Source organism: Acomys minous (genome assembly GCF_964271855.1).
Source record: "Acomys minous genome assembly, chromosome: 7".
NCBI lineage: Eukaryota > Metazoa > Chordata > Mammalia > Rodentia > Muridae > Acomys > Acomys minous.
The window spans coordinates 3,567,549-3,817,802 of NC_140488.1; the positions used below are offsets into that span (position 1 = coordinate 3,567,549).

The 250,254-nt window shown below is 44.4% G+C and overlaps 4 protein-coding genes and 1 long non-coding RNA gene across 14 annotated transcripts; 2 read left to right on the forward strand and 3 right to left on the reverse strand.

The window, feature by feature from the left end:
- Positions 1–12,395: 12,395 nt before the first annotated feature.
- On the reverse strand, positions 12,396–17,161 carry HMGB3 (high mobility group box 3). Of its 3 annotated transcripts, none has more exons than XM_084790851.1 (5): positions 17,051–17,161; positions 14,856–15,010; positions 14,493–14,632; positions 13,819–13,993; positions 12,396–13,408 (listed from the first exon to the last, which is right to left on the reverse strand). In XM_084790851.1, the coding sequence occupies exons 2-5, from the start codon at positions 15,003–15,005 to the stop codon at positions 13,271–13,273; spliced, it is 603 nt and encodes a 200-aa protein (XP_084646977.1). In that variant the 5' UTR covers positions 15,006–15,010; positions 17,051–17,161; the 3' UTR covers positions 12,396–13,270. The 3 variants fall into 3 exon arrangements, with proteins under 3 accessions (XP_084646977.1, XP_084646976.1, XP_084646975.1); XM_084790850.1 differs by lacking the exon at positions 17,051–17,161 and adding an exon at positions 16,871–17,024; XM_084790849.1 differs by lacking the exon at positions 17,051–17,161 and adding an exon at positions 15,951–16,120.
- A 22,597-nt stretch (positions 17,162–39,758) lies between these two features.
- Positions 39,759–44,607, reverse strand: LOC311601830. The gene is made up of 3 exons (XR_014780661.1): positions 44,468–44,607; positions 40,272–40,627; positions 39,759–39,800 (listed from the first exon to the last, which is right to left on the reverse strand). It is a non-coding gene; the product is annotated as an uncharacterized lncRNA (long non-coding RNA).
- Positions 44,608–70,873: 26,266 nt separating this feature from the next.
- On the forward strand, positions 70,874–158,754 carry CD99L2 (CD99 molecule like 2). Of its 3 annotated transcripts, XM_084790400.1 has the most exons (11): positions 70,875–71,185; positions 130,691–130,747; positions 131,280–131,348; positions 139,406–139,477; positions 139,977–140,063; positions 142,231–142,296; positions 149,108–149,152; positions 150,030–150,149; positions 153,709–153,726; positions 154,941–155,006; positions 156,162–158,754. In XM_084790400.1, the coding sequence occupies exons 1-11, from the start codon at positions 71,119–71,121 to the stop codon at positions 156,224–156,226; spliced, it is 732 nt and encodes a 243-aa protein (XP_084646526.1). In that variant the 5' UTR covers positions 70,875–71,118; the 3' UTR covers positions 156,227–158,754. The 3 variants fall into 3 exon arrangements, with proteins under 3 accessions (XP_084646528.1, XP_084646526.1, XP_084646527.1); XM_084790401.1 differs by lacking the exon at positions 153,709–153,726 and having other exon boundaries at positions 70,877–71,185; XM_084790402.1 differs by lacking the exons at positions 153,709–153,726; positions 154,941–155,006 and having other exon boundaries at positions 70,874–71,185.
- An 875-nt stretch (positions 158,755–159,629) lies between these two features.
- On the reverse strand, positions 159,630–217,754 carry MTMR1 (myotubularin related protein 1). Of its 6 annotated transcripts, none has more exons than XM_084790393.1 (17): positions 217,443–217,754; positions 213,093–213,198; positions 205,516–205,539; positions 203,209–203,259; positions 199,220–199,295; positions 191,585–191,679; positions 191,138–191,245; positions 187,737–187,838; positions 187,241–187,324; positions 186,456–186,605; positions 185,597–185,785; positions 177,831–178,016; positions 176,659–176,865; positions 173,990–174,082; positions 168,351–168,464; positions 166,829–167,005; positions 159,630–162,124 (listed from the first exon to the last, which is right to left on the reverse strand). In XM_084790393.1, exons 1-17 carry the CDS (start codon positions 217,595–217,597, stop codon positions 161,960–161,962), a joined length of 2,082 nt encoding a protein of 693 aa, XP_084646519.1. In that variant the 5' UTR covers positions 217,598–217,754; the 3' UTR covers positions 159,630–161,959. The 6 variants fall into 6 exon arrangements, with proteins under 6 accessions (XP_084646519.1, XP_084646518.1, XP_084646521.1 ...); XM_084790392.1 differs by having other exon boundaries at positions 203,206–203,259; XM_084790395.1 differs by lacking the exon at positions 205,516–205,539.
- On the forward strand, positions 168,478–173,979 carry LOC311602405 (interferon-induced 35 kDa protein homolog). The gene has a single exon (XM_084790403.1). The coding sequence runs from the start codon at positions 171,838–171,840 to the stop codon at positions 172,564–172,566; it is 729 nt and encodes a 242-aa protein (XP_084646529.1). The 5' UTR covers positions 168,478–171,837; the 3' UTR covers positions 172,567–173,979.
- Positions 217,755–250,254: the final 32,500 nt, after the last annotated feature.

A 250,254-nucleotide genomic window follows, 5' to 3' on the forward strand; every position in this document is an offset into this window, starting at 1 on the left:
CTGAAGGGCGCAGCTTTGTAGACTTTTTGTAACTCTGATATCCTACCAGGTAGGATGATTGATGTCCACGGGACTATGACCTGAGGCTTCCTTCTTATCTCCAGCCATCCGAGTAGGACACGCACAACAGCACCGGGACCTCCAGACCCATGCTTTGCACTCCACTGGCCCAGTGAAGGACTTAAGTGTGTGGGAACAAACGGGCTGGCTGAAGAAAAGATCTGCCATGCTCTTCCTCCCACGGAGCTTCTCCAGGGTGAAATGGGGTTTTGCGGCTGCCTCTTAGAGATCAAAGTTTTGGGAAGAGGCGTCCGTTTTGTCTTTACCTTTCTCAAGTGCTTTGCCTAACCTGTCAGCTAGAACAAATCTTGTTCTGCTAGGTCAGGGACACCTACACTGGGAGGGTCAAATCCAGCTTTCAGCAGATTCAACCCACCATGACCCCATCTCTCTGCGGAATATAATGCTTTGACCACCTGCTTTCTGAGGCCCTGATGGTGGGCCTCTGCCCTTCTCTGTCAGCATAGTTTTTGGCACGTGCTTCCTTGCGCAGGAAGAGCCAGGTGAGATGTATGTATAAACTGGAGGTGAGCAGCCCGGTCCCCAGCTTCGTCTCAAGCAGCCATGAAATCTCAGAACACTTTCAATCTGCCCCAAGTCAGCTTTTCCCAGGAACCAGAAGAGCCAGACCTGCTGCTCTCATAGGATGCTGCTAGTGTTGACATTCTGTTTTTGTTTTGCTCCAGAAGAGCCTGTCTTTAACATAGGGAGCATGTCTGTTAGAGGGAAAGAGACTTTTGGGCTGGGTGGTGTGAGAAAAACTACTTAACCTAACTGAGCCTCAGTCTCCTCACCTAGACAAATAGAGGAAATAGTCATTTCAATAAGATTCTGTATGCCATTAGGTGTGACAAATCAAACAACTGCATAGCGTCTTATATTCACTAAGTGTTAGAATTCTTTTAAAGCAGAGAACAACAAGAGTTGAATAACAAGAATTTGAAGCAGCCGGATCTATTCCACACTGCTCATCGGCCTGTGAAACAGTGTAGCTGGCTGGGGAAACAGTTTGGTGAGTCTCCAGGATCACCGTATCACCAGTGGCTCTGCTCCTAAGCCTGTGTCTAGGACAATGGAGATCCCAAGTGCACACTGGATTTGAGTACTCACAACAGCATTGAATGCCCAATAGGTAAACACAATACACTCTGTCGTCCAAAAGAATGGGGAAGCCAGGCAGAGCGGGTTGTGTCTCGGATCTTAGCTCTTTGGAAGCTAGGGCAAGAGGATTGCTGCAAGTTTGAGGCCAGTCGGGGTTATGGAGCTCGATTCTGTGCTATAAGGCAGGGAAAACAATTCTGAGACATCCTACAGTATGAATGAACCTTGAAAAGATTACACCAAGTGGAAGCAAGCCCTTAAAAGCCACACGCTGTATGCTTACGTTTATATGAAATGTGTGTAACATGCCTAAAGAAACAGAAAGTCAATTAATGGTTGTCACAGGATCAAGAGATTAGGGAGCCAATAGTTTATAGCTAAAAGTCTCTTTCTGAGATGTCTGGAAAAAATGTCCTAAAACTGACTATTAACATTTGCCTGTATAACTCTATATTCACTACAAATTCACTATGAATTGTATAATTTTAAATCTTTTATTACTTTTTGAAAGTTTTAATTATTTTTATTTTTTTATTTACTTTACAGCCCAATCACAGCCCCCTTCCCACTTCTCCTCCCAGTCCCACCCTCATGCCCCCTCCCCATTTTCCCATCCCTTTATCCTCAGAGAAGGAGAGGCCTCACATGGGTACTAACCCACCCTGGTACATCAAGTCACAGCAGGACTAAGCACATCCCCTCCCACTAAGGCCAGACAAGGCAGCCCAGCTAGAAGAAAGGGACCCAAAGGCAGGCAACAGAGTCAGAGACAGCCCCTGCTCCTGCTGTTAGGCGGCCCACAAGATGACCAAGCTGCACGTCTGCTGCATATGTGCAAGGGGTCTGGGTCCAGGCCATGCCTGCCCTTTGGCTGGTGGTTCAGTCTCTGTGAGCCCCCAAGGGCCCAGGTTAGTTGACTCCGCAGGTCTTCTTGTGGTGCCCTTGACCCTTCCAGCTCCCTCAGTCATGCCCCCACTCTTCCACAAGATTCCCTGAGCTCTGCCTATTGTTTGGCTCTGGGTCTCTGTATCTGTACTTTGCTCATATTTGTCCTCCTTTGCTATCCTTTGTGTCCTTCCCCTGGCTAGTTCCTGCCCCCTCCCAAATAATCCCCATTTTGTTATATATATATATATATATATATATATATATATATATATATGTGTGTGTGTGTGTGTGTGTGTGTGTGTGTGTGTGTGTGTGTGTGTGTGTGTATTAAAATTGGTTGATACCTGAATCATTACCTCAATAAACCTGCTTCCAAAAGAATAAAAATCAGCTAAGCATGATGTCCTATGCCTATAATCCCAGAAGTCGAAGGAAAAGTTTTTGTCTAGCCTCAGTACAAAATTGCTTTTGCCTCCTCAGACCACACCACACTCTTTTCTTTATTTTATAATATAATTACATCATTTCTATCTTCCTTTTCCTCCCTCCAAATCCTCCCATATATCTTTCTTTGTTCTCTTTCAAACTTATGGCTTCTTTTTCATTGAGACACATATATCAGTTTATATTTTATATAAAATATATTTGTGCATACAACACACACACACACACACACACACACACACACACACACACACACACATACACACACACATGTCCCCAAACATAACCTGCTCAGTTTGTATAGTGTTTCTTGAATGTGTTTTCTGAACTGACTTTTTGGTATTAGAAAATCAACATTATTTATGTTTGTGTGAGTGTTCCTAAATACGTAAGTACAACATGCTCAGTCTGTATCATGTTACTTATATGTATATGTTTTCAGGGCTGGCCATTTGGTGTAGGATGAGCACCTGGTGCGCTCTGCCCTGGGGAAGACTATGTCTCCCACTCCCAGCGTTCTTAGTTGCCTGTAGCTCTTTGTGTAGGGTGGAGGCCTCCTAGATTCTTATCCATTCACTTTTGCATGTCTATTGTTGCTGTTCTTGTTCAGGTAGTGTTTACATAATCATGATGGTGAGACTTGATGGCTGGAGCCACACTCTCTTTGTTTTCCCTTCACCAACTCATACACTCTGTCTACACACCTTGTATCTTGGCATGCAAGAGCCTGAGCAGGAGGATTGTAAGTTGAGGTTAGCCCTGGGATACAAAGTGAGACCTTGTCTGAAAACACTGTGTGTGTGTGTGTGTGTGTGTGTGTGTGTGTGTGTGTGTGTGTGTAATTTCAAAATCCCATCGAGAAATACAAAATTGGAAGCACCTCCCTGAAACTCCATTAGTCTTCTTTGGCTACAATAAAGTGCCATAATAGACTGGGAGATTTGAACAACAGAAACGTACTCTTTTGGAGAGTTAAAGTCCAAGCTTAATGCATAGGCAGAGTTGGTGTCTTCTGAGACTTCTTTCCTAATTTTACAAATGTCCACACTCTGCCTGTGTTCTCTGCGGTTTGGCTGGTATGTTCCTATATCCTACTCTTATCTTTTCATAGTGAGGCAAGTTAGATTGGATTAGAGACTACTATGGTGGCCTTAACTTAGTTGAAATGTGGTCAGGTTCTCTAACGTGCTGGGAGAGCAAGATTTTGGCACGAATTTACAGGGAACATGACTCCTAAGAGTCTTACAGTACTAATCTCCTTCACCCCTCACCAGGGTTAAGTGCTATTTTCACTTTTAAAGTAAGTAACTGCTACTTGTTTTTCTTTAGAGTTGAACCATCTCTGTGTTTGTATAAAGTTTCATTTTATCTGTTTATGAACTTTACATAAGCCAAGTCACCCAGCTTCTATACTCACCATTTTGCTGTGGTCACCTGATATTCATTTCCACAGTTCTAGAGCACTGTAAATTACATGTTCATTCTCACAGGGATGAGGGACATTAGGTTTGCTACCTCCTTCAGCCCATCACTTTGTGAAGATGTCCCTTGGCCTTCATCTGCCAACTAGTTCAGGCTGTGTTTCAAAGTGGCCAGACCAATACAGAGTTCCAGGAGCAGCTTGAGTTTTGCCTTGCTCTAAGGCTCGGTCAAAGCCCAGGACTGTCTGTTTGATGGTGCTCTACGGCACCAGTACCACTAATGAGCCACAGCACCTTCCTCTACACACACTGGCCACTTGATGCCCCTTTTGTGAAGCAATTGCTCAAATCTTGGCCTCATTTGCCCTCTGGGTTGTCTGTCTCTCTGCTGGGTATTCTGGATGCAAGGCCTTTGCAGATAGATGTGTTCTCTAATGATGCCTTGGTATGAACAGAAGCTCCAAACTGAACGTGCCACAGTGGCTCCCCATTGGCTGCTGTTTGTATTTGTCTTGATTACAAAATCTTTCCCTGCCCTACATGAACAAGCCATCCTGCTTTCCCTTCTAGCCTGGAATCCCTCCACAGTCAGTGTCTCTGTGTGTTTCCACATAGGCTTTGAGACTTATCTTTCCATAGGCTGATTGTCCCAGTTCTGTTAGACGGTTGTCCTTGCACAGTGACGTGAGGTTCACCTGTCAAGTTTCAGTGAACTCTGGACTTTGAGGTTTTGTCCTAACCCCTGGAGGCAGCCAAAGTTGAAACTCAGCCCTTTAGCAATTTTCTTCAAGGAAACAGACCTCAAATAGCCACGGGCAGAATCACTTCCAAGCTTTGTCCTGTCATCCCAGTACTAGGAGGGATATTACACCAAGATAGCCATGCGTAATTCCAGCCTGAGCTACACATACTAACCTTGTTGGGTGAACATAGGCCTAGATTGATACCTGGTATCTGGGAATATGGAAGACATCTTGTAGGATTCACAGGATCAGAGTGAAAGACATAGTTGAAAAAATATATATTTTGTCTCAGATAGATCAACCAATGTTTAATGCATCCTTTCAGTCTATAACACAACTCACTTGTCCTTCTGCTTCTTTGTCACCATGTCAATGAATTCATAGACTGGATATCTTTATTTTTAGGATGAGTCGGTCTGTTACCATTTCTGTGCTATGGTATAGTCTCTTAGGATGCCAATTCTGATCAGTCTCTAGAAATGAGAGGGATTACAGTCTTTTAAAAAAAGGTTTTTATAAATACTTTTTTAATTATTATCTTTCTTTTTTACCTATTATTTTGACACAGGGTCACTACAAGTAGCTCAGGCTCCCCTGGAACTCACGGTGTGGCTAAGGCCTCTTGGACTTTGGTTTCATTTTGGTCAGTATCTAACAAGTTCATTACTGTTCTGGTTTTCGCTGACCTGAACTCATTGTGTAATCCAATCTGTCCTCAAGCTCACAGACATCTGTCTGCTCTTCCTCCTGAGTGCTGAGATTACAGGTGTGTGCCACCAGGTTTGGTGCTTGTTGTTTTAAAGGTGACTTTAATATCTGATTTTTCATTGGGAAACCTGACCCAAACTACCTTAGCTATCACTACAGGTCCAGGACATCCACATGCTTTTGTTTTATACACACACACACACACACACACACACACACACACACACACACACACACAGAGGCATACATGCACAGGGTACTTCACATTTTCAGCTGGGGAAATGGCTCAGTGGGTAAGAGTGCTTGTTGCGTAGCAAGCATGACAACATGAGTTCAGATCCTAGTGCCCATAAAAAACCAGGTACGGCCACACAAGCCCTTGAAACCTCAGCACTGTGGTGTGGGGAAGGAAAATTGCTGGGCCTTTCTGGCAGCCAGCCTAGCTCCTGGCTCAATGAGAGATGCTGTCTCAAGGGAATAACACAGAGAAGGATAGAACAAGACATCTGGTGCCCTCTCTAGCGTCTGCAAATTGTGGTTGCGCCCCCCCAGACACACATACACACACACACACACACACACACACACACACACACACACACACACACACACACACACTGCATACACATGCATCACATTCACATCCATACTCATGTTTTAATTAAGAGAGACGATGTATAGTCTACAAAGATGAACTGCAATCCATTTTGGTTGTCTGGTCTGAATCACACCGAAGCCTCAGAGTCTGACTTTTTCATTTAACTGTATGTCTGGTGCAATGAATATGGTAGCTGCTGCTCAAGTAAGTTCCATTTCTCAGGGCATTTTTGAGTCTGCAGCCTGTAGGCATGCTGCTTTCAGAAGAAATGCTTAACAAATGCACTATGGTCTGGCTTTGCTCTTCACGCCAGTATCACCCAGTGTGCACTGTATTTTAAGGACAAGGCCTTGGTGCCTTTAAGGGGAAAGACTTGATTCTTTTCTCTATTTTTCACACCTTGTGTGTTCTACAGAAATCATTCCCTTACTTTCAAGTGGTTACAGTTTCAGTGGATTGCCACGTTAGCCATCTTGTCTGGATCAATACCTCAAGGACTGTAGATTGCCATTGGCCTTGCTCTAATCAAGCCTATACTTTTTTTTGGTTAATAAAAAGTTTTATGATAGATGCATATTGTATAGGTTTATTCACAGGCCTTCACTCTTGTAAAAAAAGTTTTGCTATGTGCACACAGGACTAGAATTTGTTTGTAGTTTGCAGCTGTTGAAAGTAGTGACATTATGAACATCCTGTTTGCTCATATCATTTAGGTATACACATATTACTCTTGGGTACGCACACCTACAAATAGAAGTACTGCACTAAGGGTGTGCACATGCTTAGTTTCAAAAAATTTTACCAAGCAGATTTACACAGCTGATTCCCAATCTGTGCTTTCACCAGAAGTGCACTGTCTTTTGAAAATTTAAGACACTCAAGAGTTAGTGGATCCTAGGCGAAGGACAGACATTTTTGTCTGTGCTGTTCCTCTCTGTCAGCCAGCCATAGTCCTGGAAATTACCCCTTATGCATGCTCCTGTGTATATTGCCCCACTCAGGTTGTGTTTATAGCAGACCTTGAATGTCCTCTGTAATGTATTAACAATTATTTACATCCTCAAGTTTTCTGAACTTTTTTTTAATGTCAAATGTCTTATTTTATTATCTTTGGTGTCCTGGAAATAGAACCCAGGACTTTTCTTTCTTTCTTCTTTTTTTTTTTTAACCCAGGACTTTTCAAGTACTCTGTCACTGAACTATAATCCCTAGCCTCTTCTGAGACAGGGTCACATTGTGTAGCCCCGTGAACTCACAATCACCCTACACAAACCACCCAGGAGTGGGGATTAGAGGGTTCTACCAGCATGCCTAGCTTAGTAATTTATATTCTTATGTTCTTCTAGAATTCTCCTTTCTCTCTCTCTCTCTCTCTCTCTCTCTCTCTCTCTCTCTCTCTCTCTCTCTCTCTCTCTCTCTCTCTCTCACACACACACACACACACACAAATATATGTAGAAGCTAGTTCTTCATATGAAAGGGAAAAAACAGCTCCAGCACAAGAGTAGTTAAAACACCATGACTAGCCCAATATTTTAGGTGACATATTTCTGCCTTCTGCTAATGTTTCATAGCAGAAATATCAGCCCTTTTCCATGTAAACTAGTGAGGGTTTGGACAGAGGACAAGCACATCATATGTTCCGCAGATCTTGCAATGGGAGCTGTCAAACTTTGCAATCAACACTGCTGCACTGTCGCTATTGACATGCTTCCAAAAGACTTCTTCTAAAACAAAAAGCCACCATGGGCCTGGAACAAAATATCCAGCCTCGGAAAATGTCTCTCCTTTTGCCATGTAGCTTGTAACGTCCAACTGGAGCTCAAGGGCCACTACCAGGGAGGCTCTTTGAGTTTTTCTAAATGCTTTGAGGGTAGCAACATATTTTGAAGAGGGAGCAAAGAAAAGGGGAACCCCTTCCTAGCCCCAGGGAAATCTAGGGCTGACTCTCAGAGATTTTACTCAGGTGTTGGGGCTGGAAATTTCTCTAGAGGGAAATTGGTGGGGAACAAAAGCTTTAAACAATGAAATATTGTCAGGCGGTGGTGGTGCACGCCTTTAATCCCAGGACTCAGGAGGCAGAGGCAGGTGGTTCACTGTAAGTCTAAGGCCAGCCTGGTGTACAAAGCAAGTCCAAGACAGTCAAGGCTACACAGAGAAACCCTGCTTCAAAAAAAAAAAATGAAAAATTGGTTTCACCTCAAGAAAGGTGGATCTTAGATGGGTAGCGCACTGTGGCTCCTGGATATATCCCCTTCCCTTCACACACGAGCTGGGCACCCCAGATGCTCACTCACACTCACCCACCTCCCCTTGAAAGTTAGTCAGTCGCTAACTTCTGGAGTGCTCTGCCTACTAAAGTGTGTGTTACCATATCTAGCTTTTAACTTTATTTTTAGTGCATATATTTCTGTAAAACATCATAGTTCTGTTATTGCTTTTGTAGTATTGGGGATACAACCTAGGGCCTCACTCAAGTTGGGGAAATGCTCTACCACTCAGCTATACTCAGCTTATGCTGTTTTGATACCCATCACACACGTGCGTGCACATGTGCATGTGCGTGCGTGTGTATGCGTGTGTGTGTATGCGCGTGTGTGTGTGTGTGTGTGTGTGTGTGTGTGTGTGTGTGAAGAGCACCTAGTCTACTCTCATCAAGATGCCATTAACCAATACATTACCTCTGTTACAAACAGAACCACCATATTACTTAGGAATCTCTTTTTGGATAGCTGGCCTAAGGGACTGGTGTCACTAGGTCATCACTGACGAACAATTATTTACATAATTTTTATAACCTGGCTATTGTGAATAATGCTGTACTGAACACGGACTAGAGGTATCTTTGAGTTAGTGACACCATGGCTTTTCCTCCAGTTTCTGCCCTGTTTGAGTTCTTGCCTTGACTTCCTTCGACAGTAAATTCCAACTTGTAAACTGAAATAAACCTTTCTTCATTGAGTTGTTTTGGTCATTGTCACAGCAACAGAAAGCAAGCTAGGACAAAGGAGCAAGTGTCATTTCATCTTAGGCCTTGTCCATTTTATTTTCCTTTTCTTTCTTTCTTTTTTTTTTTCTTTTTTAGAAACAGGGTTTTTCTGTTTAGCCTTGCCCATCCTGGACTCACTTTGTAGATCACGCTACCTCTGCATCCCGGAGTATTAGATTACAGACATGTGTCACTACATCCAGCTACATCTTATTTTTTCTCACTAGGGCAGGGGACACACCAAGTAGGATAGGCTGCTCAGTGAGCTCCTAGGAAAATGCATATTTCCACTTCTATAGTACAAGAATCACAAGTATGTACCACCATGCCTGGCTATTCATTTATTTGTGCATGAATGTTCTGCCTGTGTGAATGTCTGTGTGCCGTGTATGTGCAGTATCTGTGGAGACCAAAAGAAGACACTAAAGCTGTGGGTGCTGGGAATCAAACCTGTGTCTTCTTACCTGCTGAGCTATCTCCCCAGACCCTCTGGCTTTTTATGTGGGTGGTGGGTGTTGAACTTGGGTCCTCACATTTTCACAGCAAACACTTTGCATACTGAGCTGTTTCCTCAGTCCCTGTTAAAAAATTTAAAACATTTTTTTAACTTAATAATTCTCTGAATTTCACTTTTTTTTTTGTTTGAGACAGGGTTTCTCTGTGTAGCCTTGGCTCTCCTGGACTCACCTGTAGACCAGGCTGGCCTCAAACTCATGGGATTAGAGGTGTGTGCCATTGCGTCCAGCAATTTCACATTTATCAGTTTTGATAAAACTAGCCTTGAACTTGAGACTCTGTGTCAGCATGCCAAGGGCTAGAATTAGAGCTTTATTGTTTACTTGTAATAGTTCTTTTCATACTGTGGACACCATATTATATACATGGTTTGCAAATATTTTCTCTCATTCCATAGGTTGATTTCTTTCCATTTCCCTGATGTATTTAGAATATAAGTTATAATGATAAATTGATGTCTTTTTTTATGCTTATTGAGAGCTTATTGAGAATAAGCGATAGGCCTTCTTACCTCAGATTCAAGCCTGTTTAAGTGTCTTTCAAATTTTCCTATCTTGGGGCACACTGATCCCCTGCCTTTGTGACAAGAAAGAGTATTAACAACATTGCACCCTTCAGAACAGCTAGAAGGTAAAACCGTGGCCAACAGAGGTGTTATCACATGGTAAAAAACAAAAACCAACCAAACAAACAACAAAATTCCCCTGCTTTGGGAGCAAGTAGAGAACACTGTGGAACTCTCAATCAGGCATTCAAGGTGGCTCTCTCAGCAAAGCTTCCCCTGTTAGTCTGCTAGCTGCTGAGTGCCTGATTTGATGAGGTTTTAATATCTGTTACATACTATTTGTTCTTGTACACTTGCTCATTATATGCTCAAAAAACGTATTTAAAAATCAAAAGCTAAAGAGGATCATTCTCTATGTAGTATTCATTAGAATACAAAAATTGTTTGGCTTTTCCAAACATTGATGAAGCTTTAGCTGGACATGGTAGTTCATGCTATGCAAATTTATTTCTCTCTGCGTTTCCTCATACATAAACACCCCTGCACAAGAAGGCCAAGGTAGAAAAATCACCATGAGTTGAAGAGTCTGGCCCGGCCTACAGAGTAAGACTTTGCCTCAAAAAAAAAAAAAAAAAAAAAAAAAAAAAAGTTCTGATTGACATCAGTCCAAGCACACTTTATCAAGCAGCAGTCCATCTACAGCCTGCAAATTACTTGTGTAACCTTGCACAAGATTTCATTATCAAACCCCTCTATTCCTCTGGCTAAAAAGTTGGCAGAGGGATTTTGGAGCCTTTGTGATAGTGTGAGCTCAAATGTGAGCTCAGATCAATGGTTACTGAAGTTGCTATTTGTACAAACAAAACCTCAATACCTGAAATACGCCTCTTTTTGAAAAAAGATGATCAAGAAACTTCATTACAAAAAATGAATGCAGCCACCATCCCTAGATACATTTGTGACTAGATCACACACACACAAAACAGACAATGGTTACTGTATTATAGCCAGGTTCCTTCTAAAGGACACAATGTAATTTGCTTCCCAGGGTAAGGTGCTGCAAGACAGATCCTTCAAGGAAGCAGGTAATTCCTTTTGACGAAAATATGTAACAATTTGGAATTGCAAGAATGCAGTCATCCAGAAAAAAAGGCTAAACTTAAAACTGTAACACAGCATCTGAGACAGATCAGAGGGCCACGCTTCCGCACCTAAAACCGTCACCACGTCTTGTTACAAGCAGCTGACAGACCAAGTAAGCTTCTCACGGAGTTTCTATACAAGGGACTGAATCTCAGAGGTCTTTTTAACTAAGCACCTGGCCATGTCTACTTGGCTACTGGAAGAGCTTGAGACACAGCCCCAGTTGTGCTTCCCTGGGCAGGCGCTACCCAGTCCAAGCTGCCTGAGGAGCGAGCACCACTTATGAGAAACCATCTGTGAGTGGGTTGGCCTTCTCCTCCTTATTTGAAGTTGGCCTTGGTTCACAATTCTTGGCTTGTACACTGTGTATTGGGCAGCAGCAACAGCCGGAGGCTAGAATGCGGAGTGACATGGACATGGTTGAAGCAAGTGCCTCTGGACAAAGCTCGTTTTAGGGAGAAAGGACAAGTTGTTCTGACTAAGAGGGAGTGTTTGAGCATAGAGACTGGGCTGTGACCTGGCCTGACGTACCAACCAATCTTGGATTAGAGAGCACGGAAAGGCCATCTCTAGCCCTGCAATGTGCTAAATACCCCAGGCTAAAAGTTGTTGTTTAACCTTGACATTGAATCATTATCAAATTCTTCCTACCTTTTAACATACATATCCAAGTATTAATGCTGGGGAATACGAACACTTAATGACTAACCTAGTCCTCCATGATACTGCAGTAGACATGAACAGATCAGCTTTCAAATGCAGACCTAAGGTGGAACCTTCAACCTTCCTGGGGTTCTGATTTTTTTTTTTTAAAGGAGTAAAATACATGTATCAGAGGAGTGTATAAAATACACATATACTCTGCCACTCCAACTCACACCACCTCATGAGGTTCAGGAAACAAAAGCAGCAGCTCAAAACTTGTGATTATGAGCCCAGTAGCTGTCCCCTACTACAGGTGCTGGAGTAACGGTCAAAAGCGGGCTAGGATACCTTATGCCCCACAAACAAGTCATGATGGCAGAGAGTTGTAAAACCTGGCTAGGGCAATGTTTCTCCTAAGACCTTGCTTTGCCATGTCTCTGTAGCCTGCTAACCCTTATCTATGGCAGGACTGGTGTTTCACCCTAATGCCAGGCACAAATCACGAATGGGCTTTAAGTAGTATCCACCCTGTTCCCCTGTCCTTTGCTGGAAGAGACCTTAGCAGTGTTACCAGTGGAAGAAAGTGGCCTCACTAAGGCTGGTTGAGTCAGAAATTTAAGCCTGTAATACAGAACAGTTTTAAAAATGTAATACTGTTTATTTAACTTCAAAAACATCTCAGCATTCTAAACATACAAAAAATAACAGAATGTTGCAAATTGTGTTTAAGTACAGAGGGTTCTTGAACTCTCATGGATGCAGTAGTTTTTTGTTTTTTGTGTTTTTTTTTTTGTTTTGTTTTTTGCTGACAACAATGAGTTCTACAGTTTGTTTAAAAACAGTTTAAAATCTACCGCACTTAACTAAGGAAAAAAATCCAAACACTTCTCATGCCAGCTGACCCCTCCCCCCTTTTCCACAGCTAAGAATATCAGAATGCTATGCCACTATATACAAAAACAAGACAACCTGAAGGTAAATGGATGCCCACCGCAGTATCAACAGGTCCAGCCTCACAGTGCACGCCCTGAGCTACAGCCCCCTCCAAAAGGCATCTTCCTCTCACAGCCTCCGCGCCAAACAAGGAGCATCGAGCATCTGTCTGCGTTGCTTTGTTCTCTTTACAAACTATTGATATGTACAGCTTACAACTCAAGATTTCTAGCCAATAACCATATAGTTAACATTACCTTACGTGTTGAAAACAAAATGCCAGAACATCTTCAAATGCCTTGTCACACCAACAGCAAAGTGCACAGAGTGAGGAGAACACGAGAGTGCCTTTTCATTTTAAAAAGGTTTGGAGCTATGTACAACCTTGATACAGTTTCAGGGCGCTCCAGACACCCAGGGCCACTTCATGTAAACCACTGACACTTTGAGGAACTACAATATGATCGTGATCAAATTTTGTAATTAAACCTAACAAGGGCAATAGACACAGCTCAGATAAGAGGTGTGTCAATCACGGCGCTCTCCTACTCTATGGTATTCACAAGGAGACAAATTTTATTCATCTTCCTCTTCCTCTTCCTCCTCTTCTTCCTCTTCCTCCTCCTCCTCCTCTTCTTCCACCTTTTTCCGGGCAACTTTAGCAGGACCCTTGGCACCATCAAACTTTCCTTTAGACTTATAGTCAGCAACATCCTGCAAGGAACAAGGAAACATTGGGAATGAATGGCTCTAGAGTAGAAATGGGGTGCTGGCCTCGATTAAGAAAGCAAAGAGATAACAGTTTTCATATGCAAATGTTTCTTGCATATTCAAAATTTCAGGTCAATGGGCCTCCAAGTGTCCTTTTAAGTCATGTTAATAACTATCAAATCACTTTTCCTCTGGGGGAAGGGGTGGAGGTGGGGGTGGGTGCAGTTTCCAGTACTAGTTTTAAATGAAGGGGTGGAGTTTAGGGAGGGAAGGGTAGGAGGACTGTCAGAAGCAATAACATCAGCCTCTATCACTAGCTTACAGGGAATGAACCCCTTGCATGCTAAGGTGAGCAAGCAGCCTGGTTGAGCAGAGCAGCCACATACGTCAGCAAACAGGAAGCCTCCTCTTACCTTCTCATACTTCTCCTTCAGCTTTGCTGCCTTGGTAATGTACGGCTGCTTTTCACTGTCGCTTAAGTTATTCCACATCTCCCCCAGCTTTTTGGCCACATCTCCAATGGAGATGCCAGGGTTGGTGGATTTGATCTTGGGGCGGAATTCAGAGCAGAATAAGAAAAATCCAGACCTTTGTGGAGAGATTTATATAAATCAGATAAACATGCACCACACCAAAAAAAAAATCCTTTTGTCTATACATTCCTTCTTTTTTGAAACATGGTCTTGCTATTTGTAGCACAAGCAAGATTCAAACTTCCAATCTTGTATTCTCCGCCCCCAAGTGCTGGACTTTTTATAAAGTGTGTATACCACTAAGAAATACAATTACTTCTTTGCGTGTTTTCTCTTCTCACGCATAGAATCTCCACATTCAGTGCCACAGTCATAAAAGTTTGGCATATTTAGTACAATGTGCAATGCCTTTGTCTTCCAATTACTAGGTAAAGGAAAAGTTATGCATCTCTGGTGTACTTAGTAGAAGGACCACCAGGCAACCTCTGCAGCCCCAAAGACCCAGTCTTACCTAGAGAAAATACTTAGAAGCCTCTGTCTCAGCATCTTTTTAAAAGCTCTTTCAAGAAAAAGGAAACCTTTCAACTAGTATTATGTATCTTATAGCCACTTACGGAGGTCTTTTGGGAGCATTAGGGTCCTTCTTCTTCTTGCCTCCTTTAGCTGGTCCATAGTCTTTCATTTCCCGATCATAGCGAACTTTATCCGCCTTTGCCATTTCATCAAACTTGGATTTCTCTTTGCCAGACATTGTCTGTAAAGAACAGAATTTATTCAATTTCTGGATGCATTGGAACACATATTTGCCCAGTGGTTTTTACAATTCAAGTGGCAGTTATAGACCCCTTGCAAAAAGACCAAAAAACAAAAAAAAAGAAAAAAAGCCAGCTAATTGGAGTAGCTCTTCAAATGAGCAAATCCCAAATGTTAAAATGCAAATGCTAGCCTTTGAATCAAATAAATAAACGTTCAAATACCTTCCACCTCTCAGAGCACTTCTTGGAAAACTCAGCGAAGTTGACTGGGACCTCTGGGTTTTTCTTCTTATGTTCTTCTCTGCATGTCTGCACGAAGAAGGCATAAGCAGACATCTTGCCCTTTGGTTTCTTGGGGTCACCTTTAGCCATCCTGACTGATGTTTGCATAGATGAGAAAGAGAAGGAAACACAATGAAGAATGGAAAGGAAATACAAAGAGAAACCAAGGGCAAAGCCAAATTACGTTTCTTGGTATGAACTCTCTTCCCCCTCAGCTCCTGATGGCAGCAGAAGGCGGAATGGGAAAAGAAATCAGCTTCACTGTCGCTTGTCATTTAACTTTTGACCAGCATGAAGCGCGCTGGTTTACAAGTTACTTCTCTAGAGTGATCACCAAGTTCTTCAAATGGGGATAACAAAGTAGGGTACTGAGCACTCCACGTTACTGAACTGCGTCTATTCTGTAGTTCCTACTACCAAAACTCTTTAAGAACTAATGGGAAGACAGGTTTGTAGAGAAGGTAGGTGACAGAGATAAGACTTCATTTCCACCAGGCGGTTGTCCCATTAATTCTTACTTTTAAATGAGAAATCAAAGGAAACAAATAGGAACAGATATGAAATGCCAAGGTTGCTGATATATTTGTCTTATAAAATGGCTTTTTACAACAGTGGTATCTGGAAAGCAAGCAGGTATCTTTCATACTATTAGTTGAAACCTGTCACTTCGTCACCAGAAAAGGGGGGGAGGGGACATCAAAAGGACTAGTCTTCTGTGTAATGCAGAAATGCAGGTCTAGCCAGAATACTTTCTCCAAAGTTTCCAAATAAAAATGCAGCTGTGGCGTGTCATCCTCCCTGTGCCCCCCCTTCCCCGACCGCCCGCCCGCTTCCCGCCATCTTTTCCTTTTCCCACACCCAAGGTCATCATGTAAAACTAAAGCACTCCCCTTGGCACCAAAGGCCCGCAGGGCTACATTAAAGCCCCGCCGCGGCATCCCGAGTGGGGCGGGTCCCCGCACCCTGGCGTCCAAGCCGGCAGCGGACAGCCCCTGTCGGGCAATGTCCTCGTTGGTCCGGACACCCGTATTTCACCTTCCATTTTGTCCAAAGCCTCGAGATGAAAGAAAGTGCCCGTGAAATCCGGGGATGCTACCCCTGGACCAAGCGCGGTGCCGGGGGCGGCGGCGGCTGGGGGCTGGGGGGGGACGTGGGGCCCGGCGGGCCACAGTCGCGGCCACCGCGCCTCCGAGCCCCACTCGCTAAAATGGCTGATCCGCGCGCGGCCGGCGCAGGCGGCGACAGCAGTGAACAAAGCGGCCCGGGCCCCGCCACCGTCGCCCGCTCGCCGGCCCCCACCCCGCCCCGCCCCGCCCCACGCGGGCCGCCCGAGGGCGCCGAGCCGCCAGCCCGGCCTCCCCGCCCCCGACGCGGGCCGCACTCCTCGGGATAACAAAGGCGCCCGTGCAGCCATGACGCTCCACACAGCGGGGCCCGCGGCAGCGCCCCAGGCTCCGCACGCTGTCGGGCTCCGCGGTCAGAGCCTGCCCCCGGGTTCCCCGCCAGCCTCGCCTGAGCCCCGCACCAGCTGTACTCCTCCCGCCGCCGCGCAGTCGGCACCTGCCCCCCTCCCCCCCGCCCCCGGCCACCGCTCCGCGACGGCCATGTTCAAGCAAAGCTATCGGCTCAGCCCGCGGACCCGCACCGTGTCCGGCCCGGCCTTCCCGCGAACTTTGCCCGCGCCTCAGCCCCCAGCCGCACGGCCGCTCCCTGTGGAGTCGCTCCCGGGCTGGGGCGCGCCCAGCACCCTTCCCGCCGCCGCCGGGACGCGCGCCGCTAGAGCCCGCAACCGCCTCTTGCTCGCCGCGCTGCCGCAGCTGCGGAACATCTGGCCAGGGGCTGCTCAGCCGCCAGGCTGCTGCCCCTGGGGCGAACGCCAAGCGAGGCTCTGTGTTAGAGGGCCAAGACCTGAGAGGCAGCAGGCTGGAGCGCAGGCACTGGAAAAGTTGAGACACCTGAATTGCTTCTTCCTTCCTGGCCACCTAGCAGCAGAGAAGGAGAAGGGGCTGCAGGGGCGCGGGAGTAGGCACAGCGAGAGCGGCCGCGGCGCGCTCGCGGAGGCGCGGGCCGGAAAGTTGTGCGGGCGCCGCTGCAGCTGCAGAAGCGGCGGCGGGCGCGGGCGGTGCGAGACGTACCTGTATTGTTCGCTAGTCTGGGCAGCGCAGGGCACGACGCGCGGCTCAGCGCTCCCCAGCCTCGCGCTAGCTGCCTCCACGAGAGCCGCCTGATTGGCCAACGGGCTCCGCCGTTTAAAACAACCTCCTCGCCCGGCCATTGGTTGCAGGCCTCATGCATATTAAGCAGCCGCCCTCGCCCATTGGGCGCGGCCTCTGGGCTCATTCATTCAAACATAACAACCCGCGGTCGCCTGCTGCGAAGGCAAAACACAGAATAATGATATTCTCTGAAACCCGCCTCCCGCACCGGCCTCGCGGAGCCAAAGTGCTTCTCCAAGGACTTTGGAGAGCTGGCCCTCAGGTTCCCGCAGGCCTCGGCCTCTGGCGTGAGAAAGCCAGGTCGAGCTCAGCTGCTTTGCCCTCTCGACACTTTGGCCACCCCTAGCTCTCATCTCTGCCCCGGGAAACCCCCTGGGCTGTTTGGCAAGGGCCTAAGGTCCAACTCTGCCCCGCTGTGACACAGCAAGGACCTAACTTCAGGCCCGCACTCAGTGCCCAGTCAAGTACCCACAGCTGCTGCATCCTCTCAGAAACCAGCAGCTTTCGCCTACCTGAAAGAGGCCTGGCTGTGCCTTCGTGGATAGCATTCAATGCAGCTCTTTCCAGTAATTTCCAGCGACTTTGTGTAAGCAAGCACCTGCAGTTGAGGTAACAGCAGGCTAGGATAGCTAAGAGAGGAAAACGGATCTCGCAGAAAAATTGCGAGAAATGGTAGTTTTCTGAGCAAGGAGTGTTAGCATAACATAGGTCTAACCTCCTGTCTTCACTGCCCCATGCAGGAATGCATTTCTCTTTTCTAATAACCTCCTGAGTAAAAAAAGCACCTGGAATGGCTGGCTTGTAGATTTTGCCACGAGCTGGTGGTGTGTGTTGCCTTAGAGAATCAGACAAAGATCAGCCTTGCTTAAAAACCACCTGAGAAGACTGACACAGCCGTACAGCACTCACATGTGTGGTGGGCGAGGTTGGTGGATTCAATGCCCCCACTAAAATGTATTGAAAAATATCTTCAGGCCCTTACATCTATGAGATGCCACAACTTTCTGAAAGGCTTGAAGAAAAAGGAAGGGTGCAAAGAAGATTACTTTAAAAGTCAACACAATTGGAGACAATAAAGTCTTAGAGTGACAATTCAAGCCCTTGTTTTTTCATAGATGGGATGACCAGACAGGGCTTTTTTTTCCCAGGTAGATAGTCTCACCTGCCTTCCCTCCAACCCATACTATCTCTGAGCAATTCACCAGAGTGTTTTGTGAGATCTGACCTTTGAACCAAAGCATCAAAGCCTCTCATGTTCCAGGCATTTGTAGGCCAGACAGTCAGAATGGACTCTTAAAATAGACGAGACACCTCTTGTCCAGCATTCTGTCCACACAGGAAAGCTGAACTTAACACTTTCAGAATGTCAGACCAAAGACATGAGAGTGTCTCCAACCACATAGCTAGACCCTTGCTTCTGCATCGCACCCCCACCACATCCCATTCCCTCTAGACATGCTCCTTCCCCACTCCACAAGTGGCCCCACTTTCTGGAGACATACTTGAAAAGAGGAAGGGCCTATTATTGCCATTTGAAGGACCTTGCATCGTCTCTACCTAAGAGAGTCATACTGCTCGGCAGTGGTGGCACATGCCTGTCATCCCAGCACTCAGGAAGCACAGGCAAGCAGATCTCTGTAAGTCTGAGGTCAGCCTGGCCTACATGGAGAAGCCTAGGCCAGCCAGGGTACACAGAAAACCCTGTCTCAAACAAATGAAGCCAACTGTCAGATATGAAGGTGGTTGCCATGGTTCTATATAACCCCCCCCAGACACCATGCCAAGTACCTATGTACTTTTCTGATTCAACTTTTCCTGATTTCATCTGTCCCTCCGCTCCTAGGTAGAAACTCCTTGAAGCCTCGATTCCTTCTGTAACAGCATGCCAGAGAACAGACTGTGTCCTAGTGAGTTCCTATTTCTCAAAAATCTCTCGTAATTTAAAGCCGTGTGCATATGGTAAATACCTACTGCTGTCTGGGCAGAGTATGGCACACTCATAATCAGGACTTAGAAGACTGAGAATTGAAGCTCTCAAGATGGAGGCCGGAGCTGGCCTGACTACACACTGACCTCATGCCACAGAAGGGAGGTTACATGAGGGAGTAGGGCTGGACAGAAGGGGCAGACAATCAGTGGTTCTGTCATCAATTTCCTGCACTTTGACATGGCACAACACTTTCCCAGAGGTGCAGCCCAGCCTGAGGCACTCCAGGGAAAGCATTTCCAGCCTTCAGTCAGCTCCGAGGCTCAGAAGCAGGCAAGGTCTATCCACAAAAGACAACCACTAGCAAGAATCCCTTAAGCCGCTTCGCTGCCTAGAGAAGTTATGAAAACATCAAAAGTAAATACGAAATGGGATAAAGTGTGGCAAACGCTATTTAAAGAGGTTTCCAGTCCCTGTCAGCTGAAGGTCCCCAAAAGATTAAACAGAATCGTCATCATTCAACAGACATGAACCCCTGGGCCCGTGGCACTTTCTCCACCCCATCTGGACATGCAAACACCAAAGTCTTCACTTGGGTACCTAGGGCTTAAAGGGGCTCCCCAGAGGCCCAGCCAGGCCAGGTTCCTTTTAAGAACCAATAGAAGCCAGGTGTAGTCTCACATTCTAGGAATGCAAGTACTAGGGAGGCTAGGAACTACTGGCCAGCTTGCTTCACAAGACCCTGTCAGAGAAAACCAAACACAAGTGCTACGCGTGGTAGTACATGCCTTTATTCTCCGTATTCTAGAGACAAAGCATGCAGATCTCTGTTACTTCTAGGCCAGCCTGCTCTACATAGTGAGAACCTGTGGAATCAATGGAAGATTGGTTCCATCCCAGGGCTCACATAAAGAAAACAGAGAACAGCAAAGGGAGCACAGCCAGAGTGCCTATTCCAGAAAAGGGTGAGTTAAGCTGGGATTGTTCAATCCTTTAAAAGATGCCAAGGCTGTGAGGACCTCCAATGAAGCCATTGTAAATCAATCCAGATCTTGATGGGTAGGGTGTCTTTGACCCTTGACCCACCCTGCTCATCCTCCTATGACCAAAACCAGCCCAGTTGTCCCCTCTGCATCTCCAGACCATGCCCACCCTATACCCAGTCCTCTCCTTTCTTCCTCAGTGGTTGGCAGCGCAAGTGCCATCATAAACCGAGTGGACACTTCGGAAGATAGCTGGTACCGCTTTCTGGAACACGAAACAACCAGAGATGGATTCAAGTCCCTGCTTGGTCATGGGCGCAACAAACTTTGGTGAGCTGCAGCTAGAACCCTCCTCAAAGAGGGGCTCACAGTTCTGAGCAGCACCCTGAGAGAAGTCCACAGGAACTGTGCCTCCTCTCCTGCCCTGCTGCACAGCTGAAGCCTTGTAACCTCCAGGGACTCACCGGCCTAGGACTGAAGCAAGGCTTGAGCCCTGGAGCTCTGTGCAGTTCACCCCATGGCTTCAGCCAAGGCAGCTGAAGCACTGCCTTGCTGTAGTCCTGCCCTCGCTCCAGATGGACTCAGCTGCTTCTCCTGGGCCCACTGGAAAGGAGCAGTGGAAGACATGGTCATTTAGCATCATGACACAGTCCTCTTGAGCAGCACAGGGGTTACAAGGGCCCCTTTCAAGTTGACTGAAAGGCCAACTAGAAATGGGTCCACAGGAAACTAGTAGTCATCAAAGTACCAAACGCCGGATGCTTTTGGATGGGGGCAGAGTCCTCATGTACAAAAAGCCTGAGGGCTAACAGCAGGCCAGAGAGGGGAAGGCCAGGCATTTGGGGAAGATGACATTTGCAAGGCTTTGCTCTCTCACACATAAGGACTGGGGGAGAACAGAGAAAGGACATTGCCACAGGGGGCCTCTACTAGCAGGTTCATTCCCAGAACAGCCCTATCCTGCAAAGCCTGGACTGCTTCACTCTATTGCTAGGTGACCTAGTTAAGACAGTCTCACCCAGCCCTGAATGCCCTGTTAGAAGACTCACGTTGGCAGTAGGTGCGCTGGCTCCCCCTAAGGGTGTTTTTTTATTTAATTTAATTGTATTTGTTATTATTTATGTATTGGCTTGTTTGGTTTTGGTTTGTTGAGACAGGGTCTTGCAATGCAGCTCAGGCTGTCTTGGAATTCACTCTGTAGACCAGGCTGACCTCCAACTCACAGAGATCCGCCTGCTTTTCCCGAGGGCTGGGTTTAAGTGCTAGGATCAAAGGCCTTTGCCTCCAAGCCTGACCTGTTTTGTGGTACTGGGAATTAAGCTCAAGACCTTGCACACGCTAGATAAGCAGTATCTCTGATCTTTATTTCAAGACTGGGTCCCAGCTGTCCGCAAAGTGGCCATCCTCGTGCGTCAGTTTCCCAAGCACTGGAATTCCAGGCTCATCCTTTAGAGTTTGGACAGGCTCAAGTGGCAGCCTTTCAGTTCCTGGAGGTATGTAAAGAATTTAGTCCTGACCTCAGGGGAAGGAGTGAATTGGCCAGCACCTAGCTCCTTGCGAAAGGGAAAGAGCTTTTCTTCATCACCTGAGGCCAATCTGGGAGCAGGATACTAAGGAGGAAGCAGCTTTTGCCTGGGGAAAAGATACCTTTTTTGAGTCAGGATTTCACTGTGTAATGTAGCTCTCTTTGGCTGGCCTCAAGCTCAGAGAGCCATCTGCTTCTATGGCCCAAGGGCCAGGACAAAAGATGTGTACCACCACATCCCGCTCAAGACTTACCTTTAAAAAACTGCTCTTGGGTCCCGCTCAATCAGTACTTGGCAAGATCCAGGACTTGATTTAGAATCCAAGAACCCACATAAGTAACTGGATACTCTTTCATGTACCTATAATCCCAGGAATAGTGAGATGGAAGGCAAAGACAAGCAGGTCCCTGGAAGTTCACCAGTTCCAGGCTAGCAAGAGATCTTGTCTCTCACAAAAGGCAGAAGGTATACCAGGATCAACACCAGAGGTGTCTTCTGACTTCTGGACTCTAGCACCCACAAATGTACCCCACTTCGAATGCACAGAAACTAAAGATCCTGTCCTTGGTAGAGATCTTGAGTGTTTGCCCAGCATATTCAGTCCCTAGTTCCCTCAGAACCAGCACCACATTAAATAGTACCCTCCTTTTTTCTTTCTTTCTGTTCTATATTTGTTTGTTTGTTTTTCTTTTTACAGAATCTGTTTCATACAAGCCAGGCTGGCCTCAAACTGGCTATGTAGCCCAGGCTGGACTGAAGCTTCCTATCCTTTTGCCTCTGCCTCCCAGACACTGGTATTATAGGGGAAGATGGCCCCCCAGACACTGGTATTATAGGGGAAGATGCCCCCAGGTACTGGTATTATAGAGGAAGATGGCCCCCAGGTACTGGTATTATAGGGGAAGATGGCCCCCCAGACACTGGTATTATAGGGGAAGATGGCCCCCAGACACTGGTATTATAGGGGAAGATAGCCCCCAGGTACTGGTATTATAGGGGAAGATGGCCCCCAGACACTGGTATTATAGGGGAAGATGGCCCCCAGACACTGGTATTATAGGGAAGATGGCCCCCAGGTACTGGTATTATAGGGGAAGATGGCCCCCAGACACTGGTATTATAGGGGAAGATGGCCCCCAGACACTGGTATTATAGGGGAAGATGGCCCCCAGGTACTGGTATTATAGGGGAAGATGGCCCCCAGGTACTGGTATTATAGAGGAAGATGGCACCCAGGTACTGGTATTATAGGGGAAGATGGCCCCCAGACACTGGTATTATAGGGGAAGATGGCCCCCAGACACTGGTATTATAGGGGAAGATGGCCCCCAGACACTGGTATTATAGGGAAAGATGGCCACCAGGTACTGGTATTATAGGGGAAGATGGCCCCCCACACACTGGTATTATAGGGGAAGATGGCCCCCAGACACTGGTATTATAGGGGAAGATGGCCCCACACACTGGTATTATAGGGGAAGATGCCCCCCAGGTACTGTTATTATAGGGGAAGATGGCCCCCCAGGTACTGGTATTATAGGGGAAGATGGCCCCCAGGTACTGGTATTATAGGGGAAGATGGCCCCCAGACACTGGTATTATAGGGGAAGATGGCCCCCAGGTACTGGTATTATAGGGGAAGATGGCCCCCAGACACTGGTATTATAGGGGAAGATGGCCCCCAGGTACTGTTATTATAGGGGAAGATGGCCCCCCAGGTACTGGTATTATAGGGGAAGATGGCCCCCCAGGTACTGGTATTATAGGGGAAGATGGCCCCCAGACACTGGTATTATAGGGGAAGATGGCCCCCCAGGTACTGGTATTATAGGGGAAGATGGCCCCCAGGTACTGGTATTATAGGGGAAGATGGCCCCCAGACACTGGTATTATAGGGGAAGATGGCCCCCCAGGTACTGGTATTATAGGGGAAGATGCCCCCCCACGTACTGGTATTATAGGGGAAGATGGCCCCCCAGGTACTGGTATTATAGGGGAAGATGGCTTTCTTTTTGAAGGTGGATAGAGGATGGTCTGGGAAGGCTGTACAGTTCCTAATTAAGAACAGGTAAAGAATATTTGTGAGGCTTCTATAGGCAATGAAGGTGCACAGACTTCGGGGAAAAGACAACTCCTTAAATATAAATGTGAAAGTAAGAATGGGGGTGGTAGCATATACCTTTAATCCCAGCACTCAGGGAGGCAGAGGCAGGGCGATCTCTGTGAGTTCAAGGCCAGGCTGGTCCACAGAGCCAGTGCTAGGACAGTCACAGCAATGCAGAGAAATCATGTCTTGAAAAACAAACACTCTGTTCAGTGTCCAGCTTTGAGTCTCCTTATCTGTCCCTATCCCCAGCTGGGTGAGGTCTCTCAGAGGACATCTATGTTGGGCTAAAATCCATGTATAAGTGAGTATATATCATGCATGTCTTTTGCGGTCTGGGTTATCTCACTTAGTATGATCATTTCTAATTCTATCCACTTGCCTGCAAAATTCAAGATTTCCCTGTTTTTAATACCTGAGTAGTAGATTGTGTAGATGTACCAGTTTCTTTATCTATTCTTAAGTTGAGGGACATCTCAGTTGTTTCCAGGTTCTGGCTATTACGAATAAGGCTGCTATGAACATAGTTGCACAAATGTCTTTGTTGCATCATGGGATATCTTTTGGGTATATGCCCAGGAGTGGTATCACTGGGTCTTGGGGTAGAGCTATTCCCATTTTTCTGAGAAGGTGTCATATTGCTTTTCAGAGTGGTTGAACAAGTTTGCACTCCCACCAGCAGGGGAGGAGTGTTCCCCTTTCCCCACATCCTCACCAGCATGTGTTGTTATTCGACTTATTGATCTTCACCATTTGGATAGGTGTAAGATGGAATCTCAAGGTCGTTTGATTTGCATTTCCCTGATGTCTAGGGATGTTGAGCATTTCTTCAAGTGTTTCTCAGCCACTTGATGTTCCTCTATCGAGAATTCTCTGTTTAAATTTGTACCCCATTTTAAAAATTGGATTATTTGGTTTGGTGGCATTTAATTTCTTCAGTTCTGACTTGCGAATAAGTCTGGCAGAGATAATGGGACAGAAGGTCGAAGATGAGGCTCCAACGTTATAGAGAGTGTTGGGTGATTGTTCAGGCAGTGAACTGTCTCAGTCATTTTGTTCACTTTGGAAGCTGCTAACCTGCACTGCTGGTTCACTCAGGAATTTAAGTCTTATTCTTTCTTAAGTCTCTGAGGGGTGTTGAAGAACAGATAGTTTAGTTCTACAATCAAGTTTAGGTGGTTAGGGGATACGATCTTTTTAGATCAAGATAAAGGAGTTAAGTTAATCGACATGAGATAGGATAGATATTGAATTTCATTCAGAAATTCAGACCCAACAAGACAGGAAAGATGTTTACTTCAAGTCTGACAAATACAAATAGCCAAAGCACTACGAATGTAACATTTATAGAACTCATGATTGTCACATGGTTCTCCCTGCTGTATGTAGTTTATTTTATGCATAAAATAAATGTATATGAATAACAAAGAAAAACAAACACATGTGAAACTACCCTGAAATACAGTGGAGAACCTAAAGTCTCAGGTTATAGGGCCAGGCTTACCAGAAGAGCCGCTTGGAGACACAGTTCTGGTAGGTCAAGCTTGCTCATAGCAGCAGTTGCCACTCACAGGTACCTTATTCATGGCAGGCAACAAGGAGTCGCCCATTCAAAGCTGTATTTGAAGCTGTGTTTGAGACAGTCCAGATGGTGTACAGCAGAGGCAGAGTGATCCCGGATAGGCTCTAGGAGACACCCATAGAGTTGTCTAGAAGCTGTGAAGGGAACACTGAGGATATAGCTTTCATGAGCCTCTTTCACCCAGAAGGCTGGGGTGGGCTTTTCAACGAAGCAGTTCCCTTTTTCTCTTTTATTATTAAAAAAAATTCCACATGTTTTGACCATATGCTCCTTCAAATCCCTCCCTCTAAATCTACTTCCAATCAATCAACCCACCCAACTGAATACCTCTCTCTCTTTCAAAACAACAACAACAGAAGGTGAAAATCAAAACCAATAAGACAAAAAACAAAGCAAACAAAAACCCCCAAAGAAACCAAAATAAAAACAACACAAAAATAATGGAGTCCATTTTGTGCAGGTCAGTTAATCTTGGGTGTGGGGAGGGCTGCCCTGGAGGAGTGAGTGTGGTTGACACACCCTGTGACACTCCATGATGCAGTTCGCATTGAGTAGCCCATACTCCTGTAGGTAACTCCAAAAACTTAGTAACTTACTAAATAGGCTTGTGTGGGGTTGTTTCTTCGGCCATTCCCAATACAAATTGAACCATTTGGTCCTGACTAGAGATAAGTCAAATGGGAATGGAACTGAATGAGCTTACAACTATTTAGGGATGCGCAGCCACAGGGATTGATAGCAAGGGCAGCATCCTAAATCCTTGCTGGGAGTGTAGGTGAGGGTAAGGAGAGAAGGGGAATTTTGACAATGGCCCTGCTGCTGCTCCTGTTGTTCTTGCTGCTGCAGCTGCTGCTGCTGCTCCTGCTGTTCTTGCTGTTGCTGCTGCTCCTGTTTTCTTGCTGCTGCTGCTCCTGCTGTTCTTGCTGTTGCTGCTGCTGCTGTTCTTGCTGTTGCTGCTGCTCCTGTTTTCTTGCTGCTGCTGGTGCTATTGCAGCCACTGTCACTGCCTCCTGCCACAGCTGGCTCCTGGAAGTGTTTCCCAATAGCGTCTTGCCTTTCATTTTAAGAGCTGGGTGGTGATAATGATGATGAGGGCACACACTGAAGCCCAGCTTCTGGAACACTTGATTGGGGGGAGTGGGGATACAGAAGGGAGAGCGCACCAAATCAGGCATTACCCTCTGTCTTCTGATCTTGTTCCCCTAACATGGCTCCTGATTATGTGATGAGCCAGCATATGTTGCTGGCTAATTTAAATATTTATGGTGGATTTTCAGATTACTTCTTAGCATGCCAGAGTGTTGACACCCTATAAATCGTGTAACTTCCCAGGTGGAAGGGCCATTAGTATCTAGTGTGAATTCTTCCTGCCTGGCTGTCTGGATGGAGATTTCAGTCCCTGAGAGAGCCAAATGGTAGCTCAAGGTCACATAGGCATTTGTGGCAGAGATACTGGCTCATTTCCCAGGGCTCTGGCCATTGCACCACACCAAAAGCCTCTCCCAAGAGAGTGGGGACTAGCAAGGTGCTGATGCTTAAAAACAGATGGGGGTCATGCTGCTCTTTTCAAAGGAACAGGGGGCACATAATTCTCCAAGGGGGACAATGAAGGAAACACATAGAGATGGTGAGATAGGTACAGGTTCAACAGAGTACCTATCTTCTCTCGCCATCCCACAGGACAGTAGTAACACAGGGATGCTGCTACCGTTATTGCACCAAGTGTGAAACCTGGCATTCTTGGAATACACCATTCTGTCTCTCCTTCCCAAATGTATGAAGGTGGGGATCAAGTATTACAAAGGCACCAGGCATTACATCTCAAAGCCCTGAGAGATCTCCACCAGCTGCACTCCACTTTCATAATACAACAACCTTGCCAAGAGACCCAGGCAGCATACATGCATCCTGCTGAGGATACATCCTGCTGGTACTGTGTCATGCTGGGCATAACAGCCTAACTGTCGCTCTGCCTTGAAAGTCATGAACACAAAATGTTCAGAGCACATGTGGCGAACGAAGAAGTCAAAAGCATGGGCTTTGAAGTCAGTGGGATGAGGGTTCAAGTCCCAACTCTGTCTCTTTCTAGCCAAGCACTCTTGGGCTGGTCGCTGAATCTCTAAACTATGCCTGTTTCCTCATCAGTAAAATGGTCTCATTGCTCACCTTAAGGTGTGATCATGAGAAATGCAAAGGACAAACTACGGTATGTACAACACAGGCCCAAACTGGTCTCACAGGGAGGGCATTGCTGGAAAACTTCCTAGGTACTCTCCCATCCTCAGAAGAGGGAGCGGTATTAGTAACAGTCCATAGGACAAGAAAGGCCTCAAACTGTGGTTCTTTATCTTGGCATTCTTTGTGGACATGCACGGCACACGTTATCATCTGGTGATTAGGCCAATCAAAGTAAAATAAACTCCCAACTCTCATTCAACCTCTGCAGAAACAAAAACAGCAGTTTAAAATCTTGACATGGGAGCCAGGCATGGTGGCGCACACCTTTAATCCCAGTTCTCAAGAGGTAAAGGCAAGAGGATCTTTGTGAGTTTCAGGTTAGCCTGGTCTACAAAGTGAGTTCCAGGACAACAAAGAGAAACCTTGTCTCAAAAACAAACAAACAAACAAACAAACCAAAACAAAACAAAGCCAAAACCAAAAAAACAACAACAAAATGGAACCAAGAAAACCAAACAAAAAAGATCTTGACATGGTGACTGTTTGTCCTCAAAAGGTTTCGGATGTAGAGACCTTATCTCCAGTATGACAGTATTGAAAGGTGGTAGGATTTTAAGAGGCAAGGCATCATGAGAGGTGATGAACTGGCAGTCACCCTTGGAGGGGATTAATGTAATTCTTGAAGGACTAAGTTAGTTCTGGGGTGTGTTGGTGGGGGTGCTGCTACAGATCAAAAGCATACGCATACTCAGCCTTCACTGCTTATCAGGTTTCTATTTGTACTTCTCTGTCATGTTAAGACAAAGGCAGCTACTGAAACCTAGTTACCAAATCATGAGCTAAATAAAAAATTTCTCTATAAAATATTTAGACGCTGGTATTTAGTTATAACAACATGAAACAGTTGAAGACAGTGAAGTTATACTGGATTGTCTGGATAGGTCCTAAAGAAAGTTACACACACACATACACACACACACACACACACACACACACACACACACACACACACACATGAATGAGTGACACAAAGGCAGATTTGTCATACACAGAGGAGAATAATGCAAAGGTGGAGCAGAGAGATTTGAAAATGCTGGTCTTAAATGTTTGGGTGCCAAGGGATGCAGGCAGCCACCAGAGGCTGGAAGAAACGAGTAATGGGTTCTTAGAGCTTCAGGAACAAGTGAGGCCTTGTGAACACCTTGGTTTTACCCCAACAATATTTATTTTGGACTTCTGGCCTCTCAATGGTGGCTCCTGAAGCACCTCCCAGAACCTTCTGCCAAAACAATGTAAAATCACGCCTCCAGCTGCAACCATCTCCCTGTATAGATGAGAGTTGGAGCTGGGGTGGGGGCAGGGCAACTAGCCCAAGTCCTCCAGCCTCAGCACAGGCTTGACTCAGCCCCAATCCCAGATCCCAAACAAACAACTAAGATGACATTGGTGGCTCTACGTGAATTTTGTTTTTAGCATACATTCCTGTTTTAAACAAAGACTGCCAGGTAGGTCGGATGTGGCGAAGCTCAGATGAAATATTTGTTCATGAGAGTGCAGACCTTGAGGAGGCTGTGAAAGCATCTTTAGAGACGGGGCTTCACCCACTTTACTCCTCATGTACATTTGGACACTTAGTGTCCTGGATATAACCATTAGAGCAGGGGGTAAGGGTGTGGGCATGAATGAATAGCAAAATCCAGCAGCTATTGCTGTACCTGAAAATATGATTCCTCAAGAGGATACCGGAGAGCCCAGACAAGAACACAGGAGAATGCCACAATCAGATTTTTCCTTGTTGTTGTTAGATTTAAAAGTTTTGAAGGTCAGTTCTACCAAGAGGCCTTTGTGGTGGATAAAGAAAAGGTTACAATGAAATATTATTCCTCTTTTCCCTCTGGCCTTGATACTAACAGACAAAACATTAAAAGTCAGGTTCTCTTTCCTCCCCAAGCACAGTCAACAGAGGATGGCATTTTCAAAGGGAACTTTACAAGGAACCCTGAGGAACCCATGGGAAATTAAACAAATAAGATCAAAGCCCTCTCCCCAGGGTCAGAGTGGTGGACCATTTTCCAAACTGATTCTGACTTCAGGGCAGTGTGCATGACTATTCTCAGGACTACTGGCTTCTTTATACTTTGTGTCCCTGCTACTTTGCCAACTAACATTAAAAGATGTCTGGCTAACACTAATCATAGCACTCAAGAGGTTGAGTCAAGGGGGCTTCTAAAGGGTTGAAAGCATCCTGGCCTACACAATGAGATCATGACAAGCATGGGCTACAGAGAGATAGCACCTTAAAACCAGAGAGTTGGGTGGGAGGGGAGAGCGAGGGAGAAAAGGAAAGACAGAGGAAAGAGAGCACAACCCAGCAAGCTTGTGTCTGGCAAAGGGAGTGGGGATATGTTTTGAGAATGAACACAATGACTAGGACTGGTGGTTCACTGCTGGAATCCCAGCACTTGGGCGATAGAAGCAGGAGGGACAGGAATTCAGGGGCATCCTCAACTACATAGTGAGTCTGAGACCAGCCTGGGCTGCATAAAACTAAATAAAACAAACAAACAAATAACCATGAAACCAAGAAACGAATATGACGTGAACACACACACATATCCCACAAACATTTTAAAATATTTTTCTTTAGCACACACTCAAGTGCCTACGACTGAGGGGAGAAAAATTAGAACAGAAAAGAATGGCTATTGGAACTGGGTAGAACCAACTAGAAAGTCACCTTAGAGGTTGATGCTGCCAACAGAAGAGTGTGCATTACTTTATTTTGTCTACGACAGAGGAGTGAAGTGTTCAAGGGTCCTTTCCAAGCATTCCAGAACACTGTTCCACCAGCTGCAGCCCTTGGTGACAGCTAGTAAGCTTCCTTCTCCTCTTCAGCTTGAGAAGAAGAACCCTGTGGGCTCTAGAGAGAGGAGAGCACGCCTCCTTTTTTTTCTTCTCCATCAATTTATTTATTTATTCACTTTACATCCTGATCACAGCCCCTCTCCTCTCCTTCCCGTCTCCCTCACCCCTCCCTCCATTCGCCCCATCCCTTCTCCTCAGAGAATGGGGAAGTCCCCATGGGTACCAACCCGCACTGGCACATTAAGTCTCTCTCTCTCTCTGTGTCTTTCTCTATCCCTCTGTCCCTCTGTCTGTCTCTCTCTGTCTCTGTCTGTCTGTCTGTTTCTCTCTCTCTCTCTCTCTCTCTCTCTCTCTCTCTCTCTCTCTCTCTCTCTGTGTGTGTGTGTGTGTGTGTGTGTGTGTGTGTGTGTGTGTGTATTTGGTGTGTGTGTGTGTGTGTGTGTGTGTGTAGGTAGAGATGAGACTGGGGTCTTGTCCATGCTAGGCAAGGAGCAGCTGGAGAAGGTGTCCAGTTTTTTACTTACACTTTTCTACTCACCCCATGTGTGAGTTTCTTACTTACACATTCCTACTTCCCTCATGTGTGTTAACTCCCTGTGCCATTGTGTGTTCTTGCATTGGACATCTGTCACCACTCAATTACTTCTCCTTTTCCCCAGTGGTCAGCACTTGGGTTGCCTCTGTTATACGAGTACTGTGTAATTGGCATCCCAACCTAGAGGCCTGTAACAGGCTGGATGCTGGTATCTCTGGAACCTGAAAGTGTTACCTTGTGTGGAAAAAAGTATTCGCAAGTATGATCAAGATAAGGTTTGTGAGCTTGGGGAAATTATCCTTGACTGTCAGGATAGGTAACAAATGCAGCCTCATGTTTAGTTAGTGGCCTGTGACTGATGTAACGAAGTGCCTCAGCTATGAGGACATAAACACCAGCAGCCTAACCTCACAACTGCCAAGGCTGGAAGTGTGAAGTGAAGGCATAAACAGGGCCATGCTCCTTTGGACGGCCTGGGAGCAAATACCTCCTGAGTACTGCCATATTAGGGTGGGCCTAGATGTGCTTATTTGTAGCCGAATGACTCCAAACTCTTCCTCTTTCAACACCTGTCTTTTTGAACCCAGTGCCCCACACATGCTAGGCCAGCACTATACCACCGAGCTCTGTCCCCATCTGCCAAATAACTACATTTTCACATGGCTTTCTCTGTGTCTATATGATCACTTTCCTACTTCTAAGATTGCCAGTTCTTGGGTTAAAAGCCCATCTTAATGCTAACTATTGACATCGGCAAAGACTGTTCTTTTTCTTGGGTTCTGTGTGAAGGCAAATTTTGGAGGGGAGCAGAAAAGTAGTTGAAAGTCTTGGCCTTGAAGATAAGGGTGATACAGCCACAGACGGTTGGCAGCCACCAGAAGCTGGCAGAGACAAGGAGTTCATTGTCCCCTGGAGCACCCTGGAGGAGCGAGGTCCTGCTGCCACTTTGCTTTCAGCTTAGGCATCCTCATTTTGGACTTCTAGCGAAGAGCTTTAAGATAATACATTTCTGTTTATGTTTCTGTATTATTGTTGCCATTGTTATTAATGTTGTTATGCCCCAGGCTGGCCTCAAGCTCATGACCCTCTTGCCTAAGCCTTCTGCGTGCTAAGACTGGAGGTGTCCATCACCACATCCAGCTAATGGATGCTCTTTGAAGCGCAGAGCTGGTGGCAATTGTTGCAATAGCCCTTTTGTGAGCCAATGAGAAAATATACTGGGGGTGTACCCAGGACTGCACCAGCCAGGGCAGTGTGGGCATGAGCCCTGGAGCTAGTTAACACTTCCAGGTGACTTTTCGCAGCAGCTGCCTCCAGTCACACACAGTTGTTCCTCTTTCTTCTTATGCCAGCCCAGACTTGGCATCAGGCAGCTGATTATTGCCAATCTGACATGTGCAAATCCTGTCTCTTTGTTTTCATTTGCATCCCTCCAACTCCTCAAGAATCTGGAATGCGAGCCTTTCCTCCGTATTCACTCGATAGCCTTTTGGGTGTCTCCTTCTGGTAATTGCCTATTCACATGCTTTGCTCATTTTCCTCTTGGGTCTTTTTCCTGTTGGTTTGCAGAATTTCTTTGTATATTTTTCTCCATTAATCTCTTGTTGGTTTTAAACAGCAAATATCTTCTCTCCATCTGTCATCTGTCTCTTAACTCTATCTGCGCTGTCCTTAATGCAAGGAAATCCTTACTTTTGTAGTTATCCAATCTACCTAATTCAAATCTGCCAGTAGAGGGGTAGGCTGGACAGGGACTCCGGGCAAGCAGAGTAAGTGCTGCTGTGCCTGGGTGGGTGACAGTGTGTACAAACTGCACATATATACCATCAGGCTGTGCAGCAGCATGCATCTCTGAGTGAGTGTCAACCTTGCCTTAGGTCCTTGTCTATATGTTCCTCTGTTCTCCCAGCTAATGCGAGCATGTCAGTAACATGGTGTTCAGACTTCAGTGTGCACTAAAATCATCCTGGAGAGAGAGCTTATGAAAAGCAAGAGCCCTAGGGCTGGCAATGTAACTTGGTTGATAGAGCGTACCTAGCACACATGAGGCCCTGGGTTCAATTCTTGGCACTGCAAACGCCATATGCAGCGGAGCACCCCTACAATCTTAGTTCTTTGGAGTGAAGGCAGGAAAATTGGGACCTTCAGCTCATCCTTGGCTACATAGTGATTCTGAGACCAGCCTGAGATACATGAGACATACACAGAAAACAAAACAAAACAGAAAAACAGATTCCTGAGTGCCTGCTGTATGACAAAACTTTTCCTGGAGCGACACAACATACACATCTAATCACTCCAGACAGGGAGCCTACAACAGACCAAAGTGTGAATAACATCAAAGTCCAACTTGGTATATCATGAGTTTTATTGGGGTTAGTTACAGGAATAAGGGTGAGGGGTTAATTACAGGAGCAGAAATGCCTCAAAGACATCTGCATCACCAAGACCCACCACAGCACCAGCTCACAAAAGCTGGGAACCCGGTGCACACTGCCCAGCCTGCAGGAAGCCCAACAGGTTGGAGAGTATCCTTTCCCAGTGACTCAGAAGGTCTAAACCCCTTCCAGGCAGCTCTGCTGGTGTTTGCTTCTTCCACACATCTGGTCTGGTCTTGCATCCATCTGAGGAAGACTTTGAGTGTACTGACAGGAAAGGGGCTGGTGAATCTGGTCAGTTTCAGAGACTTCCTGAAGCTCTTTTGGATTGTTTACTTTCCTACAGGATGGCTTGTTACACAACAATGCCACACCTCGAAATTTGACACCAACAAGCCTGGCCCTCTTCCTGATAAGCTCAGTCAGGGTGGTGCTCTGCTTATGTCCCTGGTCTGAGGATACTTGGAGAGCCATGCTCAGGTGTACAGTGAGGACAAACACATTGGTTAAAAGGGCATTCCACCTTACTGATTCCCTGAAACATGTGGAAAAGCATAGAGAGGTGTATAATCCCCAAGGAGAGGTCCTAAGATAGACAAGATATTTGGCAGAGCAGAAAAATCAGGCCTAAGTTGGGGGTGGGTCATACCATTAGATAGTGGCCTAGTGCTCACTGCCTGGGGACTATTCTTTTCTCTTCATACCCACCCCCTGTAACTCCAATTGTCCTGTAGGATATGTGTTTTGTAATGGCCACAAGACCTCCTTCACAGTCTAGTTTCTGGACTCTGTGACCATATTGTGGCTCTTCAGTTGAAAGCCAAGCACTGCCTAGAGGGCACGCATGTGCGATAGTGCAGCTGCCACAGCATTGCTTCCTCAAGAACAGCAGGTGGGTTCTGGATATGTGCAGAAAGGACTGGGCAAGGTAGGCCTTTCCCACTTGATACATGGTGTCCTGTGGCCAGGACAGGAGGCCCTCCTTCTTGCTAGCTGACCGGGCTCAGGGTCTTCTGTCTCATCTAGTATTAGAAAAATACAGACCTTGCAAGATTCCCTAAAGAATGAAAATTCCAGGAAATCTCTCCGGAGAATGAGGATAATCCAAGCCTTGAAACCAGTAGGGGCTTCCTTTCCAGAAAGAGGTCTCAGATCTCAATATATATATATATATATATATATATATATATATATATATATATATATATATATATATATATATAAAAAGTTATGTGTGAAAAAATTATGTGTGTTGGCAGGAGGAGGGACAAGGTTTCACTGTGTAGCCCTGGCTGTCTCGGAACTTGATATGTGGACTCATTTGGCCTTGAACTCACACTGATGGTCCTGCTTATCTCTGCCTTTGCCAGATTAAAGGTGTTTAACACCATGCCTAGCAGATCTTGACATTCTAAGACCCCCATCTCAGCTATATACACATTTTTTTTTCTGATGTGTGCTTCATCCTTTCTATAGAATTATAACATGGTTGCCGGGTGTGGTGGTGCATGCCTTTAATCTCAGCACTTGGGAGGCAGAGGCAGGTGGATCTCCATGAGTTCGAGACCATCCTGGACTACAGAGTGAGTTCCAGGACAGCTAGAGCTGTTACACAGTAAAACCCTGTCTTGAAAAACAAAAACAAACAAACAAACTAAATTGTAACATGGTTATAGGAAAGGTGGAGAAAAGAACTTTGTCCCTCTCTCTCTCCATTTCTGCTGTAAATTACTAGCCAACCCATTTCCCTTTATCAGTTTCTGTCCTCTAGTTTTCTGTTGAGAAAACTGTGGACAATGGTCCTCACATTTACTTAGCATTCCTTTATTTGACAAGGGTTTGAAATAGCATCTCTTGGCTTGTGGCACAGAACAAAGGAGGTGACTTTCTGCCTCAGCTAGAGGACATGCAGAGTGAGGTGAGAGAGGGAAGGCAGAAAAGGTGCTGTAAGAAAAGGATGCTGCATAGCCGGGCGTGGTGGCGCACGCCTTTAATCCCAGCACTCAGGAGGCAGAGGCAGGTGGATCTCTGTGAGTTCGAGGCCAGCCTGGTCTACAGAGCAAGTCCAGGACAGCATAGGATACACAGAGAAACTCTAACTTGAAAGCTTCCTCGAAAGAAAGAAAGAAAGAAAGAAAGAAAGAAAGAAAGAAAGAAAGAAAGAAAAGGGTGCTACTATTGGGCATAAGGGAGGGGCAAGGGATGGACATTGAGAGAGGGAAGAAGTTCCAAGATGTTTTAGCGCACTGGTTTCCATCCTCATCTCCAAATGAAATGAAGCACAGAGGAGCAACAGAGGTGGGAGAGATGCGGGGAGGGCGTGAGTGAGAGAAGGGAAAGGATAGGGTACAGCAGAAGGAGAGGAGCGCAGAGGGGAGGAGAGCAAGAACAGCCTCCTCTGAGCTACAGGTGGCTCTCTCTCCCAGCGTGCTCACAGGGTAAGGCCAGCGCCCTTGGAGCCGCAGCCCTCACAGGCTCTGAGAGTCTGTTCAAATGAGGCTGAGAGCAGATGAAGGGAGTAGGTGGGAAAGGGTGACTAGCTTGCTAGGAAGGAAGCCGCACAGTGAGGTAGTCTGGCTTTCTGAGCCAAAGCTCCCCTCCTGCCTGCCTGTTCCTCTGAAATTCTCTTGGGCCCCTTCCCTCCATACTTCAATGCTTACTTTAGGCTCTGGAAGCCTCATCTTCCCAGAGATTTAATGCTTGGGTTGCTCCCACCACACCAGGCCAAGCTTCTCCTACTGATAGCAACACAGAGCATGTGTCTACGCAATGCCTGCTGCTACTGGGGCTGCAGAATGGAGTCAGGCATAGGCCCCAGCAGCAGAGCTGAGGGCTTGGCACTGGGCCACTGCCCAAGGGCTGCTTTGGGACTTTACCCTTGCTCTGGATTCTTCTATGGACCTTGCATCACATAATGGGAGGCAGGCCAAGAAGCAGTAGAAGAACATAGCCTAGAGTGACCCTTAAATCACTTGTCCAGCCACCTTCTGGTTTCCTAGGCTGCCCTGACTGTCTAACATCTACTAGCTGCCACCATCACCTTTCACCAAGTGTACAGGGCCTCATCCAAATGGAACCAAACCTTAAAACAGGTTTCTATCCATCCTTCCATCCTTCTATCCATCCTTCCATCCATCCATCCATCCATCCATCCATGCATCCATCCATCCATCCTCTCACCCACTTGCAGCTGGCTTGGCATTGAGCTGGACAAAGGCTTTCAGGGTGATTTCCTACAGAGCCCTGACAGTCTGCCACAGAGGCAGATGGGATCTCACTCACTTTAGTGTTTCCACTTTCCAAATTTTCCCTAATCCCTATTTTCTCTCTTCCCCAACTCTCAGACCAGCAGTGCCTTTGGCCTTCAGCATAGATGCCAAACCAATCCCTAGCAGTGAGGGAGAGTCCTTCACCTCTCCTGCCAGCATAGAGAATTTCAGGCACCCTGTCCATATAACAAACAATGGGGCTGCTAAGATGCTCCAGTGAGTAGAGACATAAAAGCTTGTACATCAGACAGGTGCAAGAAGCACACACACATAATCCCAGAACCAGGGAGGTAGAGAAGGTAGAATCAGCCAGCCAGCTATAGAGTACATTTAAGGCCAGCCTGGGGACACTACTAGAAAGAAATGGAGGGCATCCTAAGCTCTTAGCATGTGAGTGGCTTCTTAGTACCTGGGGTTTTCAATCATCTAAAAGCTGACATAGGAGCAAGGTGTACTGCCTGACCCCATGGGCAATTTTCTCACTAGTTTTTGGGGGTGGGGAGTAGAGGTGGAAGTGGGGTGGTGGTGATGGTGGTGGTGGTGGTGGTGGTGGTGGTGGCGGTGGTGGTGGCGGCGGTGGCGGCGGTGGCAGCGGTGGCGGCGGCAGCAGTGGCAGTGGCAGTAGGGGCCTGAAGGTAAATAGGTCTAGGCAGGACCAGAAGCCAAAGTTAATCTTGGAAGAGAGGAGCCACCCTGAAGTTCCCAGAACATTTTGGTCTTCGATAGGATTGGACAGGCAGAAGGAAAAATGAAAGGTGGGAAAACTAGGCGTTACAGAAAGGCCTTCTTCATCTCTGCACCTGGAGAGAGTGGCATGGCTTTCAGGAGTTTACAGTGCATGGTAGGTGGGCACAGAAGGCAGGAGAGTAGCAGATCAGAGCTACTGTGTATGCTCAGCATGGCCCTGACTCCACATGCAATACCCAAGGCAGCAAGAGTGCTTTGAAGGGATGTGGCTGAAATGTCAAGGCCACTTGAGTGGCAGCCAGAGGAGCCCACTGGATAGTACAGCTTCTGCAGGCCTGGCACAGGTCTAAATTCCACCATTAGAGACAGTACTTCGAACCTGGTGTTACTCTCTTTTCTCTCTCCTTAAGGTAGTAACAGCATCTCTAACAATGCTTGACATCTGTATAACATTAGACATTCTCCTTCACATAGCAATTGTCCAAATCTTTGGAGACAAGCAGGGCAAGGATCATAAATCTGATGTAATCATTGCAGAAACTGAGGTCCAAAAGGAGCTCTAAAAGCCCAACTACCCCAGTAATCTTTGACATTGGATTCATCTGTCTAACCTTACAAGCTATATTATAGCTTCGTCACCAAATCACAAGCCCATAACCAATTTTTAATACCATCTTAATTTTTGGACAAGTAAACAGCTCTAAAACAAATCTCTGCTTGGGATTCTAAAATCCACAGGGAAGCCCCTGGGTTTAGAGCTTAGAGTTGAAAGTCCACTTCTTTCAGCCAGCCTACAAATATATTTTTGAATAGTCTTGTGAGCCTGGCCCCAGGGTGGGTACTTGAGGGATGTGGGAGGTTGATAATATAGCTCCCTAAGATCTACAGGTCTAAATCCCTGCAACCTGTTATGAATGTTACTTTACATATGAAAAGAGATTTGGCAGTTCACTGTTGTGAAGCTGTCTTGGTATCCAGGTGGGCTGTGCGTGCAATCACATGTACCCTGTGTGAAGACAAAGGCAGAGACTGCTATGGTGTAGCTACCAGCAGCTGGGAGGGGGAAGGAAGGAGTGTGTCCTCTTGAGCCTCCAAAGAAAATGTCCTTTAATACCTTGATTTGGAACTTCTGGTCTCAGAACTGAGAAAGAATACATTTTTGTCATTTAAGACACTAAGTTTGTGGTAATTTGTGGCAGCAGCTGCAAGAACAAGGCCCAGGCTCTGCCTTTGAGGGGTGTCCAGTACATTAAATTGATCAATTCCACAACAGATGTGTAAGCGACTAACTGATTGAATGCGTTTCCTTCTATTTGAGAGAAAACCGCATTTCCTGCCAGCAGGTAGTGAGAACCAGAGGTTTGGTCAAAGGTATGCATACATTAAAAAACCCTGAGTGTTAAGGAAAATAATTTCCTCCTGTTCTTTCAACCTAGGGTCCTTCTCTTTCTCTCTGCATGGCTTTAGGTCTCTACCCAGACCTGGGGGTCTGTCAGAATATCATGATGACCACATGCAGATGGCCTGGATGGCTGGTCACAGGGGATTGAGGAGAGACTGACAGCTGGAATAAGCGAGTAGAAGGTATTGGGGGTATGCATCAGAGTGGATGTGCATGCCTACATGCGTTAGTCTGGACTCACATGCATGGATTTGCATGTGAGCAGATATGACTATGTGAATGACAGAAGGCATTAGCATTGTGCATGTGAGGGCTTTTGTATGTGAGTGTACACATATGAAAGTGGTTATGAGAGAGAGGGCACATGTGACCCTGTGGAAGCATATGAGCTTGTGGGATCAAGGCAGGTATTAGGGAGCATGAGAGTATAGAGTCTGAGGCTGCAGGTGAGGTGGGCCTGTGCTGCAGAGAAGAATTCACAGGGATGGGGCTATCTGGTGTCTGATTCAGGGAGGAGTCTGCTCCTAGCTGTGGACCACATGTGCCCCTGAAAAACTGTGGGCCCATGGGCTTAGTGCCTCTATGTTGCTCACCCATAAGTCCCTGGAAGATGAAAGCAGCTGATGTTGGCGCTGGGGCTGCTACTTTGCTTTGCATGCCCATGCTACCTGCCCAGAGCCTCTCATTGGAGGCCTTCCAGGCAATGCAGGTGGAATTGAATAGCCACTTATGACTTCTGGCCTCAAGAAGGCACAGTATGAATTTGTCCTGCCAGCCAGGCCAGTCCTGACTGTTTCTGTGGCTCGGTGTTGGCTTGAGAGCCTGCCTGCCTACAGATTAATGAATTCACTGTCCCAAGTCAGCTGAGTGTGCTCTGAGATGGCTTTTGGAGGTAGTAACAAACAACTGCTGGCTGCATCCAAAGCCGACTCTCACTGAAAAGCTGGATTCATCCAAGGTGACTTGTTGCTGACGATGCTGTCCTGTGGGCTCTGTCTTGGCAGGATCTCTCCTTTACTCCAGATGGTCTAGGTTAAGAGGGAGACAGCTCTGGATGCTTCTGATCAGCAGTCTTCAAAGGAACCCTCTCATGATCAACCATGGCTATCAACTCGACCAAACTGAGATCAACTAAGATGGTGGCACTCAGAGGAAAGGGAAACAGGCTACCCGGATGAGACCTGATAGGCTGTGACCATATGGTGAAGGAGGATATCCCCTTCTGTCACGGGCCTAGGAGAGAGGAATAGGGTTAAAGAGGGAGGGGCAGGGAATGGGAAGATACAAATGAGGGGATAACAATTGGGATGTAAAACCAGGAGATAGTAGAGCACGCCTTTAATCCCAGCACTCTGGAGGCAGAGGAAAGAGGATCTCTGTGAGTTTGAGGCCAGCCTGGCCTACAGAGAGAGATCCAAGACAGCTAGAGCTGTTACACAGAGAAATCCTGTTTCGAAAAACCAACCAACCAAACAAAAACAATTGGGATGTAATCTGAATACATCATTTAAGTAAAGTAAATAAATAGAAAAAAAAAGAGATATGTTCCAAGGTGGATTTATGTGGATTTTTCCAAAAAGGATCCATTGAGGCAGGAAGCTACTCCCTCAGAGTTGGCAGCACCATCCAGAGGTGGGCAGCACCCTCCAGAGGTGGCCCAGATAGAAAGGGGCCTGCAAGGAAGGCACGGCTGCTTGTGCTTACCTGTCTTTTACTTCTTCCTGGTGAGCGCATCCGTTCTACCACAGCCATCCTGTGCTGACATAGGAACGCAGTTTCGTCAGCCTTCCAACATGGATTGAAGAGGGATGCTCTCTAAGAATCCTCCGGGCACCAGACTGGAGCCGCTGAGACAGACATTCAGCCTCCTGCACTGAACAGCTACCAGGCTCTCCTTCTCTGCAGTGTGCAGACAGGTGGTGTTACATTACCCAGTCTGTGTTAAGCAAGCCAATGTAACAATGTAACTCACTCTGTCAGTTCTCTTCCTTTAGAGCTGTGGTTCTCAACCTGTGGCTCACAACTGCTTGGGGGCTGAACAACCCTTTCGCAGGGGTCACCTACGGCCATTGGAAAACACAGATATGTAAGATTCATAAAAATTGCAAAATTACAGTTAAGAAGTAGCAATGAAAATCATGTTATGGTTAGGAGCCAGCACAAGAAGAGGAACTGTATTAAAGGGTCGCAAAACGGGAACGTTATCTAGTAGTCTAGAGAATCCTGCCTAATACAGGCCCCATCTGCAATTATTGATTCCAAAGTACTGTAGGGTGGCCCTTTTGGGAAAACAAGGACACGTTCCATACCCTGGATGATGTAAGAGTAAGGTTTGAGGTTTGATTGACATGTGACCAATTGAGAACACTGGACCCCTCAAAGCTTCAGTATAACCCATGTGGATGAGCAGACATCCACATGGGACAGGTTGACCTTCCAAGTAGCTCAAATACTCTTCTGGAGTTTAAGTACAAAGATTACTCTAGAGACTCAAAAGGACCTGGCTAGGCTCCTGCTTGGAGGGTCACAGGCCTAGGCCTCTGCTGAGGAGCGCACTGAGCTGGAGCAGGGAAGCACTGTCCAGGAAGTCTGGGTTTTGGCCTCCCTCTGTTCTTTCCCTATTGCCATGCATCTTCTGTCTCTGCCCTATCTGTCCACTATCCCATTGCCCAGCCCCCAGGTCTTGGCCTAGGGACTGTATTCTCTGTCCCCGCTTGTGGCCTTAATGGCTTGCCCCTATAGACTGTCTGTCGCTCCTGTATTTTGTATCTTCATCTGCCTAGTAGAGTCACCTCCCTGAGGTCTCATTGTTACCCTAGATTAAAAAACAAACAGACAAACAAACCAACAAACAAAAACCCTGGAGCCAACTGTGGTGGCATATGCCTGTAATCTCAGCACTTGAGAAGGCAGAGACAGGAGGATCTCTGTGACTTTGAGGCTAGTCTAGTCTAGAAATTGAGTGCAGGACAGCCAAGGCTACACAGAGAAACCCTGTCTTGAAAAAAAAAACCAAAAGAGAAAAAAGAACCCCTGGTTTCCATCTCTGTCTTCTCCCTGCTGTTGATCCCCAGGCTCAGGTTTTATATTATGAAAGCCACCAGGCCTTTCTATCTAGCGTTCTCATTGGCGGTATTTTGTGACTCTGGCCATATCTGAGGCCTGTCCACTCTTCCACCTGTGCTAGGTCCCCACTCTGTCCTCTGGCAGCAGCTCTCTAATTAGATTCAGCCTCTATCATTGTCCTTTCTGCATCCCACTTGAACTGTCACTCAGCTGCCAGAGCCTCTAATGAAAATGCAAATGGAATTGGAGCGATGGCTCAGAGGTTAAGGGATCCGAGTTCCTCCTCTAGTGTCCGTGTGTATTAAGCATACAAATGGTACACAAGACACACAGGCAGTCAAGATACCCATACACATTAAATTAAAACATGCAAACATCAGCATCTTAGTTACTCGTCCAGTGTCATGGTACAATAGCAAGACTGAGGCAACTTAAATTCCAGAGGGACGAGAGACTGGTGGCAGCAGGCATAAGTGAGAGGTCACATTGAAGACCTTAATCAGAGCCGGGCGTGGTGGCACACGCCTTTAATCCCAGCACTCGGGAGGCAGAGGCAGGTGGATCACTGTGAGTTCGAGGCCAGCCTGGTCTACAGAGCGAGTCCAGGACAGCCAAGGCTACACAGAGAAACTCTGTCTTGAAAAACCAAAAAAAAAAAAAAAGAAAGAAAGAAAGAAAGAAAACCTTAATCAGGAGCTGGGTGTGGTGGCGCACACCTGTAACCCCAGCACTTAGGAGGCAGAGGCAGGTGGATCACTGTGAGTTCGAGGCCAGCCTGGTCTACAAAGCAAGTCCAAAATAGCCAAGACTACACAGAGAAACCCTGTCTCGAAAAAACCAAAACAAACAAACAAACAAAAAACCCCAAAACAAAACAACAACAACAACAACAACAACAAACCTTAATCAGAAACCAGGGAAAGCAATCTGGGAATGGGGCCGTGGTGGTTTTGAAACCTCAAAGCCCATCCAAAGTAACAGTAACACACTTCCCTGAGGAAGGCCATGCCTCCTAAATCCACCCAAACAGCACCACCAACTGGGGACCAAATAATTAAATGCTTGAGTTGGGAGGCCATTTCATTCAAATCACCACGGTCCTGTGGTTTGAGTTGATGGAGTGTTTGCCTAGCAGGCATCCAGGAAGCCCTGGTTTCCATTCCCAACACCATATTAACCAGGAATAGTGGAGAACATCAGGAATCCAAGCACTTGGGAGGATAAGAAGTTAAAAGCTGTCCTTGACGACATAGTTAGCCAGCGGCCTGGGCTACATGGGACCTTGTCTCAATGTAAAAGAAAATGTAACCGTGACTGGCTCCCTTCTGCTCCATCCCCCAATGCTCTAGTTACCACAGGGACTAACCTCAGGCTTATTCTACTCGTCTAAGATCTGCCCATTTCCCTGCTGCCAGCAGCTTACCCTAGGTCTCTGTGAACCCCACTTCAAAAATCATCAACCCACATGGGTACTGTGGTGTAGCCTGTAACACTACCACTTAGGAGATGAAGGGAAGAAGATCAGGAGTTTGGCCACATAGAGCCTTCTAGGTCCAACTGGGCTATTCTGTCACAAAACAGCAAAGAGACACTGACTCCTCAGCCTGTGCTGGGAGAGGAAACAGACTCAACAGAGTTCCTGTCTGTGAGGCATGCCACTCTCTACCACCTTCATGTTAAGAAGCTCTAGCCACACACATGCAGCTCTGTACCTGGATACAGAAGAGGCGCAAACCTTTCCCCAGCCACTCCTTTTCAGGGTAGACAAAGAGTTGGCCAAGCTCTCCCAGGTTGGTGTCGAGTTGGTGTCAGGTTCAGGCAAGCTGGCTGGCACAAGCAGCATTCAGCTGTGCCAGGGAAGGATGCTTCAGCAGGTCGAGTTGGCAGGCTCAGCAGGGCTGTCGCTGAGTCAGCCTTTGTGGTCAGGAGATTAGACCCATACTTAAGAATTGAGTGAAAAGTAAGCACAAGGCCGATTAGATGGGCCAGGTTTCTCACGGCAGGACAGAGGAGACACATGCAAAAACCTCGGGATCCAGCCAGCAGGAGCTGCTGTGAGCCCCTGGCTTTAGAAACTTGGCTGTTTCTTCGCTGTGTCCATGTGGAAGGGGCAGTGGTACTTTCTGGAGCTAAGGCCACTCATCCCTTCTTTGGGGGGCAGGGGTTCCACATGCATGATCTAAACACCTCCCAGCTACCCCATCACTGTGGTGAGCCTTCTGTTTCTCAGTCACCTGGCCTACTTCAGTTCTTTTCCAACCAACCCCGAGGGGGCGATATAGTTGAGAATACCTTCTCTCTTCTTTTAGATAACAGATGATAAAGCACTCTCCTTTTGGAAAACAAAAACAAAAACAAACCCAGTGCTATCATATTGCCTTCAGTGTGCATCAGACAGTGATCCTTTTTTCGATAAGTTACTCCTAAGATGTTCCTGAGGAGACTTCAAATATGTGAAAGTTGAAGGTGGTTTTACCAAATAACTAGACTATACTATTCCAAGCTATTTAGGTCCAACCTGTGAGCCAAACACGCAGGAAGCTGAAAAAGAAGGATTAAGAATTCCAGCCTTGGATGCATAATGAGACTATGTCTCAAAATCAAATGGCAAGAAAACTACACAGGTCATGCAGGACAAAAAGCAACTGAGAAGCTACCACAGGTTGTGTAACAACTGCAAGAAGCAACTGGCCTAAGACGGGAATCAGAAGAGGTAATGGGAAAAGAAAGTTGTTGGTAGATGTGCGTTTTAGTCACTGTTCTGTTGCTGTGAAGAGATACCCTGGCCAAGGCAATGCTTACACAAGAAAGCATTTAATTGGAGGCTTGCTTACAGTTTGAGAGGCTTAGTCCATTATCATCATGGTGGGGAGCATGGTGGCACACAGGCAGACATGGTGCTAAAAAAGTAGTTGAGAGTTCTACATCTGGATCTTCAGGCAGCAGGAAGGGACACTGGGCCTGGTTTGAGCATTTGAAAGTTTAAAGCACCTCACCCCTAGAGACACACTTCCTCCAATAAGGCCACACCTACTCCAACAGGGCCACACCCTCTAATGCCTTCAAGTAGTGCCACTCCCTGATGTCTAGGCATTCATATCCTTGATATCTAAGCATTCAAATATATGAATAAGAATGGGGCCATTCTTATTCAAACCACTACACTGTATTAGTTAACTTTTTTGTTGCTGTGATGAATACAGTGACAGAGTTTATTTTGGCTTACAATTGCAGAGGAGAAGGCCATAAAGTCAAGGAATACATGGCACCATGTGGTAGGAGCAGAAAGCTGATTACATTGCATCTGCACAGAGGAAGCAGAGAGAAAGAAATCTTTCAGAGGGTTATTTCTACCCCAAGGTTGGATAAAAGGTATAAACCATTGCTGCTGTGGGACTTTTAGCCACTTAGTGGAAATTCCTGATGGTGTAGCTGCCTTTGAGTCACCAATGTTCCTGTATGTGACCCTAATAAATTCCATCCACAAAGCTGGGTTTGGATTGAATCTTTCCTTTGGAATGCCTTTCTTAACTAGGGTAACTAGGTATTTCTTTAAATTTCCTCATAGAACACTGATATTTTGTCACCAGAACTGAAAAACAATAAAAGCTTTGGAGAAAATAATAGATAGATAGATAGATAGATAGATAGATAGATAGATAGATAGATAAAGATAATAGATAGACAGACAGACAGATGGATAGACAGACAGATAAAATTTGGTCTGAGTATATTGCTTAGTTAGTAAAATGCTTGCCTGACAGCATGACAACCTGAATTTGACCCCCAGAATACATTTAAAAACTCAACCACAATGGCATACACTTGTATTCTCAGCACAGGGGCTCACTAGCCTAGCCTAATTAGTGACCCCAGCTCTCAGTGCAAGACTCTGCATTAATAAAACAACCAGGAATGATAGGCAAGGTTAATCTCTGGCCTTCACACTGTTGTGTGAACATGCTTGTGTACCACATACAGTACGTACAAACTTGATGCCAAAGGTTTTTTATTGTTTGCCTTTTGTTTTTTGCTACAAAAAAATATTAAATCATTGTGGACATTCTGCAGTTTTTCTAAATTCTTCCTGACTCCCCTAAAGTTATCTACTTCCTTGTCCCCAGTGCACATGTTCCTGGTAGAAGAGACACAGTGGGTATGTTAATGTAAGAATCTTGAAATGGTAATATTGTCCTGCTTTAGTTGTGAGGGTGACAGGAAGGTGAGAACCAGAGAAACTATGACAGAAGCAGAGGTGAAGGGTCATAGGTACAGGCCCGGGGTTGTAGCTAGTCTCTGGGAAATAGGAGAGGCAGGGAAATGAATTCTCTTGTGAGACCCATTTCAGAATTATAACCCCTAGAACTGTGAGAGAAACAATATGGACAATCTGTTACAAGACACAGGAAATCACCATATACCTTATTTCCCCTAATCTGGAGACTGTATGGCCTAATTGTTGTGCTTTTCACATCTTGTCTCCCCATACCTGGAAGACACTTGCCACCTGACTTCTAGTGTTCAGGAAGCATTTGTTTGAATTTGTTCATTCAGAGAGGGGAGCATTGAGGACAGAAGTGTATAACAGATGTGAGCCTCCCAAGTAACCTTGCTGTGTGTCAGAGTTGTACACAGCAAAGAAATTCCAGGTGAAGAAGCATCTTCAGCTTGCTCCCCTTTCCTGGTTCCTGGCAGTTGCAGGCATCAGTAGGGCCCAGATGTTGATTCTAGACCTACAGCATCCCAGAGACCTTCTGCTGTGATCTTTGCCTTGCCCTCCTTTGAAGGCAAGGAAACTCACACAATGCCAGAACCAAAAGGCCTTCAAGGTGACAGCCACGGGTTTAGTCCCAACCTCATTCTTTCTCAGGTGGTAAGAAAAGTGGAGTTGCCTGAGCTCTCCCCGATAGAGCTGGATTGAGCATCCAGGTGAGCTTCCATTGCTCCCCAGTACAAGGAGGGAAGAAAGAAGACATCCTGTATGCTTGAGAATATCAGAACGTAGAATAATGTGTGGTTCAAACAGCTTGTGTGGCAACGGAAGCTTTCTGAATGCCTATGGATAATAACTACCTGAATCAATGAAAATCTCAGTGATTATGGTGGTATTTGCTCAACTCCAGAAATTTCCTCACAACTACCCAGTGTTATGTATGACTATAATTTATACATTATCCTTTAGTAAATCTGTACAAAAAGGCATTAATAACATCGCTTTGGAAATTTGTAGTTATCCAGCAGCACCACTAGAACGAAAGCCTGCATTAGCGTTTTTGTCTAGGGTTGGGGGGTAGCTCAGCATTAGAGCTTGTATTTAGCACGCACAAGGGCCAGTGCTCTATACATAGCGCTACAAACTATTATTTCTCCAATGAGAAACAGGTTTTCAAAGGCAGGGCCAGTGGGTAGGCCACCAAGGACTCCCTAGGAGCAGAGACTGTCCTAGAGCACACAGCCAAGTTTATTTATTTCCCTAGAGCTATGTCCCTCTGCTCCAAAGGTGCTCACAGTAGGTAGATACGGTAGCAGCATAAACATCTGGAAAGGCAGGAACACCAGGGACTATCAGGAGAAACAGAACAGGTACCAGGGACTCCTTTGTGCAGAGAGGAAGTATGCCCAGCTGAGCACTCAGTGCCAGCTACCATGCGAGCCCCCATCCCCAGCTGCCTTGGCCCTGTGGCTGGGCCTCCCCCTGCCGCCTCCCTCTAGCCTTCCTTCAACTCAATCCATTACCTTCTGTTTACAGCCTCTTCAGACAGTTTTCCTTGGCTTGATGCCAAGCCAATTTGAATTAATTTTCCAAGCATGACCCTGTGAGTCACTGTATTAAATGCCTTCCAGATAGTTCTCATTGCTGCATACACACGGCGTGTTTGGCCAGCCATCTGTAATCACAACCAGGCGCCTACCTCAATGAAGGGGCAACGGGCACCAGCAACACCAGTCTCTCAGATGGTGCTGGGGCAGGCCAGGCTGCCCTGTGGCCCGCAGACCTACTTTGAGGTTTTACCTAGCAATTGAAAGAGGCAGGTCAGCTACAAAACGACCCACAGTGACTACTTCTCTTATTGGCATATATTTCGCAGGTAGGTACAATTGTCACCAGTCAGTTTTGGAACAATTTTGTCACCCCTTAAAAAAAAAAGCTGGTACACTTTAAGCTTTTGTTCTCCTGCCGGCTCCTCCTCCCTCCTCCAGCTACTGCTGATCTATTAGTCTACAGAGTCCCCTAGTGTGGACATTATTTGGACAGGATCATATGATAGATAGACTTTATTGGTCAGCATTCCAAAAGGAAAACCGCCGAAGGGCTGGAACCTGTTTTCAGGAGGGGTGGCAGATCCCCCTATATTGAGAGGATGGTAGCCAGAAAAGGAAGAGGTGATCAAGAGGTTCTCAAAGAAACCAGTCCCATGAGCACCGGCCTCTGCTTAATCTGAAGGCTGAGAGCCTTGTGCCCTGGGAGACCTGCCCTGCTTTGCCTTTGCTGCTTCTCCCTGGATTATTGTCCCCGAAAGATGAGAGAAGGAGCGCTCCCTGTTTCCTTGTCATGAGGAAGCTACAGGGAGTTTTGTCTTCTTGTGGCAAGAAGCGAAGTCCACAGCTGCCTTGGACAGTAGGTGACCTGCTTTTTGAAGAGCCATTCTTCCAACACACAGAGTCCATTTCTGAATAGTGCCTGCTGCCTCCTGTCAGCCTACATCCTTGTCTTCTTGAAGTGAGCTGGCTTTCTTGCCATCTGTGGGAAGCTCCCGCACAGCATTAGCAGCCTCCCCACACAGGCATAACTGGACTCTCTGTAATACAGAAAACAAAGCTTCTCAAGGTTGCAGATTTAGAGGTTATCTGGCCCGAATATGAAATGGGCAGCAGACCAGCCCACAGCAGCTGCACCAAGGACTCTTTCAGCTTTGATTGTCCTACATGTCCTGTCCCTCTGCCCCCCTCCAAGCTCATGCTGCTGCTGGGGCTGGAGCTCAGAGGTAAAGCACTTGCGGAGCATGCTTAAGGCCTGATTTCCATTCTCAGGAGTGAGAGAGGGCAAAGGCGAGTTGTTCTTACCTAGAGAAGAAACTGCCTCCCTGTAACAATCTGCTAGTCCTCCTAATTTTACTGCTTAGACCTCAGGGAAATTGACTCTCCTTTGGTTTTTTTTGTTTTTTGTTTTTTGTTTGTTTGTTTTGTTTTGTTTTGTTTTGTTTTCTGAGATAGGGTTTCTCTGTGTAGCTCTGGCTGTCCTGGACTCACTCTGTAGACCAGGCTGGCCTCGAACTCACAGGGATCCGCCTGCCTCTGCCCCCCACCCCCACCGAGTGCTGGGATTAAAGGAGTGCACCACCTGGCTGAAATTGACTCTCCTTAACAGTCAGTCCTGGAATCATTTGACAACCAAAGGCTCCATCCTGAGCCCTGTTCTACTAAGAATAACAACCAAATCCCGGCTATAATGATATTATCACTGTCTACTTTAGGACATGCTCACTCACTCTCTATCTTCTATCTCTATCCATCTATCTATCTATCTATCTATCTATCTATCTATCTATCTATCTATCATCTGTCACCTCTGTAACAGGAATTGGTTCCTACGTTTTGGAGGCTCAGAACTTTCTTGTCTCTGTGTGCCTGATGGAGCCCACAGGCTCCAGTGGCTGGAGCACGGCTGTCTCATATCTGCGGTAGAAAACATGTCTTAGCTAAGGCACAGAAACAAGGACGATTACTTTATCTTTCAACTCTTAACTTGTTTCTGCTTCTCATCTGCTTTGCACAGACATTTGTATGAAGAAGGAGCTCCAAATACGTTCTTTCTACATGTGCATATCCAGCCATTGGTTGAAAAGACATTTGAATTATGGTGGCTCACTTGTATACAATTAACCATAATCGTGAAGGTTTACTTCTGAATTTGGAAGGAGGCAGGTGCTCTAGTTTCTTTCTATTGCTATGATAAAAAAAAACACTCTAGGTGAAAGCAACATAGGAAAGGGAAGAGTTGGTTTGGTTTACACTTCCAGGTCACAATCTATCATCAAGGAAAATCAGGGCGGGACCTCCAGCAGGAGCTTGAAGCAGAAGCCACAGAGGAATGCTGCTGGCTGCTTTGCTTTCTGGCTCACTCACAGGCTCAGCCTTAGCAACTTTTCTAATATAGCTCAAGGCCCCCTGCCTTAGGCTAGTATTATCCCCAGTGGTGTGAGCCCCCTTTTGTCAGTTAACAATCAAGATATGTCTATAGGCCAATATAACCTAGGTGGTTCCTCAACAGAGACTTTTCTCTAAAATGACTTTCGGTTCTGTCACGATGATAGATAGTTCAAGCTAGCTAGGATATGGAAGTATGAGACAGGGTCTCAGTCTTGCAGCCCAGGCTAGCCTGAAATTTACTATGTAAGGCATACCATCATTGAGACAATGCTTCTGCCCAGCCTTTCACATGCTAGGATTACAGCCTAAGCCACCACACCCACACTTGGCTTCCTACTTTTGGGTTTTGTTGTTATTGTTACGAGGCAGGATGTCATTAATGTGCTGTGTCAGAAACATAGACAAACATGTTTGTGTCCTTCTACAATGTCAGGGTTTACTGACCAACAATAAGTTCACAAGGTGTAGTTGTTTCGGCAGCAGCAATCTGTCAGATATCCCTGCTTTCCTTGATAACCCTAGCAAGGTCAACATGAGTTCTTCTATTCCAATCTTAATTGCTAATATTAGCTCTCAGATCACACAGCACACAGTAAATATATCTGCACATATCTATATATGCAAGTTACAAATAGCTGACAGGGTTAAGAGGCCAGCAGCACAGTTCAAGAGGTGCTAGAAGTAGGCTGATAGAAATGCAAAGGCAGCCTATGTTGATAAGGTAAAGAACCCAGGCAGCCAAGCTGTACAGAAGCTGGGGAAGGCACTACTGTCACAGGTCTGAAAGTGGAGCTGCAGAGAGGAGTCCAATTGTAGATGCAAAAGGGCAGGGATGAGCCCAGACAAAAGGTGATAGATGGATGGCAGGTTCAGAAGGGCGAACAAGAGGCTCAGCAGACAGCAACTGAGCAGGCTGCATAACACCAGATCCAGCCCTGCTATATAGCCCGGGGGCAGCCAGGACTTCTCTGTCTGTTGGTTCTTTTATAAATGCACTAAGTGGTCAAATGGCAGCTATATTCGAGGATGTCAATACTAGGAACTCACTTTTTAAAAAATTGGAAACAGGTAAGAGGGTTACACCATTTCCTCTGTCTGGTGTGTCTGATGCATTCTTGAACCAGGTTTTCTTGGTAGGATTTTAATAGCTGCATGTTACACTACAGTCTCGGCTTACCTCAATAAACTCGTAGAGTGGCACACATTTTATTCCTAGAAATAATCCACTGAACAGTCTGTACTGTGTGAGTGGTACTGGGAACAAGGTGTCACTAATGTGGAACCTTTGGGCCACTGGTTCTTAACCTTCCTAATGCTGCAACCCTTTAATACAGTTCTTCATGTTGTGCTGAGCCCAACCATACATTTATTTCATTTCTATTTCATAACTGTAATTTCCCTATACTTATGAATCATAATGCAAATATCTGATATTCAGGATAACTTATATATGACCCCAAAGAGGTCGCAACCCACAGGTTGAGAACCATTGTTTGAGGAGGTAGAACTTTACTAGAGGTAATATGTCAATGGGCTTTCAGAGTCTATAGCTTTGCCTCATTTCTAGTTCACTCTTTCTGCTTCGCATTCGCAGATAAAGATGTGATCTCCTGTTTGTGGTTGAAGGCATCATTTCTCAGCTTCCTGCTCAGCCACTCTACCTGCCATCTGCTGCCGTGCTTCCCCTGCTATTGTGGACTCCACCTCTGGAACTGTAAGCTCAAATAAACTCTTTCTTCGTTAAGTTACTTTCAGTCATGGTGTTTCGTCACAGCTATGAAAAATAACTAATTCATAAGTATGGTATGTATGTCTACAAATATAAGTTACTGTCTATATATAAGATTAGATTTTTTTTTGTCTTTCTGTGTCTGAGTGACTTTACTTAATATGATACTTTCTAGAATCATCCAGTTCCTGAAATTTTCAATTTTTTTACAGCTGAATAAATTTCCACTGTGTATACATACTACACTTTCATTATCCATTTATCAGTTGATGAATCACTAGGTTATTCTATTTTCTTGCTATTTTGAATAGAGCAGCAGCAAACATGGATATGCAAGTATCTGTGATTATATGTCCTTTGGGCATATGCCCAGGAATGGTATTGCTGACTCCTATGGCATCTATTTTTAGCTTTTTTAGAAACTTCCACAGGGATTTCCATAGTAGCTGTACAGGTTTAGGCTCCCACCAGCAATGAATGAAAGTTCCTCTTTCCCCACATACTCTCTGGCATTTGTTGTCATTTGTTTTCTTGATTATAACTGTTGTGACTAAGGCGAGATGGAATCTCAGAGTAGTTTAATTTGTTTTTCCCTGATGAATAAGGGTACTAAACATTAAAACAAAACAAAACCACAAAGTCATGTAGAGCATTTGCGGTTTCTTCTTTGGAGAACTCTGGTCATCTCATTTGCTTGAGACAGTGTCTCATTATGTTTCCCTAGATGACCTGAATCGTACTCTGTACATCTGGCTGGTCTCAGCCTGTCAGCAATCCTCCTGTCTCTGCTTCGTGAATATTGGAATTACAGATGTAAGTCCCTTCAGCCAGCTCCTTTTGCAATTTACTTCAGGCCAAGGGCAAAAGTTGGATGGCAAGACATCCCTTCAAGGACACATTCTTTTTTTTTTTCCCCACAGGAAGGATTTAATGGGGAGGGGATATACAAAAGGCTGCCGCTGAGTGGGGATGGAAAGGGGGCAGGCTGGGAAGACGAGGGCTTTATAAAGAGAATGGCACAGACACATAGGAGAATATGCAACCCTTGGTGACAGTCAAAATGAGGCCTGCAGAGCTGAGTCAACTGGAGGTGGGCGGGGCAGCACCTGGCTCTGAACTGTGGGTGGTTCTTGGTTTAACAACATCAGGATGTAAAGCTCACTGCCCCATGGGCCTGGGAAGGACACATTCTTGAAGCAGATTTTTTTCTTTTGAGATTGGGGTTCTCACTATGTAGTCAGTCTATGCTATTCTCAGACTCCTGGATTCAAATGATCCCCCTGCCTCAACCTATAGAGCAGCTGAGGCTACAGTTGTGTGCCGGTATATCTATAAATGTTTTTAGGTCCAGATTATTTCTCTTTTATTACTCATACTTTTTTAATCATACGAAGAAAACCGTTGCTACAGCCATGATGCTTTACTCCTTTGTTTCCTTGTAAGATTTTTTAATAGTTTTATAGTTGTAGGTCTGTATTTGTCTTTGATCCACTTTTAGTTAATGGCAGATAGCTGCTTTGATTTACATTCTGTTGTGCTTACAGTCTCATTCCCCAAGGCTGGTGCTTCAGTTTGAGTTGCTGAAGGTGAAGTTCAATCCGTGTTCATTTTGCTGCAACAAGTTGATCAAGAGCTCTGAGAAAAGCAGGGTTCCAGCAGCAGAGCCGGAGCCGCCCAGGCCTCCCACATCCACATGTTTGCCTGGGAGGGAGTGCACACAGCTTTTTAATTATCATTCACTCCCACCCCAGCCCTTTCCAACAAAGAGATTCAGCTTCAGAAGCGGAGGTGTCTGGCCAAACCCCACATTGCCAGCAGATACACAGCTGAACTACCATCAGTGCTTTCTCACTCTAATCTCAGGGTCCTTCTATTTTCTCACCAAGGCCACATGTGATGAAACAAACTGCAAGAGTCAGCCAGATCGCAGCACTGTGAAGCTCAAAACAGGAGGGTTATCTCAAGCTGAGGGACAGCGTGGTTTGTGGACCGAGATCCTTATTAGCGACGGCTACACAATTAGACCCCATCCTCAAAATAAAGATAAATAAAATGCATGCTTCTGGTACAATGATAGACCTATAGATCAACTGAATTGAGAGATGAGAACTATCTCAGTGGTTAAGGGTGCTTACTGCTCTTGCAAAGGACCCGGGCTTCGTTCTCAGCTCCCACAACAGGCAATTCACAACCTCTTTAACTCCACTTCCAGGTGGTCAAATGTCCTTTGTCCTCTGCAGGCACCTGTATGCACAGTGCACATAAACACATGCAGGTATACAGCATGGGTATATACAGCAAACAAACAAGTAAATAAAAATTCAATAGTAGGCAAGTCTCTCCATGCCAGTAACCTCAGCTTTTCGGAAGCTTAAGTTTACTGCCAGCCTGAGATCCTGTCTCAAAATAAACAAAGCAGTGGATATTAGCTAGGGGCTGGTTAGCAGGCCCGAAGTAGTTTCACAGCAGATCGCTCAGAGTATGGGTTTGCAGTAAGAGGCTGGCTGGCACAGGAGAATTTATATGTCTTGCAGAAACACAGAACTAGGCTTGTCGCTGTGGGGTAACTCCCTGAGATGGGGAGGGGGGAGCAGAGGAGGAAACTGAAAAGGAATTAAGATGATTTCACCTGCCCAAAAGGCCCAAAAGTACATTAATGGTGCTTTTTCAAGCTGCAGATTTGCTGTTCAGAAGCTATTTGTACATTTGCCCTGAGAACCAAACAAGAGCAAATGAACTAGGCTTCAGTCATGGTAGGAGAGATTTAAATTAGCTCGAAAGAAGAGTTTGGGGGTGGAGATGGAGATGTTAATTAAGACGATTCCTTAGTGATGACCTTGAAACTGTGCAAGCATAGGGATCCCTATACACTGACCCTCGTCCTTCCTCCAGGCTGGGCACAAGCCAGCCTTAGCCTACTGATTAGAAATATGCAGTTTGTAGGTCCCCCTTAGTCATAGACCAAGGGGAGGGGAGTAGGGTGAAAGCGGGAGGGAAGGAGGAATGGGAGGACACAAGTGATGGGATAACAAGTGAGTTGTAATCTGAATAAATTAATAAAATTAAAAAAAAAACCAAACATGCAGTGGGTTGTGCAAAACCTTGTCTCTGGGGCTGAAGAAATTGCTCCCTCTAGTTGCCAGTGGGAGAGGCACACAGGGAAGCAGGAGATTTTTACCATATGGCACATGCACGTGGAAGGCTCATCTGGAGAACACATAAAGAACAAGGCTGGGAAGGTTCTTCCGACCCTTTTGCAATCTCACTTCAGGCTCTGAAATACTATGTAAAAAGGAGCTTCATACACTGGACTGGATAACAGAATCACAAGATGCCCGTTTCCTAAGCTGCCTGAGCTGCCAGGGGTGGTAAAGGGGCTTTTGCAGATGTGATTAAATGGAGGATCTGGAGTTGGAAGATTATTTTGGATTTTTCAGGTAAGGTCAGTATCATCACATGAGTCTTTAAAAGAGGGAGACAGGAAGATTATGGTCAGAGAAAGATAAAACTTAACTAACATTATTATTATTACTACTATACTACTAGAGAGGGGGAGGGGACACACATACAGCATGCTGTACATATGGAGGTAGCAGAACAACTTCCAGGTGTCAGTTCTTCTATTGTGAGGTCTGGGATCTGAACTAAGGACATCAGTCTTGGTGACAAGGACCTTTACCAGCGGAGTCACCTCACAGTCCTTTCTTTTCTTTGTCTCTTTGATCATTCCTTCTCTCCTTTCTTCCCTCCTTCCTCCCTCCCTCCCTTCCTCCCTCCTTCCCTCCTTCCTTCCTCCCTTCCTCTCTTTCTATCTCTTTCTTTCCTCTTGAGAAAGAGTCTCATACATTTATTTGGAGCTTCCTAGGATTGCTGTGTATTCTGCAGTTTTGCTCTGTTTTATTTTCAGAACGAAGGACTGAACCCAGGGCCTTGCACTTGCTACAAGCACTCTACCACTGAGCTAAATTCCCAACCCTGTGTTCTGAAGTTTTATCAGCCTCAGTCTGTTCTTTATAGCTTTCAATTTTAAGAGACTTTGTAATTATGTGCATTATGGTTTGAATGGGAAGGCTCATGTGCTTTAACACTCAGGCTCCTGCTGGTGGTGCTGTTTTGGAGATTGTGCACACTTGTGGACATGGGGCCTAGCTGGTGGATGTGAATAGGCATGGGCTTTGAGAATTACAGGTAGGCCCTGCATCCTCTATAGTTATCTGCTTCCAGCCTGATGCCATAATTTGCCCAGGTATCATGGACTGATCCACCATGTGTTCTCGCTATGGTGAGCACTATTCATTTAAGCCAGGAGCCAAAGTCGCTTATGTGACATATTTGCTTGTAGCAATGAGTAACACACACACACACACACACACACACACACACACACACACACACACATACTTTCACTTGTTTCTGGCTTAGAGCAGAGCAGTGCTCACTGTTGATGACAGTCCCTCTAAGCTATGCTTGTTTCTATTGATCTCACAGTGGATGCGAGTAGGCATGGGTTTGAGAACCAGCATTAGCCCTAGAGATGACTGTTTCATATCTCCACATCCAAGAAAGTAGATGACAAGAAATAGTAGGCCCTGGGTGGAAGTAACTCTCTGTTTTACCCCAAAGAAGCAAGATGCTGCCAAGACATTTTATTTTGTGATATGTTGTGAGATTCAATCATGTTTCCAAGAAAGACACACTGAGATCAATGTCTATGGTACCTAGGAATGTGCCCTCATTTGAAAATGGGATCTTTGAATGTGAAATCAGGTTAAGATCAGGTGATATCAGAGTAGAGTAGAGTGGAGCCAAAGGACATCTACGAGCCAAAGGACAAGAACTTCTGGCAGCCACTATAGTCTAGCAGAAAACCTTGGGACATTCCTGGGAAGAACGGCTCTGATGAATGTTTGGTGATTCAGCTCACATTTCAAGGCAAGCACAGCTGAGGGTGAGCCATGAAGGGAAGCCCATCCAGACGCGAGGACTGCTGAACAGGCCAACAGGTACCTGGGGGAAAGCCAGCATGGCCCCATGCAAAGGTCAGTCCACAAAACAGCCTGGGAAAGTGCACATGAGGCAAGAGTACTGAGGTGCACAGGCCCCCGATCCTCTCTTCTCTTTCAGTCTACCAATGACCCTCTGAGGCTACAGGATGGTCCACGTCAGCGGGAAGTGAGAGCCAAAGGGTTCTCTTGTATTCTTTTTATTTCACATACTTCTGCTTTCTCTGACATCTCACTTTCAGTTTCACCAAAGGCTGCGAGGAGTTCCTAAATAGTACAAATTCCCTAATGTGGAAGAAACAGAAGAAAAGAGAAACACGAGAATCAAATCACTGGATCAGAAATCCTAGTTATTATGGGGAGTAGATCCTGAAGAGAGAAATTTATGTGTGTGTGAGTAGCAGCAGCAGCAGCAGCAGTAGCAGCAGCAGCAGCAGCAGCAGCAGCAGCAGCAGCAGCAGCAGCAGTAGTACAAGAAGAAGGAAAAGGAGGAGGAGGAGGAGGAGGAGGAGGAGGAGGAGGAGGAGGAGGAGGAGTGGTAAAGTATACTTTAAGTATGTGGCTCAGTGTGTGACATTGCTTATTAAGGTTTCTGATGCCCAAATAGGTCTTCACTTTAACCAGGAATCTCAAACTTGTAATCACCTGCCCTCCTCCAGGCTGTCTCAGATCATTCCTACATTAATGCCTGGAAGAAGCATGCAGCCTGGTCAGGAGACACTAGCCTACATCTCCTGTTTCCCACACTGCTGCACTCGTCCACTCAACTGAAAGTCATGTTCTTAAGCTGGGAGAGCTTCCCCCACTGCCTGTTTCAGTAGTGAGCAAGTCTGAACTGTATTTGGCAAAGGGATTTATTTACATAGAGAAACTCAGGCACTGCCATCACATAGTTATATGCCAGGGTAGAATATCTGCACTGAACCATTTTTAGTGACATTAAAGTAGGTAACTGCCAGACTATTTGGTTACCTGGAAATAAACTTAGTATAGTAACCTCTTTAAGGGCCAAGTGCTACTGGGAAGTTAAATTGTAACTACTAACAATTGAAGTGCTACATTACCAGTGACTCCCCGGCCTCTTCAAGTGAACACCACAAGCACAGTTAGGAAGTAAACTGAGACAGATGTGAAGAGGTTTGTTTAATGGCACACTGTACTGGAACACTGAAGACCTGCAGCAGATGTGAATTCCAAGTCTTGTTATAATTTTTTTAAGGTTGTGAAATGATCAAAATGTACATGAATCAAGTTTTAATACAGTGAATGAAGCATTTCTTTCTTTGGGTTCTCAGGCATGGTTAAACAGTGTAAGACTCTGTAACATTGAATAATAAGTAAAGCTACAAAAAAAGAAAGAAAGAAAGAAAGAAAGAAAGAAAGAAAGAAAGAAAGAGAAAGAAAGCAGGCTGAGCGAGCCGTGGGGAGCCAGCCAGTAAACAGTGCCCATCCACGGCTTCTGCATCAGTTCTTACTTCCAGGTTCCTACACTGTTTGAGTTTCTGTCCTGACCTCCTCCAACGATGAACTATGATCTGAAAGTGTAAGCTGAATAAACCGTTTCCTCACCAACTTGCTTTTTGGTCATGCTGTTTCGTCGTGGCAATAGTAACCCTAATTAAGACAGGTGGTAAGCACCTCCATCTCCTGAGCCATCTCACCAGCCCTGGATCACATTTTAACAACATTTTTATTGTGTTAAAGCATATATAAGATACTTATCATTTTAACTTTCTGTAAGAACACATTGATTACATTCCCAGTGTTGTGTTCTCATAACTGTTGTATATATAAGACATTGGAATCGAACCCAACATAAACTGTTTGTTTTGTAATTATCCCTGTTGGCATAAAGTTATTGTGTAATTCAAATGATGATCCCTGGAGACTCCCCCATATCTGGTTGCAAGCCTTATTCTAAGAATCTCCTGTCTAACAGTTGTATAAGCTCTGCTCCCCAGTTGTCCTCCTGATATGCCAATAAAGCAGCTTACAGCCAATCTATGAGCAGGGGGGAGAATAGGGCTGGACTTCCTGCCAGGCAGGGGAGGAGGAGTTAGAACAGGAAGTAGAGGATTGGACCAGGGGATTCAGCCACAGGCAGTGATGCAGCAGAGATGAAGAAGACTCAGCTGGAGCAAAGAAAGAACTAAAAAGAAAGATGGAGTCAGGATAACATAGAGGGTTAAGAACAAGTCATCAGTGACCTACTTCCTCCAACTAAACCCCACTTATTTTTATAATTTATTTATTTTATGTGCATTGATGTCTGTGTGAGGGCATCAGATTCCCTGGAACTGGAGACCAGTTGTGAGTTGCCATGTGGGTGCTGGGAATTGAGGCCAGGTTCTCTGGAAAATCAGCCTGTGCTCTTAACCTCTGAGCCATCTCTCCAGCCCCTAAGCACCATGTCTTAATAGCTCATTCACCTACAAAATTATCAGTGATCATGATCAGATCATGACAGATCATGTCAAGATTGTATTACCATGCTTTCAATACATAGGCCTTTTGAAGGAGGAGAGACTTCATATCCAAAACATAACATACCCTCCCCATCCTGACTCATAGTAGCTTGTCATGCACTTGTAGTTGTTAAATGTTTGTCTATTGAGATATGTTATATAAGTAGAACTACATAGTGTTTATCCTCCAGTACAACATAAGCATAATGTTTTCAGGGCCATCTATGTTGTAGTATATATATTAACATTTCATTCATTTGTGTATCTCATTAGTATGAACTTGTGTCTATGTGAACATATGGTTAGTTTTCTTCTTTTAGCTGTTATGAATAATGCTGCTATGAACATGGTCACATAAATATGTGTTCTAATTCTTGCTTTATTTTCCTTTCCTCCCTCCTCATCTTTTCTTCCCTGTATTTTTTCCTTCTTCCTTTCTTTCTTCTCTTTCTCCCTCCCTCTTTTTTTCCTTCTGTCACTCAGGCTGGCCTTGAATTTGCTATGTGGATGAGAATGGCCTTGGATTCCGGATCCTCCTGCCTCCATCTCTGGAGTGCTGCTATTACAGGCACGGATGTACCATTGTTCCAGCTTTTGTTGGCAATGTTGCTACTTCCTCTTCATCTTCAGTTATCCAGAATCTTGCTATGTAATCCAGACTGATTTTGAATTCATGATATTCCTGGCTCAGTCTTCTGGATAGCTGAGGTAACAGATAAGTGCTAACATGTGTGGCCTACTTACTTTTTCTTCTTATCAACATATATATGGACAACTAGAATTGTTGGTGTCTCCTGTCATAAGTTGAATACTGTCCCCTAAAATCCACATCTGCTGGAAACCTCAGAATGTGTCTATGTAAATAAGGTCTTCGTGGATGTAATTCAGTAGCCTAATATGAAATTGTATTGGATTTAGCAGAGGCTCTCCCTCAAACCCAAACCATGCTGTGCTGCCAGGGAGGCCATGCAAAGACAGACAGAAGCAGAGATTGGAAGGATGCATGTGCAGGAAGAAATGCTAAGGAATGCCCAGTGCTCACTCAAAGCTGCAAGGAGCAAGGGAAGACGTCTCCCTCAAGTCTCCAGGCCTATTGCCCATTGACTGCAGACTTTGGGCTTTCAGAAGCACAAGAGAGAAAATTATCACTGTTCTAAGGTGCCAAGCTTTCAGTAGTTTGTTACGGCAGCCACAGACAACTCATGTGGGCCCTCATGGGCATACCGAAATTGTTAAGTACAAGGTGGCTAGGTGCTTATCCAGCATTGAGCACATTGCTTAACACTTCTGTGCTAGCTAATCTTGCTTGTCTAATTGACTAAATCTGGAATCAACTAAAATACAAGCTGTGGGCCTCTTCTGTGAGGGATCTTAAAAAATCAGATTATTTGGAGCATTTTACAAAGAGAAAAATCAAGTCCTAGAGAAAGAAGAATGACTTATCCAAGTCACAAAGGAGCTAGGCATGGTGGAGTCTAGGACAGCCAAGGCTACAGAGAAACTCTGTCTTGAAAAAAAAACAAGAGAGAGAGAGAGAGAGAGAGAGAGAGAGAGAGAGAGAGAGAGAGAGAGAACTTTTAAAGTTATACTATGTTTTTATATTGTGACATTAACATGAGGTCTTGGAGGCAAATAAAATAAAAGTTTATCAGTGCTGTGTTTGTGTGCTAAGTTGACAAGGGATCAATGGCACTGGTTAATTTTTTGTCTACATGACACAAGTTAATACAGGCTAAGAGTTATCTGGGAAGACGTTATCTCAGCCAAGGAATTGCCTCCTTTAGACTGTCTTGTAAGCAAGTCAGGTGGGGCATTATCTTGATTACCAATTGATGGGAGAGAGCTAGTCCATGGTTGGTGATGCTGCCCACGGGCAAGTGGTCTTGGGTTGTCTAAGAAAGAAAACTGATGGAGCTAGAGAGATGGCTTCGTGGTTAAGAGCACTTGCTGCTCTTGCAGAGGACAAGAGTTCGGTTCCCAGCATCCACATGGAAGATGTTACAACCATTTTAACTCATGTTCCCAGGGATCCAACAGTGAAATTGGCACCTAAAGTTACCTCAAATGATAAGTATTATGTTGATCCGTGGTTTCTGGAAGGTCATCAAAAGCAATGCTAATGACAGTGTTTGGTTCTGTGCTCATGAGGGAATTTGGAATGGTAAGTGGTCTCAGAGATAGTCTTGCTCAACCAACTCATTTTATAGAAGAGAAAAACAAGGCCCACAGAAAAGAGAATAACCTTTTCAACGCTCCAAAGTGATCTCCTGACTCCTCTCCCACCCACATAACAGCTGTTTGAGGAGCAGAAGTGTCACAGCTCTTGAGTGCTAACCTCCATAGATCCGCCCACAACATGGCTTCCTCTCTGTTTCAGAGAAGCAGTTGCCAAAGAGTGGCTTTATGGGACTCAAGCAAAGAATGTCAGTGCTCAGATGTGCCACTGCCATTGAAACCAGAGGCCTCTGGGTAAAATCAGAGGCCAGTTTTGAGGGCCATACAAAATCCATAGTAGATGAAACACAGACACAGTTGTGGTTATGTGCCAATAAAAGCTTATCACTTAATACTGAGCTTACATGGTATACCACTTTTACATGTCACAAAATAGTCTTTACATGGTCTTAACTATCCATCACTTGAATGCCAAGTGAAAGCAGGTAGTGGGTAGAGCTTGGTCCACTCGTCAGAGTTGTGAAAGTCATGGTCACATTCATTACCTGTGTACACATGCCTAATCTCCCCCAGGCTGAGTACTTTGGAAACTTGAGTTAAGCCTCAACACAGTATTTTTGGAGACAAGGTTTCTCTGTGTAACCTTGCTGTCCTGGACTCCCTTTGTAGACCAGGCTGGCCTTGAACTCACAGAGATCCTCCTGCCTCTGTCTCCCGAATGCTGGAATTACAGGCCTGTGCTACCATGCCTGGCCTGCTGAAAGATCCTTTTAAAAAGATGTATTTATTTATTACATATACACATATACATAGTATTCTGCCTGCATGTGTACCTGCACACCAGAAGAGGGCAGCAGATCTCCTTACAGATGGTTGTGAGCCACCATGTGAGTACTGAGAATTGAACTCAGGACCTCTGGAAGAGCAGTGCTTTTAGCCTCTAAGCCATCTCTCCAGCCCTCAATACAGTAATTTTAATAGCTCCCCTGATCCCCAGAATGCCATGTATGTGGCCAAGATAAGTGAGAAGCCAAGAGAAATGTGTACATGTCCACACAATGACTTGTACCAGCATGCATGTAGCAGTATTATTTACAATAGTTTCAAACTAGAAAAAAGTCGAGTAAACAAAATTTGTAATTATATCAGAGAATTTTCTTCAGCCATAGTTAGAAATGAAATTCTAATATACACTGTGGTTTTATGGGTATGATTTGACCCATGATTTGACCCTTAAGTCTAACGATCAATGTACTAAAAACTTAGTTCCCAGTGTGAAATTTAGCACAGGTCATTGGGACGCTGCTCTCAGAGTGTTGAAAATAGCTCCAGTGGGACTCAAATCTCTTTCCACTGGAGTGTGTTGTTATAAAAGAGCAGGATTTGCCAGAGGCTATGGCTTATTTTCATTAGCAAAATGGTTGAACTTTGAATCGCCTAGGAGACACACCTCTTGGTTGGGTCTATGAGGCAGTTTTCAGAGAGATTTGGCTGAGGAGGACAAAGTAGCCCTGAGTGTGCTTAGTGGCATCCCATGGGTTAGGGGCCTGGACTTTTTCAAAAAGGGAAAGTGAGCTGAGCAGCAGAATTCGTCTCTGCCTGCTCTCTAACTACAGATGAAATGTGACTAGCCACGTAACAGTCCTGCCTCCATGACTTCCCCACTACAGTGAACTATGCATTCAAACTGGGGGCCCAAATAAGTCCTTCCTTCCTTAAACTGCTCAGATATTTTTGTCAGAGCAACAAGAAAAATAACTAATACACTAAGTATATAGTTTCACATGTCTGCAGTCCTAGCACTTGGTGGAGTCTGGAGGACCAGGGGTTTAGGCCAGCCTTGATTACATGGTGAATATAAGAACTTGTCCCAAAGAAAGAGAAAAAAATCAAAAGCAAGACTGAGTCAAAAATCCTGCTTTACTGTGTAACCTTTTCAGCTTCTACAGTTCTTGAAGATTTCAACCTCCAAAACTATGAGCCAAATAAATCTCTTTTCTTTATCCGTTTCCCAGCCTTCATTATAAGCAATTTCCCATTGCTTCATTATAGCAATAAACACGGACAAATATGTGGTCCAATGTGGATGAGCTTCAGAAACATAATCCATGGGAAAAGGTAGACACTAGAGATTACATAGTATATGACTCTCTTTGTACAGAAAGTTTACAATAAATAAGCTTTGAAGCCAGGTGGTGGTGGTTTTAATCCCAGCACTCAGGATGCAGAGACAGGCAGATCTCTGAGTTTGCGGCCAGCTTGTTCTATAGAGTGAGTCCAAGACAGCCAGGGCTACACAGATAAACCCTATCTTGAAAAACCAACCCCCCCCCCGAACAAAACAAAACAAAAACACAAACAAACAAACAAGTTTTGGAGACAGCAATGAGATTAGTAGTTTCCAGGGGCAGGAGAGATGGAGGATGACTGCTTAAGTGGGTGCAGGTTTTGCTTTATTTGGGGATGACAGAAATGTTCTAGAACTAGATAGAAGTGGTTGCTTTTTGCATTTCACTGAACCCCTATAAAAGGCTCGTACTAAATTTGTCATTGCTGTGACAAGATACTTGAGCAACACATCATATGAAAGGAAACATTTATTTATTTAATTTATTCAATGTGTGCCTTTCTGCAGGTGTGTGGTATACGTGCATGTATGTGTGTGGGTGTACATGCGTGTGCATGCAGAAACCAGAGGAGAGCATCAGTTGCCAGCTCTGTCACTCTGCATTATTTCTTTTGGTCAGGATCTCACTGAACTTGGAGCTAGACTGGCAGTCACTTAGGCCAGCAGTTCCCTCTCCATAGCACTGAGGTTGCAGGTACAGGCATCAGCACAACTAGATCTTGGAGTTATTTTGGCTCATGGTTTCAGTTCATTATGGACGAGAGAGGTGGGGGCAAGGAAAGGGGGGAAGAGGGAAAGGAAGAGGGAGAGAACATGCCTATGTCTAAAGTCTTTTCCTCCCCACTTTTATTCCTCTTAAACCACCAGCTTGTGGGACAGTGCTGTTCACATTCCTTCAGAATACTTTGTTTTTAAAGACAGGTTCTTAGCCAGGCGCGGTGGCACACGCCTTTAATCCCAGCACTCGGGAGGCAGAGGCAGGCCCATCGCTGTGAGTTCAAGGCCAGCCTGGTCTACAAAGTGAGTCCAGGACAGCCAAGGCTACACAGAGAAACCCTGTCTCAAAAAGAAAACAAAACAAATAAAGATAGGGTCTTGCTACATAGCCTTGGTTGGCTTAGAACTTTCTTTGTGGAGAAGGCTGACCTGGGAATTGCAATAGACCCTTTGGATTTTTCTGTAGTGCACTGGTTGGTTAATCCAGAAACACACCACAGACACACCTAAGGTGTGCTTCACTAACGCCCTATCGTGTGTGGTGATTTATCTTTGTTTTCATTTTGTTTTTTGTGTGTTTGTTTGTTGTTGTTTTGGAGAGTGATTGTAAGAGGCCTGGGGAAGTGGGGTGAGAGGGCTTCATGCATGCTAGGCAAATGCTCTGCCGCTGAGCTCCACCACTAGCCCTCTTAAACATCTCAAGATCAAATCAACTAGAGCACCAAGATTAACCAGAGCAAGGCTAACTTGTTTTATGTGAATTATACCTCAGCCCTCATTTTAGCATGCAGCTGGGGTTGAGGATCATGGAGCCAGAGAGTCTCACGCCAATTTTCTCCCAAGCCTGTTTTTGGATGTGGGTGGGAGTTTAGGGTCTACATCAAGTGTCTTTCCTTGATCAGTCTCTCTCTTCACTGTTTTTAAATAAGGTCCCTCCCTGAATCTGCAGCTCATGATTTGGCCATTGGCTTGCCAAGGAGCTTCAGGAATTCAACTCTGTCTCCTCCTACCCCATCTTGCCATGTGGGGATTCCATGGCAAACACTTTATTGCCTGAGCTGTCTCTTTACCTCACCTCTTTCCTGAAACAACAACAACAAAAAAGCTGTCTTAAAAGCTTGGTGTTAGAATCAAGCACAGGGCCTCTGAGAGTGGAAAAGGATAAATCCCCAGCTTTTGTTGGCCTAGGAGGCAGCAGGAGGTTCTAGTATGACCTCAGGGTTAAAGTGGAAGCAATGATGAAGAAAGCAAGGCAGTCAAGTCACTGCAGACAGGTGTGACGGCAAATGACCCATTAGCTGTTTTGCAGGAGCTGACCCAAGTCTCAAAGGGATGTGTCAGTCTTGGAGGAATTTTTTGGTCAGGGACAGGAATTTAGATTTCTTCCTGTTGTGGTTTGGAGGCTTTAACAGGAGGCTGCAAGGCTGCTGTTGGAGCAGCTACCTTTGAGTCTTCCTCTAGCTGCTAGGTGCAGAATGTTCCAGAGGCATCTGTGAGGACAGAGGGATAGATAGGAATGATCAGGAGAAGCTCATGGATGCTTTTAGGATCTGAGACCCCAGCAACTGAAAGAGCAGTGATGCCATTTGCTAAGATAGAAGAGTACTTGATGGAGGAGGAGCAGTGGGGTGCCATAGGTGCACACTTGTGCTTTAGACATTGCAACACCCCAACAGAGTTCTATTTGAATAAAACGGCATAACTCCCAATTAGAGCTCTGTTCACATGTATGTCTTGTGGTCTCATGACTTTCCTCTGAGGTTTCTATTTTTTAAATTTATTTATGTATTTGTGTATATAAGCACTCCATTTGCATGTATGACTACATGACAGAAGAGAGCAAGAGATAGAAGAGGGCATCAGATGACATTATAGATGGTCATAAGCCACCATGTGGTTGCTGGGAATTGAACTCAGAACCTCTGGATGAACAGCCAGTGCTCTTAACCTCTGAGCTACCTCTCCTGCCCCGCCTCTGAGGCTTCTTAGGCAGCTTTACTGACAGAAAAAGATAACAGAAAGGTCCCAGATGTTGATTCTGTGATTTGAGTTTCTCAAGTACTTGGAGGGAGAGATTTCACCAGCTAAGTTCAATAAAATCCAACAAATATTAATTCTTGTTCCTACTAAGGTCAGGATTCACAGTAGAAAATGCTGCCTCAGAAATATTATGGAGATATTAGTTATTTCTTGCCAAGAGCAGTGCAGAGGGCCTCTCACATTAGGAAGACATGCAGGTGAAAGGGTTTGGCCTGCCTGACTTAGTGTTGCTTGGTAGTCTGCATACAGATAGACAGAGAGGAGGGCTCCTCATCGTAATGAGCCAGCAGAAGGAGGAAGGACCAGGTGGTCTTTTGCACCTTGTTTTCTTCCTGGACCATTGTCACATGACTAGTAATGTCCTTATCTTCACCACTGTGTGGTCCTTGGGGAATTAAGAAAGACCCTCAAGCTGGGTGTGGTGGCGCACGCCTTTAATCCCAGCACTCAGGGAGGCAGAGGCATGCAGATCTCTGTGAGTTCGAGGCCAGCCTGGTCTACAAAATGAGTCTAGGACAGCCAGGGCTACACAGAGAGACCCTGTTTCAAAAAACCAAAAAGAAAAAGAAAAGAAAAAAGAAATAAAGAAAGTCCCTCAACCCCAAGGGAGGCTATGTAGCTCTGTGGCTGAGTACATGCCTAGCATGTGTGAAGCTCTTGGCTGGCTCAATCCTCCCTCCCTCTTCTTCCTCCCCCTCTCTTTCCCTTTCTTCCTCCTTCCTTTCCCCTACACTTCCTCCCTCCTCCCTTCCCTCATCTCTTCTCTCCTCACCTTCCCCTCCTTTTCCAGTTTTTGCTCCACTTCTCTCCTCCTCTCTTCCCCTCTTCTTCCTTTGCTAGAGATACAAGGCAGGGTCTATCTCACACTAGTAAAACAGAGGTTTGTTTGTTTGTTTGTTTGTTTGTTTTTAAGAAAATTAGGCTTTTACACAGTACGGTTCTGAGGTTCCTTGGAGAAACTGACCTACAAAATACCAGTGATCTGACATAGTCCCCTTTGCAGTGTTGCTTTCCTCAGGCTCCACATGTTTACACTTCTACAGTTGCCTTAGGAGAGTATAACCTTCACCCGGCCACCAAGTTTTATATGTGGTGGTTCTGGCTACTCCTATTTTATACATCCCATCTCTGGTCCTTGCTGCCTTCTCCCCAGCCTTTCTCTGGGACGTCTTGTCTTCTTGGCTGCGGGAACTGTTATTTTCCTTTTAGATTGGTTCTCCAGGACAGTCCTCTGTAGACAGGGTTGCTTCAGTGTCTACACATGGTGTTGATCTAACTGCTAGTCTCCTGGCTCAATTCCTTGTGTCCTTGACTTTGCGCATTTCCCTTGTCCTGAATCTGACCTCCTAATGTGGGCGTTGAGAGTCCAGCGCCAGCTTCTCCTCCTATACTATGCTGACTATTCTTCAGGAACTACAGCCCGGTCATGCTGCAAATCCCTTAACCCCCTTCAATATTTTCCCTTTGTGTTCAGGATTCACCCTTTGCCATTGCCATGGCATCCAAGGCCTTGCCTGACCTTGCCATATGACCAAACCTGCAAGAGGAGATATGAAGGGTGCTGGGAGGAGCCTGAGGATAATTGACTTGCAAGTCAAAAAAAGGAGGTGGGCTCCATTTCCTAAGCTTCTATTCACTTAGGGGGTATACTCTGCCAGTTCCCATATATCTGGATCCTCATGAGCCAAAGGCTCAAAGATGTGTCAACTCTTCCTGCTAGATTTTGTTTTCTTTTTCCTTTTTTCAATTTGGGGGGTAGTAGGCTTGCAAAATTTTAATTTTGTGCAGCAAGCACTTTAAACAAAACACTACTATGTTTCACAAAATAATGGACTTTTGTACCACAACAAAGCTCACAATTGCAGACTAAAGGTCAGTACTCTGGGAGTTTGGGGGTTTCTTTTTCCTTCTCTGCACAGAACTGGCCAGAACCTTGAGTAAGATGTCAGCCATGGAGGAGGGGACTCAGTGAGGAACTAGACTGATGGACAGGAGAGCTTCCTTTTTTAATGCCCCCTCTTTCTGAGCACCCCTCTCTGTGGTGTGTGTGTGTGTGTGTGTGTGTGTGTGTGTCTACTGGCATTGGGCCCAAGACTTAGGGATGCAGCATGAGGCAGCTAAGGCCTTGTATGCTGGCTGAGTCCCTTGGTTTCCTGGAAATAAAGGGGAGCCTTCAGTTGGACTAGGAGGCCTTCATCTTTGTCTTCTTCCTGCCAGCTCCAAAGTGTTATCGGTGGTAAAGCACCAGGAAGGGACAAGTCTGCAGTTGTGTTGTCTGTATTTGACAGAGGGTTTTCCTGTGAAGCCTCTGCTGGCTTTGATATTGAGGCAATTCTCCTGCCTCAGGCTCTTGATGGCTGGGATTGAAGGGATAAGCCACCTCAACCATCAGAGAAGAGCAATTTCAACAAGGACAGTGGTGCTCTCTTGATGGGGCATCCTGGGCAGTGTCAGGGTCCTGATTGGTAAGATGCTACCTCCCACAGCTGCTTTTGCCTAAGGAGGAAGGAGGCTCCTTTGTAAAAGTGGCTGGCATACAGAATTGAGGGCGAATATTTTGTGAGGAGGGGTTTGCATAGCTGTTCATTTGGGTAGCAATAGAACTTCATAGTCCTGGGAAGCTGCTAAAGTCCAGAGCTCCTAAGAGGTCATGGCTTCACTGTTCACACATTTTACCCTGGGTCTGGTATACAACAAGAGGAGCAGAAAGCTGGGGAATCATTGAGTACCAGGCTGACTCTCAGAAAGCCACTGAGCAGTGCTCTCAGCGTGCTTCGGACTATGCTCCTGGGATGGCCTGCTGGGTCTTGTGGATAATGACACACTTTTCTGTCTTGTGAAAAAGGTCGCTATTTTAGAAGAGGAGCTTTAAGGGCCAAGCTGCTTTTTCAAGTTGGTGGCAATGTTCAGGGCCTGAGAAGTTCAGGGAAGAGCTAGGGAGGTGTACAGGATGAGAAGGAAGTGGTATGTGGAAAACTTGTCCCGGATTTCATATGCTTTGGTAATAAGGATGTTGTGTACAGTGGAGGGAATAAGGAGCATGGCTTGTCAGGGTTGCGTTTCCCATGTGCAAATCACTTTCTTGTAAGATTGCAATTTAGCAAAGGTACAGTTACCTCACTGCTTTGCGCACCAAGTTCCAGGTGGGCACTTCTCTCCAACAGAAAGATTCACCAGACCTCTTAGACTCACATTAAAGGATACTGAGAGACACACTAGGCCCCAGATAGATTATCTTACAAAGGGAGATTTAGCTCATAGCCTTCTTCAGGCATTTTGATCAACAAGGATTTTGTTTATTTTGTGTAATTTGATATATTAAAAAACATTCTTTTCTCTTAGTTCTTGCTTCTGCACCTAGCCAGGTTATCTTTTATGCTTATCTTGTGTTTAGAGACGCATCATCACCTGCCAACTGTGATACCTCAGTTCCATTGAGTCTTCACTACATTCCATCTCACAACTTTCCACCACTCCATTGACTCTTTTTGGTTCAGCCAAGTTCTGAAAGCCCCTGTTCTTGGCCACTCAGCAGCAGGCCTGCCACTATTCTCCTGGCCCCTTTGACTGTGTGGTCCCTTGGTTACTCCCTCAAAGTCGAGGCACTCCTACTCACTCATCCCCACCCCCATTATCAAGGTGACACACAAGGACATTATAGGAAATAAAGATATATCAGCTATTTCTGCTCCTCAGCTCCAGTTACAGTCCTGCTTTGCTCATGGGAAAGTCTACCGAAGCAGAGGTGGGATGGGGGGGGGGGGGAGAGAGAGAGAGAGAGAGAGAGAGAGAGAGAGAGAGAGAGAGAGAGAGAGAAACAGAGAGAGAGACAGAGAGGGGGGAGGGAGGGAGGGAGGGAGAGAAAGAGAGAGAGAGAGAGAGAGAGAGAGAAGGGAGAGGGAGGGGGAGGGAGGAGAGAAGAGAGGAGAAGAGGGAGGGAGAGGAGGGAGCGAGAGGTGGGGGCAAAGAGGGAGGGGAGTGTGTGTGAGCATTTGTGGCCAGGAACACTGGGACTAGGAATAGGAGCCATCCTTTGAAGTGACCCAGGGCAGCTCATGCTGCATAAGGGCATGGACTGGCACTGTGCTGCCACCTTGAGCAGTGGTGCTTTCTTTGTCCTGAGAGCTGTCTGTCTGCAGCCATGCTCTTCTTCAGGGCTGTCGTTTCCAGGATGCAGTAGGCTTTTGGTTGTCGCAGCCGAGAGGATATCTGCATTCTAGCTGCCAGGGAGGTGGACTCCATTTGCTGAGATTCATGGGAAAAGACTGTAGCTCTGCATGTGACTCTGTGTCACAGGGCATGTTTCTCTGATCAATTAAGCAGCTGTGAACTTTCGCAGTACTAACCCTGTCTGTAACCCAAGTCTATTTATTCCCCCAGAGCTTTTGCTCTGGCCTGAGCCCACCCTCTCGGTTACGTGCCATAGCATCGCAGGATTCCACCTGGTTCCCAGCAGCCACACAAGCAGACCTGTTCTTTAGTCTAGGGCAGGGGTTTTGTTGCAGCTTTCAGCGTGTGGCAGGAAGTGTTGCCAGGGCGCTGGGGGAGGAATTTGGGTCCCAAGGTCACAGGCTGGGAGACCAAAGCTCTGGGCCAGGGGTTAGTGGTCTCATGGATGACATTCCTGAGCATCTCTGCACTGCTGCTTCCCACGCCCTGGCTTCTGGTCATGCACTGTTAGAAGTTTGCAGCCCACCTCTTAACATTTCCTTTGCGAAGATAGGGTAGGAAGGGGTCTGCAGGCATTAAGTAGGCTTGTCACCCAATCCAGATCTCAGGACCCAATGGGTGTCTGTGAGCCCCGCCCCCGCTCTCTCCATATATCCCGCCCCCAGACTGCAGCCAAGTCCCCGAAACAGCAGTATCTTAGCAATATCTCCCCGTCTCCAGCAGTGGGCCCAGCAGAGTCGCCCCTATAGCGTGGGCTTTAAGGTGCGCCACTCCACCTCCCGCCCAGGCCGAGCAGCTCTGGGCGGGGTCCTGCGGTTGTGACAAGCTCCTCCTTCCTGGCGCCTCCCCTCCCCCTCGGGCCCTCCTGTGCTGTGGCTCCTCCAGGCCCCTGCGCCTGCTCCCAGCCATGGTGGCCTGGCGCACCGGTTTCCTCGTTTGCTTCATTTTCTCCTTGGCTACCCTGGTCCAGAGAGGTAAGGTGGGTGAGGGCTGGGGCACCCAGGGACCCCGCCCTATGGCCTGGGGTTAGCTCTGCGCATGAGCGGCCCTGTCCCCGCCTGGCTGGCCTGAGGTGGGGGGTATTGGCGACCTGGCAACTCTAGGCCTAGGGGTGAGGGTCTGAGGCTTCTGGAACTGAACCCACTGTGAATTGTATAGGTGAAAATGAGGGATGGGACCCTTCTTAGAGTTGGTTTTGAAACACTAGGACGTTAAAATCCTAGCCAAGTGTTGGTGACAACAGCTGTGCCCAGGAGTGTACCTTAGGAAAACCCTGGAAAAAGCAGTCATTTTGAAATTTGGCTGTGAGGCCACCTGCAGTAAAAGCATCTGGAGAGCATCCCAGGCGACTTTCATCAGGATCTCGGAGGCGTTGGACTGGGGCAAATTGAAAATGGAGTGGGGGCAACTTGTAGGTCTTACTAGCTCCCGACATGCTTTTGGTGTCTATCCTTATACTTCTAGAGACTTCGGTCTTATTTTGTGGAGGAGATGGACACAGAAATTGTGCTGAATCAAGGGAGCAAGTTTCTTCCACAGTGTGCAACTCAATTTGTGTTAGAGGCCGCAGTGGCATCAGCCGGGGGATCTTGTTAGGAATGCAGTAGCTCGTGCCCTACTGAGTCAGATTCTGTGTTTTCTTTACTGTAATAACCAGGTCCCCGGGGAATTTACAGGCACATTCGCGTCTGAGTAGCATCTTCTTATGATAAAGACAATCTGTGCTTGAAGATAGCATCTGAAGCATGTACCAGCTGAGCCTTCTTTCATTTATTTATGTCCTCTTTCCACATCAGGAGGGAAAAAATGGCTCCAAGAAAACACTATAATTGTAATTGAGCAGGATTGTGCTTTGAACTTTCTGAAAATGAAGGCAAATCCAACCAGTAAAATATAGGCTTAGGCAAACAACACTTTGTCTTAGCACTGACTTCTAGTAAGGTTTATGTCACATCTAAGGAGCACTGAGAAAGAGGAGAGCTCCTAGCCCAGGAAGTTACGCAGAAATGCAGAAATGGTTTTCCTAAGGGCAGTCTTTCAATGAGCTACAGACCTCTGGCCAGTCTGGATTCTAGGACTTGATGATGCAGAGGGTAAAGAAAACCAAGACTTGTATCTCTGCAATGACAGCCCAGTAGAGGGGGAAAACCAGCGGAAACCTCCGATCTATGTGGTAGACTGCTATGGAGAGAAGAAAGCAAAGTCACAGGGATAAAGGGCTTTTTTCAGTTTCCCTTTCAGATACAATTTATATTGTCTAATGGGATTTTGTAGAGAAAAGTATCCAGCAGCCCACCTTATCCTTGAGGGCTGTGTTCCAAACACTACAGGAGACGATGCTTGAGATGACAGTTGTGGCTTTCCCCCTTTGCTAAAATTTGACCGTGAAGCTCTGCGCATGCTAGATAATTGCATCTTACAGCATGGAGGTTTGGAAACTAGACTATAAATGGCCAAGCCTTAGGTGCTCCTGCTTTGAGTGGAGAGAGATTGAGGAAGCTGGTAGAGCTGAGGTCATGCAGTGATTAATTGGCAGCTAGGGGTTGCTCCCAGGCTTCGGTGACTCCATAGCAGCCATCTTAAAACACTAGACCCCACTGCCCCACTTCTAACCTTCTGTGGCTTGCTGAAAATGAGTTCTCTAACCCTGTTTGATCAGTCCATATGATGACTAACAGTTACCAAGGTGCCTTTGATCCAGGGATGTGTCGCTATTATATCAATGGTCACTTTTCACATGTCATGTATATCCTAAATCATTATGTCTTCCTTCCTCGATTGCTTTTGTCTGTTTTGTTTTGTTTTTCGATACTGGGATTCTCTGTGTAGCCTTGGCTGTCCTAGACTTGTTTTGTAGACCAGGCTGGCCTCAATCTCAGAGATCCACCTGCCTCTGCCTCCCCAAGGTGCTGGGACTACAGGTATGTGCCACCATTTCCTGGCTGCTTGCTTACTTTTTTTGAAGACAGGGTCTCATGTAGCCCAATTCTGTAGCCTCAAATTTGCTATGTATCCAAAGCTGGCTTTGAACTCTTGATCTTCCTGCCTCTGCTTCCTGAGACCTGGCCTTGGGTTCCTGATTCTCTTACCTCTACCTCTTGAGACCCGGGCTAACACTTATATGCCACCATGCCTTGTAGGCATCTTGTTTTGAATCACCACAACAAATGTTCCGGTGAGGTATTATCCATGTTTCCATGGAAGGGAACTGTGGTCACATATCAGAAGACATACTGGGGTTCAAACCAGATAAGAATGCTACCCTGTCTGTGACCTCTTTGTTTTGTTTTGTTTGACCTATGAACACTGAGCTAGAAATAGCTTTGTTTTGAAGGTAGAGACCTAATTTTTTTTTGTAGTGGGGTCCAGAGAGCTCTGTCCTAGTGTTCCTTTATTCCTTTTCCTGGTTCTCAGTAATTGGTTGTGCCTGAGCAATCCCAGCAGAGAGACAAAGGGTCCCAAGAGCACATCTGGAGATAAGATATAATCTTCTTCCAGGCTCCAGGAAGTAGAAATAGGTTTTAGCTCCCCCAAAGTGTAAGTGTGCTTAAGTCATTCTATAAAGACAAAGGGGAGTTAATGTTCAATGTGTATTTTACTGCTTCTCAAACAGTTGTGTCCTCTGAAGGTACCCTGAGTGTGGCAAGTTTTTCTTCAGCATCAGGTAGAAGGACCTGTGAGTGTGTGTGTGTGTGTGTGTGTGTGTGTGTGTGTGTGTGTGTGTGTGTGTGAGTCCTAACAGGGGCTATATTTATTAGTATGCGTTTATCCCATGTACCAACCCAGGAAGGCTGCCACTGTGACCTGCTCTCCCCCTTGCAGTCTTGACAAATAATGGACAAATGAGGACCCTGCAACTCAAATTGCTTTGCAATTCTGTCTCAGCACAGTCAGGACCATCCAATCAGTAAATAGATCCCAAAGGAGAAAATATAAATGGCTACTAAATATTTGAGGAAGTGTTCAACATCCTGGGTCTTGGGGGGGAATGCAAATTTAAATTGCTTGAGGTTAGAATGGCGCTGATGAGGATGTGGGAGGGTCTTAGTCACCACTGATGCAGCCACTGTGGAAATCAGGGTTTCTCAAAATCTGCAAATACAACTCCCATATGATTCAGCTCTACCATTCCTGTGCATATACCCAAAGGACCGTAAGTTGGCACACCACGAAGATACCTGCATACCATGGTTTTTGCTATACAGACAGGATGTGGAACCAGTCTACATGTCTATCAACTGGCAGATGGCTAATGAAAATGTGGTACATGTAAATGGTAGAGTTTTGAAACAATTGAAGTCAATTTTGTTACATTTATTATTATTGTTGCTGTTGTTGTTGTGTATCATGTGGAGGCACCATGCCCCAATGCACTGGTGGAGGTCAGAGAACAACTTGCTGTAGTTGATTCTCTCCTTTCACCATGTAGGTCCCAGGGATCAAGCTCAGGTCATCAGGCTTGATGGCAAGGGCCTTTGCCCACTGAGCCATCTTACCAGCCACATAATGGAGTTTCATCCATCTGTGAACAAGGAAAATTTATATTTCTCGCTGGAGAGTGGGTCGAACCAGAGATCATCATGTTAAGCAAAATACATCACTCAGAAAGACAAATAACCAAATGTTTCCTCTGATATGCTAAGTCTACCATATATGTATGCATGTATATATTTATATGACATGAGAATAAAGCATGACTGTTAAGAAAAGGTAAGGGAGCAGTAATGTGGCAAGGAAAAGAAGAGGTAATGGAGAAGAGTTAAATATCACATTTTCATATATATACATATATGTATATATATATATATACATATCATATAAATGACATGAAATCAAGAAGGAAGGAGAAGGGCAGATTAGAGAGGGTGATGAGGAAGGTGAACGTGAGTGAGGTATAGCAGTATGTGTATGAAAGTGCCATAATGAAGCCCATTACTTTACTTTGTATGTTAATTTTTAAAAATGAGATAAAAGTAGTGGGCAATAACCAACTTCCTACATGGAAAACATGTAGCACCGAAGGATTTAGGAACCTTCTGGAGACATTACTGTTAGTTTCTTTAATTATACCATGGGGATAATGGCTCTTTCCTCCTGGTGTGGCAGTTATTAGGATTAAATAAGTTTAAGTGTCTAAAGTGCTCAGCACAGAACCTGCCTTCCAGTGAGCCTCTTTAAGATTAGTACATAAGCCACATTTAAAAAATACACTTTGCAAATCTTGACAGCATTGTTTACATAAAATGTTCTGAGATTTACATCTATACAAATAAAAAATGATTAGTGGTTGCTAAGGATTAGGGGAAGGGGGCGGTAAATGACTGCTTTGGGGAGTAATGAAAATGCTCTAAAAATAGAGAAAGGTGATACTGTACATTCTTAAAGTACTGTAAAAACCATTGAATTATGCACATTGAAAGGTGACTGTATGGTATGTGAATTCTGTATTTGTTTAAAATAATTCACAAAGGCTGGAGGTGTAACTCTTTGGTGGAACACTTATATATCATGTGCAAGGCCCTGGGTTCCATATCCAGTACTACAAATAGAAAGAATGAATAAATAAATGTAAATGCCTTTAAAAAATTAAGCTGGATGTGGTGGCCCATGTTTGTAATCCCAACATTTGGAGATGAAGCAGGAGGATTGCTGTGAGTTTGAGAGCAGTATGGAGTATATGGTGAGTTCCTGGCTAGCCTGGGTCATAGTCAAAGCAAAGCAAAGCAAAGCAAAGCAAAGCAAAGCAAAACACCACACCACACCACACCACACCACACCACACCACATCACATCACACCACACCACACCATACCACACCACATCACACCACACCACATCACACCACACCATACCACACCACACCACACCACATCACACCACAAGAAAATGAATGCTCTTCTAATTATGCCAGCTGTGGTGGCACATGCCCATTAATCTCAGTGCTCCAGAGCCGAGGTAGGAGGGTCTTGAATTTGGGGCTAGGCTTATGCCTCAGCAAACAAGAACTAGGCGCACATGATTATGGGTTAAGACTGGGCAAGAAAACAGTGGTCCCGGATGCTACAGCACTGAGCGGCCAGGCTGGGATCCTAAGAAGAACCTGTGGGCTGACTTGAAATATCAGGCTTGATAGATGTGCCCCAGAAAGTGTTCAGGATTGGCTTCCAGCTACTCAGCTCGGCCCTGCCTCAGTCCTGGGAGTTGGGTGTCACAAGGACAGAGAGATTTTCTTTTCCTGAATGGTTGTAGAGTCACATTATGTGTGTCGCTTAGTCCTCCACAGGGTCTGGAGACCCAGTCTTGAGAGGACAAGTTTTCTGTCCCTCCCTTGATGTTATAGGCCATGGCTTTATCCCGCCTCAGAAGATAGACAACATGTAACTGTAACAAATGCACAGACGCCATTTGAATGGGCACTTGTGGGGATCAGGGAAGGGCACGAAGTTGTTCTAGTGCAGTGGTTCTCAACATGACCCCTTTGGGATGGCACATGAGGTGTTTACATTATGATGCATAACAGTGGCAACATCACAGTTAGGAAAGAGCAATGACAATAACGTTATGGTTGGGGTCACCACACACAGCCTGAGGCACTGTAGTAAAGGGTCATCGCAGCATTAGGAAGGTTGAGGACCACTGCTCAAGTGAGATGACGATGCAAAGGCCTGTGCTGGCTGCTCAGAGGGCCCTACCTAAAGGCCAGAGCTTCACTGGGTTCTGGGCATATACTTTCCAGACCCATTGACTTTCCTGCCTGTGTTTCTTTCCTACCTGATGGCTTTGCTTTTCCAGCTTTGTATCTACTATTACATCGTACACTTTGAATGTCTTTCCTCTGCTGCGCTTGGGTGCCTGGGAAACCTGGCGCAGAGACTCCCAAACCTCTTTCTATTCTAGACTCGGCTCTCCCAGAAGCCTGCTCAGAGCTCCATTGGCTGATGCTTTGTAGTTTTAATGTAGATATATAAAATCACCATTGGGTGTGGTGGTGAAGGTCTATAACCGCAACACTCCAAAGGAGGGTGCAGGAGAATCAGGCGTCCAAAGGCTTAGCCTTAGCTACACAGCAAATTTGATGCCAGCCTGTGTTATTGGAGACCCTGCGCCACCCTTCGGTACTTCTGTGTATACGCCCTTTGTGTGGCCTTTAATCAAGAAAGCTTGTAAGTCACAAAATGTTGCTCTCATTGTCTTCCCTGTGTTATGAGCCACATAGGATAGTTGAGATTCTAGGTGACAATACGTAGTTTACCTTGCAAGTGGAGGAGTGTCCAATGATTTTTTTTTTTTAGCCACAGTTTCAAAACTATGGCACCAAGTCCGTGAGATGTCAAGGTCCAGCTGAAGTGCTGCATCCCCTAAGGCTTTCCCCAGTCCTCGGAGTGGCAGTAACTGTGCATAGCTCTAATATGAAGCTGGTCCCTTGGTTAAGAAGCAATGAGCATTAGAGGTATTTGGTGTCATGCCCATTTCTTTATTGCTGTCCCTTTGAATGATGCCATGCTGTGTCTGCCAATTGTCATTCTCTCTCCAGTAAAGGGACTGAGCTCGTTGTCTCTATTTTCTCTGCGGGGGAGGCTTCCTCCAGGTAGTACAATGTCCCGTAGGACAACTCCCTTGGTGGAAGTGGTCTTCAGGAGTCTAGATTAGCCCATGAGCTGGAGCAGCCTGGGGCCTTTGTCTATGTCAGAGATGGGTTACTGTGGTTCAACTGTACCTAGATAACAGACTACAAAGCAGTTCCTTACTCCCCCCCCACCCCCTGCCTCTGAAATTTAGCCTGGAAGTTGTATGTGGGTGGGGGTAGTTTAGTGTTAGAAAATTTGTGTAGAATATATGAGGCTCTGGGTTCCAGGAAGTGGGCGGTGGGGCAATAACAGGAACAGGAAAGTTGATTGATTGATAGTAGATGGTTTGTTGGCAAGGGGAAAAGTGGGTGCTGCCCTGTGCACTATAAGATGGCAAGACAGGTGGACAGAGTGCTTCCTATCTGTAACTGCTGGGCAAAGATGAGTGATGGTGCCAAACATTGTTTTTTTTTTTTTTGAGACAGGGTCCCTATATGTAGCTCAGGCTAGCCTTGAACTCACATGTTTCTCCTGCTTCTGCTCCCAAATGCTGGGATTAAAGGTTTGAGGCACCTTACACAGCCTGCGGTTGTATACTTTGGAGTGCTCTCTCTGTCTTCAATATACTCGTGAGTCACCAAAGCTTTCTGTGTTCCTCACTGACTCAAGATAGATGTGTTGGAGGAAGTGAGATCATGGGCCATCTTTGTAGAGTGGTGTCAGTTCCACCGCTGGAGTCCCCTGTCATTAAGGTCTTTAGGCAGCTTTTTTTCTGCTTAGATATCCAAAGATAACTACTACTGCCCTTGTTAAAAGGCCATAGACTGATCCCTTGTAATACATTTGACTTTGGGGAATCAGTGAAAAAGAATAAACAGGGACACGGGCCAAAGACTTGTTCAGACAGTTTGTAAAACAATAAATCAAAATGGACAATAAAATATAGGAAGATGATCAACTCACTAGTAAGCAGAGAAATATAAAACTAATAAAATCATGACAGTGCCAAGTGCTTACATGGTTACAACAATAATAGGTGGTCTTTGTATAAACTTGGAAAGGGTACCACAGTGTAGAGAAAGCACAGCCTCTGTCACCCAGGGACAGCCTTCCTCACCACATTGCCCACTGTGGGCAGTACTTCTCCTTAGCAAGTGGGCCTGGACTGTATAAGAAAAGTAGCTGAGCAAGCCAGGGTAAACAAGCCAGTGTTCCTCTATGGCGTGGCCTCTGCTTCAGTCCTGTCTTCAGATTCTTGCCTTGAGTTGCTGCTCTGACTTCCCTCAGTGATAGAGTATTGGAAATGTAAGATGAAATAAACCCTCTCCTTCTCAAGTTGCTTTTGGTCCTGGTGTTTATCACTGCAATAGAAAGCAAGCTAGAACAACAAAGAAAGTAATGAGTTCCATTATGGCATTTTCCTATGATTTGGTTTGATGATCCTTTCTCCAGTCCTATCCTACTTGCTGGTCCTTTCCCTCCCTACTGCACACTGCATCTGCTTTCATGTTCCATGGATTTTTCTACTCTTTTGTTTTTCCTTCCTGGAGAGCCACTTTCCCCCTTTTGCTTTTGTAACTTGGGCCCTCACATGTAAGTACATACATGCATATGGTAAATGACAACATGATGTTTTTCTGAATCTGGCTTATTTTGCTTAACATAATGATCTGCAATTATACCCATTTTCCTGTGAATGTCATGGTTTTGTTTTTCTTTATGGTAAATAAAACTCTATTGTGTTTATCTACCACCTTTTTCAACTCAGCTGGTGATGACAGCTAGGGTGGCACATGTCTTGGCTGCTGTGACTAGTGCTGCAGTAAGTGCAGACAGGCACCTGAGTTATGAGAGAGGATATGAAGCTAGGTTGTTTCTTTTAGTTTGAATTCTGTCATGAATTTTTTGTTTTGTTAGTGGTGGATAAATGCATACAATATATTTGATAATGAAAGTGTAAAATCTAGTGTGGAGCTCCAGACCTTTTTTGTTTGTTTGTTTGTTTGTTGTTGTTTTGTTTTCTTTTTTGGTTTTTTGAGACAGGATTTCTCTGTGTCGTAGCCTTGGCTGCCCTGGACTCACTTTGTAGACCAGGCTGGCTTCAAACTCACAGAGAGTCACCTGCCTCTGCTTCCTGAGTGCTATAGGCGATTAATTTCTTAAAAACAAACAAACAAACAAACAAACAAACTTAGGTAAACCACCAAGTCATCTGCTATCAGTCAGTTTTAATTCATCCTCTGTCAGGACAATATGGAGGCGGAGGTGTCATCTAAGTTGTGATTCTCATAAAGGGATAACACAAAAACATTCTGAAAAATGTCAGGCTTCTTGTCCATAACAGCGTTGTTTGAGATTCTCCAATACTGGAATGAGTTCATATGTCCCACACCTTGAAGTCAAATTCAGTGATGAAACATAACAAGCTCTTGGTACGTACTACTGTGAGGGATGGGTTTTGGATATGCGTGGTGAATGGAATCGCTACAAATGGCATGATTCCATTCGCATGACTTGATTGGAATTACATCACTATGAAGGAAAAGAACAAATTAGTGGTCATGTGGGGCTTGGGATGAGTGCAGGATAGAGGCACAGGAGAGGTAGAAACAAGGAGGTGTGTGTTGTCAAAGGGGAGGACAAGGGATCATTATGGTGATGGAAGTGTCCTTTGTCTGGACTGTGGTGATAATCACATGACTCTACTCATGGGACAAAAGTGTGTGGAGATGAAAAACACTCTCAAATGAATGCACGTAAAGCAGGGGCAATGCAACTGTAGTGTGTGGTTGTGTGGATTTCTGTATCTTCATTGTGATGGTATACCATGTTTTGGCATAATATGACCTTTGGAGGAAACTGAGCAAACCACAAGGAACCTCTTTATGTTGTGTCTTATAACTCTGTGAACCTGTAGTTATCTAGGTACATTTTTGAGAACATGTCCCTCAGGATTTCTGGAGACATCTCCTTGATGCATAAAGCAAGGGGCAGTTCAAAATAGTGTGCTCAGAAAGGAGGCACCTAAGAGAAAGGGAGGGGAGAGTTGTCCATGAATGCTGTAGTATTTAGACACTTCTCAGGAAGCTGAGAAGCCTTCAGGATGTGAAGACCTGGATTTGCGGGAAGATAGAAATTGCAGAAGTGGGTAGAGGCCCTTTGGGAGGCTGCATGACTATGGAAGAGAACATTCTGTGGCCCACCTACATTCACAAGATAGTCATATCCATGAAGGTCACTGAAATGTGGGAAGTGACACAAAATAGGAGGAGCCAGAGAAGGGGAAGGATTTATTATGGAGACGACATGGAGTCTTGCTCAGTGGCCTCCAATCCACTGAAGGGGTTAGGAGGACAAAGCTGCCATTTTTCCTGGGCGTTCCTCATCAAGCCAGCCTCTGCTATGTTCCTGGCTCAGTGGATGGTGTCCTTATCATCTCTCACCCTGCATCCCTCACGCACAGCCTCCTATACCTCCCCAATGTGGCTGTCCTCTTCTGCCTTCTTTTCTTTCTCTGGCCCTTACTTGCCACACAGTCTGTCTCCATAGGTTCTCTGCAGGCTGTTTGTGTGGTTGGCTGACGAGCAGGCCTGCTCTGCCCTCACACACTCTTCTGTTCATTTCCATGCATGGCAGAGCATGTCTCCTGTGTGCCAGTGTCTCTGCCAAGCTCTCACTTTCTAATCCTCTGTCTTCCTTAGTACATGGTAACTAACTGGTAGGTAGTCAGTGTTTGGGGGCTAATTCATCCCATGCTTATATTTTGGTATTTATCATAGATTTTCTGTTAACAAAAAGACTAGGGGAAGGAGGGAGAGGGGATGAGGGAGGGAAGGTGGGATTGGAAGGCAATGAGGGAGGGAGCTACAATCAGGATGTAAAGTGAACAAATAAAAATAAATTTAAAAAGCTACTTAGATTGTTTGTGTTTGTGTTTGTTATGTATATGTTTGTGTGGTTTGTGCATGCTTGTGTACGTGTCATGCTAGAGGGCAACACTTTGTTCTCAATTGCTCTCTACATTTAAAAAATAATTTGTTATTTACTTTTATCATTAATTAATTTATTTAATCACTTCACAGCCTGATCACAGCAACCTTCCCTCTTCCTAGTCCCACCCTCACTTTTTATGTCTGTGTTGGCAGTACACATGAAAGAGCATCCTGTGAGTGCAGTTCCTTCATAGGCCAGAAGAGGGAGACAGATATCCTGGAACTGGAGTTACAAGTGGTTGTAAGCACCTAACATGGAGTTCTGGGAACTGAACTTGAGTCTTATGAAAAAGCAGTGGGTGATCTTAACCACTGAGCCATCTCTCTAGACCCTGCCACCTTAGTTTTTAATACAGAGTCTGTCACTGAAGCTAGACTTTACCAATTGACTAGGTGGAGTGACTAATGAATTCCAGGGACCACCTGGATCCATATATCCTCACCCAGTGCTAGATTTGCAGACGTGTGGCAGCATACAGCTTCTACATGGGTGCTGCTCATCTGAACTCAGACCCTTGAGCTTGTGCAGCAAGAACTTTCCTGAGCCATGTCCCCAACCCTGCTTGAAGGTTTTAAATAGAATAGGCTTTTTTTGAAATTGGAATCATAGCATCAGGGCCAGGTCTCTTGTGTTTATGTGCTGGCAGTTGGAAGCACACCTCGTTTCATATTTAGGCTTAGGTTTTGGTCCAGATATATTTATGGTTTTTTAAGACATATGACCTGCCCCTCTTCCATCTCACACTCTGAGTGTTTGGCTATTTCTCAACCCTCTTCTCAGCATGTATTATGCAGGCAATCACTGGTTCAGATGGAAGCTGCAGACCTCTTCTTGGATCTGTGACTAGAGTCTTTTTTTTTAACTTCACTTTCCTTGTGAGTATATGATGTTGAAATGTAATTTTCTTTTTTTGTATTTTTTATTATTTTATTTTTGTACATATACTTTTATATTATTACACACACACACACACACACACACACACACACACACACACACACACACACTAGATTACCTATGGCAAGAAGAACCATGACACAATCAGGAATTATACAAATGTTACATTCTTAGTGTTTTGGCTATTTGTGTTTGACAGCCTTGAAGAAGACATCTTTCCTATCTTGGTGCATCTACATTTCTGAATGTAAATCAGTCTCCATCACACATTGTCATTGCAACTTAGAGCACCTATCTAGACCTAAATACATCTTAACAGGACATTCTCTACAGATGAGTGGAGACTGGCTTTCATATGAACTCTGGTGCCCCATATTTAACTATGTCCCCTTGATGGGGAGGCTTGATGGCACTCAGGGGAAGGATAGCAGGCTACCAAGAAGAGACTTTATAACCTATGATCATATACAGGGGGAGGACATCCCCCTCAGTCACAGTCTGGGGAATAGGGTGAAAGTAGGAGGGAGGGAGGGATATATTTTTCTTTAAATGGGTGAATGGATGTTTTGCCTGCCTGTATGCCTGTATACCACATGTGTGCCTGATGCTCTTAGAAGCCAGAAAAGGGAGTCAGGAACCCTGGGCCTGGAGTTATAGGCACCTGGGAACTGCTGTGTGGATTTGGGGGCCAAACCCAGGCCGTCTACAAGAGCAGTTAGTACTCTTAACCACTGCACTATCTTTCTAGTCTTCCAGTTTTCTTAGTTTTAATATGTTGCTATGGTTTGATTGTAAATGCCCCTCATAGGGTTTTATTTTATTACATTTGGTTTTAAACTGGTGGTGGTATTGTGGGACATTGTAGCACCCTTGGGTCATGTCACCTAGCTAGCAGGAGTGGGTTACTCAGTGCAGGCCTTCATGTGATAACCACTTCTGCTTCTGGTCTGAACTCTCTGCTTCCTGATGCACTAGGATATGAGGCATGGCACCTGCACGCTCCTCTTGTTCCTGGATCCAGACACTCTTCATGCTTCCCCCACCATGACATACTATATTCTCTAAGACTCTGGGTCAGTATAAGGCCTCCCTCCCTTAATTTGCTTCTGCCAAGTATTTGTCACAGCTATAAGAATAGAAATTAAAAATGGCTCTTGAAAATGGAGAGATGGGACTGGGGTGTAGCTCACTTGAATTGTTACCTGCAAGAAACTGCCTGTTTCACCCCTAGCATTATATAAACCGTAGAAATGGAGATTACACTCGTGGGGCAGACGGGAGCAGAAGGATCAGAAATGCACTGAAATTTATCCTCAGCTACATAGTGACCTTGTGAGCAGCCCAGGACACACCAGACTCTATGCTGAATAAATTCATAGCTTGTTTTGTTTGTTTGTTTTGGCTTTGCCTGCCTCACCTTCCCTCCCTCCCTCCCTCCCTCCCTTCCTTATTGAGATAGTGTCTCATTCTATAGCCAAGGCTGGTCTGGAATTCCCTATGTGGACAAGGTTAGTCTTGAATATCCATTTGTTTCTGTCTCTTGAATGCCAAAATTATAGGCATGCATTATCATATCAGGCTAAATTCCTGTGGGGTGTGTGTGTGTGTGTGTGTGTGTGTGTGTGTGTGTGTGTGTGTGTGTGAGAGAGAGAGAGAGAGAGAGAGAGAGAGAGAGAGAGAGAGAGAGAGAGAGAGACAGTACCCCCTTATGCCCCCCAGAAAAAAATTGTATATACGTGGAAGTCAAAGGACAAAGAGGACAACCTCAGGTCTTAGTCCTTGCCTTCCAACATGTTTGAGGTACTTGCAGGAAGCCCCCTGTTTTACTCTTAGCATCACATAAAACCCAGGTATAGAGATTACACTTACATCGCATTGTCAAGGTTAATTCCAGCTGTAGCATGGGTCAGTACTCATACCTTTCCATCTCAGTGATGTCTCATTGTGTAGCTGGACCATTTCACTAGCACTCGGCTTCATAGGAGAAACTCTGTAGTCACCTTGGTGAGGATGTTTTCAAGGGCTGAGATCAAAGCTGCACAACAGTCCTGTTTATTGATAACACTTGTTAGATGAGTGAAAATAGGTTGCTGTTTGTTTTCCAGTCTCTGGTGATTTTAAGTGTCATTTCCCAATGGAGAGTCATTTGGGGAGTAGGCTGAAGATGAGAGTGGGTGCAGTAGAAGCTGAGGATGTGGGTAACAAGTAAGTAGCGCCTCTTCTAGGTGCCAGGTCTGTTCAGGCCACTAGCTCCTTGCTAGATCTCCCCTTCCTCCTCTTGCATCCTGTCCTGTCCCCTCCTCTCCTGTCTCCTCTATCACTTCTCTTTCCTATGCGCCCTTTTCCTCTGTCTCTGTCTCTCGTTCTGCTCTCCTCCTTCCCCCTCCTTTCTTCTTGTCTTTCTTTCAGCAGACGCGATTTGTGCCAGTGATACCTTGCTTCGGCCTCTCATGTGGTGGAAGGTGGATACTTGGGTTGCTCCCTATTCAACTCTCCCTGTTCGGTAGTGCTACAAGTGAGGTATGGTGGTATATGATTGCCCATCGGGAGCCGATATCCCATGTGTTTTCCCGAAGACAGATGTTTTGGTTATTCTGCGAAACCAAGGAGGGGCGTTCTTGACTCATGGAGAACACATCTGTTTAATGTCTTAAGAAACTTCTGGGGGTTTCTAAAGTGCTTTTACCATTTTATGCTCTCAGCAGCAGTGCATGCCAGATCCCGTTCTTCCTAAGATTAAGATGAACTTCCAGAAAAACAGAAGTGGCTAAAACCATAATAACAGAAAACTCTATTCAGAGGATCTGTGAAACCCTAAATGTTGAATAAAATGCTCTTTTCTTTCCCAGTAGCTGGAGAGACTGAGGATACAGAGATGCATGTGTGAGGACATAATGTTTTAATTATACAAATGTGTGTGGAGTCCAGCTTGAAGTTCTCTGTAAAGCGGGCCAGCTGTTCCTGACTTCTTCCTCTTTTTTGCATTTTCTTTTCATAGAGGCAGATAGCAAAAATGATGGTGTCTGTTTTCTCTTTGTCTCTGATCAAAGCCTTTTGACCTTTCAGCAGCCATAGCCTTACCACATAGCCAGGAACAAGTCATTTAAGGGGTAATGGGATGTTGACATTTTACAGGATTTGAAATATTAAAAATCTTTTTGAGGGTGGGGCCAAATGCACAAATGTCTATTTGAGATACAAGGTGGGGTGCAAGAGGTGAGAATTGTTTGCTGGGTCCTCCAGTGCGCATGCATGCAGGTACAGGTGGAATCATCACCTTTCACACTGCTCTTTCTTCCTGGGAGAGTAGCACCTGTGGTGTGTGCACTCTCCTGCTTCTTACATCCTCAGGGAGTAGCTGGCTAATGCTTGGTCTGTACTCTTAGAAAAACACACCCTCCCTAAAGGACTGGGTCTTGTGCTGATAGAGTGGATATGTAGTAGGCTGAGCTGACGCAGTGGCCCTGGTTGTGACAGACCCTATTGAGGTGGAGTCTTTCTGTCTGGTATTCTTAAACAAAGCTTGACACTTGTGACATTGATATGTTGCTTAGGTTAGCCTTTCAACCTAGTCCATGGGGCAGGACACAGATTTGTATGGTACTGAAGTGTCAGGATGCACTTCCATAAGGTGGAAGGTCTTGCTGCATTTTTTTTTTTTGCTCCTACATCTAAGAGTAGGGCTCAAAATCTCTGTGCTCTGTATTTCAGTCAGTCATCACTGGCTGGCTGGCTGGCAGGCGTGAGTTGTAAGAGCACAAAAAGGTTATTGGAAAAGGATGTTCCAGCTCAGGAGGAAGCCTGGGCTAGAGGGTTGCTGACTTGACTTTAAACATCTTGTTCAGTAGAACTTATCATAGCCAGAGAAGCTGGGGCTGGGGGTGGGCTGGGGGTGGGCTGGGGGTGGGCAGCGCAGGGAAGAAACCTAATTATGCAAATTTTGATCTTAAAGCTTTATTCGCATGTTTCCTGGCAGGCTGTTCTTTAATCTCAAGAGCAAGATTGCTCAGAATTACCATATATTCTCGTTAATTGCATTAAAATTATAGCAAAGGTTGTTTTTGCTATAATCAAGAGTGATTTTGATTAATACTTAGGAAATCAAATGCCTCAGCAGCAGTGGGAACGAGAACAACCTCTCAGGCAGCCCTCCTGTCCTTTCTCTTCCTTCCCCCCTTCCTCCAAAAGGCAAAGACACAAATGCATTTGAAAGGATTTTTAAGAGTCGATTTGCTTTTCTAGATAGTCATTTTTAAAGAAAACATTCTAAAGTGGGAGTGCGCTTTCCTCTCTCTCTTGAGTGTGAAGGCTATAGAATCTCTTTTGAGGAAGGGAGAGGGGGAGAGAGAGAGAGAGAGAGAGAGAGAGAGAGAGAGAGAGAGAGAGAGAGAGAGAGAGAGAGAGAGAGAGAGAGAGAGAGCGCGCAGCGGGCCCTGATTGGCAGCAGTGCTGGGAGCACACACCCTCTTCTGGGGACTGGCAGATATTCCAGGCACTCTGTTAGGCTAGCATAGTATGCTGGGAAAACCCAGAAACCTGCTGAAGAAGACAGGCTCTCATGTAAGGAGGACATTAAAATCACAGACAGGTATGAGATCAAAACAAAGGGAAATGAACTAGGGAGTGAGGAAGTCCATAGTGCTTAGGCATAGTTTCACGTGTGTGTTTGTGTGCTTACAATCACGAGTGTTCATTAGTAATGTAATGTGGTTAGGAGTAGGCCATTGAGGGAGAAAAAGATGCTGGAAAGAGTCATTTGGAAATTTCATGTTTTCTAAATGTATCTTCTGTCTTGTTCCACATGGCTCCCTCCCTCCCTCCCTCCTCTCCTCCCTTCTTTCTTTTCTTTTGACTGCTAAGGCTGGAAACCAGGGCTTTGTGCATACTAGATAAGCACCCTGTCAATGAGGTTCACCCTCAGGCCAGGCCTTTGAAACATACATTTGTGTCTGAGCCTTAGCTTCCTCTCCCTTTGCTTCCTGGCCACCGTAAGGTGAGAAACTCTCCTCTACCATGCTTTTCTACCATGGTTGTATGCCTACCATAAGCCCAAGATGATGAAGGCAAGGGACCAAGGCTTCAGGAACAACTTTTCTTTCTTAAGTTGATGGAAAGATGACTAACACAGGTACATACATCTTTGTCTGGGGATCCAGGAGGGAGATTTCCAGTCATAGAGGACACCCCCTCCCCACATACACACAGAGGTGGGAGAGAGATCTCTAAGCAGTGTGCCAACGGGGGCCCAAGTATACCAGCATGTGAGCCTACTCAGGCTCTTCTCATTTATACCAACACAGAGTATATACCGCACATCGGTATAGAGTAGGCAGAACTATGTAGACTTTTGTGAAGGACACCTTACGATGTTGTCACAGTGACATCAGCCTAATCTTCACATGGACTTCTCCTCTCGATCTGTCCAGAGTTCTCTTTGTGTGAGGACACATTGGATTAGGGCCCAAATTTAAAATATATATATATATATATATTTTATTAATTTATTCATATTACATCTCAGTCGTTATCCCATCCCTTGTATCCTCCCATTCCTCCCTCCCTCCCATTTTCCCCTTACTCCCCTCCCCTATGACTGTGACTGAGGGGGACCTCCTCCCCCTGTATTTTTTTGAGATAAGTCCAGGCTGGCCTTGAACTCCTGATCATCTTGTCTTAGCTTCATGCATGTTAGGGTTATGTCGGTATGTATCACTCTAATGCACAGTGACTGCATCCTAACTTGAGTTCATCCCCAGGGACCCTTTTTCCTCCTTAGGTTCTGGTTGAACATGGGCTTGGGGGTACAAAATTCTCTCCAATAAATAGAAACATATAAAACCACCACGCAAATCCCCTAGCAACCCAGTAAAGGACACAGCTACCTGATCGTGACTCGGTTCTGTGAGATCCATGTGGAAAAGCAGGCCAGGAGCCCATTGTGTTCCCCCTTCTTGACTTGCTGCTCTTAATCACTTTGTATCTCGCTAAAATGCAAGAGCAGCTAACTGGAAGGCCCTGTTTTGGGTTTTAGGTTAGTATGACCAGAAGATGTTTCCCTCAGGTGGGTGGAATGCCATCATTTGTCACCTCACCTCTCACAAGTCCTCTGCAAGCACAATAATTGGAAGAAGCTGTGCAAATGACAGGACCATGGTACAATGTTCACAAATGCCAATGTGTAGCAAAGGCCTAATAATACACTAGGTGTGAATTATGGACCATAATTAAGGCCTTTGCCAGTCATATTGCCCAATTAGAATATACATAATTGTAAGTAGGACTCCACATTTTTTTAAAAAAAGAATAATTGCTTGCTGAAAGTGTGACATTAAAGAGTTAGCAGAATAGGATCCGGAAAGATTTCCAAATGAATACTGCAGACCTCTGAAGAACAAAGGTGAGCAATTGGCTTTTTTCAAATACATGTCACCTGCTTTGGAAACTTCTCTGGGGGCAAAGAACACAATGTTTGTACTATGCTCCCGGCCTGGGACAGTGTCTGGAGTGTTACATGCATAGAAGGAAGGGGCAAATAGTCTCCTGTTTCTGCTGTAACTGATGACCACAAATGTATATGCCTAAAGCAATACAAGTGCATCCCTTTATGTTTCGGGTATTGGGAGGCTGAAAGAACCTCGCTAGACTGAAGTTCAGGTTCAGCAGGGTTCTAGTCCTTTGGCAGCTCTTGTGAGGCATCCATTCCTTTGCCTCTTTTGAACTGTCTTCATCTCGTGCCTCACAGTCCCCTCCACTGATTCACTGAGCACATGCAGTCTGACCGTCCCTCTTCTTTCCTCACGGTGACCCTAACCGTTACCTTGAGCCCATCCAGGTAATGTGGGATCATAACCCTGTCCCCAAGACCTTAGAACTTAGCTTAATTACATTTTATAGTGATTTCTTGACCCTTGTAAGGAGAACATCGCTGAGTGATTCCACCTACCTCAGGGCTGTTGGACATTATGTCAGTAACATTGTATCATGATGTCACATTGCTTTTAAAGCATGGTGTTTATTTTATATAAAACCACACTAGATTCCTAGAAAAAAGACCATGTCTAGACACCTTCCATACATGTTTTGATACATTTGTTATGATCTTATGAAAAACCAGAAATGAAAATCTCAAAATATGTGGGTAAAGTGAGGGGTCAGCTGAAATGACTCAGACCTACTGCAGGGTTTTAAGTACTTTTTACTCCCCCTAAGTGGTGGCTAATGAGCATACAATAAACCACTTAAATGGACACTCTGGTCAGTTCAGGCTAATGTCATACACCTGTGCAACTGTCGCTTCAGTCAAGGTTTCAGAGCTTCCTTATGCCTTTGTCCCCTCTTCCCCATGACCATATTCCAGCATATCTGTTTTTCTCCATCACTTGTTTTATGTTTTCTAGACTATGGGTCTGCACAGCACACTGAGCACACTTTTCTTTTGGAGTCTGGTTATTGTGTGCATCACTCATTTATTTTCTCCATCACATAGAAAGTGTCTGTGTTACTCAAAGTGCTGGGCTATATGACTTCCTGCGACACACATGTTGAGTGTGTCTCAGCGGCCCCACTACAGGTATCTGGCCTCAGGCCTCTTGTGCCCCCTTTGTGTAGAAAAATTATAACTCCTCTTCCCAGCAGCCTGCAGGAATGTGGGCAGTAGCTAGGTCACACTGGTTCTCTGGCTGAGGATGTGGGGGCAGGGCTTCCCAGAGGAAATGATGCTTAACTCAATCAGGTTTTACAATTATTTCTTTATTTTTGAGATTATAGTATAATATTTCTCCATTCCTGCCCACCCTCCAAACCTTTCCATATTGGCTGGCGAGATGGCTCAGTGGTTCTAGATATATATTTCTCTTCTAGAAGACCTAAGGTTGAAATCCAGCACCCACATCAAATGGCTCACCACTGCCTGGAACTCTAGCTCTATAGGCTTGGCCACCTCTGGCCGCCTCAGGCTTTCTCTCACACACATACAAATGCTGAAAAAAATGTTTAAAATGCCTCCAGTATTATCCCTCTTTGGTCTCTTTCAAATTCATGACCTCTCTTTTCAATAATTGCTTTAAAATAATTGTGTGTATGTGTGTGTTAATATATATGTGTATATACACACACACACACACACACACACACATATATGTACCTAGATTTTTCTACATACATAAATCCAACTCACTCAGTTTGTGTAATGTCTGTTTAAGGTCTGACTGCTTGCTATTGGATAACCAGTTGGTGTGTTCTTCCCTGGAGAAGACAATTTTTCTTGCTCTCAGCATTCATAAGTTGGCTGTAGTTCTCTGTGTAGGGTTGAGGCTCCTGGACGTCCCTCACTTTGGCATGTCTATTGTTGTTGTCTTTGTTCAGCTTTTGTTTAGGCAGTCATGTTGAGACAACAAGTGTAGCTTCTGGTATTCCTAGGAGATACACTCTTACAGGCATTTTTCCTCCTGTCTATCTGTTCTGTCACTTTTCCTGGGAAGACGTTAATGAATATCTATTTACTACACATCCATCTTGGTGAATTGATGCATTTATTGAGGGGTAGTCATTTATGGGAACATGGTGACTCAAAGGCAGCTGCATCACCAGAAGCGCACCACATGGGGCCAGGGAGATGCCTCAGTCCACAACATGCCTGTTGTACAAGCACAAGCATCTGAGCTCAAAACTGAGCACCCTCATGCAAAGCCAAGGATGGTGGCACATGCTTTTGATCTCACTGCTGGGGAGGGGGAGACAAGCAGATCCCTGGAGCTCACTGCTGGGCCTACCCTAACTTAATGGGTATGCTCTAGGTATGTATGAAAGACTGCCTCAAAAGACAATAGAAAAAGAAAAGTGAACTGTCATTAGGAACAAGAAGGTTGACCTCTGACCTCCAAATACAGTGGTGCATGTGCACCCGAACACACAAGCATGTACATACATACCAGCACATAAACCTACAAAGTTTTCCTTTTTAAGTTCCATCCCAGCATGGATGGTGACTCACTAAAGCTGTATCCATAGAGCTCCCTGAACAACTTGCAGGTGGTTCCAGGGAAGCTTGTGACCTTGCGGAGGGATATGATGCATTTTGTTAAGTTTCATGAGCTTCCTGTGTCTTTTGAGCCTACCTTCTCACTCCAGGATGGGCTTAGGAGTAACTAGCTTAAAGAAGAAGGGTGCTTTCAGTCCAAGAGGTGGCAAGGGTCCTTAAGGAAAGAGTACAGTGGGCACTGAAGAGTCACAGGGCAGGCTGTAGGCATGGCAGGTTGGAGCTAGACTGGAACTAAAATCCTTGACATTCCTTGCCTATAGCTGCCTCACTCTAGTCCATTTCCATCTTTACAGGGCCTCCTTCATCATGTATCTTCCTCTTCTTCTTCCTCTTCTTTGAAGGAGAGTTTCAGTATGTAGCCCTGGCTGGTCTAGAACTTGACATGTATAGCAAACTGTCCTTGAAATCACTGTGTATACTGGGATGGCCTTGATCCCATGGTGGTACTCCTGTTGCTGACTCCCAGTCGCTGGGATTACAGGGGTGTGCCTTGGTTTGTCTATCTTCTCATCTTCTTAAAGGACACCATGTCATTATATTAGGACCACAGTCCTGAGCGCATTTAAACTTGATTACTCCTCTTAAAATCCGTTCTCCAGAGCTGGCTCAGTGGTTAAAGGCACTTTGGTTCTTGCAAAGGACCTGGCTTCAGTTCCCATTTCAGAAATGCCTGTAATTCCAGTTCCAGGGTTCTGATGCCCTCTTCTGATCTCCAAGAGTTCCTGCATGCATATTGTGGGTATAGATACATGCACACATTAAATAAATAAATACATAGAAAAATGTATTTTAAAAAATGTTTTGCCCAAATAGAGTCCCATTCTGAGGGACTAGACCTCAGCATATGAATAAGAGGAAGAGCACAATTCATTTTCTAATATAGGTATAGAGTGTCACTCTCTGCCTTTGACGAGGAAAGGTTTCCTTTTTCAAATTAGCTGCCCCTAAGTCAGCATCCAGCTCACACAGTGGGAATTCCCAGCAAGTATTGCATCTTGTTATGAGTAGCAATAATTAGATGAACCAGAATGTGACAAGGGGAGTGGAGCGATAAAACAGGCAAAGTAATTTCACATTATTTCCAGAGTGGCATCTCATGGGAAAACTGCTTAATGGGCTGCTAGTTCTGTAAGTTGAGTTAGCATTCAAGTGTGTGTCTCCTGGGCACTACTTTGGGCTTAGGGCTAGAGAGAAGCTGGCTACCTCCACAGCTTTCTGGTATTGTCAAGAGCTTAGCATCTCTGGCCTGAGTGGAGACTGGTTCAGTCACTTTGGCTAAGGGACCAGCCCTAGGAGGATTGGCTCACTTTAAGCCTTACTAAAGAGATGGGCAGAATGATTAGTTGTTTTAATGAGGCACTGTAGGTTTTCTTCCCAGGATCCCTGCCCCATGCATAGCACAGAAGCCTATGGACTGTAGCCACATAAAGGTCCTAAGTCTACTTTTCTGAATTACTCAGAAAAGTTTAAATTTTCTTTCACTTCTTTCTATCTCTTCTCTAAGTGTGCTTTCCTTAACACTTTGGGCTCTACCCCAGCATTTTAGGCTTCCCTATGCTTTCTCAAAACCTTCCATCTCCAACATGTGGTTGCTTGCTGGCCATGTGCCTGAACCTCATGCTAGCTTAAAGAGCATGGCCTTTCTCCTTCTTCTTTCTCTTCCCCTGGGGAGATGCTAGGGTTTTACAGCTTGCCAGTCTTATGATTTTTCTTGAACTCTAATAAAATCATCTTTGTGCTTCCATTTGAGTCTATTTCTAAATTATTTTATTAATGTGACTAGAACCCCAAAGTTGAACTTGATTTCCCCTGTATCATCATGGGAGGAAGACTAGAAGAGTTCAAATTGATAATACTGAGCCCTGTGTTTAGGGGGTTGGAAGGAGTACACAAAAGACACTGGAATGAAGTGCACCTTGGCTATTGGGCTATGCCCTTTGGCTCATAGACTTTTCAGGTGCATTTGCAAGCTTAGCACCAGCAGTATTTGCTAGGTTTTCGACAGGGCCCATATGACTTGATAGCTTTGGGTAGGTTGACTATGGTACACTGGGCTGTTCCAACTAGGTGGGGCTGGCAGTGCTTCTTGGAGGAGTACACGGGAAGATTTAGAGGGAGGAAAGGGAAGGAATAAATGTTGTAATTGTAATCTCAACAATAAATTAATAGGCTCTTTCAGGGATTAGTGTATAAGTCAGTGGTAGAGCAATTGTCTGGCATATGTGAGGCCCTGGGCATACTCTTGCAGAGCTGTGCACTGAAAACTTTCTGGCTTTAACCTCTCAAGGCCCTTGATCGTCTTAGGGACAGTGAGGGTGCACACGCACAAAATAAGTGAGCATATCCTATCCCCTTTGTGTCTATGTCTGCATGTATACATGGGAGCCAGAAATCAATATTGGGTTCCATTCCTCAAAGTCATCCACCATGTTTCTTTGACACAGTCTTTTACTGGGAGTTAGGTTAGGGTAACCAGCTCCTGAAGCCTGGTGTTCTTCTGTCTCTACCTTTCCAGTCAGTGTTAGGCTACAAGCATGTGCTACCATGCTTGACTTTTTATTTCAAAGGAGTGCTGGGTATCTAATTCAGGTCCTTATACTTTCCTGGTACATGTTCTACTGATTTTCACATGGGAAGACATGGCTATGAGTAGTAGGAAACTGTGACATGAACAGTATTAATAATTAGACCTGGTTGTAGCTTGTTTTATTTTACTGTTTGTCTCACTTCTTTTTCTGTCTTCATAAGAAAATATCATGATCAAGGCAACTTATAAAAGAAAACATTTAATTGGAGGCTTGTTTATAGATTCAGACGGTGAAATTGCTGACGATCATGGAAGGCAGCTTGGTATCAGACAGGCAGGCCTGGAGTTAGAGCTGAGGGCTGAGAGCTTTACATTTTGAGCCACAAGCACAATAGAGGGCCAGATGGCCAGAAGGCGAGAGGGGCAGAGGGGCAGAGGGGGAGAGAGGCAGAGGTGCAGAGGGGGAGAGAGGCAGAGGGGCAGAGGGGGAGAGGTGCAGAGGGGCAGAGGGGCGAGATGCAGAGGCGCAGAGGGGCAGAGGGGCAGAGGGGCAGAGGTGCAGAGGTGCAGAGGGGCAGAGGTGCAGAGGGGCAGAGGGGCAGAGGTGCAGAGGGGCAGAGGGGCAGAGGTGCAGAGGGGCAGAGGGGGAGAGGGGCAGAGATGCAGAGGTGCAGAGGGGCAGAGGTGCAGAGGGGCAGAGGGGCAGAGGTGCAGAGGGGCAGAGGGGGAGAGGGGCAGAGATGCAGAGGTGCAGAGGGGCAGAGGTGCAGAGGGGCAGAGGGGCAGAGGTGCAGAGGTGCAGAGGTGCAGAGGGGCAGAGGGGCAGAGGTCCAGAGGTGCAGAGGGGCAGAGGAGCAGAGATGCAGAGGTGCAGAGGGGAAGAGGGGCAGAGGGGCAGAGATGCAGAGTTGCAGAGGGGCAGAGGGGCAGAGATGCAGAGGAGCAGAGGGGCAGAGGGGCAGAGGGGCAGAGATGCAGAGGTGCAGAGGGGCAGAGGGGCAGAGATGCAGAGGTGCAGAGGTGCAGAAGGGCAGAGGGGCAGAGGGGCAGAGGTGCAGAGGGGCAGAGATGCAGAGGTGCAGAGGTGCAGAGGGGCAGAGGTGCAGAGAGGCAGAGGGGCAGAGGGTCAGAGGGGGAGAGAGGCAGAGGGGCAGAGGGGGAGAGAGGCAGAGGTGCAGAGGGGCAGAGGGGCAGAGGGACAGAGGGGGAGAGAGGCAGAGGGGCAGAGGTGCAGAGGGGCAGAGGAGTAGATGGCAGAGGTGCAGAGGGGCAGAGGGGCAGAGGGGCAGAGATGCAGAGGTGCAGAGGGGCAGAGGGGCAGAGGGGCAGAGGGGCAGAGATGCAGAGGTGCAGAGGGGCAGAGGTGCAGAGGGGCAGAGGGGCAGAGATGCAGAGGTGCAGAGGTGCAGAGGGGCAGAGGGGCAGAGGTCCAGAGGGGCAGAGGGGCAGAGGGGCAGAGATGCAGAGGTGCAGAGGGGCAGAGGGGCAGAGGTCCAGAGGGGCAGAGGGGCAGAGGGGCAGAGGGGCAGAGGTCCAGAGGGGCAGAGGGGCAGAGATGCAGAGGTGCAGAGGGGCAGAGGGGCAGAGATGCAGAGGTGCAGAGGGTCAGAGATGCAGAGGGGCAGAGGGGCAGAGGGGGAGAGGTGCAGAGGGGCAGAGGGGCAGAGGTGCAGAGGGGCAGAGGGGCAGAGGTCCAGAGGGGCAGAGGGGCAGAGGGGCAGAGATGCAGAGGTGCAGAGGGGCAGAGGGGCAGAGATGCAGAGGTGCAGAGGGGCAGAGATGCAGAGGGGCAGAGGGGCAGAGGGGCAGAGGGGGAGAGGTGCAGAGGGGCAGAGGGGCAGAGGGGCAGAGGGGCAGAGGGGCAGAGGAGTAGATGGCAGAGGTGCAGAGGGGCAGAGGGGCAGAGGGGCAGAGGGGGAGAGAGGCAGAGGGGCAGAGGGGCAGAGGTGCAGAGGGGCAGAGGGGCAGAGGGGCAGAGGGGCAGAGGGGCAGAGATGCAGAGGTGCAGAGGGGCAGAGATGCAGAGGTGCAGAGGTGCAGAGGGGCAGAGGGGCAGAGGGGCAGAGGTGCAGAGGGGCAGAGGGGCAGAGGGGCAGAGATGCAGAGGTGCAGAGGGGCAGAGATGCAGAGGTGCAGAGGTGCAGAGGGGCAGAGGGGCAGAGGTGCAGAGGGGCAGAGGGGCAGAGGGGCAGAGGGGCAGAGGAGTAGATGGCAGAGGTGCAGAGGGGCAGAGGGGCAGAGGGGCAGAGATGCAGAGGTGCAGAGGGGCAGAGGTGCAGAGGGGCAGAGGGGCAGAGGGGCAGAGGGGGAGAGAGGCAGAGGGGCAGAGGGGCAGAGGGGCAGAGGGGGAGAGAGGCAGAGGTGCAGAGGGGCAGAGATGCAGAGGTGCAGAGGGGCAGAGATGCAGAGGTGCAGAGGGGCAGAGATGCAGAGGTGCAGAGGGGCAGAGGGGGAGAGGGGGAGAGAGGCAGAGGGGCAGAGGGGCAGAGGGGCAGAGATGCAGAGGTGCAGAGGGGCAGAGGTGCAGAGGGGCAGAGGGGCAGAGGGGCAGAGGGGGAGAGAGGCAGAGCTGCAGAGGGGCAGAGATGCAGAGGTGCAGAGGGGCAGAGATGCAGAGGTGCAGAGGGGCAGAGATGCAGAGGTGCAGAGGTGCAGAGGGGCAGAGGGGCAGAGGTGCAGAGGGGCAGAGGGGCAGAGGGGCAGAGGGGCAGAGGAGTAGATGGCAGAGGTGCAGAGGGGCAGAGGGGCAGAGGGGGAGAGAGGCAGAGGTGCAGAGGTGCAGAGGGGCAGAGATGCAGAGGTGCAGAGGGGGAGAGAGGCAGAGAGGCAGAGGTGCAGAGGGGCAGAGGGGCAGAGGAGCAGAGGTGCAGAGGGGCAGAGGGGCAGAGGGGCAGAGGTGCAGAGGTGCAGAGGGGCAGAGGGGGAGAGAGGCAGAGGTGCAGAGGGGCAGAGGGGCAGAGGTCCAGAGGTGCAGAGGGGCAGAGGGGCAGAGATGCAGAGGTGCAGAGGGGCAGAGATGCAGAGGTGCAGAGGTGCAGAGGGGCAGAGGTGCAGAGGTGCAGAGGTGCAGAGGGGCAGAGGGGCAGAGGGGCAGAGGGGCAGAGGTCCAGAGGGGCAGAGGGGCAGAGGGGCAGAGATGCAGAGGTGCAGAGGGGCAGAGATGCAGAGGTGCAGAGGTGCAGAAGGGCAGAGGGGCAGAGGGGCAGAGGTGCAGAGGGGCAGAGATGCAGAGGTGCAGAGGTGCAGAGGGGCAGAGGTGCAGAGGGGCAGAGGGGCAGAGGGTCAGAGGGGGAGAGAGGCAGAGGGGCAGAGGGGGAGAGAGGCAGAGGTGCAGAGGGGCAGAGGGGCAGAGGGTCAGAGGGGGAGAGAGGCAGAGGGGCAGAGGTGCAGAGGGGCAGAGGAGTAGATGGCAGAGGTGCAGAGGGGCAGAGGGGCAGAGGGGCAGAGATGCAGAGGTGCAGAGGGGCAGAGGTGCAGAGGGGCAGAGGGGCAGAGATGCAGAGGTGCAGAGGGGCAGAGGTGCAGAGGGGCAGAGGGGCAGAGATGCAGAGGTGTAGAGGTGCAGAGGGGCAGAGGGGCAGAGGTCCAGAGGGGCAGAGGGGCAGAGGGGCAGAGATGCAGAGGTGCAGAGGGGCAGAGGGGCAGAGGTCCAGAGGGGCAGAGGGGCAGAGGGGCAGAGGTCCAGAGGGGCAGAGGGGCAGAGATGCAGAGGTGCAGAGGGGCAGAGGGGCAGAGATGCAGAGGTGCAGAGGGGCAGAGATGCAGAGGGGCAGAGGGGCAGAGGGGGAGAGGTGCAGAGGGGCAGAGGGGCAGAGGTGCAGAGGGGCAGAGGGGCAGAGGTCCAGAGGGGCAGAGGGGCAGAGGGGCAGAGATGCAGAGGTGCAGAGGGGCAGAGGGGCAGAGATGCAGAGGTGCAGAGGGGCAGAGATGCAGAGGGGCAGAGGGGCAGAGGGGCAGAGGGGGAGAGGTGCAGAGGGGCAGAGGGGCAGAGGAGCAGAGGGGCAGAGGGGCAGAGGAGTAGATGGCAGAGGTGCAGAGGGGCAGAGGGGCAGAGGGGCAGAGGGGGAGAGAGGCAGAGGGGCAGAGGGGCAGAGATGCAGAGGTGCAGAGGGGCAGAGGGGCAGAGGGGCAGAGGGGGAGAGAGGCAGAGGGGCAGAGGGGCAGAGGGGCAGAGGGGCAGAGATGCAGAGGGGCAGAGGGGCAGAGGGGCAGAGGGGCAGAGGGGCAGAGATGCAGAGGTTCAGAGGGGCAGAGATGCAGAGGTGCAGAGGGGCAGAGGGGCAGAGGGGCAGAGGGGCAGAGGGGCAGAGGGGCAGAGATGCAGAGGTGCAGAGGGGCAGAGACGCAGAGGTGCAGAGGTGCAGAGGGGCAGAGGGGCAGAGGTGCAGAGGGGCAGAGGGGCAGAGGGGCAGAGGGGCAGAAGAGTAGATGGCAGAGGTGCAGAGGGGCAGAGGGGCAGAGGGGCAGAGATGCAGAGGTGCAGAGGGGCAGAGGTGCAGAGGGGCAGAGGGGCAGAGGGGCAGAGGGGGAGAGAGGCAGAGGTGCAGAGGGGCAGAGATGCAGAGGTGCAGAGGGGCAGAGATGCAGAGGTGCAGAGGGGCAGAGATGCAGAGGTGCAGAGGGGCGGAGGGGGAGAGGGGGAGAGAGGCAGAGGGGCAGAGGGGCAGAGGGGCAGAGATGCAGAGGTGCAGAGGGGCAGAGGTGCAGAGGGGCAGAGGGGCAGAGGGGCAGAGGGGGAGAGAGGCAGAGCTGCAGAGGGGCAGAGATGCAGAGGTGCAGAGGGGCAGAGATGCAGAGGTGCAGAGGGGCAGAGATGCAGAGGTGCAGAGGAGCAGAGGGGCAGAGGTGCAGAGGTGCAGAGGGGCAGAGGGGCAGAGGGGCAGAGGAGTAGATGGCAGAGGTGCAGAGGGGCAGAGGGGCAGAGGGGGAGAGAGGCAGAGGTGCAGAGGTGCAGAGGGGCAGAGATGCAGAGGTGCAGAGGGGGAGAGAGGCAGAGAGGCAGAGGTGCAGAGGGGCAGAGGGGCAGAGGGGCAGAGGTGCAGAGGGGCAGAGGGGCAGAGGGGCAGAGAGGCAGAGGTGCAGAGGGGCAGAGGGGCAGAGGTGCAGAGGGGCAGAGGGGGAGAGAGGCAGAGGTGCAGAGGGGCAGAGGGGCAGAGGTCCAGAGGTGCAGAGGGGCAGAGGGGCAGAGATGCAGAGGTGCAGAGGGGCAGAGATGCAGAGGTGCAGAGGTGCAGAGGGGCAGAGGTGCAGAGGTGCAGAGGTGCAGAGGTGCAGAGGGGCAGAGGGGCAGAGGGGCAGAGGTCCAGAGGGGCAGAGGGGCAGAGGGGCAGAGATGCAGAGGTGCACAGGGGCAGAGATGCAGAGGTGCAGAGGTGCAGAGGGGCAGAGGGGCAGAGGGGCAGAGGGGCAGAGGTCCAGAGGTGCAGAGGTGCAGAGGGGCAGAGGTGCAGAGGGGCAGAGGGGCAGAGGGGCAGAGAGGCAGAGGTGCAGAGGTGCAGAGGAGCAGAGGTGCAGAGGGGCAGAGGGGGAGAGAGGCAGAGGTGCAGAGGGGCAGAGGGGCAGAGGTCCAGAGGTGCAGAGGGGCAGAGGGGCAGAGATGCAGAGGTGCAGAGGGGCAGAGATGCAGAGGTGCAGAGGGGCAGAGGGGCAGAGGTGCAGAGGTGCAGAGGTGCAGAGGGGCAGAGGGGCAGAGTGGCAGAGGGGCAGAGGTCCAGAGGTGCAGAGGGGCAGAGGGGCAGAGATGCAGAGGTGCAGAGGGGCAGAGATGCAGAGGTGCAGAGGTGCAGAGGGGCAGAGGGGCAGAGGGGCAGAGGGGCAGAGGGGGAGAGAGGCAGAGCTGCAGAGGTGCAGAGGGGCAGAGGGGCAGAGGGGCAGAGGGGGAGAGAGGCAGAGGGGCAGAGGGGCAGAGGTGCAGAGGGGCAGAGGTGCAGAGGGGCAGAGGGGTAGAGGTGCAGAGGGGCAGAGATGCAGAGGGGCAGAGGGGCAGAGGGGCAGAGGGGCAGAGAGGCAGAGGGGCAGAGGGGCAGAGGGGCAGAGGTGCAGAGGTGCAGAGGGGCAGAGGTGCAGAGGTGCAGAGGGGCAGAGGTGCAGAGGTGCAGAGGGGCAGAGGGGCAGAGGGGCAGAGGTGCAGAGGGGCAGAGGGGCAGAGGGGCAGAGATGCAGAGGTGCACAGGGGCAGAGGGGCAGAGGTGCAGAGGGGCAGAGGGGCAGAGGGGCAGAGGGGCAGAGGTGCAGAGGTGTAGAGGGGCAGAGGGGCAGAGGGGCAGAGGTGCAGAGGTGCAGAGGGGCAGAGGGGCAGAGATGCAGAGGTGCAGATGGGCAGAGGGGCAGAGATGCAGAGGTGCAGAGGGGCAGAGGGGCAGAGGTGCAGAGGGGCAGAGGGGCAGAGGGGCAGAGGGGCAGATGGGCAGAGATGCAGAGGTGCAGAGGGGCAGAGGGGCAGAGGTGCAGAGGGGCAGAGGGGCAGAGGTGCAGAGGGGCAGAGGGGCAGAGGTGCAGAGGGGCAGAGGGGCAGAGGGGCAGAGGGGGAGAGAGGCAGAGCTGCAGAGGGGCAGAGATGCAGAGGTGCAGAGGGGCAGAGATGCAGAGGTGCAGAGGGGCAGAGATGCAGAGGTGCAGAGGGGCAGAGGGGCAGAGGTGCAGAGGTGCAGAGGGGCAGAGGGGCAGAGGGGCAGAGGGGCAGAGGAGTAGATGGCAGAGGTGCAGAGGGGCAGAGGGGCAGAGGGGGAGAGAGGCAGAGGTGCAGAGGTGCAGAGGGGCAGAGATGCAGAGGTGCAGAGGGGGAGAGAGGCAGAGAGGCAGAGGTGCAGAGGGGCAGAGGGGCAGAGGGGCAGAGGTGCAGAGGGGCAGAGGGGCAGAGGGGCAGAGAGGCAGAGGTGCAGAGGGGCAGAGGGGCAGAGGTGCAGAGGGGCAGAGGGGGAGAGAGGCAGAGGTGCAGAGGGGCAGAGGGGCAGAGGTCCAGAGGTGCAGAGGGGCAGAGGGGCAGAGATGCAGAGGTGCAGAGGGGCAGAGCTGCAGAGGTGCAGAGGTGCAGAGGGGCAGAGGTGCAGAGGTGCAGAGGTGCAGAGGGGCAGAGGGGCAGAGGGGCAGAGGGGCAGAGGTCCAGAGGGGCAGAGGGGCAGAGGGGCAGAGATGCAGAGGTGCACAGGGGCAGAGATGCAGAGGTGCAGAGGTGCAGAGGGGCAGAGGGGCAGAGGGGCAGAGGGGCAGAGGTCCAGAGGTGCAGAGGTGCAGAGGGGCAGAGGTGCAGAGGTGCAGAGGGGCAGAGGGGCAGAGATGCAGAGGTGCAGAGGTGCAGAGGGGCAGAGGGGCAGAGGGGCAGAGGGGCAGAGGGGCAGAGAGGCAGAGGTGCAGAGGTGCAGAGGGGCAGAGGTGCAGAGGGGCAGAGGGGGAGAGAGGCAGAGGTGCAGAGGGGCAGAGGGGCAGAGATGCAGAGGTGCAGAGGGGCAGAGGGGCAGAGAGGCAGAGGTGCAGAGGTGCAGAGGGGCAGAGGTGCAGAGGGGCAGAGGTGCAGAGGGGCAGAGGTGCAGAGGGGCAGAGGGGCAGAGATGCAGAGGTGCAGAGGGGCAGAGGTGCAGAGGGGCAGAGGGGCAGAGATGCAGAGGTGTAGAGGTGCAGAGGGGCAGAGGGGCAGAGGTCCAGAGGGGCAGAGGGGCAGAGGGGCAGAGATGCAGAGGTGCAGAGGGGCAGAGGGGCAGAGGTCCAGAGGGGCAGAGGGGCAGAGGGGCAGAGGTCCAGAGGGGCAGAGGGGCAGAGATGCAGAGGTGCAGAGGGGCAGAGGGGCAGAGATGCAGAGGTGCAGAGGGGCAGAGATGCAGAGGGGCAGAGGGGCAGAGGGGGAGAGGTGCAGAGGGGCAGAGGGGCAGAGGTGCAGAGGGGCAGAGGGGCAGAGGTCCAGAGGGGCAGAGGGGCAGAGGGGCAGAGATGCAGAGGTGCAGAGGGGCAGAGGGGCAGAGATGCAGAGGTGCAGAGGGGCAGAGATGCAGAGGGGCAGAGGGGCAGAGGGGCAGAGGGGGAGAGGTGCAGAGGGGCAGAGGGGCAGAGGAGCAGAGGGGCAGAGGGGCAGAGGAGTAGATGGCAGAGGTGCAGAGGGGCAGAGGGGCAGAGGGGCAGAGGGGGAGAGAGGCAGAGGGGCAGAGGGGCAGAGATGCAGAGGTGCAGAGGGGCAGAGGGGCAGAGGGGCAGAGGGGGAGAGAGGCAGAGGGGCAGAGGGGCAGAGGGGCAGAGGGGCAGAGATGCAGAGGGGCAGAGGGGCAGAGGGGCAGAGGGGCAGAGGGGCAGAGATGCAGAGGTTCAGAGGGGCAGAGATGCAGAGGTGCAGAGGGGCAGAGGGGCAGAGGGGCAGAGGGGCAGAGGGGCAGAGGGGCAGAGATGCAGAGGTGCAGAGGGGCAGAGACGCAGAGGTGCAGAGGTGCAGAGGGGCAGAGGGGCAGAGGTGCAGAGGGGCAGAGGGGCAGAGGGGCAGAGGGGCAGAAGAGTAGATGGCAGAGGTGCAGAGGGGCAGAGGGGCAGAGGGGCAGAGATGCAGAGGTGCAGAGGGGCAGAGGTGCAGAGGGGCAGAGGGGCAGAGGGGCAGAGGGGGAGAGAGGCAGAGGTGCAGAGGGGCAGAGATGCAGAGGTGCAGAGGGGCAGAGATGCAGAGGTGCAGAGGGGCAGAGATGCAGAGGTGCAGAGGGGCGGAGGGGGAGAGGGGGAGAGAGGCAGAGGGGCAGAGGGGCAGAGGGGCAGAGATGCAGAGGTGCAGAGGGGCAGAGGTGCAGAGGGGCAGAGGGGCAGAGGGGCAGAGGGGGAGAGAGGCAGAGCTGCAGAGGGGCAGAGATGCAGAGGTGCAGAGGGGCAGAGATGCAGAGGTGCAGAGGGGCAGAGATGCAGAGGTGCAGAGGAGCAGAGGGGCAGAGGTGCAGAGGTGCAGAGGGGCAGAGGGGCAGAGGGGCAGAGGAGTAGATGGCAGAGGTGCAGAGGGGCAGAGGGGCAGAGGGGGAGAGAGGCAGAGGTGCAGAGGTGCAGAGGGGCAGAGATGCAGAGGTGCAGAGGGGGAGAGAGGCAGAGAGGCAGAGGTGCAGAGGGGCAGAGGGGCAGAGGGGCAGAGGTGCAGAGGGGCAGAGGGGCAGAGGGGCAGAGAGGCAGAGGTGCAGAGGGGCAGAGGGGCAGAGGTGCAGAGGGGCAGAGGGGGAGAGAGGCAGAGGTGCAGAGGGGCAGAGGGGCAGAGGTCCAGAGGTGCAGAGGGGCAGAGGGGCAGAGATGCAGAGGTGCAGAGGGGCAGAGATGCAGAGGTGCAGAGGTGCAGAGGGGCAGAGGTGCAGAGGTGCAGAGGTGCAGAGGTGCAGAGGGGCAGAGGGGCAGAGGGGCAGAGGTCCAGAGGGGCAGAGGGGCAGAGGGGCAGAGATGCAGAGGTGCACAGGGGCAGAGATGCAGAGGTGCAGAGGTGCAGAGGGGCAGAGGGGCAGAGGGGCAGAGGGGCAGAGGTCCAGAGGTGCAGAGGTGCAGAGGGGCAGAGGTGCAGAGGGGCAGAGGGGCAGAGGGGCAGAGAGGCAGAGGTGCAGAGGTGCAGAGGAGCAGAGGTGCAGAGGGGCAGAGGGGGAGAGAGGCAGAGGTGCAGAGGGGCAGAGGGGCAGAGGTCCAGAGGTGCAGAGGGGCAGAGGGGCAGAGATGCAGAGGTGCAGAGGGGCAGAGATGCAGAGGTGCAGAGGGGCAGAGGGGCAGAGGTGCAGAGGTGCAGAGGTGCAGAGGGGCAGAGGGGCAGAGTGGCAGAGGGGCAGAGGTCCAGAGGTGCAGAGGGGCAGAGGGGCAGAGATGCAGAGGTGCAGAGGGGCAGAGATGCAGAGGTGCAGAGGTGCAGAGGGGCAGAGGGGCAGAGGGGCAGAGGGGCAGAGGGGGAGAGAGGCAGAGCTGCAGAGGTGCAGAGGGGCAGAGGGGCAGAGGGGCAGAGGGGGAGAGAGGCAGAGGGGCAGAGGGGCAGAGGTGCAGAGGGGCAGAGGTGCAGAGGGGCAGAGGGGTAGAGGTGCAGAGGGGCAGAGATGCAGAGGGGCAGAGGGGCAGAGGGGCAGAGGGGCAGAGAGGCAGAGGGGCAGAGGGGCAGAGGGGCAGAGGTGCAGAGGTGCAGAGGGGCAGAGGTGCAGAGGTGCAGAGGGGCAGAGGTGCAGAGGTGCAGAGGGGCAGAGGGGCAGAGGGGCAGAGGTGCAGAGGGGCAGAGGGGCAGAGGGGCAGAGATGCAGAGGTGCACAGGGGCAGAGGGGCAGAGGTGCAGAGGGGCAGAGGGGCAGAGGGGCAGAGGGGCAGAGGTGCAGAGGTGTAGAGGGGCAGAGGGGCAGAGGGGCAGAGGTGCAGAGGTGCAGAGGGGCAGAGGGGCAGAGATGCAGAGGTGCAGATGGGCAGAGGGGCAGAGATGCAGAGGTGCAGAGGGGCAGAGGGGCAGAGGTGCAGAGGGGCAGAGGGGCAGAGGGGCAGAGGGGCAGATGGGCAGAGATGCAGAGGTGCAGAGGGGCAGAGGGGCAGAGGTGCAGAGGGGCAGAGGGGCAGAGGTGCAGAGGGGCAGAGGGGCAGAGGGGCAGAGGGCCAGAGGGGCAGAGGTGCAGAGGGGCAGAGGGGCAGAGGGGCAGAGGGGCAGAGATGCAGAGGTGCAGGGGGGCAGAGGGGCAGAGGTGCAGAGGGGCAGAGGTGCAGAGGTGCAGAGGGGCAGAGGGGCAGAGGTGCAGAGGGGCAGAGGGGCAGAGATGCAGAGGTGCAGAGGTGCAGAGGGGCAGAGGGGCAGAGGGGCAGAGGTGCAGAGTTGCAGAGTGGCAGAGGGGCAGAGGGGCAGAGATGCAGAGGTGCAGAGGGGCAGAGGGGCAGAGGTGCAGAGGTGCAGAGGGGCAGAGGTGCAGAGGGGCAGAGGGGCAGAGGGGCAGAGGTGCAGAGGGGCAGAGGGGCAGAGGGGCAGAGGGGCAGAGGTGCAGAGGGGCAGAGGGGCAGAGGGGCAGAGGGGGAGAGAGGCAGAGCTGCAGAGGGGCAGAGATGCAGAGGTGCAGAGGGGCAGAGATGCAGAGGTGCAGAGGGGCAGAGATGCAGAGGTGCAGAGGGGCAGAGGGGCAGAGGTGCAGAGGTGCAGAGGGGCAGAGGGGCAGAGGGGCAGAGGGGCAGAGGAGTAGATGGCAGAGGTGCAGAGGGGCAGAGGGGCAGAGGGGGAGAGAGGCAGAGGTGCAGAGGTGCAGAGGGGCAGAGATGCAGAGGTGCAGAGGGGGAGAGAGGCAGAGAGGCAGAGGTGCAGAGGGGCAGAGGGGCAGAGGGGCAGAGGTGCAGAGGGGCAGAGGGGCAGAGGGGCAGAGAGGCAGAGGTGCAGAGGGGCAGAGGGGCAGAGGTGCAGAGGGGCAGAGGGGGAGAGAGGCAGAGGTGCAGAGGGGCAGAGGGGCAGAGGTCCAGAGGTGCAGAGGGGCAGAGGGGCAGAGATGCAGAGGTGCAGAAGGGCAGAGATGCAGAGGTGCAGAGGGGCAGAGGGGCAGAGGTGCAGAGGTGCAGAGGTGCAGAGGGGCAGAGGGGCAGAGGGGCAGAGGGGCAGAGGTCCAGAGGGGCAGAGGGGCAGAGGGGCAGAGATGCAGAGGTGCACAGGGGCAGAGATGCAGAGGTGCAGAGGTGCAGAGGGGCAGAGGGGCAGAGGGGCAGAGGGGCAGAGGTCCAGAGGTGCAGAGGTGCAGAGGGGCAGAGGTGCAGAGGGGCAGAGGGGCAGAGGGGCAGAGAGGCAGAGGTGCAGAGGTGCAGAGGGGCAGAGGTGCAGAGGGGCAGAGGGGGAGAGAGGCAGAGGTGCAGAGGGGCAGAGGGGCAGAGGTCCAGAGGTGCAGAGGGGCAGAGGGGCAGAGATGCAGAGGTGCAGAGGGGCAGAGATGCAGAGGTGCAGAGGGGCAGAGGGGCAGAGGTGCAGAGGTGCAGAGGGGCAGAGGGGCAGAGTGGCAGAGGGGCAGAGGTCCAGAGGTGCAGAGGGGCAGAGGGGCAGAGATGCAGAGGTGCAGAGGGGCAGAGATGCAGAGGTGCAGAGGTGCAGAGGGCCAGAGGGGCAGAGGGGCAGAGGGGCAGAGGGGGAGAGAGGCAGAGGTGCAGAGGTGCAGAGGGGCAGAGGGGAAGAGGGGCAGAGGGGGAGAGAGGCAGAGGGGCAGAGGGGCAGAGGTGCAGAGGGGCAGAGGTGCAGAGGGGCAGAGGGGCAGAGGTGCAGAGGGGCAGAGATGCAGAGGGGCAGAGGGGCAGAGGGGCAGAGGGGCAGAGAGGCAGAGGTGCAGAGGGGCAGAGGGGCAGAGGTGCAGAGGTGCAGAGGGGCAGAGGTGCAGAGGTGCAGAGGGGCAGAGGTGCAGAGGTGCAGAGGGGCAGAGGGGCAGAGGGGCAGAGGTGCAGAGGGGCAGAGGGGCAGAGGGGCAGAGATGCAGAGGTACACAGGGGCAGAGGGGCAGAGGTGCAGAGGGGCAGAGGGGCAGAGGGGCAGAGGGGCAGAGGTGCAGAGGTGTAGAGGGGCAGAGGGGCAGAGGGGCAGAGGTGCAGAGGTGCAGAGGGGCAGAGGGGCAGAGATGCAGAGGTGCAGATGGGCAGAGGGGCAGAGATGCAGAGGTGCAGAGGGGCAGAGGGGCAGAGGTGCAGAGGGGCAGAGGGGCAGAGGGGCAGAGGGGCAGATGGGCAGAGATGCAGAGGTGCAGAGGGGCAGAGGGGCAGAGGTGCAGAGGGGCAGAGGGGCAGAGGTGCAGAGGGGCAGAGGGGCAGAGGGGCAGAGGGCCAGAGGGGCAGAGGTGCAGAGGGGCAGAGGGGCAGAGGGGCAGAGATGCAGAGGTGCACAGGGGCAGAGGGGCAGAGGTGCAGAGGGGCAGAGGGGCAGAGGGGCAGAGGGGCACAGGTGCAGAGGTGTAGAGGGGCAGAGGGGCAGAGGGGCAGAGGTGCAGAGGTGCAGAGGGGCAGAGGGGCAGAGATGCAGAGGTGCAGATGGGCAGAGGGGCAGAGATGCAGAGGTGCAGAGGGGCAGAGGGGCAGAGGTGCAGAGGGGCAGAGGGGCAGAGGGGCAGAGGGGCAGATGGGCAGAGATGCAGAGGTGCAGAGGGGCAGAGGGGCAGAGGTGCAGAGGGGCAGAGGGGCAGAGGTGCAGAGGGGCAGAGGGGCAGAGGGGCAGAGGGCCAGAGGGGCAGAGGTGCAGAGGGGCAGAGGGGCAGAGGGGCAGAGGGGTAGAGATGCAGAGGTGCAGGGGGGCAGAGGGGCAGAGGTGCAGAGGGGCAGAGGTGCAGAGGTGCAGAGGGGCAGAGGGGCAGAGGTGCAGAGGGGCAGAGGGGCAGAGATGCAGAGGTGCAGAGGTGCAGAGGGGCAGAGGGGCAGAGGGGCAGAGGTGCAGAGTTGCAGAGTGGCAGAGGGGCAGAGGGGCAGAGATGCAGAGGTGCAGAGGGGCAGAGGGGCAGAGGTGCAGAGGTGCAGAGGTGCAGAGGGGCAGAGGTGCAGAGGGGCAGAGGGGCAGAGGGGCAGAGGTGCAGAGGTGCAGAGGGGCAGAGGGGCAGAGGGGCAGAGGGGCAGAGGGGCAGAGGTGTAGAGGGGCAGAGATGCAGAGGGGCAGAGGGGTAGAAGGGCAGAGGGATAGATGGTGAGAGGGGCGGAGGGGCAGAGGAGATTGAAAGAGGGCTGGTTAACTGTGAATGGCAAGGGCTTTTGTAATCTCAAAACCTACTCCCATGACACTCCTTCTCCAACAAGGCTACACTTCCTAATCCTTCCCAAACTGGTCTACCAACTGCCAAGCAAGTATTCAAATCTATGAGCCTATCGAGGCATTCTCATTCTGACCACAATATCACTGTTAAAAAGGCAGCTCTCTATCAAGAAGAGACTTGATACCCTGTGAGCATATACAGGGGGAGCAAGTCCCCCTCAGTCACAGTCATAGTGGAGGGGAGTAAGGGGAAAATGGGAGGGAGGGAGGAATGGGAGGCTACAAGGGTTGGGATAACCATTGAGATGTAACAAGAATAAATTATTTAAAAAAATCTATTTAAAAAGGCAGCTCTTTGTTTCAGTCTCTGTGAGCCCATATGAACCCTGCTTAGTTGATTCAGAGGGTCCTGGACTTCAGCTCCACAGCGCCTGCATGGGTTCACACCAGCTCTTCTGCATTTATATTATACCTATTACCTCTTTTGTTTGTTTTTATGGGACTCATGGCTGAGAATGAGTGGATTTCTGGTTTTTTCCCCCCTGCTCTTGGGACTCTTTGCCTGCTGTTGGATTGCAGTGTCTAACTTCAATATGATAGTTTTTGCTTCATTTTATATTTTATTTTGTCATGTTTGGTTGTTATCACTTAGACACCTGTTCTTTTCTAATAAGAGACAGAAAGGAAGTGGATCCAGAGGGGGAGTGGAGGTATAGAGGAACTGGGGGGAGTGCAGGGAGGGCAAACTATAGTCAGGATACATTGTAGGAGAAAAGAATCTATTTTCAGTAAATGAAAAAAGCCTTCTGATATTTAACTAAGATAATTGAAACAAATCTATACAAAACTTTATACATGGGCATTCATGACATCGTTACTTATAATGTCAAAAACTGGAAACAGATCTGAGATTCAACTTAGTGGGACAGCCCTAGCACTTCAAAAAAATATATAAATAAATAAAATCAGACAAAATGCCTGGACCCTGAGGAGTGGACAAATGAAATGTGCTTTATTTAGTCAATGAATTATTCAGCCATTAAAAGGAATACATTTCTGATACATGCCATAATGTAGCTGAAGCTTTGAAGATACGGTACTAAATAAAATAGAGTAGTAACAAAAATACAGGATGTATGAGTCCATCTGTTGAGATACCCAGAGCAGGCAATGCATAGAGACAGAAAATAGATGGTTGTAAGGGCTGAGTGCGGGCAGTAACTGCTTAAATGCTTAATGGGTGCAAGATTTCCTTTGAGATCAATGGGAAGTGGTAGCTGCACTGTTTACAGACCATGTGGTATAGTAGAAACCACCAAATTATATACTTTATTTTATTTTATGTGTATAAGTGTTTTATGTGCATGCCTTGTGCCCATGGAGGCCAAAACAGGGTGTTAGATCTTCTAGAACTGAGCAGATGGTTGCGAGCTCCCATTTGGGTGCTGAGACTTGAACCCTAGGTCCTCTGAAAGTGCAACAGGTGCTCTTAACCACTAAGCTATCTCTCAATCTGCGGGTTTAATGTTTGTAATAAATATGTCTTGAAAAAGAGAGAGTCTGAGGTACTTTAGTCAGATCTTTCAAAGGAAAATTATGAGAGAAGCTTTTAGGTAGAGGGTCTCATGAAATCTCCAAGTGGGGGGAAAGCCCCTGGAGGTCTAGTGACTAACTGAATTGGACAAGTTATGGGCAAACTAGAACCCTGTCCTCCCATACTGACACATAGTCCTCACAGGTCTGGCTAACAGCCACAGCTCTCCAACTGGTCTCCCGTAAACAAATCTCCACACAACAGTGGGACTTTTGGAGAATGTCAGTTTTGCAAAGTATGCGCCCCTGACTCAGTCTGCATAGTAAAAGCGTACCTCGTGACACACACCTTCTCCAGCACTCCACGCAAAGTATGCGCCCCTGACTCAGTCTGCATAGTAAAAGCGCACCTCATGACACACACCTTCTCCAGCACTCCACGCAAAGGAAGCTTTTAGTTCTTGCGAAAATGATGTGGGGAGGAGTGCTTCCATTCCGGCAAAAGTGCACATTTACATGGTTGAAATGGGAAGCTAGCTGCTGCTTACTGGTCATTGCCTTCAGCAGGGTCATGCTTCTCTTCCCCAGCCAGGATGGCCACATACAATTTTCTGCTACCTGGAATCTGTTACCTTGTATGACTAAAGGGTCTTCAAGGCAAACTTAATTTATAGGTCTTGAAACGAGAAGATTGCTTTAATTTGCAGGAGTTCCAGCAGCATCGCAAGGAGATGATCAGTCAGATAGGAGAAGAAGAAGATTGTATATCACTTGCTGGGGCCCAGATTTTAGCTCACGTCAGACTTGTGGCTTCCGGAGCCATGAGATCACCCTTTGAGTAGCGTTTGTTTCAGTGCCTTTGCGCCCTTGTGGATTTTTGCATTCTGTTAAGGAATTGCACTAGTTGGAGAGTAGAAAATGTGAGCTATGTCTATACATCGGAGTCCTGTGTGCTTGAAGATAAGCGTAGTGGATATAAACATGTTTTTGAAGCCAGGCATGGTGGCGCACACCTTTAATCCTACCACTTGGGAAGCAGAGACAAGTGGATCTCCATGAGTTCAAGGCCAGCCTGGTCTACAAAAGTGAGTTCAGGATTGCCAATATAACACAGAGAAACCCAATCTCAAAAAACCAAACCAAACCACCACCAACAACAACAAAAACCCAAAAAACATGTTTTTGTTTTGATCCCAAGTGTGAGATGGGGAACGGACTTGTGAGAGATCAGGTGATGTTCATGCACTAGAAGATGATCCATCTCATGAAGGGGCTTGGTTTTTGCCAGCTGAAAGACATCTCAGTACAGACTCTGAGAGGAGATTATATATATGAGCCCACAACAGGCAACCGGGGCTTGGGTCTTGGTATTGTTTGGCTGTTCATTGCTCCACTTTGAGACCCTCCTAGAGAGACCGCTCTAGCGAAGGCTTCAAGGTTCTGGGTTCCGGTTGCCGTTCCAGGTTCCCACAATGCTGGTCTGCTGAAATCCTGCTGACTATGCCAGGGGAATCGCTCCCAGGAACTGAGTCCAACAAGGTCTACTTCTCCTGTTCCCACTAACCTCTTTTCTCTCCTATCTAGGGTAGGTGGGTTGGAAGGGAGGTATAAACATTAAAGAACCCTAAATAAAGTAGGTATGGAAAAGTCGAAGGCTACAGGTGGCACCCAATGTACTTTGGGCATAATGGGTAACTTAACTTCTAATGTTGTGGAGGAAGATACAGGTTTTGAAGATGTAGAGGTGATGTTTCAGGGTGGCAGCAAAATCACAGCTGCTGTTGCAGAGTTCTTTCCTGCTTTATACCCAGAGGGAATTTTCTGTTTTGTCTTTGTCTTTTTACTATATTACATTTTGTTTAAAGATTGGAAGAAAGACTGATAAGATATGAAAACAGGAAGGGTCAGTAAATTCTACCATTCTGGAAAGGATTGCAGACTTGGCTGTACAACTAGAGAGTTTGCGGGTTGAGGTTGACACATTTGGAAAGCAAAAAGTGCTGTTGATAAAGGGTAAACACCTGGTAACTGAGAGCCAGTGTTTCCCACAATTGCCACCCGCCCCGATCCACAGGCCAGGTGTCCAGAGCACCAGCGTGCAGAAGGGAGAGGAGAAAAACAGGAAGTCAGAGAGGCTATAAAGATTCTAGAGGCACGGGAAAGCAGACAGGCTGAAAGGGCTTTGGAGACAAGTGCTCCGATAGAGGAATTCTCTAGGGCTACACAGACACCATCAGCGCTTTCAGTTTTTGCACATCAGATAAGCATATTATGCTTAATGTCTCGGCATTGCCTCCTACTAGCCCCGCCTTAATATCAAGGTGCCTATTAACTGGCTTGGTTTCTGTCTCAGGGGATACAGCTGAGCTGAAAAGAGGCTTAGGAAGTACATGAGTTGGATGCTGCAACTCCACTTCAAGACAACAGTTTTTTGGTTTTTATTTTTGGATAGTCTGGTGTACCTCAGGATAGCCTCAAAGCCACTATATAGCCAAGGATGGCCTAGCTGACTCTCAGAGCTTGTGTCCATCTCCGAAGGGTTGAGATTATAGGTGTGCCTAACATCTCAGGTTTATGCTGTGTTATGTATGGTTCAAACCTGGGTCTTTGTGCAAGCTAGATGCGCTATCTACCAACTGAACTGCATCCACAGCCCAAGGAAACTTCCTTTGGGCTCTTATCCCTTCCTCCCAAACTGAGTATGCATAACCCACAGTCCAGATCCATCATTTCTACTGGATTTTTCTTGCCTTGTCCTCTTAAAGCATCCATATACTTAGCTTCCCCATACAATCCAAGGGGTCATGCTGTGTGTGGAGAACCAGATGCGGAGTGCTAACAAGGGGAAAGGCCTGGTGAGCAGCTGTTTATTTTTCATTGTAGTAAGTAGTTCATTTGATTTGCTTCTCTCACAGGACTGGCTGATTTAGAGATTTAGTTGGCAAAATCAAATAGATCCAGGCCTGGTAATATTCCTTGAAATTGCCATGTAGCCCAAGAGAGAAATCTCCCATTTTCTGCAGAAGCACAAACCATGGTGGCTTCCTGCTTTAAAGGATTTGTGTTTGTGAGAGCACCCAGACTGACAGCTGGCTGGCCGTCACACCACTCTCAGGAGGTTAAAGTGTAGCGTGTATTTTTGCCCAAGGACTGGATCCTTCTGTTTTTAACCCTGTTCCTCAGATTGCTCAGTCACTGTTGGTAGAGTGCCACACCAGCACCCAAGGCTCCCAGGTCTTCACGCCCTGACTGTGTACACAAATACTGAATTTGAGGGAGTGTAACAGAAGCCACAGAGTGCCTTTGATTTTCAGTGGCAAGAGGATTTGGACAAGCCACTTCCTGGCAGTATGACACCCCTGAGTAAATTCACAGAGAAAAGCTGCACAAGTTGAGTTGAGGAAGGGACTGACGAGCTGGGTGTTATGGGGATGTCTTTTAGTGCTACATACTATCTGAAAGGTGAGCACAGACCACATGGACAGACTCTTTGTAGTGCCAGAGGAATGCTCCGAGGAGTTCTGGAGTCAACAAAGTTTCTAAAACCTCAACTCTCCCCGTGATTGAACTTAAAAAGCATATGTGTGTCAGTGTAAAAGTGCGCGCGCGCATGTGTGTATGTGTGTGTGTGTGTGTGTGTGTGTGTCTGTGTGTAGTCCAAGTGAGATTCAAACTCAAGTCCACCATCTCCAGCCCCTTGAGTGTTAAAATAACAGGTGTGCAACACAATGCTTACCCACCCTCTCCTGTCCTCCTTCCCTTTCTTTTCCCTTCTTTTTCTTTTTTTCTTTGAGAGGCATGGTTCGTTCTTTCTTTTCAGGTATGTTGTGAGAGTGCTATCCCAGAAGCAAAGATGAAGGCATTTGTGCCTTTGCCGTTCCACAACACCACAATTTACTGAACGACAATAAATTCATGACATAAGGCAGATTCATCGGCAGAGTTTGCCAGTCTTGTATTTTCCTTTATAGGCATGGCTTAGTCTCTCTATTTCTGTCTTTGTCCTTCTCTCTATGACATACATATGTGACTGTAAATGGTTAAAGAGGCCTGAGCAACCAGAGCTAAGAAACTGACTGAAATACAAAGTAGTCTCTGTGGGGGCAAGGTAATGAACTAGCAAGGAGCTTTTGGAGAGACACTGAGGCTCCTGGTTGCTGTCCAAGGGCGTGGGTTCTGGATCAGAGGTTTGAGTGGACCTGCACAGTTGAGTCCAGATGTAGACACAAAGGGCAGGATGAATGGCCATCAAATACAGTAGATCCAGACTAGGGGAGAAGAGGATGATGGTCAGACTGCAACTCAACTGAGCTGAGCTGAAGCCCCTGGCACCTACATCAGGCAGTCAGTGGGACTGTGGCCATCAAGAATTGCTGGGTGTCTACTCCTTCATGGGTATGGGTGAGAGAGTTGCACTCTACCCTTGATGTAGTTTCTTCGCTACATTAGCAGACCTTGTTTCCTTTGTATGATTTTGCTATATATCATGTATATGACATATGTGATTTTGCTATATTTTGTTCATATATCCCTGTAGTTGCTGTGAATCCTGATAACTTTCTGGGATGACATTCCCTTGTACTCCCAGTGATAAGTCATTTATCAGCTTATACTGTGTGGGTGGTACTGGACAGATGGTGCTCATGACATGTCTACCCAGGTGCACACGGAACCTCTGTCCTCATAACAGAGTCTCTCAGGGCAAGGCACAACCTGAAAAGTGCTGTGGAGGGACTTAGATCAGGCAGAGCCTGGTCTCAACAAGGCAGGAGCCACCATCCCTGGCCATCGTTACTATCTTTATTAATCATTTCATCTTCCCCCCCTTCACTTCCTTTCTTGCTTTTGAGAAAGGAACACAATCTGTACCCCAGGCTGGCCTAGAACTTATTGTGTACCTCTGACTGACCTCAAATTCATGGCAGGCCCCCTGCCTTAGCATCCCAAGTGCTGAGCTAAGAGGTGTGGATCTCCACACCTGGCACATTAACTCTTTTCAAGTGCACCCATACTGGAATTTCCTGCTCTGTTAGCACTGCTATGGTGAGCTGTGTGAAGCCATCCAGAGCTAAACTGTGGTGTTTTATTAGGACTTTTATTGGGGTCATGGTGAGCACTGTCTCTTGGACAAATTAAACAGTAAAGTATCTGGACAATGTAGGAGACTGGCTTGGGTGTCAACACCTTGATCCTCAATAGGGGTGTGGCTAAGTAAAGGGAATTCCTAGTGTGCACCCAATCCTTGCCCAAAGACCTTACACTCCAGTCACCGCAGGATAATGCTTGCAGAAATTTGATTCAGATGAGTATCTACTCCTTCCCATTTCCCATTTGAACTCTGTTCTCTGGTCAGCAGTTAGATCCAGATTATGAAGTTCTGCAGGAGTTGACCATTGCTCTCATCCTACGGTGAGAGCACCTCTCCTCTCCTAATCAAAACAAACATTCCTTCTCAGGAGGCAAACAAGAGCTAAAAAGTCCAGGAAGGTCATGAAACTTAAAAGGTGTAGTAAGCTTAACCTCACCAAACACACAAGACTCAGGAAGATCAGTCTTATGTGGGCCTTAGGGTGCTGCTGCCGCCTGTTTTTTTTTATCTTTTTGTGTGAAGTGTATGTTTATGTGCCTGTGTATGTATGTTTGTTTGTGTAAGTGCATGCCTGCAGGGGCTTGTGTGTGGAGATCAGAGTACAGCCTTGATTGTCACCCTGGCATTCTACCTTGTTTGAGTTAGGATTTCCTTTTCTTCACCGTTCTGTACACCAGGCCAGCCTGTGAGCTAGCAGGGATTTTCTACCTCAGCTTTTCATCTCACTGAGAACCACTGGGAATTACAGATGCACACTACCATGCATGGCTTTGCATGAGTTTTAAAGCTTAATTCATTTAGTATACTTTTTTAAAAAGTTCATCTATGTTATAATGACTTGCTGATTGATTAATTAATTAATTTATATCTAGTGTTTGGAACATGGGTCTCATAGCTGCTAATAAGCACTATATCACTGACCTAGACTCTCAACCTTCTTGCTGTCATTTTATTTGTCATTCTTGCTCATATTTTAAAAAAAAATTACACAACTAGCATGAATAATTTGAAAATAGTTTTAACAGGCATGTGAAACAGTGAGAGGCCTATAAGGTAGGGCCACATCAGGCCACATGGCTTTGAAGGCCATATTTAGGCTTGGGGAATTTATGGTCAGTGTAATGAAAATGTCTTCAAGCTTTTGAGTGGGGAGGCTACTGCTCCAAGATATATTTAGAGAGGATGAAGAAAGGCAGTCTAGCTGCCTGTGGTCTGCGAATGTCGTGGAGCCTCTTTTCTATAAAGCTTGTTGTCTAGAAAGTCCACTAGTAGCTCAAGGGAAAGATGCTTCCTGGCCGAGCTAGATGCGGAGAAGCAGATGGTCCTTAGGCATTCTAGAGGAATGACTTTCTAGTTTGTGGTGATGGCATGACTTTAGAGCATGAGAAAGATAGCCAGGGCGCTTTGTAGGCTTTAGTCTTGGAGAATAGATAATGTAGGAAGCTGTGGCAATAAATGGAATTGATGTGGAACCTAGATCTAGCATTTGGCTAAGAGACATTGAAGAGTGACTCAAAGTAGAGGGCGCAGAGCCTAGATACCCATTTCATAAGTTTGGTTGTGAAGAGAAGGGAGATAAAACAGCAAGACTGAGATGGAGAAGTGAAGTCAAAAGAGGGTTTTCTTGTTTAAAATGGAAGATGTTAAAAATAGATGGAATGTTGCTTCCCAAATCGATCTGCAGATTTCACTCACTCCTATTCAAATCCCAGTAGCTTTCTTTTGTAGATATGGGAAGGATGCTCTTAAAATTCACATAGAAATTTAAGGGACTCAAAATAGCCAAGCAGTCAGAAAATCCCCTCGGGTAGGAGTAGAATGTGTAGATGGGCCAGGGCCAGACTGTGCCATTGTCATTGCCTTTGTCCTGCTGCAGTGTTTGGCCAGGTGGAAAGATGAAAATCTTGATGAGGCCTGGCAGATGCAGACTGAGATTCTTCATGCTGGCCTACCCTGCTTATGGACATAAACCTGAAGCCTGTGGCTAACACTGGGCCTCATAGAATATATCTGCTTTGCTTTCTTTTGTCTCTGAGGCTGTGTGGGCTCCATAGGACTCTCTGTCTATGTGGGTTGCATTGGGTTCTGTCCAGTCTGGCTCCTGGAGGTTGTAATGCAACCCGGGCTTTGGGTAAGCACGTGTGTACTGTCTAATGAGCTCTCTTACAGTGAGAGTCTCCTGCTACTAGCTGGAGGCAGAATGAAGAAAAACAACTTCTTTATGTATTTAGTATGTGGGAGGGTGTTTGTGTGTGTAAGGGGACAATGCACATGCCTGTGAAATGCCCACGTATGTGAAGGCCCCTGGGCAACCTTGGCTTTCGTGTCTCAGGAGGCATCCATATTGTTCTTTTGAGCCAGGGTGTCTCTACTTGTCCTGAAATTCGTCCAAGTAGGTTAGACTGGTTGGACACTGAGCCTCAGAAATTTCCCCATCCCCTGGTTCTTGTTGCTTGCAAGGCAAGCACTTGACTTTATCTTCTCAGCTGCAATCACCAACCTTTATCTCAAGTTAAAGCAAATCGATTGGGCTTGCAAGTGATCTCTGAGGGTTCTATCTTCCCTGACAGACTCTGATTTGGAAATGTTTGCATAAGAAACATGGACCAGACAGAACTTCCCACGCCCCCTAAGAAATTACACAGAAAGCCAGTGCTATGTATGCCAGCTGCAGGAAAAGGAAATGCTACATGCATTGTTATTAGTTTAGCAGTGCTTGAAGATGGTCTTGTCTGAAACACTGGCGTCCTTGTGCACTAATTTTCCAGGCTCTGTCAGAACAGCAGAATCTAGATGTTCATCAGGGAGGGATGACTTACACGAGAACATGCCTTTGTCGTCTCTGAGTAGCCTTAGCTGTTGACGTCTGAGCAGGACTCTCCTGTTATAGTCAATTCAGTTGGCTCTACTTAACACCAGCTATGATAATAAGGGTAGTTAATAGCTGAGAGATGTGTGTGTCAGGTATTCTGATAAACACTCTGTGTAAAATGATTAGTTAATCCTCATACCAGTACACTAAAGTGGGCTCTGTTGTCATATCCATTTTACAGATGAGAAAACTGAGGACTTGAGCCTTTAAATCTTTTATTAGTGTTTTTGTGGGTGTGCATGTATGCATGAGCATATATGCGTGTAGGTCAGAGGTTGGTGTTGGTATCTTGGTCAATAGGTCTTTATCTTACTATTTGAGACAGAGTCTTTTACTGAAGGGAGTTTTCTGATTGACTAGAATGGCTGGCCGGGAAGCCCCAGGGATCTTCCTTTCTCTGGATCTCCAGCTCTGGGATCACAGGTGCATGCTGCCATGCTTAGGTTTTTATGCGTGCTGACCTCAGGTCCTGATGATCACCTAGCTGCCTGTGGTGGTGAGTAGGAGAGCTGGATCTGCATCTAGACTGGCTCCAAGGCAGGTCATCAGTACCAATGAGTCCCGCAGTCTCAGAACAGCCTTGCCTCCAGGTCTTAGCAGTGGCTTTCACCTTCAGCAAAGTACATGGAAGTTGGCATTTCAGCCCCAAGAGCAGCATACCTCTGGCCATAGGATTGTGATAACACCTTAAACATCCTGACATCTCATGGCAGAGCCTTGCTTGTGTATGTGGTTTTATTTCTATCATGTATATTTTACCATCTGCAGAGGGACAGGCAATCTGGTATGATATCGGTTGAGATACAGGAAATACAGGAGACACCTGTGCAGGATCAAGTGGTTGTTTATGGACACCCAGGCAATGAGTAGATAACTCAGGTTTTGTAGGTCAGTGGCTGTTTCTGACTTCTGCTACCTAATTATTGCTTTTTAATATATTTTGCACGTAAGGGTCTTTTGACTTATGTAAGTGTACAGCATTTATAGCTGGTGCCCTTGAAGGCCAGGAGACGGCCTTGGACGTACAGTTACAGACTGCTGTGAGCTATTGTGTGGGTGTTGAGAGCTGAACCTAGGTCGTCTGCAAGAGCAGCTCTTAGGTGCTGAGCCGCCTTCTCTGGTCCCCATGCTGCCTCATTATTTACCGCTGTGGCCAATGGGCCCTCAGCTGTAAGAAAGGTCATATGATCTCTGAAGCCCTGGGGTAGTATCCAGAGCCAGCTACCCCTCCTGCCTCCTAAGATGTAAATTACAAAACAAAAACCTCACCATGTCAGTATCTATACTTCATTGTTTTCAATAGACTCACTGTGCTGTATAGTCATCCATCTGGTGGCACAAAATTCCTGCCACCCTAAAATGAAGCCCATTAGCAGTCTAGTCCTTTCACCCCGAGGCCCAGGCCCCCACTCCACGTGTCTTTTGCTCTCAGCTCTGACTTCTGTGGAGGAGGTTCTCTTTGTGGGCATTCAGTACACATGTGCCATTTCCTCTGTGAACATCCATTGTAGACATTTTGTTTTCTGTGTAGAAAGGAAGAATGAGACTCTCCTTTTAATTACACACTCATCAGTGAAGTGACGATTACAATTTGTACAAATCCTTTCCTAACATTGCTATATAGGACACTTAGATGCTTCCTGGCAATATACAAAAAGACTTCCATCCCTGGTGCCTGCATTTGAAAGATGCCATGTTTACCACTGCCCCCCTTCCCCAGCAGGAACTGGAGCATGGGGTGCCCTGTGCATCCTTGAAATCAGCTGGCAGCTCCAATCCTCAGTGGCCACTGTGGTTGAGCTGATGATGGTGCTGACTCCTGGCTTCGGGTGAACCACTGCCGTCCTGTCATTATTGTCCTCTCTGAGAGAGGTTGAAATTTATTCATGAAACTAGTTGGAGCTCAGGTGGTGACAGTGAAATGCATTTAGTAATCAGAATAAGAGGTGAGCTATTTTCACATTCCTTTGCAGTGCTGCAGTGCCTAACTAACCCAGAGGATATTAATTGCTCAGCACGCTTTGAAGTGGAAAAGCATACATTTATCAAGACAATGGGTTCAGGTCTGGATTGCGTAACAAGAGTTAAAATGCTGCGAACATTTCACGTAGATTGGACACTAGAATTCTTGGCTTTCCTGGCCTTCTGTGGCATTAGGGTATTTACGTGTTTTCACTAAAGACCCTTGGGAATTTGATCATACATCCCAGTGGGTTTGTTCTATGGACTTCCCATGAGAAGCTTTCAGGAATGTTTCCATGGAAGTTACAGGAGTGTGAATTTGCTTTAATGACCTGTAGCCTTTCCTTGTGTTAGCTGTGGCCCCAGTGTCCCTATGCCTAGGCAGCTGAGGACACAAGTCTTTGCTAGCCGCTGTTCCGGTGAGTCCTTTATTGCTTGATGGTGAGCATCCATTATACATGTTCATTTCAGGTTTAATCAAGCTGCCTCCATGTATTGGGGCCAAGTTTATTTTTAATTAAAAAAAAAGGGTGTATGGATATGTGTAAGTATGTTAGTATTCATGTGTGTGTGCCTGTGAAAATGTGTGTATGCGTGGAGGTCAGAGGTCAACTTCAGGTGTCATTCTCCAGGAGTCACATACATTGTTTTCTGAGACAGGGTCTCTGGCTGGGACCTGGAACGCACCGATTAGGCTAGTCTGGGTGGCCAGAAGGCCCCTGGCATCCCCCCGTTTCTGTTTTCCCAACCGTGGGGTTCCAAGCTTGTACCACAATGCCTGGCTCTTTCCTGTGGGGCCTGAGGACTCAACAGCTTCTCATGTGTGCGTAGCAAACATTTTGTTGACTGAGCCACCATCCTGGGCCTCCAGATCTGTTCTATTCCTTGAGCCCAAGTGATCGAGAAGTTATGCCACAGGCAAAAGAGCTGGCACATGACGTGGTCCCTGAGGTCTGGTTCTGGTTCTTATACTGAGCGTTCCTTGCACTTTATGTCAATATTGGCCATGTGTGTTTCTTTTTGACAATTAGCGTTGCACCCTTAGACTTGTGTAGACACAAGCACTCGTCCAGATGAGAGGCAACTGAGTGGCGTCATAGCTTTCATGGACACATTTAAGTAGAGAGTAGATTTTATGGGACCTCCATTAAGGCAGACAAATGAAAACTTGAGATGACACATCTGTGATTTACCAGACTAAGATGTCTCTGGTGTTCTTATTGACTTCTACAGAAAATGGTCATAATTTCAAAATGTGAAAACTGAAGCAATTCAGATATTTATTCAGTTAGGATTTATATTGGGCTTTCTTTTAGAAAACGTGGAAACTGCTTACATGTACAAATCAAAGAGGCAGAATAGCAGCAATCCTTAGAGAGCAAGGTGAGTGGCTGTCACTGGCCACTTGAGAGAAGCTGATCTTTGCTTATGTCCCAACATTACCTCTGAAATCATTTGCTGGGAGATGGCTCAGCAGCCTCTGAAGTTCTTAACCAATCAGCCAGCGGGGCACACGTCCCTCTATAGAGGTGAATTTGCCCTTGGGTCTAAACCCTAAATGGATTGTCTCCAAGTCATAGCCAACATTATGCACTGGTAGTTGGGGAAAGCATTCACACAAACAGTTATTGAATTTTCACTTATTTTATTTTATGTAGTGAGCAGCTGCTGTATTGGATAGGGCATGCGTGTAAAAGATGCTCATAAGCCCTTACCTGGAAGAGGATGCTTTCAGGATGAACAGAGCGAAGTGGGCAGGGACAACTGAGGCAGGTGTGATTAGTTAATCAAACTCAAATGTAAGAGCCCATCAGTAGTCTCTCCAGGTTCACATATTTCTGTAAAGTCTTTGGCAGGTGCTGGTATACAGCCAGTTGATGACATCACTGGCTAACAAGGGCCCACTTTGACTTGTTTTACAACCTTCATTAAGATGCAGCCCTGACTTCCCATACCACTCCCGGTAAGTCAGGCTGCAATGTTCTCTCCCCGAGGGAAACTGTGCTAGAGGGCAGACCCTGGCTATCCGGGTGTGTTTGGATAGAACTGGCACTTTATTCAGTAGATCCTTTCAAGGACACACACAAGTTCACAGGGAACATTCCCGGAATTCTTCTCTATCAAAGAAGACAGCTTCAGACAGGTGTTATGAGCTCCTGGTGTGGTTTCCCCATTAACGTTCTTAGTGGCCTTCTGCAGTGGATGAGGTAACTCATTTTCTGCTGGATGTTGGAACATTGCCTCCTCAGACTCCAGGGCTTAGGAGTTGTAAACAGGATTTTCTAAAGTGTGTCAGTCAGAGGAAGAGCATATGGGATGCTTGCTAGCATCCCAAACAGGTGAGTTAGTGCATGGGAGATCGGCACCCGTGTGACACCCTCTGTGATGTGTGTATGGTCTATTGTGAGGACATCTGTGCCTGTGTGGGTTTTAGTTGTGCTGGATTTTGGGTGTTATCTTGTGGTGCTGAAAATGACACCCAGGGCTTTATGCATGTTCCCTAAGACCCCTACTATTGAACTGCACTTTTACCCTAGTTTTGGTTTTGAAGAAGTCTTAGTAGTTCAGGATTGAGCTTGATGGTGAGTGTTTCACCCAGAGATGGCTTCGGTCTGTTGAGTCCAAATTCAGTAAGGAGTTGATTAATAAATACTATAAAATTGTATCCTGTTGCTGTTAACACCTTACTTAATGACACATGGCCAGATGTGTCAGGAGCTAGTCGGGGAATGGCTAGTTCTACATGTCATTAGCTCGATACGCTACTGTTGGCTGTGTATGTTTGTTGTTCTTGGGTAGTAAAGTAGTGGAATAGTGTTGAAAGAAGGCCCGAATGGAATGATAGACTTATAGTTTGGTAGACCCTGATGTAGAACCTTGAATTACTGTAAGAAAAGTACATGGACATGATTTTTTTTTAAATCAAGGAGGCAGTAACCCCAACAGGAAATAGTTCCTTCATCTTGCCCCCTGCTCTCCATTTCCTAGACACAACCCACATTAGCAGCTTCTCTGTGTGAACATCTAGATCATTTTTATGGTTGTGGATTTCGATATACATCCATAATAGAACATTTCTTTGTCTCTTGCTGCATTTCAGAACATGTCTCATGTCAGTACCCAGGCATCCCCATTCTCTTCTAAGGCAGCCACGCAGCAACTCATTGTGTGGAAGAGCCGCCTTTCACGCAGCTGTTCCTCTCTGCTGCCCATTGTTCCGCCCGCATTTGTTTTTGCTGTTGTAAGCAGAGCTACAATGGGTGTCTTTGTACGCCCTTCTTTATGTCCCTGTTACAACTATGTATCTCTAATACATGCTTAGAAGTGGCATGAATAAGTTGGAAGATGCACGTATAACAATTTAATGTTGAAATAACTATAAGATTCTAGAGAATTTGCAAATATTCTAGAAAATATGAAGTTTGGTCCCCCACTCAAATCTCTTCAGTGTACACTGGTTATCTGATCACTAGCTGCTCAGTCTTGACACACTGGGGTATATTCCTAGCCATCTAGGCCATGTTCACTGTGCCAGCCAGCATCTAAGTCACAAAAGCAGCCTAATCTTGGTCCCATTATTACTGCCTAATGGTCAGACCCCCATTCAAGTTTCAACAGTGCCCAAATCATGCCCAGTATAAAAATTAGCATGTTGCATTCACCTTCCATTTCCCAGTTCTGTGCCACTTTCAGTGGTTTACTCTTAGACATGTGGGCTTCTCCAAATATTTTTCCTGACCTATTCCTGGATCAGTTTCACATATTGTATCTGTGATCTCTGACATCAACATGCTTCTGCTGTAAACATGGGCACCTTCTTCTCGACCACAGTTTGATCATTAAGATCAGGCAGTTGGACAGTTGGACGAGACCCAGCATTCCCATCTGTTCCACAGACCTCATTCACATTTTGCTGATTGTAATGGCCTTTGCAGGTTAGAATCCAATCAAGGAGCACCCATTGTGTTTAACATTATCATTCCGCTAACCTCAGGAATGTTGGAATAACTACAAACTTGAAAAAAACTGCAACTCCAATATGAAGAGTTTGGTCCCCACTCAAATCTCCTCAGTGTACACTGGTTATCTGCTGCACTAGCTGCTCAGTCTCCGCACACTGGGGTATAGTCCCAGCCATCCAGGGCATGTTCACTGTGCCAGCCAGCATCTAAGTCTCTGACTGCTAGTTCAGTGCTGAGAACACTTGTCTTGGGGATTTTGTCTATTTTATGGATGCTTTTCACTTATCGTACACATCCCTACACTACAGTTCATAATATTCGTACATGTTTCCTTGCCCTTTCTTTCCCCTCTGGTGTCTTTTATGGGTTTGAGTTTCATTATGTTGTGTTTTGATCCTTTTCCTTTAACAATTTTGAGGTTATATGTCCCATATATCTTTATTGGTTAATTACTCATTTTGTTGCTATAGGAAAATGATTGTTTAAAAATAAAAATTGCAAAGCAGCAGAGAATCCCTATATACACTGTAGCTATATTGCCTATATTGCCCTGTCAGTAGCCTTAACATGAGTATTATCTCAAGTAAGGAACCTATGTGAATACTCTATTATTAACCACTGCCCATATGCTATCAGCATTTCCTAGTTTCTCTCTAGGAGCCCAACTAGCTGCTCATTGTGCTGCAGAGCTCACGGCTTTTGTCTGAAGTCATTGTCCCAGTAGGCTCCATAGGAAGGGATGCTTTCTCAGACTCTCCGTGGTCGCCATGATCTTAACAGGTAAAAATGGGCCCAGTTAGATGTTTTCCATAATACTCCCCAGTTGGGATTTGTCGTTGTATTCACATATTTATACTGAGACTGTGGGACTGTGACAGACCATTGGAAGTAAAACACTATTTTGTTTCTGCTGGTTTGGTGACTTTTAGAGTTGGTCTCACCATACCAGGCATGGTGGCACACGTCTTTAGTCCCAGCACTTGGGAATCCAAGGAAGGAAATTCTATAAAAGTATACATAATTAGTACCAGGCCATCCAGACCTATATAGTGAGATCCTGCCTGAAGAAAAAACAAAAACAAAAACAAAATAAAACAACGACAATACCAAAACCAAACTGGGCATGGTGGTGCAGGCCTTTAATCCCAGCACTCAGGAGGCAGGGACAGATGATTGCTGAGAGTTTGAAGCCAGTCTTGTCTACAATGGGAGTACAGGACAGGTAAGGCTACTTATAGACACCCTGTCTTGAAAAAAACCAAACCAAACCAAACCAAACCAAACCAACCAACCAACCAAAAACCAAACCAAAACAAAAAACACAACAAAACCAAACAAAAACCCCCACCCCAAAACAACAACAAACCAAAACTAAAATAAAAAACAAACCCACACCCCTCCCAAATCAACCTCCCCAAAACCAAAATACAAAACAAAACAAACAAATAAACCCCCAAAACTGAAGCAAAAAAAAAAAAAGTAAATATGGTCTCAGCATGTAGTCTAGGTTGGCCTTGAATTTAACGATGTAGCCCAAACTGGGCTAGAACCCACATCACTCAGTAAGAAATTTGGTAAGACACAGGAATGGATGTCTGGTTGTACTTCAAAGGAGAGCTTCTCTTAAGAACAGCCCTTTGCCCTCGAGAGCCATTTCAGTTGAGTACAGTTAGAATGACCAGTTTACCTGGCAGGGGCCAGGATGGAGAGTAAAGTACCTTGAGTTGACAAAATACTTCATGAGGTCCAGGGTAGTGTGAGAATGCTTAATCCACTACTCTTTCTTGCAAAAGGCATCCTCTCAGGTCTTCCTGTGTGGTTGTCCTTTCTGTTCCAAATAGCTGAGCCTTGTACCTTCTAAATGGGAACGTTGGTTTTCCTTGTTGTTGCTATTGAGATATTGTTGAGAGTAAGTTTGTTTTGGAAGGATGTCAACCCTATGTATCTTGATGTGGTTTTGGATGATTGTCTTTTTTAAAAAGTTATATATATTGTGTGTGTGTGCATGATGTGTGTTGGGGGAGGCACAAATGCCACAGTAGGCATGTAGAGATCAGAGAGCAACTTTGTAGAGCTGGGGATTGAACTCGGGTCACCAGACTTTTTCGTAGCAGCAAGTTCTTTTATGTAAGGAGTCATTTCAACAACCCTTGATTGTCTTTATAACCTTTGAAGAAAAAGGACTCTTTCAAGAGAGTGTGTCACTATAATATTTTTCATACAAAAATAATTTAGAAAGCTATTTTAGAAGTAATCTAAAAATATTTATTTACCTATTTATTTGGTATTGAGTGTTAAACTCAGGGACTTGTGCATGCTAAATATGGCTCTACTACTGAGTTATTCCCCCAGGTAAAATTTATTTTAATCAACAAATAGTAGTTGTCTGTATTTATAGAGCACACTTTTAAAAAACAAGGTCTTGGGTATAGCCTAGGGCAACCTTGAATTCACAATCCTGCTTCGTTCTCCCTTGTGCTGGGATTATAGACAAACCTTACCAGGCTTCTTACTGATGGTCAAGGTCCAGGCCAGGTATGTGCAGCTTCTTGGTCTCCTGTTTACAGAACTGAAATAAAGGATTACCTGGTTTGCAAAGCACCAGGAAGCTTATGGACTCTCTCTGGAACAGTAAGTCAAAATTAGCTTTTTTTCCTTATGTTGCTGTTGGTCATGGTGTTATAATACAGCAACAGAACAGCGTCTTAGAGTTCTATTGCTGTGAAGAGACACCATGACCAAGGCAACTCTTACAAAGGAAAACATTTAGTTGGGGCTTATAGTTTCAGAGGTTTAGTCCATTATCGTCATGGCGGGAAGCATGGCAGCACGCAGGCACACTTGATTCTGGATGAGCCAAGAGTTCTACATCTTGATCTGAAGGCAGCTAGGAGGAGACTGTCTTCTGCAGGCAGCCAGGAGGAGGCTCTCTTCAGTACTGGGTGGAGCTTGAGCATAAAAGACCTCAAATCCCACCCCCTACAGTCTTGTACTTCCGCCACAAAGGCCACCACTATCAAGCAGGTCACGCCTCCTGATAGTGCTACTCCCTATAGGCCAAGCATTCAAACATGAGTCTATGTGGGAGGGTGGGTGGGGTGGGGGAAAGAACCTGTGCAAAACACCACAAGCAATAATTGACACAAGGCCCTTTCCCTCCATTCCAGCCCCTGTCAAATGTAGGGGAGAAATGGCAGCAGGTGGCTGAGGCAGGAAGCTGCACTTCTTTAATTGCAAACATGAAACGGAAAGCATGAACTGGAAGCCAGGCAAGGCTATAAACCCTCAAAGCTCTGTGTTTCTAGATGGCATACACACAGGATCATGAGGCAGTTGTACATCTGTGTTGCTGTGAGTGATAGGATTTCCTTTTTATTTTGGTTTTTTTTTAAGGACATATGTTATACATATCACTTTCTTCTTCCTTGTCATGCTAGGAATTGGGCCTAGAGCTTTGTACCTGCTAAGTAAGCATGCTACCACTAAGCTGTATCCCCAGTCTAATAATGCATATTTTCTTTATTCATTTACCCATTGTTAAACCTGTAGGTTGTTTCTGTATCTTGGCAACTTGGATACTATGAAGAATTCTTCAATGAGCATGGGAGTGCCCGTGCCTCTGATATATCGATTTCAGTTCCCAGGCATGGTCTAACTGGATTATATGAGAATTCTATGCTCACGTTTTAGGAGCTTCCATACTATTTTTCATATTGGCTGTATTAATTTATATTCCTTCCAACAGTATGCACAGATTCCCTTTCCTCTATAGCCTCTCTAACACCTGCTGTCAGTCATCTTTCTGGCACTAGCCATTCACTAGGTATAAGGTAAAAACACTCCGTGAGTTGTTTTTGTGATTTCTTCCCACCCTATCATCTCTCATGCCTCTCCTCCGTCTCCGTCCTTTCCCTTTTGCTGACAGAGTGTCGCTGTGTAGCGCAGGCAGCATCTCAGTGGCGATCTTCAGGCTGCTGCCTCCTGAGTGCAAAGAGTAAAGGCGTACCCGCGCCCCCATGCCTAGCTTCACTATACTTTCAATTTGCATTTCCCCAAAGGTTAGAGTTATTGTACCTTATTTTTTTTTTAAACCTGTTGACCCTATCATTTCTCTGGGAGAAATGTCCTTTATCTTATTGAGTTGTGAGTTCTTTATACACTTTGGGTATTAGCTATTGTGAGATTAGAGTTGTCACATAATTGTGCTGATTGTTTCCTTAGCTACACTGAAACATTTTAGTTTGATACAACCCATTAGTCTACTTTTGTTGTGTTTGTTTTTTGTGGTGCCAGGAGTTGAACCCAGGGCTTCATACATGCTGAGCAAGCACTTGACTTTCAAGCTACAACCCACCCTTGTATTTTGCTTTTATGCTTATGCTTTTGGATTGCTCTTCAGGAAACTGTCAGCTGGACCAATGCCTGCTACATCTTTTAGTAGCTCTACAGGTTTGGATATTGCATTTAATCAATTTAAAATTAATTTTGAGTTGGTTGCTATACTAGAATAAAGTTCTGATTTTTTTTTCCTGTTTTCCCACCAGCAGTTCTGAGGACACCATCCTTAACCCTTTGTGCATTTTCAAAAAGCAACACTCTATAAGGGTTACACTTGGGTTTATTTCGGGGTTGCCTATTTTATACCACCATTGTTCTGCTTTTATTTTTGGCAGAGTCAGATCATCCCTTACATAGCTTTTAGATCATTTTGAATTTCTGATTTTTTATATTATTCTTACCCAACTTGTAGTTTGAAATCAGGGGCATGATGCCTTTGGCTGGTCAATGTCTGGCTGTCTTAACTTTCCATACTGACCTCACAGGGGTTTGGCTTATTCTAAACTGTACCCCAATATCTGTGACTTTTGATTTTTTTCTATTCCTCAGGTATTTGTTTAAATCTGTACTCAGACTTGAGAGATAATTCAGTCATTATGAGTTTGATTCCCAGCATCCATGGTAAGCAGCTAGCAACCATCTGTAACTCTATCTCCAGGGATCTGACGCCTACTTCTGGCCTCCAGGAGCACCTGCACCTATGTCCATAAATAGACACATACATATATTTTTTAAAATTAAGAATAAATAAAAATTCAAATCTAAGATCTGTACTCGAGATAAAGTGTGTGACATGAGCTTTCTGAATGAAACTTTTTACAATGAAACTTAAGTTTCATCCCTTTTCTTGCAAAGTACATGACTTTATTATTCTGTATAGGTGAATAATATTCAATTGAACACATATACCACATTAGAAAATCCTTTTAACCACTGAAGGACATCTAGGTTGATTCCATAATGGCATATTCTTTCTTGTGCTGTAAAAACATGTAGATTATGGTATTAGCTATTGGCTCTGTGTTTATGATAGTGTTAAACACAAACATAATGAATTTTGTCAAATGCATTACTACATTTATTGTGATAATCATGTAGCTTTGCTCAGTATCATGTGTATTTGTTAGTATACTGTATTGCATATATTGATTTAGGATGATTTTTTTATCCCTGGGATGATTCCTGTTTGACAATGGGGAAAGGTATTTTAATGTGTTGTCTTATGTGATAGTATTTGGTTGAGGAATTTTGCCTTTGTGTTTATCAGGGAATGTTGTCCTGTACTTTTCTTGTAGTGTCCTTTGGGATGAGAAAAATGAGTTTGGAAATGGATCCCATGCCGTGTGTGTGTGTGTGTGTGTGTGTGTGTGTGTGTGTGTGTGTGTGTGTGTATGTGTGTGTGTATGTGTGTGTGTATGTGTGTGTGTGTGTGTGTAAAGATAGGTTACCTTTTCAATTGTAGATAGAATTAATGGTGAACTCTGAGAGACTTTTTCTCACTGGATTACTCTCTTTAGTCACTTTTGGTCTATTCATATTTCTTATTTCTTCCTGAGTTGGTCTTGGAGGCTTGCATGTTTCTTTGAATTCAACTGTTTCTTGTGTGGGGCTTGAGAGATGGCCCAGCAGTTAAGAACATCGACTACTTTCCCAGCAGACCTGGGTTTGATTCTCAGCACCCACATGGCAGGTCACAAGCATCTTAACTCCAGTCTTGGGTATAAGGACAGGAGTTTGGTTCCCCAGGAGGCCAGGGAAAAGCTGCACTTGGTGGCATTTCATACACAGAGCCATCTTCCCAGCTAGCCTGATTTTCTAGTTTCTAGTTTATTTCCATTCTGACCTTAGTGTTTTTGTTGTTGTTGTTGTTTTAATGTTTTACTATGTTTGGCTTTCCCTTTGTTCTATTTTCTAGCTTTCTGAGGTGTAACATGAGGCCCATTATGATGGAGACTTTCCTTTCAGCATTGCTTTCAGTTTGAGTATATTTGCTTCTATTTTTCTTTGTCTCAAGATACTGTTTAGTTTCCCTCTTGATTTTTTTCATTGTCTTATTGATTGTTGAGAAGAGTGTTGTTTAATTTCTATATATTTGTGAGTTCCTCTAGCTTTCTCCCTCCGTTCAGTTTTAGTTTCATGCTATTGCAGTCAGAAAACTACTTGATATGATTCTAGTCTTCTGCAGTCACTGCAGGGATGTGCTTTGTGTGCTGACACATGATCTGTGATATTCCCATGTGCGCATTAGTGGAGTGGTCTGTAAGTACTTATAAAAGCCAGTGTTTTCTTACTATGTTTAGATTGAATATGCAGTGATGGAACTCTCCTGTTCCTGTGTTACACTGTCTGTTCATATCTATTAATGACTGCTTCATACATTGGAGCTCCTGACTTCTCAATGAATTAACCCTTTTGTATTACCTAATGATCTGTTTCCTTCTACCATGTTGGAGTGTTTTGATTTTGACCGCTGGCCTATTTTTTTTTTTCTGTTGTAAATATAGATACTTTTGCTTTCTTTTGTTTTCCATTTGTATTCCCATCCCCTTACTTTTTTAAATGGCAAAGGCCACATCAAGGGTATATTTTTGATCTTGACATGGTGGCACATACCTTTAATCCTAGCATTCAGGAGGCAGAGGCAGGTGGATCATTGTGTGTTCAAGAACAGCTTGGCCTACAAACCGAGTACAGACAGCCAAGTCTATATACAGAGAAACCCTGTCTCGAAAAACCAAAAAAAAAAAAACCAAAAAAAAAAAGAGCCTGGCAGATGGTGGTTCATGCCTTTAATCCCATGGGATGCAGAGGGCCAGCCTGGTTTACAAAGTGAGTTCACGATAGTCAAGGCTGCACAGAGAAACTTTGTCTCAAAAAAAAAAAAAAAAGAGTAGTTTTAGAGTGTACCTCAAGGTAGAACACTTGCCCAGTACAGTCTAGATCCTGGGTTCAGTTCGTAGAATCACAAATTATAATAGTAAGCACAAAGAAAATATTTCCGTGTTACTGTGTTTTATTTTAAAAACCAACTAAACTTAAAATTATCTTATTTGTAGGAGACTCGCAAGACTTTGATCTGGAGGATGCGTTGAAAGATACTTCTTCAGTAAAGCGTGAGTCAAGCAAGCAATTACAAAAAGCAACCACTAGCGATCAGCCTGGACCAGACGCACAGTGTTCCCTTAAGAAAAGCAGACACATATGAGGAGATTAGTTGCATCTTTGTCCATCTGTTTGTTTTCTCTTACATGTGCAAGGCTTTTATCATCTAGCCATATGTGTGTGTCATCTTTTTTCATTTAAGATATATTGAATACATGAGAGAGAATGCATCTGTCTTAGCTTTTTTCCTGCTGTACAAAAAGAGAACTTTGACCTGTTTCAGCTCTTTCATTTTTTGGAGTCAGGGTCTCTCTATTTAGCCCTGGCTGCCCTGAAGTTCTCTGTGCAGACCAGGCGATCTTTGACTTGAGTACTCTGCTAGAGCAACAATGACTCTTAACCACTGATCTGTATTTCCAGCTCCAACCATGTCATTTTGCCATTCTTCCCAGTGTGATCCTTTGTACGTTGTTCTCCTCATGACTTCTGCAGGCTGTGAAGTAGCTGTTATGCCTCACTTAATTTGCTCCTTTCTCCCTTCAGCAAGATGGGAGCACTTCAGCACCACAACTATGAGGCCAGGAACAACCAGAGCCCCAGCAAATCCAGCAGGTAAGAAGGCCTGCCTGAAGTGCAAAGTGAGGAAGGCAAGGCTCATCTGAGAAGGGAAGTGACGAAAGACTCACTGCAACTCCATCTGAGAAAGTATTAGAATGAATTACGTTGAGTTTTTAGCTGCACATGTGAAAAGCCAGCCAAGCCGTCCATCTGAATATTAGATTTAATTCAACAGAATGCACTCTGGTTGATTATTATGCCTTATGTGAAGGCAGTACACTTTACTCCCCTATTACTTTGGGTGATTGAGATGATGACTGCCAGCCACCAGGTATAGGAGGAGGCAGAAGAGGTGAGTCCTCACGTGTGAACTATGGTGCCCCATATGTGACCACCTCCCCGTGGTGAGGAGGCCTGGTGGCATTCAGAGAAAGAATAAGCAGGCTACCCAGATGAGACATGATAGCCTGTGACCATATAGTGGGGGAGGAGGTCCCCCTTGGTCTCAGACCTAGGGGAGGGGAATAGGGTGAAAGTAAGAGGGAGGGAGGAGCAGGAGGATACAAGTGATGGGATAACAATTGAGTTGTAATCTGAATAGATTAATAACATTTTTAAAAAGAGGGGGGGTCCTATCTGAAGCCCCTGGGGCCAGTTTACTAACCACAGTACAGGCATGAGCCATTCATGGTCTGGCAGAGTGGGACAACCTCAGGCCACAGGAGAGCCCTTGAATGAAAATACTTAAACATTTTCTCTAAATTCTTTAAAGTTTTGAAGATCTTAAAAGAATTTGTTTATGTAGGTCACATCTATAAATATTTCTCATCTGAGAATTTAAAACTGAAAAACTGTTATTAATCTAAAGAAAATAAAAAGCCATATGCATCAACATATGTGACAGATTTTTATGAGAAATAACTGTGCTTATAAAATGAAAACACAATTTAGAGTAAAGAGTGACATAATTTTACATTTTTCTGTAATGTTTGGCTTGAATAGAATACCCTGGCATTCCTTGCCGTTTTGGTGCTTTGAGACAGGATCTTACTAGGTAGCCCAGGAGGGCCTGGGACTCACTATGTAGACCACAATTCACTAGATAGAACTGGATGACCTCAAACTCACAGAGATCTACTGCTTGCCTATGACCCCTCCTCCCAGTGCTGGGATTAAAGAAGATCATCACCATGCCAGACTCCACGTGGAGGAGGCTGCTGCTTCCTTTTTTTCTTCTTCCTCCTCCCCCCCCCTCTTCATCCTTCCCTTCCTCCTCTTCCTCTTCTTCCTCCTCCTCTTCCTCCTCTTCCTCTTCCTCCCCCTCCTATTCTTCCTCTTCCTCCTCCCTCCTCCTTCCTCTCCTCCTCCCTCTCCTCCTCCTCTTCCTCCACCCTCCTCTTCCTCCACCCTCTTCCTCCTCTTCCTCCTCCACCTCCACCCCTTCCTCCTCCTCCTCCTGCTTCTGTTTTTTCAAGACAGGGTTTCTCTGTGAAGCTCTGGCCACCCTGAAACTCGCTCTGTAGAGCAGGCTGGCCTCTATCTCTGAGATTCATCTGCCTCTGCCTCCTAGTGCTAGGATTAAAGATGTGCACCACTTGACTCTTCTCCTGGATTCTTATATATGTATATGTACTAAGCTGTTATAAATTCCTGAGGTCCAACTTAATATGTGAAGAAAACCCAAGCTCATGCAGATACACAACAGAAAAAGGAAAGAGAACTTAATGTGCTTTTGAGATCAGTTGAGATATTCTTCTCAGACAGGACACCAACGTCTGACCAGTGCTTATTTCCCAGAGTAAGTGCAGTGTGGAGTGTGAACTGTCAGTGTGAACCCTCCTTGCTCAGCTCCATTGAGCCCCACTGGACTCTCCTGTTCTTTGAATGGATCTTCTGCCCATTCATGGTTTGCTAGCACTGTTTGTTGGTCACTTGGAAACACTGGTGCCCTGAATAATGCACAGTGCCCATATTTTTATATGGTTCACTCTATAGTATCACAAAACCCACATTGATTAATATTGCCACCTGCCTCATCACAAGCCATATGAGGTGGCATACACCTGTAATCCTAGCACTATGGAGGCAGAGGCAGGGAGATGACCCAAAGTTTAAGACTAATCTACACCATATTTCAAGTTCTAGGGTAGCCAAGGTTACAGTAGCAAAATCCTTTGTTAAAAAAAAATAAACGAATGAATGAATAAAACAATGATTTCAAAAATTAGCTAGCTGCTAAAAAGCTGTTTATAGCGCAGTTACCAGTAGGTTTCTGAAAATTTTATATTTTAATTTAAATTTCAAATTTTATTATTAGCAACAGCTACTGTCAGGGGGAGGGGGCTCGAAGGATGGATGAGTCAGTAGTTAAAAACACTGAGTGCTCTTTCAGAAGACCTGTGTTTGTGAGTACCCACATGGCAGCTCTCAATTGTCTACAGTTCCAGGGGATCCAACTTTGCAGTCATACAAGTGTTGCACAGATATGAATGCAGTCAGATCACTCATATACATAAAATGAAATACTTAAAAAATAGGAGCTATCAGGGTTTGTGTTCTGGTGATAGGAAATTTTACTCATTTACAAGGAAATGTCTGACACATGTTCAAGTTGCGTAGCAGTTGTTATTTAAATGTAATCTTCAGGCATTAGTCTTGTTTCTGTAATTCAAGGAAAGCTATCTTCAGAGAGAAGTGCCTCATGCTGCTGAGAGTGTGTCAGGCTGTCTAACCGATTCAAACATACTGTATGTCGGAGAAAAAGTTTATTTTGTTCCTGCATTTTGAGACAGGGTCCCAGCTGACCTGGAACATGACATTGTAGGCCAGGCCAGCCTTGAATTCCCAGCTAGCTGGCTGCCTATGCCTCATAGTTGACTAGAACTGGTAGAGTGGGCATTAACAGTTGCACTACCATCCCAGGACACACTTCAATAAAAACAATAGTTATACTTCCTTGTATTAATTTGCCAGTGCTGCTACCCGAAATAAAAGTAGCAGTTTAAAACAATATTCAGTTTTTTAAGTTTTCCTCTGATGATTCTCAAATTTGTCTTTACCAGTGTTTTAAAATTGAAATTTTATTTTGATTTGGCTTTGGTTTAGGGAAAGATTTATTTATCCCCCCTTTTATAGTCTTGCTATGTAGCCAAGGCTGGCCTTCCATTTTCCCTCCTTCTCCCTTTGCCTCCTTGGTGCTGAGGTTAAGGCATGTACTATTATATCTGGTGATACTAAGTTTTACTTTGTAGCTCATCATAGATTAAGTCTCAGGTTTCTACCAATAACTTCTTGTACTTTCTTGCCATGTAGATGCAGTTTGTCCATTTTCCAGTTTTGTTTTGTGCATGCAAATACCATTTGGTGGCTTGTGCACCTGCCATTCTGGTCAGATACTGAGTGGTTCCATCAGTGTAGGCATTCCATGTTCCCACTGTACAACCAGCAGCCTTCATTCAGTTCTGTCCTCCTTTCCCCACCCCTTCCCCAATCCCTGGCTGCCACTAATCTCTTTTCCATTTGTAAAATGTCATTTCAAGAACGTTATATAAATGCCCTGTGCTATTGAGCTTCAAGGAGGACAAATCCGAGTCTTCTGTCCATCCTAATGGAGCAGGTAGAGAGCATGCCTGTAGTAGTTCATTCTCTTCTTTCCCCCATTTTAATTTCTCTTGGTCTCTTAGTTTATGTGATAATGCTGTTAGCATTTAGAGTCTTTCTCTCTTGGGTAATGTTCCTTGGCGATACCTCGTAGACACAGCTGGAAGTATGATGTAGTGATGTCCTGGGTACTTGATTCAATGAGCGTGAAGATCAGGCGTGATTGTCACAGGTCCTATTTATCTGCATTCTTGGCTTAGCATCCCCTATAAAGCAGCAATCCAGATGTCAGTTGGTACGAGGGTGTCAATTGAAATGTGAAGTTCTGTGAGCTCCCTTTTGGTCTCCCAATAGGGGTGGTTGACCACAACCTTTGCTGCTTAAATAACAGAGATTCATCTTATAATTGTGGAGGTAAAAATGCAGAATGAATCTTATGGGCTACATTAAACATACTAACAAACTGCATACTCTTTGGAGGCTCTATGGGAGAGTGTTACCCCTTTTTGCCACCTACATTCTTTACCTTATGGCTACTTCTTCCACTCTGAAAACTGTGAACATACCAGGGTCTTCTTTTTTCAGCTTGTCTGCTTTTGTATATTTCTTTGTTAGTCCAGGCTGATTTTAAGTTCCTTATATAGGTCAGGCTGCCTTTGAACTCCTGATTCTCCTGAGTCTGCCCCTCAAATTCTGGGATTATAGGTATGCACAAGGACACTTGGCTCTTGAGGACCTTCTATGCATACCATCCTGCCATTTACACACTTTATTATCCTTCACATTTGGATGCCTTTCCTTGTTCTTGCTGGTACTTCTGGTACTGTGTCTGCTTTACTGTGCAAAGTGGGCATCATTGTCTTGTTACTCATGTTAGAAAAAAAAGCTTTCAGGTTTCACTATTGCCTGTGATGTTACCTGTCCCCTTATCCTATGTGGCCTTCATTCAGTTGAGTTACATTACTTTCATCTTGGTTACTTTTCCAGTTGCTGTGAGAAAATACTCTGACAAGAAGCAAAGAAGGAAGACTATGTGCTCAGCTCACTGTCCTTTTTGTACAGTCCAGGGTCTCAGCCCAAAGAACTGTGCAATCTACCATAGGTGGTTCTTTTTGACACAATTAACCTAGTCAAGATAATCCTGTACCACATAGCCAGAGGCCTGTGCCCCAGGTGGCTCTAGAGCACACTGAGTCAACAAATGACACTAGCCACCACAGCTTCTATAGCTAATGTCTTGAGACTGTTCATCAAAAGATGTCAAATATTGTCAAATGCTCTTTCTATGCCTACTGAGCTGATCACATGATTTTTACTTTTAAAATGTTTATTTCATACTTTTAATGTCTATTGCTTGGTTATGCTGAACAATTCTTCTGTCGCAGACCTCAGTCCAGTTTTGATGATGGTATATAAGCTTTTAAATGTGCTGTTGAATTCTGTTTGCTAATGTTTCCCTGATGAGTGCTGCCTCTGTTCACGGACTTTTGCTTGTGTTTGGTCTCATGAAGTGAATGTGGAATTATTTTCTCCTATTCAAATCTGCAAGAATTTGAGAAGGATTAGCTTTAATTTTTCTTTGAATCCTTCAAGGAATTCATTTTTATAGCCATCTGTTCCCCGGATATTCCTTTGTTGGGAGGTCTTTGATTATTCAAAGTATTATTCATCCATTTATATTTTGATTTTTCATAATCAAGTCTTTATAGTTTGTGTGCTTTTAGGGCTCTATCAGTTTCTTCTAGCTTGCCCAGTTTATTGGAATAGATTGTCTATTGTAGTTCCTTATGATCCTTTGTATTTATTTAGTATTAATTGCAATGTCTCCTCTTCCATTTATAATTTTGAGTCATTATAGCAGAAATAAAGTTTTTCAATCTTGTTTACCATTTTTGAAAAGCCAACTCCAGATTTTCTTTCTTTCCTTTCCCTTCTTCTTTCCCCCCCTTTGTTGTATGGAACAAACCTAGGCCTTTGCTGTAAATGTATGCTTACCTCTGCCAAGCTGCATCTCTAGCCCCCAGCCTTAGCTCCATTAAAGCTTCCTGTTGTTTTTCTTGTCTTCCTTTCTTTCCCTGCATCCTTCTGTTCCTTCTATGCCACTTCCTCCTCCTGGCCTTTCAGGCTTCTTAACAGTTCTTCCTCTTAAGGGACATGCTTGTGTTGTCAAATGTGTGAACTCTTTACCAAGCATTCAATTCTGAAATACTTCCCTTGAAATTTTTATGATTTTCTATTTAAGCAAATATAACCCATCCATTTGCCATTAATTTTATATAAAATAAAAATGAAACCGATTACTTTTTATTTTGGAAGTCTAATTGTCCCAGCACCTTTTGCTGCAAAGATTCTTTCCCCCACTGAGTTGCTTTGCATATGTATAAACAATCACTTGCGCACATCTGAGGGCTTGTGAGCTCTTTATTCTGTTCGGTTGCCTTGCGTATATACCCACCTACCGCATCTTTGACGAGTGTAATATAAAATGAGCCTTAATATTGGGTAGAGTGATTCATCCCATCTTATTCTTTTCAAGGTTTTAGAAAGCTAATCTAAGGTTCTGCCTTTCCATAAAAATTTTATATTAAATTTGACTATTTCTGGAAAGAACACAGTGGGACATGTACAGGCTCGCATGGAACATATAGCTCAGTGTGGGAGCTGACAGAAGCTGACATCTCACTCTGTTGAGTTGGCTTTCCAGTCCGTGAACTGTTTATTTAGATTCTCTTTATTTTATAACTTTCAAGCTCTGTGTTTTCTTGATCTGAACGTAGTAATTTTCTGTACCATTGGTTTCAAAGTATGTATTTCAACATTTTGTTTTCTTTTCTTTTGTGAGTGGTGGGTTTTAGATGCCATATGTTCATCACCATTACTTGGTAATGCTATTGATCTCATTTTTTAGACTGGTGTATTTGCTAACTAGTCCCCCATATTTCATGTTCTTTGAAGTTTTTTTGTGAAGATGATCATGTCACCTGCAAATATGGACAGATTAATTTCTTCCTTCCCAATGTACACATTTTTTTCTTTTAGTTGTAGAACTTCCTGTACTCTATGATATTAGAGTGGTGGCAATGATGTTGTTTTGCTCCTGATCTTACAGAAAGAAAAGTCAGTAACTGTCTTCTAGAAGGCAGACTTGCAACCAAAGTAGTTCTCCTTCATTCCCAATGTGATTTTTTAAAACAAAGTCCCTTTTCATAAAATGTTCTAGATCTTTGCATGTTGGTGGTATAATTATATGATTTTTCTTCTGTAGCCTGTGTATTGATTTTATTTTCAGCCCTTATGTACCTAAACTCAATTTCCATGGTCTGAACAACTCTCACTTTGCCTCTTCTTGGGAGTCGAAACCCCAAGCCATGCATCTTGCCCTTCATTCACTGTGACCTCTTATATTTCTGTATCACTATGCTTTGTTTTGCATTTCTTCCTCTCTCCTACTTCTTTTTTGTTTGTTTGTTTTTGTCTGTGCGCCTTATGGATGCCTGGTGCCTAAGGAAGGCAGAAGAGGGTCTCAGATCCTGTGAGACTGGAGTTCCAGACAGTTGTGAGCAGCCATGTGAGTGCTGGGAACTGAACCTGGATCCAAGCAGCCAGTGCCCTTAACCACTAAGATATGTCTCCAACTCATGTCCATTATTTCTTTTCATGCTTGTACTTTCATATCCAGGAAATATCTCCAAGTATAATGTGACAAATATTTTCCAAAATGTTTTCTACTGAGTGTTTAGATCTTTGATCCATTTTTATATATGGTGTAGCATGATGGTCAAATTTGTTCCTTTGTATGTATGCACATGGTATTTGTCTCTTCTAGGCTTGCTATAACATTGTCATTACCTTTGTCTTTGAATGTCTTGAGTAGTAGGAATAATTATTTCAAATTCTAAAGTTTAAGAGAAAAAACTGATGTAAAAGACTCTTCCTGCAGGCAAAGACTAATTACAAAATAATGTCTCTGTCTCTCTGTCTGTCTCCATTTCTCTCTCTCTCTCTCTCTCTCTCTCTCTCTCTCTCTCTGTGTGTGTGTGTGTGTGTGTGTGTGTGTGTGTATGTGTGTTTTAATCACTTCCAGTTTACAAGACAATTCTCAATAATACATCACAGGAAATGCCAGTTCATTCATCGCTGCGCATTTTTATCTGTAGTTCAGCTGCCCAATTAATAGTGGAGGAAACTATGGCTTGAATGTTTTGAGGATCATACCTAAGCAAGTTCTAGAACTCCATAGTCAATGTGGTCAGCAGAGCTGGGCTCATGTTCTAGCACCACTTGTCAAGTAGTGAGATATGGACCTATATTCTTCTCTCAGTCCCCAACCTATAAAAAATAGGTTAAACCTATCTCTTTGGCATCTTTTCCCAAGCAATTATGAGGTCATATAAGAATTTCAAGCGCTAAGACAGTACTCTATTCATGGTGTGACTTCCTTAAACTATGATGTAAGTATATATTTTGTTATTAAACATGACTCTTGCTATCTCCCCCCTCCATGCTTTTAGAGAGACGGGACCGTTTCTCTACTACCACAACTAGAAGGCCAGTAACAACTAGACCATCATCAAATCCTATGGGTAAGACAAGCTGAGAAGTAAGGAAGAATTTCCATATCAGCTATTGTCTAGTGCTTTGTCCTAATTAAAGTTTCTGTCAATGTGATAAAACACCATGACCAAAAAGAACTTGGGGAGGACAGGGTTTATTTGTCTTATATTTCCACAGCACTGTTCGTCACTGAGGGATGCCAGGACAGGAACTCAAATAGGGCAGGAACCTGGAGGCAGGAGCTGATGCAGAGGCCATGGAGGGGTGCTGCTTACTGCCTTGCTCCCCATCGCTTGCTCAGCCTGTTTTCTTATATAGAACCCAGAACCATCAGCCCAGGGATGACATCACCCACAATGGGCTGGGCTCTCCCCCATCAATTACTAATTTAAAAAATGCCTTACAGGCTTGCCTACACATTTTCTCTGCTGAGGTTCCCTCCTCTCAGGTGACTCTAGCATGTGTCAAGTTGGCATTAAAAACTAGCCAGGACAGTGAGTGATTGTTTCTTTTCTTTGTGGTTTCCAGAACCAGATGGATTTGACTTGAATGATGCCTTGGATGATCAAAATGATCTAGATGGCGGCAAAAAGCCAAATGCAGGAGATGGAGGAGGTAAGTACTAGCTGCTTGACACCGTAGGCCAATGCTGAAGTTCCTAATAGGGTCTGTTCAGAGCACTGTAGATCCAGGCCATTTCAAACTGTAGGAGAACCCTACCATAGTAATGCTGAAACTTTGGGCTCTTGGGATTCCCTGAATAATTGTGAGTCTCAATAAGTTGTCTGTATGAGTCATATCCATCAGTTTATCATCTGTATATTTTTAAAAAATTAAAAATCAGTATTATTAGTTTAAAATGATTACTACTAAACCAATACATATTAACATAAATAGCCCATTTTATGATAAATTAACATGTGTAACAAGATTAAAAATGGTCTAATGAGAAGAGTGGCATTATTTTACATTTCTTAGAAATTTCTAGACTATCCATTTTGCTAGGTGATACTTGGATACTCATATTGACATTATGCAGCTTGAAAGCTGTCCTCTGACCCTCATATGTGCACTACGGCATGTGCATACCTGCACACACACACACACACACACATACTTACACACACACACATACACAGCCACTTAAATAATAAATATAATTAAAACATAAGAGTTTTAAAACAAACATATACATGAATAATTTTTAAAGTGTTTAGTAACTTCCTCACTCTAGTTACATTTCTACTTGCCCTAACCAAATACCTGGCAAACAAAGCAAAGAGGAAGGCTTCATTCAGCTTATTGTTTCCAAAGTTGAGAGGTCCCCAACATGACTCAGCCGGTCATATTGTATCCACACCCAGGAAGCCCAAAGGGAGAGACAGGAATTAGGCTAACGAAGCTCAAACATCAGCTCCCAGGGACATATTTCCAAATGCAGGGACTCAGGAGTTCCTACATGAATCTATAGGGTCGTTTCACATTTGAACTACAATACCCACCCAATGGACTTTTGCCCATTTGTTGTTTTGTAACATTGCAGGTCAGTTTTTTGGAAAACCTTGTTGTATTGAGTTTTATCAAACTTCAGTGTAATGCCACATGTTATTATAAAAAATCAAAAGCCAATTTCCTACTAATACCACCATTGCCACTGGAGAAAGTCGCTATGTAGTGGGATACCAATGGACTCACAGTAGCTTATAAAGACTTTACTTGGAATCTTATTAATACGTACCACCAGTGACTGTCCTGAGCTTATGGACTCTTTTCCTTCAGTTTTAAGAACTGCTTCCCAAATAATAAGATTGGTATAGCATTCATTCTGCCCAGCAAAAGTGGCCTCATGACACAAGGCAGATAAAACCAATTGGAACTGAACAATCACACAAATGACTTTTGTGATGTACCTCCGGTACTTTGGAATATAGTAGAAAGGCTTTAAGCATACTTTGCCTTTCAGCACATAGGACATTCAGGAGGATGTGTACTTAATAGTTGAATTATTATTATAAATGATTCTGCTTCTTGTGTTTAGTTATCTATGATTGTGTCACAAATCATGAGAAAGTTAGGGAGATTTATTTTTAAAGAAATGAGTTAAGAATTCCTTTGCTCAATGAAGAAGCTGAGTTTTCTATTCAGAGTCTCAGATTGATGCAATCAAGGTACTGGGATTGCGGGCGGGGGGGGGTGTCTCATCTGAGCTTAGGTTCTCTTCAAAACAAGGTGATGTGCTTGTTAGTAGAGTTTATTTCCCTTCAGCTACAGGAGTAGTGGCTCCTTTAAGACCAGCAGGAAGAAGAGGAGAGACTTTAGCTTCCTGTTTCTGAGCTCAGGAAAGCCCAGAACTAACTTTGAAAGAGTTCACTTGTTTGAGTCAGGCCCTTAATTACTTTGACAGAATCCCTTCATCTCTGGCATATAATGCAACTTAATCACTAGGATTATACCCATTCATTCTCTCTGTGGTTATGCAAACACTCAAGGTGATTGGAGGTTATACAGAACACATATACTGGCAGTAGGCAGTCTAAGGGGCCTATCATCTTCAATCTTTTTCATCTCCCTCCTCCTCCTTCCCTTCCTCCTCCTTCTCCCCCAGCTCTCTTTAGTTTGGGCATCAGACATGATTCTCAGGAGTGTATATGTACTGTACCACTGACCCCCACACCCATGAAGAAGAATGCCCAAGTATCATTGGCAACATTTACTAGTCCAAATTTCTTGCTGCTGAGATGATTTTTTTTTTTTGCCACTGAAATGTATGTTTTTTCACTAGGTTTTTCAAACAAGGATCTTGAAGACATCCTGGGAGGTGGGGGATACAAACCTGACAAGAATAAAGGTAGGAGTATTTCTTTGTCCCACAAAGCACCTAATTCTTGTTAAAACATTGGCGGTGTGGTTTCCAGGTAAAGCGAGTCATTCTTACTCAGCCTCTGGAAGATAAGGCTTAGACATTAGCACTTGGAACTTGGGGTGGGGCCTCATTTGTAAGCCATCCTGGAGAAGCTCCCTATTTGCCCTGTTGCTTTTTAAGCTAAGGTTCTGCCTGTGTTGGTGTCAGCACCAAGGGCAGTGGCCTGTGGCAGGACAGTGCAGGGAGCATCATGGTAGCCTTACTTGGAGAGTCAGTTTTCCATGCAGAGGGAGGGTTCAAATATAACACAACAAACGTTGTAAAGAAGCCCCTGGTAAAGCAGATCTTTAAAACATACCTTTGTAGTCTCTTTCTCTTTCCCAGGGAGAGGAGGAAGGGGAAACTGTGCTTGGTCTGTATTGTATGAGAGAAGAAGCTATTTTCAAAAAGCAAAAGAGTAAAAGAAAATATCCTTCCCCCCTAGGCCCTACTCCTGAGCACTGTTTAGCAGCCAGTAGCATCCATTCTTACTCTAAAGAACACAGGTGCTTTGCTACTTTGCAAGAGAATTTCAGTGTAGCCATCCGGAAAGCATTGTTATGAGAATTGTCATGCCCACACTCCCCTCCCACCAAGTTTGTCCATGTTTAAAGGTGTAAGAAAATTAAGCGACAGGGTTAGACTCTCTAGAAGTTTTGATCCAGTCTGACTGACAAAACAAAACAGCAGAACAGAACAAACCAACCAACCAGCAGCAGCAGCAGCAGCAGCACCACCACCACCACCACCACCAGCACCACCAGCACCAGCACCAGCACCCCCACAAGAACCACCATGACCACCAAAAGCCCTTTGTATTAATAAATAATTTAGTAAGAGTTTTCCAACGGGTCAAGAAAGCTCCTGTGCACTCCTTCCCCGGCTTCTCCCGAGGATCTTCTAGTGCAGAAGCACAGGAAGTTATCTGAAGTAGGAAGTTGACATCCATACAAGAAAGTCACCAACTGACCTTACAGAAATTTTGTCAAATCTCATCTTATATGCACTGCTGTGTGTGTGTGCGTGGATGCATGTATGTGTATGTGAAATTTTATTACATGTGTAGATTTCAATAGCCATCTCCACAACTGGGAGACATAATCCTTGCTGTACAACATCCGGTTAAGTACAACCTCACAGTTCCCCAGCTATGAATGATGGGAACCTTTCATCAGAGCATATGTCAAATTGGATCTTAAGCATGGGGTGAAAGGTGTAAGCAGTCTTGTTATAACCCATAGGTGTAACATGCTACAACTGTGACCTCTGACTACAGTCACTTGTGACAAGATGTTAGAATGATAAGCTGTGGTGTTTAAAATTTCCATCCTGTTGTGATGGAAATTTGTATTAGGGTTCGAAGGTTGCAACTTGTGAGTGTCCTGGTTATAATGCATTAAGACCCGCCCTCCGAGCCCTGGCTGAAGTCGTAGCATTTGCTTCTTTCTTGCAAGCACTGTGCCTTTTATGTGGGAACAGTGTTCTCTTTTGCTTAAGGTGTACCGTAGTCACATTTGTCCCCAGAAACACCTTTCCAGATGGTGTCAGCTCTAGGACTAAGCCCTAAAAGCCTCTAAATGAGACTTCCAGGTGTCAGGAGAACATGGAGCATTGAAAGGGCAAACCCAGCAAATGAGCCAATTACTCCGGGGTGACAATTGGTATTTCCAGATGGGGAGATGAGGGCACTCATCGAGTATGTAAGCACGCACAGGAATAACAGTCTGAATGACATGCTGGGGGCTTTTCTTCATTAAAAGTACTTGTTTTAGCAAGGAAGAAGTGTGAGGAAATTCTTTAATTAGGCCCATATTGGAGCTTGTCTTGTAAAGAATAATCAATTGTTCGCTTCAGTCATCCCCTCTGTCACCATAGGTGTCAGGAAAGAAGATCAAAGGGTGAAACTGGAACATGGGCGAGATTCAGAGACACCATCCTTTCCACCAAACAAGCTCATGATGGGGAGCGAAGGGAAAGCATCACATTTACATAAATTAGAAGCTCAATTAGTGTACCTCCCAGCCTCAGATCTTCAAGACATGGCTTCAGTTGTTGTTTCAGAGTGGATTTCTGAGGTCATATATTATCCGTTGTATATTGTTTCCTCACGGCAACATTTTCAGAAACTGAGTCTGGCTCAGAATGAGTTTGTAACCGAGTCCTCTAGCAGCTCTTGAAGCCAGTGACTTGGAAGCACTCTGCTCTTCCTCCTTCCTTGACCTCCCGAGACTCAGATTGCCGCCCTCTTTTGTCAATGGCCTCCTCCTTTGCCCAGCACCAATGGAAGAAGATCCACAGTCTTTCTAGCTTGGGCATGGGGAGAGACATAACAAATGGTCCTACTGTTCCACAGTGTGGAGACACGTCAGACAGTCCCTCCAACACACCAGAGGATGCAGCATGAACGTAGAGCTTTTTGCCAAGCCATTCCCAATGTATATCATTGGCTGTTTTAATATCCCATATCAGATCAGGACAAGACAACGCCATCATATCTACAGAATATTCTCAGGTCTCTGGTGGGAAATGGATGAGATGTGGCTATTTCGGCAACAGTAAGAATACATTCCCTGGTGGCTAGCGCAGGCACTCAGTATGTTTTGACATAGTATTTCTCTTTGATTTTATTTGGTAACTAAGTCATTTGCAGCCATGTCTCTTCTATTTTTTATTTTCTTTTTCATCAGGGTTTTATTTTATTGCTCCAGTTTTCCTGGATGTCATGAGCTTCCTGCCTTAACCTTCCAGTTACTAGGTTCAAGGACAGCACCACACATACAGCTTTATTTATTGGCTTTTAAAAATTATACTTCTCTTATTACATTTTTTGAGACAACAAAAGTACATTAAAAAATATCTAAATGCTCTGTGTCTTGCTGGAAGTCTGGGACACTCACAATGTCCTTAAACACTTGAATACCTCCCCAACAGTTATAGACATAATTATCTACTGTTTCACGATTCTCTGTGTCCTTGACAACCAGATGCGTCAGGCACTCACTGTGAGCTACGAGCTGGGCTGCCGTCACAGAAGGGCAAGCACATGCCTTGTGTTCCTGTCTCTCCCAGTAAGTGGCTCTGTAGGACTCAAGGCTGACGTCTATATGTGCATTGTTGTCTTTGTATTTAAGATGCTGAGATTCTGACACCTCTGTTGACAACAGGGCTTATTCACAATGTCTTAATCCATTCTCTCTCACTATAATAGAATGTCCAAGGCAGAGTAATTAATAAAGGAATTTATTTACTTCATAGTTCTAGAGCCTGAAGGCCAAGATTGGTGGCTACATCTAGTGAAGGTCTCGTGTTGTACCCTAACATGGCAGCAAAACAAAAGGACAAATGGACACAGACCCATGAGAGAAAACAGCCCGATCTTGTGGCAACTAACCCAGTCCCAGGACAAAAGCATTACACTGTTATAGTGGTAATCAACTTTCACCACAAGTTTCCATGGGGACAAGATTTATTCAAGCCACTGAACACAACTTCCTTACCAAGACGATGCAATGCCTCTTATTTTACAGAGTCCATCCAAGTGATGTTGGTTGCTATAGCTACGTGGTCCTTATCACGATGGAACCTGCTATAGCAGTGCTTGCTATTATTGCAGTGGCGGTCTCTGTAGCAAGGACAGTCACTATAGTTACAGCCAGGGCCCCTAGAGCTAGGTAGTCTGTGTAGCTATCCATGTGAATAGATGTGTACCATGAAAGCAAATTACTGTATAATGTATACAATAGAAGGAAAATTTGGGCTGTCCTCAAACTCGGAACAATTCTCTTGCCCCAGCCTCCCAGGAAGCTTGACTTTGCGCTGGCATTACATATATGTGTCCCTCTACCCAGCGTATGCTACCCTTTTAAAAATCAATGTCTATTCGGTAACACTCAGCATATTTTTCTGTTATGTAGGTTATTTTGAAATATCATCAGTGACTACCTAACACTATATTACACTTGATTTATCCTGTAGCCTATTTTGTATTGAAGTTCCTCTAGCTTTTCCACTGTACATAGTGCTTTGAGCACTGTCAGGCCACATATGAAAAGCCACAGTTGTTTCTGTCAGGTCAATCCCTAGGACTGTGATTGCTCTGTCACAAGATGAATACATTCTTTTTTTAAATGTGACTCTAAATGACATTACCTAATGATTTCCCATTAAGGTGGCACCAACCTCCATTTCCCCTGCTTGGAAGTAAGAAGTTATTCATTTTCTCCAATACTAACCTCAATCCACCAAGCATTATAATTTTTTAGTCTTTGTGAATTCAGTCAGAGCAAAGTGTTTGTCCCAGCCATGCCTTCATTTCCTTGTTATTGGAAGCTCAGTATATTTTGTGACCTCATATTCATGTCCTTGCCTCATTTTTCTTCATTTGTTTTGTAACAACTTATTTTATATGAGAGAGGAGCCTTTTTCCATTTATTAGCAAACATTTTGTTTAGTTACTAGCCAGCAGAAGGACCAGTGGACCAAAGGCCGTAATGAATGAAGTAGGTTGCTACGAACATCTGTATACAAGTACATAGACGTTTTTAACTATCTTGAGTGCATCTGGGCATTGGCATATGCTAGGGCATGTGTGCTGGGTCCAGATGTGGTGGGGAGCATCACTCTTGAGGCAGAGCAAGCACGCTGGCTTGTGTCTCTCTTCCTCTTTTGATAAAAGCCAGGAGGTAAACCTGAGAGCTCCATCCTCATGACCTCATTGAATCATAATTATCTCCCAAAGGCCTCACATTCAAATACCGCTAAAGATCAAACTTCTGCCACACACGAATTGTAGAGAACACATTGAAAACATACTGATCGAGAAGTGGTATTGTTAGTGCATGCCATAACTCTGTTTCATGTTTTCCACTGCTTCTAAGCTGTTCCCTTAGAAGCTGAGCAATTTTACATCCCTGCTAATAATGTGTCCAAGCTCTAGTTTCTCCACAGTTTTCTTAGACCACTCCCTTCCTTGTTTTTTTCTGTGTAGCAGGGTTTCTGTGTACACAGGGTTTCTCTGGGTAACAGCCCTGGCTGTCCTGGACTCACTTTGTAGACTAGGCTGGCCTCCAACTCACATCAATCCACCTGCCTCTGCCTCCTGGGATTAAAGGCATGCGCCACCACACCAAGCTCTTCCCTCCTTTTTCTTTCCTTTCTTTCCTTTTCTTTCCCCCCTAAAGTGTGGGGATGCTATGGCATGCTGAGCTTCATTTGCATTTTTCTACAGACTAATTAATTTATTCCCTTCTCAGGTATATATTTACCAGTATTTTGTGAGTCATTCCACTTTTGTTTGTTTGTTTGTTTTGTTTTGTTTTAAACAGGGCCTTATTCTACAGCCTCCACTGGCTTCTGCCTCCTAATTCTCCTACTTGCCTTACTAGGTGCAAAGATCACATCTAAGTTTTACTTCATGGGTATGCTAGGCCTCTCTCCCTTTTCTTCCCATCTCACCCTTTTGTTTTGTTTTTGAGATTGTCTCATCATGTAGCACAGGCTGGCATTGAACTCACAACCTTTCTGTTTTAGCCTACTCTGTTCAGGAATGTAAGTGTGTGCTACCACATCCCATCCATTGCACTTATTTATATGTCTTTGACAAAATCCAGTGTCTCTGCCTCTTTCTCTGGCTCTCTTGTTCTCTCACTCACTCACTTGCTCACGCACTACCAAAGTTCTTACTTTGATAGAATCTTTTCTGTTTCGTATTTCTGGCTTACAGTCATGTTTAAAAGCTACCCTTTGCTCCTAAGATAGTAGAATGCTGTTCTAATTTTATTGTAAATTCAAGTTCATGGCCTATATTCAGTTGTTCGATGCCAGCTGATTCTGTCACTTGTTCTAATACTATCTTGCACACTGCATTTTGTACAGCAGCTTGGTTTGGCTTATACTCAGAGAAAATGAATGGAGCTCAGAAGCCAAAGCACTGAGTTCTCACATCCCATCTGCTCACCCCTATACCTTCCCTCACTACAGTGGGAGAGTTTTATACTTATAAACTAGACTTTTTGATTGATGAGCAAGTGCCAGTGCTTGTTTCTTCCAAAATTCTAGAGGAGTCTCTCTTAAGATAGCCCCTTCCCCCTTCCCTGAGAACAACATCATCTTTTCATAGTAAGTATTAGACCCCAGGAAGAGGATAGTACAAAAGGCATGAACTCAGGCCAGTTAACATTCTAGGATGGTACGTGTGTGTGTGTGTGTGCGCGCGCTAGCCTTACAGTTTTGCCATGTGGTGATAGTGTATCAATATAATCAGATAAATCATTCTGTCACAAGGATCTCCCTCCTATGACCCTTATAAGCAGAGCTAATGCCCTTCCCCCACCCTTCCCAACCTCTATTATCATTAACTTGTTCTGCATTTCTATGATATTTAACAACTAAATGTGAAAATGTTAGATATGGTTTTATGCACTTTCATTTCTTTACACTCCAACTTCTGTTTGGTATAGATGTGCAGGAGATACTTGGTGGTGTAATTTGCAGTCAAATTTAACTGCTTTTTGCTCATCTCTCCTCATCTGCCTGCTAGCTTTGGCTCCCTTGCTTGTAAGGTAGGCATGCTAAGTGGGCCTGCCCTTAGTGTACAGTGAAGAAGTAAACTTGAAGCCAGAGCCTAGAGAATATCATCTGTGATAGGAGCTCAGTGTAAGGAAGCAACCATTTCAGAAGGCTTTCTGGGGGCTTGAGCCTTCTAGTCTTGGGGTCATTGTGGTCATAGAAGACATTAATGCTTTTGTTCCTTCCCCAGGTGGTGGTGGTGGTGGTTATGGCAGCAATGATGACCCTGGATCTGGTGAGTATCTGCGGCCCAAAGTTTCTGGTGGAAGCACAAGGAAAAATAATGTTGGCCCACTCTGGTCTTAGATTTGTCTTTCTCTGACCTTCCTCAAATGTTTCTGTTAGTCAGCTTTTCTATCACAATGAAGAACACTGAAGATACATAATTTAAAAGAAAATAAAACTTACATTGCTCATAATTTTGGAGGTTCCAGTGCATGGTCAATTGACCCTCTTGCCTTTGGACCTGAAGAGGTGAACCATCATGGCAGACACCCATGGTGGAGAAAACTGTTCATCTCATGGAATCCTAGAAATAGGTAGATGGCTAGCTAACAAAGCTCTGTCCCTGAAATCTATTCCACCAAAAATCCATCCCTTGTTGAGAGTGGAGACCTCATGATCCAATTACTTCTCAAAGTTCTACTACTCCCTGATGCTGCATAAGGGGCAGTCTTCAACACATGAGCATTTGGGGAGGATGGTTCACATCTAAACCACCAGAGTTACCAATAGATTCATGAGGCAAATAGCAGAGAGGAGTAGCCATTGAATGGAAGGAACATGAAGATCTGGGCCCTGGGATAGGTGGCCCAGTGGGAAACCTGCTAACCTGAGTCTCTGTAAGAGAAAGGACTGCACATCTGCCTCTCATGTTTCTCAAAATGAAAGTCTTTTTGGAAGACCAGAAGCACATGGTAAATCCAAGGGGAACCATGCCATTTTGATGCTTTAGGTATCTATGGCATAGCTCTTCCACATGGTCTTGGAGATTATGGACATCTAGCCAGCATAACTTGGGGCTGTCAGAGCTACAGAATCCTGGATGAGCTCTTGGCACTTGGAGTTTGGGGCCTTGTCTACTGAGACCTGTCCATTCTTTTCATGTTAAGGCATATCAACAGAAACCGGCACCATCGCAGGTGTGGCCAGTGCCCTGGCCATGGCCCTTATTGGAGCGGTATCCAGCTACATCTCCTACCAGCAGAAGAAGTTCTGCTTCAGCATTCAGCGTGAGTACACAGCTGAGCAGGGAAAGGGGCCCAGGCCATTTCTCATCCCTTCCCCAGCCTACTCAATACCAGTGGATTTCTGGACTGGTACACTTTGTACATCGTTAAGGGCAAATTTAGGCCAACCAAAACGTATCCTGGTCTGGAACAGCACATGGGGCCAGACTGTGCAATCTTGACTTTGCAGACTTCTCAGCTAGAAGACGCCATATTTGAGTTGGAACAAATCTCAGTGAGCACTGTGATGTTTTATTTCCCTAGAATGGGAGAAACTTTGATAAAGCCCTGTGGCCTCAGATCTCACCAGGGGATGTTGGACCTTCTCTACTGCCAGTTAGAAAACTGTGCTCTTCCAGGGTGTCTTCAGAGAGTGAGTGTCTTCAGGGCTCTTATGATTCTGGCAGTGCCCCCTTAGAGTCCTGATTTCTTGATATGTCTCCACCTGGTGTTCTCTGCTCCTCCTCACGTCAGATCAGTTAAAAGTATGTGAGCTCTTAAGTTCTTTTAAGGAGTAGTAATGAAAGAGAATCATAATGTGATTTTTTTCATTCCTGCCTTTTATGTGCTAGAATTTTAGAGAACAGATTGCATTTGTTGTGGGCGGTAGCCACAAGTGATTTACCTGTGGGTAAATCAGATTGTTACAGAAGGGTTCCAGTCTTAGAAGCCTGTTGACGTGCCATGACAGGGAGCCTGTGAGGATGCTGTTGAGGGAGAATGAAAGGACTGACTGGGGGTTTAGTACCACAGCATCACTACGTCACTGCTTTAAGTGGAATGTCTCTGGTTCAGGACTGGCAAGTTTTACTTCACTCTGAGGGTACATGACTCAGCAGTACTTGACCCCTTCCTTGCCTTCCTCAGATTCTTCCCTTTTGTAGGAAGCTTAGGGCCATCTCCTTCTGTGTCTTCATGTACTGGTTAACAGCCTTTGCTCTTTGTGGACCTGGACTGGAGACTCCCAGGAAACTAACCTGGGTCATGGGGTGCTTTGAATGTGGGCATCACAATTGTTTTTTCATAGGCCCACCATATTACCTTTTTTTCTTTTGATCTTCTAGAAAATTCTTCATCAAGGATACCCCACATGTACATGGATTCACAAACTTGGTGATAGAGTGGTTAAGAACAAGGACAAAGGCTAGAATTTTCTTACCTTTGCCTGTCCCCCTCAACTATAAAGCAACGGGACTTTCTAATTGATGAAAAAGATGGGTATCAAAAAAAAGAAAGAAAGAAAAAAAGATGGGTGTACCACCCACTAGTGGCTTACATTAGGCCAAGGGTGACCCTGGATCAGGAAGAATATTTGGAGGGAGACCTTTTAGACATTTTGGGCAAGGGGCCTGGTTTTTCATGGTATGGGGAGGCAGCTCTATCTGCCACCCTCCTGGCCTTTGCCTAGAAGAAGGAAATACGATGAGTACAGCCTCTTCTTGTTGCTTTTGAAGACAGTGTTAGGGAGTTTCTGTTCCAGGGGCAGGGGCAGGGGCAGGGGCTCCCTCCCACCCTCTCCCCAAGCAGGCAGGTGGCTGCTCTTGGGCCTTTAATTTCTCTATAATCTTCTCAGGGAAGGGAATATGGTCTTGGTCTAAGGGTATTTAGCCAGAGGAGGAAGCAAAAGTTTAGACACGCATTCTCAAGATGGCCTTGTAAAAGATAAAAAGATAACACTTTGTTAACCCTGAGCTACAGGCTCTGTATGAGTGATCAAAGTCACTAATGTCATGTTGCTAATACTTTTTGTTAATCTTCAGACAGTCTCCTGTGCAGTGATACTCTTAAAGCGATAGGCCTGCTTCTCTCCTCACATTGCTGAAGGTCTACTTTGGCCTGGAGCACTACAGCAGGTCCATTTGTACCATGGCTTTCCCACCATTTCTCCTTGTATGTGGTGAGGGAAGCCAGTCCAGGCTTGAGCCTCAGCAAGGAAGGAGTCACGAGCCCTTTAGACCCAAAGTCTCTCTCCCTTCCCTACTGTGGGAGCCATCAGAGTAGACCAGAAAGGGTCACGAGTAAGCACTGTTGCTCTGCTCAGCTGTCCAAGGTTCTCGTGCTTTCCAGGACAGAGAACTGCTGTGATTTCAAATGACTGAAACTTGTTTTCTGAGCCAGAATGTTGGCACACACCTGTAACCCCAGAGTTAGGAAAGCTGAGGTAGGAGGAGCATTGTGATTCCCATGGCAGTCTGTGCTACAGAGTGAGTTCCAGCCTCAGCTATAGTGTAAGGCTTTGTCTCAAAACCCCACAGGACCACACTGACTGCAGGGACCCTGGGGAAGGCCTACCATCCACCTTCCACCTTCCAGGCAGTCAGGTGTGCCTTGCCTTGTGACTGTCTTAATGCTGTCTCCAACTTAAATCCCGAGTGCAGTCACTTTGAGATCCCTCTGCCAGACAAGGTAACATTTACAGGTTTAATGAATGAGGGTGCAGGGTACTTGACGGGGAAGGCTAGCATAGCTTCATGAGGTTCAGGGGCTTCAGCCAAAGCCAGGTGTCACAGGAAGGGAGGCGGACTGGGAGGGTCTGGGTACAGCCGTCATCCAGCCCATGTGGTTTGTTAAGGACGTGGCAGTTAGAAGGGCTCACAAGTTGAACAAGCTGGCTAGGCTTACACAGGTCTCGGAACGTGGACTCCACTGTCGCTTGTACTCCTGTGTGTGGGAGTCATGCAATGCATGCTCTTCATGAGCCACACACATGCTTCCCTCTTACTGTTGCCCATCCATGAGTAGGCTTTTCCCTACCTCCCTGACACTGTCCTCCTGACACTTCACCTTCTTCAGAGGGACCTGTTTAAAAATACCTGGGCTTCCCGAGGTTCCCTGATGACTATAAGGTCACATCCCAGGCCCTGACCTAAACTTGTCATTCAAAGCCCTGGCCATTTGGCTTCTCTTTGTCTCTAGGAAGTCTTCCTTGTTCATAGTCATTTTCCCTTCCCGTGTGCTCTGCCTTCTTTAGGGTACAGCCATTGCTGTTTTCTCTCTGCCAGTGCTCCTCTCTCCTCTTCTTGTTCAGGCCTGCCTGGGGTGTTCTCTCCCAAGGAGCCTCCTCTCTGGCCAGTCTGTGGCTGTATCAGCCATGCTCCATTGTGCTGCCACAGCGCCCCCTGCTGACCTGAGCCTGGATTAGCCTGCAGTTTCCTTGTCTGTGACCTGACACCAAGCTCACACTTACTTGTCTGGACTGTCGTTTGCCCTGTGATGATTCATGAGCAGGAAGGACCCGAAGGGTGTGTGTGGGGTGGCTAACTTTCTCGGAAACAGGGCTGTCTGCTTCTACACTCCACTGGCCGGCTGGGCTGCCAATCAGAGGCAAGCATGGCCTCCAGTGATTGGCAGTCGGGAAAGGCAGATGAAAAGCCCCAAGGAAGCGGCAGGTGGCTGCTAGGAGGACCTACCCTGTTTGACCTCCAACCTCTGTTGCTACTGAAGGGGTTCCCTGCTTGCCCTCAGTGCCAAGTGTCAGTGGCTCTCATAAAATACCAGATGGGTTTGGTGCCTGGAGTCAAGTTCTTTCTCCAGGGTTCTAAGCTTCGTGTCTTGCCTTCAGATGCAGCAGAAGGTCAAGGTAACCAAACTCATGTTCCTTGTGATTTCGTCCCAGACAATCATTATCCGCCTTTCCCTGCTCTAGCTCACCTCTCTCCCTGACATTTACCAACTTGCCCGTGACCATCCATACCATCGATAGCTTTTCCTGATATGTTGTAGGGGTGCCACCTGCCATATCATCTACTCCCAAGATGCCCAGCGTTAGGGATGTCTATGGGATGGGGAGGGGAGGCACTGAGATTCCCATGGGTGAACACCTCCCAGAAACCACCTGAAGGAAAAAGGCTGTCTCCTGCTCACCAAGTAGGAATGGGGGCAGTGGTCTGGAGGCCCAGAGTGCATCTCCCAGCCCCCACCCCCCACTGGCACTGGGGCCATCACCTGCCTGGCTTTGCATGGTAGTTAAGCACCCCTGCCAGAGAATACTGCTTTCACCTTGAGCCTAAAAGCTATCTGGGTAGGTGAGAGCCAGGACCGCGAGTTGTCCAGTGAGTTGGTCAGGTAGTGTCAGAACCCATTTTCCATAGAGGCCCTCTGTTGTTCAGACAGAAGGCTTTGACTTTTAAGCAGCCATACGTGTGGAGCTGCTCCCAGTCCTTGAGTGATGGCCTTTGGCTGAGTGAAGAGGATGTTTCATTGAATTGCTGCATATCCCTCGAGGATAATGGGGGGGGGGGTCATTGGGAGAACTCAGACCACATGTTAGACCGGAACAGCTGTTTGTGGACCCTGGGCCTTCTAAGCATGGGTGTGCACAGCAGTCATTCCTCAGGTCTGGTGAAGTTGGCTTCCTTGTGCACACAGGTGCTGCTGGAAAGGCCAGATGCTGGCATTTCCAGAGTGAGCCTGCACATCCATCTGCCCTTCCTTACCTTGCTTCTTTCAGTCATTCCCTAGCTCTTGGCTCCCTCTCCACCTCCCCGGCCTTTGGCCTCATGTAGTCCTATGGGTGATCCAGTACCCAAGCATGTGGTACGCTCCCTATGGCTCTTTATAGGTGGGGTGTGGGCCTTTGATGCATGATGCTGTTTGCAAAGATTGTGGTGAGAAGTCCTATGCAATGGGTTCCCTGGTGGCTAGTCTATCTAGAAGATGCTGTGCTGGTGATCCAGGGACAGGGAGCTGATCCTGGCAGCCTTTACTGTCATAGAGGACTCAGTCAGGGGTTCTCAATCATGACAGCCCCTTTGTTTCATTGTGCCTCCTTTACTTTGCTCTCACTCTTTACAGAAGGCCTTAATGCAGACTATGTGAAGGGGGAGAACCTGGAAGCTGTTGTATGTGAGGAACCTCAAGGTGAGGACTTCTCAGTCACTGTTCCCTGAGGAAGGCTCTCAACACAGTGTCTCCAGCACTGAATAGAACTGGTTTTGGGAGACCCAGAAGAATCTGTTTCTGTAATGTTTGCCCATCATAAAACCTTCAGGGGCCCAGGTCTGCCTGTATCCTGTGACTGATCAACTGGCCTCCCAATTTCTTGAGAATGGGGACACTAGTGCCATGGTGATGACTTCTGGGAACTTTTGCTGATCAGCTATAACTGTTGAACCATCTGAATGTAAGCCTGGGACATCTCAGCTTTGTGCCAGCAGACACACATGTATCCTGGGCATGGTCATCCAGAAAGTTTTGCATCTAGACCACTAGCCTATTTGCTTTTAATTTTTTATGTTTGTGACAGGGCCTCAGGTAGCCAAGGCTGGCCTCAAACTCGCTATGTAGCTGGGAGTAGCCTAGACTTCTGATCTACCCCCTGCCCCACCCAAGTGATGGGATTACAGGTGTGGGTCCACATCTGTCTCTAGACCTTTCGATTAGAAAATGGCCAAAGACAAAAAGACACTTATTTAAAAACCAGATGTTCCATTACCTTCTCCAGGGTCATTGAGTACTTTGGGGGTCCAGGGACTAGCAGAAATTCTAGGCCACATATGGTCAGGCCAAAGGAGAGGGAGACATGTCTGTGGCCCAAGAGTGCTGATGGAGAGGCCTGGCTTCATTAGGCAGGTAAGCCTACACCCCTTTTACTGAGCCTCTTGTGGCACAAACAAGGAGTAGAGAAGAGAGCACAGCTGCAGGACAGGAGCTATGGAGTCTGGGTGCTGAGGAGGACCGGGTTCTACCTGTTCCCTAATAGAGAATGAAGTCCCCAGGTCAGTGCTTATAGAGCTTATCTGGTAGTGCAGCACCGAATGTATGGAAATGACCCTGCATGTAAATAGACAGTTTTGGGTTCTATAGGGGGCATTCTCTGTCAAAATTTTAACACTTTAGTAAACACTGAGTGAACCTTGCATCCAGGGCCATGGCCGTCCTACAGGGGGCAGTGAACAGGCCTGGGATATGCTGAACTGCCCACATGTGCAACAGTGATCTAAGCATCCATTCTACCAGGCAGGGATTTGTCAGAGCAGAGCTGATAGCCTCCTAATACATGTCTTCTTTCCCTAGTGACATACTCAAGACAAGATGCACAGTCTGCAGAGCCTTCAGCACCTGAGCCCCCCCGGATCTGAGGCCCTGGTCAGTGGCAGGTGCCTATGAAGGGTGCCACTGCTTGTGACCCAGCTCCAGATTTCATTTGCCGACCCTTTCCCCAAGTTTCTTCCCATGCCACGTGCTTCTTATTTTATTGGGTTTTTCTGGACAAGCCTTAGGTGTTCGTGAGTGTGCTTTCTGTGCCCTGTCCTGCAGAGTACGGTGACTGCTCTGCCATGGGCCTTCTTGAGACTTGGTGCTGAAACCTGGGACCCAGCTTGAGCAAATCACTAGCACCAGTGTTGGAAGTTTCTGGGTCATAGAGACAGCCTGCTCCAGTCTTAGCCTGGGCAAAAGGAGGATGACCAAGGTGAAGGTGGACAAGAGGATGGTGGAGGCAGTGTCGTAGTGGGTTGCTGTGGCACTGACCACTGAGAGCTGTGCGTAGCGTGCTCAACTAACATCTGATGCACATGGAGTCCCTGCAAGAAGCAAATCAGCCAACACCAAGCTGCAACATGTGCGTGCACACATGTACACACTTTCGCATGCGCACGCACACACAAACACACACACACACACGTAACACCTAGGCACTTATAATTTTTGAATGCTCTTTACAACTTCAGGTTTTATATTACTCAGCTTCCAGAGAGCTTTTCAGGTGGAGGCTCTCTAGTTATTTTAGTGCGAACATGTGTCTCACAGTAGTTTTAACCTGAATTTAGGAATCTGGAGAAGGTGGGAGCTGTGACTTGCAGGTTTGATTGCCATGAGATTCCATATGGATCTCTAGCTGGCCTGGTGACAGGTCTTAGTAGTCACTTCTGCATTGGAAATTAATTTTCTACCAGGTTAGGGTAGGTGCTTACTCCTACCTTGTACATGATCTGATTTGACAACAAGAGATACAGATCCTGAGAATGAATTGGAAAACCAAAAGCATGCTTGTTGCTTTAATAGAAGGTGATGGGGGAGGGGGAGGGGAGAGGGGAGGGGTGCTGACTTAGCTGAGTGGAATGCCACTGCTGCCTTTGTAGTTGTGTAGCTGTCCTCCCTGTCTGCTCTGATAAAGAGAGCTCTGACCGTGTTCACAGTGGTAAACATGGAAAACCAAGGACCAGGGCCTCACCTGGCCCAGACCTGAGTGCCACTCTTAGTTTTGGTCTGGAGCCACAGGCTTCCTGGATTGTTCTTTGGCTTTTGGCCCTTGGCTCCAGTGAGCTCTACAGTGAACCCCACTGCAGGTGAAAGCTAAGCTAAAGTCTTCACCCTGTGTGAACTAATATTTTTTAAAAAGCACTTCTGAAGGCAGAGTGTGTCACTGGGAAGGCAAGATCCACAGCTCCTTTGGACAACATGATTGGCCCCATATATTCCACAGGCTGTGAATTGGCTCCTTCACATCTGCTGAGCTGGGATGAGGCAACACCCACCTTAAGAAACCACTGACATCTTGTGCTGTCTAATGCATGCCTTGAGTGTGTTTGTTGTTTAAAGACTATTCATGGTAGAGGGCTGGTGGTGGTGTCACATCTCCAGGCAGCCTGAACACCAAGTCCCAGTGTGCACCTGTGGGCTGTAAGATGCCCTTGCTGTTTGGCCTTTGACCCCAGACAGCCCAGCGCTGTGGATCTGATAGGGAAGCTGTAGTTCTGGGGGAAGGGCACCAAGGTGGGAAAAACATGGCCTCAGGAGTTCCCTTACTCTTCAGGAAGATAATTAGCAAGGGGAGTATTGCTTGCAAGATAAGTCAGTTTCCATACTCTCCAACTTGCTGACCAGATTGCTGTCAACTTCATTAGGATTGTGCCTCACTGACATCAAGGACATCAAGAGATGATGGTGTCACCCTGTGCCCAGTGCTGAACTAGAGGTGGCTTAAGGAAGGATTTTAGTATTTGTGATCTGTTGACATGTAGCTAGGGTAATCTCAGAGGGGGTTGTTTACCTTTTTGCTGAGGCCTGTCTGATGGCAAAGCCCAACAGCCATGATGTAAAATAAATGCCCTCTTGTGAAACTTCTTTCAATAGCACTGGTATCAGTGACAAAGAGCTCTACTTTGCTCTCCCTTAGCTACCTCGGTGCCTTCTGCATAAAGCCCTTCTGCATAAAACCCATCACTCAGCCCGCAGGCGCTAGCTAAGTGGCTGGACAGGCCTGGGCGGGCCATCGGCCTCCTGTTCATACAGTCTCATCCCAGGGGCCGGGCTCCTCCTTCCCACTGGCATTTTATATTTGGTGGGGCATTGTGGCCTGCAGAAGACTAGGGACTGGTTTTGTAACTGTGTCCCCATGGAGGCTGAGTTGACCAACTTGGGCTAGTCCCAGGTGATAGAAGGGAGAAAACGAATGAAGCAGAAGAGCCAATTGCCAAGGTCAGGTCTCTATCAGTGTAACTTGACATTCTCAAGTGGCTTCAGCCACTTGGATTGTGGTTAGTATCAGTTCTCTGAGGAAGATGTGCTAGAGACTGCCAGAATCCCTGTACATCGTTTTACGTGCTTGTGTCCAAGTGTGAACTGTAAATGGTCTAGTGTTTGCATTAAACAAAGTGGAATCCAACTGCTCTTTATGTTCTGATGCTCTTTTCCTATTGTCTTTTGTAATATGGGGCTGACTTCATTGTCCTTCTCTCCAGCCAAAGGTATGTCTTGGGCAGGTTAGCATTTTGCCATCATTCCTCACACAAAGTGCCAGTCCTATGGCTTCTGCTGGTGGGCTCCATGGCACAGGAATTGCAGCACATGTCTGATATACTAGGATGAGGGGGAGGAGGAGGAGGAGGGGGAGGCCAGAGCAGAGCCCGTTTCCCACAGCATCAGTTCCTTTGGTAGGATCAGCATTGGCTCCACTAGCCCGGTAGCTTTAGAACATACTGCTCAATCCTAAAAAGTGAGCAAGTAATGACCCTGCTTTCTACTGTGGGCACTATTATGGGAGTCTAGGAGGTAGTCCAATCCTCTTATGCCTAATATTGGGCTCTCTTGATAACTCAGCCATAATTTACATGAAGAGGATGAGCCACACCAGGCCCTTAAAGAATAGCGACACACAGGATGTGGTGTAATTTCACAGTAGCTTTTAGAACCTTGAAAAAGTACACAGTCCTACAGAGCTGGCAAGGACTGAAGAGAACCCTGCACTTGCATAAGTAGGACCCACTGCCTCTGGTCACTCCAGGTCTTTCTCTGTGTCTTCAACATTTCTTCAAGATTATTAACAAGGGAACTTTCAGATGGGCAAATCAGATCACCTACCTGTTCTATTCCAAACGCTCATCACTCACAATAAATTACTGACAACGTAGTCAATGAAGTGGTATTGGGAATACATATAGTAACTGTGGCAATCGACCCGTGGTACTCTATTAGTACTCATTTTCCTCAGGGGGAAAACAGCTACTGGAATGGTTAAAAGAGAGAGAGACAACAAAAAGATCAGGGAGTAAACATTATAATTTTAGTTACAGGTTGGAATACAGTGCATCAGATGAGGCAAATACAATATTGTACTAGTTGTTTAAAAACCCAAACCTTAAAGGTTTTACATTCTAGTACTTAAATAAGACATACATGAAAGAATCGTTTAGATAAGAAAACTATACTTCAAGTTGTTTTAGAAACAGTTATGTGCTAGAAACATACAAAGGGAAATACTCTGTTGTGCTTCTTTAAAATCCAGTGGAAATTTCTAGGGATGCAGCTGGGAGGACATGGCTTGACCAGGAGCCAGAGCCCCACTCCACCAGCCACCTGTTCCAGGCTAGGTGACCTCACCAAGCAGCAGCCCCTATGGCTTCTCTGGTTCTGTTAAAGCATCATCAGTCCACCCTATGTTCAACACTTCTGGTGTCACTGGGAAATTTCATTTCATGGTATTTCTAGGGGAAAATTGGTAAGTGTTCCCAGTTGTTAAAAGTATATGAAGAAAAAATAATGTAGTTCACGTTATTTTCTTTTTGGTATTGATTTTGAGACCGAGTTTCACAATACAGGCCAGCTGTCCCAGAACTCAATGTACAGCCAAAGCTGACTCTGAACTCTCAGCAGTCCTCCTACCTCAAGCATGACAGTTTATCCCTTTACAAATAAGGTTTTGTATCTATAAAGAGCATAAATCAAAAGCTAATATCACTTAAACTATAATTAAAAACAGATTCCCCGAGAAGATAAAAATGGAGAATTGATCTTAGTTTATCAAACTTCCTTGAATAAATTATCTCTGGTTATCTTATGGTTGGCTAGTTTTCTATAAGAATCAGAAGGTTCCAAGTTGAAAAACCATCTATTTTCTATGTATTCAGCTATTAAAAAAATCAACCCAAAACTCTTTTATGAATACATTTTGAAAATGGAGGTCAATATGTAGGGCTGCATGGCATCCAGTGATTTGACACTGACCGGAGGAAGATGTGATGCGCCTGTGCTTGGGGCTGACTCTGACAGCTTCAAACACATCTCCAACTCTGAAGGGCCTGGCGACATACGGAAATGGGTATGGTGGTGGAAGTGGGGATGCTGGCACTGCACAAAGAAGAGCTGATGGGAAATTCATTCCTGGAAGGCCTGATGGAGTAACAGAGCTCAAGGTTGTTAACTATGGAGACAGGCCTGAGCCAGGGCTGGCTCAGAGAAAAGAAAACCAAGGAAGAACATGCTATGCTTTCCAACACAAGCTGCAGCACATTTGTTGCTTTAAAGTTTGGACAGGCAGCCATGTAAATAAACTGAGAAGAGATTGTGATCAATGAAAGCAAGGCGTCTAGGTATTGAACACGTGAAAGAAGACTTGATTGGACAGAGATGCTGGGCACTGTAACAGGTGATAGGATGCACGGTCTAATGGCCAGACTTGCTCCTTTAGAGAGCTGTTATAGGGGAGGCCAACACATGCACAGAGTTGTTGCTTGAGTCCTCAGTTTGCCTGCAACAAGGCCAGAGGACTGAGCATTCATAGTTCGGTGCATCCTGAGGGAACTTGCTGTTACCTCTAATGAATGAATGGGTTGTGCCACCTCAAAAGGCAAGTACCAGAGTTAGAGGACAATACTATATTGCCACTGAGATGACACATCTGAAATATTAATTCAAATGTACCACACAGAAGTCAGCATGAACTCTGTTGGGCAAGAATTTCTCATTCAGCACAGTTCAGCAGATGACTCAGACAACTATTCTAAACATAAAAAAGGACATAGGAAAATAAAGGCATGTTTCTCTTTAAAAAATACCTTATATGTACACAGCAGTACATATTGTACCAATTGTACAGGAGGACTTCTTGCATGAAGATAACAGTAGAACAGGTGACAATGGTTCATTTGCCACACTAACATTTCATTTAAAAACAGTTTTTAAATTGTGCCAAAAGGCTGAGAGAAGCCACATGGCTGTCGATGTGTTCTGTAAGTGAACAGGTTGTTCCTAATGAAGGACTTTAACTTGGAAAGAAGTGGTGTGAGATTTTCCTAAGCTGAATATCGTACTGCATTCAATCTAGTTTCTTCCAAGGTACCTGTACAAGACAAAGGTAGTTCACATGGTAGGTGTGAAATGTTTCTTCCCTATGAGACTGCCTTTAAAAGGGTCACAGGCTGTTCACATAACAGAAGTACTTGTTAATAATAGGAGCTGTCACCTAGCCACACAAATGGTCCCTGGGCCTAATCCTAAGATGACAAGGTAGAACCATAACATCAGTGGCCAGGTCCCTGAGCTGCTGGAAGACAGTAGAGCAGCAGGATGGCCCAGGACACTGGCCTTGCCCATTACACTGAGGTGTGTACAGGAGTAACTGAGTGTGTAGGTGAGGAGCCCCTCTCGGAGGAAGATGAGATGGTCCGTGCGGCCACCTCCCGCTGTAAGTCCTCCACCCGCTTCTGTAGCTCAGCCTTGACAGCCAGCAGCTCCTTGAGATTCTGATGAATTGGCATCTGGCAGTAAACGGAGACAAGGCTATTAGCTAACACAGTTTGTTCTGAATACAGCATTTGAGTGTCTAGACTCATAGCTTAATGGTTCTTTCACCACCCAGATGCCTAATGTGCCTAGTCTCCTAGGCCACTGACCAATCTCGCACGAAGTGGACAGTGACTGTCTTATAAGGTCAGGGTTTCTATTACTGTGATAAGATGCCAGGACCAAAAGAAACCTGTTGTGGAAAGGGCTTATTTCAGCTTATACCTCTTAGGTCACAATCACTGAGAGAAGTCAGGGCAGAACTCAAAGCAAGAACCTGGAGGTAGGAGCTAAAGAAGAGGCCAAAGAGGACTGCTGCTTACTGGCTTGCTCCTCGTGGATTTCCAGGCCTGCTTACTTATAGTACTGAGGACTACAAGCCCAGGGGTGGTACTGCCCTCCAACATCAATTTATCAATCAAGAAAAGATACCACAGGCCAATCTTAATGGAGGCATTTTCTCAATTTTGAGTGTCCCTGTTACCACATGACTCTAACATGTATCACACTGGCATAAAACTAACACAGTGATTCATTCTGTCTCCACAAGCTTTTGGTGGCTACTCAGGCCCTCCCAAAGCTCCCAGGGACAAGCTAGGCATGAAAAGGCATTGAGGAAGACAGGTCACCCTAACCCTCCATTGCCTTTGCTCTCAGGAAAGAGCAAACAGGTTGAGGTGCAGCCATAAGTCTACCAAGGCTTCCACATGCAGACGCAGAGCCAGGCAGTCTTTGGAGGAGTCAGAAATGCAAGTAGCTTCTTCCCAGCTACCAGACAAGGCAGTATTCATATGAGACCCCTGCTCCATTAGCCCTGTACTCGTGCATTTTTATAAATAGCTCCACTGACTGCAAACACTTCTATTAAGTCAGCACTTTCTTCAATATAGAGCTCCGTGTTTTCATCAACTGGAACATGAGCTGGCAGAAAGCCCCTGGAGGGCAATGCCAGGGCACAGGTGCCCAAGAGAGACCACTCCTTTGTGTTCCACTTAGCACTTCTTCATTGCTTCACCCTGATTATCTCTTAGATTCCCCCTGATGGTGGTGGGGGAGCAAAACAAAGAGATAGGGAGGTCCCAGTATTTACGTTCACCATACTCAGCTTTCTAAGCTAACAGACATCCTCAGTACTAGAGAGCCAAGACCCAGCTTTTCCCTTACAGATTTCTCAGACTGGAGTGATGATGCCAAGCAGCAAAGAAGGTCACCAGCTGGGGGACAATGGCAGCATGGGTAGGTCTTGGGAGCCTTATCCTTTCCCATTCACTGTACACAGAGCATCAGGGAGGCAATCTGGCTCACCATATACACACTCCAGTGGCTACTTCCTCAGGACTACTAGCAATATCCTCTAAGGCCCAGTCTGCCTCTCCAGCACACCTATCAACAGGCCCTGCTTCTATACCCTCAAACAGTTGAAACTAGCCCATTCGGAGTGTTATCGGTGATTTCCCTGTTAGCAGCATGAGAGAGACCATAACAAGACTGACAGGAGAAAGACTGAACAAAGGCAGCCACGTGCCTCCAATGCGACAGGAAGGTTAAAGAGAAATGCTCCATGTTGGCAGGCTCTAGGAAAGAGAGAGATGAGGGAGAGAGACTGAGAGACAGAGAAAAACAGAGACAGAGACAGACAGACAGAGAGAATGAACATGAGCACTGTGACCTGAGCAAAGCTCCACTCCTCCCTTAGGATCTCTGTGTTATCTGACACACCCACGGGGTCACGTAGCCCAGTCACAGGAACAGAGCATGCAGAGTTGGAAACCCATGGCTGCTCAGTGAACTGATATCACCTTACATCTTCATATAGCTTTTTGTATATTTTCTCACATTTCAGTTTCTATGTATGCAAAGACATGCCAAAGGAATAGAAAACATGAGGTTTAGCTACAGTGTGGTTATATTAGAGGAAATGCCCAGGAAAAAGCCAGTCATGTCTGCCCTTTGGGCACTAGCATATATGAGACTCAAGCCAAGCAGACCCTAAGAGGATCCTACTGTTATACACCAAACCCATCCTTTGATGGATGCTGATATGGAGGCCTTCAAGTGGCAATTCTTGTTAAATTCTTATCCCAGAAGTCTCATGTCTTGTGTCCTGCCTTTCCTTCCGTTTCTGTACTTTATATCTACACTCTACCTGTATACTTCCCAGCCACAGCCTTCAGTGCTCCTACCCATCTGAATGCGATCAGTGGAGGAGCAAGCTTTCCAGAACACATACTTGGTCTTTTCAGACAAATGACACTTAGAAGGTGTGTGGTATGTGTTTGCTGTATTTAGGGGGGAACTCATGGCTCATAGACAGCCGTTGCAGTTGCCCACTTTTGTGTAGCACCTGCTTATTATGACACCATGGTGCTGGGCACTACTTGTTACAGATCATGCCATCATACCCCGTGAAGGCTCAGTGAGGCTCAGGACCTTGTTCTGGGTCTGTCAGGAAAGGACTGATAAAAACGGAATTTGACCCTGGATAGGAGCATTCCATGACAACTTGTTCCAGGCAGCAAGATGCTGGGTGAGTTATGGCTTCTTTCTGACGTACTTTTTTACTGTTTGTGTGGGACTGTGAGGGATATGAAGTGAAGCCATACACTCATGAAACATGAGCACTTATGTCTGTATTTAGACAGACTCTTTTGCAGGCTTTAGGTTTTAAGAATGCCTTGGTCCCTGCCCTCTATCGCCAGGTGCCTAGTGCAGATATATCAGTAAGCACTAGCAGAAGGCGTCCAGATAGCCATGAGGATGCTCTTACCTAGCTTTACCACCCCTCAAGTTTACAACACGCTGAGCCCAGAATATGGGAAGACTGCAACTTCTGCAGTCTCTGAGAATCCACTCAGTTCCCAGAGTGTACTGACTGGGTGTCCGCTAACAGTAGACAGTCCACCCACTCTACATGCCTAGTCAGGAGCCACGGAGATGACTAGTTAGTAACTTCTAATATAAAGTGGTCAGTTTCCAACACGGGATACCCCAACTCTTCTTTTGCTCAGCGAAGTGCCTAAGCATGGCAGAAATACACAACAGGATCAAGCTGCTGGAAGTGGAATACAAGCTTTGGTTCCTAAGCCACATGAGAAATCTGGGAAATGGGGATATGGTGAGTAAATCAGGACTATTGGGGCTGTGGAAAGTAAAAGGGCGAATGGCTGAATGGACAATGACAGCTGATTATAATCAAAGTACATTATGTATTATATATAGAAATGCCATGATGTACACCTGTACAACATATAATAATAAAATAGAAACAGATTTTTAATAAATCTGATTCTACTTACTGAAAAAGAAGTGTTCATGGGAACCTGAAATAGTACACTACAGCAATGCTGATGAGGTCAGAAAGGCAAGTAACTCTGGCTTCCAGTGAAGCACATATGGGCTGTGCGGAGCCACCAGCACTGCGTGGGAGGAGAAGGGGAAGGAGAGGTGTAGGCCATGGGGAGCATAGGGCCTGGCCCTGAGGCCTGGTTTGGTGAGGAGGATAAGTGCTGGGCTCAGTTCTGATCACACCGCTCCAAGGGTGACAGGGCGAAGTGAGAATGGAGAGGAAGAAAGGACTGTGCAGCTGTAGCCACGTGGGACAAGTGGAATGTAACAGGAAAGCATCAGAGAACGAGGCAAATGGACTCAGCCTAGGTTCCAACAGGATACAACAGAAGATCTCGGGAGGAGATATGTACATGTCAGCTGGAGGCCACAGCTCAAACTAACGGTGCAGGCACCGTCTGGGTGATGAGGGTTAGTAAAGTGATTCCACCCTGGCAAGGAAAAAGGAAAAGGAACAGTTTGAACTTCCCCTAGTTGGTGGGGCTTAGGAAAGAAACGGAGGTTTGTGAAGATACCAGGTGAAAGGGATAGATGAGGAGGAGAAGAAGTTATTGTCCTTGGCTGATGGAGTTAACCTAACAACATGCTCCTGTTGGCTACCCTTTAAACCTCCAGAATATTAAACTCAAAAAAAGACAAAGATCTCAGCAGAAGCCTGCCTCTGTCTGTCATCTTGCTAGGGCGAGACCCTACCAGGCTAGCTACCTATGTGGAGAAGACTGGGGGTGGATGGGCAAGGCTGGGTCAATGCTTTGCTATAGCTGATCAGGGAAGCACTCCAGGAAGCCTACATGGCAGTACTTGCTATGCAGCAAGAGCTGAGCCACTGAACAGGACAGAGGCTTGCTTGACTTGCCTCTATTGTGCACTGTATTTTGTAATTTCAAAAACTATTACTTTACTGTGAAATGATGTACCAAGGTATGGAAAATGTACTCTTCCTCTAAGCTGTATCTGCTCTACAACTTAGCACGCCCCCTCTTCCTATCATGGTATTAGTGAACGTAGGTGCACTTTCCACAGGCCTTTACTACCTCTTTATGCGCATTATCTCCTAATGCTTTATAAGATTCAGAACCGGACGCAAGAGATGATACTGTTTACCATTCCATCAGTAGAAGGCTGACATGTAAGAGTGAACTCTACCTCAGAAAATGGTACAGGCCTTGTGATGTAGGAAGAACCTTCTGGAATGAGAATGCAAAAATGGAGCCTACTATAGAGGCAATAACCTTGCAGTATGTCAGGATGGTCTATGCACACATTTTTACAACACCATCTTTACTCAGAAAGAAAGACATACTCGTATGAAAAGAAGAAAAACAGAAAATTACCTGTGGTCTCATCCGTGGGTTCCATCGTACATAATAATTTACCCACAATTCCAAGTGACTCATACTAGCAACAGGATATAACACATGGTTCTCATAATTCACAAAGAAGGGATTTAAAAATTCATCTAGTTGGCTATTGATATAAGACCATAAGGATATAGTCTTTGTATATATATCCTGAAAAATAAAAAACAGTACACAGAAATAAGTTCTTCTTGACAGCCTCAAGGATTAGCATTTCCTAAAGAAAATAATTTGGATAATGAAATCAATTCAAACATTTCAAACTCTAGGCATATTTACTGAATCCCACCCTTCTGGCTACATGCAGCCTTCTGCCAGAGAAAACATGTGTGCTGTCTGAGGAAAACAGTGACGTTAGGCAACATCTGGTAACTGCATCTGTGAGAAGGTGGGGTAAGAGCTTTCTAACATCTACACTATAAGCAGCTCATCAATAACAAATACATATTTTATTCTAGATTGAGGTTTTGTGATTCTTCATATTCAGAAATATGGGTCGAATTTGCATTTAGGATCTCCTGCAATGGCATAACTGTCTGCAGAAAAACACTATAGTGGCGGGCTGGAGAGGCTTCATATAGAAGTATATTCCATTTTTTTTCATTCACTTTACATCCTGGTCATACCTCTATCCTCTTCACTTCCTATTCCCACCCTCCCTCCTTCTCTCCCATCCCATATTCCTCAGAAAAGGGGAGCCCCCCTTCCCACCCACCCCAAGTCATCAAGCTGCATCAGGACTGAGCATGTCCTCTTCCCCTGTGGCCTGGCAAGGCAGTCCCACCAGGGAGAAGTAATTGAAAAGCTGGCAAGAAAATGAGATCCTGTGAAAATCTAAATAAATAAATCAATAATAAATAAGAGTGTCTGAAAGAAGTATATTCCATCATGGTATATCTTCCTCTCAATTCTACAGTATATACTTTAGAAATGTTGTAACAATTTGATTTGCTTATTTGAATAAAAACACCCAAATGGGTAAGCATACTGGGGTAGATAAGCATTAAACAATGGGTTAAAAGGTGAAAAAGTCACAAGAATAAAATTAAGACCAACTAAATGTTCTACCATTTTGTAGCTCATGTCTAATTTCTGTGAGCTATATTTTCACAGGAACTATAAACCTATAGGATTTTTATAAAATTATGACTACCTGATTATCTATATAGGGTATTTACAAAAGAAACATCACTAATAAGTCAAAGGATCCAGAACAGCCAAAGTGATCTTGAAAAAGGAAGATATGTAAGATACTTACTATAATGGTATAATAATTAATGCCAGTGTTGCTAGTATAAAGACAGACATGTAGGTCAATGGATTAGAAAAGAGTACAGAAATTAACTCTTAGAAAGGTATCCAGGGCGTCTCTTCCACTACCCTGTACCATTGACAAGCCCCAGTAGGACCAGGAGACAAGTCCTCATTCCATTTAGGCCCCTTTCGTAGAGCTTACTAGGAAAGGTGCCTGAGCAGTAGGGAAAGCATATACACTTACCTCTTTAATGCGTTGTTGTTCACAGTTGCACAAAAAGGTCCCAAAAAGACAGCTATAGAGGTGATCCAAAATTGTAATCAAGAATAACTCATTAAACTCAAACGCTGAAGGGAACTTAAATGAAGAGGAAAAAGACAGTTTAGTCTTGAAGTCTAATTTCTAAAACAAAGCCATATCCCTTATTTGTGTGTGAGAGAGATGGAGTACAATATGGAAAATGGTCAGATTAAAGAGCCAACAGTCCATGCAAATTTTAACAATTTGAGAATTTCAAGTCCAAGCTGATAAACCTGGTTAAGAAGCAACTATAACCAACACAATTTATTGTGTTCTTCAATACACCCATATAGGTAGTTTCTAGTTTCTCACATGGTCAAACAATGCCCAGATTTACCCTTCGGACAGAAAGAACTAGAAATATGGATAAAATACACAAATAAATGTTTTTAGATACTGGCAGTAGTCAACATGGAACTGCTATGGCCCTTGAGAAAACACAAGTCTATGAAAGGAGCACTATCATTGAACTGTGGCACACTGCAGGCCACAGAATGGGGGAAACTTCCCAGGTTAAACATGTAGCAAAAGTGATTCTGCAAGCAGTTGAAGAGAAGGAGCAGGACTAGAGCCTACCATAGTTGTCCTCTGAAAGACTCCACCCAGCAGGGGATCGAAGCAGATGCTGAGTCTCCCAGCCAAACTTTGGGGTGGAAGGCAGGGAGTCTTATGGAAGAGTTGGAGGATAGAAGGTTCTGGAGGGGACAGGAACCCCACAAGGGGAACAACAGGGCCAACAAATCTGGGCCCAGTGGGGGCCTGGAGAGATTGATGCCCCATCTAAAACCCATGTGTGGAGAGGGCATAAATATGTAGCCTATGGCTATGGGCAGCTCAGTCTCCATATGGGTTTCCTAGTAATGGTAGCAGGGGCTGTCCCTGCCATGGACTCTATTGTCTCCTTTTTTTTTTTTTTTTACCACTTCCCCCTGGTAGGGAGCATTAAGAGGCCAGAGAGGAAGAAGATGCAGGCAGTCCTGATGAAACTTGGTAAGCTGAGGGCAGTTGGTAGAGGAGGTGAGCTTCCCTTCTCTGAGGACTTGGGGAGAGGGGGAGGGGAGGGAAGGAGAGAGGGTGGGACTGGGATATGAGGGGGGTGGCTGCAATTAGGATGGATTGCTCAAAGAGAATTTTATTCACTAATAAAATTTAAAATTTAAAATTAAATTTAAAAAAGGTAATTCAAGAAGAATAGAATATGTGACGAACTCTACAAATATTAGAGATTACCTGTACTCACCCACACATACAATCCCATAAACACAGGCTTCCAAATCATTACCAATGTATAAACAAGCTAAATCTACCAGCATATAAAATGGGTAATATTATATGACCAAGTCTGGTTTGTTGTATAGGAATGCGAGGCTGGTTTAATATTGAAAATCAATGTTATAAAAAATAAATTACTATAATTAGTCATATTAACAGATTAAAGAAGAAAAACCACGTGGTCACCTCAGTTGTTTTAGGCAATGCATAATATGGTTGTTCAGAATTTCTGTGAAGACTGTTAGCACTGCCAACGGGTTACAGCCCATAAAGGCCTGGAAATCATAATGATCCCAGAAGCAGGCCTGTACTGAGTGCCTACAATGCGTCAGAGAAACACTGAACTATCCTCTGCTCAATGAAGCAAAGGAAGCTGGTACAAAAGCAAATAAACATTAGTACTTACATGTTTACATTACATCAGTTTACACTAAAGACCTTTTCTTGGGCAGGAAGCAGGTAGTTCAGTTATGAAATATTTGCCTAGAATGTGCAAGGCTCCACTTCAATCCCTAGCACTTCTAAAACAAACAAATGCTATTATCTAGTCAGAATGATGCTTGCATACTACCATGTCTCATCTTGGCATGCCCTGAGTGACAACCAGGATCACTAACACATGGGTTTCCTAACTGTTGTTAGGCGAGTAAGTAGGACATCAGCCTGAGAAGACTAAGACACTGAATACTTCTACCTAGTCTATGAGTCTATATTCTGGATCTGAAAGTTTGGGTGTGTGTGTTCTAGCTCCACTAACTACAGGCTTTAGTGTGGCCACTGGAGTGCCAGGTATGGGAGAACAAAGTAGGCAAGGCCCCCAGCACTCATAAAAACCAGAAACCCAAGTTCACTCCTACTGGGTGGCTGGGTCAAGATGTCAATTGCTCAAAGAGAATTACTGCAGTGCATTCTATTTAGGAAGGAGCTCAGCAGGGAATTGCAAACAGAGGATAAGTGTCTACAAGCTGCACTTCGTTTTCTTGTCTCCATCCTATGTAAGTTACCTAAAATGCAGTCTCAAAAGTACATTATAATATGCACTGAATTTTTGTACTTCTTAATCAACAAAAGTACCATGAGTTATCCTAAAGGGGTAACTACAGATGCTATAAAAAGTTTTTAAGATGCTAAAGATTCACCCAAGCATTTTTCCTAGTTTCTTTGGTCATAGTCTGTCTATATACAAAATAGCTCATTGTATTTTGAGTTTTCTGACTTTATACTGATTGAGCTCATTTTATCAGCATGTAAATGAAAAACAAACATATTATATGGGTACATATTTTATTAATTTGTTACAAATAAGATAATTTATTAATTTATAGCTAAAGACTTACCACTAATCTCTTCTTCTCAGATACTAATATTTTTAAGGAAAATTATGCACACATTTAATGAACAGAAACAGAGAGTTTTGAGAAACCCCTGAACTATTCTATCTAGCCCTCTTATTTTTTATGAATAACCAATAAGCAGTACAAAATAATAGATAAGAACATGATCAGTATGAGGAACAGAAATCAATTTGAAGGGACAGGCACACATGTGCATGCAATATGCATGTTCAGAAGCATTCAGGGAAAATGAGCTAGTTCATATCCATGACATGCTTTCCAGATGGTTTTTTTTTTTTTGCACTTAATTTTCAAGGTAATTTTTCTAAAACGTGTTTCATGCTTTCTTTTCTTGATATGAATGTAACAACCATTGGGTTTTATCATTAGTAGTGTACCATAAACCAAAGGACTTCTCAGCCTGTCTTTTCTGTTGCCTTTCACTCGGGCACGCTCCCCTCACATTCTTTAAATTCTCAGTAATATGGAACTTAGTTAACATAAGACTCCTATCAGCTTGCTGATACTAATTCTAAAAGAAAGAGTCTGTTCCAAGTAATGGCCTGTAAGATCTATCCCAAACCCTCTCCCCCTGCTTCTCATTTTTTGAAAGGTAGATCTATATTCTTTAGACCAGCGGTTCACCACCTTTGGTAAACATCCATCTCCAAAAATTGTGATCTATAACAATAGCAAACTTGCTGGTTGAGGTCTGTTTCAGGCACTGCTGGAGGCTCGGGAGACCAAAGTCCAAGCAAGGGTTCAGTCTTCAGGACCCTCTACTGCTCTGAAGTTTCAACTCCTGCCAACCAGGGGTGAGAGCCATGCCTGTAATGCTCCACGCTATCCCATTCCCGATGCCGGAAGTTGCCCTGGTATTCCAAGGCCACACTCACTGGAGCAAGCAAGTGCCTAAGACTCAGGTTTCCAACCTGAAGATCTGCTGCCCTCTGCCTGGAGGTTCTGCTCTGATCACCTTTGATGACCCCAAAGTGGCTGAGCAGCTGCTACAACAAAAGGAACAAAAAATTGACATAGAAGACTGCCAGCTGCGCGTGCAGATCCAGCCCTTGGAGCTACCTATGGTGACCAACATCCAGGTGTCCAGCCAGCCAGATGGGCACAGGGTGCTAGTCAGCGGCTTCCCTGCTGACCTCAAGCTGAGTGAGGAAGAGCTGCTAGACAAGTTGGAGATCTTCTTTGGCAAGACCAAGAATGAATGTGGCGAGGTAGAGACCCAGGAGTGGCTGCAAGGGACTGTCATGCTGGGACTTGTTGATGAAGAAGTGGCCCAGCACTTATGCCAGATTGGCCAGTTCATAGTACCACTGGGCTGGCAGCAGGTCCCTCTGAGAGTCTCTCCCTATGTGAGTGGGGAGATCCAGAACGCTGAGATCAAATTCAAGCAAGCATCTCATTCAGTGCTGGTGACGAATATTCCTGATGTCCTGGACACCCAGGAGTTGCATGACATCCTGGAGATCCACTTCCAGAAGCCCACTCATGGGGGTGGGGAGGTGGAGGACCTGGAAGTTGTGCCCTCAGGGCAGTAGGGCCTGGCTGTCTTCACTTCTGAGTCAAGCTAGGTCTGCCTATCCACTTGCGGGGAACTGGGATCACATACAGCCTAATGCTACTGAGAACAGTGAAAAGTGCCAAAAACCAAACCAAACCAAAACATAAAACAATAGCAAACTTACAATTATGAAGTAGCAATAAAAGTAATGTTATGGTTGGGGGGTCACCACAACATGAGGAACTGTATTAAAGTGTTGCAGCCTTAGGAAGGTTAAGAAACACTCCTTGCCACAGTCTGTGAAGTCATAGCATCAAAAGGGCAGCTCTGCAAACTACTGACTCAGATCCTAGTTTTCAATAAAAACCTCAGAGGATTCATGTGCTGGTTCAAGTTCCAGGTGGTCTGGTCTGGCATTGTGCTCTCAAACATCAGAAGTGCCTGGAGGGCTTGGGAGCCCCAGAGTGTTGAGCATCAGCAGTCTGTTGCGGGTCTAGAGCTGGTGTGGCTACTAGGTTTCCGGGGCATGCTCCTGGAAAGCAGGCCACACTGTGATGGGGAGGGCAGCAGAGGCAATGTGCTTGTTCTTGCCATTTTCTCATCCCAATACACTTCCACCAGTAACAGCACCCACAGTGAGCAAACAAGGATTGTAATTCATAGCTTTCCACGGGAGGAGATAAATGTCCTCTGAGAAGTTTGAAAAGGCTTTCAGGAGCATCAAGTATGACAATGAAGGCATTTGGAGGAGCCCCTGAAGATGGCCAGGACACACAGGAACGAATGCATTTGCAGGCCCTGGTTCTCACCCTCCAGCTTACTCTCACTCAAGCCAGGCTGAAGAGACGACAGCAGGAAAAACTGTTCTCTTGCCTCTTCCCTCATTCTTTCTGATTCCAAGTTCGTGTCCCTGGCAAAGTCTCCTATTCCAGGGAGAAACTGGAGTGGGTCTTCCTTGGAATGAAGCTGCAGGGCCTATCTCATGGAAGGAGGATCCCTGTAAGTTCCCTTGCTTGTCAGAACCCTGCTCAACGGAATTAGGAAGCTAAGGACAAAAAGCTTCCAAGCTTCCTCTGTTACTGGGTCTCGCATGCACATTTCTCTCAGTGTGCAGATCCTCAGATGCCCTGGACTGACTCACTCAACTAGTAGTTCTAACATGGGAGGAAATCTTAGAGTAAGTGCTCAGCAGGAGACTGACAGAAGAGGGAAAGTAGAAGCAGAATTAACTATGGATAAGAAGATTGACCAAAACCATCAGCAAAAGAAATTGTTTCTAATTTTCTGTCCACATCTTCAAGTGAATGAGAATCAAACTGTACTGAGTAATAGAAGGGGTCATATTGAACATACATACCCTTATTTTGGATGAAGCAGCAATGGAAATTTGATTTTCAACCATGAGATATATTTAAATAAAATACTATAATAGGTTGGAAATAAGACTTAAGATCTCTTACCTGTCTTGTCATCTGCCAAACACAATCAATAAACTGAAGAAATATAGGTGATCGATCAGCATCTGCATGGTTGTCATCACCATGACCCACTCTCTGGAAAGAAGCAAAAGGCATATATATGTATGTATGTATGTATGTATGTATGTATGTATATCACACACTCACACACACTATGGTCTTCTCAAAAGTCACTTAAATTTCCCAGTCATGTCTCATCATGCCTAAGAGAATTCCTGTTCATCATGGGCACTCAAAATTGTTTATAAGAAGGATGAATTAGAATATTAGAGCACAACAATATATATTATGAAAATGCCATGATAAAATGAACTACTTTGTATAACTTTAAAAATGACTACATAATTAAAAATAAGGGTTCATGGAACTAAGCTGGGCATGATTGTAATCCCAGCGCTTAGGGAAGCAAAGGCAGGTGAATCTCTATGAGTTCAAGGCCAGCCTGGTCTACAAAATGAGTCTAGGATAGCCAAGGCTATACAGAGAAACCCTGTCTCAAAAACACCAAAAAAAAATTAAACTTTTACTTCTTTTAGGAAACAAAATTTCAGTTTATTCTATATTTATATGATAATGGTTTTATAATTTTCCTTTAATATAACTGGCACCAAGAAAGATGAACTGGCTAGCAAACGTTTCAATTAAAATGATGGTATCAAGGGCCACTACTATGCCAAGTGCATAGTACCAGTGCAGGGAGATTTAATAAGTATTTCACAAAGTAGGACATATTTTATAAATGCCAGGAAGAGGGCTGAGGAAATGGCTCAGTGTGGAAAATGCTTACTAACCAGGCAGAGGGCCTGAGCTTGGGTCCCCAGGACCCATGTAAAAGCTGGGCATCGTGGCACATGCCTGTAACCTTAATAGTGGGTGGCACAGACAGGCAGATGCTGTCTAGCCAGTCTAGGCTAAATGGTGAGGTCCAGATTTAGTGAAAAACCTGTCTCAAAGGTGGAAAGGGGTAGACAAAGACTTCCTGATATCAACCTTTGGCCTCTACATATCCACATGCCTGAACACATCATACACATATGCACGAATAGTAAGAAATGTCAGGAAGTCTGACAGTGAAAACATTGGTAAAGAATCTATAAGTGCTATCCATTTTGGCATAACTTGAAGAACCAAAAGTCTCACTTTTCCTTAAGCAAGTCCAAGAATATACTTCATACCTTTGATATTTTATATTAATGCATTTATACTTAAAGGTAACATTCCCAACCACATAAGGAGATTTGCCAGTAGCACTGAAAGTTCAAAGAATAAAAAGACATCTAAAGGGTGGGCATTCTAAGAGAAGTTTTCAAATGAAAAAAAAAGAATAAGAAAGAAATTACTATGGAACACAATTATTCAATCACCATATAGAGAGCTTAGAAAATTATCAATGAAACTGCCACCTGGAAAGATATAAAAACAAGGAAATGACCAAGTAATGTTAGCATCTAACAACCAGAGTGGTGAGTCCTAGGAAGAGTTGGACGGAGGCACAGATGAAGAGCTACATTCAAGACACATGTGTACATGTATAAACATTTGAATGAATAAATGACAAAATTATTTTTAAAAATCTCAGAGATGTCATGCATGGTGGTGTATGCCTTTAATCAGAGCACCTGGGAGGAAGAAGCAGGTGGATGTTTGTGAGTTTAAGCCCAGCCTGGTCTACATAGTGAGTTCCAGGACAACCAGGGCCACATAGTGGGACCCTGTCTTAAAGCACTACCCCTATGTGTCCCCCTGCTGAAAAAGAAAAAACTCTTACCTTGTTATATTAGGCAGGGTGGGTGTTCAGTTTTGTTGTTTTGGGTGATCATTTTATATTACTTTAGACATTTGTGTATTTTTATTTATATATTGTGTATGAGGTCATGTTGCATGCCCTGGACCTGGAGTTACAGGTGGTTATGAGCTGCCATGTGGGTGCACTTGCTTCCTCTGCCAGAGCTACAAGTATTCTTAACCACAGAGCAACACCAGCAGCCCTTCTTTTACATTTTTAATTATGATAAAATATGCAACATAAAAGTTACCAATGGCTAAATAAAAAATCTTAAATGTCCAGTTCAATGGAATTACATTTTGTTTTATAATCATTAGCACCATCCATTTTAGAATGTTCGTCTTCTCAAGCTGAAACCCTGGAACTTCATTTTGGACTTCTAGCCTCCAGAACAGTGAGAATCAGAAATGTTTTATGTTACCCAGTCTGTGGTACTGTGTTATGGAAAACCTCATATATCCATACAGAATTGACCAGTTACAGGTGACTCATGAGTCTTTTGGATGCAGATTAGGAGTCTTGGGACTAAAGAGAAAGGGGAATAGTGTACTGACTAGTGTATAGAAGGCTTCTATTTGAGGTGACGAATAGGTTTGGGAACTAGAAAGAAGTAACTGTTACACAGCATTTTGAACGTAGGTTAGAACACTGTATTTACTTTAAAGTGATTAATTCTGTGTTGTGTGGATTTGACTTCATTTTAAAAGAAAGGCTATACAAAATAAGTCATACCAGTATTATATTATGGAAATTCAAGTCTGGTGCAAAGGAAAAAGGCTGCTCATGTATGCAAATATGTTACCACAATGTCAGGCAGATATATATGTGAGATAATAAAAGTTAGACATAAGCCAGATCAACATACCAGTGCAAACCTGTGTCCAAAGCTTATCCACTCCTTTTCTATGAGAGCCTCAAATCCTTTGATAGTCCGATAGTAACTATCCAACATCAGCATTGCCAGAGACGTGAGCTGGGATGTTCGATCCCACCCATCACTGCAGTGGATCACCACGGACGTTTTCCCAGATTCTATTTTATCAGCAATTCTTACTGCCCCAGCAAGGAGTACCTTCAGAAAAGAAGGTAAAATAGAGATGACTACATTAGGTATTAACTGCTATATAAGAAAATTCTGTGGAAAAGTTTAGATGTTCTGGTCAATAAACAATAGAAGAATAACATCTAGGGCTGAGGGTCTACTTCAATGAATCCCTAGGTTCCAGCCCCAGTGCCCCAAATAAAACAAAACACAAAACAAATAACAACAACAACCAACAATAAAATTAATTAAAAATCACCAGGAAGTGTTAGCACCATGTTTTCTTTTAATAAAGGATCACAAAATTCTGTTAAAAAGCAGACTTGCGAGGTATATTGCACACCTGTAATCCCAGCATTTGGGAGGCAAGTTCAGGCCAGTCTAGTTTATATAGTGAGTTCAAAGGCAGTCCAGGCTACCCAGAAAGGCCCTGTCATTAAAAATAAAGAAACTTGGGGCTGGAAAGATGAAAGAGCAGTTGAGAGTGCAAATGCAATGTTGGTTCCTGGCACCTAAGACAGGGAGCTCACAACCACTTGTAGCTCCACCTTCGGAGGATCCAATACAATCTTCTGGCTTCTGCAGGTACAGACAGTCACATGTGTATATACCAACCTCCACATATACATATAATAAAAATGAAAACATATCTCTAAAAAAAACCCCAAGTTTTAAAAAACGCAGCACTAGAAAGGTGGACTCTGAAGGATCAGAAGATCAAATGAACTTCAGCAAATTTGGAGGTGAGCATAGGCTACAATGACCCTGCCTCAAACTTAATTATTAAATAATTGATAATTAAAATTGTGAATTTTGTCAAAAAAGCCTTCCACAAAGACCATAGCCCAACTGTTTCCAGGAGGAATGTTCAAAAGTTCTCCTACACAGCCAAGATGCATTAATATGTAATGTTGAAAACAACTTAAATAGAAAGATTTATGGCAGATGGTTAGGTGTCTGAATTAGAAAGCAGATAAAATATTGAACTTCTTTACCCTTATATATTCCAGCCAATGTGTCCCATCCACATTGGATAGCCACCGTGCCTCATCGATGGAAGGGTACACGATCTCCTTCAGTTTCCGAAGTGACTCCCTCATCACATGGATATTGTGGATCTCCAAGAACAGGAGTTCTGCATTGGGGTAAGCACTTTCACTTTCATATCCTCCACCCTTTGCCTATAAAAAAGCAAAAAATAAATATCACTTCTTGAATTAACTTTCTACACTTTCTACTGTAACCAGACATGGAACACTAAAGAACCAACAACTCCTTTGTTAAATAAACCACTATACCCTGTATGGTTGCCCTAGACCTGCTATAACACAACAGGGTACCACAAACTGTCAGCACAAATCAACAGAAATACACTATCTCATGACAGTGTACCACCACCACCACCACATCTCAAGGTCAGGAAGCTGATATAGGTGCCAAAAGGTCAGACTCCCTTAGAATCCTCTAGAAGAATGTGCTACTTTTCTCATTGCTATGGCAAAATATCTAGCAAAAGTAACTTAAGGAAGGAAAGTGGCTCACAATCTGAGAGGACACACACAGTTCATATAGCAGAGAAGAAATAGTGACAGATGTGAGAGGTGGCTGGAAACATGGATGAATGTTGCTGCTTAGATCACTTTCTCTTTTTTCATTTAGTACAGGACCCTACCCTAAGGGATGGGAGTATCTACATTCAGGGCAAGTTTTCCCTTCTCAGTTGAACCTTTCTGGAAAAATTTCCAAAGTCACGCCCAGTGGCGTGTCTATATGATTCTAAATCCCATCAATTGATGATCAAGACCAATAACCACAGAAGGTACTGTTCCTTGGCACTCCTGCTTCCTAGTGGCCCTAGGCATTCTAGGTTTATACACTGGTCACTTTAATCTCTACTTCCATGTTTATATTTGATCTTCTCCCCTTTGTCTCTGGCTCTGCCTCTGCTCTCCTTATAAAAATAACCTATTGGGCGAGCAAGATGGCTTAGTAGAGAAGGCACTTGCTACCAAACTTGGCAACTTGAATTTGATTGATACCAAGAACTGATATTGTAAAAGGAATATTTTGTGTATTGTATGGATGCAACACCTGTCAATTAAAGAACATATGGCCTATGGCTAAGGCAGGAAATTAGGTGGGGCATACATCAGGCAAAAGGGATTCTGGGATTCTGTGTGTGAATTTCATCTGGAAAGATGTGAAGAGGATGGACATACAGTGCCTGAACTCAGGTAACCAGCCACATGGCAGAATATAAATTAGTATAAATTAGTTATTTTAAATTATAAGCTAGTCAGAGAAGAACCTAGCTATATGACCTAGGTATTTGGAAAATAATAATTAAGTCTTATGAGTCATTAGGCCAGGAGCTAATGTGTGGGAGGAAACCACCCCCCCTCCACACACACTACAGATAGAGCAAAAGGAGCGAACCAAATCGTGCAAAGTTGTCTGTCCCCTGGCCTGTACATATAAGCATGCACACATGCATGCAAATAAATGTAATTTAAAAAAGAGACATGTCTGCTACACTGAATTAAGGCCCATTGTAATCTAATATGACTTTGGTCTAATTTGATTAAATTTATAAGGAGTCTTTCAAAATATACTCATAAGCACTAGCAGTCAGGACTTCAACACATCGTTTTATTAAAGATACAATTTAAGCCTTAATAACCCTCTTTCATCCATTATGGTTTTTAAATCAGTACCAACTGGCTTTTACTCAAGGTTCCTTCTGCTAGTGCCAATTATCTAGCTAGAAAATATCATATTATCACAAAATTTCTGGATAATAAAACAATTTGGAGTTCTGAAACCACAAAGTTTATGTTATCAATTTGATAAGAGAAAATAAATGTAACAAAAAGGGAGATAAGTGATCTTATATAAAAAAAAAAACCTGGTCTGTAGCTAGGTTACACTTTACAGAGGTAAATATTCAAAATACATTTAGATGAGAGTGCAGAGAAACTGGTGGGAATATAAAAAGCTACAGCTGCTGTGGAAGATAATTTGATGGCTCCTTAAAAGTTACACAAAGAATTCCCATATCATCCAGCCACTATGGACATTTGTGTGCAAGTTTTATTTAAATACCTTTTCTAAAGTCTTTGGTCTATCTACCTATGAGTAGAAGAGCTGTATCACAATACCCAGTAGGGAGAAACCATTAAATGTTCCTAAACAGATAGATGGGCAGATAGAATCTAATCTCTCTATACAGTGGAATATTATTCATCCATAAAAAGAATAAAGCACAGATATTACAAAATGAATTAACTTTTTAAATGAGTGAAAGGAGATAGATACAGAAGAGTTCTTAAATGTATGATGCCATTTTTATGAAGTATCAAATTCAAGGGAATCTATAATGATAAAGGCATATTAATTGGTGCCAGAGGCTGAGCAATGGGAATGGGGAGTGACAACAAATGGATATAGAGTTCCATTTGGGATGATGGATTCAGACAGTAGAGCTACTTTTACAGCACTGTGAATATGTTGGAAGTCCTTGAAGTGTAAACTAAGGAGTTTCATGTTACCTAATTTTATCTTGATAAAAAGGTAAACACATATGTAACACAAAGACACACTATTAATTTAGTCTCCAACCAACTATCCAGTGTATACAAATGTCCTGTCTAGCTCAGTACTGGAACAATAGTGAGTAAGGACACTGGTCCTTTAGGCTCTCCAACTTTGGTGGGGTAGACAGAAGACAGCAGGGTCAAGAGCAACACAGGGCTGAGGGTCATCTGCTCTAGGACAGCATAGAAGGTGCCAGATACCTGGATAGCCAAAAGAAAATAAGGCACAAATCAGAGTGCAGACAAGAACACCTAAGACAAATGGGCACAGAGATGGGTAAGGGCATAGCTTACTGAAATGAATAAACTCTGCACAGGGCATACCAGGACAGTGGTAAAAATGAAGAATGATGAAGTCAGAGAGCATGCAGAGACTTGATGATATAAATGAGCAGGGCCAGACAGTAGAGGAATGGGGTCATATTGGGAAGGGCCTAGGAGGCAGGGGCATTCTATAGGCAGATTAAGCACAGAGATGCAATCATCTGGCTGAAGGAAGCAGGACATAGATAGACATCTCACTTGAGATATTTAAGAGACAACAGGAAGTGATGATTTGAAACAGTGGGAACGGATAAGACAAATGATGCCTATGATTCTCTGCTGGGTTACCTGAGATGATAGCATCATTTATTGAGAGTCTATTGGAGAAGGAATATATTATGTGGAGAAGATTGTTTGGTATTGAGTACAGTGGGGATCAAATGACTCTGTAAGAAAATTCAGCTGGAGATATTTATAGGCCATAGGATAGGTCTGGAACTCAGAAAAAATATGAGCTGTGAATATCAATGTGGATGGAAGACAAAGGAAGACAGAAACATGCTGCATGGTGTTCTGGAACAGTGTATAATGTAAGGACAGAAAAGTAGGCCAGAAGTCCGAGGAGGACCAATATTCAAGGAAAACAAAAGAGAAGAGGGGGAGATGGAGAACAGAAGGGAGAGATGATAGAAGAGAGGAGATAAGGAGGGGTCACAAATGGGAGGGAAGGAAGAGAGTAAAGAGGGCAGGGAGAGGGCAGGGGAAGTGAGGAGACTATGAAGGAGTAAAGTTCTGGGCAGGCGGGAGAGGGCAGGGAAGGAAGACAAGGCCCAAGGAGGAAAGCCACCTCTTTTGCTACAGCTAGAGGCAGGAAGAGGAGGCAGTTACTGTCAGATATAGCTTGTCCTATAAAAAAGCAGTCAGTTTTTGAAAATGAGGGTCTGGGCAGGACTAGGTTGAAATGAGGAGTTGGTTAGAGAGACGTAGAGGACGACCCAGCAGCATCAAGAGCCCAATTAAAGCTGGAGCACATGAATCTAGAGTGGTCCTAACTTACACCTTATGAGCATTTTCTTTGAAAACATTCAGAAGCCCAGGATGTGGACATGAGAAAGGCACACAGGAGAACTAAAGTGGACTGTAAGGCAGTAATGACTATTGGGCACCTACTTTGTGTTAAGCTGAAAGCTGGGTATAGAAATCAGTCTCTAGGGGCTGGAGAGATGGCTCAGAGGTTAAGGGCACTGACTGCTCCTCCAGTGGTCCTGAGTTCAATTCCCAGCAACCACATGGTGGCTCACAACCATCTATAATGAGATCTGGCGCCCTCTTCTGGCCTGCAGGTGTACTTGCAGACAGAGCACTGTATGCATGATGATAAATAATAAATCTTAAAAAATAAATGAAAAAAAAAAAAAAGAAAACAAATCAGCCTCTAGGATCCAGCATCCAGTGGAGAGGAAGCTCTGTGAGGTGATAGGCTAGAGTCTCGCAGCATGTATAGAGGCAGCATGCACGCACTAAGAATTGGAATGAACCTAGGGAGCATAAAGTCAATTTGTTGCCTAGAATCTGATTATAACAATGCACAGAAGACAAAGGCATTAAGCCAAAGCATACCAATTCTATAACAGAACTCAGGGATCAGGCATCTGGGGAGGTCTCAAGACAAAAAGGAAAGACAGTGAGAAAGGAAGCCCACTGATATCTTGGAAGGAGCAGGGTGTGAGGGTTAGAGAGTTCTAGAAAACAAAAATTTGTTGGACAGACCTATATCTATCAGGGCCAAACAGCTTGGGAGAAGCTGGTGATATGGGAAAAAGTTACCTATGTGTGCTTAAGTTTGCAATCTGATCAGTATAGATAGGGCCACCACTACTATGCCTGTTGAGAAACAGAAATCTGCATACCTTGGGAAACAGCTAGCTAGGCAACTTAGTTTCTTAGTTTCAGGATCTGAGAAATCACCAGTCAGAAGTATGGGGAAGTGGCTAGTTAGGTGAAGACAGCAGAGGATCTGTGCTGACCATGAGAGGCTTCAGGAACTGAAAGAATTATCCCACAGGAGATGAAGTGAGAGAGAAAGGAAAGGACTCACTGGGATAGGATGTGCAGAGCTTTGTTCTTGGATCAGTCTATACAACATGGTGACGACTATTGACAGTGATAACACATTACATACATTCAAACTGCTAAGGGTAGATTTGAAGTTTATTCACTTCAAAAAAAAGTTTGTGAGGTTATGCCTGTTTGTTACCTTAGTTTAGCCACTCTACAAAGTAAATATACTTCAAAACATCATGCACACCACGACCATATACAACTTTTGTCTATTATTACAAATATTTTTAAATAGTAATAACATAACTAAAAGGAAGCTCATTCTTCTATCCTCTCCATACAGTTTTCTTATATTTTGTAACTCCTTGGAATAGTAGTACCAGGAAGGATTCAGAGAGGTAGACAGACTGGCAATGATCCAGCAGTCATGAGGAGTTAAGGCAACTGCCTGGTGAAGGATGCCTTTGCACAATAGGCTGAAAAGTGGCCCCCACTGAAGATACTCACAATAACCCCCTGCCAACTGTGAATGCAAGCTTATTTGAAAAACAAAATGAAACAAAACAAAACAGGTCTTTGAAAATGTGGTTAAAGACCATAAGCTGCAGGGATAATCCTGGATTACCTCAAGTGGGCCCTGAAGGTCATTACAATATCCTTAGAAGAAAGAAGAGGAAGAAACATAGAAACACGCACAGCAGGAAGAAGTCAAGTGAAGATGAGGTAAATTGTAGGGTGTAGCTACAAGCTCAGGAGCACTGGCTGGGCCATGAGACACTAGAGGAGGTAAGAAGCAGACACTCTTGGAACCTTTAGAGAAGAACTTTATGAGGATTTTTGGATTTGTAACAGTTTAAAAGACAGCCTCAGAAAATCACTATTCTCCTTGCCCCATTCTTCTCCCACCTTAGTAACCAACAGCATAACTTAGAATCCTGGGTGGCAGCCTTGACCACAGAAGTAGTCAACTTGGTAGCTCTACACATGAAATACTAGTGGGGGGGTGCGTTTGCTATCATGCAGAGCCCTTCACAGGTACTATTCCCACTTACTTGGTATCCTTACACAAATGTTGGCACAAGACACTAGTATCATCTCTTATCTTGTGGGGCAGGTTAAGCAAACTGGTGTAGCAAAACCTAGGAGTTCTGAAGTTCATGCCAAAGATCTCATTGTTCTGCCAAACTATCTCTTAGGTGGGTTTGAGTTCGCTGAGGTTTTGTGACCCTGGACACAGCCAAGTAGAGATGCTAAACATAAAATAGGATGGGGATTTGGTCTAACTTTGGGAGGGTTCAAGGCTGGAGATACTTTCATGTGCAACTAAGCAATGGAGACATTCATTGCTTAAAGTCCTGACTCAGAGTAGATGACCTTGGGAGATTGTTGTAGGACCAAAAAGGGTACCCCAAACAAAGTTTAAGTAACACTGCCATTTGAAGTTCAGAAAAGAGGAACCAGTGAAGGAGAATAAGAGGACCAGGCTGAATAGTGAAAAGAACATGGAGGTTGGAGTGAGAGGGGTTTATGAAACCATGAAAGCTAAGAGAATGGAACGGTCCATCTAAGGAGTCATAAGTGATGACAGCCAAGTTCAATGCCCCCTCAGTGACAGATGAGGTAGGAGGTTGCCTTTTCGGAAGCTATAGTTAATTCATGATGGAATGCACATTAGGGAAAGACAAGGAACAAGCTGACAAGAGAAAGCTGGACACACAAATACCCAGGTTGGATGATGATGGTGCCCTAGCCATCATTCTTCTTGTCATTCTTATAAAAACCATGTCCTACCACATTGTTGGACAGATCCTCACAGTGACTCAAATGTCCTGCCCATCTTTCTGACTACATAAAGCCAGCTCAAGTGCCAACTCCTCTGTAAAGAAGTCTAAGTCTATGGCAGGACTAGCCATTTCACCTTCCCCTCCTAAGCAAACAAAACTCACTCCTCTTATTTTATAGCATTTCAAAGGTCTGCTTTTGTTATTTCCCTCAGCACCCTACTGGGTGCTCACTAGATGTGGGTTGTCCAAGTGTCACATTACAAGTATGCATGGAGATGGTAACAGACTGTCAGGTTTCTAATACTTGAATGTACTTGAGGAGAAGGTAAAGTCCTCTGACTACTGAATGCATGTCTCCAGGTACAGACTATTGGAAAATCATCCACGGGAAAGAGAAATGACTCAAATCAAAGTCTTTCTTAAGATGAGTACAATAGCTTGATCTTAAAGTTTTCATTCTTATAAAGGACTCAGCTCCCTTCAGCTAGTGGAGCCCAAATAGGAGGCATATGTAGATGTATTTGTACCATATTTCACTACCATCTCACATATGTGAGTACTGCTTTATGTGACTTATGGATATCTTATATATTTGCAGTTTCATATAGCTGAGTCTATTGTAAAAGAATATATAAAATATATAAAAGTAATATATAAAGTATACCAAAGATATGAATTGATTAGGTAATCAGTGAGCTCATTAGAGGGACTTACAAGGGACATACGGTTGTTTCACTAAAATACATACTCATTCCTGTAGTTCTCTTTCTAAGGCTTTGCTTAACTGTGGAGAGTAATGAAAAAGACAAGATGCCAGGCAATGGAGGATCCAGGTTCATATAGCTGAGTCTATTCTAAAAGAATATATAAAAATACATAAAAGTAATATATTAAACAGGGAGGGACAGCCACAGACTACATTAAAAGACCCACAAGTTCACATGACAAGGAATTCAATGACCTGTCCCCAAACCACGAAGACTTATAGAAAGCATGTAAAAACAAACAAACAGAAAGAAAAACCAAACCAAATTTTCTACAAGGCTACTGAACACTTACCTTGTTGGTATCAGCAACACTGTTTTGTCTGGCATCAAAGATGATCAGTTTATGTGACTGTGCATTAGCGTCCATTATTGTTTGCAGGTATTTCTCATCTTCTTTGCAGCGTTTATCACTGGGACCGACCAGTGGCTGGCTGCAACGTGTAATTGTTGCCTGACTTTCTGGGTGAATCCATGACAACACCTAATGTTTTAGAACCACAAATAATAAATATCTGCTGATAGATATCATTCCTAAAACAATATATTATCTAATTAATTGGTAAAAAGGACAGTCTCTCCTAAAGAGTTTCCTGTTATGAATAGGTAAGCTACTCATAACACAGTAGTGGCCAAGAGATTTGATGTGTTGGCTACACTGAAAGAAATCTGATTAGACACTAAAAAAAATCCCTTTCTGCCTTTGAAAAAAAAACTTAAGTCAAACGATCAATAAAATCTAATCCCACTTTTATTTGATTGGCTAGTTTCATTTTTTAATGCAAAAATAAATCTTTGTACATCTATAATAACAAATATCAGGGTGAGGTCTCCTGTTAAAAACAAATCTGTAACTCTGCCACCAGGTCTCCCATTTTCCTACAGTGCTCAAATGACATGAAATTATTCTGATGTAAAGTGTGGACAAAAACCATCACTTCCTTCTGGGCAGGGTAAAACTTAAGGTGCCTTTGCATTTAGAAATAAAACATATACAGGAGTGAGACAGATCAAATGAGTGTTTATATATTGAGGTATTTCTTAAGGATCAAAGGTATAGTCAGGTTTATAAGCTAATTTTTCAACTCTCCATTTTTGTTATTAGATCCAATGTGGTGTCTGTTTCTATCTAAATGGTAATGCTTATTACTTACAGGGACTCTGCCTTTTGCTCGAAAGGCTGCCACTTTGGAAAGGTCATCATCTTTTACATTAGTTGGCACAACAATGATGGCAGGGTAGGTATCGCAGAGCTCATAATTACTGTTTATTTTGGATATTTTCCAACTCTCATTAGGCAAGCCCTGTAGGGTATTAAAGAAGGAAGAAGAAGGGGAAACACTCATCTCTACTTTGAAAAAAACACAAAATTAAGTATGAATCACCTTTATTTCTTATTTTAAATGAAAATTCATTTATAACCCGTACATTGTTACTTAACTAATAATGTCTCAAATCAAATTCATGGCAATTTGGGTCCTTATTCATCAAGTCTTTATGAGAACATCTGGATAGGGGTATGGCTTAATAACAGAACACTTGCCTAGTATGTGCTAGAGAAAGAATGGAGAAGAATGGAAAGAAGGCAGGTAAGAAGACAGACTGGAAGGTAGAAAAGGCATGCAAGAAAAACAGCAAGGCACAAAGGAGGAAGAAGAGGAAGGAAAGGAGGAAAGGAAGAAGGAAGAAGGAAGAAAGGAAGGAAGGGTAGTTTCTCAAAAATCTGAGTTTTAAACCTTTGGGCACACATCCTACTAATCCCTCTGGGAAATGATGAGTCAAAGGCACAGGAGAAGAGGGCACCCAGGAAATGAGAGCCAACAAGCTGCAAGAGCTACGGCCAACTTGATGGACAGCTTCTTCTCTACTACTACATATCTAGCCTTTTAGCATAGATATTTAAGCTATCATGTTCCATTTCACAAGTGGCATACTCTACCTGTCTCTTATATTCAGACACTGGATCATAAACTTTCCAGCCATTAACTGGAAACTTTTCTTTATAGTTGAATGCAAATAGCACCTGTACACAAACCCCACAAAATACATGTTAGTATTTATTATCATATAACAAATAGCAAAGTGTTGTTCATTTTGTTATCAGCTTAATGTATTATAACTCCTATTTTAATCTTCAAAACTTGAAGTAGCAAATTAGAAGCCTGCCTTTCTTTCTCCTCTCCCTCTTTCCCTCCCTCCCTCCCTCCCTCTCTCTCTCCCTCCCTCCGCTCCTCTACTTCTGGGATTAAAAGTGTGCACTGCCACCACCTGGATAGAAGCTTTTCTTAACCATTATACAGAAGAAATGGAATCCAAATATTTGAATTTAGTTGCAACATAGAAAAGAGAAAGAAACAAACTTCAAAGGAATATGTAAATATAGAATTATTAGATACTCAGATCTATGCAGGAAAGGCTTGCTTTATTATACTTACCTGGCTGTTGGAAAGAGGAAAAGCATGCTTATTGAGGTTTTCAAATATCCCAAGTTTTCGCTGTTCTTCCTGCTTATATGCAAGTCTCAGGTTCCTCATATCCTAGTAAACAATGAACAAAACTCAGTTATTCAACATGAATTGAGCACCTGTTAGCCAGATACCTTGATATACATCAAAGATTTTTATTTATCTCTCATTTTGTACTCTACTGTAATCTACTTCTCCAACTAACAGAAGACGGGTGAACAAAAATACTTCCAATAAGATTTGAAACAAGATTCATTAAAAAAACTTCCAACAAAAATACCAATGAGATTTGAAAAACTAAGAAAACTGGAATAAAGGGGATTTGTATAGGTGGGGGGCTCCATCAGGCTCAGAATAATGTTTACACACAAAAGTTGTGCAATCACATTCTATGCACTCACCAGCCAAAGTTATGCACAGAATTTATTGCTCAGGTTAAGCTGCTGAAAAAGCCAATTACAGAATTCATTTCATCCATGAAAAATAAATGTTGCAGATACTTTCCTCTATGTACTTGCTGAAAGTAATCTGTACCATGAGAAGACTGTAGCTCTTGACAATGTCGTTGTACCAAATGTTGTGTCTTAAGATCACTTTCTTAAAATGCTCTCCTTGTCCTAATGCAAACTGATGACCAAATGCCCAAGCACAAGTTAGCAGGAGCTAATGCATCAAGCCTAGCTCTTAATAGTGTGATTTCTTCCTGTGACAGTGTTTTAAGCAACACCTCCCAATAAAACTATGTTCCTCTCAATTAATATATATATGGCCACTCCCCCCCCCCACAATTCTTCTTTAACATCAAATGAAATTTGAAAATAAACATAACCACAAACAAATAAAAAGTAGCTTGGGGATTGCATTGTGACACATACAACATTAAAAGAATGGCAATAAGCCAAGTGCCCATGAGTAGGGGCTGTAGCTGAATTAATACGCAGGGCAGCTAAAGACCTGCTAAAAAGAAACTGCAGCTCTATATGCACTGGTCCAAAGAAATTTTAAGATACATAGTTGCTGGGAAATAAAGGTGCAGAGCCATGTGTACACACTATCATTGCCTTCCCCTACCCTACTTCCACCCTTTTTGAGACAATGTCTCACTATATACAACCTTGGCTGACCCGGAGCTTGATATGTAGACCAGGTCAGCCATGAATTTATAGAGATCTTCCCACCTCTGTCTCCCAAGTGCTGAGAGTAAAGGCGTATGCCACCACATGGCTCATTGTTTCTTTCAAAGAAGTGTTTCCATGCACAAGGTATCTGTGTTACAGTAAGCATTGGCAACTGGCTACGGAGAGTGGAGAGTGGGAGAGAAAGACTTGACATTTTACTATATACAGCTTTCGGACTTTGGAATTATGAATCATCTTGTAAAAAAAAATAAAACTCAGGGTAGAAAGATGACTCAGTGGTTAGGAGTACTGGCTGTTCTTCCAGGGGTATCCACGTTAAATTCCTAGCACCCACATGGAAGCTTACAACCATCTGTAACTCCATTTGCAGGGGATCTGATCTACTGTCCTCTTTTGGCCTACACAGACACCAGGAAAAACATGTACACATATGAAAAATAATAAAATAAGCCCAGTTTGGTGGAACATGCCTTTCAAGCACTCAGAAAGCTGAGGCAGGCAATATCTATGAGTTTGAAGCCAACATCTGCCTACATAGTGAGCTTCAGGCCTTCCAACGCTAAAGGGTGAAAATTGATGATGTGAAAACAAACAAACAAACATCCAACAACAACAAAAATCAATAAAAATAAAACCCCACACCTTGTGAGGTGCTCAGGCATGAGTTGAGAGCCTGGTCTTTGTAATTCCAGGCCAAGGAGTATTTAAATCAGCTGTCAGCAAATATCCATGCCAGCCACAAAATACCTTTAAAATACCATAAAATACTTAAAGGTACCACAGTAGCATTGTTTCCTGACATGCTGCTTCTCGGGCTCCACTGACTGTGCAAGCACCCTGCTAACTCACTTGCTGTTTAGAAATGCATAGAGAGGAGGAAAAGAACTAGAAGCTGTGGGAGAGTGCGCAAGAACATGGCATGTAGCTTAGTAGTAAATATGTGTTTAGAATGCAAGAAGCCTAGGTTCCACCTACCCAGGAAAGGAGGAATAAGAATGGGGAGGGATTAAGATTTATTGACTTTGGTGAGTATGAGGAAATAGGCATGTTACAAAAAATGAGCTCTACAGGAAAGCCAGGAGGAGTGAATGGGAGGCAAGGATGCGTGGAGGGCAGCTGCAGAAAAGTGCACTTCCTATAGCCTGAGAGTGAGATGCTCCCAAAGAGTTATGAGAAGGGGCTGGAGACATAATTCAGTGTTAGATCACTTGTCTAGCATTCATAAGGCCCCGGCTTCTAAGCTCCCTCCGGTGGGGGTTGGGGAGTTACAGGACTAATGACAGCTTTCAAAAACCACAGACCTATTCAATTCACTGTAGGCCTTCCATGGCAGTTGTTTCCCTTCCTAAGCAGCTGCTTGGCACTGCTCCACAGGTGGAACCTTGTCTAGGAATGGAAAACAACTGCCATGTAGGGCCAACAGTGAGTGTAGACTTGAGCCAACCAGACATGGAGATGTCCTCAGATTCCAGCAAACAAATTCCATTTTGGAAGAGATCTTGACAAATCTGCAGGCAGGATATATTTCTTGATACATTAGGTTAGTTTTTGTTTTGTTTTTTGAGACAGGGTTTCTCTGTGTTATCTTGGCTGCCCTGAAGTTGCTCTGTAGACCAGGTTGACCTTGAACTCACAGTGATCCGCCTGCCTCTGCCTCCCAAGTGCTGAGATTAAAGGCGTGCACTACCATGCCTGGCTAATTTTTAATAAACTCTCTTATATGAGGTAAAGTCCTTAGGCATAATACTTATGCATTTGAGGTATTTCTTTTGGTTACCATCATTAAAGTTATCCCACACACACTTATCTAACTTCTTAAAGGAAGTAAAAAGGAAAAAAAATGAACCTAGTTCAAGGTAGAAAGTTCCAACATAGCCAAGATGCTTCAATCACAAGATTTCTAGAATAGGCTGTCCCTTGGGGAAGGTTTTAACAATTTGCCATGTTAAAAATACTTCTAAAACATCAAACTGTGCGGTGTGACAAATGATGCCAGCACTTAGGTTGCAGGTCACGGTCACATTAACTAGAAACATTTCAGCTTTCAAAAAGGATTGCTTTCATAAATTACACAGTGGTTTGCATTCACTAATATAAGACTTGAAGGAGCTGTTGCCCTGAAAACAGTACAAACTGTTCCTATGATCCGAAGATCATAAGGGCCAACAGTCAGAGTCAACAGTTCAGAGTGGAGTGCCTTCATGTGAGTGTTCTCCTGTGTCTGAAGCCTACCTTGCACACGATCTCTATTCCACAAGAGTTATCCCCATGGCTCTGTGCACCGATCTTCTCAACTCTGCTGATCACTCCAAGGGGAACATCAAGGATGAAATGTGGGTCCTAGGTTTGAAAATGAAGTGCCTATCAAACTCAGTCAACAGAGTTTTCATGTTTTAAGTTGCTCCAGACTCATAACATATGTCTGTTTACTTTTAATTGTTTGCCCCAGCTAAGAAGCTGGCATTTGAGAGATAGTATAACTCAGGAAGTTTATACCCAGACCACAGTGACACTTCTCCTCCAAGTCTAAGCACAACTTTAACATTTTTATTAAGGACCAAAGTCTCTTCTAATTCATTGTCCTGTAGTATCTCTGTGATGCTAATTCAGGGGACTCTTTACTTTCTTCTTTTACTGTTCATAATATTTTAAAAACAAAGCATACCTTAAAAAACTTACCCTTTCTACATTTTTGAAGTACATTTTAAAATCCGTCACTGTCAGGGTTCCACTCACTGCACCCATAAATGGGCAAATATACATGACATCTTTCACTGAAAGAAGAAAACCAAAGTAGCAATGACTTATAGACTTGTACTTCAGTAACTTTTAATCTGAGTTTCCAAATACATATGCACAATCCAGTCTTCTGGGAATTTAAAACGTTAAAGAATTTTATCAGTTATTATTTTTACATAATGACATAGGTAGATAGTCTTCTGATATAGTTCAACACTCTGATTTACTACTTACTGAGACTTTAACCTAAAAAGTCTTACAATATGTTTATTTTGTCCTTCCCCCCCTAGGCAGTTAATATTTTTCCCTGGTTGAAAAGTTGATAATGCTCTCATCTTCATATTCTCAGATGAAAACGTTAACCATCTCTGAGAGCTGGACAGATCATCAGTGTGCAAACACTAAGCTAGAGTGCACCTTTGTTTGTCAACTGAAGGAAGTTGACACCAAAATCCATTCTTATATCATCTTCAAAAAGGTGGGGAACCCTCAGTGTAGTTTGCTGGCATCCTATTTAGATAAGCCAAAGATCAACCTCCTGATGGTGGTCTTGAGCCTCATTTTTATGAAAGGCTACTGTATCAGGGAGAATCTGCTCTTTAACTTTCTGTTCCAACTAGGGCTGGATCTCCAGGCGACAAGTTGTCTCTTTAGAAGTACAAAGAAACTCATCACCAGTGTATTTGTGAGACACAGGGGCCTAGAGTACAGGCAAATCTCGTTCACTGAGCCAGCAGAATATGAGCTTCGCTGGGGGTGGGGGGTGGGGGTGCTAGGCACTCCTTTGAGATCAACAGGGTACATACCATGAGGTTTTTGGCCACTCTTTAGAAGAGCCAGCCCCAGACATGGTCATACCAGTACCTTGAGTCATTGGGAGAGTTAGAATACAAGGACATGAGGAGGAGTCCCATGACAGTGATGATGATTCCCGTGACCCCACCAGCAGTCCTCCTCCTCATTAATAGGTATTACCAAGATGATCTTATTCCTGTGCCCAAAGGCAACAGACAGTGAATGTGGGGGTGGGGGAGGTGCTTTGTGCTTTTGGTGTTTTTAGAATTGCTCTCTGTGTGTAAGTTTGAATTTTCAGCTTGTTTTTATATTTGCCCAAGCTTTTGAACAGTTTTGTGAGATTATTTAAACGGGCTGCTGAACTGTTTTGTATTTTGGCATCTGTATTTTTAAATGAGATTTGTGGTTCTCTGTTTTGTGTACTAATTGTTATGTTATAGTATCAGAGTTGTGCTGCCTTTGTGAAATGAAGTAACAGTCTATTTGTCTTATTATGTTTATGTAAGATCATAATAGAATGTTCTTTGGTTGTTAATATGACTCATCAGTAAAATATTGTCTGGGGAAAAGTCAAGATCTATATAAATATTATTTGAGCATAACATGAAAAAAGAAAAGTTGGTAATACTCAAATTATTAATAATACTCAGAAGATACTGAGCTATCATCCTCTAAAATGATACAACATAAAATGAAAGTCAAATACTGTTTGAAGAGAAACTGTTTGGCAGCTGAAGAAAACTTGCACCCCTTCAATGAAGTAGAAAAAGAAAACTTCTTCCACAGGCTGAGAGTAAAAGCTCAGTGCCTGAGACCCTAGGCTGGTTACGTGCCAGAAGGAGGGCTTGTTTAAAATCAGTCAGACAAGGCTGTCCATGCCTTTAATCTTAACCAGTACTTGGGAGGCAGAGGCAGGAGGATCTCTGTGAGTTCAAGCCAACCTGGTCAACATAGTGAGTTACAGGACAGCCACAGTGAGACTGTTTCAAAACAAAAATTCCTTATCAAAGTTAATGTTCGCTTTGTTATCAATCAAATGTTCAGAGCTATTTAATTCCTGTGAGTATTAAAAGACTCTATCACAGAGATTGTGTATCTTTCTGCAATGTTGGAGTGACCAGAATATGCATAGTTACAGACAAAAGTCATGATAGTAGGATGATTCAACCAACTGTCAAAGCACTCTCCTTATTTTTTCTATAATTTAATATATGAGTGTTTTCTGTTGCTGGGGTCCTGGGTCTAATATAATTGTACATAGTCCCTGATCATAAGCAGCTGAGGACCTGTTAGATTTGACACATAAAAATCACCATCACATTATAGCCTGATAAGTAAGTTCCGTAGTGATATGGACACACACAGGGATGGACTTTCACTTGGCAGAGAAGCAGGTAGGGGAGGGGAGGAAAGGGAGAGAGAAGAGAGAGCAGCAAGAGTTGTTAGAATCTTGTTACTATGGCTGCATCAGAGGGTCCAGTGAGGGTAGAGGGTCATAAAGCCAGGCAGATAGGTTGGCAAGGAATGTACCAATAAATGCAGCTATAGAATGTCAAGGCATTATTAGTATGCTGTCCTTGAAAGATAAAAATAAAAGCATTACCCTGTGGGTTTATAGCATATGTACAAGTAAAATGGATACTAGCACCAACAAAGGTTGGAGGGGACACATGAGAGTATGTACTTGTACACTTCTTACCCTACACATAAAGAAGTATAAAGCTGTGCAGGGTCTGGTAATGGTAGCACACACAGTAAATCCAAGTACTGTGGAGGCAAAAATGGCTGGATCTCTGTGAGTTCAAGGAAGGCCTAGTGAAAATAGAAATTTCTAGGAAAACCAGGTTTATATAGTGAGACCTTGCATCAAAAAATGTAAAGAAATTTGAAAATATACCAAGTAAAGCAAAGAATAAAATAAAAAGAATTGTAGCAACTACACAGACAGAAGATATAAAATACATTCTGAGAGAAAGTACTCAATTAATTAGCGAGGATAGAGCTCAGTAGCAAGGTGCTTGCCTAACAAGCATGTAGGCTCTCAGTTCAGTCCTTATCACTGTAACAGAGGAAGAAAGAAAGAAAGAAAGAAAGAAAGAAAGAAAGAAAGAAAGAAAGAAAGAAGGAAAGAAAGAAAGAAGAGTACTCAATTAAACGAAAAAGACCAGAAGATAAAAAAGATAGGAAGAACTAAATGAGACAAAAGAAAATTTTAAATTATAGTAATCTAACACGTTAATGAACACAACATCCCAAACACAAGGCACAGATTGTCAGATTGTGGGCAAAACCAAGATCTCAACTATATGTGGCTCAAAAGAAACTCACTGTACATAGAAAAATGAATAAATAAAAAATATGGTACATACATACAATGGCACTGTACTTAACATAAAGAAGATGAATTCATGATATTTATAGAAAATTGAAGGCAACTTGGGAGTGTTAAGTTAAATAAGCCAGATTTGGAAGCACACAAATACTGCATACTTCCTATCATATGCAGATCCTAGATTTTATTGTGTGTATACTGTGTGTCTATGCATATAGATCATGAAACTAGATAAAAGGAAAATAAAAGATTGATAACAAAATGTGTGACTCCAGCTCTACTGGTAGGATGCTTGCCTAACATAGATAAAGCCTTGTATTTGATCTCTAGTCCTGTAAAATCAGATGTAGCGGTGTACACCTGAAATCCTAGCACTCAAGAGGTTGAGGTAGAAGGATCAAGAGGTCAAGAGCAGCATTTTTACAAGAGTTTGAGGCTAGCCTGGGCTACATAAGCTATCTCAGAAAAATAAACATGCATGAAAACACCACAATGAAACCCATTATTTTGTATACAAATTTACAAAGCTAAAAAAGACATAAATACTTTAAAATTAAAATGGGTATATTAAGTTAATTAGGATAAAACTACAATATCTATAATAATATGAAACAATGACTTTCACAGCAAAGATTAGTGCCAGGAATAAAGAAAGTAATTTTCCATTAACCACAAGGTCAATTCTTTAGAAGGACATAATAATTATAAAGATTTATGTACCTAGAACTCCAAAACAGAGAAGTGAAAGTATTGATATTCAATGGGACACAGATATCCACAATAAGGGAGAGAAGTGCAGGATGAGTAAAGACACAGAAGGTTCAAACAATATCAACAAACTCAACCTAATTGACATCTATAGGACACTCCAATCAAAACCAGCACACCACCTGTTTTTTTTCTATAGTATACAAAAGACTCAAAAGGCCATATTCTCGGCCATAATACAAGTCTTGAGACATATTCAAATCATAAAATGTATGTTTCCTGAATACAAATGGGAATAAACTTAGAAATCAACAACAGAAGAGCATTTGAGAAATTCACAAATATGCAGAAATTAAACAACTCATTATTTTGTTATTGGTGGTGGTGTTTTTGTTAGTTTTTCTGACAGGGTCTCATCTAGCATGAGCTGACCTTAAACTATATAGTTCCAGATAAATTTGGATTTCTGATCCTCCTGCCTCCACTCCTGATATGAACAATATACTCTTAAGTAGTATGAGGATCAAAGAAGAAATCAAAAGCATTGAATGTCATTAAAGTAAAAACACTAAATCATAATTCATGAGGTGGTGGGAAGCAATGATTGGAAGAAAATACAAACATCCAAACTAGAGGAGAGCAAAGATCTCAAATCAATGACCATGGTTTCCCACTTAAGCAAAGAGGGGAAGAAGAGAGAACAGAACACAAAGTAAGCAGATGATAAGAAGCAATAAAGATCCGAGTGTAAATAAATGAAATAGAAAACAAATACAATAATGAAACCAGAAGCTAATTCTTCGAGAATTACCAATACAATTGATTTATCATGGAGAAAGGAGAGAGCATATACATATACATTACAACTTCAGGATGTGTGTAAGACCATGTCACCAGTGTACAGACACTAAGAGGACATGAAAGTAACATTCTGATAATGATTTCACAGCTCCAATTAGATGGGTGAATTCTGGAAAGATATGAACTACCTAAGTTTACATGGGGAAAATGCCAAGATAAATTAGCCATCAGCTACTGAAGATATTACATTAAGTAATTAAGACCTTTCCACAAAGAAAAATCAAAGTCCAGGTAGTTTCATGGGTAAACTACAAATTGTAAACAGGAAATAAACTTTTTCCAAAATAAAAGCTGAGAGAAAATAGTTTCCAATTCATTCTATGAATTTAGTATTACTGATACCACAAATTGAAAAGCCATTACAAGAAAAGAAAACTATAGGTCATTGTCTGTCATAAATACAGATGCAACACTCCTGAATGCAATTCTAATATATCAAGCCTAACATTCCATAAAATGGTAATACATAATAAAGAAAGAGTTTGTCCTGGGACTGTGTAGATTAAATATTCAAAATTAATTGATGCAGTCTACCATCCATAATTACAGGTTAAAGAAAAATAACATTGTATTGATACAAAAAATGCATTTCACAAAATTCAATTGCTGACTACAATTCTTACCAAAGTAAGAGTAGAAACAAATTTCTCTGACATAAGAAAGAACCTACAGCCAGCATCACATCTAATGGAGAAAATCTGAACACTTTCTCGACGTTAGGAGTAAGAACGTCTTACTCTCACCCCTTCTCCTTAACTTCACACTGAAGGCTTGGACTGGGAAAAGAAAGCAAAGGCATCCAGACCAAAAAAGAAGACGCATACAGGAGGAAGAGGTCCCCCTCAGTCACAGTCATAGGGGAGGGGAGTAAGGGGAAAATGGGAGGGAGGGAGGAATAGGAGGATACAAGGGATGGGATAACCATTGAGACGTAATATGAATAAAGTAATAAAATATATTTTTAAAAAAGAAGAGGAAGTGGAACCCTCCTGCACTGCTGGATGTATACTAACACATCAGCTTCCTCTGTTAAATGGCCTGCTCTATTCTTTAGGCATTTATCCAAGAGAAAATAAATATGTGTATAAAGGCTTGTGTAAAAATGTTCATAACAATTTTATTTATAACACAAAAGCAGCAGAAACAACCCAACTACCCAACAACACATGGATGCACCTTTACAATGAAATAGTATTCAGCAATACAAAGGGATGATGGTTAACTGATGTCACAATGTGGTTGAATATCAAAAGTTATTGGGTTGAAAGAAGTTTTGCAAAAAATGCTATAATTTCACTTCTGGGTAGTACTAGAAATATAAATTAGTCTAAAGTTTTGTGGCATAGAGTAACAGACAGGAGAAATGAAAGGGGATAACATAAGGAAACTACTGTTAGGGTTTTGAATATGTTCATTACCATAAGAGTGACAACAGCTTCCCAAGGATATATTATGTCAAAACTTTGCCTGTTGGAAAATAATACTCAGTAGGGAGTATTTTGCTTTACAGTGACCTACTTCATACTTTGCCTCCAGGAACATATCTTATTTAATTTACTTATCCTCTGCAAGCCAGTGGAGGAATGTAAAGCGCACTTACAAAAATTAAGGATGTACAGATGCCCCTAACATGTAACTGTAAAATATTTCTAATAACTGGGAGAGGAGTGGGGCTATGTGAGAGGATCCATCTCCTAGAGCTCCATTTACAGAGTAAAAAGAGACACAAACAGGAGAGAATGTACACCAGGACCACAGAGGGATCCACGAAGCCTTCTTACTAATGCAGCTATGAGCTTACAATCCAAGACTTTACAGGACTCTTTCTAATACAAATGGGAGTCTGAAGTACAAAGTGATAAATCAATCACCAAGACTCGTTCTAATCTCTTCTTATTGGACTCTGACCTACTGATAAAGGCAAAGTGATCCATCCCTTTCCATATTGGACACTATAATTCTGTAGCTTACTGTCTGGAGAAGTAGGGCATACCATGTAAACAGATTGGAAGACTGAAAGAGTAATGCTTAAAAAAAAACCATCCAAAGAAGGAAGAGTCAGAGAAGCCAAAGGACCACAAGGAGAGAAACAAGACCCACCAGGCAAGGAAAGAGTTTCAAAATAACAAAAGGATAGTGAAGAATGTTGATAGCAGAGTCACCAACTAGGGTATTCATCCTTAGCTGGAGGCTCTGGTAGGCTAGCCCAACCATTCATATGTTCCTAATATGAGATGAATATATTGAGACTGAACACCCATGTTGGGAGAGAGCCATGAAGGAATAAGGAAATAGCCTTGCAAAGCCAACTGTCCAACCCAGCTGAGATCAAAAAGTGCCCAGAAGCCCTTCCCACCCACCAACTCTCTCTTGAGGTATGTGTCAATTTACTATAGGAGGTATGGTAACCCTCATGCCATTACCTTTATAAGACAGGATGGCAGCACATACCTTTTTCTTCCACTAAAATTATATTTTCTTTTTATTTTAAATTATGTTTTCGATAATCATAGAAGCTGACAAAAATTCTTTGCGAAGTTCTCAAAACTGTTACTAAGATATGCTATTGAGGACTTCTACTGATACATTTCTTTAATGGTGAAACAATCCATCAACCCAGTGAGACAGCATCAACTCTCATTGCATGAGGACCAGGCAGGCTCTTTTTCTTTTGGTAAACACTCAACTGCCACTTACCTGGATCCTCTACTTTCTTCCATCTATTAAGGCTAGAAGATGCCAATTAGAATGAAGAGACCTAGTCCTCTAATCTCCTTTCCACCTAATTAAATCAGTCTGGCTAATCTCCAATATACACACCATCTATACTCACGAAGTACCACTTCATGGTATAAGCAAATGGTACACATTAAACTTACCAATGGCCTTAATTGATTCTCCTGGAAAAAGTGGAGCTTCTTCCATCTGTGCCAGTTTATTTCCATCCCTCAGAGCCTGGCAAGAAACCAAACAGAAATAAATCTCACTTTCCATCTGTAAATTGAGGAGAATTCTGGCATTTTGGGATCTCTTGATAAGGCTACAGAAGCGTGCAAAAATGTGTGCTCCCTCCCCTTAAACAGTAATTTCAAAGCTCAGCACCACAAGACATCATGCTGCATATTCTAACAAATTGTTACAACATATTTACAATTAACAGTTAGAAAGCATTAATACAGAAGTGGCTTGACAGGACAGATATTGTAACCACTACACAGCTGTTGTGAGGTACCATCAAATTTGGAAATAAGGTCAGAAGAAAATGTTACATTCTGAGTATGAGACTAATAAATAGAAACACTAGAAGTGCGATGTTTAGCCAGAGTAGAAATGATCCAGCCTATGAAACAGTTTGGGAAACCCTAAGGCTGAATTACAGTGACCAGAGAATGATCTCAGAACAGTGCACAACTAAGGAAAGCCCTAAGTTTTAGCACTGAGTTCCAGCTACATGCAAACATTTAAGTGTCTTTGCATACACGTGAGTATGTGTGAGTATACGACAGGAAACAGAAGAATGGGAAGGTCACTGTTCATTCCTTCTAGGCTGAGATTTTATTGGCAGATAAGAAGACATATTAAAAAGTATTGTATAAAATTTCCTCTAGTTTATGTGTATAAGGTGTAGGAGACACACAAAATTCATGTTTAGATTTGAGTCTTATCTAATACTCCAAAATATGACAAATTTCAAAAATTGGAAGCTGTGTGCCAAAAATTTGGGATAAAGAATACTCAGCTTGTATTGCAGTGTATGTGCTGTGGTGCAAGTTGTGTTCATCTGCATTCTCAAGGCCAATTCATTTTTATAACTAATCTTACTCTTTAAGAAAACTGCTAATGGATTACTAGGTTTCCTGGCTATGATGGGACTTGGGAACAGGCTTCTTCTAAGCTTCGTTGTATGATGACAGATAGTTCTTGAACTAAAAAGCTAAGACTAGACCCTAAACTTGGGGCCCATTACAAGGTTCTACCACCAGTCATTTTCTCCTGGGCATCTATGACACAATGTGTAATGAATAAGAATAAAGTGATTAAAAAAAAACCAGAAATTACCAAGTTGTAATTCACAGAACATTAATTTCCCATGAGATGTAAATAGGCTTAAAACAAAACAAAACAAAACAAAACAAGACAAAACAAAACAAAACAAAACCAAACCCCAAGGAAATGCTGTGTTAGATAAAACAAATTAGGCTTTTGAAAAAAGTGAGCTAGGCTTTAGTGTGTTAAGGCACACCAAATTGGCAAGAGGGCGCTAGAGTACAGCACATGCCTCATACCTCCTAATCAGGGAGTGCTTTTTCAGAAATACCTGTTAACACTTGGGAGGACATTCATCATTTATAACATAACATTCATAACATTCATCAGAAAACAGGTGGACAGTGTTGATCAAGGGTATGTATGTATGCCTCTTCTACCAAGAGGACAGAAGATTACATGCTCCATCCTTTCCTTATCAAAAAGTGTATGGTTAAAATTATATAATACATATATATATATAGAGAGAGTATTCAATTTGAATTTTTAGTACATACTGGTTAAGACATTTTTCAACCAAAATGTCTGTAAAATTTTGATTTTATAGTGCCAACCCTATCTTAACAGTTTTAGGACTTTTATATAAACTTGACCTTCTTTTTCCTTTAATATTCAATTTCACAATCATTCATTATACTTGTTTTGGTCAGTGGGTATCAAAACCCAAGGCCTTAAGTGTCCCTATCACTGAGCTCTGCCCTCAGCCCCATTTATAGATTCCTTTTTACTTATATCTGATTAGAGAATATGGTTTCTACTCAATAAAACATAACCCAGTACATATACCTCTAAACAATTTACTTTATAAACACTAAAATATCAACAATCTTAACAGGAACCTCAATTTGAAGGCCTGCTTTGAGTCACTATCTGGACTAGTGACAAATTTTATGGCATAATTACCAAGTGAAAAAGCTACTTTAATCAATGTCAGAGTTGTAAATTACTTCAAATGTTACATTGTTAAAGCTTACTTTAATAAGCAAATACTATAGCATATAGACTGATATTCCAAAGCTTATATTTAAAAATAACTGAGGATAAATTGTTTTGGAATCTATAAATAGATTCTAATCACTAGCATGTGGAGGGGGTCTGGGAAGAGAAGATGCCTGTTCAGCTTTAGAGCAAGCCACATCCAACACTTTCAAGACTTCAAGCCTGGGCTAGTCAATGAAACCGTGGCAGAATGCACAAGGCTCTCAAGATAAGTAAGGAGTAACTGGTCCTCTTTTTGTCCCATAGTCAAACATGACTGGAAACACTTGTACATTTTTATGAGGCATGAGTGTGTTGGTGAATGGTGAGACAAAACTGTCACTAATGATTATTAAATGTGGGATATGTTTTTAAATGATGAAAAAACATCTATCAGAATAACAAAAGAAATGACCCCAATGCTTCAGATTCTTCCATAATAGAAAGGCTTTTTTTTTTTTGAGCACAGTAGATCCAGTTTATGAAGCTGTGTTAGGAGATGGGACTCACATTTGTGCTATATTAAGCTTTTATTGCAACTACTAGGTTGCACAGGACATGATTTGACCCTTGATTTATCCAACCTATGTGCAGAGTAAATTTGATCTCATAAACACACCCACTGCTCTTGGTGCCTCTGCTCATAATGCTGCCCAGCCAAGTTATTCCCTTCATTCATCTCAATGTAGGTGCTTTGATTCTGAATTTCTAGCTGAGATCTACAAGTCCATGACTTTGTCCCTGAGGGATCCAACCCACCCAGATGACTCTGACCTCTCCACTGTTTTTCGTAAGCATGGCTCTAAACTTCTGGGTACAGAACTTAGGAAACAACTGCATGCTCAAAGCAGTGATTTTCTAATTGAGTCCTAAAAGATGCTTCTGGGGTCAATGAAGGAGGTGGCTCTTCACAGGTGATGGGGGACAAAGGCTAGGCTGAGCACTTGGTGCTTGCCAGGCAACCCCAAAGAGATACTCTTCTACATGATTCCCAATTTGGTTTCTATATCAATAGCAGGAAAAGCACTACTACTTCATGAATCTGGAGAACATCTTAAAGAGGAAGCAAACAGTAGGATTCTGTATTACTCTGATTAATAAAAATAAAATACATATACTTATTCCACAAGTACAAAATACCACACATCCAATGTGGCCACACACAATGTAACTTTAAATTTATATTACATTATTTTATGTGTATGGGTATTTTACCTACATGTGTATGTATGTGCAGCACATGGCCAGCAGAGAGCATTGGATCATCTAGAACTGGAGTTACAGGGAGCTGGGAGCTGCTATGTGGGTGCTTTTTGTTTGCTTGCTTCTTTTGTTTTTTTGAGATAGGATTTCTCTGTGTAGCCCTGGCTGTATTGAAATTTGCTCTGTAGATCAGGCTGGCCTTGAACTCAGAGATCTGCCTGCCTCTTAAAGTTGTGCCCCACCACTGCTTGGCCAGCAGCCAGTGCTTTTAGCCTCAAGCACCACCATGCAAGTCTGAGTAAAGAAAAGTTTGCATCCTTGTAAAGAACCTGTGGCATTTGTGTTTACCCCTCTAGGTCCTTGTTTAAAACACTTCATATTCGTATAGTGGTACAGGTCATGTAACCCTGTCTTGGAAAACCAAGAAGTGTGGATGAAAGTTTCTAGTTGACAAAATGTTGGATAAACCAATTTTTGCAAATAATGTCATAATGAAATCTACCAAATACAGACAGGAGAGCACTATTATAGTAGTAAAGGCAACTGGAAAGCGTTGCTTATTGCCTAGATATCTAGTATGAAATGGCTTCTAGATACACGGTCTGTAGCTACAAACAGATGAACATGTAGAACTTGCCACCTGATCAGCTTCAGCTTCAGAAGGGTAGCCATTGTGTTCTTCCGCTATCTCCTGCACAGCACCAGGTGCATGGACAAGAAAGGGAAGAGAAGAGAAAGAGAAACACGTGCAAACAGACAGGTGAAAGGACAGAATTTCTTTTTAAGAGACAGTAAGCATGTAAAAGTTGACATACCTTTTATGACTTTGCAAATCATATTTGCCCCCTTCGAGTTAAGAAAGTATTGTGTGGACTATCTATCTATAGCACTGCCAGCCTAAAATGTAGTGTCTATTTTCTGTGATTGTGTTGTGGTAGAAAAATGAAAAGCAAACGAACATAATGGACTTCAAACAATGCACTGTCTTTATAAAACTAAGCAACACCATAGCAAATAGCAAAGAACATAACACAACATCATGTGCTTGTAGAAAATAAAGCATACCACAGAAACCACAAAAAGAACAGTTAAGCCAAAATACAAAGGCAGTTCATAGGTCTTTAAACAGAGTAAGTACTCGCATATTCTAAAGGATTATTATATTACCCAGGGGTATTTAAATGCACATAATACATGCTCAAGATTTTATATATAATATACAAATATACATATGTGTACTAGTGTATTACTTATTACTAATTAAATGCTGTGACTTACAACCAATATCACATTACATATTTCTAACTACAGTATCAAAAGCATGCTTTAAAAAAAACTAAAATGCCACATATCCTTCATTTTATTCTATTTGTTTAGAGGTATGCTATTCTTAATTTCTTCATAGAATTAATTCTCTTTCAAAAGTTTAAAAATTGTACTATTAACTTACCAATTGACAGGAAGAATGTGAATGTGTAACATGACGGAATTATTAACTCCCTTTTAAAGTCACATCAAATTTCTAATAGTGGCAATACTGAAACTGAACATTTTTACTTTATGAACCTGGTTCTAATGGCAACAGAAGAAGTAGCAAGCTTTTGAACGCATTTACTACTTCATACATTTACAATATGGTCAATAAACTTCAGTAACTACAGAACACATTTTTTATACTCAGAATGAATTTGTAGCTAACTATGAAGGCAGTGTAGGGTTTAAATGGAGCTTGTTTTGTTGAAATCTCTAAGTTTTTACATACAAAAACAACAGAAGCATTCTGTTTTTTAAATGTTAAAACAGAAAATTGATTCTGTAATTTTTTAAAGTGTTAAAACAGAAAAATTAGTGATTATTCAGAGCAAATACTTAAAGTATTTCAAAATCCATGCAAGTGAAAACCAAATACTAATATTTAGCTGTGTGAATCAATGAAAGAAATTGATTCTCACAAGCCAAAAAACAAACAAAACCAAAACCAAAGTAAGACAGTAAACTTACTAGTATAGCAAGAATTTTACTAAATCTGGTGATTTCTGTACAACTTCACTGGCTTCAGTGAGGTTATAAGTTTCAAACTGAGGTAATTAAATCATACTGTGAAAATCCAGATAGTTTCTATTTAATGAAAATAGGTTAATTTTTCATTTCTGATGTTAGGAGTTAAATGCATGCAAATTACCAATCTCTGTCTTGCTTTATGAATATTCTGAAATAGAGGGAAGGAAAATCATAAGGAAAATAAAAGCTACAATGCACTATAATCTGTATTTTTTAAAAATACTGATTCTTATAAATCTTGCTTTAAGATTATCAATTAAACTTGTTTGGATTCAACATGCAAACACAATCATGACTTAAAGTCTTACTTAGATTGGATGGACAACAAATGGCCAGTTTTTGGTTGCTAAGTTCTTTAGCATGAGTCATATAACAAATGCGATTAATACATACATACATAAATGTGAATGTATGTAGGTAACAATAATAATCAAAGAAAGAGTCTGTCGACTCTAAAAACTTGAGGGGATATGGGGGACGGTTCAAGGGATTGTAGCTGGGAAAGGCTGGGAGAAGGAAAGGGAGGGATGAAAATGGCATGATTCTGTTTCAATTAAAAGCCTTTTTTAAAAAAGAGGCCAATGTGGGCCTAGACTTCTTATATAGCACTAGCCATGAACATCCATTGAGTCAGAATTCAAATGTTAGGAGGAAAGCCAGTACAGCACACTGGTGGCAATATCCCCTGCCTTCACACGATTAAGAATCTGTAGCAAACAAAGCATTTGCAGTGAACACTTAAAGCTATGACACAGCAGAGCAAACTGATCAGAGTGACTCATACAAACCAGTCAGAAGGTAAAGAACATCCAAGAAACCAAGTGTTCCATGAAACACAGACATATATAAGCAGGAGGCCCATCTGCCAAAAGCCAAATATCCTTACCCTGGTATCAGGCCTCCTGAAAACCTGTTAGTTAAAATACAGAACATTATCATCATCATGGAAATGTTCTTATTGACCTGTGAAAGATGCCATTAGAGTCAACAGCCTACTCCCTAAGAAATGTTATGATCCCCTATAACATATTTTATCCTTAAGGTTTCATTCAATATTGAATTAATCCTAACACATAGGTCCTGTAATTTTCAGGGAAGTATCTGATTTGAACACAGATCCTTTCTGCCAGGTGCTTTCACGAGCTATTGTGAACAGGCTGCATTTCAAAAGGAAATGTGGTTTCTGTTTAGGAAACTGAAGGCATTTTCCATACAGAAGCAATGATATAAAAAACAGATATGCTGTTAGACCGGGCCACAAAACCAGAGAGCCCAAACTGGATCCAGAACACAACTTAGCAATATATGAATTCAGTATCCTAACAGTGAGATAATCACAGACCTGAACCTGATTTCTATTCAAATTAATTTCCAATTCATATTGGGACTCTAGGAGTAAACTCTCTGATATGGTTACCCCACTGGAAGCAGGGTGCCTTCTCTGATGGACATGGCAACAAAGAGGTAGCTCCAAGGAGGAAGAGGTAGTGGCTGTCCCTGAAGAAGAAGTGAAATTATGCTTTATTTAATTGAGAAACGCTAACTTCAGCAGTATTATTCCAGTGCCTGTGGCCTGTAAATGCTAACTGAACTTGCAGCCTCTGTATGGGAAACTGCTACTCAGAAGACTGCACATAGAGAAAGAACCTTAGAAAAAGAAACAGGTGTAACATTCTGGGGAAGGCTTATAATGTTTCTGTAGTCCATTCCAAAGTCTACAATGCTAACATCCAACCACAGGATGTTGAATGAGAAATAAATCACCAAAAAAGGACAACTGCCAGGTTATTATCTTCATGAATTTACTAATGAGGGAGAAGATCACCTGAATAGGAACACAGGCCACAAAGCCATCCCTGTGTCAGCATTAACAACCTAAAAAGTGTCCAAATGAAATTATCCTCCATAATTGGACAACATTGCTCCCAGAAGGCATGAGTTCTTAAATGAAAACAGCAGTACAAGGCATGGAATACCTCCCTACAAGTCATTGGTTAGGAGGTCCCTGGTCACCAAAGTACCACAGGCTATTGCCGCTGCCTTTGGTTACTGTTGAAAACATCACACATTCTGGCTTTTAGGACATAAAAAAACATCATTCTCAAACTCACCAGTAAACTTCCTCCCTAGTGCCAGAGGGTGCTATGCAGGCTGATGGAGGGAAAAAGACATCAACGCTCTTATCTAGTACTGGACCCAGCAGACTGAAGTATCAGCTCACTGGAAACTATATGCCACCTGGCGCAATAGTGTCATGGCTGTTAATGGAGTAGCTGGATGGTTTCTGATTGGATTTGAGGGAATTTCATTCCTGGTTCTGGAATCCTGGTCAAAACCCCCGTGGCTGGTGAGTTTATACGCCCTAAGGTAGAACCTGCTAATGTCCTTTTTGTAAGTGCTCATGCTGTCAATTTGCCTTTTAAGTATTTATATTTATACCCATAGTAGAGAAGCTTCTCTTTGCAGTGGACAATAGTCAATGATAAGTTGTGCAACTGATCAAGGTGCTGAGAACAAGACACTAAGTGCTTGGCTCTGAATGGGACATCTATTTCACAGTCCCCCTTTCTGCCACCAAGTCCCAGGAAACATTGTGAGGAGTAGGTGGAAAGAATATAAGAAGCAGAGGATGAGGAGTGCTGTGAAGTGCTGTTTTCTGGACATGACATGGCTATCACACTCATGAACTCAATAACTGTAGTTATCTGCAGAAGACCTACACAAGGTAAAGCCAGCTAAAATCCTGACATAGACGTGGCAGATGATCTCCAGGCCCCACAGCATACTGACAGAGCTCTAGCAGTAGAAAGCTGCTGTAGGAGAATCATTCTTCATTGAGGATATGACCACTGTAGGTATCATACTCCAATTGATGGCTCCACAGCCATGTACCTAGGAGCAGCTTTACACACACATAATGCACTATTAAAAACAAAAGGACATCCTCTGCTTCTTACATTCACCGACTTTGCGTTACTCCTTGATATAGCACCTTCAAATGGCATTTATTTAATAGCCTCTCCTTTCAGATGAAAAATAAATGTTCTCAAACTGCTACCTCTTTCTTCGCAGGCTCTGCTGGTCTAAAGTTTGTTTTTAGTTCTTCCAGTGTTTTCCGTCAGGAGGTGTTGTGTCTTATATAGTCAAGCCACTTCTCTGAACACCTGCTACATATGAACTTTTATTGTTTTTAGGCTAGCTGAAATAACACTATTCACGATCCCAATTCTTTGACGGGAAAAGCAAGGCACAGTTAAGAAAATTGGCCAAATTTAAAGTGGCAGAGCTAGTTAAACTATGGTATTCTTGCTCCACATTTGCTCCCCTAACAACTCTGCTTTTTTCTGGGATCTCAGGATGGGTTCTAAATAATTAACACAGAAGCCCCTTGTGGATCTCTTTGCAGTACTCAGAGCATCTCTTGGTTTAGGTTGTTGAGGAAGCCAACAACATATAATCAGCCACTCCTTTTCTGCCTCTGTCTCTACTCAGCTACTCCAACATGCTATAGTATTTTCACATTTGTCCTGATGCTTGGTAAAGGGGCAGGCAGCAAGAGATGAACATTAGAAAGAAGCCTTCACAATAACGGTTTTATGGCAATAATGCCTACTGTAGAACAAAGTAATGAGGCTGAGTCTAACAGATGACAGAACTTCTTGTCAGTGTCTTTGCTATTGGAAGAAAATCACTGGACAGTCTGGAAAAGGATGGCTTTATAGCCAGTTTTTGTGCTTACACGGTTCTTAAGCTACTGTGAGGATATCTCAGTAGCTCAGACAGAAGAGCATTAGGTTTGCAGGGGCGTGCCTCAAAGTCTCGTCAGTATGTTTTTCTCTGGCTCCCTTTGCTTCTCTCCTAAAATGAGCCCTTTCGGATACACATAGAAGTTTATCTCATTCTTGACTTGGATTCTGTTGTAAGCCAGAGAAGACAGCAGTGCCTTTAAGTCAGGAGGAGCCTAGGTTGTCTCCCACTGTAGGCCCTGGGAATTTCATTTTCTATACTTGGAAAACAGTACTGCATGTTTGTAATCAATAGAATTTTCTTTAGATTCATCCCAGCTGAGGAGTATATCAGTATTTTTTTAATTGCTGAACAATATTCTAACCACTCTGATAGATATGTAGTGGTATATCTTCATGGCTTTAATTTGCAAGTCTAGTGCTGATAAAGAACTTTTCATGAGCTTCTCTGCCATCTGCATGAGCTACTTTGGTGAAAGGCCTCATGACTTTTGTCCATTTTTACTGTTAGGTTTTGTGTATTCTTTATGTACTCTGGATATCAGTGTTTATCATGTATGAAGTTTCTAAATATACCTTCTCCTACTCTGTAACTTGTCAATTTTGGGGTACTGAGACCCCCTAGCCAGTTTTTCTCCACTACTTTAGACTTCAAGTTGTTCTTGTATTATTTTATAGACAATTTTCAGGTATTTTAGTTATATTCAGTGTGAAAAAGAAAAATAGTTTTATTTTACCTTTGCAGAGGAGCAAGTCTCAACATTCTTAAAAAGTAATTCTTTTTCATAGGATGATCATCTTTTCTCATCTATTAAGTGATTTAAAACTGGACAGCTATTGCTCAAACAGATAGTAATGGGGCTTTGCAAAAACACTTTTATGGGGCATATTATAGTTTCAATTCTTCACATCTCCCTCCTATATCTGCCTCCCTTGTTAACTGTCCCATGTAGGCATCTGAGTCTGAAGCCTATGATTAATAATTAAGTCATGAAGCCATGTTTTCAGACACAGATTATAACCGTGAATCCCCGTTTCATAGGCTCGCACCCAATTCAGAAACATGACCCAAGTCCTAACTTGAGCCTAATTAAATGGTCCCCATATACTGTTTCTCCCTTCCCTCTAAAGCCCTTCTAGAAATCTCTGTTGAGAATTCAAAGATTAATATGTTATTCTGGTGCAATAATCACTAGTTTTCTTCCCTAAATAATCTAAACTAAAAAAAAAGAAGAACATTTGTATAATGTCATCCCAATTCTCTTTTTTTATAGTTTAGACTATTTAAAGAAGAAATCTAGGCAGTACTGTGTACACAATACTAAGAGGAGCAAAAAGACAGCTGAGGGACAGAAAAGTGATGATGATGATGATGATGATGATGATGATGATGATGATGATGCTAGATCCAGAAGAAGCAAGATGGTCACATAGTAGACTACTTGGCAGAAGGCAGACCAGAATCAAGTTCTTTTGAACAAAACATACTTGAAAAGCATTCTAGAAACAAAGTCATTTAGACACTTGAAATCTGACCATAACCCTTTCAGCCTTTACAATCAAGGAAAGCCCAACAACTATACAAGGTCACACACTGAGAGATTATACAAGGTTTCATAGCTCACCAGCCCTGTTTGGACTACTCCATAAAAGTCCCTCTCCCTGGTCAAGATGTGCTTTCTAAACACTGGAAGCTATCATTACTTGTGTCATTTCCACAGAGTCCTTAGAAATAGTTCACTATAATTTCTAACTATATTACTCCATCTAATCTATGAAAATTGCAGACAGATCATAGACTTAATTTAATAAATTCAAGGGCATGAATTTTTAAATGGCGTCTTTATTAATTCTTTGAGAATTTCATACAATGTGATTTGATCGTATTCCTAAGACAACCCCCAGATTTGTTTCTTTATATTGGCCTAGTTAAATAAAAGCAATTGAGTTGGTAAGGGGAGGATAAACAAAAGAAACATTTTACTACATTTCTTTTAATGATGTAAGAGTTAAGATTATCAGGATATTCTTTAGGGTGGCTTGGTATTTAATACCAAATGATAATAAGTAAGCATTTATTAACTAGTACTGTCTACCCTTTTAGCCACGACAATGCCTGGCAAATACCTGCCATTTCACAATTCTCCCACCACGAGTTGAGCTTGCTGTAACTGAATACCATTTGTGTTAATATTTGTCTTTCCATGTGCATAAGAACTATAGACGACCAGATATGGCAGAGCACTCTCATACTCCCAGAACTCCAGAGGGAAGAGCCATGAAGATTTAGAGTTTGAGGGGAAAGGAGGGGAGACAGGACAGGAAGAAAGGGAAGAGGAGAGAAAAGAAGAGGGAAGAGGCAAGGAAAGGACTGGAAGAAAGAAGAGATTAGAGAATGAGAGGGGAACAGAAAGAAGACAGGGTAGAGGGGAGAAGAGAGGGCAGTAGAGAGAAAAGAAGGGAAAGGGGAAAAGAAGAGCTAGGAAGGAGAGAGAAAAGAAGGGAAAGGAAATCTAATAGGAAAGGAATAGAGAGGGGGGCACTTGAAAGAAAGGAAGGGACAAGAGGGAAGGGCAGTAGGGAGGAGAGAGAAGTCAGCACCAATCTGTATGGCTTTAAATAAGACATTTACACAATAGATAATTTCAAATCTTTTCTATTGATGGCTACAATTTCAATCCTTCTGAAATTATATCTGGATCTTTAGAACCAATTCCATGTCTCCTATGCCAGAGGGTCTCCAAAGCCCAAAATGGTTACTCTCAGTTTTAGTCATAGCATGTACAACAGTTTGTGTAGTTTAGGAATATTTTGTGCTTTTATTATTGAAATCTGTTTCTTTGGAGAACTTAATGCTAACTTTATAAATTTAGCTATAAAACATGCTGTCTTCCATAATCCATCAAAAGCTTTGACTACGATCTGATGTAGGGACTTAAACTTCAATTTCCAAAATATATGAAAACATTATTTTGTACCTATTAAACCATTCTAACATGAGCTGATTTTGCTATACAAAATTTGTCAATCGATTAAAATTGATAAAACTTAGTTATTTCATGTTAAATATCCAGCCAACATAGTCAACATTCAGTCTTCTTTGCTATCATGTGTTTTAGTGTTTTGAGACATGGTCTTATACTGTAGCCCATGTTGGCCATGAACTCAGTTTGTCATCCAAGTTGGCCTTGAACTAGAGTTGATCCTCCTGCCTCAGCTTCCTAAGTGCTGAGACTCTGGAGTATGCCACCACTGGCTGCATTCACTCTTTTCAAGAACCGACATGACACCATTAAGTCATAATGAAAAATTTACAGTTAAGTTATAATTGGCAACAAAGAAAATCACTCCAGAGTATGCATGCATGCACCCCCTCTGATGACAGGGGTCCTTGAGTAGGCGGTTTCAGGTAAAGTGGAGGGCAACAGACTACCTAGGACTAGTGGGATCCGATGCTGCTACAGCAAAGCATTTCTGTGGCGTGGCTTCCTACCTAGGTTTTAAAGACCAAGAGCATCAGGCTCCCCTTTACCACCATGCATGAAAATCACAAATCAGGGACACTATTATGGGATATACTGTCAGTCTTTGAGTGGCAGGTTATTCTATTTCTACTACCTTTGGTAAGCATAATCAATGGCAACTGTTGCCTTGGTGAAGTGAGACAGCACAAGAGCAAATCTCAACTACAGGTGCTGGAGTGTGTTTCTCATCTTATGCTATGATCCAACAAGGGACGGATGTTAAAAAGTCCTCGACAAGGAGCAGTTATAAAGAAGGATGTTGCCTGAAGCTCTTGAACGTTGTGAGATTTGCCATCTTCTGAGAGCTATTCACTGAAAACAGAATGTATTCCATGTATGCTTGGGAAATATTATTCACCCATTTTTATCAGAAAAAACAAGTAAACACAAAGAAAATATTAATACAGTTTCACTTAGTGTATCTGTTAACAGCTTATTGGAATGAAAATGTTAGCTTGTAACCTGAACAAAGATGAGCAGTTGAGATTTTTGCAATAACTATTTATTAAGTATCTATTAAAATCTAGGATAGTGCTAGAAACCAGTCTATATCAACAAGAAGCATCTCACTCTTAACCTTAGACTATGCAGAAAATCCAACTTTTAAGACAAACAAAAGTTACTCACTCCAGTAAGGTCTAAAAATGAGGCTGCCTCATTATGAGCCCTGCAAATGGTTAGAATTGTAGTATCCATGCTAATGATGAATACTCAAATACGAAAGTAAAGGGTTGCTCATCCAGGTATGATTTTTACACAAAACAATAACAAAGAAAGCAAACACGTTTATTTTTGTTTGCCTGCTGTTAAATGGGTATCTCACTCTGTACCCTACCATGGCCTTGAAGGCTCTCTGTAGACAATAGGCTGGCCTTAAACTCCCCTGTAAGCGCTGGTGTCACAAGCATGCATCATTATGCCCACTAAACATTTCTCGTAAAACAAGAGATCGATTTTTTTAATTGATCAAAACCCTAGGACAATATTTTTCTGTCAGTTATAAAACTATAACACAAAAAAGGGAAATAGGTAATATTTTCCTCTATATTTCAGATTGAATATCAGAGAACCTTTGTCCTCACCACCCCAAAGGGCAATTAAACAGCGGGCCAAAAGGCTCGTGGGAACTAAAACTACAAAGCTTCTTGGCTACTTATATACCAATGATGAAGTAAACACTCAGTGTCACTTACCTTGTAATCTCTGGACACATTTTCTGATGTCACTGAACCTGAAATCTGACTAGAAATTGTAGCAGCTATAAGTTGTTTACACCATTCAACATGTGACCCTGTAGGACTAAAAGAAATAGCGTAGTTAAAAATCTTTAGAAATAGACTCCAAATGAGAAAAGTATGTCCTGGTTAGGAATATTTAGATATAGATATTATATTTTTAAAGTGTCTCATGTACAGCCAAAGCTGGCCTCAATTCACAATGTAGCTGAGGCTAGCCTTGGCCTCCCTATCCTCCAGCCTCCACCTCCCAAGTGCTAAAACTATAGCCATTTACCACTATGTCTTAAACTATAGCCATTTACCACTATGTCTTAAACTATAGCCATTTACCACTATGTCTTAAACTATAGCCATTTACCACTATGTCTTAAACTATAGCCATTTACCACTATGTCTTAAACTATAGCCATTTACCACTATGTCTTAAACTATTTGGTTGACTTTCTACCTAATATAAGAATCAATAATAGACGAAACAGAGTATAAGATCAGGTTCCAGGTTAGTTCTAGTTAAATCACTCAACCTTTTAAAAAATGTTTAAGATTGTAGGTGTTGGGACTGGAGAGATGGCTCAGTGGTTACCAGCACTTGGCACCTCTTTAGAGGACCCAGGTTCATAGTCCAATTGTCCAGGAGGCAGTTCACAACTTTGAGTCCAGTCCCCAAGGATCCAATGCCCTCTTCTGGCCTCTGTGGGCACCAGGCATGCACATGGTGAGCTAAAGGCAGTACCACAAATAGTGGGATATTGCTTCAATATGAAAACACAACAGTACAAAGAAAACGGAACCCTCTGATAGTTTAAAAGACAGCCTTACTCAGCCTCCCAGTGACCCATTTTATAGAAAAGAAAACTGAGCTTCCAGGTTTGTCCATGGTCACATGACTGGTGAGTGGTTAGCCTGTGCTCACCTGACCTAATAGACTACATAGGCAAACTACCAAGTAACAGATTTAAAACTTGCCCTCAGGAGCCAGGATCCTCTCCAGAGCTGTCAAAACAGGGGGAAAAAAATCAAACAAGAGGGCAAAAACACTTAGGACTGTTTGCCTTGAAGTTAACTTTCATCTAGAAACAAAACAAAACATCACCAATGACATTGACACTCTTGTGTTGAAGGACAGAACATCTAATTGTAGTCTCTGATTAAGGTGGTCCAGTCTTTATGGTTGAAAATATATGTAAAATATTTGCTGAATAAGTAGAAATTTCTATGCTATACTAAGATTCCATGATCCTAGTAGAAGTTAAAACTATCACAATTTCTAAAGGGCCGGGGGAAAAGGAGGAAACATCCCTTCCTCGTGTGTATGTGTGTGTGTGTGTGTGTGTGTGTGTGTGTGTGTGTGTTGAACCAGGGTCTCTCTATGTAGTTATATAGTCCTGGATGTTCCAGAGCTTGCTCTGTAGACCAGACTGGTCTCAAACTCATGAGATGCCCCTGCGCTGGGATTAAATGTTAGTGTCCCTTTTATTGCCTGTTCCTTTCCTTTTTGTTTTTGTTTTTTGCTATTGTTGTTATTTTGAGACAGTCTTATTCTGCAGTGTAGGCTTGCCTGGAACTTACTATATTTACCACAGTATTGGCCTTGTATATGCAGTAATCCTGATTTCTCTTGACTACACTGTTTATTGGTATAGACTACAACACCAAGCTTCCTTTTTTTTTTTTCAGTACTCATCACCGACTACAAATACATAAAATCAACCAGAGGAAATCAACTGCTGACTAGATCCCACCTTGCCTTCTTTCAATAAGCCACTTCTCTTTACTTTGCAGACTTGCAATCCACAGCTTCCTGGCACTGACCCAGCTCTTCCTGTCCTCCTTCACAGAAGAACTGCCCAGGTAGTCCCAGGATTCCTTTTGGATCCTTGCTATATGGATGTACCACGGGACTTCTAGAGGCCTATTCCTATCACTTTGAAGAACACACAAGAGAAATAAAATGAGATGTTTTTAAAGACACAAGCACAAGAGATAGGGAGCTCTAACAACACTGTTTCAAAGGTTGTCCTTGGCTCCAATTGTGCCCATTCCTATCTCTTCCTCTCTGGAGTGATCTGTGAACTGAAATAGCTCCTTTGTGGCTTAAAGTTGACTGTGCTGTTCTGAGAAAGGGGTGGGTTTATTGTTGTTGACATGTTTTTGCCGTCTGCAACAGGAGGTCTGGGCTCAAGTCCTGTTTCTGTCACCGACTAGATCTGTGACCTTTAGGAAGCCACATCCTCTCACAGGACCACAGCTTCTTCTCCAAGAGAAGTGAAATACTCTGAAGACTATGAGGGCCTCAAGGTTCACAGAACACATCCAAGACAAGCTCACAGAGACAGACTTCCCTAAAGGAAAGCATGCGTGGCTGCGTGTGCAGGTATCCGAACTGAGCCCTCTTTTCTCCTTGCTTGTTATATAGTGCAACTGCCTTCCATGCTCAACTGGCCTTTTCCAGTGAGGAAAGGCAGCTATGCTTTAAACTGATTCCCTTTAAATCTGCTTTAGAAGCTTGGTTTCTCCAGGCTGGACTCTTGTGGGCACAATGCCCACATCCTTCTCAAATTCCTGTGTCTTCCTCCTGCCTTACCAACTGGAGTCCCAGATAGATGTCAAAGACTTCCTGGTTCAGGCTACAAAACATACTAGATTTAGTGTGGTCCCCAAGAATCTGAATTTTCACTTGACTGACATCAGATGGTTCTGATGCAGGTGAAGAGAACCGCACACATCCTGAGAAGGGATGATAGCACAGCTTCATAGGAAGATAGTCTGCCTGTTCTCACAGGCACCAGGCCATCTCTGATTTCAGTTTCCCATAAGGAACATGTTCTGATCTCAAGGCCAAAGTGCATTCCCCACTCCATTCAGCAGCTAACTTCCTTTCTCTCCTCAATTCAAATGTCTGGCCTCCATCTTTACTAGCCACATCACTAACATCTTACATCCCCAAATTAAATTAAGTTCCGCGTGTCTACATGACCTGACCAACACATAGTGGGTCACTACTAAGACTGTAGTATATACAGAGCTTTTGAAAAATACAAACTCCCGGGCCTTCCCTAAACCTCCCAAATCAACATCCTTGAGGGTGGGACCTGGTCACTTGTAGCTCCTAATAAACATTGAATGAGGTATATTGGAGTGACATCTTTCAGCTACTTCAATGATTCAGATCTATGCTGCCACCTGAATATACTCCTGTATAAAGGGGAAAAAAGGAACTGTGCCCTTCAAAGTGCAAAGAACTGAAAATATACAATTAGATTTACCAATAAATTGCACTTAACACATGCAATTTCGATTATCAGCCTTAGAGACAAAGCCATAGTGTGGTACTTTATGAATGGATAAGAATTCACGTGTTGCTGGATGCTGCCCATGGTTCTAAGGGATGTCTTAGCTGTGGCTAGTTTTTAGCGAAGTCTATTACTCAATGGTTAGTGTACTAAAACATACTGTAATTACACTGAGCTACAAAGGTGAGATAGTATTGTTTGGTGCTCCTTTGCCTGTCTTTGGAAACTCCCAAAAGTTCAGCACACTGGAATGACTAAGACAGGCAGGCATAAACAGCTAAAACCCACTGAGCCACGCCACAGCTGTATGTTGCCCAAGTGTCTAAGTGGGGAAACTGGATGTTCCAGCCACCTCTTGTCATTAGCAGACTGGGTGGTGGCCTTTTCCCAATTGGGCATGACAGGTATGCCTTGAACTGACATATTTAAATCTACCTTAGAAGTAGGAGACTGGAGAACCCAATGGAAAAAAAGAAAAAGAAACTGTGCTCTTCAAAGTGTAAAGAACTGAAAGTACACAACTGTATTCATGCCTCGTGAGCATTATGGAAGTGGTCCGTCTCAGTTTTTCAAATCTGTGTATCTTTATGACCATCTGCAACAGTTCTGCTGCCTATGGAGTCTCGCCTCCCAGTCTCCACCCCAAGCAGCGCAGTGGCAGCCGAACTGGATCTTGAAATCACACAATTTAGACAAGAAGGTGACACTAAAAAGAAGCCAAGCAACACCTCCTCGCCCCCTCCCTCAGGTATCCCCATGGAGCAGTAGGCTCGGCGCAGGTTTGACAGCTGTGAAGCTAAGAGCTGTTGAGCTCGCTGGGCGGAAGTGAGCAGGTGCCCAACCTCGGGCAAGTCCTAGGGCAGCTGCCCTAGATCGGGACAGGGAAGGCTAGAGGTGGCTGCGGAGGGGGCACCAACCTCCGCCTCGGCTCCGCTCCAGACCGAGAGCCAGGAGGGGACTCCAGGCCTTGAGCTGGGCACCGAGAGGCTGTGGCATCCAGGGCCCTACTTACCTGTCCAGGGTCTCCATGCTGGGGTGTCGGGAGCTGGCCGAGGCGCCCCCTACAACCCGAGAGGGTCTCCAGCCAGCTGCCGGCCCCGGACCGGGGCCCCCAGCGCCCTCGCAGCCCGTCGCTGCCGCGGCCGCCGCGGCCAACGGCCTGTCCATGACGCGTCAAGCCCGGCGCCTCCGGTGAACTGCAGTCCCGAGTACAGCAGCGGTCTGCCAGGCTCTGTGACCCGCCCCCTGCCGCCCTGCTCCACTGCTCGGCCACTCGCGTCAGGCGGCCGCCGCCATTAGCTGTCACCTGGCGGCCCCGCGTTACCCACAAGGCCACGCGCGCGCGGGGGCATGGGGGCGGGGTCGATGCGGGGAGGGCGGTACGTGGCGCCTGGGGCCACACTGTCCTAACAACAGCTGCCCGCCCACCTGCCTGGCCCAAGAACAAGAGGTTGGCCAGCCCAGAACACACCCCTCCTCCCCACTAGCCCTGCTTGAGCAATAAGGACACTACATCCTCTGAGGTTTGGAAACTGCAAGGTGGTTCTGCATGACGGGTGCTTTGCTCTACAGACAAACCCAGTACACTGTGGACACATGAGGTTTTTTTTTTTTAAAAAAGGCAGCCAAGGAAGTTCTCTACTTGAAAAATATTTTTTACCCTTCTCAGTTTTGGGTTCCAGGGGAGTTTCTGGGTGGGGACATCCTGGGGTCCTTGAGTGCTGTTAGACATCTTAAGCATAAACAATTCCATTGGGGTTTGTTGTTGATGATTTTAGTTTTTGCAATTCCCACTTTGTTCTTCTCCCTACCGTACTCTCCCCCAGTCCAACTCCACAAATCCACCTCCCAGCCATCTGTAGGGCAACCACATGTTCCAAAGACGCCCTCAGAACTTCCGCCCTTGCTTTATGTTAAGTTTAACATTTAACTTCTGTTATGAAAATCATCACTATGAAAATCAAGCCAATATCTGATGAATCTAGGACATTTATTGCCTAGGATAGACGTACTACCCTGTTCATTTTGCTTTGGTTCAGTACCAAGAACTTCTCTCCTGGCTCTGCCTGAGTTTGTTGTACATGGATACAGGATCGAGAACCTTTTGCCTGTGCTTGCATTAGACATGATCAGGAGACCCCTGACCCAGATCTGACTCAGGGCATATAAAGGAAGTACTTATGTCCCTGACTAAAGACAGACCTGGCCATAGAGTAACCCATGTCCATCCCAGCTCTAGTAATCCTCTTACATCCAAGAGGTGGTAATCAGGAGTAAAGCAACATTTTCAGGCACAGTGGAAAAATCATCTTCAAGTGTCTAGGTCTCAAAGTTTGTTTTGTTTGTTTGACAGGGTCTCACTATGTAGACCTTGTTGGCCTGGAATTCACTATGTACACCAGGCTGGCTTCAAACATGCTGCAAATTTCCTCCATCTGCCAAGTCCGGCAACTACAAGCATGCATTATTAGGTATCGAATGGCCACATTTTCTTCAAATTTCCAGGTTGGCTTCCTAACTTCCTGGTATATGATGATGGAGACTTTGGGTGCTCTTCTTGGTCCTGAAGGCAAAAGGCCCTGATCATTTGAAGGATTACCCAGATCAGACTGGCCCATCATAAACTTATGTAGGAGGGCCCAGGCCACTGTGGGCAGCACCATTCCCTAGGCAGGTGGGCCTGAGCTGTATAAAAATGCTAGCTAAGCATGAACCTATGAGTCAGCTACTTCTTTTTTTTCCCAAAGGGGAGAGAATTTTGCATGGAATAGCCAGTAGGGCTGCTCTTGGGTTCTGACCTTTACTTCCTTCAGTGATGGACCATGACCTCCTGGAAGTGTCTGCCAAATAAACCTTTTCCTCCAAAAGTTGCTTTTGGCCAGGATTTTTTCCCACAGCAACATCAAATCAAACAAAAGTGGCTAAGAGTATACTCAGTATAAGAGCTAGTGCTTAGCATGCATGAGGTCCTTTAAAAAGCCATGTAAATACACAAAGGGCACAGCAAGAAGGCAGCCAGCCATATGTAAGTTCAGAAGAGATATCTCACAAGAAACCAGCCTGCTCAGAATCTTAATCTTAAGACTTTTCAACTCAGAACTGTAAGAAAATCAAAACCTGTTGTTTAAGACCCTACCCCCACCCTTGCAGTCAGGCACGGTGGTACACACCTATAATCCCAGCACTCTGGGAAATAGAGGCAGGTGGATCTCTGAGCTGGAGGCTAGCCTGGTCTACAAAACAAGCTTAGGACATCCAAGGCTACACAGAGAAACTCTGTCTCAAAAAAACCAAACAAACAAAAAAGGCAACCCCCCCAAATCTGTAGCATTTTAAAAAGGCAGTCCAAGGAAACAAAACACCCACTTTTTAAAAAATTATAAATATTAAAAGTATGGATTTTTTATTATTATTAATTTATTTTTTCCAAGATATATATTATTTTATTAATTTATTCATATTACATCTCAATGGTTATCCCATCCCTTGTATCCTCCCATTCCTCCCTCCCTCCCATTTTCCCCTTACTCCCCTCCCCTATGACTGTGACTGATGGGGATTACCTCCCCCTGTATATGCTCATAGGGTATCAAGTCTCTTCTTGGTAACCTGCTGTCCTTTCTCTGAGTGCCACCAGGCCTCCCCCTCCAGATCTAGCCAATGGTCAGAACATTCTCCACAGTAGAGTGGAGAGTTGGATATGATTTTCTCATGTACTCTGGTGCCTCATATAAAACACCCACTTTTTATTAGCATATGTAGGATGTAATTTTTGATTCTTTGAGAGTTCCATTCATCATAGAACGTTTTTCAATTATATTCACACCACACTACTCCCATCAAGCTCCATGTAGTTTCCCCATACCCTCCCTATTAGTATCTATCAGTTACACTGCGAGTTTCATGATGACACTCCTACATGTGCACATAGGTATTCTGATCATATTCACCCCCTCTATTGTCCTTTCTTACTTCCTTTCCGTCTCTCTCCTTACCCCTTTCACATTTCCAACAGTTCTTCTTTTACTTTCATGTCCCTACCTTACCTTGACTTCCACATATGGAGCTCTTTGTCTTTGTGAGGGTAGCTTATTTCACAGCATGTGATGCTCTCCAGTTCTACCCAACTTCCTGAAAATGACATGGTTTCACTCTTCTTTACGATTAAGTACAACTCCATGGTCTATATATGGCACATTTTCTTCATCCATTCATGTGTTTTCAAGTTGGCTTTGAGACTAGAGCAATAATGAATATGGACTTGCAGGTGTCTCTGTTGCAAACTGACTCTGCATCTTTTAAGTGTATTCCCAGGGGCACTATAGTTGGGTCATATGGTAGTTCTATTTTCAGTTTTTTGAGGAAGTTCTGCACTGATTTCCTTAGTTACTGAACAAGTTTACACAGTAGTATTTAAGGGTTGCTTCCCCCTTCCACGTTTGCTAGCATTTGATGTCTTTTTTTTTATGGTAGCCATTCTTACTAGAATAAGATGACATCTCAGAGTAATTTTAAATTGCATTTCTCTGATAAGGATGAGCACAGTGATGCACTTGCCCTTCCTACCAGAACCACTGTCCTCCAACATGAATGGGCTAGGGACATTGGGACTTACTTCTGTTGCCTGGACCCACTCAGCTACAATGCTGCCTTAGCTAAGTTCTCAAATTCTGCCAGGAATGGACAGAGCACTTGGATCCCCTGGCTGCTGCTATGGGCTCTTGACTGGCTTAGGCTGAGACCAATGCAGGCAGGAATTTTACCCAAAGGAAATGAATGAAGCAGGCTTTGGGGGAAAACAGAATGAAAGTGTCAAGTGCCCGGATTTTTACAAAGTCGAACCTACAAGACACACACACACACACACACACACACACACACACACACACACACACACACATGATTGCTTTATGTTTTATATTAACTTACCAAAATAATCTCAGTTTTGTTAGGTAATTGTTTCTGTGGCAAAAATATCTAAGAAAATAAAGAAGAAACAATTTGTTTTGGCTCATGATTTCAGGTGATTCAGTCCATAGTCACTTGCCTCTGTTGTGTCTACACCTGAGGTAACACAGGACACTTTTATTGAAAGTATATATGATGGAACAAGACTGCTTATCTCACGGTGGTCAGGAAGGAAGGTGGGTGGTGAAGAGCAGAGGAAGTGGGAGGAGAAGAGGAAGGGGGGAGAGAGATGATCACAAACACAGTGGCCTACTTCCTCCAACTTCTCCCCAGCTCCTAAAGTCCCAAATACGCATGGGGTGTTTAGCTATGAATCTGTGAGAATAGAAATCCACAGAAGCACTTAGAGCATTTGTGCTACAATCAGTTCCTATAGGTCTCATCTCTGAACACTGTTTCTTTGGGGACTAAGCCTCCAACACATGACTTTTGCAGAATATTTTACATCCAAATTGTCAACAGCTCTCACCACAGAGAAGATAAGAGATAGTTTATTCTGGAGCTAAATATGGGTGACCATGGCCCAGGAACACAGATGTAGGTTACCACAAATGCCATGTTCCAATTTGGAAGCAGTTTTTCTAGTAGCAGAGCAAAGAAAGTCATAAATAAGGACATTAAAGTACAGTGGTGGAAACATCAGGTAGGCAAGTAAAAGCCTTCACCACGTGCTATCTGACAATATCCTTTACTTTTTGCTTGGTTAGAAAACTAGTGCTCTGTTTATACATTCCAAATGAAAAGTAGCACTCTATGCATCTGGAATGATTTGCTAATGGTCACAAAGATGAATGTTAGGTCCTGTACAGAGGAGGGCAGTAGATGGTTACTTAGAAGACAAAAGATTGCCAAAGATAAGTTGGCTCTGGGCTTGCAACATTCCAAACAATCATTGACATCTTAATCAGTTAATCAGCCTTGCAGAAGTTTCATTTAAAGGTGGAGGGTCTTTCCAGGAACTTTTGTTCACAAAAGCTTAACATTCATTTACTCTCTCTCTCTCTCTCCCTCCTCTCCTCCCTCCCTCCTTCTTCCTCCTCTCCCCTTCCCCTCCTCTCCCCCTCTCCTAGCTCTCCCCCTTGTTCCCTCTCCCCCTCTCCCTGCCCCCTCTCCCTCTCTCTCCTCTCTCTCTTCTCCCTCTCTCTTCTCTCTTTTCCTCTTTCTCCCTTCTTCCTCTCTCTTCTCCCACTCCCTTTCCCTCTCTCTTCCTGCTCTCTCTTTGCCCTCTCTCTTTTCCCTCTCTTCTCCCTCTCTCTTCTGCCCCTCTCTCTTCTCCCTCTCTGCTGGTAACTGGTAACTGCCTACATATCTTGAGGCCTTCCCTTCTAGTAACTTAACTGCCTACATATCCTCAAGGAATAGACTGCCTCACGAACTGCTTGCTCCCCCTGGCAATCTTAGGGCATTAGCTCACAGTCCACTGCTGCCAAATTAAAATTCTCACACATCTAGTTGTTTTTCATGTAATCTAGATAAATATATTTTCCATGTAGAACCTATTTTTAAATTACAATATAATTACATAATTTTCTTATTTTCTCCCTCCAATCCTTCCCGTGTCCCCCTCCTAACATCTTCACCAATTCATGATCTCCTTTTCTTTGTTATTGGTATACATACATATGCATAAATATACACACATATGTTGAGTTCATTTAGTGTTGCTTATATGTATGCAATTTCATGACTGACTAGTTCACTTTTCATAACTGAGGGTCTTTCTCTGGAAAAGATTAATTCTCCTTCTCTCAGCAGCCCTTAACTATCTGTAGTTTTTTGTCTCATGGTGAAGATGGGGCTCCATGAGCTTGTCCCTTCCAGTCAGCCTGTCTACTGATGTTCTCCTTGTTCAGATTTTGTTTAATTATACTGTTGAGATACCATGTGTGAAGCTTCTCTGCCATTTTTTTTCTGTTTGTTTGTTTTTCAAGACAGGGTTTCTCTCTGTAGCCTTTGTTGTCCTGGACTCGCTTTGTAGAACAGGCTGGCCTCGAACTCACAGAGATCTGCCTGCCTCTGCCTCCCGAGTGATGGGATTAAAGGTGTGTGCCACCACCATGCCTGGCTTCTCTGCCATTTCTAAGAGACAGTGTCACAGAATGTTTTATGGTCCTCTGGCTCTTATGATCTTTCTACCCCTCTTTTGTGAGATTCCCTGAGCTCTAGGTTCAGGAGTTGTGTGTATATGCATCAATTGGGGCTGAGCACATCCTTATCAGTCAGAAAGCTTTGTGAATATCTAGAAAATGTATCCAATATCTGCTTACCATAGAGATGGCAAACATTATCACTTTCAAAGGTTCCAAACGTTTTCTGTGCTTTGGACACCTATGCCTGTAGAGTTAAATTTTGCTGCAGAGAAAGAACTCTTAGAATACGAGCCTTATCGCTGATTACACCTCTGGATTATCTTTCAATATTTGCCACTCTTATCTTTTTTTAGACAGGGTTTCTCTGTGTACCCCTGGCTGTCCTGGAACTCACTCTGTAGACCAGGCTGACCTCAAACTCATAGGTCTGCCTGCCTCTGCCTCCCGAGTGCTGGGATTAAAGTGTGCACCACCACTCACCTAGCTTGTCATTCTTGCTGATAAGATGCAATAAGAAGGATTTAATTTGGTTCAGAGTTTGGCGTTGGAAATGCATAGTAGCAGGATGGTGAGGAAACTGGTTATGGTGAATCTATAGTCAGGAAGCAGAGATGACTTTTTCAAAGATGTCACTGCTCAGCTAGTTTTCTCCCTTTTATTCAGCTTGGAACCCTGAGCACATGGAACTGGGCCACCCACATGATGGATGAGTCTTCCATCCTTAGCTAATACTCTCTAAAAAAAAAAATCTGTCGTTGTGTAAAATTTCCTGAGGAGATGAACAAGTGTCTTTTCATCTCAGGCAGGGAGCTAATGATGGCCAAAGAAATCATTGACCTTAGAGAACTTAGAGAAGCATGGGCAACTTATAGGCATCAGAAACATCGATGAAAACATGTTGTATTCTCCCTCAGCAACCTTTGACTGCCTGTGTAGCCTCAGAGTAAGGAAGGTATAAGGAGCCCCTCTCTCCTAGCAACCATTAACTGCTGACATAGTTTCATGGTGGGTGGGACCTTGTGAACCCCCACCTGAACTTCAGTTAATGGGCTCAATCTTGTGAAGCAATGATATTTCCTGAGAGCTCAAGAAGGCAATAGCCATGTCATGCTTGGAAGAGATTGTTCCACAGCACTCTATACCTTCCTGCAGTCCCCTATTGCAAGGCATTCTCTGAGCATTTGAATGGAGTGATGTGGATGTCCCATTTAGGGCTTCACACTAAACTCAGGAGGCAAAAGCCAGCAGATCTCTGTGAGTTTGAGGACAGCCTGGTCAACAGAGTGAGTTCTAGGATAGCCAAGGCTACACAGAGAAATGCTGTCTCAAAAACCCAACCAACCAACCAACAAAATCCACTTATTCTAAGTAATTTGACAAGTTATAGGTCTCTGCTCAGTGCAAAAAGAAGCTTCTCTGACAACAGATGATAGCAGAAATAATCCATGGGCATAAAGACTAATATTTGAAATACAATTTAACAGGCACATCATGTCAATTCAGTAAAACAGCAGTAGTTTTCCCACTAGGACCTAAGTTCTCCCATGCCATTGGGCTTTTGACTAGGCTTGCAGTACCAGATGTGATTTCCATACTGTGGAGCAGCTCTCAAATTCCAACAGAAAGCAATCTGTGTGCCAATAATAGTCATGACATGATTAGGCCAACAGGTGCATCTTGCCTGTCTTGTTGGTAGAGTGTCACACAGAGGCTAAAACTAAGTATAATTGCTGTTGGCTTTTGTACCCCAGCAGTTTTCACAACTCCTTCTAGCACTGTGAAATGTGCTAGTGAAAAGTTTTCAGCTCAACCCTAGTCAGATTTTTCCATGTCCTGTAGCAAAGTATGTGGTGTCTTCAGCAACAGGGTCTTATAGTGTAGTTTAGGTGGGTAGCCAACAACAGTGGCAATAGACTGTATTGATTTGGGGTGGGGCTCTCTGGCCAGCAATTCCTAGGTATGTAGTGCATTTCTGGCTTGGGTATTCTTATTTTATAATCTTATAGCTTCTGGGAGCCTATGTGAACTGACATCCCATGCTTATGCGTTTAGATACACTTGCATGTCTTTCAGATCCTTTTCTAAGTAAAACACTCAGAGTTGTATTATATAATCTATGAAATGAAACCTTTTGGCAAAGAGTGGGCAGGCTTCCTGAAGGCCCACCACCCACCATCAGTAAAGTTGTAGTTGATCTTAGGAGTCAGACGCTAGAGGAATACTAAAGAGAAAAATGCTAGTAATGAGTATAGGAGGCAGAAACTTTTCAGGCAGTTAGATGGGGGACCACAGAAACACACAGTTCTTTCTTGGCCAGAAGACAAGGTTCTATCAGGAGTTTTGCTCAGGACAGAGAACAGAAATGTTTCAGCCTGAGGAACCAGTTTGTAACCTTTTGCTGTGATATTATTTTATTTTTCCTGTTCTTTTGCATAGAAACCTAATGAGCAGAGCTTCCTAGATGCTCTATGTAATCAGATACTCCATTGGTCATGAAAAATGCATACCAGAAACTAGTCCAGTCACCATGATGAAGGGGTGCATGGACACCTTCTGGGCAGCTGGTCCAACTAGGCCAATGTTAGTATCTCAAACAAGTAATTTCAAGGACAATTTACCTCCTTAGTGAAAGGAAAGGGAGCCTATCTTACCCTTATACAAAAGCCCCTCAGTGATAACCCTTTTTCAGGGCCCCCTATTTTTAACCTGAGAGTCTTACTATTTGTGGCAACCTTCTCTTGGAGCTTGTCCTGATATAATGGAGCCCTGCCTGCTTGCTTTCTATAATGAAACTTATTTGTAAACATTTTATTTTCTTTCATTTTACGGTTTAAAATTTGCATACAATATATTTTGATCATATTCTTTCTCTACCCTAAAAAACCCAACCCAAACCAACACAAACAAAGAATAGGAATATACACACAAAAAATTAGTCCATTTGTGTTGACCAATGACTTCTGAACGTGAAGCCTCACCTGTAGTGTAGTTGATATACACAGTATCAGTCCATTGAAGAAAACTGATTTCCTTCTCCCAGAATCTATCAATTGCAAATAGTTTTTTGGTTAGGGTTAGAACTTCATACCCTCTTCACCTTTACTTGGGACTTTATCTCCTTTGAACTTCTGCAGGTTTTATACCTGCTGTCACACTCTCTGTGAGCTCATGAGTGTATGGATCAGCCCTGTAACGTCCAGAAAATGCTGTTTCCTCAAAAAAAAATTTTTTTTTTATCAACCCCTCGGTCTTAAAGTCTTTCTGCAGCCTCTTCCAGATAAATCCCTGAACTTTGAGGAAAGCAGTATGGCAGCTCATTCAAGACTGAGCCGTCTAGAGACTCATGCTTTATTCACATTATCCAGGTGAGGGTCTTTGAGTTCATTCTCATCTACTGCAGGAAGAAGCTTCTCTGATGAGAACTGAACAATGCTGTGATCTATGGGTACAGCAGTGTGTCATTAGGAGTCATTTATAACTGTGTTCTTTTAGCAGAATAATAGTACTAGATTTTCGCCTAGTTCCATGAACTACCTAGTCTTGGGCCCTTGGCCTCATTAACATAGTGTCAAGTGTGGGTTCCCTCTCATAAAGCAGACCTTGAATCTAATATTTCAAAAGTCATTGGTTCCTCCCATTACATTTGTACATCTATTGCACCTATGAGTACATCTTGCTGGCAGATTGCTGTTGTAGCTTGCAGGATTTGGAGCTGGGTGAGACTGGATTACTTTTCTTCTCTAGAACCATGTATAATACCTTCCAACACTATGGATGCTAACATTAGTTGGTCAATGTGAAACTTCTAAGAAGTTTCCTAGTTTAAAAGCCTCATTTGGGGAACATTTTTGAAACAAAGGACCAGGAGCCATTGACCTTGTGAAGATTTTGGTGACTTGTAAACACCTAGAACTGTAGTCCTTGGCTTAAGCCCACCCAGGACAAAAAAACACCATCATTCTTAAGGATTCTGACTTCTAATCCCCATTTCATTTTAGTACATTGGTTGCAAAAAGGAAATGCAGAAGGGTTGGGTACATAGACCACATATCCATTTCTTTCCTGCTTTAATGTTATCTTATTTTCACTTCTCTGCTAACTTTTCACCCTCACTTTTGTTTTCCAACTACAGTGCCATAAACAGGCTGAAGCAAAAAAAGAACATTCATATACCATCTTCTTCTGGGTCTTTATAGACATTTTGGCTTTTTACATTCTTGTATTTATCTAGTTTGTAAGGGTTTAAACCCAAGCTGGATGTGCTAAATTACAGTATGTATCTATTGATCCAGGTAGCCTCATTGATAGTCCCCCTTACCTGAAGATTACACCTTAAGCATTATCATCTTTGTGTCCTCATCCAGACTGAAGTATACAATATGGATTGGCTACATAATGAATTTGAGGGGAGAAGTTCAGAGAAAGGTAAAAGTAGAAATTTGTAGCATTGACATTCAAGGGTGCAAGAACCTCTCTGATTCATATAATTAGTAAAAATTAGCTAACTCTCTTGACCTAATGACTGTCAATATTTACTCCAGATATTTTTTCATAGGTGACAGTTCCAGCACAGACAGGTTAGAATTAAGGAGACAAAATGTAAGAATACTTAATCAAGAACATGGGGCATTAGGGCAATGTCAGTGAGGGTCTTTATCTCCTCCTTCTCACTAATGAGCAGGAAAAAGGACAGATATTTTGGCCATACTAGTGAGAACAACTAATATCATAAATTTCACCTGCACTCTTGGTCAACCATGATGAGGGGGACCGAAGAATTCCAAAGAAAGGTTTCTGGTAAGGAGGCAGAAGAGATAATAGGAGCCTTTCCAACATAATTATTTCTGTCAGATGGATAACAATAAACCTATAGGATGTATTGCAGATCATTGGACTATAATTGGACCCTCAAACCATCAAAATGAAACACTAACATTTTTTTTTACTCACCCCTTTTGTATTCCCTTTCCTCAACCAATGAACCACGAACTCAAGACTGGCCTGAAAGTAAACTGGAGGATGGAGAAAAATGGATTCTATAGGGAAATATTAGTCAAAACATTAAAATTATTAGATTTGTTTGTAAGAAAACAAATATGCAGCCTTTTTAGGCCTGGGGATAACCCAGACTTAAACAAGGCATGTTGGGTAAACTTATCAGTTCTCACTGCCCTTGCATGAAGGGCCTCCCATATTAGTAACTGCCCCCTTTTGGGGTATCCAGGCTCATTGAGCACTGGGCTAGACTGGAGGGAGGGAAGCTTAGCCAGGATGGATGAATGCAATGCAGGATCCTGGTTGGTGAGTGAGTGCACGAGGAACAGCCTTCTGAGGGGACAGCTTCAGTGAGACATCTCATTTAATTGGGGGGGGGGGACAACAGCTATTTAAACCATTGTGGGGTGAGTAGGGATTATTTGGGTGAGTGTACATCATTGGTAGGAACCAAGGTGCTAAGAATGCCTTATTGCATGAAGAAGAATTCTAGGTGCTTGCTGGGCACGACCTTATAAGGAGATGAAGTTTAAGGGATACCTGACCACCTCAAGGGTGGCAGAAATGGGAACCTTAAGAGTATGTGTGTGGGTTAGGGTTAGGGCTGGAGAGATGGCTCAGTGGTTAAGAGCACTGTCTGCTCTTCCAGAGATCCTGAGTTCAATTTCCAACAACCACATGGTGGCTCACAACCTTCTATACTGGGATTGATGCCCTCTTCTGGCCTGCAGGTGTGCGTGGATAGAGCATTCCTACACATACAATACATAAATAAAAACAGGAAACTGGGACAGAGGGGAGGACATCCTAATGGGACTCTAGATGAGAGAAGCATGGGAGAATAGCAAAGTAGAAGGATCCAGAGGGTCCTAGAAACCTACAAGTAGAACATTATTATAGGCAGATTTGGACCCAGGGGTCCCGCTCAAACTAAGGCACCAGCCAAGGACAATACAGGCGGTAAAATTTAAACCCCTACACAGATCTAACCAATGGACAGGATATTCTCCACAGTTGAGTGGAGAGTGGGATATGACTTTCTCACTTACTCTGGTGTCTCACCTTTGACCACGTCCCCTGGAGGGGGAGACCTGTTGGCACTCAGAGGAAGGACAGCAGGTTACCAAGAAGAGACTTGATACCCTATGAGCATATACAGGGGGAGGTAATCCCCCTCAGGAATAGTCATAGGGGAGGGGAATAAGGGGAAAATGGGCGGGAGGGAAGAATGGGAGGATACAAGGGATGGGATAACCATTGAGATGTAACAAGAATAAATTAATAAAAAAAGAAAAAAGAGAAAAAAATCTTAAAAAAAAGTATGTGTGGGGGACATGTAGGCCCAGGACAGGGGTGGAACAGTCCTACTCCTGCTGGTCTCAAAACAATATTTTTGGAGGGGTTGGAAACTCCTTGACCTCACTCTTGCTCTGGGCTAGCTCCCTGTTTGCATGACTCCCCAGTCCCACAATTAATAGCCTTTCACTGGTGCAGCCACATTTATCATAGACAAAGTTTTCTTATCTCTCTTTCCCTCTGTATGCCAAGAATCTTGAGCCTGTCAAGTTCCTTCTTGGACTGGAAGCCTACCCTCTGCAAACCCCTTGTCCTTACAAGATCTGAGACACTCTAAAGTTGATCTTGAAATATTTTAAATGACCTAAAAGTGCAGAGATATTTTTCAAGGTTTTATCCAGTCCTTTAATTAAACCTGGATGAAAATACTGTTAGGATTTGAATGCACTTTAGATAGATACCCCCTTAAAACATGTACTAAGATATTTCATAAGGAAGATAAGGGGGGTGCTAAGGAAAAGGACAAAGAAACCAAGAGGAAAATTATTGTTCTTGTGGCAACACTGTGGTAAGTTATCATGGGTCCAAGTATTGAAGAGAAAAGGGAAATGGTTTTTGCCTGTTTTAGTTGTGGGCAGTGGGACCACCTCAAATGAGAATGCCTCAAAAAGAATAACTCCTCTAATCATGCTGCATCCGTTGGAAAGGCCACTGGAGGTCCAAATGGCATTATTTCCAAAAGCTTCTAAATGCTGAGGCCTCTCTGATGGTCATAAATAAGCAGACAGACAGACAGAACAAATAAAGTTTAATATATTTAATGTCTTTAATATCCATGTTTTGGAGAGCCATCTCCAGACATGAGCCATGCGCACACACTTGTTAAAGGAAAGCCTGTCAAGTTTCTCCTATACAGCAGTCCTTCTGTCTAATCTTAGCCTCCCTATCACACACCAAATTACCATGAAGTAGGATATCTAGAAAGGCCCTAGCCACAAATTTCTTTATTTTATTTTATTATTAATTAATTAATTGGTTTTCTGAGAGAGGGTTTCTTTCTGTAACTTTGGATGTCCTATAGGACATCTGTAGACCACACTACTCTATCTGTAGACCATAAAGATATGTCTGCCTCTGCCTCCCAAGTGCTGGGATTAAAGGCATGCACCACTATCACCTAGCTCAAAAAATTTCTCTCAACCACTATGCTGTGAGTGGGAGAACTTTGCTTCACCCAGTCCCTCTTAGTCACGCCTGACAGCTCATATCTCCATACAATTTGAAATTTAAAAATATCAGAGGCTGGCCTTTCAAAACGAAGCATTTCTTCTCTTAAGGAATGATTGTTTTGAGGGGAGAAATGACTGCTTTCTGTCTCTTATAAATTACTGTCCTTCTGATTCTAAAACTATAATCATAGGGTTTGGTTAATCCCCCTCCTACTCCATTGCTTTTCTTGTTTACAAAAGAGTGTTCAGTGTTCAAGGTCGTTGCTATCTCAGTTGACTCTGGCTGGAATGCACATTCTCTAACTCTCAGACTTGTAAGACTGTGACAGGGGAGACGGGTAGAGAAGAGACTTTTTTTGTTATTTATTTTTTAGATTTTTAAATTAATATTTTGAGTGTTTTACTTGTATGTGTATTTATCTGTACACCACACGCATGCCTAGAGGTCAGAAGAGGGTGTCAGATCTCCCAGAATTGGAGTTGTGAATGGTTTTGAGTCACAATGTGGAAATGGGAACTGAATTCAGGCCTTCTGCAAGAGCAACTTGGGCTCTTAAACACTGAGCTATATCTTCAACCTCTAAAAGTGCCTTTAAAAACATCCAAGTGACAAAAAATGAATTTGATTATATTGCTATATCTCATGATACTAATAAAGAAACATTTTAAAAAGTATAAGTGTATGTTTTGGTTATAATGAATTAAAGAGAGAATATTCTATACAAGGAAGGTCTTTATATGGCAAAATAGGGTTTTGTCATATAGATGAAAAAGAAAAGAACAAAAAAGAAAGGCTTAAGTACATCATAGAAGGTCATAATAAGTCTCACAAGGTTTATAAACAATGGAACTTAAAGACAATATATGTATAGTAAGTTAAGTTTATTAAAATTTTTTAAGGCTATTTTGATCTGGTCACAGTGACTTTTAAAATGACTGGGTTTATAAATAATTATGTTTAACCAATATAATTTTATCTAATTATTTGGGAACCTGACTCAAAATCAGGATTTATTCCAAAAGTATTTGGGTTTTGTGTGTATGGTTTATTTGTTTTCTTGGTAAATGTCACACAAAAGTAAAAACTATAAGACCAATAAAACTGGTAGGTACCAATGTTGAAATACAAGGCCAACAAGGATATAGGGGGTCAAAGGACAGCTAATATTTCAGTGTCTGTCCCTAGGCTAGCCAGGCCCGAGGAGATGACATTTCTCAAAGGGTCATATAGTTCTCTAAAAACACACTGTTTTCTTCATGGCAGAGGTCAAGAAGACTGCAGAGGTTGGACTTAAAAAAACAATTACAGACTTTTTTGAGTTAATTTTGTATCCAGCCAATTTGCTGAAGGTGTTTATCAGCTTGTAGGAGGACCTGGTGGCACTCAGAGGAAGGATAGCAGGCTACCAAGAAGAGACTTGATACCCTATTAGCATATACAGGGGGAGGAGGTCCCCCTCAGTCACAGTCATAGGGGAGGGGAGTAAGGGGAAAATGGGAGGGAGGGAGGAATGCGAGGATACAAGGGATGGGATAACAATTGAGATGTAACAAGAATAAATTAATTAAAAAAAGACTTATTTATCCTGTGCACAGTGTCATGCCTGCATGTATACCTGCACACCTGAAGAGGGAACCAGATCTCATTACACATGGTTGTGAGCCACCCTGTGGTTAATCAACCATAGTGACATGATTTCTGAACTAGTAAGAGGTGCCACAATTTCCACTGGGTCTGTCCCTGATAATTGATACAATCTTATTCTTCCCTTTGTAATCAGCTCAGAAATTTTTCTGATATACGTCTTCAACTTCTTACTATGTTTATTTGCTAGAAAAACCCATTCCATAATTCTATTTTCCCTTAGCATAAGGAGCCCAGTAGGAGAATGCTTTGAAGGCAAAATGACCATAATGCAACCAAGTTTCAGATCAATTCTATCCACATATGCCATTTGCAGTTTTTGCTCTACCAACATTAACTCCTTTTTCGCTTCAGCTGTTAGACACCTTGGACTGTTTAAATCTGAATCCCCTTATAACATTTGAAATAAATTACTTAACTCATAGGTAGATAGTCCAATTGTAGGCCTTAACCAGTTAATGTCTGTCATTACTTTTTGAAAATCATTTAGTGTTTGCAACTGATCTGTGGATCTGTACGTTTTGGTGTTTAATATTTTGTTCAGTTATCTTCTAGCCTAAATAGGTAATTGAATCTCCTCTTTGTATTTTTTCTACAGTAATTTGTAATCCCCATCATGGCAGAATGCTTTGTACTTCTTTTTTAAAATATTTATTTATTTATTATGTATACAGTGCTCTGCCTGCATGTACACCTGCAGGCCAGAAGAGGGCATCAGGTCACATTATAGATGGTTGTGAGCCACCATGTGGTTGTAGGAATTGAACTCAGGACCCTTGGAGGAGCAGTCAGTGCCCTTAACCTCTGAGCCATCTCTCCAGCCCAGCTTTGTACGTCTTTAAATATTTTTTTCTAAATTCTCTGAATCAGAATCAGCCAACAGATTATCATCCCTGTAATGGTAAATGATAGATTGAGGAAACTACTTATGAAGTATTTCTAATGGTCATTGAATGAAATTTTGACATAACGTAGGGCTATTCAACATTCCCTGTGGAAGTACCTTCCAATGGTATCTCTTCATTGAACCACAACTGTTCAGTGTAGGTACTAAGAAAGCAAGCCTTTCCCTATCCTTCTCATGCAAAGGTATCATTTAAAAAACAAACAAAGAAAAAACAAAAAAAACCCAAACAAACAAACAAAAACCCAATCTTTTTTTAATTATTAATTTATTCTTGTTACATCTCAATGGTTATCCCATCCCTTGTATCCTCCCATTCTTCCCTCCCTCCCATTTTCCCCTTATTCCCCTCCCCTATTACTGTTCCTGAGGGGGATGACCTCCTCCTGTATATGTTCATAGGGTATCAAGTCTCTTCTTGGTAACCTGCTGTCCTTCCTCTGAGTGCCACCAGGTCTCCCCCTCCAGGGGACATGGTCAAATGTGAGGCACCAGAGTACATGAGATAGTCATATCCCACTCTCCACTCTACTGTGGAGAATGTTCTGACCATTGGTTAGATCTGTGTAGGGGTTTAAAGTTTGGCCTGTATTGTCTTTGGCTGGTGCCTTAGTTTGAGTGGGACCCCTGGGCCCAAATCTGCCTATCATAATGTTCTACTTGTAGGTTTCTAGGACCCTCTGGATCCTTCTACTTTGCTATTCTCCCATGCTTCTCTCATCTAGAGTCCCAATAGGATAGCCTCCCCTCTGTCCCAGTTTCCTGGTAAGTGAAAGGTTTCGTGGGACATGCCCCTTGGGCTAATATGCAGATATAAGTGAGTATACACCATTTGAGTCTTTCTGCTTCTGGGTTAACTCACTCATTATGATTATTTCTAGCTCAATCCATTTATCCACAAATTTCGGGAATCCCTTGTTTTTAATAGCTGAGTAGTATTCCATAGTGTAAATGTACCACAGTTTCTTTATCCATTCTTCTATCGATGGACACTTAGGCTGTTTCCATGTTCTGGCTATTATGAATAAGGCTGCTATGAACATGGTTGAGCAAATTTTCTTGTTGTGTGCTGGAGCATCTTCTGGATATATTCCAAGGAGTGGAATAGCTGGGTCTTGTGGAAGCCCTATTCCCATTTTTCTGAGATAGCACCAGATAGATTTCCAAAGTGGCTATACTAGTTTGCATTCCCACCAGAAATGAAGGAGTGTTCCTCTCTCCCCACATCCTTGCCAGCATGTGGTGTCACCTGAATTTTTTATCTTAGCCATTCTGATGGGTGTAAGATGGAATCTCAGAGTTGAAAACCCCAATCTTTTAAATTGATTACTATTCTAGGCCAAGACTTAGGTAACAGGGAAGGTAAAGGAATTCCAGGCTGTAAATGACCCATTGGTTGGATTACCTTATTTACTATTCTCAAATCTGTTATCATCCTCCAGCTGCCTGACTTCTTCTTTTTTTTTAACCACAAACACAGGGGAATTCCAAGGCTAGTAGACTCTTCTATGTGCTGAACCTCCAGCTGCTCTTGTACTGAATAGTGAAGCACCTGCCATTTTTCTTTTGTTAAGAGCCACTGATCTTGTCACACAAGGCTGTTTGAAATCCATTTTAGGGGCAAGACTGTTGGTACATCAGTAGCAGCCCCTCTTATAAATTTGGAAACTCAATACCTGTCTGAGGTTGAACAATGTGCATAGCTTGCAGTTGCTCCTGATTACTCATTTTAATACCTTCCCCAGAAGCATGTGCCATTTCACCCCTAGCTTCATCGTTGTTTATGTCTGTAATTGCAGGAATATTAATCTGAGTACCCTACTCTTGTAAGAGATCCCTTCTCCATAGATTTACGGGTATGTGAGCCACATAGGGTCTCAGCTTCCCTGTCTGCCCTTCTGGTCCCACACACTTAAAGCACCATATGCTTTGTTGTATTTGAGATAATTTACCAATCCCTATAATTTCTGTATAAACCTTCTGAAGTGGCCAAAATGGATTCCAACACTTGTTTGAAATAATCATGATGACTGTGCCAGTATCCACCAAACCTTGTAATTCAGCACCATTCATTTGTATTATCAATTCAGGTCTCTGATGATTAACCATTGTTTGCCAGAACACACATTTCCCTGTACTTCTGAATGCACCTGTTCGCTCTACTGGAGCAGTTTTGCCCTTAATGTAGGGGAACAGTAATAGCTGAGCAATTCTGTCCCCTGCATTAATTCACATCTCCTTCTTTACACATGCCGTGATTTTTATTTTCTCTTTACAATCCCCATCTATAATACTGGGATGCACAATAAGACTTTAAGAAGTCAGCCCACTTCTTTTCAGAACCATTCCTACTGTCCCTAAAGGCAAAAGGCACTAAACACCAGTACTCAGTTCGTAACAGTCAACCTGTGGAGATAATGTAATAGATATATCTGAGGCCAGATCCAAGGCTGCGCTGCCTTCAGTAGCATGTATTAGATCGCTAATTCCTAATTCTCATCTTCCTGTGAGTCCGTTACCTCTGGACTGGCCAGAGGAATTCTGCTTATATTGTTGGTGATGGGGCCCCCAGCCAATGGGGCCCTCCTGCCATTTCCCGCCAGAAACATATTACCTTGCACATCTCTTTTGGATTGACTATCTCTAGCCCAATGTTTTTCCTTTCCCACATCAGTTACAATTCCCTGGAAGCCTCGGCTCCTCGTAATCATCATGGCCAGATGCTCCTTGTTCTGCCCTACGAGCATCATTTACTCCAAATTGAGTGCACCTGCTATTTTGAGGTCTGAAACTTTTAACCTTACAGTTTCTTGTACGTGACCAAGTCTGCCGCACTTAAAGCACCGGGTGTTATGGTATCTTGGACCTCTGGCCACAGCTTGACCTACCATATTGTTTTGATGTTCTGGAAAGCTAATATTAACTGTTTCTCTTACCCACTCATCTAATGGAGCTCCTCTTTCCTTTAAGGGTCCAATTGCCCTCTTACATTCCGTGTTAGCATTCTCATATGCCTTGATGAGTTTCAATGTCTGTTTGGTGTCAGCATCTGCTATTGCTCTATCTAGCACTGATCCCAAACTCTGCACAACTTCTGTGAAGGCTTCCCCAGGCCCTTGAAATATCTTAGTGAAGGGAACAGTTATCTTACCAGGTTCCTCCACCATGTCCCAAGCTCTTAAGGCTGCAGTGCGACATTGTTTGATTACTGTATCATTATATTGGACTTGTCTTAAGTCAGCATATCAGCCTTCACCAAGTAATTGCTCTGTACTAACATTTATCTCCCTTCTTCTATTTTCTTGTTCTATTTTCTCTGTCTCCCTTCACCACCATGATAACCATTGCAGTTGTTGTGCAGTCTCAAATACCACTGAAACCAAACTTTTACAATCTTGGGGAACAAGTATATGGTGTGTGGCCCAGTTGTTCAACATTTCTTTGATGGAAGGGGAATGTAGTCCATGCCTGATGACAGATACATTAAAATGTTTTAAATCTAACATATCTAGTGGACTCCATGCCATCTCACCATAGCCCTCAGCACCATTCTGAGCAGACATGCATCTTACAGCAACTGGGAAAGCTGATGGTGATGGTGTAACTCTAGGGGATTCCTCTATGGGAACATTTTTCTCTCCCACTCCTGTAGTTTTTTTTTTTAACAGCCTCTCCAGCTTCCCATTTCTCTCCACCCCCTGACCACCTGGCCCATGGAGCATTGCGGGGCAGCAATTGTGGGAATCACTCTCTCTCAGTTACCAGGTTTTTCTCCTTTTTCAATGGCACAATTTGTTTTCGATTTGCTTCAACCTCTGCCTTCAAATTTTCTAGCTGTACTGCCAACTCTGCCATCTTTTCCAGAAGGATAGAATTTACTGACCCTTCCGGTTTTTGCATCTTATCAGTCTTTCCTCCAATCTTTTAAAATATGCTATACAGTAAAAAGACCAAGAAAAAACAAAAGATTCAGTCTAGGTGTAAGGCAGGAAAGGACTTTGTAACAGCAGCTGTGATTTTGCTGACACCCTGAAAAAGCATTATTATCTCCTGTAAAGCATTATCTTCCTCCATAACATTAGAAGGTAAGTTCCCCATGATGCCAAAAGCACACTGGATGACACTTGCATGCTCAATTTTCTTAGCAAATATATTTTATTACGAACTTATTAACTGAGAGTACATCACTGATAATGTGACTAATCTAAACAACATGAAAAGAAGATTAAAGAATACAATAATGAAACCTTAAGAAGATCAGTTCCAAGGAACGCTTCTCCTGGTGTAATCAGTAGGATTTCTTCTGCTGGATCCTGGAGCAACCAGAACCCAGAGCCTCAGCTGGAGCCCAGAGCCCCAAAGCATTCCCTCAAGCGGTCCTTTCTAGGAGTATCTCCAAGCAGAGTGATGGACAGCCAAAAGTATCCCAAGTCTCCAAGTCTCCAAAGGACCCAATGTTCTTCTCAACATTGAAGGGAATAGGACTCTGAATTTAGTTTTAATCTATATCCTTTTATACCTGAGGTGATCTCTCCTTCCCTCCCTCTCTGTCACTGTCTCTGTCTCTCTCCCTCCTTCCCTCCCCCCTCCTCTCTCTCTTACACACACACAAACACACATACCTCTTTACCTAATATAAGTTATTAGTTGTAGCTACTTATATTTCACCCTAAAATATAGATGTTTGACTGGCCTTTCAGTTGTAACTTGCACGGAAGAAAACTTCACCACCTACCATTATCCTGCATGTTTTAACAGATAAAACTTCCATCTTTCCAGTTACATTAACTACAAATGTAATTTTTTGGTTTAAAAGTATAAAAATGATAGCATCTTCAACAAATAGTGCTGGTCTAACTGGATGGTTACACGTAGAAAAATGCAATTAGACCCATATTTATCACCCTGCACAAAACTCAAGTCCTAGTGTATTAAAGACCTTAACCTAAAACCAGAGACACTAAATCTGTTAGAAGAAAAAGTAGGGAAGAGCATGGAACTCATTTGCACAGGAGACAACTTCCTGAACAGAACACCAACAGCTCAGGCCCTAAGATCAACCATCAACAAATGGGATCTTATTAAACTGAAAAGCTTAGGCAAAGGACACTGTCAACAGAAAAAAAATGACAGCCTACAGACTGGGAAAAGATCTTCAGCAACCTGACATCAGACAAAGGGCTAATATCCAAAATATATAAATAACTGAAGAAATTAAATATCACCAAACCAAATAACCCAATTAAAAAATGGGGTGCAGAACTTAACAGAGAATTCTCTGTAGAGGAATATTGAATGGCCTAGAAATACTTAAAGAAATGCTCAACATCCCTAGTTATCAGGGAAATGCAACTCATAACAACTCTGAGATTCCATCTTATACCTATCCTAATGGCTAGGATAAAAAACTCAGGTGACAGCACATGCTGGTGAGGATGTGGAGAAAGGGGAACACTCCTCCATTGCTGGAGGGAGTAAAAACTTGTACAACTGTGAAAGCACTTTGGAAATCAATCTGGTGCTTTCTCAGGAAATTAAGAATAACTCTACCTCAATACCCAAGCATACCACTCTTGGGAATATACCCAAATGATGCTCCACCATATAACAAGGACATTTACTCAACAATGTTCATACCAGCTTTATTTGTAATAGGCAGAATCTGGAAACAACCTAGATGTCACTCAACCAAAGAGTGGATAAAGAAACTGTAGTACATCTACACAATAGAATACTATTCAACTATTTTTTTGTTTTGTTTTGTTTTATGGTTTTTTGAGACAGGGTTTCTCTGTGTAGCCTTGACTCCTTGACTGTCCTGGATTCACTTTGTAGACCAGTCTGGCCTCGAACTCACAGCGATCCACCTGCCTCTGCCTCCCGAGTGCTGGGATTAAAGGCGTGTACTACCACGCCCAGCTTCTATTCAACTATTAAAAACAAGGAAATCTTGAAATTTGCAGGCAAATGAGTGGAACTGAAAAAGGTCATCCTGAGGTAACCCAGACCGGAAAGACTCACATGGTATATACTCACTCATAATCGGACATTAGCCACATAATACAAGATAACTACACTACAAAACAGAGTCAGAAACATCAACCAAGGACCATGTATGATGTGGAGCTAGACCCACTGTTTGGATGTAGTAGCATAGACTCCCAGTGGATCCCATGTCTGGAGAGTAGGGACTACTTCAGGCATGCACTCTGGCCACCAAACTTAGATCACTTCCACCTGGCAAGATGGCCATGACAGACTACAGAGGAAGAAGTTACAGATAATACAGATGAGACTTGATAGGCTGAGGTCAGATATTAAGAGGAAGAGGGCTCCTCTGTCTGGGTACTAAGGGAGGGAGGGAGAGGGGATGAGGGAGGGAGAGGTATCTGGAGGGAGTGATGGAGGGGGCTATAATCAGGATGGGAAGAATTTAAACTGCAGAACAAGCAGGTGATTTATATTGCTAATCCCACCATATGGGACTAGCTCTGAGACTGGCTCAAACATGAGTGTCCAGGCATAGACAGTGCTTCTTGTTGACTAAAGGACCCCTGTGAATTACTATTAGATGCCGTTCTTCATATGGCATGAATGGAGATTTATAGATGTCTTCTTTTCCTGCTCATACAAAGAGCAGACACCCAGCCTTAATTGTTCCATGCATCACACACATCTTTTATACACTTATAATTTTAGGACTTTATAATGCTTGTGAGAAATTACATGTTTTCAGAACAAAAGAACCAGACCCTGACACTGGATCAGACCTGACAGGATGCATTCTTCACAGCATGCTGGACACTGACATCCTGTTTGAAGAAAGTGGTTGAAAAGAAAGAAGTGGGAATATAGAAATGTATAGAGAAGATAGAACAAAAAGTGAGGGGAGACCTGGTGGCACTCAGAGGAAGGACAGCAGGTTACCAAGAAGAGACTTGATACCCTATGAGCATATACAGGGGGAGGAGGTCTCCCTCAGGCACAGTCATAGGGGAGGGGAAAATGGGAGGGAGGGAGGAATGGGAGGATACAAGGGCTGGGCTAACCACTGAGATGTAACAAGAATAAATTAATAGATTAGTGCATCTACTCAACTTAATGCCTCAATTGTCACTCACAAGATATTTTTAATTCACTGATATAGAATTTTGTATATAGATGCAAAATAAGTTCTAGATACAGTGGTATAGAATTCAAATGTAAGATCATTCTTCACACACATTATATATATACATATATATATTTCTACTCTAATATGAGTTGTTGTACCTATATATTTCTACTCTAATATGAGTTGTTGTACCAATATAACTAAATTATAATACAAGGTTTACTTCCAATGCTTTGAAAGTGCTATAAAACTGCTTAGGAGAAATAAGTTATACAAATTAAAGGTTAGTAGATTAAATCATGGTCATGTCAATTGCTAGTCTACTTTTATCACAAGAATATACATCTTAGGCACAGTAGATAGATATGACTCTATAGAAAGACAAGGTCTTCAAAAACCCCAGAGGCATGCAGAATATGGTATTTAAAATGTTTTTATTACTCTAAAGATGCATTGACAATGAGACAGGTCAACTCCTGGCAACACCCAGCCTACCTCAAAGAAGATAATGAGCATCAAAGAACCTCCTTATGGAAATGGCTTCAAATGCAGCAAACACACCACTGGGCCAAAAGTCCTAATTTAACATAGATTATTTAACTAAGGAGTTTTAGCCAGGGGATCCATATTCCACTTTTAAGAGGTAAATGCATATTTACTATGCATTATCCTAAACATTAATGAAAAATGGAAGTACCAGTTGCCTAGAAATTTGAAGCCTCCATGCAAAGGAATAGTGTATAGCCATCTTAAAAATTTTTCAAATAGGAGAGATAAGCTCAAAGTACAGAGTATACTTGTACTAAAGTATTTTTGTATAACCCAATAGTATGTACAATTTATACTGACAAATAAAATTTGTACATTAAAAACAAAATCCTTAATAACTGAGATTATTTAATAAAATATTTGTAATTTTATTATTAGTAATAAATTATGTGTATACATGATAATTTAGTATAGATGAGGAACTTTGTCATTATTTGCAGAGTCTATGATCATATTTTCAATAACCAAAGATGAGTATAAATTATTTTTATAAAATAAAATATTTCTCAAAAACCAGAGATAACTAAACTGGTAACAAATCTTACAATTGTGATATATACACTAAAAAATTAAGTGAAAGACTTTAAATAAGATGGGAAAATTCTAAGGTACATTAAGATCTTGATGGAAGGGAAACGTGTGTGTGTGTGTGTGTGTGTGTGTGTGTGTGTGTGTGTGTACATATGTACATGCACACCTGTCTGTGTATTGGAGATATGTTAAGACAGGGTCTTGCTGTGTAGTCGTGGTGAGGCAGAACTTTGCTATGTGAACCAGGCTGACCTTGAACTTTGGTGATGTTCTTGTCACTGTAGTGATGACTGGGAGCAAGAACAGAGTGGTTGCGGCTCTCCAGATGAGAGCAGCTCTGTTAAAAATCCATGGCCTCAGCAGGCTGCTGCCAGCATAGAATGAAACTGGCAAATACCATCAAGTTAGGTGTTGAAATCCAGGAAGATCAACATTCCTAAAGTCTTAGATTTTCTAAAGTTCAAAATCCCAAATATCATAGTCCTGGAAGATTAAGAATCTTGGATACTAAAGCCCTGCAAGGTGAAACCCTGAAAACTGCAAATTTTGCAGTTTTAAATAACAACAACTATATTAGAGTGTTGACAGCTGAATTTCAGAGAGGTAATTATGCATTTTCCATTTTATACAGAATAATTGCCCGATTATTTAATAGGGAGCTAGTTCAGTCCCTCCACAGAAAGTATCATACTTGCTTGAGGAAACAAACATACAACAAAAACAACAAATTACCTTTCAGAGTGAAGCTAGTCTAATAAGCTGAATGACCACCTAATGTTTTGAAGTCCAAGAAATGTTCACCAGTGCCAGATTGTGGGGAGCCATGACAAATTCTGCCATATCAGAAATCCCATGCTTAGGCTGCATACTGTGGCCTTCGAGTTGCTGACCTTTGCCTCACGAGGTCTTGAGTTCAAAGCTATCCTTGGATTATTTACCTTTGAAAGAAGTAGGGAAGTCCCAACTTGGAACCATGCAGATGATCAAGGAAGTTTTTACAGGGAACTACTCAGAGAACTAGGAAGTTCTACAGGGAGCAATTCAGGCTATTGTATTCTTGCCTGGGGGCTAGGGTGAGTGAGATTAGAATAGATCCTATTGACCTTGCTCTCTATATATTCTTACTCGTCGGCATTAAAGTGAGTCTTGATCAGAAATTTCTAGACTTGATTCGTTATTTCTTGTATCTCTGTACCCTACTTTCAATCCCCTCTTTCTCTTTCAGGTGAACCCTGATTCAATTTGTCCAGCAGGCCGGGACATGTCACCAGATTAACATGTGTTGAGAGGCAGGCAGATCTCTGTGATTTCGAGGCCAGCCTGGTCTACAAAGCAAGTCCAGACAGCCAGGGTTGTTACACAGAGAAATCCTGTCTCAAAGCCCCCAAAAGCTAAAACTAAAACCAAACCAAACCAACCAAACAAACAAAAAGGAGTTTGTTGAGATGAAAGAAGACAGTTGTCCTCACCAGTGAATCTGCTTCTTCATTTTGGTGTTTTGTTGACTGAACCCAGGCCTCATGTGTGCTGATCAAACACTGCCTCACATATCTGTAGCGTCACTCTTTGTAGGCTCTTCTCGGTTTTCAGATTTATTTACTCTATTACTGTATTTGTGCGTTCTTCCTGCATGCATGTCTATGTACCACATGCATGCCTGCTGCCCAAGGAAGTCAGAAGAGGGAGTTGGGTCGCTCCTTCCCTCCCCTCTCTTCCTCTCCCCTCCTCTCTCTCTTCCCTCCCCTCCCCTCTCTCTTCCCTCCCCTTCCCTTCCCTTCCCTCCCCTTCCCTTCCCTTTCCTTTCCCTTCCTCCCTCTCTCTGAACTCCCTCCATTTTTTCTTCTCTTCCCTCATTACCAGTAATGCTTCTGCTAAATCTGTGTCAAAACAACCAATTGACACTGCTCACAGGACTGGAAACTTTAGTAGAGATTGCTCACACTCATGCACACTGATCCACAGAAACTCTTCCAGAAAGAAGAGCTCCCGGCACAGACTGCTGCTTCTGTTCACTGTACAAAGGCCCTGGTATGTCCCCCAGTCCTTCCTGGCCTCTAGCTCTTACAACATCTCTACCTCCTCTTCAAAATGGGGCTCCCATAGATCAATGCAGCCCTCTCAGTTCTCATCAGAGAGCGTTCTGCGTGATCTGTCCTAGCTCACTGTGAAAAGAAGCTTCTACGATGAGGGATGGGGGCAGCACTCGTCTATAGCTATGAGGACAGGGAGTTTTAAGACACTTTGATACTATGACTGTTTAGCAGAATAATAGTGGTGGATGTTTCCTTTGGTCCTACAATCCCCTCATCCCCCAGTTCTTGATCAGGTTAACAATTCCGGGCACACGTTATTTTTCTCAGTAGAGTGGGCCTTAAATATAACTAGAAAGCTGTTGATTAACACGTAACAGTCAGCATCCCTGCATGGGTTGAGGAGGGACTAAGGAGTTCGCTTACCTGAGAAGCAATTGGCAGCTGATGACTGGAGGAGGGAGAATACATTTTCTTCGGGGCTGTGACCCATGGTAGTTACCCATGCTTCAGTGGATGGCTCCAAGTCCATGCGCACACCAACAAAAACTACCTACACACAGGAGGTTATAGAATGAAAAGAAAGAAGACGACGACATGAGGTTAGCAATGGAAAGAAAGGTATTTCTTCACGGCACAGGGAAGGATTGTGATGCTGGCAAGGATGTGGAGAAAGGGAAGACTCCTCCATTGCTGATGGGAGTGAAAACTTGTACAACCACTTTGGAAATCAATATGGTCCTTTCTCAGGAAATTGGGAATAACTCTACCTCAAGACCCAGCCATACCATTCTTGGGAATATACCCAAATGATGCTCCACCATACAGCAAGAACATTTACTCAGCAATGTTCATAGTAGCTTTATTTGCAATAGCCACAATCTGGAAACAACCTAGATGTCCCTCAACCAAATAATAGATAAAGAAACTGTGGTACATCTACATGACGGAATACTATTCAGCTATTCAAAACAGGAAAATCTTGAAATTTGCAGGCAAATGGATCGAACTCAAAAAGATCATCCTGAGTGAGGTAACCCAGACCCAGAAAGACACACATGGTATGTGTTCACTCGTAATTGGACATTAGCCACATATTATAAGATAGCTATGCTAAAAACAGAATCAGAAACATCAACCAAAGTCCATGTATGATGTGGACCTAGACCCACTGCTTGGATGTAGTTGCTGGTGGGAGTGCAAACTTGTATAACCACTTAGGAAATCAATTCTGAGCTATCTCAGAAAACAAGAAATTGTTCTACCTCAAGACCCAGCTTTACCACTCTTGGATATATACCTGAAGGATACTACATGTCCCTCAACTGAAGAATAGATAAAGAAACTATGGTACATTTACATAATGGAATACTGCTCAGCTATTAGAAACAAGGAAGTCTTGAAATTTGCAGGCAAATGGATGGAACTAGAAAAGATCATTCTGAGTGAGGTAACCCAGACCCAGAAAGACACACATGGTATATCCTCACTTATAAACAGATATTAGACATATTGTACAGGATAACTGTACTACAATTCTGAGACTCAAAGAAACTAAGTAATAAGTCCAAAGGAGGAAATGTGAATTTCACTGAGAAGGGGAACTAGAATAGACAGAGGAAATGCTTGAAAAGAAGGAACAGGAGTGGATAGGGAGTGGGGGAGGGAAATGAGGGCTCCCCAGCTGATGTTTGGAAATTGAGATGGGAAGAGGACAGAGGGCTTGAGAGGAGAAGAGAGAAGAGAAACTGTGGCCTGGGGCATCTCAGAGACAGGATGGAGACCTAGGAGAGAGTAGACTCCTAAGTGAATATGGGGGTGACTTTAGCTGAGACCCCTACTAGCAGTGGACATTGAGACTGAAGAGGCCACCCTCTAACTAGAAAGGACTCCTAGTAGAGGGAGGGGAACACCAATCCAACCCACAAAAACTTTGAGTGCAAATCTATCCTGCCTACAAGATGTACAGGGTTAAAGAAAGAGCAGAGATTGAGGGAATGTTCAACTAATGCCTTCCCACCCCAAGGCAGAGAGCCAACTTTATTAAGGACACTATTAAGGATACTTTGGTATTCTTGCAGAGGGAAGCCTAGCATGTCTGTCCTCTAACAGGACTCTACCCAGCAGTGAATCCCCAGAAAGTAATGGAAACAGATGCTGAGACTCACAGCCAAACATTGGGAGGAAAACAGAGAGCCTTGTGGAAGAGAGAGAGAAAGGGTATAAGGACTTGGAGGGAACAGGATCTCCACAAGAAGACCAACAGAGCCAACTAACCAGGGTTCAGGGGTTCAGTGGAGACTGAAACATCATCCAATGACCATGCATGGACTGGACCTAGGACAAGAGTTTCTTGCATGTTTTCAATTACTTTCCCCTGTGGGGCTCCCTTGGTAGAGGATGCACTCAGTCCTGATGTGACCTGACTTGCTGGGATTGGTTAGTACTGGGAGGGGCTCCCCTTTTCTTAGATGTAGGGGAGGGGAGGGAGGAAGAGGAAGGGAAGGTGGGGCTGGGAAGAGAGGCGGGAGGGGGCTATGATTGGGATATAAAGTGAATACATAAATAAATTAATTAAAAAATATGACCATTACAGCTATTAGGGAAATTTGGGGACAGGGCCTGGCTATTTTCCTGCCTTGAGGGACTGGAATGGTAGTTACAGCTGATTTAGCCTTCATGGTTTAGCTGCTGGAGCTCCTCAGGCAAGGCCTGACCACTTGTTTGCATTGAGGTTTTATGGAGTTTACAAAATACAAAGTTTACAAAGGTAATCTAGGGCAGGGAAAAGTCTTCCCTGCTCCTTTAGATGCCATGAATAGCAAACACATACCATGGATGATGATAGAAATTCTGGAATTCTCCTTAACACACAATCAATCCACTTTCAGATGGAGTGATCAGAATTACAAAACTTTTCACCCATTACAAGGACAATGCAATTATGCACTGCAGCAGGAAGGCATGTCAGTCTATATGGCATGGGGATCAATGTTCATATTGGGATTGCTACTAAATATGCTCAAACAGTTTAGCTTTAAATATGTCCCATCACCAACAACAGAAATGATGTGAGTACTCTTCTAAAAGTCATCTTTGATTTTTGTGGTTTCCTTGTTTTGGTAACAAAAGTGTTGTGTTAACTTTTCCTAGGGAGATGAACAAATGTCTGTTCACCCCAAGTAAAGTACCAATGACAGACCAGAGAAATCATTCCAATCAATCCTAAATTACTAGAACAGTGAGTTTAATTGGTGTTACTAATGTGGGTGTAGGCAACTTATAAGTGGCTTTCCCAATGAAAAATATGTCTCTCACTCTCCCCTAGCAACTGTTAACTGCTTACATATTTTCAGGAAGTGAAGTGGAGGGTTCAGAAGCTCCTACCTCTAGCAAGTGTTTCCAAAAGTTTCTTTTATTTGCAAGATATAATTGTCATCTTGGACGCTTACTGCTGAATAAACTCACCCTTTCTATCTCTTTCTGAACTCTGGCTAGCTGGTTCAACTCAGCTGTTATGGCTCAAAACTCCTCTTCAAGCTGACTGACTCAAACTGTCTTCTCAAGACTTTCTCTGCTTCTGAACTTCATAAACTTAACTGCACAAACTCAACTGCACTCAACTGAATTCAACTGCTCTCAACTACACTGGACCAAACTCCCTATACTGTACTGAACTCACTCTACTGTATTGTCTTCTCTACTGAATTCTCTACTGTAATCAACTCTACTCATCTCTACCTCTTTCTGTGTTTTTGAGACAGGGTTTCTCTGTAGCCTTGGCTGCCCTGGAACTCACTCTGTAGACCAGGCTGGCCTTGAGCTCACAGAGATCCTTCTGCTTCTGCCTCCCAAGTGCTGGGATTAAAGGCATGCGCCACCACTGCCCAACCTCTACTCCTTTCTCTACTATAGTGTCTTCTCTACTGAACTCTCCACCATACTCTATTGTATTGTCTTTTCTACTCTATCTATTGTACCCTACTCTACTGTCTCAAATCTCCTGTACTGTTCTTAAGTAGTTTCTCTTTCCTGTCTGTTCTTTTGAGTCTCTTTTTGAGTTCAATCATTAGCTTGAGACACATTCTTTGTCAGAGTCACAGAATTGTCTATATGAGATAAAGAGTTTGATTTTCCCCTTTTAAATTTAGAGGCTTTATTTCTTTCCTTATTTCATTTGACCACAAGTACGCTGTTGGTAAAACACCCCAGCCCCACCCCACCAGTGTGAACCAGTATTTCTGTTGTAATTGCCTGCATGCAAACAGAGAGCACAACTTCCGGCACATAGAATTCTAGCTTATCTCTTCTACTCTGTTATATAACACTCAAGCCCAGGTGATGGGCTAACTGAGGTAAACAAGCCATTCAAACTTCAATCTGGACTAGATTTTCAGTTAACTCAGTTCAGTAAAGTCTGACAGCCTAAAGGCCATGACTTCAGACTGGAAACAAAGCCAAGGGAACCTTGGTACAAGGCAAATGATTGGGATGAGAAAGTTCCCTAGTGATAGATAAGAAGTGGCAAAGAGCCTATCTTTCTGGTTCCTCTTGGGGATAAAAGGTGGCCCCAGAAGTCAGAGAATTCCAGATAACTATGGATCCATCTGAGACAGAGCACTCTCTGGGATATCTGTGGGAGCTCCTGTTTGATGCCTCTCCCTTGAATGAAATACTAACCCCACACTCCTGGTACCTTTGGCTGCTTCATTAATGCCCTATTTCAGACATCTCAGGGCTCCTGCCCACACATGACCAGTTCAGGATGGGACAAGGGCACTGGAAGAGAATAGACATGCTAGGTTGGTGTTCCCTCTCAGACTAGTAGGGGAAAATAATATTACAGTTTCAGCTAGGCAAGACGAGGCCTGGCAATGGGCTGAGAGATCACCTGTGAGAGATGGGAGCTAAAGAGCTTCACATATAACCATGGCATACACTGGGAATTTGAGGATCAAGGAACCCAGGACCACTCCCTCAATATGAAATGAAACCAAATTGAATGTGAATGTGGGCATATTCTCCAGGAACCACTGGCCTATGACCTCAAGACCCAAGGAGGCCTGTCTAGGCATCCAGCTGGCTTCATTCACCCAAGAGTCACAGCAGGTACAGGGGGCAGGCATGAAGAAGCTTTGAAGGCAAAGATGACATTCAGGGTGGGAAGGATTCAGGGTGGGAAGACAGGACTTACTCAAGCTGAAGGTAAGACTATGGAAAATGTGCAATTTAAGAACGTTAATAATAATAATAATAATAATAATAATAATAATAATAATAATAATATTGTTTTGTAAAGGAAAATCAATATGTACATTTTGAAACCATTTTCTCTTTAAATGATTGAATTTTATTTCACCCTTAAAGGGATGCTTGAAGGAGACAATATAATAATAATAATAATAACAACAACAACAACAACAACAACAACAACAACAACGATAACATCTGCAAAGTTTGAAATAAAAAGAAGTGAAAATGTTAAAGGTGAAGTAGAACAATTCACATCTGCACAGAGATTTTTAGTTATGGCCATTTTACTACGGGTGACTTGTAAGTCCTTCTCCCCCTCCATTCCCCTCCTCCTCTCTTTCTAAGGTAGGCTGTTAAGGGAACAGAATGTACCACTTGAATTGGCAACCAGGGCAAACATGTAGAGTGTTAACTTGGAAGATTCTAAGAGAGCTAAACAGATATTCCAGCTCTACAACCAGCCCACCTAGCTTCCTTCCCCACACAGGTCATCAGGATGACATCTTTTAGGCCACACCCTCCTGGGCTTGATGACCAAACAATGTATGGGTGTGGTCACTCATTGTGTGAGGAGAGGTATATACAGGTCTTTCAGGAGGCCTAAGGTAGAGTGTTGTGAGTCTCCAGCATGGGGAAGGTAGCTACAAAGCTACCTGTGCCTGACACAGAAGACAAGCAAGTCAACCCAAGTACTCATGAAGGGATAAAAACGAAGGCCCCTTTCAAAACAACAAGAAGAAAGTCCCACTTTCGACCAACTTGGAAAACCGAGGTAAGCTGAGCTACAGAAGGTTTTTCTGTTGTTGCTCTTGACTCCCTGACCCCAAGACTTCTCTCCAGTCCTCAGCCACCCAGCACACACACATATGCCTGACTATTTAATTTTCTATTAAGTTCTTTCTTCTGTCTCTCCTCCATCTTCTTCCTCAAAACCTAAGCATTTCAGTTTTCTTTCTGTTGCCTTTCTAGTTGTCCAGACTATCTATAAAGAAGGTAAAGGCAGTGAGGAAATCAAGAAGTGCCACAACTCGAAGCGCCATGGAGAAGAGAGCCACTTCTAGATATAAGGCCAGAGCTCTAACTCAAAGTGCTATGGAGATGAGAACCACTTGTAGAACTAAGGCCAGCACCCCAACTTGAAGTGATGTGGAGAAGAGAGCTATTTCTAGAACTAAGGCCCCTGCATCAAAATCCAAGAAGGGAAGACCAGCAAACCCCAT

What these genes read in the sequence shown, in the direction of transcription:
- LOC311602405 (XM_084790403.1), top strand. Translation starts at nt 171,838, where the DNA reads ATGCCTGTAATGCTCCACGCTATCCCATTCCCGATGCCGGAAGTTGCC.
- CD99L2 (XM_084790400.1), top strand. Translation starts at nt 71,119, where the DNA reads ATGGTGGCCTGGCGCACCGGTTTCCTCGTTTGCTTCATTTTCTCCTTG. An exon ending in GGCTACCCTGGTCCAGAGAG is followed by an intron (nt 71,186 to 130,690) that starts GTAAGGTGGGTG and finishes TCTTATTTGTAG; the next exon opens with GAGACTCGCAAGACTTTGAT. An exon ending in AGATACTTCTTCAGTAAAGC is followed by an intron (nt 130,748 to 131,279) that starts GTGAGTCAAGCA and finishes TTCTCCCTTCAG; the next exon opens with CAAGATGGGAGCACTTCAGC.
- MTMR1 (XM_084790392.1), bottom strand. Translation starts at nt 217,597, where the DNA reads ATGGACAGGCCGTTGGCCGCGGCGGCCGCGGCAGCGACGGGCTGCGAG. An exon ending in GAATAGAGATCGTGTGCAAG is followed by an intron (nt 187,839 to 191,137) that starts GTAGGCTTCAGA and finishes ATTGTTTACTAG; the next exon opens with GATATGAGGAACCTGAGACT. An exon ending in ATTGGCTGGAATATATAAGG is followed by an intron (nt 176,866 to 177,830) that starts GTAAAGAAGTTC and finishes TCTTTTCTGAAG; the next exon opens with GTACTCCTTGCTGGGGCAGT.
- HMGB3 (XM_084790849.1), bottom strand. An exon ending in AGTGCTCTGAGAGGTGGAAG is followed by an intron (nt 14,633 to 14,855) that starts GTATTTGAACGT and finishes TGTTCTTTACAG; the next exon opens with ACAATGTCTGGCAAAGAGAA. An exon ending in AATGCTCCCAAAAGACCTCC is followed by an intron (nt 13,994 to 14,492) that starts GTAAGTGGCTAT and finishes CTCTCCACAAAG; the next exon opens with GTCTGGATTTTTCTTATTCT.